Here is a 285,983-nt window from a genome sequence, read left to right as displayed (position 1 = left end):
ATCACACATACATATGGAAGCAATAGTGCAAAGGGGAGGGAATCAGTGTCTTTTCAGTGATGCTGAGGGAAAAGACAAGAGGCAGTGGGCACACACTGAAATACAGGAGATTGCCTTTGAACATCAGTAAATGTTTCTTTACTGTCAGGGTGACTGAACCACGGCACAGACTGCCCAGAAAGATTGTGGAGCCTGGATCTTTGAAGACATTAAAAGTACACCCAGATAGAATCCTGGGCAAGAGGCTCTAGGTATCCTGGTTTAGGCAGGGGGGTTGGGCCTGGTTAGCCCCACCAACCCCTTCCACTCTCTTTCATTCTGTGCTAGTGAATTCTCTTCAAGATGCATTTCAAAGCGCTGGCATGACAAAGTTCTGTGCAGACAGAGATCCAAATGGACATGGCATCTAAGTTCCTTAAGCAGTGTTCAAGAAGAATGTAAAACTCTGGCACAAGTGTCTCTTCCCTAACTGAATCCCTTTCATGGGAAAATTCCCAGCTCTAGAAAGATCTTCTGATACGCATGCTTAAGACTGACACTGGCTGAGCAAATTTCTCCCTATGTATATCTAAGACCAGTTAGGATCTTCACCCAAAGTGCAGTCAACATAGTCACAGAATGCCTATTGTTAAGAAGTGACAGCTTCCATCAGAATGGCAGCTATTGGTCCACAAAATGGATTAATGGATGGGAATTATCTACGTGGGTTAAAAACAAAAATAAAGAGTTGGTCTTTATTTATCAATTTCATGGCAATATTGATAAGGGAAGAAAAAGATCTAAGTCCTTGACTTTCTGGACTCGAGGAAAGATTTTAAAAATTCCTTGTAAAAATGTATGATCACAATCAGACTATTGAAACCATTTTAGTTGGGAACAAAGTTCCAAAATTGTCTAGATAGTGGCAAAGAAGCCAAGAAAATAGGAAAGAAACAAAAAGAGAGCAAAAGAGTCAGCTTCAGTGTACAAGCTCGTTCTAGAAGTAGTCTGCTGGGAAAAGGAACCCCCAGCTAAATTTCCAATGTATTCCTGCGCTTGATTCAGTAACTGGTCAATGTAAAAACCAATCCTTTTGTACAACTTCTTCCAGCAACAAAAACTCCAACAGGTTGACACTACCATCATGCCTGTTCCAGACATATTTAAAAGAGAAATGATGATTTTCTTGAAAACCTACTTACATAAAAGTTGCAAGATGGTGGAGGGATTCCCACATCCTCCTTCCTCCATCTGGCTTGAAAGTATATTTGATAAAATATGCAACAAAGCACATGATTTATAAGGGAGAGTCAAATGGATGATTTGGGAATCGATCTCTTGTTGATAGTAAACTTCATATCCACTCGGTGTGACCTTTTTAAAACAAAATGTGGAGCTGAGGCATGAATCTGCCACAACAATTGTAAAGCAAACATACACACTCCCCTTCATATGCCCCCCCCTCCACACACACCTAGGCACACACAGAGATCAGCATAGCAGATCATGAACACCTTGGAAAAGACTGAAATGCTAAATGCCTCTCTTGATGGGCAAAAGAGCTGGTGCAGTAATTCAAATGCCTGGTACAAAAATTCTGTTTAATATTTAGCTCCTATTTAAAACACAGCTTTTCATTTCATTCTATTTACAGAATATTTTCATTTCATTTGTTTCTTTAAAATTACTTAGTTCTCACCTGTTGTATGTCTAGGAATATTTTCTTCCAAAAATAGAAAAAAATAGATGATATCTTTTCAGCAGAAAACATTGGTTGATACAATTTTAAACCATCATGATATGGAAGAATTCTTCTGTCCCTCTCGAAGGTGGAAGAAGCATTTGGATCACAGATCATCTACAATGAAATACTTGACATGTTTAAGATGCTTTCAATCAATTTTGATCGTCAATTGCTTATTTGTTGTAAACAGTAATTTTTCAGTGAAGGGAAAGCGTGTGTGGTATATCTACATGATATGTTCAAAGGCAGTTCCTACTAATGGCCAGGCTGAATTCCAGTAAATAATGTCCCGAATGATATTTTGCCGCCTTCTTTGGCACTTCATGAAATCTTACCCCGATGAAGTGCTGAAACAAAGAGATTTTCTCTTAGAGAGTGTCTCATGTTGTAACCTATCCCATGGATTTTATGCTGTAATTCTTATCTCTTTTAAAATTTACTATCTTCTGTACAGTTTTCATGAAACTTTCTGTTACAGTAGTGAATAGCACAGATAAATGTCATTTTGTACAACTTTGAATTTACCCCAAGAGCTGAGAGAAAACTTGATCCTATACTTCAATCCGAGTTTCTTCTATAGTCCAACTTTGTTTCTCTACCATCAAGCTTCTCCTTTGTTGCTGCTCCAAGCCCCGTCCAAGGTGACCTTGAATACTTTCAGGGATGGGACACCCACAACTTCTCTGGGCAACCTGTTCCAGTGTTCCAGCACTCCCACAGTAAAAAAGGCCTTCCTTTCATCTAATATGTGTAGGAAATCATAAATCTAGGCATAGAAGCTTGGAGTGCAAATTTGAAATTCTTTGGATTTGAAGCACATTTTATATGAATACTGACTTACAGATGACTAAAAGATGTTGATGGGCGAGCTGACAAGTTTTGAAAAAGTGCACGGAAATTAAAATTGAAACCACTAAAATTAAAAACTCCTTGCCATTTTCTTTTTCCTCTCCTATTCAAAATTGCATATGTCAGATATCAGGGCTTCATGCAAACCTCTCAGATGCTCTCAGAGAAAAAGCTTTTCTTTCAGACTAAGTTGCGGTTGACGTAGAACACTAGCAGGAGTGAAAGATTTTCTGGGCATTGGGGCAGCACGTTCTCCTTGGATTTGTGTGCAGAATGCATTTTATCCAAACTGGAAAATAGATCCCAGCTCTGTTCTATTCATCATTCTTACTTCATCAGGCCAGAAGATTCTGTGAAAAGTAGCCTGCGGACCTTGAAGACAGCGCATGTGAACCAGATGAGAGGTGATAGAGAAGTTGAGGGAGAGAAGAAAGAGCATATGGCTGAAACCAGAAAGTATTTCTCCACGTGATCATGGAAGATTGCAGGAGCCACTTGGTACTATCAAACCAGCCCGACTTGGCACTGGTGCCACTATGGGTCTGGGAGCCATGTTGCATATCGTGCATTTTAAGGAGCCAGCTGGCCACACCCAGCCATATGCCCCCAAACACAAACCAAGCCCTTTTCTCTGGCAAACAAAACTCAGCTGCCCTGCTTCTGGATGGCAGATTGCAGGAGCCACTTGGTACTATCAAACCAGCCCAACTTGGCACTGGTGCCACCTTGGCTCTGGGAACCATCCTGCCTATTGTAGCTTTTCAGGAGCCAGCCGGTCACTCCCAGCCATAGGCCCCCAAACAGAAACCTCGGCCCGTTTCCCTGGCAAACAAAAGTAAGCTGCCCCGCTTCTGGATGGCAGATTGCAGGAGCTACTTAGTACTATCAAATCAGCCCGACTTGGCACAGGTGCCACCTTGGATCTGGGAACCATCCTGCGTATCGTACATATTCAGGAACCAGCCGAACACTCCCAGCCACAGGCCCCCAAACACAAACAACGGCCCATTTCCCTGGCAAACAAAACTCAGCTGCCCCGCTTCTGGATGGCAGATTGCAGGAGCCACTTGGGACTATCAAACCAGCCCGACTTGGTAATGGTACCACCTTGGATCTGGGAACCATCCGGCGTATCGTGGATTTTCAGGGGCCAGCCGGTCATTCCCAGCCATATGCTCCCAAACACAAACCTCGGCCCTTTTCTCTGGCAAACAAAACTCAACTGCCCCTCTTCTGGATGGCAAATTGCAGGACGCACTTGGTACTACAAAAAGAGCCCGACTTGGCAGTGGTGCCACCTTGGCTCTGGGAACCATCCTGCGTATCGAGCATTTTAAGGAGCCAGCCGGCAATTCCCAGCCGTATGCCCCAAAAAGAAACCACGGACCTTTTCTCTGGCAAAAAACACTCAGCTGTCCCGCTTCTGGATGGCAGATTGCAGGAGTCACTTTGAACCATACAACCAGCCTTACTTGGCACTGGTGCCACCTTGGATCTGGGAACCATCCTGCCTATCGTTGATTTTCAGGGGCCAGCCTACCACTCTCGGCCATAGGCCCCCAAACACAAACCACAGCCCTTTTCTCTAGCAAACAAAATTTAGCTGCCCCGCTTCTGGATGGCAAATTGCAGGAGCCACTGGGTACTACAAAAACAGCCCGACTTGGCACTGGTGCCACCTTGCGTCTGGTTACCATGCGGCGTATCGTGCATTTTAAGGAGCCAGGTGGCCACTCCCAGCCATATGCCCCCAAACACAACCCACGGCCCTTTTCTCTGGCAAACAAAACTCAGCTGCCCCGCTTCTGGATGGCAGATTGCAGGAGGCACTTGGTACTATCAAAACAGCCCGACTTGGCACTGGTGCCACCTTTGGTCTGGGAACCATCCTGCGTATTGTGGATTGTCAGGAGACAGCCGACCACTCTCGGCCACAGACCCCAATCAAAAACAAAGGTCCGTTTCCCTGGCAAAAAAAACTCAGCTGCCCCGCTTCTGGATGGGAGATTGCAGGAGGCACTTGACACTGTCAAACGAGCCCCACTTTGTACTGGTGCCACCTTGGGTCTGGGAACCATGCTGCGTATCGTGGATTTTCAGGAGCCAGCCGGCCACTGCCAGCCACAGGCCCCCAAACAAAAACCACAGCCTTTTTCTCTGGCAAACAAAACTCAGCTTCCCCGCTTCTGGATGGCAGCTTGCAGGAGCCACTTGGTACTATCAAACCAGCCCGACTTGGCACTGGTGCCACCTTGGGTCTGGGAACCATCCTGCCTATCGTGGATTTTAAGGAGCCAGCCAGGTACTCCCAGCCACAGGCCCCCAACAAAAACCACGGCCCTTTTTTCTCGCAAACAAAACTTAGCTGCCTCACTTCTGGATGGCAGATTGCAGGAGCCACTTGGTGTAATCAAACCAGCCCGACTTGGCACTGGTGCCACCTTGGGTCTGGGAACCATCCTGCGTATCGTGGATTCTAAGGAGCCAGCCGGCCACTCCCAGCCACAGGCCCCCAAACAAAATCAACGGCGCTGTTCCCTGGAAAACAAAACACGCCTGCCAACTTTTTGATGGAGTTTGCAGGAACCACTTGGTATTATCAAACCAGCCCAACTTGGCACTGGTGCCACCTTGGGTCTGGATACCATGCTGCGTATCGTGGATTCTAAGGAGCCAGCCGGCCACTCCCAGCCACAGGCCCCCAAACACAAACAACGGCGCTATTCCCTGGAAAACAAAACTCGCCTGCCAACTTTTTGATGGCAGATTGCAGGAGCCACTTGGTACTATCAAACCAGCCCGACTTGGCACTGGTGCCACCATGGGTCTGGTCACCATCCTGCCTATCGTAACTTTTCAGGAGCCAGACGGCCACTCCCACCCACAGGCCCCCAAACACAAACAACGGCGCTTTTCCCTGGAAAACAAAAGTAAGCTGCCCCGCTTCTGGATGGCAGATTGCAGGAGCCACTTGGTACTATCAAACCAGCCCGACTAGGCACTGGTGCCACCTCTGGTCTGGGAACCATCCCGCGTATCGTGGATTCTAAGGAGCCAGTCGGCAACTCCCAGCCACAGGCCCCCCAACACAAACAACGGCCCGTTTCCCTGGCAAACAAAAGTAAGCTGCCCCGCTTCTGGATGGCAGATTGCAGGACGCACTTGGTACTATCAAACCAGCCCGACTTGGCACTGGTGCCACCTCTGGTCTGGGAACCATGCTGCGTATCGTGGATTCTAAGGAGCCAGCCGGCCACTCCCACCCACAGGCCCCCAAACACAAACAACGGCGCTTTTCCCTGGAAAACGAAACTCGCCTGCCAACTTTTTGATGGCAGATTGCAGGAGCCACTTGGTACTATCAAACCAGCCCAACTTGGCACTGGTGCCACCTTGGGTCTGGGAACCATCCTGCGTATCGTGGATTCTAAGGAGCCAGCCGGTCACTCCCACCCACAGGCCCCAAAACAAAATCAACGGCGCTTTTCCCTGGAAAACAAAACTCGCCTGCCAACATTTTGATGGCAGATTGCAGGAGCCACTTGGTACTATCAAATCAGCCCAACTTGGCAGTGGTGCCACCATGGGTCTGGTCACCATCCTGCCTATCGTAGCTTTTCAGGAGCCAGCCGGTCACTCCCAGCTATAGGCCCCCAGACAAAAACCTCGGCCCCTTTCCCTGGCATACAAATGTAAGCTACCCCGATTCTGGATGGCAGATTGCAGGAGCCACTTGGTACTATCAAACCAGCCCGACTTGGCACTGGTGCCACCTCTGGTCTGGGAACCATCCTGCGTATCGTGGATTCAAAGGAGCCAGCCGGTCACTCCCAGCTACAGGCCCCCAAACACAAACAACGGCGCTTTTCCCTGGAAAACAAAACTCGCCTGCCAACATTTTGATGGCAGATTGCAGGAGCCACTTGCTACTATCAAATCAGCCCAACTTGGCACTGGTGCCACCATGGGTCTGGTCACCATCCTGCCTATCGTAGCTTTTCAGGAGCCAGCCGGTCACTCCCAGCCATAGGACCCAGACAAAAACCTCGGCCATTTTCCCTGGCAAACAAAAGTAAGCTACCCCGCTTCTGCATGGCAGATTGCAGGAGCCACTTTGCAGCATCAAACTAGCCCGACTTGGCACTGGTGCCACGTCAGGTCTGGGAACCATCCTGCGTATCGTGGATTCCAATTAGCAAGCCGGCCACTCCCAGCCACAGGCCCCCAAACACAAACAACGGCGCTTTTCCCTGGAAATCAAAACTCGCCTGCCAAATTTTTGATGGCAGATTGCAGGAGCCACTTGGTACTATCAATCCAGCCCAACTTGGCACTGGTGCCACCATGGGTCTGGTCACCATCCTGCCTATCGTAGTTTTTCAGGAGCCAGCCGGTCACTCGCAGCCATAGGCCCCCAGACACAAAGCTCGGCCCGTTTCCCTGGCAAACAAAAGTAAGCTGCCCCGCTTCTGGATGGCAGATTGCAGTAACGACTTGGTACTATCAAACCAGACAACTTGGCACTGGTGCCACCTTGGGTCTGGGAACCATCCTGCGTATCGTGGATTCTAAGGAGCCAGCCGGCCACTCCCAGCCACAGGCCCCCAAACACAAACAACGGCGCTTTTCCCTGGAAAACAAAACTCTCCTGCCAACTTTTTGATGGCAGATTGCAGGAGCCACTTGGTTTTATCAAATCAGCCCAACTTGGCACTGGTGCCACCATGGGTCTGGTCACCATCCTGCCTATCGTAGCTTTTCAGGAGCCAGCCGGTCACTCCCAGCCATACGCCCCCAGACAAAAATCTCGGCCCGTTTCCCTGGCAAACAAAAGTAAGCTACCCCGCTTCTGGATGGCAGATTGCAGGAGCCACTTTGCACCATCAAACTAGCCCGTCTCGGCACTGGTCCCACCTCTGGTCTGGGAACCATCCTGCTTATCGTGGATTCTAATTAGCCAGCCGGCCACTCCCTACCACAGGCCCTCAAACACAAACAACGGCGCTTTTCCCTGGAAAACAAAACTCGCCTACCAACTATTTGATGGCAGATTACAGGAGCCACTTGGTACTATCAAACCAGCCCAACTTGGCACTGGTGCCACCATGGGTCTGGTAACCATCCTCCCTATCGTAACTTTTCAGGAGCCAGCCGGTCACTCCCAGCCATAGGTCCCCTGTCACAAACCTCGGCCCGTTTCCCTGGCAAACAAAAGTAAGCTGCCCCGCTTCTGGATGGCAGATTGCAGGAGCCACTTGGTACTATCAAACCAGCCCGACTTGGCACTGGTGCCACCTCTGGTCTGGGAACCATGCTGCGTATCGTGGATTTTAAGGAGCCAGTCGGCCACTCCCAGCCATACGCCTCCAAACACAAACAACGGTCCGTTTCCCTGGCAAACAAAAGTAAGCTGCCCCGCTTCTGGATGTCAGATTGCAGGAACCACTTGTTGCCAGGTTGGGGTGGTTTGATAGTACCAAGTGGCTCCTGCAATCTGCCATCAAAAAGTTTGCAAGCGAGTTTTGTTTTCCAGGGAAAAGCGCCGTTTTTTTTGTTTGGGGGCCTGTGGCTGGGAGTGGCCAGCTGTCTCCTTAGAATCCACGATACGCAGGATGGGTCCCAGACCAGAGGTGGCACCAGTGCCAAGTCGGGCTGGTTTGATGGTGCAAAGTGACTCCTGCAATCTGCCACCCAGAAGCGGGGCAGCTTACTTTTGTTTGCCAGGGAAACGGGCAGAGCTTTGTGTCTGGGGGCCTATGGCTGGGAGTGACCGGCTGGCTCCTGAAAAGCTACGATAGGCAGGATGGTGACCAGACCCATGGTGGCACCAGTGCCAAGTTGGGCTGGTTTGATAGTACCAAGTGGCTCCTGCAATCTGCCATCAAAAAGTTGGCAGGTGAGTTTTGTTTTCCAGGGAAAAGCGCCGTTGTTTGTGTTTGGGGGCCTGTGGCTGGGAGTGGCCAGCTGGCTCCTTAGAATCCACGATACGCAGGATGGTTCCCAGACCAGAGGTGGGACCAGTGCCAAGTCGGGCTGGTTTGATGGTACAAAGTGGCTCCTGCAATCTGCCATCCAGAAGCGGGGTAGCTTACTTTTGTTTGCCAGGGAAACGGGCCGAGGTTTGTGACTGGGGGCCTATGGCTGGGAGTGACCGGCTGGCGCCTGAAAAGCTACGATAGGCAGGATGGTGACCAGACCCATGGTGGCACCAGTGTCAAGTTGGGCTGGTTTGATAGTACCAAGTGGCTCCTGCAATCTGCCATCAAAAAGTTGGCAGGCCAGTTTTGTTTTCCAGGGAAAAGCGCCGTTGTTTGTGTTTGGAGGCCTGTGGCTGGGAGTGGCCGGCTGCCTCCTTTGAACCCAGGATACGCAGGATGGTTCCCAGAGCCAAGGTGGCGTCAGTGCCAAGTTGGGCTGGTTTGATAGTACCAAGTGGCTCCTGCAATCTGCCATCCAGAAGCGGGACAGCTTACTTTTGTTTCCCAGGGAAACGGGCCGAGGTATTTGTCTGGGGGCCTATGGCTGGGAGTGACTGGCTGGCTACTGAAAAGCTACGATAGGCAGGATGGTTACCAGACTCATGGTGGCACCAGTGCCAAGTCGGGCTGGTTTGATAATACTAAATAGCTCCTGCAATCTGCCATCCAGACGGGGGGCAGCGGATTTTTGTTTGCTGGAGAAAAGTTCCGTGGTTTTTTTTTGGGGGTATATGGCTGGACGTGGCCGGCTGGCTCCTTAAAAAGCTCGATACGCAGGATTGTTCCCTGACCCAAGGTGGCATCAGTGCCAAGTCGGGCTGTTTTCGTAGTACCAAGTGCGTCCTGCAATTTGCCATCCAGAAGAGGGGCAGTTGAGTTTTGTTTGCCAGAGAAAAGGGCCGTGGTATATGTTTGGGGGCATATGGTTGAGAGTGGCCGGCTGGCCCCTGAAAATCCACGATAGGCAGGATGGTTCCCAGAACCAAGGTGGCACCAGTGCCATGTTGGCCTGGTTTGATAGTACCATGTGGCTCCTGCAATCTGCCATCCAGAAGCGGGGCTGCTTACTTTTGTTTGCCAGGGAAACGGGCCGAGATATTTGTCTGGGGGCCTATGGCTGGGAGTGACCGGCTGGCTCCTGAAAAGCTACGATAGGCAGGATGGTGACCAGACCCATGGTGGCACCAGTGCCAAGTTGGGCTGGTTTGATAGTACCAAGTGGCTCCTGCAATCTGCCATCAAAAAGTTGTCAGGCGAGTTTTGTTTTCCAGGGAAAAGCGCCGTTGTTCTTGTTTAGAGGCCTGTGGCTGGGAGTGGCCGGCTGCCTCCTTTGAACCCAGGATACGCAGGATGGTTCCCAGAGCCAAGGTGGCTCCAGTGCCAAGTTTTGCTGGTTTGATAGTACCAAGTGGCTCCTGCAATCTGCCATCCAGAAGCGTGACAGCTTACTTTTGTTTCCCAGGGAAACGGGCCGAGGTATTTTTCTGGGGGCCTATGGCTGGGAGTGACCGGCTGGCTACTGAAAAGCTACGATAGGCAGGATGGTTACCAGACTCATGGTGGCACCAGTGCCAAGTCGGGCTGGTTTGATAATACTAAATAGCTCCTGAAATCTGCCATTCAGACGCGGGGCAGCGGATTTTTGTTTGCTGGAGAAAAGTTCCGTGGTTTTTTTTTGGGGTTATATGGCTGGACGTGGCCGGCTGGCTCCTTAAAAAGATCGATACGCAGGATTGTTCCCTGACCCAAGGTGGCATCACTGCCAAGTCGGGCTGTTTTCGTAGTACCAAGTGCGTCCTGCAATTTGCCATCCAGAATAGGGGCAGTTGAGTTTTGTTTGCCAGAGCAAAGGGCCGTGGTATGTGTTTGGGGGCATATGGCTGAGAGTGGCCGGCTGGCCCCTGAAAATCCACGATAGGCAGGATGGTTCCCAGAGCCAAGGTGGCACCAGTGCCATGTTGGCCTGGTTTGATAGTACCATGTGGCTCCTGCAATCTGCCATCCAGAAGCGGGGCAGCTTACTTTTGTTTGCCAGGGAAACGGGCCGAGATATTTGTCTGGGGGCCTATGGCTGGGAGTGAGCGGCTGGCTCCTGAAAAGCTACGATAGGCAGGATGGTGACCAGACCCAAAGTGGAACCAGTACCAAGTTGGGCTGGTTTGATAGTACCAAGTGGCTCCTGCAATCTGCCATCAAAAAGTTGGCAGGCGAGTTTTGTTTTCCAGGGAAAAGCGCCGTTGTTTTTGTTTAGAGGCCTGTGGCTGGGAGTGGCCGCCTGTCCTCGTAGAATCTACGTTACGCAGCATGGTTCCCAGAGCCAAGGTGGCACCAGGGCCAAGTCGGGCAGGTTTGATAGTACCAAATGCATCCTGCAATCTGCCATCCAAAAGCGGGGCAATTTACTTTTGTTTGCCAGGGAAACGGGCCGAGGTTTGTGGCTGGGGGCCTATGGCAGGGAGTGACCGTCTGGCTCCTGAAATGCTACGATAGGCAGGATGTTTACCAGACCCATGGTGGCACCAGTGCCAAGTTGGGCTGATTTGATAGTACCAAGTGGCTCCTGCAATCTGCCATCCAGAATCGGGGCAGCTTACTTTTGTTTTCCAGGGAAACGGGCCGAGGTTTGTGTCTGGGGGTCTATGGCTGGGAGTGACCGGCTGGCGCCTGAAAAGCTACGATAGGCAGGATGGTGACCAGACCCATGGTGGCACCAGTGCCAAGTTGGGCTGGTTTGATAGCACCAAGTGGCTCCTGCAATCTGCCATCAAAATGTTGGCAGGCGATTTTTGTTTTCCAGGGAAAACCGCCATTGTTTGTGTTTGGGCGCCTGTGGCTCAGAGTGGCCGGGTGGCTGCTTAGAATCCACGATACGCCGGATGGTTCCCAGACCCAAGGTGGCACCAGTGCCAAGTCGGGCTGGTTTGACACTACCAAGTGGCTCCTGCAATCTGCCATCCAGAAGCGGGGCAGCTTAATTTTGTTTGCCAGGGAAACGGTCCGAGGTTTGTGTCTGGGGGCCTATGGCTGGGAGTGACCGGCTGGCTCCTGAAATGCTACAATAGGCAGGATGGTTCCCAGACCCATAGTGGCACCAGTGCCAAGTTGGGATGATTTGATAGTACCAAGTGGCTCCTGCAATCTGCCATCAAAAAGCTGGCAGGCGAGTTTTGTTTTCCAGGGTAAAGCGCCGTTGTTTGTGTTTGGGGGCCTGTGGCTGGGAGTGGCCGGCTGGCTCCTTAGAATCCACGATATGCAGGATTGTTCCCAGACCCAAGGTGGCACCAGTGCCAAGTCAGGCTGGTTTGATGGTGCAAAGTGGCTCCTGCAATCTGCCATCCAGACGCGGGGCAGCGGATTTTTGTTTCCATGAGAAATGGTCCGTGGTTTGTTTTTGGTGGTATATGGCTGGGCGTGGCCGGCTGGCTCCTTAAAAAGCTCGATATACAGGATGGTTCCCTGACACAAGGTGGCACCAGTGCCACGTCGGGCGGTTTTCGTAGTACAAAGTGCGTCCTAAAATTTGCCATCCAGAAGAGGGGCAGTTGAGTTTTGTTTGCCAGAGAAAAGGTCCGTGGTTTGTTTTTGGGGGCATATGGCTGATAGTGGCCGGCTGGCCCCTAAAAATCCACGATAGGCGGGATGGTTCCCAGACCAGAGGTGGGACCAGTGCCAAGTCGGGCTGGTTTGATAGTACTAAATAGCTCCTGCAATCTGCCATGCAGAAGCGGGGCAGCTTACTTTTGTTTGCCAGGGAAACGGGCCGAGGTTTGTGTCTGGGGGCCTATGGCTGGGAGTGACCGGCTGGCTCCTGAAAAGCTACGATAGGCAGGATGGTGACCAGACCCATGGTGGCACCAGTGCAAAGTTGGGCTGGTTTGATAGTACCAAGTGGCTCCGGCAATCTGCCATCAAAAAGTTGGCAGGCGAGTTTTGTTTTCCAGGGAAAAGCGCCGTTGTTTGTGTTTGGGGGCCTGTGGCTGGGAGTGGCCAGCTGGCTCCTTAGAACCCACGATACGCAGGATGGTTCCCAGACCAGAGGTGGCACCAGTGCCAAGTTGGGCTGGTTTGATGGTGCAAAGTGGCTCCTGCAATCTGCCATCCAGAAGCGGGGTAGCTTACTTTTGTTTGCCAGGGAAACGGGCCGAAATATTTGTCTAGGGGCCTCTGGCTGGGGGTGGCTGGCTGGCACCTGATAAGCTACGATAGGCAGGATGGTGACCAGACCCATGGTGGCACCAGTGCCAAGTTGGGCTGATTTGATAAAACCAAGTTGCTCCTGCAATCTGCCATCAAATGTTTGGAAGGCGAGTTTTGTTTTCCAGGGAAAAGCACCGTTGTGTGTGTTTTGGGGCCTGTGGCTGGGAGTGGCCAGCTGGCTCCTTAGTATCCACGATACGCAGGATGGTTCCCAGACCCAAGGTGGCACCAGTGCCAAGTCAGGCTGGTTTGTTAGTACCAAGTGGTTCCTGCAATCTGCCATCCAGAAGCGGGGCAGCTTGCTTTTGTTTGCCAGAGAAAAAGGCTGTTGTTTGTGTTTCGGGGCCTGTGGCTGGCAGTGGCCGGCTGGCTCCTGAAAATCCATGATACGCAGCATGGTTCCCAGACCCAAGGTGGCACCAGTGCCAAGTAGGGCTTGTTTCATAGTACCCAGTGGCTCCTGCAATCTGCCATCCAGAAGAGGGGCAGTTGAGTTTTTTTTTCCAGAGAAAAGGGCCGTGGTTTGTGTTTGGGGCCTATGGCTGAGAGTGACCGGCTGGCCCCTGAAAATCCACGATAGGAAGGATGGTTCCCAGATCCAAGGTGGCAACAGTGCCATGTTGTGCTGGTGTGATAGTCCCAAGTGGCTCCTGCAATCTGCCATCCAGAAGCGGGGCAGCTGAATTTTGTTTGCCAGAGAAAAAGGCTGTGGTTTGTGTTTGGGGGCCTGTGGCTGGGAGTGGCCGGCTGGCTCCTTTGAACCCACGATTCGCAGCATGGTTCCCAGACCCAAGGTGGCACCAGTGCCAAGTTGGGCTGGTTTGATACTACCTAGTGCGTCCTGCAATCTGCCATCCAGAAGCGGGGCAGCTTAATTTTGTTTGCCAGGGAAACGGGCCGTGGGTTTTGTATGGGGGCCTATTGCTGAGAGTGGCCGGCTGGCTCCTGAAAATCCACGCTAGGCAGCATGGTTCCCAGATGCAAGGTGGCACCAGTGCCAAGTCGGGCTGGTTTGATGGTGCAAAGTGGCTCCTGCAATCTGCCATCCAGAAGCGGGGCAGCTGATTTTTGTTTGCCAGAGAAAAATTCCGTGGATTGTTTTTGGGGGCATATTGCTGGGAGTGGCCGGCTGGCTCCTTAAAATGCTCGATACGCATGATGGTTCCCAGGTCCAAGGTGTCACCACTACCAAGTCGGCCTGCGGTTTTAGTATCAAGTTCATCCTGCAATTTGCCATCCAGAAGAGGGGCAGTTGACTTTTGTTTGCCAGAGAAACGGGCCGAGGTTTCTGTTTGGGGACATATGGCTGAGAGTGGCCGGCTGGCCCCTGAATATCCACGATACACAGCATGGTTCCCAGATCCAAGGTGGCACCAGTGCCAAGTTGGGCTGGTTTGATAGTACCAAGTGTCTCCTGCAATCTGCCATGCAGAAGCGGGGCAGCTTACTTTTGTTTGCCAGAGAAATAGGCCTAGGTTTTTGTCTGGGGGCCTGTGGCTAGGAGTGGCCGGCTGGCTCCTAAGAATCCACGATACGCAGGATGTTTCCCAGACCCAAGGTGGCACCAGTGCCAAGTCGGGCTGGTTTGATAGTACCAAGTGGCTCCTGCAAACTCCATCAAAATGTTGGCAGACGTGTTTTGTTTTCCAGGGAACAGCGCCGTTGATTTTGTTTGGGGGCCTGTGGCTGGGAGTGGCCGGCTGGCTCCTTAGAATCCACGATACGCAGGATGGTTCCCAGACCCAAGGTGGCACCAGTGCCAAGTCGGGCTGGTTTGATTACACCAAGTGGCTCCTGCAATCTGCCATCCAGAAGTGAGGCAGCTAAGTTTTGTTTGCGAGAAAAAAGGGCCGTGGTTTTTGTTGGGGGCCTGTGGCTGGGAGTAGCCGGCTGGCTCCTTAAAATCCACGATAGGCTGGATGGTTCCCAGACCCAAGGTGGCACCAGTGCCAAGTCGGGCTGGTTTGATAGTACCAAGTGGCTCCTGCAATCTGCCATCCAGAAGCGGTGCAGTTGAGTTTTGTTTGCCAGAGAAAAGGGCCGTGGGTTGTGTTTGGGGGCATATGGCTGGGAGTGGCCGGCTGTCTCATTAAAAAGATCGATACGCAGGATGGTTCCCAGACCCAAGGTGGTACCAGTGCCAAGTCGGGCTGTTTTTATAGTACCAAGTGCGTCCTGCAATTTGCCATCCAGAAGAGGGGCAGTGGAGTTTTGTTTGCCAGAGAATAGCGCCGTTGTTTGTGTTTGGGTCTTGTGGCTGGGAGTGGCCGACTGGCGCCTTAGAATCTGTGTTACGCAGCATGGTTCCCAGACCAGAGGTGGCACCAGTGCCAAGTTGGGCTGGTTTGATAGTACCAAGTGGCTCCTGCAATCTGCCATCCAGAAGCGGGGCAGCTTACTTTTGTTTGCCAGGTAAACGGGCCGAGGTTTGTGACTGGGGACCTATGGCTGGGAGTGACCGGCTGGCTCCTGGAAAGCTACAATAGGCAGGATGGTGACCAGACCCATGGTGGCACCAGTGCCAAGTTGGGCTGGTTTGATAGTACCAAGTGGCTCCTGCAATCTGCCATGAAAAAGTTGGCAGGCGAGTTTTGTTTTCCAGGGAAAAGCGCCGTTGTTTGTATTTGGGGGCCTGTGGCTGGGAGTGGCCAGCTGGCTCCTTTGAACCCACGATACGCAGGATGGTTCCCAGACCCAAGGTGGCACCAGTGCCAAGTCGGGCTGGTTTGATACTACCAAGTGCGTCCTGCAATCTGCCATCCAGAAGCGGGGCAGCTTAATTTTGTTTGCCAGGGAAACGGGCCGTGGGTTTTGTTTGGGGGCCTATGGCTGAGAGTGGCCGGCTGGCTCCTGAAAATCCACGCTAGGCAGCATGGTTCCCAGATGCAAGGTGGCACCAGTGCCAAGTCGGGCTGGTTTGATGGTGCAAAGTGGCTCCTGCAATCTGCCATCCAGAAGCGGGACAGCTGATTTTTGTTTGCCAGAGAAAAATTCCGTGGATTGTTTTTGGGGGCATATTGCTGGGAGTGGCCGGCTGGCTCCTTAAAATGCTCGATACGCATGATGGTTCCCAGGTCCAAGGTGTCACCACTACCAAGTCGGCCTGCGGTTTTAGTATCAAGTTCATCCTGCAATTTGCCATCCAGAAGAGGGGCAGTTGAGTTTTGTTTGCCAGAGAAACGGGCCGAGGTTTCTGTTTGGGGACATATGGCTGAGAGTGGCCGGCTGGCCCCTGAATATCCACGATACACAGCATGGTTCCCAGATCCAAGGTGGCACCAGTGCCATGTTGGGCTGGTTTGATAGTACCAAGTGTCTCCTGCAATCTGCCATCCAGAAGCGGGGCAGCTTACTTTTGTTTGCCAGAGAAATAGGCCTAGGTTTTTGTTTGGGGGCCTGTGGCTAGGAGTGGCCGGCTGGCTCCTAAGAATCCACGATACGCAGGATGTTTCCCAGACCCAAGGTGGCACCAGTGCCAAGTCGGGCTGGTTTGATAGTACCAAGTGGCTCCTGCAAACTCCATCAAAAAGTTGGCAGGCGTGTTTTGTTTTCCAGGGAACAGCGCCGTTGATTTTGTTTGGGGGCCTGTGGCTGGGAGTGGCCGGCTGGCTCCTTAGAATCCACGATACGCAGGATGGTTCCCAGACCCAAGGTGGCACCAGTGCCAAGTCGGGCTGGTTTGATTACACCAAGTGGCTCCTGCAATCTGCCATCCAGAAGCGGGGCAGCTGACTTTTGTTTGCCAGGGAAATGGGCCGTTGTTTGTGTTTGGGGGCCTGTGGCTGGGAGTGTTCGGCTGGTTCCTGAATATGTACGATACGCAGGATTGTTCCCAGACCCAAGGTGGCACCAGTGCCAAGTCGGGCTGGTTTGATGGTGCAAAGTGGCTCCTGCAATCTGCCATCCAGACGCGGGGCAGCGGATTTTTGTTTCCATGAGAAATGGTCCGTGGTTTGTTTTTGGGGGTATATGGCTGGGCGTGGCCGGCTGGCTCCTTAAAAAGCTCGATATGCAGGATGGTTCCCTGACACAAGGTGGCACCAGTGCCACGTCGGGCGGTTTTCGTAGTACAAAGTGCGTCCTAAAATTTGCCATCCAGAAGAGGGGCAGTTGAGTTTTGTTTGCCAGAGAAAAGGTCCGTGGTTTGTTTTTGGGGGCATATGGCTGAGAGTGGCTGGCTGGCCTCTGAAAATCCACGATACACAGGATGGTTCCCAGATCCAAGGTGGCACCTGTGCCAAGTCGGGCTGATTTGATAGTACTAAGTAGCTCCTGCAATCTGCCATCCAGAAGCGGGGCAGCTTACTTTTGTTTGCCAGGGAAACGGGCCGAGGTTTGTGTTTGGGGGCCTATGGCTGAGAGTGACCGGCTGGCTCCTGAAAAGCTACAATAGGCAGGATGGTGACCAGACCCATGGTGGCACCAGTGCCAAGTTGGGCTGGTTTGATAGTACCAAGTGGTTCCTGCAATCTGCCATCCAGAAGCAGGGCAGCTGAGTTTTGTTTGCCAGAGAAAAAGGCCTTGGTTTGTGTTTGGGGGCATATGGCTGGGTGTGGCCAGCTGGCTCCTTAAAATGCACGATATGCAACATGGCTCCCAGACCCAAGGTGGCACCAGTGCCAAGTTGGGCTGGTTTGATAGTACCAAGTGGCTCCTGCAATCTTCCATGATCACGTGGAGAAATACTTTCTGGTTTCAGCCTCATGCTCTTTCTTCTCTCCCTCAACTTCTCTATCACCTCTCATCTGGTTCACATGCGCTGTCTTCAAGGTCCACAGGCTACTTTTCACAGAATCTTCTGGCCTGATGAAGTAAGAATGATGAATAGAACAGAGCTGGGATCTATTTTCCAGTTTGGATAAAATGCATTCTGCACACAAATCCAAGGAGAACGGGCTGCCCCGATGCCCAGAAAATCTTTCACTCCTGCTAGTGTTCTACGTCAACCGCAACTTAGTCTGAAAGAAAAGCTTTTTCTCTGAGAGCATCTGAGAGGTTTGCATGAAGCACTGATATCTGACATATGCAATTTTGAATAGGAGAGGAAAAAGAAAATGGCAAGGAGTTTTTAATTTTAGTGGTTTCAATTTTAATTTCCGTGCACTTTTTCAAAACTTGTCAGCTCAAATGCCCATCAACATCTTTTAGTCATCTGTAAGTCAGTATTCATATAAAATGTGCTTCAAATCCAAAGAATTTCAAATTTGCACTCCAAGCTTCTATGCCTAGATTTATGATTTCCTACACATATTAGATGAAAGGAAGGCCTTTTTTACTGTGGGAGTGCTGGAACACTGGAACAGGTTGCCCAGAGAAGTTGTGGGTGTCCCATCCCTGAAAGTATTCAAGGTCACCTTGGACGGGGCTTGGAGCAGCAACAAAGGAGAAGCTTGATGGTAGAGAAACAAAGTTGGACTATAGAAGAAACTCGGATTGAAGTATAGGATCAAGTTTTCTCTCAGCTCTTGGGGTAAATTCAAAGTTGTACAAAATGACATTTATCTGTGCTATTCACTACTGTAACAGAAAGTTTCATGAAAACTGTACAGAAGATAGTAAATTTTAAAAGAGATAAGAATTACAGCATAAAATCCATGGGATAGGTTACAACATGAGACACTCTCTAAGAGAAAATCTCTGTGTTTCAGCACTTCATCGGGGTAAGATTTCATGAAGTGCCAAAGAAGGCGGCAAAATATCATTCGGGACATTATTTACTGGAATTCAGCCTGGCCATTAGTAGGAACTGCCTTTGAACATATCATGTAGATATACCACACACACTTTCCCTTCACTGAAAAATTACTGTTTACAACAAATAAGCAATTGACGATCAAAATTGATTGAAAGCATCTTAAACATGTCAAGTATTTCATTGTAGATGATCTGTGATCCAAATGCTTCTTCCACCTTCGAGAGGGACAGAAGAATTCTTCCATATCATGATGGTTTAAAATTGTATCAACCAATGTTTTCTGCTGAAAAGATATCATCTATTTTTTTCTATTTTTGGAAGAAAATATTCCTAGACATACAACAGGTGAGAACTAAGTAATTTTAAAGAAACAAATGAAATGAAAATATTCTGTAAATAGAATGAAATGAAAAGCTGTGTTTTAAATAGGAGCTAAATATTAAACAGAATTTTTGTACCAGGCATTTGAATTACTGCACCAGCTCTTTTGCCCATCAAGAGAGGCATTTAGCATTTCAGTCTTTTCCAAGGTGTTCATGATCTGCTATGCTGATCTCTGTGTGTGCCTAGGTGTGTGTGGAGGGGGGGGCATATGAAGGGGAGTGTGTATGTTTGCTTTACAATTGTTGTGGCAGATTCATGCCTCAGCTCCACATTTTGTTTTAAAAAGGTCACACCGAGTGGATATGAAGTTTACTATCAACAAGAGATCGATTCCCAAATCATCCATTTGACTCTCCCTTATAAATCATGTGCTTTGTTGCATATTTTATCAAATATACTTTCAAGCCAGATGGAGGAAGGAGGATGTGGGAATCCCTCCACCATCTTGCAACTTTTATGTAAGTAGGTTTTCAAGAAAATCATCATTTCTCTTTTAAATATGTCTGGAACAGGCATGATGGTAGTGTCAACCTGTTGGAGTTTTTGTTGCTGGAAGAAGTTGTACAAAAGGATTGGTTTTTACATTGACCAGTTACTGAATCAAGCGCAGGAATACATTGGAAATTTAGCTGGGGGTTCCTTTTCCCAGCAGACTACTTCTAGAACGAGCTTGTACACTGAAGCTGACTCTTTTGCTCTCTTTTTGTTTCTTTCCTATTTTCTTGGCTTCTTTGCCACTATCTAGACAATTTTGGAACTTTGTTCCCAACTAAAATGGTTTCAATAGTCTGATTGTGATCATACATTTTTACAAGGAATTTTTAAAATCTTTCCTCGAGTCCAGAAAGTCAAGGACTTAGATCTTTTTCTTCCCTTATCAATATTGCCATGAAATTGATAAATAAAGACCAACTCTTTATTTTTGTTTTTAACCCACGTAGATAATTCCCATCCATTAATCCATTTTGTGGACCAATAGCTGCCATTCTGATGGAAGCTGTCACTTCTTAACAATAGGCATTCTGTGACTATGTTGACTGCACTTTGGGTGAAGATCCTAACTGGTCTTAGATATACATAGGGAGAAATTTGCTCAGCCAGTGTCAGTCTTAAGCATGCGTATCAGAAGATCTTTCTAGAGCTGGGAATTTTCCCATGAAAGGGATTCAGTTAGGGAAGAGACACTTGTGCCAGAGTTTTACATTCTTCTTGAACACTGCTTAAGGAACTTAGATGCCATGTCCATTTGGATCTCTGTCTGCACAGAACTTTGTCATGCCAGCGCTTTGAAATGCATCTTGAAGAGAATTCACTAGCACAGAATGAAAGAGAGTGGAAGGGGTTGGTGGGGCTAACCAGGCCCAACCCCCCTGCCTAAACCAGGATACCTAGAGCCTCTTGCCCAGGATTCTATCTGGGTGTACTTTTAATGTCTTCAAAGATCCAGGCTCCACAATCTTTCTGGGCAGTCTGTGCCGTGGTTCAGTCACCCTGACAGTAAAGAAACATTTACTGATGTTCAAAGGCAATCTCCTGTATTTCAGTGTGTGCCCACTGCCTCTTGTCTTTTCCCTCAGCATCACTGAAAAGACACTGATTCCCTCCCCTTTGCACTATTGCTTCCATATGTATGTGTGATGCCATGTAGAGGTATGTCAAAAACCTCCCTGAAGCCCAGGCAGATAATATTCCCTTCATCTACCAGTCAAGTTGATTCATCAGAGGAGTTTAAAGTGATGTTCAGCATGAAATTCCCCTGAAAAATCATGCTAACTACATTATTTGGTCATCTGTCATGTGCCTGGCAAGGATTTCCAGGAAGAGCTGCTTCATCAACTTCCTGGGGATAAAAAAGAGGCTGGCTGGTTTGTACTATGGCGAGTCCTCTTAATTGCCTTTTTTGAAGATGGGTGTCATTTGCTAACATCCACTCTTTAGCTCCTCTTCTCATCTACACCTCGGCAAAAAGCTTTTCCACTATGTCTGGCTAGGAAAAACTGTGCCAGCACAGAAAACATCTCCCATCGTGTTCTAGAAGTTGCACGGATGTCTGCCAAGTGTTTGGCAGGAAGAAAAGAAAAGTTGTCCAAAACAGCTTCCAATCGAATGTTCCTGTGATTGGAAAAGTCAGGAGAGTGCAAAGGTACTGTTTTCTATCAGTTGGCAAGGTGCGCACACAATCCCAGTGTTGTACAGCTTGCTTCTTCACCTTCCCGAAGCTGCCGCTCTCGCCGGCTGCCGGAGCCCAAGAAGCGGCTTCTTCGCGCAAAGACGATTGTGCCGTTCACAGTGCTCTCCTTAGCGCGGCTTCTGCCGAAAGACGCCCGGCAGCGGCTCTTACCTCCGGAGAGCATCCTACCTTCGTCTTTAGCTCCTCTTCTCATCTACACCTCGGCAAAACGCTTTTCCACTATGTCTGGCTAGGAAAAACTGTGCCAGCACAGAAAACATCTCCCATCGTGTTCTAGAAGTTGCACGGATGTCTGCCAAGTGTTTGGCAGGAAGAAAAGAAAAGTTGTCCAAAACAGCTTCCAATCGAATGTTCATGTGATTGGAAAAGTCAGGAGAGTGCAAAGGTACTGTTTTCTATCAGTTGGCAAGGTGCGCACACAATCCCAGTGTTGTACAGCTTGCTTCTTCACCTTCCCGAAGCTGCCGCTCTCGCCGGCTGCCGGAGCCCAAGAAGCGGCTTCTTCGCGCAAAGACGATTGTGCCGCTCACAGGGCTCTCCTTAGCGCGGCTTCTGCCGAAAGACGCCCGGCAGCGGCTCTTACCTCCGGAGAGCATCCTACCTTCGTCTTTAGCTCCTCTTCTCATCTACACCTCGGCAAAACGCTTTTCCACTATGTCTGGCTAGGAAAAACTGTGCCAGCACAGAAAACATCTCCCATCGTGTTCTAGAAGTTGCACAGATGTCTGCCAAGTGTTTGGCAGGAAGAAAAGAAAAGTTGTCCAAAACAGCTTCCAATCGAATGTTCCTGTGATTGGAAAAGTCAGGAGAGTGCAAAGGTACTGTTTTCTATCAGTTGGCAAGGTGCGCACACAATCCCAGTGTTGTACAGCTTGCTTCTTCACCTTCCCGAAGCTGCCGCTCTCGCCGGCTGCCGGAACCGAAGAAGCGGCTTCTTCGCGCAAAGACGATTGTGCCGCTCGCAGGGCTCTCCTTAGCGCGGCTTCTGCCGAAAGACGCCCGGCAGCGGCTCTTACCTCCGGAGAGCATCCTACCTTCGTCTTTCGCGTCTTTTGTAGTCTACATCTTAGCAAAACGCTTTTCCACTATGTCTGGCTAGGAAAAACTGTGCCAGCACAGAAAACATCTCCCATCGTGTTCTAGAAGTTGCACGGATGTCTGCCAAGTGTTTGGCAGGAAGAAAAGTTGTCCAAAACAGCTTCCAATCGAATGTTCCTGTGATTGGAAAAGTCAGGAGAGTGCAAAGGTACTGTTTTCTATCAGTTGGCAAGGTGCGCACACAATCCCAGTGTTGTACAGCTTGCTTCTTCACCTTCCCGAAGCTGCCGCTCTCGCCGGCTGCCGGAGCCCAAGAAGCGGCTTCTTCGCGCAAAGACGATTGTGCCGCTCACAGGGCTCTCCTTAGCGCGGCTTCTGCCGAAAGACGCCCGGCAGCGGCTCTTACCTCCGGAGAGCATCCTACCTTCGTCTTTCGCGTCTTTTGTAGTCTACATCTTAGCAAAACGCTTTTCCACTATGTCTGGCTAGGAAAAACTGTGCCAGCACAGAAAACATCTCCCATCGTGTTCTAGAAGTTGCACGGATGTCTGCCAAGTGTTTGGCAGGAAGAAAAGAAAAGTTGTCCAAAACAGCTTCCAATCGAATGTTCCTGTGATTGGAAAAGTCAGGAGAGTGCAAAGGTACTGTTTTCTATCAGTTGGCAAGGTGCGCACACAATCCCAGTGTTGTACAGCTTGCTTCTTCACCTTCCCGAAGCTGCCGCTCTCGCCGGCTGCCGGAGCCCAAGAAGCGGCTTCTTCGCGCAAAGACGATTGTGCCGCTCACAGTGCTCTCCTTAGCGCGGCTTCTGCCGAAAGACGCCCGGCAGCGGCTCTTACCTCCGGAGAGCATCCTACCTTCGTCTTTCGCGTCTTTTGTAGTCTACATCTTAGCAAAACGCTTTTCCACTATGTCTGGCTAGGAAAAACTGTGCCAGCACAGAAAACATCTCCCATCGTGTTCTAGAAGTTGCACGGATGTCTGCCAAGTGTTTGGCAGGAAGAAAAGAAAAGTTGTCCAAAACAGCTTCCAATCGAATGTTCCTGTGATTGGAAAAGTCAGGAGAGTGCAAAGGTACTGTTTTCTATCAGTTGGCAAGGTGCGCACACAATCCCAGTGTTGTACAGCTTGCTTCTTCACCTTCCCGAAGCTGCCGCTCTCGCCGGCTGCCGGAGCCCAAGAAGCGGCTTCTTCGCGCAAAGACGATTGTGCCGCTCACAGTGCTCTCCTTAGCGCGGCTTCTGCCGAAAGACGCCCGGCAGCGGCTCTTACCTCCTGAGAGTGGCAGCTTCGGGAAGGTGAAGAAGCAAGCTGTACAACACTGGGATTGTGTGCGCACCTTGCCAACTGATAGAAAACAGTACCTTTGCACTCTCCTGACTTTTCCAATCACAGGAACATTCGATTGGAAGCTGTTTTGGACAACTTTTCTTTTCTTCCTGCCAAACACTTGGCAGACATCCGTGCAACTTCTAGAACACGATGGGAGATGTTTTCTGTGCTGGCACAGTTTTTCCTAGCCAGACATAGTGGAAAAGCGTTTTGCTAAGATGTAGACTACAAAAGACGCGAAAGACGAAGGTAGGATGCTCTCCGGAGGTAAGAGCCGCTGCCGGGCGTCTTTCGGCAGAAGCCGCGCTAAGGAGAGCACTGTGAGCGGCACAATCGTCTTTGCGCGAAGAAGCCGCTTCTTGGGCTCCGGCAGCCGGCGAGAGCGGCAGCTTCGGGAAGGTGAAGAAGCAAGCTGTACAACACTGGGATTGTGTGCGCACCTTGCCAACTGATAGAAAACAGTACCTTTGCACTCTCCTGACTTTTCCAATCACAGGAACATTCGATTGGAAGCTGTTTTGGACAACTTTTCTTTTCTTCCTGCCAAACACTTGGCAGACATCCGTGCAACTTCTAGAACACGATGGGAGATGTTTTCTGTGCTGGCACAGTTTTTCCTAGCCAGACATAGTGGAAAAGCGTTTTGCTAAGATGTAGACTACAAAAGACGCGAAAGACGAAGGTAGGATGCTCTCCGGAGGTAAGAGCCGCTGCCGGGCGTCTTTCGACAGAAGCCGCGCTAAAGAGAGCCCTGTGAGCGGCACAATCGTCTTTGCGCGAAGAAGCCGCTTCTTGGGCTCCGGCAGCCGGCGAGAGCGGCAGCTTCGGGAAGGTGAAGAAGCAAGCTGTACAACACTGGGATTGTGTGCGCACCTTGCCAACTGATAGAAAACAGTACCTTTGCACTCTCCTGACTTTTCCAATCACAGGAACATTCGATTGGAAGCTGTTTTGGACAACTTTTCTTTTCTTCCTGCCAAACACTTGGCAGACATCCGTGCAACTTCTAGAACACGATGGGAGATGTTTTCTGTGCTGGCACAGTTTTTCCTAGCCAGACATAGTGGAAAAGCGTTTTGCTAAGATGTAGACTACAAAAGACGCGAAAGACGAAGGTAGGATGCTCTCCGGAGGTAAGAGCCGCTGCCGGGCGTCTTTCGGCAGAAGCCGCGCTAAGGAGAGCACTGTGAACGGCACAATCGTCTTTGCGCGAAGAAGCCGATTCTTCGGTTCCGGGAGCCGGCGAGAGCGGCAGCTTCGGGAAGGTGAAGAAGCAAGCTGTACAACACTGGGATTGTGTGCGCACCTTGCCAACTGATAGAAAACAGTACCTTTGCACTCTCCTGACTTTTCCAATCACAGGAACATTCGATTGGAAGCTGTTTTGGACAACTTTTCTTTTCTTCCTGCCAAACACTTGGCAGACATCCGTGCAACTTCTAGAACACGATGGGAGATGTTTTCTGTGCTGGCACAGTTTTTCCTAGCCAGACATAGTGGAAAAGCGTTTTGCTAAGATGTAGACTACAAAAGACGCGAAAGACGAAGGTAGGATGCTCTCCGGAGGTAAGAGCCGCTGCCGGGCGTCTTTCGGCAGAAGCCGCGCTAAGGAGAGCCCTGTGAGCGGCACAATCGTCTTTGCGCGAAGAAGCCGCTTCTTGGGCTCCGGCAGCCGGCGAGAGCGGCAGCTTCGGGAAGGTGAAGAAGCAAGCTGTACAACACTGGGATTGTGTGCGCACCTTGCCAACTGATAGAAAACAGTACCTTTGCACTCTCCTGACTTTTCCAATCACAGGAACATTCGATTGGAAGCTGTTTTGGACAACTTTTCTTTTCTTCCTGCCAAACACTTGGCAGACATCCGTGCAACTTCTAGAACACGATGGGAGATGTTTTCTGTGCTGGCACAGTTTTTCCTAGCCAGACATAGTGGAAAAGCGTTTTGCTAAGATGTAGACTACAAAAGACGCGAAAGACGAAGGTAGGATGGTCTCCGGAGGTAAGAGCCGCTGCCGGGCGTCTTTCGGCAGAAGCCGCGCTAAGGAGAGCACTGTGAACGGCACAATCGTCTTTGCGCGAAGAAGCCGCTTCTTGGGCTCCGGCAGCCGGCGAGAGCGGCAGCTTCGGGAAGGTGAAGAAGCAAGCTGTACAACACTGGGATTGTGTGCGCACCTTGCCAACTGATAGAAAACAGTACCTTTGCACTCTCCTGACTTTTCCAATCACAGGAACATTCGATTGGAAGCTGTTTTGGACAACTTTTCTTTTCTTCCTGCCAAACACTTGGCAGACATCCGTGCAACTTCTAGAACACGATGGGAGATGTTTTCTGTGCTGGCACAGTTTTTCCTAGCCAGACATAGTGGAAAAGCGTTTTGCTAAGATGTAGACTACAAAAGACGCGAAAGACGAAGGTAGGATGCTCTCCGGAGGTAAGAGCCGCTGCCGGGCGTCTTTCGGCAGAAGCCGCGCTAAGGAGAGCCCTGTGAGCGGCACAATCGTCTTTGCGCGAAGAAGCCGCTTCTTGGGCTCCGGCAGCCGGCGAGAGCGGCAGCTTCGGGAAGGTGAAGAAGCAAGCTGTACAACACTGGGATTGTGTGCGCACCTTGCCAACTGATAGAAAACAGTACCTTTGCACTCTCCTGACTTTTCCAATCACAGGAACATTCGATTGGAAGCTGTTTTGGACAACTTTTCTTTTCTTCCTGCCAAACACTTGGCAGACATCCGTGCAACTTCTAGAACACGATGGGAGATGTTTTCTGTGCTGGCACAGTTTTTCCTAGCCAGACATAGTGGAAAAGCGTTTTGCCGAGGTGTAGATGAGAAGAGGAGCTAAAGACGAAGGTAGGATGCTCTCCGGAGGTAAGAGCCGCTGCCGGGCGTCTTTCGGCAGAAGCCGCGCTAAGGAGAGCCCTGTGAGCGGCACAATCGTCTTTGCGCGAAGAAGCCGCTTCTTGGGCTCCGGCAGCCGGCGAGAGCGGCAGCTTCGGGAAGGTGAAGAAGCAAGCTGTACAACACTGGGATTGTGTGCGCACCTTGCCAACTGATAGAAAACAGTACCTTTGCACTCTCCTGACTTTTCCAATCACATGAACATTCGATTGGAAGCTGTTTTGGACAACTTTTCTTTTCTTCCTGCCAAACACTTGGCAGACATCCGTGCAACTTCTAGAACACGATGGGAGATGTTTTCTGTGCTGGCACAGTTTTTCCTAGCCAGACATAGTGGAAAAGCTTTTTGCCGAGGTGTAGATGAGAAGAGGAGCTAAAGAGTGGATGTTAGCAAATGACACCCATCTTCAAAAAAAGGCAATTAAGAGGACTCGCCATAGTACAAACCAGCCAGCCTCTTTTTTATCCCCAGGAAGTTGATGAAGCAGCTCTTCCTGGAAATCCTTGCCAGGCACATGACAGATGACCAAATAATGTAGTTAGCATGATTTTTCAGGGGAATTTCATGCTGAACATCACTTTAAACTCCTCTGATGAATCAACTTGACTGGTAGATGAAGGGAATATTATCTGCCTGGGCTTCAGGGAGGTTTTTGACATACCTCTACATGGCATCACACATACATATGGAAGCAATAGTGCAAAGGGGAGGGAATCAGTGTCTTTTCAGTGATGCTGAGGGAAAAGACAAGAGGCAGTGGGCACACACTGAAATACAGGAGATTGCCTTTGAACATCAGTAAATGTTTCTTTACTGTCAGGGTGACTGAACCACGGCACAGACTGCCCAGAAAGATTGTGGAGCCTGGATCTTTGAAGACATTAAAAGTACACCCAGATAGAATCCTGGGCAAGAGGCTCTAGGTATCCTGGTTTAGGCAGGGGGGTTGGGCCTGGTTAGCCCCACCAACCCCTTCCACTCTCTTTCATTCTGTGCTAGTGAATTCTCTTCAAGATGCATTTCAAAGCGCTGGCATGACAAAGTTCTGTGCAGACAGAGATCCAAATGGACATGGCATCTAAGTTCCTTAAGCAGTGTTCAAGAAGAATGTAAAACTCTGGCACAAGTGTCTCTTCCCTAACTGAATCCCTTTCATGGGAAAATTCCCAGCTCTAGAAAGATCTTCTGATACGCATGCTTAAGACTGACACTGGCTGAGCAAATTTCTCCCTATGTATATCTAAGACCAGTTAGGATCTTCACCCAAAGTGCAGTCAACATAGTCACAGAATGCCTATTGTTAAGAAGTGACAGCTTCCATCAGAATGGCAGCTATTGGTCCACAAAATGGATTAATGGATGGGAATTATCTACGTGGGTTAAAAACAAAAATAAAGAGTTGGTCTTTATTTATCAATTTCATGGCAATATTGATAAGGGAAGAAAAAGATCTAAGTCCTTGACTTTCTGGACTCGAGGAAAGATTTTAAAAATTCCTTGTAAAAATGTATGATCACAATCAGACTATTGAAACCATTTTAGTTGGGAACAAAGTTCCAAAATTGTCTAGATAGTGGCAAAGAAGCCAAGAAAATAGGAAAGAAACAAAAAGAGAGCAAAAGAGTCAGCTTCAGTGTACAAGCTCGTTCTAGAAGTAGTCTGCTGGGAAAAGGAACCCCCAGCTAAATTTCCAATGTATTCCTGCGCTTGATTCAGTAACTGGTCAATGTAAAAACCAATCCTTTTGTACAACTTCTTCCAGCAACAAAAACTCCAACAGGTTGACACTACCATCATGCCTGTTCCAGACATATTTAAAAGAGAAATGATGATTTTCTTGAAAACCTACTTACATAAAAGTTGCAAGATGGTGGAGGGATTCCCACATCCTCCTTCCTCCATCTGGCTTGAAAGTATATTTGATAAAATATGCAACAAAGCACATGATTTATAAGGGAGAGTCAAATGGATGATTTGGGAATCGATCTCTTGTTGATAGTAAACTTCATATCCACTCGGTGTGACCTTTTTAAAACAAAATGTGGAGCTGAGGCATGAATCTGCCACAACAATTGTAAAGCAAACATACACACTCCCCTTCATATGCCCCCCCCTCCACACACACCTAGGCACACACAGAGATCAGCATAGCAGATCATGAACACCTTGGAAAAGACTGAAATGCTAAATGCCTCTCTTGATGGGCAAAAGAGCTGGTGCAGTAATTCAAATGCCTGGTACAAAAATTCTGTTTAATATTTAGCTCCTATTTAAAACACAGCTTTTCATTTCATTCTATTTACAGAATATTTTCATTTCATTTGTTTCTTTAAAATTACTTAGTTCTCACCTGTTGTATGTCTAGGAATATTTTCTTCCAAAAATAGAAAAAAATAGATGATATCTTTTCAGCAGAAAACATTGGTTGATACAATTTTAAACCATCATGATATGGAAGAATTCTTCTGTCCCTCTCGAAGGTGGAAGAAGCATTTGGATCACAGATCATCTACAATGAAATACTTGACATGTTTAAGATGCTTTCAATCAATTTTGATCGTCAATTGCTTATTTGTTGTAAACAGTAATTTTTCAGTGAAGGGAAAGTGTGTGTGGTATATCTACATGATATGTTCAAAGGCAGTTCCTACTAATGGCCAGGCTGAATTCCAGTAAATAATGTCCCGAATGATATTTTGCCGCCTTCTTTGGCACTTCATGAAATCTTACCCCGATGAAGTGCTGAAACAAAGAGATTTTCTCTTAGAGAGTGTCTCATGTTGTAACCTATCCCATGGATTTTATGCTGTAATTCTTATCTCTTTTAAAATTTACTATCTTCTGTACAGTTTTCATGAAACTTTCTGTTACAGTAGTGAATAGCACAGATAAATGTCATTTTGTACAACTTTGAATTTACCCCAAGAGCTGAGAGAAAACTTGATCCTATACTTCAATCCGAGTTTCTTCTATAGTCCAACTTTGTTTCTCTACCATCAAGCTTCTCCTTTGTTGCTGCTCCAAGCCCCGTCCAAGGTGACCTTGAATACTTTCAGGGATGGGACACCCACAACTTCTCTGGGCAACCTGTTCCAGTGTTCCAGCACTCCCACAGTAAAAAAGGCCTTCCTTTCATCTAATATGTGTAGGAAATCATAAATCTAGGCATAGAAGCTTGGAGTGCAAATTTGAAATTCTTTGGATTTGAAGCACATTTTATATGAATACTGACTTACAGATGACTAAAAGATGTTGATGGGCATTTGAGCTGACAAGTTTTGAAAAAGTGCACGGAAATTAAAATTGAAACCACTAAAATTAAAAACTCCTTGCCATTTTCTTTTTCCTCTCCTATTCAAAATTGCATATGTCAGATATCAGTGCTTCATGCAATCCTCTCAGATGCTCTCAGAGAAAAAGCTTTTCTTTCAGACTAAGTTGCGGTTGACGTAGAACACTAGCAGGAGTGAAAGATTTTCTGGGCATCGGGGCAGCCCGTTCTCCTTGGATTTGTGTGCAGAATGCATTTTATCCAAACTGGAAAATAGATCCCAGCTCTGTTCTATTCATCATTCTTACTTCATCAGGCCAGAAGATTCTGTGAAAAGTAGCCTGTGGACCTTGAAGACAGCGCATGTGAACCAGATGAGAGGTGATAGAGAAGTTGAGGGAGAGAAGAAAGAGCATGAGGCTGAAACCAGAAAGTATTTCTCCACGTGATCATGGAAGATTGCAGGAGCCACTTGGTACTATCAAACCAGCCCAACTTGGCACTGGTGCCACCTTGGGTCTGGGAGCCATGTTGCATATCGTGCATTTTAAGGAGCCAGCTGGCCACACCCAGCCATATGCCCCCAAACACAAACCAAGGCCCTTTTCTCTGGCAAACAAAACTCAGCTGACCTGCTTCTGGATGGCAGATTGCAGGAACCACTTGGTACTATCAAACCAGCCCAACTTGGCACTGGTGCCACCATGGGTCTGGTCACCATCCTGCCTATTGTAGCTTTTCAGGAGCCAGCCGGTCACTCTCAGCCATAGGCCCCCAAACACAAACCTCGGCCCGTTTCCCTGGCAAACACAAGTAAGCTGCCCCGCTTCTGGATGGCAGATTGCAGGAGCTACTTAGTACTATCAAATCAGCCCGACTTGGCACAGGTGCCACCTTGGATCTGGGAACCATCCTGCCTATCGTGGATTTTCAGGGGCCAGCCAGCCACTCTCAGCCATATGCCCCCAAAAACAAACCACGGACCTTTTCTCTGGCAAACAAAACTCAACTGCCCCTCTTCTGGATGGCAAATTTTAGGACGCACTTTGTACTACGAAAACCGCCCGACGTGGCACTGGTGCCACCTTGTGTCAGGGAACCATCCTGCATATCGAGCTTTTTAAGGAGCCAGCCGGCCACGCCCAGCCATATACCCCCAAAAACAAACCACGGACCATTTCTCATGGAAACAAAAATCCGCTGCCCCGCGTCTGGATGGCAGATTGCAGGAGCCACTTTGCACCATCAAACCAGCCCGACTTGGCACTGGTGCCACCTTGGGTCTGGGAACAATCCTGCGTATCGTACATATTCAGGAACCAGCCGAACACTCCCAGCCACAGGCCCCCAAACACAAACAACGGCCCATTTCCCTGGCAAACAAAAGTCAGCTGCCCCGCTTCTGGATGGCAGATTGCAGGAGCCACTTGGTGTAATCAAACCAGCCCGACTTGGCACTGGTGCCACCTTGGGTCTGGGAACCATCCTGCGTATCGTGGATTCTAAGGAGCCAGCCGGCCACTCCCAGCCACAGGCCCCCAAACAAAATCAACGGCGCTGTTCCCTGGAAAACAAAACACGCCTGCCAACTTTTTGATGGAGTTTGCAGGAGCCACTTGGTACTATCAAACCAGCCCGACTTGGCACTGGTGCCACCTTGGGTCTGGGAAACATCCTGCGTATCGTGGATTCTTAGGAGCCAGCCGGCCACTCCTAGCCACAGGCCCCCAAACAAAACCTAGGCCTATTTCTCTGGCAAACAATAGTAAGCTGCCCCGCTTCTGGATGGCAGATTGCAGGAGACACTTGGTACTATCAAACCAGCCCAACTTGGCACTGGTGCCACCTTGGATCTGGGAACCATGCTGTGTATCGTGGATATTCAGGGGCCAGCCGGCCACTCTCAGCCATATGTCCCCAAACAGAAACCTCGGCCCGTTTCTCTGGCAAACAAAAGTCAACTGCCCCTCTTCTGGATGGCAAATTGCAGGATGAACTTGATACTAAAACCGCAGGCCGACTTGGTAGTGGTGACACCTTGGACCTGGGAACCATCATGCGTATCGAGCATTTTAAGGAGCCAGCCGGCCACTCCCAGCAATATGCCCCCAAAAACAATCCACGGAATTTTTCTCTGGCAAACAAAAATCAGCTGTCCCGCTTCTGGATGGCAGATTGCAGGAGCCACTTTGCACCATCAAACCAGCCCGACTTGGCACTGGTGCCACCTTGCATCTGGGAACCATGCTGCCTAGCGTGGATTTTCAGGAGCCAGCCGGCCACTCTCAGCCATAGGCCCCCAAACAAAACCCACGGCCCGTTTCCCTGGCAAACAAAATTAAGCTGCCCCGCTTCTGGATGGCAGATTGCAGGACGCACTTGGTAGTATCAAACCAGCCCGACTTGGCACTGGTGCCACCTTGGGTCTGGGAACCATCCTGCGTATCGTGGGTTCAAAGGAGCCAGCTGGCCACTCCCAGCCATAGGCCCCCAAATACAAACAACGGCGCTTTTCCCTGGAAAACAAAACTCGCCTGCCAACTTTTTGATGGCAGATTGCAGGAGCCACTTGGTACTATCAAACCAGCCCAACTTGGCACTGGTGCCACCATGGGTCTGGTCACCATCCTGCCTATTGTAGCTTTCCAGGAGCCAGCCGGTCACTCCCAGCCATAGGTCCCCAGTCACAAACCTCGGCCCGTTTACCTGGCAAACAAAAGTAAGCTGCCCCGCTTCTGGATGGCAGATTGCAGGAGCCACTTGGTACTATCAAACCAGCCCAACTTGGCACTGGTGCCACCTCTGGTCTGGGAACCATGCTGCGTAACACAGATTCTAAGGCGCCAGTCGGCCACTCCCAGCCACAAGCCCCCAAACACAAACAACGGCGCTATTCTCTGGCAAACAAAACTCCACTGCCCCTCTTCTGGATGGCAAATTGCAGGACGCACTTGGTACTATAAAAACAGCCCTACTTGGCACTGGTGCCACCTTGGGTCTGGGAACCATCCTGCGTATCGATCTTTTTAATGAGACAGCCGGCCACTCCCAGCCATATGCCCCCAAACACAACCCACGGCCCTTTTCTCTGGCAAACAAAACTCAACTGCACCGCTTCTGGATGGCAGATTGCAGGAGCCACTTGGTACTATCAAACCAGCCCGACTTGGCACTGGTGCCACCTTGGGTCTGGGAACCATCCAGCCTATCGTGGATTTTAAGGAGCCAGCCGGCTACTCCCAGCCATAGGCCCCCAACAAAAACCACGGCCCTTTTTTCTGGCAAACAAAACTTAGCTGCCTCACTTCTGGATGGCAGATTGCAGGAGCCACTTGGTGTAATCAAACCAGCCCGACTTGGCACTGGTGCCACCTTGGGTCTGGGAACCATCCTGCGTATCGTGGATTCTAAGGAGCCAGCCGGCCACTCCCAGCCACAGGCCCCAAACAAAATCAACGGCGCTGTTCCCTGGAAAACAAAACACGTCTGCCAACATTTTGATGGAGTTTGCAGGAGCCACTTGGTACTATCAAACCAGCCCGACTTGGCACTGGTGCCACCTTGGGTCTGGGAAACATCCTGCGTATCGTGGATTCTTAGGAGCCAGCCGGCCACTCCTAGCCACAGGCCCCCAGACAAAAACCTAGGCCTATTTCTCTGGCAAACAAAAGTAAGCTGCCCCGCTTCTGGATGGCAGATTGCAGGAGACACTTGGTACTATCAAACCAGCCCAACTTGGCACTGGTGCCACCTTGGATCTGGGAACCATGCTGTGTATCGTGGATATTCAGGGGCCAGCCGGCCACTCTCAGCCATATGTCCCCAAACAGAAACCTCGGCCCGTTTCTCTGGCAAACAAAAGTCAACTGCCCCTCTTCTGGATGGCAAATTGCAGGATGAACTTGATACTAAAACCGCAGGCCGACTTGGTAGTGGTGACACCTTGGACCTGGGAACCATCATGCGTATCGAGCATTTTAAGGAGCCAGCCGGCCACTCCCAGCAATATGCCCCCAAAAACAATCCACGGAATTTTTCTCTGGCAAACAAAAATCAGCTGCCCCGCTTCTGGATGGCAGATTGCAGGAGCCACTTTGCACCATCAAACCAGCCCGACTTGGCACTGGTGCCACCTTGCATCTGGGAACCATGCTGCCTAGCGTGGATTTTCAGGAGCCAGCCGGCCACTCTCAGCTATAGGCCCCCATACAAAACCCACGGCCCGTTTCCCTGGCAAACAAAATTAAGCTGCCCCGCTTCTGGATGGCAGATTGCAGGACGCACTTGGTAGTATCAAACCAGCCCAACTTGGCACTGGTGCCACCTTGGATCTGGGAACCATCCTTCCTATCGTGGATTTTCAGGGGCCAGCCGGTCACTCTCAGCCATAGGCCCCAAACACAATCCACGGCCCTTTTCTCTGGAAAACAAAACTCAACTGCCCCTCTTCCTGATGGGAGATTGCAGGAGCCACTGGGTACTATGAAACCAGCCCTACTTGGCACTGGTGCCACCTTGGGTCTGGGAACCATCCTGCGTATCGTGGGTTCTAAGGAGCCAGCTGGCCACTCCCAGCCACAGGCCCCCAAACACAAACAACGGCGCTTTTCCCTGGAAAACAAAACTCGCCTGCCAACTTTTTGATGGCAGATTGCCGGAGCCACTTGGTACTATCAAACCAGCCCAACTTGGCACTGGTGCCACCATGGGTCTGGTCACCATCCTGCCTATCGTAGCTTTTCAGGAGCCAGCCGGTCACTCCCAGCCATAGGCCCCCAGACACAAACCTCGGCCCGTTTCCCTGGCAAACAAAAGTAAGCTGCCCCGCTTCTGCATGGCAGATTGCAGGAGCTATTTAATACCATCAAACCAGCCCGACTTGGCACTGGTGACACCTCTGGTCTGGGAACCATCCCGCCTATCGCGGATTTTTAGGGGCCAGCCGGCCACTATCAGCCATATGCCCCCAAAAACAAACCACGGCCCTTTCCTCTGGCAAACAAAACTCAACTGCCCCTCTTCTGGATGGCAAATTTTAGGACGCACTTTGTACTACGAAAACCGCCCGACGTGGCACTGGTGCCACCTTGTGTCAGGGAACCATCCTGTATATCGAGCTTTTTAAGGAGCCAGCCGGCCACGCCCAGCCATATACCACCAAAAAAAAACCACGGACCATTTCTCATGGAAACAAAAATCCGCTGCCCCGCGTCTGGATGGCAGATTGCAGGAGCCACTTTGCACCATCAAACCAGCCTGACTTGGCACTGGTGCCACCTTGGGTCTGGGAACAATCCTGCATATCGTGGATTCTAAGGAGCCAGCCGGCCACTCCCAGCCACAGGCCCCCAAACACAAACAACGGCGCTTTACCCTGGAAAACAAAACTCGCCTGCCAGCTTTTTGATGGCAGATTGCAGGAGCCACTTGGTACTATCAAATCATCCCAACTTGGCACTGGTGCCACTATGGGTCTGGGAACCATCCTGCCTATTGTAGCATTTCAGGAGCCAGCCGGTCACTCCCAGCCATAGGCCCCCAGACACAAACCTCGGACCGTTTCCCTGGCAAACAAAATTAAGCTGCCCCGCTTCTGGATGGCAGATTGCAGGAGCCACTTGGTAGTGTCAAACCAGCCCGACTTGGCACTGGTGCCACCTTGGGTCTGGGAACCATCCGGCGTATCGTGGATTCTAAGCAGCAACCCGGCCACTCTGAGCCACAGGCCCCCAAACACAAACAATGGCGCTTTTCCCTGGAAAACAAAAATCGCCTGCCAACATTTTGATGGCAGATTGCAGGAGCCACTTGTTGCTATCAAACCAGCCCAACTTGGCACTGGTGCCACCATGGGTCTGGTCACCATCCTGCCTATCGTAGCTTTTCAGGCGCCAGCCGGTCACTCCCAGCCATAGACCCCCAGACACAAACCTCGGCCCGTTTCCCTGGAAAACAAAAGTAAGCTGCCCCGATTCTGGATGGCAGATTGCAGGAGCCACTTGGTACTATCAAATCAGCCCAACTTGGCACTGGTGCCACCATGGGTCTGGTAAACATCCTGCCTATCGTAGCATTTCAGGAGCCAGACGGTCACTCCCTGCCATAGGCCCCCAGCCACAAACCTCGGCCCGTTTCCCTGGCAAACAAAAGTAAATTGCCCCGCTTTTGGATGGCAGATTGCAGGATGCATTTGGTACTATCAAACCTGCCCGACTTGGCCCTGGTGCCACCTTGGCTCTGGGAACCATGCTGCGTAACGTAGATTCTACGAGGACAGGCGGCCACTCCCTGCCACAGGCCTCTAAACAAAAACAACAGCGCTTTTCCCTGGAAAACAAAACTCGCCTGCCAAATTTTTGATGGCAGATTGCAGGAGCCACTTGGTACTATCAAACCAGCCCAACTTGGTACTGGTTCCACTTTGGGTCTGGTCACCATCCTGCCTATCGTAGCTTTTCAGGAGCCAGCCGCTCACTCCCAGCCATAGGCCCCCAGACAAATATCTCGGCCCGTTTCCCTGGCAAACAAAAGTAAGCTGCCCCGCTTCTGGATGGCAGATTGCAGGAGCCACATGGTACTATCAAACCAGGCCAACATGGCACTGGTGCCACCTTGGTTCTGGGAACCATCCTGCCTATCGTGGATTTTCAGGGGCCAGCCGGCCACTCTCAACCATATGCCCCCAAACATATACCACGGCCCTTTTCTCTGGCAAACAAAACTCAACTGCCCCTCTTCTGGATGGCAAATTGCAGGACGCACTTGGTACTACGAAAACAGCCCGACTTGGCACTGATGCCACCTTGGGTCAGGGAACAATCCTGCGTATCGAGCTTTTTAAGGAGCCAGCCGGCCACGTCCAGCCATATACCCCCAAAAAAAAACCACGGAACTTTTCTCCAGCAAACAAAAATCCGCTGCCCCCCGTCTGGATGGCAGATTGCAGGAGCTATTTAGTATTATCAAACCAGCCCGACTTGGCACTGGTGCCACCATGAGTCTGGTAACCATCCTGCCTATCGTAGCTTTTCAGTAGCCAGCCGGTCACTCCCAGCCATAGGCCCCCAGACAAATACCTCGGCCCGTTTCCCTGGGAAACAAAAGTAAGCTGTCCCGCTTCTGGATGGCAGATTGCAGGAGCCACTTGGTACTATCAAACCAGCCCAACTTGGCAGTGACGCCACCTTGGCTCTGGGAACCATCCTGCGTATCCTGGGTTCAAAGGAGGCAGCCGGCCACTCCCAGCCACAGGCCTCCAAACACAAACAACGGCGCTTTTCCCTGGAAAACAAAACTGGTCTGCCAACTTTTTGATGGCAGATTGCAGGAGCCACTTGGTACTATCAAACCAGCCCAACTTGGCGCTGGTGCCACCATGGGTCTGGTCACCATCCTGCCTATCGTAGCTTTTCAGGCGCCAGCCGGTCACTCCCAGCCATAGGCCCCCAGTCACAAACCTCGGCCCGTTTCCCTGGCAAACAAAAGTAAGCTACCCCGCTTCTGGATGGCAGATTGCAGGAGCCACTTTGTACCATCAAACCAGCCCGACTTGGCACTGGTGCCACCTCTGGTCTGGGAACCATCCTGCGTATCGTGGATTCTAAGGAGCCAGCTGGCCACTCCCAGCCACAGGCCCCCAAACACAAACAACGGCGCTTTTCCCTGGAAAACAAAACTCGTCTGCCAACTTTTTGATGGCAGATTGCAGGAGCCACTTGGTACTATCAAACCAGCCCAACTTGGCACTGGTGCCACCATGGGTCTGGTCACCATCCTGCCTATCGTAGCTTTTCAGGAGCCAGCCGGTCACTCCCAGCCATAGGCCCCCAGACACAAAGCTCTGCCCGTTTCCCTGGCAAACAAAAGTAAGCTGCCCCGCTTCTGGATGGCAGATTGCAGGAGTCACTTTGCACCATCAAACCAGCCCGACTTGGCACTGGTGCCACCTCTGGTCTGGGACCCATCCTGCGTATCGTGGATTCTAAGGAGACATCTGGCCACTCCCAGCCACAGGCCCCCAAACAAAAACAACGGCGCTTTTCCCTGGAAAACAAAACTCGCTTGCAAACTTTTTGATGGCAGATTGCAGGAGCCACTTGGTACTATCAAACCACCCCAACCTGGCAACAAGTGGTTCCTGCAATCTGACATCCAGAAGCGGGGCAGCTTACTTTTGTTTGCCAGGGAAACGGACCGTTGTTTGTGTTTGGAGGCGTATGGCTGGGAGTGGCCGACTGGCTCCTTAAAATCCACGATACGCAGCATGGTTCCCAGACCAGAGGTGGCACCAGTGCCAAGTCGGGCTGGTTTGATAGTACAAAGTGGCTCCTGCAATCTGCCATCCAGAAGCGGGGCAGCTTACTTTTGTTTGTCAGGGAAACGGGCCGAGATTTGTGACTGGGGACCCATGGCTGGGAGTGACCGGCTGGCTCCTGAAAAGTTACGATAGGCAGGATGGTGACCAGACCCATGGTGGCACCAGTGCCAAGTTGGGCTGGTTTGATAGTACCAAGTGGCTCCTGTAATCTGCCATCAAATAGTTGGTAGGCGAGTTTTGTTTTCCAGGGAAAAGCGCCGTTGTTTGTGTTAAGGGGCCTGTGGTAGGGAGTGGCCGGCTGGCTAATTAGAATCCACGATACGCAGGATGGTTCCCAGACCAGAGGTGGGACCAGTGCCAAGACGGGCTAGTTTGATGGTGCAAAGTGGCTCCTGCAATCTGCCATCCAGAAGCGGGGTAGCTTACTTTTGTTTGCCAGGGAAACGGGCCGAGCTTTTTGTCTGGGGGCGTATGGCTGGGAGTGACCGGCTGGCTCCTGAAAAGCTACGATAGGCAGGATGGTGACCAGACCCATGGTGGCACCAGTGCCAAGTTGGGCTGATTTGATAAAACCAAGTGGCTCCTGCAATCTGCCATCAAAAAGTTGGCAGGAGAGTTTTGTTTTCCAGGGAAAAGCGCCGTTGTTTGTGTTTGGGGGCCTGTGGCTGGGAGTGGCCGGCTGGCTCCTTAGAATCCACGATACGCAGCATGGTTCCCAGACCCAAGGTGGCACCAGTGCCAAGTTGTCTGGTTTGATAGTACCAAGTCGTTCCTGCAATCTGCCATCCAGAAGCGGGGCAGCTTACTTTTGTTTGCCAGGGAAACGGGCCGAGCTTTGTGTCTGGGGGCCTATGGCTGCGAGTGACCGGCTGGCTCCTGAAAAACTACGATAGGCAGGATGGTGACCAGACCCATGGTGGCACCAGTGCCAAGTTGGGCTGGATTGATAGTACCAAGTGGCTCCTGCAATCTGCCATCAAAAATTTGGCAGGCGAGTTTTGATTTCCAGGGAAAAGCGCCGTTGTTTGTGTTTGGGGGCCTGTGGCTGGGAGTGGCCGGCTTGCTAATTGGAATCCACGATACGCAGGATGGTTCCCAGACCTGACGTGGCACCAGTGCCAAGTCGGGCTAGTTTGATGCTGCAAAGTGGCTCCTGCAATCTGCCATGCAGAAGCGGGGTAGCTTACTTTTGTTTGCCAGGGAAAATGGCCGAGGTTTTTGTCTGGGGCCTATGGCTGGGAGTGACCGGCTGGCTCCTGAAAAGCTACGATAGGCAGGATGGTGACCAGACCCATGGTGGCACCAGTGCCAAGTTGGGCTGATTTGATAGTAGCAAGTGGCTCCTGCAATCTGCCATCAAAAAGTTGGCAGGCGAGTTTTGTTTTCCAGGGAAAAGCGCCGTTGTTTGTGTTTGGGGGCCTGTAGCTTGGAGTGACCGGCTGGTTCCTTAGAATCCACGATACGCAGGATGGTTCCCAGACCAGAGGTGGCACCAGTGCCAAGTCGGGCTGGTTTGATAGTACCAAGTGGCTCCTGCAATCTGCCATCCAGAAGCGGGGTAGCTTATTTTGTATGCCAGGGAAAGGGGCCGAGGTTTTTGTCTGGGGGCCTATAGCTGGGAGTGACCGGCTGGCTCCTGAAAAGCTACGATAGGCAGGATGGTGACCAGACCCATGGTGGCACCACTGCCAAGTTGGGCTAATTTGATAGTACCAAGTGGCTCCTGCAATCTGCCATCAAAATGTTGGCAGGCGAGTTTTGTTTTCCATGGAAAAGCGCCGTTGATTTTGTTTGGGGGCCTGTGTCTGGGAGTGACCGGCTGGCTCCTTAGAATCCACGATACGCAGCATGGTTCCCAGACCCAAGGTGGCACCAGTGCCAAGTCGGGCTGGTTTGATAGTACCAAGTGGCTCCTGCAATCTGCCATCAAAAGTTGGCAGGCGAGTTTTGTTTTCCAGGGAAAAGCGCCGTTGTTTGTGTTTGGGGGCCTGTGGGTGGGAGTGGCCGGCTGGCTCCTTAGAATCCACGATACGCAGGATGGTTCCCAGACCAGAGGTGGCACCAGTGCCAAGTCTGGCTGGTTTGATAGTACCAAGTGCGTCCTGCAATCTGCCATCCAGAAGCGGGGCAGCTTACTTTTGTTTGCCGGGGAAACTGGCCGTTGTTTGTGTTGGGGGGCCTGTGGCTGGGAGTTGCCGACTGGCTCCTTAGAATCCACGATACGCGGGATGGTTCCCAGACCAGAGGTGGCACCAGTGCCTAGTCGGGCTGGTTTGATAGTACCAAGTGGCTCCTGCAATCTGCCATCCAGAAGCGGGGCAGCTTACTTTTGTTTTCCAGGGAAAAGCGCCGTTGTTTGTGTTTGGGGGCCTGTGGCTGGGAGTGGCCGGCTGGCTCCTTAGAATCCACGATACGCAGCATGGTATCCAGACCCAAGGTGGCACCAGTGCCAAGTTGGGCTGGTTTGATAATACCAAGTGGTTCCTGCAAACTCCATCAAAAAGTTGGCAGGCGTGTTTTGTTTTCCAGGGAACAGCGCCGTTGATTTTGTTTGGGGGCCTGTGGCTGGGAGTGGCCGGCTGGCTCCTTAGAATCCACGATACGCAGGATGGTTCCCAGACCCAAGGTGGCACCAGTGCCAAGTCGGGCTGGTTTGATTACACCAAGTGGCTCCTGCAATCTGCCATCCAGAAGTGAGGCAGCTAAGTTTTGTTTGCGAGAAAAAAGGGCCGTGGTTTTTGTTGGGGGCCTGTGGCTGGGAGTAGCCGGCTGGCTCCTTAAAATCCACGATAGGCAGGATGGTTCCCAGACCCAAGGTGGCACCAGTGCCAAGTCGGGCTGGTTTGATAGTACCAAGTGGCTCCTGCAAGCTGCCATCCAGAAGCGGGGCAGCTGAGTTTTTTTTGCCAGGGAAACGGACCTTTGTTTTTGATTGGGGTCTGTGGCCGAGAGTGGTCGGCTGTCTCCTGACAATCCACAATACGCAGGATGGTTCCCAGACCAAAGGTGGCACCAGTGCCAAGTCGGGCTGGTTTGATAGTACCAAGTGCCTCCTGCAATCTGCCATCCAGAAGCGGGGCAGCTGAGTTTTGTTTGCCAGAGAAAAGGGCCGTGGGTTGTGTTTGGGGGCATATGGCTGGGAGTTTCCACCTGGCTCCTTAAAATGCACGATACGCCGCATGGTAACCAGACGCAAGGTGGCACCAGTGCCAAGTCGGGCTGTTTTTGTAGTACCCAGTGGCTCCTGCAATTTGCCATCCAGAAGCGGGGCAGCTAAATTTTGTTTGCTAGAGAAAAGGGCTGTGGTTTGTGTTTGGGGGCCTATGGCCGAGAGTGGTAGGCTGGCCCCTGAAAATCAACGATAGGCAGGATGGTTCCCAGATCCAAGGTGGCACCAGTGCCAAGTAAGGCTGGTTGTATGGTTCAAAGTGACTCCTGCAATCTGCCATCCAGAAGCGGGACAGCTGAGTTTTTTTTGCCAGAGAAAAGGTCCGTGGTTTCTTTTTGGGGCATACGGCTGGGAATTGCCGGCTGGCTCCTTAAAATGCTCGATACGCAGGATGGTTCCCAGAGCCAAGGTGGCACCACTGCCAAGTCGGGCTCTTTTTGTAGTACCAAGTGCGTCCTGCAATTTGCCATCCAGAAGAGGGGCAGTTGAGTTTTGTTTGCCAGAGAAAAGGGCCGAGGTTTGTGTTTGGGAGCATATGGCTGGGAATGACCGGCTGGCCCCTGAAAATCCACGATACGCCGGATGGTTCCCAGATCCAAGGTGGTACCATTACCAAGTCGGGCTGGTTTGATAGTCCCAAGTGGCTCCTGCAATCTGCCATCCAGAAGCGGGGCAGCTGAGTTTTGTTTGCCAGGGAAATGGGCCGTTGTTTGTGTTTGGGGGCCTGTGGCTGGGAGTGTTCGGCTGGTTCCTGAATATGTACGATACGCAGGATTGTTCCCAGATCCAAGGTGGCAGCAGTGCCATGTTGTGCTGGTGTGATAGTCCCAAGTGGCTCCTGCAATCTGCCATCCAGAAGTGGGGCAGCTGAGTTTTGTTTGCCAGAGGAAAGGTCCGTGGTTTGTGTTTGGGGGCATATGGCTGAGAGTGGCCGGCTGGCCCCTGAAAATCCACGATACACAGGATGGTTCCCAGATCCAAGGTGGCACCTGTGCCAAGTCGGGCTGATTTGATAGTACTAAGTAGCTCCTGCAATCTGCCATCCAGAAGCGGGGCAGCTTACTTTTGTTTGCCAGGGAAACGGGCCGAGGTTTCTGTTTGGGGGCCTATGGCTGGGAGTGACCGGCTGGCTCCTGAAAAGCTACAATAGGCAGGATGGTTCCCAGAGCCAAGGTGGCACCAGTGCCAAGTTGGGCTGGTTTGATAGTACCAAGTGGCTCCTGCAATCTGCCATCCAGAAGCAGGGCAGCTGAGTTTTGTTTGCCAGAGAAAAGGGCTTGGTTTGTGTTTGGGGGCATATGGCTGGGTGTGGCCAGCTGGCTCCTTAAAATGCACGATATGCAACATGGCTCCCAGACCCATAGTGGCACCAGTGCCAAGTCGGGCTGGTTTGATAGTACCAAGTGGCTCCTGCAATCTTCCATGATCACGTGGAGAAATACTTTCTGGTTTCAGCCATATGCTCTTTCTTCTCTCCCTCAACTTCTCTATCACCTCTCATCTGGTTCACATGCGCTGTCTTCAAGGTCCGCAGGCTACTTTTCACAGAATCTTCTGGCCTGATGAAGTAAGAATGATGAATAGAACAGAGCTGGGATCTATTTTCCAGTTTGGATAAAATGCATTCTGCACACAAATCCAAGGAGAACGTGCTGCCCCAATGCCCAGAAAATCTTTCACTCCTGCTAGTGTTCTACGTCAACCGCAACTTAGTCTGAAAGAAAAGCTTTTTCTCTGAGAGCATCTGAGAGGTTTGCATGAAGCCCTGATATCTGACATATGCAATTTTGAATAGGAGAGGAAAAAGAAAATGGCAAGGAGTTTTTAATTTTAGTGGTTTCAATTTTAATTTCCGTGCACTTTTTCAAAACTTGTCAGCTCAAATGCCCATCAACATCTTTTAGTCATCTGTAAGTCAGTATTCATATAAAATGTGCTTCAAATCCAAAGAATTTCAAATTTGCACTCCAAGCTTCTATGCCTAGATTTATGATTTCCTACACATATTAGATGAAAGGAAGGCCTTTTTTACTGTGGGAGTGCTGGAACACTGGAACAGGTTGCCCAGAGAAGTTGTGGGTGTCCCATCCCTGAAAGTATTCAAGGTCACCTTGGACGGGGCTTGGAGCAGCAACAAAGGAGAAGCTTGATGGTAGAGAAACAAAGTTGGACTATAGAAGAAACTCGGATTGAAGTATAGGATCAAGTTTTCTCTCAGCTCTTGGGGTAAATTCAAAGTTGTACAAAATGACATTTATCTGTGCTATTCACTACTGTAACAGAAAGTTTCATGAAAACTGTACAGAAGATAGTAAATTTTAAAAGAGATAAGAATTACAGCATAAAATCCATGGGATAGGTTACAACATGAGACACTCTCTAAGAGAAAATCTCTGTGTTTCAGCACTTCATCGGGGTAAGATTTCATGAAGTGCCAAAGAAGGCGGCAAAATATCATTCGAGACATTATTTACTGGAATTCAGCCTGGCCATTAGTAGGAACTGCCTTTGAACATATCATGTAGATATACCACACACGCTTTCCCTTCACTGAAAAATTACTGTTTACAACAAATAAGCAATTGACGATCAAAATTGATTGAAAGCATCTTAAACATGTCAAGTATTTCATTGTAGATGATCTGTGATCCAAATGCTTCTTCCACCTTCGAGAGGGACAGAAGAATTCTTCCATATCATGATGGTTTAAAATTGTATCAACCAATGTTTTCTGCTGAAAAGATATCATCTATTTTTTTCTATTTTTGGAAGAAAATATTCCTAGACATACAACAGGTGAGAACTAAGTAATTTTAAAGAAACAAATGAAATGAAAATATTCTGTAAATAGAATGAAATGAAAAGCTGTGTTTTAAATAGGAGCTAAATATTAAACAGAATTTTTGTACCAGGCATTTGAATTACTGCACCAGCTCTTTTGCCCATCAAGAGAGGCATTTAGCATTTCAGTCTTTTCCAAGGTGTTCATGATCTGCTATGCTGATCTCTGTGTGTGCCTAGGTGTGTGTGGAGGGGGGGGCATATGAAGGGGAGTGTGTATGTTTGCTTTACAATTGTTGTGGCAGATTCATGCCTCAGCTCCACATTTTGTTTTAAAAAGGTCACACCGAGTGGATATGAAGTTTACTATCAACAAGAGATCGATTCCCAAATCATCCATTTGACTCTCCCTTATAAATCATGTGCTTTGTTGCATATTTTATCAAATATACTTTCAAGCCAGATGGAGGAAGGAGGATGTGGGAATCCCTCCACCATCTTGCAACTTTTATGTAAGTAGGTTTTCAAGAAAATCATCATTTCTCTTTTAAATATGTCTGGAACAGGCATGATGGTAGTGTCAACCTGTTGGAGTTTTTGTTGCTGGAAGAAGTTGTACAAAAGGATTGGTTTTTACATTGACCAGTTACTGAATCAAGCGCAGGAATACATTGGAAATTTAGCTGGGGGTTCCTTTTCCCAGCAGACTACTTCTAGAACGAGCTTGTACACTGAAGCTGACTCTTTTGCTCTCTTTTTGTTTCTTTCCTATTTTCTTGGCTTCTTTGCCACTATCTAGACAATTTTGGAACTTTGTTCCCAACTAAAATGGTTTCAATAGTCTGATTGTGATCATACATTTTTACAAGGAATTTTTAAAATCTTTCCTCGAGTCCAGAAAGTCAAGGACTTAGATCTTTTTCTTCCCTTATCAATATTGCCATGAAATTGATAAATAAAGACCAACTCTTTATTTTTGTTTTTAACCCACGTAGATAATTCCCATCCATTAATCCATTTTGTGGACCAATAGCTGCCATTCTGATGGAAGCTGTCACTTCTTAACAATAGGCATTCTGTGACTATGTTGACTGCACTTTGGGTGAAGATCCTAACTGGTCTTAGATATACATAGGGAGAAATTTGCTCAGCCAGTGTCAGTCTTAAGCATGCGTATCAGAAGATCTTTCTAGAGCTGGGAATTTTCCCATGAAAGGGATTCAGTTAGGGAAGAGACACTTGTGCCAGAGTTTTACATTCTTCTTGAACACTGCTTAAGGAACTTAGATGCCATGTCCATTTGGATCTCTGTCTGCACAGAACTTTGTCATGCCAGCGCTTTGAAATGCATCTTGAAGAGAATTCACTAGCACAGAATGAAAGAGAGTGGAAGGGGTTGGTGGGGCTAACCAGGCCCAACCCCCCTGCCTAAACCAGGATACCTAGAGCCTCTTGCCCAGGATTCTATCTGGGTGTACTTTTAATGTCTTCAAAGATCCAGGCTCCACAATCTTTCTGGGCAGTCTGTGCCGTGGTTCAGTCACCCTGACAGTAAAGAAACATTTACTGATGTTCAAAGGCAATCTCCTGTATTTCAGTGTGTGCCCACTGCCTCTTGTCTTTTCCCTCAGCATCACTGAAAAGACACTGATTCCCTCCCCTTTGCACTATTGCTTCCATATGTATGTGTGATGCCATGTAGAGGTATGTCAAAAACCTCCCTGAAGCCCAGGCAGATAATATTCCCTTCATCTACCAGTCAAGTTGATTCATCAGAGGAGTTTAAAGTGATGTTCAGCATGAAATTCCCCTGAAAAATCATGCTAACTACATTATTTGGTCATCTGTCATGTGCCTGGCAAGGATTTCCAGGAAGAGCTGCTTCATCAACTTCCTGGGGATAAAAAAGAGGCTGGCTGGTTTGTACTATGGCGAGTCCTCTTAATTGCCTTTTTTGAAGATGGGTGTCATTTGCTAACATCCACTCTTTAGCCTCTCTTGTCGTCTACATCTTAGCAAAACGCTTTTCCACTATGTCTGGCTAGGAAAAACTGTGCCAGCACAGAAAACATCTCCCATCGTGTTCTAGAAGTTGCACGGATGTCTGCCAAGTGTTTGGCAGGAAGAAAAGAAAAGTTGTCCAAAACAGCTTCCAATCGAATGTTCATGTGATTGGAAAAGTCAGGAGAGTGCAAAGGTACTGTTTTCTATCAGTTGGCAAGGTGCGCACACAATCCCAGTGTTGTACAGCTTGCTTCTTCACCTTCCCGAAGCTGCCGCTCTCGCCGGCTGCCGGAGCCCAAGAAGCGGCTTCTTCGCGCAAAGACGATTGTGCCGCTCACAGTGCTCTCCTTAGCGCGGCTTCTGCCGAAAGACGCCCGGCAGCGGCTCTTACCTCCGGAGAGCATCCTACCTTCGTCTTTAGCTCCTCTTCTCATCTACACCTCGGCAAAAAGCTTTTCCACTATGTCTGGCTAGGAAAAACTGTGCCAGCACAGAAAACATCTCCCATCGTGTTCTAGAAGTTGCACGGATGTCTGCCAAGTGTTTGGCAGGAAGAAAAGAAAAGTTGTCCAAAACAGCTTCCAATCGAATGTTCCTGTGATTGGAAAAGTCAGGAGAGTGCAAAGGTACTGTTTTCTATCAGTTGGCAAGGTGCGCACACAATCCCAGTGTTGTACAGCTTGCTTCTTCACCTTCCCGAAGCTGCCGCTCTCGCCGTCTGCCGGAGCCCAAGAAGCGGCTTCTTCGCGCAAAGACGATTGTGCCGCTCACAGTGCTCTCCTTAGCGCGGCTTCTGCCGAAAGACGCCCGGCAGCGGCTCTTACCTCCGGAGAGCATCCTACCTTCGTCTTTAGCTCCTCTTCTCATCTACACCTCGGCAAAACGCTTTTCCACTATGTCTGGCTAGGAAAAACTGTGCCAGCACAGAAAACATCTCCCATCGTGTTCTAGAAGTTGCACGGATGTCTGCCAAGTGTTTGGCAGGAAGAAAAGAAAAGTTGTCCAAAACAGCTTCCAATCGAATGTTCCTGTGATTGGAAAAGTCAGGAGAGTGCAAAGGTACTGTTTTCTATCAGTTGGCAAGGTGCGCACACAATCCCAGTGTTGTACAGCTTGCTTCTTCACCTTCCCGAAGCTGCCGCTCTCGCCGGCTGCCGGAGCCCAAGAAGCGGCTTCTTCGCGCAAAGACGATTGTGCCGCTCACAGGGCTCTCCTTAGCGCGGCTTCTGCCGAAAGACGCCCGGCAGCGGCTCTTACCTCCGGAGAGCATCCTACCTTCGTCTTTAGCTCCTCTTCTCATCTACACCTCGGCAAAAAGCTTTTCCACTATGTCTGGCTAGGAAAAACTGTGCCAGCACAGAAAACATCTCCCATCGTGTTCTAGAAGTTGCACGGATGTCTGCCAAGTGTTTGGCAGGAAGAAAAGAAAAGTTGTCCAAAACAGCTTCCAATCGAATGTTCCTGTGATTGGAAAAGTCAGGAGAGTGCAAAGGTACTGTTTTCTATCAGTTGGCAAGGTGCGCACACAATCCCAGTGTTGTACAGCTTGCTTCTTCACCTTCCCGAAGCTGCCGCTCTCGCCGGCTGCCGGAGCCCAAGAAGCGGCTTCTTCGCGCAAAGACGATTGTGCCGCTCACAGGGCTCTCCTTAGCGCGGCTTCTGCCGAAAGACGCCCGGCAGCGGCTCTTACCTCCGGAGAGCATCCTACCTTCGTCTTTAGCTCCTCTTCTCATCTACACCTCGGCAAAAAGCTTTTCCACTATGTCTGGCTAGGAAAAACTGTGCCAGCACAGAAAACATCTCCCATCGTGTTCTAGAAGTTGCACGGATGTCTGCCAAGTGTTTGGCAGGAAGAAAAGAAAAGTTGTCCAAAACAGCTTCCAATCGAATGTTCCTGTGATTGGAAAAGTCAGGAGAGTGCAAAGGTACTGTTTTCTATCAGTTGGCAAGGTGCGCACACAATCCCAGTGTTGTACAGCTTGCTTCTTCACCTTCCCGAAGCTGCCGCTCTCGCCGGCTGCCGGAGCCCAAGAAGCGGCTTCTTCGCGCAAAGACGATTGTGCCGCTCACAGGGCTCTCCTTAGCGCGGCTTCTGCCGAAAGACGCCCGGCAGCGGCTCTTACCTCCGGAGAGCATCCTACCTTCGTCTTTCGCGTCTTATGTAGTCTACATCTTAGCAAAACGCTTTTCCACTATGTCTGGCTAGGAAAAACCGTGCCAGCACAGAAAACATCTCCCATCGTGTTCTAGAAGTTGCACGGATGTCTGCCAAGTGTTTGGCAGGAAGAAAAGAAAAGTTGTCCAAAACAGCTTCCAATCGAATGTTCATGTGATTGGAAAAGTCAGGAGTGCAAAGGTACTGTTTTCTATCAGTTGGCAAGGTGCGCACACAATCCCAGTGTTGTACAGCTTGCTTCTTCACCTTCCCGAAGCTGCCACTCTCAGGAGGTAAGAGCCGCTGCCGGGCGTCTTTCGGCAGAAGCCGCGCTAAGGAGAGCACTGTGAGCGGCACAATCGTCTTTGCGCGAAGAAGCCGCTTCTTGGGCTCCGGCAGCCGGCGAGAGCGGCAGCTTCGGGAAGGTGAAGAAGCAAGCTGTACAACACTGGGATTGTGTGCGCACCTTGCCAACTGATAAAAAACAGTACCTTTGCACTCTCCTGACTTTTCCAATCACAGGAACATTCGATTGGAAGCTGTTTTGGACAACTTTTCTTTTCTTCCTGCCAAACACTTGGCAGACATCCGTGCAACTTCTAGAACACGATGGGAGATGTTTTCTGTGCTGGCACAGTTTTTCCTAGCCAGACATAGTGGAAAAGCGTTTTGCTAAGATGTAGACTACAAAAGACGCGAAAGACGAAGGTAGGATGCTCTCCGGAGGTAAGAGCCGCTGCCGGGCGTCTTTCGGCAGAAGCCGCGCTAAGGAGAGCCCTGTGAGTGGCACAATCGTCTTTGCGCGAAGAAGCCGCTTCTTGGGCTCCGGCAGCCGGCGAGAGCGGCAGCTTCGGGAAGGTGAAGAAGCAAGCTGTACAACACTGGGATTGTGTGCGCACCTTGCCAACTGATAGAAAACAGTACCTTTGCACTCTCCTGACTTTTCCAATCACAGGAACATTCGATTGGAAGCTGTTTTGGACAACTTTTCTTTTCTTCCTGCCAAACACTTGGCAGACATCCGTGCAACTTCTAGAACACGATGGGAGATGTTTTCTGTGCTGGCACAGTTTTTCCTAGCCAGACATAGTGGAAAAGCTTTTTGCCGAGGTGTAGATGAGAAGAGGAGCTAAAGACGAAGGTAGGATGCTCTCCGGAGGTAAGAGCCGCTGCCGGGCGTCTTTCGGCAGAAGCCGCGCTAAGGAGAGCCCTGTGAGCGGCACAATCGTCTTTGCGCGAAGAAGCCGCTTCTTGGGCTCCGGCAGCCGGCGAGAGCGGCAGCTTCGGGAAGGTGAAGAAGCAAGCTGTACAACACTGGGATTGTGTGCGCACCTTGCCAACTGATAGAAAACAGTACCTTTGCACTCTCCTGACTTTTCCAATCACAGGAACATTCGATTGGAAGCTGTTTTGGACAACTTTTCTTCCTGCCAAACACTTGGCAGACATCCGTGCAACTTCTAGAACACGATGGGAGATGTTTTCTGTGCTGGCACAGTTTTTCCTAGCCAGACATAGTGGAAAAGCGTTTTGCTAAGATGTAGACTACAAAAGACGCGAAAGACGAAGGTAGGATGCTCTCCGGAGGTAAGAGCCGCTGCCGGGCGTCTTTCGGCAGAAGCCGCGCTAAGGAGAGCACTGTGAGCGGCACAATCGTCTTTGCGCGAAGAAGCCGCTTCTTGGGCTCCGGCAGCCGGCGAGAGCGGCAGCTTCGGGAAGGTGAAGAAGCAAGCTGTACAACACTGGGATTGTGTGCGCACCTTGCCAACTGATAGAAAACAGTACCTTTGCACTCTCCTGACTTTTCCAATCACAGGAACATTCGATTGGAAGCTGTTTTGGACAACTTTTCTTTTCTTCCTGCCAAACACTTGGCAGACATCCGTGCAACTTCTAGAACACGATGGGAGATGTTTTCTGTGCTGGCACAGTTTTTCCTAGCCGGACATAGTGGAAAAGCGTTTTGCTAAGATGTAGACTACAAAAGAGGCGAAAGACGAAGGTAGGATGCTCTCCGGAGGTAAGAGCCGCTGCCGGGCGTCTTTCGGCAGAAGCCGCGCTAAGGAGAGCCCTGTGAGCGGCACAATCGTCTTTGCGCGAAGAAGCCGCTTCTTGGGCTCCGGCAGCCGGCGAGAGCGGCAGCTTCGGGAAGGTGAAGAAGCAAGCTGTACAACACTGGGATTGTGTGCGCACCTTGCCAACTGATAGAAAACAGTACCTTTGCACTCTCCTGACTTTTCCAATCACAGGAACATTCGATTGGAAGCTGTTTTGGACAACTTTTCTTTTCTTCCTGCCAAACACTTGGCAGACATCCGTGCAACTTCTAGAACACGATGGGAGATGTTTTCTGTGCTGGCACAGTTTTTCCTAGCCAGACATAGTGGAAAAGCTTTTTGCCGAGGTGTAGATGAGAAGAGGAGCTAAAGACGAAGGTAGGATGCTCTCCGGAGGTAAGAGCCGCTGCCGGGCGTCTTTCGGCAGAAGCCTCGCTAAGGAGAGCCCTGTGAGCGGCACAATCGTCTTTGCGCGAAGAAGCCGCTTCTTGGGCTCCGGCAGCCGGCGAGAGCGGCAGCTTCGGGAAGGTGAAGAAGCAAGCTGTACAACACTGGGATTGTGTGCGCACCTTGCCAACTGATAAAAAACAGTACCTTTGCACTCTCCTGACTTTTCCAATCACAGGAACATTCGATTGGAAGCTGTTTTGGACAACTTTTCTTTTCTTCCTGCCAAACACTTGGCAGACATCCGTGCAACTTCTAGAACACGATGGGAGATGTTTTCTGTGCTGGCACAGTTTTTCCTAGCCAGACATAGTGGAAAAGCGTTTTGCTAAGATGTAGACTACAAAAGACGCGAAAGACGAAGGTAGGATGCTCTCCGGAGGTAAGAGCCGCTGCCGGGCGTCTTTCGGCAGAAGCCGCGCTAAGGAGAGCCCTGTGAGCGGCACAATCGTCTTTGCGCGAAGAAGCCGCTTCTTGGGCTCCGGCAGCCGGCGAGAGCGGCAGCTTCGGGAAGGTGAAGAAGCAAGCTGTACAACACTGGGATTGTGTGCGCACCTTGCCAACTGATAGAAAACAGTACCTTTGCACTCTCCTGACTTTTCCAATCACAGGAACATTCGATTGGAAGCTGTTTTGGACAACTTTTCTTTTCTTCCTGCCAAACACTTGGCAGACATCCGTGCAACTTCTAGAACACGATGGGAGATGTTTTCTGTGCTGGCACAGTTTTTCCTAGCCAGACATAGTGGAAAAGCTTTTTGTCGAGGTGTAGATGAGAAGAGGAGCTAAAGACGAAGGTAGGATGCTCTCCGGAGGTAAGAGCCGCTGCCGGGCGTCTTTCGGCAGAAGCCGCGCTAAGGAGAGCCCTGTGAGCGGCACAATCGTCTTTGCGCGAAGAAGCCGCTTCTTGGGCTCCGGCAGCCGGCGAGAGCGGCAGCTTCGGGGAGGTGAAGAAGCAAGCTGTACAACACTGGGATTGTGTGCGCACCTTGCCAACTGATAGAAAACAGTACCTTTGCACTCTCCTGACTTTTCCAATCACAGGAACATTCGATTGGAAGCTGTTTTGGACAACTTTTCTTTTCTTCCTGCCAAACACTTGGCAGACATCCGTGCAACTTCTAGAACACGATGGGAGATGTTTTCTGTGCTGGCACAGTTTTTCCTAGCCAGACATAGTGGAAAAGCTTTTTGCCGAGGTGTAGATGAGAAGAGGAGCTAAAGACGAAGGTAGGATGCTCTCCGGAGGTAAGAGCCGCTGCCGGGCGTCTTTCGGCAGAAGCCGCGCTAAGGAGAGCACTGTGAGCGGCACAATCGTCTTTGCGCGAAGAAGCCGCTTCTTGGGCTCCGGCAGCCGGCGAGAGCGGCAGCTTCGGGAAGGTGAAGAAGCAAGCTGTACAACACTGGGATTGTGTGCGCACCTTGCCAACTGATAGAAAACAGTACCTTTGCACTCTCCTGACTTTTCCAATCACAGGAACATTCGATTGGAAGCTGTTTTGGACAACTTTTCTTTTCTTCCTGCCAAACACTTGGCAGACATCCGTGCAACTTCTAGAACACGATGGGAGATGTTTTCTGTGCTGGCACAGTTTTTCCTAGCCAGACATAGTGGAAAAGCGTTTTGCTAAGATGTAGACGACAAGAGAGGCTAAAGAGTGGATGTTAGCAAATGACACCCATCTTCAAAAAAGGCAATTAAGAGGACTCGCCATAGTACAAACCAGCCAGCCTCTTTTTTATCCCCAGGAAGTTGATGAAGCAGCTCTTCCTGGAAATCCTTGCCAGGCACATGACAGATGACCAAATAATGTAGTTAGCATGATTTTTCAGGGGAATTTCATGCTGAACATCACTTTAAACTCCTCTGATGAATCAACTTGACTGGTAGATGAAGGGAATATTATCTGCCTGGGCTTCAGGGAGGTTTTTGACATACCTCTACATGGCATCACACATACATATGGAAGCAATAGTGCAAAGGGGAGGGAATCAGTGTCTTTTCAGTGATGCTGAGGGAAAAGACAAGAGGCAGTGGGCACACACTGAAATACAGGAGATTGCCTTTGAACATCAGTAAATGTTTCTTTACTGTCAGGGTGACTGAACCACGGCACAGACTGCCCAGAAAGATTGTGGAGCCTGGATCTTTGAAGACATTAAAAGTACACCCAGATAGAATCCTGGGCAAGAGGCTCTAGGTATCCTGGTTTAGGCAGGGGGGTTGGGCCTGGTTAGCCCCACCAACCCCTTCCACTCTCTTTCATTCTGTGCTAGTGAATTCTCTTCAAGATGCATTTCAAAGCGCTGGCATGACAAAGTTCTGTGCAGACAGAGATCCAAATGGACATGGCATCTAAGTTCCTTAAGCAGTGTTCAAGAAGAATGTAAAACTCTGGCACAAGTGTCTCTTCCCTAACTGAATCCCTTTCATGGGAAAATTCCCAGCTCTAGAAAGATCTTCTGATACGCATGCTTAAGACTGACACTGGCTGAGCAAATTTCTCCCTATGTATATCTAAGACCAGTTAGGATCTTCACCCAAAGTGCAGTCAACATAGTCACAGAATGCCTATTGTTAAGAAGTGACAGCTTCCATCAGAATGGCAGCTATTGGTCCACAAAATGGATTAATGGATGGGAATTATCTACGTGGGTTAAAAACAAAAATAAAGAGTTGGTCTTTATTTATCAATTTCATGGCAATATTGATAAGGGAAGAAAAAGATCTAAGTCCTTGACTTTCTGGACTCGAGGAAAGATTTTAAAAATTCCTTGTAAAAATGTATGATCACAATCAGACTATTGAAACCATTTTAGTTGGGAACAAAGTTCCAAAATTGTCTAGATAGTGGCAAAGAAGCCAAGAAAATAGGAAAGAAACAAAAAGAGAGCAAAAGAGTCAGCTTCAGTGTACAAGCTCGTTCTAGAAGTAGTCTGCTGGGAAAAGGAACCCCCAGCTAAATTTCCAATGTATTCCTGCGCTTGATTCAGTAACTGGTCAATGTAAAAACCAATCCTTTTGTACAACTTCTTCCAGCAACAAAAACTCCAACAGGTTGACACTACCATCATGCCTGTTCCAGACATATTTAAAAGAGAAATGATGATTTTCTTGAAAACCTACTTACATAAAAGTTGCAAGATGGTGGAGGGATTCCCACATCCTCCTTCCTCCATCTGGCTTGAAAGTATATTTGATAAAATATGCAACAAAGCACATGATTTATAAGGGAGAGTCAAATGGATGATTTGGGAATCGATCTCTTGTTGATAGTAAACTTCATATCCACTCGGTGTGACCTTTTAAAACAAAATGTGGAGCTGAGGCATGAATCTGCCACAACAATTGTAAAGCAAACATACACACTCCCCTTCATATGCCCCCCCCTCCACACACACCTAGGCACACACAGAGATCAGCATAGCAGATCATGAACACCTTGGAAAAGACTGAAATGCTAAATGCCTCTCTTGATGGGCAAAAGAGCTGGTGCAGTAATTCAAATGCCTGGTACAAAAATTCTGTTTAATATTTAGCTCCTATTTAAAACACAGCTTTTCATTTCATTCTATTTACAGAATATTTTCATTTCATTTGTTTCTTTAAAATTACTTAGTTCTCACCTGTTGTATGTCTAGGAATATTTTCTTCCAAAAATAGAAAAAAATAGATGATATCTTTTCAGCAGAAAACATTGGTTGATACAATTTTAAACCATCATGATATGGAAGAATTCTTCTGTCCCTCTCGAAGGTGGAAGAAGCATTTGGATCACAGATCATCTACAATGAAATACTTGACATGTTTAAGATGCTTTCAATCAATTTTGATCGTCAATTGCTTATTTGTTGTAAACAGTAATTTTTCAGTGAAGGGAAAGCGTGTGTGGTATATCTACATGATATGTTCAAAGGCAGTTCCTACTAATGGCCAGGCTGAATTCCAGTAAATAATGTCCCGAATGATATTTTGCCGCCTTCTTTGGCACTTCATGAAATCTTACCCCGATGAAGTGCTGAAACACAGAGATTTTCTCTTAGAGAGTGTCTCATGTTGTAACCTATCCCATGGATTTTATGCTGTAATTCTTATCTCTTTTAAAATTTACTATCTTCTGTACAGTTTTCATGAAACTTTCTGTTACAGTAGTGAATAGCACAGATAAATGTCATTTTGTACAACTTTGAATTTACCCCAAGAGCTGAGAGAAAACTTGATCCTATACTTCAATCCGAGTTTCTTCTATAGTCCAACTTTGTTTCTCTACCATCAAGCTTCTCCTTTGTTGCTGCTCCAAGCCCCGTCCAAGGTGACCTTGAATACTTTCAGGGATGGGACACCCACAACTTCTCTGGGCAACCTGTTCCAGTGTTCCAGCACTCCCACAGTAAAAAAGGCCTTCCTTTCATCTAATATGTGTAGGAAATCATAAATCTAGGCATAGAAGCTTGGAGTGCAAATTTGAAATTCTTTGGATTTGAAGCACATTTTATATGAATACTGACTTACAGATGACTAAAAGATGTTGATGGGCATTTGAGCTGACAAGTTTTGAAAAAGTGCACGGAAATTAAAATTGAAACCACTAAAATTAAAAACTCCTTGCCATTTTCTTTTTCCTCTCCTATTCAAAATTGCATATGTCAGATATCAGTGCTTCATGCAAACCTCTCAGATGCTCTCAGAGAAAAAGCTTTTCTTTCAGACTAAGTTGCGGTTGACGTAGAACACTAGCAGGAGTGAAAGATTTTCTGGGCATTGAGGCAGCCCGTTCTCCTTGGATTTGTGTGCAGAATGCATTTTATCCAAACTGGAAAATAGATCCCAGCTCTGTTCTATTCATCATTCTTACTTCATCAGGCCAGAAGATTCTGTGAAAAGTAGCCTGTGGACCTTGAAGACAGCGCATGTGAACCAGATGAGAGGTGATAGAGAAGTTGAGGGAGAGAAGAAAGAGCATATGGCTGAAACCAGAAAGTATTTCTCCACGTGATCATGGAAGATTGCAGGAGCCACTTGGTACTATCAAACCAGCCCGACTTGGCACTGGTGCCACTATGGGTCTGGGAGCCATGTTGCATATCGTGCATTTTAAGGAGCCAGCTGGCCACACCCAGCCATATGCCCCCAAACACAAACCAAGCCCTTTTCTCTGGCAAACAAAACTCAGCTGCCCTGCTTCTGGATGGCAGATTGCAGGAGCCACTTGGTACTATCAAACCAGCCCAACTTGGCACTGGTGCCACCTTGGCTCTGGGAACCATCCTGCCTATTGTAGCTTTTCAGGAGCCAGCCGGTCACTCCCAGCCATAGGCCCCCAAACAGAAACCTCGGCCCGTTTCCCTGGCAAACAAAAGTAAGCTGCCCCGCTTCTGGATGGCAGATTGCAGGAGCTACTTAGTGCTATCAAATCAGCCCGACTTGGCACAGGTGCCACCTTGGATCTGGGAACCATCCTGTGTATCGTGGATTTTCAGGGGCCAGCCGGCCACTCTCAGCCATATGCCCCCAAACACAAACCACGGACCTTTTCTCTGGCAAACAAAAATCAGCTGCCCCACTTCTGGATGGCAGATTGCAGGAGCCACTTGGGACTATCACACCAGCACAACATGGCACTGCTGCCACCTTGGATCTGGGAACAATCCTGCGTATCGTACATATTCAGGAACCAGCCGAACACTCCCAGCCACAGGCCCCCAAACACAAACAACGGCCCATTTCCCTGGCAAACAAAACTCAGCTGCCCCGCTTCTGGATGGCAGTTTGCAGGAGCCACTTGGGACTATCAAACCAGCCCGACTTGGTAATGGTACCACCTTGGATCTGGGAACCATCCGGCGTATCGTGGATTTTCAGGGGCCAGCCGGTCATTCCCAGCCATATGCTCCCAAACACAAACCTCGGCCCTTTTCTCTGGCAAACAAAACTCAACTGCCCCTCTTCTGGATGGCAAATTGCAGGACGCACTTGGTACTACAAAAAGAGCCCGACTTGGCAGTGGTGCCACCTTGGCTCTGGGAACCATCCTGCGTATCGAGCATTTTAAGGAGCCAGCCGGCAATTCCCAGCCGTATGCCCCAAAAAGAAACCACGGACCTTTTCTCTGGCAAAAAAAACTCAGCTGTCCCGCTTCTGGATGGCAGATTGCAGGAGTCACTTTGAACCATACAACCAGCCTTACTTGGCACTGGTGCCACCTTGGATCTGGGAACCATCCTGCCTATCGTTGATTTTCAGGGGCCAGCCTACCACTCTCGGCCATAGGCCCCCAAACACAAACCACAGCCCTTTTCTCTAGCAAACAAAATTTAGCTGCCCCGCTTCTGGATGGCAAATTGCAGGAGCCACTGGGTACTACAAAAACAGCCCGACTTGGCACTGGTGCCACCTTGCGTCTGGTTACCATGCGGCGTATCGTGCATTTTAAGGAGCCAGGTGGCCACTCCCAGCCATATGCCCCCAAACACAACCCATGGCCCTTTTCTCTGGCAAACAAAACTCAGCTGCCCCGCTTCTGGATGGCAGATTGCAGGAGGCACTTGGTACTATCAAACCAGCCCGACTTGGCACTGGTGCCACCTTCGGTCTGGGAACCATCCTGCGTATTGTGGATTGTCAGGAGACAGCCGACCACTCTCGGCCACAGACCCCAATCAAAAACAAAGGTCCGTTTCCCTGGCAAAAAAAACTCAGCTGCCCCGCTTCTGGATGGGAGATTGCAGGAGGCACTTGACACTGTCAAACGAGCCCCACTTTGTACTGGTGCCACCTTGGGTCTGGGAACCATGCTGCGTATCGTGGATTTTCAGGAGCCAGCCGGCCACTGCCAGCCACAGGCCCCCAAACAAAAACCACAGCCTTTTTCTCTGGCAAACAAAACTCAGCTGCCCCGCTTCTGGATGGCAGATTGCAGGAGCCACTTGGTACTATCAAACCAGCCCGACTTGGCACTGGTGCCACCTTGGGTCTGGGAACCATCCTGCCTATCGTGGATGTTAAGGAGCCAGCCAGCTACTCCCAGCCACAGGCCCCCAACAAAAACCACGGCCCTTTTTTCTCGCAAACAAAACTTAGCTGCCTCACTTCTGGATGGCAGATTGCAGGAGCCACTTGGTGTAATCAAACCAGCCCGACTTGGCACTGGTGCCACCTTGGGTCTGGGAACCATCCTGCGTATCGTGGATTCTAAGGAGCCAGCCGGCTACTCCCAGCCACAGGCCCCCAACAAAAACCACGGCCCTTTTTTCTCGCAAACAAAACTTAGCTGCCTCACTTCTGGATGGCAGATTGCAGGAGCCACTTGGTGTAATCAAACCAGCCCGACTTGGCACTGGTGCCACCTTGGGTCTGGGAACCATCCTGCGTATCGTGGATTCTAAGGAGCCAGCCGGCCACTCCCAGCCACAGGCCCCCAAACAAAATCAACGGCGCTGTTCCCTGGAAAACAAAACACGCCTGCCAACTTTTTGATGGAGTTTGCAGGAACCACTTGGTATTATCAAACTAGCCCAACTTGGCACTGGTGCCACCTTGGGTCTGAATACCATGCTGCGTATCGTGGATTCTAAGGAGCCAGCCGGCCACTCCCAGCCACAGGCCCCCAAACACAAACAACGGCGCTTTTCCCTGGAAAACAAAACTCGCCTGCCAACATTTTCATGGCAGATTGCAGGAGCCACTTGGTACTATCAAACCAGCCCGACTTGGCACTGGTGCCACCATGGGTCTGGTCACCATCCTGCCTATCGTAACTTTTCAGGAGCCAGCCGGTCACTCCCAGCCATAGGCCCAGAGACACAAACCTCGGCCCGTATCCCTGGCAAAAAAAAGTAAGCTGCCCCGCTTCTGGATGGCAGATTGCAGGAGCCACTTGGTACTATCAAACCAGCCCGACTTGGCACTGGTGCCACCTCTGGTCTGGGAACCATCCTGCGTATCGTGGATTCTAAGGAGCCAACCGGCCACTCCCAGCCACAGGCCCCCAAACACAAACAACGGCGCTTTTCCCTAGATAACAAACTCGCCTGCCAACATTTTGATGGCAGATTGCAGGAGCCACTTGGTACTATCAAACCAGCCCAACTTGGCACTGGTGCCACCATGGGTCTGGTCACCATCCTGCCTATCGTAGCTTTTCAGGAGCCAGCCGGTCACTCCCAGCCATAGGCCCCCAGACACAAACCTCGGCCCTTTTCCCTGGCAAACAAAAGTAAGCTGTCCCGCTTCTGGATGGCAGATTGCAGGACGCACTTGGTAGTATCAAACCAGCCCGACTTGGCACTGGTGCCACCTCTGGTCTGGGAACCATCCTGCGTATCGTGGATTCTAATTAGCCAGCCGGCCACTCCCAGCCACAGGCCCCCAAACACAAACAACGGCGCTTTTCCCTGGAAAACAAAACTCGCCTGCCAACATTTTGATGGCAGATTGCAGGAGCCACTTGGTACTATCAAATCAGCCCAACTTGGCACTGGTGCCACCATGGGTCTGGTCACCATCCTGCCTATCGTAGCTTTTCAGGAGCCAGCAGGTCACCCCCAGCCATAGGCCCCGAGAAAAAAACCTCGGCCCGTTTCCCTGGCAAAAATAAGTAAGCTACCCCGCTTCTGGATGGCAGTTTGCAGGACGCACTTGGTAGTATCAAACCAGCCCAACTTGGCACTGGTGCCACCTTGGGTCTGGGAACCATCCTGCGTATCGTGGATTCTGAGGAGCCCGCCGGCCACTCCCTGCCACAGGCACCCAAACACAAACAACGGCGCTTTTCCCTGGAAAACAAAACTCGCCTGCCAACTTTTTGATGGCAGATTGCAGGAGCCACTTGGTACTATCAAACCAGCCCAACTTGGCACTGGTGCCACCATGGATATGGTCACCATCCTGACTATCGTAGCTTTTCAGGACCTAGCAGGTCACTCCCAGCCATAGGCGCCCAGACAAAAACCTCGGCCCGTTTCCCTGGCAAACAAAAGTAAGCTGCCCCGCTTCTGGATGGCAGATTGCAGGAACCACTTGGTACTATAAAACCAGCCCGACTTGGCACTGGTGCCACGTCAGGTCTGGGAACCATCCTGCGTATCGTGGATTCTAAGGAGCCAGCCGGCCACTCCCACCCACAGGCCCCCAAACAAAAACAACGGCGCTTTTCCCTGGAAAACAAAACTCGCCTGCCAACTTTTTGAGGGCAGATTGCAGGAGCCACTTGGTACTATCAAACCAGCCCAACTTGGCACTGGTGCCACCATGGGTCTGCTCCCCATCCTGCCTATCGTAGCTTTTCAGGAGCCAGCCAGTCACTCCCAGCCATAGGCCCCCAGACACAAACCTCGGCCCGTTTCCCTGGCAAACAAAAGTAAGCTACCCCGCTTCTGGATGGCAGATTGCAGGAGCCACTTTGCACCATCAAACCAGCCCGACTTGGCACTGGTGCCACCTCTGGTCTGGGAACCATCCTGCGTATCGTGGATTCTAAGGAGACAGCCGGCCACTCCCACCCACAGGCCCCCAAACACAAACAACGGCGCTTTTCCCTGGAAAACAAAACTCGCCTGCCAACTTTTTGATGGCAGATTGCAGGAGCCACTTGGTACTATCAAACCAGCCCAACTTGGCACTGGTGCCACCATGGGTCTGGTCACCATCCTGCCTATCGTAGCTTTTCAGGAGCCAGCCAAACACTCCCAGCCATAGGCCCCCAGACAAAAACCTCGGCCCGTTTCCCTGGCAAACAAAAGTAAGTTATCCCGCTTCTGGATGGCAGATTGCAGGAACCACTTGGTACTATCAAACCAGCCCAACTTGGCACTGGTGCCACCTTGGGTCTGGGAACCATCCTGCGTATCGTGGATTCTAAGCAGCCAGCCGGCCACTCCCTGCCACAGGCACCCAAACACAAACAACGGCGCTTTTCCCTGGAAAACAAAACTCGCCTGCCAGCTTTTTGATGGCGGATTGCAGGAGCCACTTGGTACTATCAAACCAGCCCAACTTGGCACTGGTGCCACCATGGGTCTGGTCACCATCCTGCCTATCGTAGCTTTTCAGGACCTAGCAGGTCACTCCCAGCCATAGGCGCCCAGACACAAAGCTCGGCCCGTTTCCCTGGCAAACAAAAGTAAGCTGCCCCGCTTCTGGATGGCAGATTGCCGGAGCCACTTGGTACTATCAAACCAGCCCGACTTGGCACTGGTGCCACCTCTGGTCTGGGAACCATCCTGCGTATCGTGGATTCTAAGCAGCCAGCCGGCCACTCCCAGCCACAGGCCCCCAAACACAAACAACGGCGCTTTTCCCTGGAAAACAAAACTCGCCTGCCAACATTTTGATGGCAGATTGCAGGAGCCACTTGCTACTATCAAATCAGCCCAACTTGGCACTGGTGCCACCATGGGTCTGGTCACCATCCTGCCTATCGTAGCTTTTCAGGCGCCAGCCGGTCACTCCCAGCCATAGGCCCCCAGAGAAAAACCTCGGCCCGTTTCCCTGGGAAACAAAAGTAAGCTGCCCCGCTTCTGGATGGCAGATTGCAGGAGCCACTTTGCACCATCAAACCAGCCCAACTTGGCACTGGTGCCACCTCTGGTCTGGGAACCATGCCGCGTATCGTGGATTCTAAGGAGCCAGCCGGCCACTCCCAGCCATAGGCCCCCAAACAGAAACAACGGCGCTTTTCCCTGGAAAACAAAACTCGCCTGCCAACTTTTTGATGGCAGATTGCAGGAGCCACTTGGTACTATCAAATCAGCCCAACTTGGCACTGGTGCCACCATGGGTCTGGTCACCATCCTGCCTATCGTAGCTTTTCAGGACCTAGCCGGTCACTCCAAGCCATAGGCGCCCAGACACAAAGCTCGGCCCGTTTCCCTGGCAAACAAATGTAAGCTGTCCCGCTTCTGGATGGCAGATTGCAGGATCCACTAGGTATTATCAAACCAGCCCGACTTGGCACTGGTGCCACCTCTGGTCTGGGAACCATCCTGCGTATCGTGGATTCTAAGGAGCCAGCCGGCCACTCCAAGCCACAGGCCCCCAAACACAAACAACAGCGCTTTTCCCTGGAAAACAAAACTCGCCTGCAAAATTTTGATGGCAGATTGCAGGAGCCACTTGGTACTATCAAACCAGCCCAACATGGCACTGCTGCCACCATGGGTCTGGTCACCATCCTGCCTATCTTAGCTTTTCAGGAGCCAGCCGGTCACTCCCAGCCATAGGCCCCCAGACACAAAGCTCGACCCGTTTCCCTGGCAAACAAAAGTAAGCTGCCCCGCTTCTGGATGGCAGATTGCAGGAGCCACTTGGTACTATCAAACAAGTCCAACTTGGCACTGGTGCCACCTTGGCTCTGGGAACCATCCTGCGTATCGTGGATTCTAAGGAGCCAGCCGGTCACTCCCAGCCACAGGCCCCCAAACACAAACAACGGCGCTTTTCCCTGGAATACAAAACCCGCCTGCCAACATTTTGATGGCAGATTGCAGGAGCCACTTGGTACTATCAAATCAGCCCAACTCGGAACTGGTGGCACCATGGGTCTGGTCACCATCCTGCCTATCATAGCTTTTCAGGAGCCAGCCGGTCCCTCTCTGCCATAGGGCCCCAGAGAAATCCTCGGCCCGTTTCCCTGGCAAAAAAAAGTAACCTACCCCGCTTCTGGATGGCAGATTGCAGGAGCCACTTTACACCATCAAACTAGCCCGACTTGGCACTGGTGCCACCTCAGGTCTGGGAACCATCCTGCGTATCGTGGATTCTAAGGAGCCAGCCGTCCACTCCAGCCACAGGCCCCCAAACACAAACAACGGCGCTTTTCCCTGGAAAACAAAACTCGCCTGCCAAATTTTGATGGCAGATTGCAGGAGCCACTTGGTACTATCAAATCAGCCCAACTTGGCACTGGTGCCACCATGGGTCTGGTCACCATCCTGCCTATCGTAGCTTTTCAGGACCTAGCCGGTCACTCCCAGCCATAGGCCCCCAGACACAAAGCTCGGCCCGTTTCCCTGGCAAACAAAAGCAAGCTGCCCCGCTTCTGGATGGCATATTGCAGGAGCCACTTTGCACCATCAAACTAGCCCGACTCGGCCCTGGTGCCACCTCAGGTCTGGGAACCATGCTGCGTATCGTGGATTCTAATTAGCCATCCGGCCACTCCCACCCACAGGCCCCCAAACAAAAACAACGGCGCTTTTCCCTGGAAAACAAAACTCGCCTGCCAAATTTTGATGGCAGATTGCAGGAGCCACTTGGTACTATCAAACCAGCCCAACTTGACACTGGTGCCACCATGGGTCTGGTCACCATCCTGCCTATCGTAGCTTTTCAGGAGCCAGCCGGTCACTCCCAGCCATAGGCCCCCAGACACAAACCTCGGCCCGTTACCCTGGCAAACAAAAGTAAGCTACCCCGCTTCTGGATGGCAGATTGCAGGACGCACTTGGTACTATCAAACCAGCCCAACTTGGCACTGGTGCCACCTTGGGTCTGGGAACCATCCTGCGTATCGTGGATTCTAATTAGCCATCCGTCCACTCCCAGCCACAGGCCCCCAAACAAAAACAACGGCGCTTTTCCCTGGAAAACAAAACTCGCCTGCCAACTTTTTGATGGCAGATTGCAGGAGCCACTTGGTACTATCAAACCAGCCCAACTTGACACTGGTGCCACCATGGGTCTGGTCACCATCCTGCCTATCGTAGCATTTCAGGAGCCAGCCGGTGACTCCCAGCCATAGGCCCCCAGACAAAAACCTTGGCCCGTTTCCCTGGCAAACAAAAGTAAGTTATCCCGCTACTGGATGGCAGATTGCAGGAGCCACTTTTCACCATCAAACCAGCCCGACTTGGCACTGGTGCCACCTCTGGTCTGGGAACCATGCTGCGTATCGTGGATTCTAAGGAGCCAGCCGGCCACTCCCAGCCACAGGCCCCCAAACAAAAACAACGGCGCTTTTCCCTGGAAAACAAAACTCGCCTGCCAACTTTTTGATGGCAGATTGCAGGAGCCACTTGGTACTATCAAACCAGCCCAAATTGACACTGGTGCCACCATGGGTCTGGTCACCATCCTGCCTATCGTAGCTTTTCAGGAGCCAGCCGGTCACTCCCAGCCATAGGCCCCCAGACACAAAGCTCGGCCCGTTTCCCTGACAAACAAAAGTAAGCTGTCCCGCTTCTGGATGGCAGATTCCAGGAGCCACTTGGTACTATCAAATCAGCCCAACTTGGCACTGGTGCCACCTCTGGTCTGGGAACCATCCTGCGTATCGTGGATTCTAATTAGCCATCCGTCCACTCCCAGCCACAGGCCCCCAAACGCAAACAACGGCGCTTTACCCTGGAAAACAAAACTCGTCTGCCAACTTTTTGATGGCAGATTGCCGGAGCCACTTGGTACTATCAAACCAGCCCAACTTGGCACTGTTGCCACCTTGGGTCTGGGAACCATGCTGCGTATCGTGGATTATAAGGAGCCAGCCGGCCACTCCCTGCCACAGGCCCCCAAACAGAAACAACGGCGCTTTTCCCTGGAAAACATAATTCCCCGGCCAACTATTTGATGGCAGATTGCAGGAGCCACTTGGTACTATCACATCAGCCCAACTTGGCACTGGTGCCACCTCAGGTCTGGGAACCATCCTGCCTATCGTAGCTTTTCAGGAGCCAGCCGGTCACTCCCAGCCATAGGCGCCCAGACACAAAGCTCGGCCCGTTTCCCTGGCAAACCAAAGTAAGCTGCCCCGCTTCTTGATGGCAGATTGCAGGAACCACTTTTCACCATCAAAGTAGCTCGACTTGGAACTGGTGCCACCTCTGGTCTGGGAACCATCCTGCGTATCGTGGATTCTAAGGAGCCAGCAGGTCACTCCCAGCCACAGGCCCCCAAACACAAACCACAGCGCTTTTCCCTGGAAAACTAAACCCGCCTGCCGACATTTTGATGGCAGATTGCAGGAGCCACTTGCTACTATCAAATCAGCCCAACTTGGCACTGGTGCCACCATGGGTCTGGTAAACATCCTGCCTATCGTAGCTTTTCAGGAGCCAGCCGGTCACTCCCTGCCATAGGCCCCCAGACACAAACCTCGGCCCGTTTCCCTGGCAAACAAAAGTAAGCTGCCCCGCTTCTGGATGGCAGATTGTAGGACGCCCTTGGTACTATCAAACCAGCCCGACTTGGCACTGGTGCCACCTCTGGTCTGGGAACCATGGTGAGTATCGTGGATTCTAAGGAGGCAGCCGGCCACTCCCAGCCATAGGCAGCCAAACACAAACAACGGCGCTTTTCCCTGGAAAACAAAACTCGCCTGCCAACGTTTTGATGGCAGATTGCAGGAGCCACTTGGTACTATCAAACCAGCTCAACTTGGCACTGGTGCCATCATGGGTCTGGTCACCATCCTGCCTATCGTAGCTTTTCAGGAGCCAGACGGTCACTCCCAGCCATAGGTCCCCAGACAAAAACCTCCGCCCGTTACCCTGGCAAACAAAAGTAAGCTGCCCCGTTTCTGGATGGCATATTGCAGGAGCCACTTTGCACCATCAAACTAGCCCGACTTGGCACTGGTGCCACCTCAGGTCTGGGAACCATCCTGCGTATCGTGGATTCTAAGGAGCCAGCCGGCCACTCCCAGCCACAGGCCCCCAAACACAAACAACGGCGCTTTTCCCTGGAAAACAAAACTCGCCTGCCAACATTTTGACGGCAGATTGCAGGAGCCACTTGGTACTATCAAATCAGCCCAACTTGGGACTGGTGCCACCATGGGTCTGGTCACCATCCTGCCTATCGTAGCTTTTCAGGAGCCAGCCGGTCACTCCCAGCCATAGGCCCCCAGACAAAAACCTCGGCCCGTTTCCCTGGCAAACAAAAGTAAGCTGCCCTGCTTCTGGATGGCAGATTGCAGGAACCACTTGGTACTATCAAACCAGCAAAATTTGGCACTGGTGCCACCTTGGGTCTGGATACCATGCTGCGTATCGTGGATTCTAAGGAGCCAGCCGGCCACTCCCAGCCACAGGTCCCCAAACACAAACAACGGCGCTTTTCCCTGGAAAACAAAACTCTCCTGCCAACTTTTTGATGGGAAATTGCAGGAGCCACTTGGTTTTATCAAATCAGACCAACTTGGCACTGGTGCCACCATGGGTCTGGTCACCATCCTGCCTATCGTAGCTTTTCAGGAGCCAGCCGGTCACTCCCAGCCATAGGCCCCCAGACACAAAGCTCGGCCCGTTTCCCTGACAAACAAATGTAAGTTATCCCGCTTCTGGATGGCGGATTGCAGGAACCACTTGGTACTAACAAACCAGCCCGACTTGGCACTGGTGCCACCTCTGGTCTGGGAACCATCCTGCGTATCGTGGATTCTAATTAGCCATACGTCCACTCCCAGCCACAGGCCCCCAAACAAAAACAACGGCGCTTTTCCCTGGAAAACAAAACTCGTCTGCCAACTTTTTGATGGCAGATTGCCAGAGCCACTTGGTATTATCAAACCAGCCCAACTTGGCACTGGTGCCACCTTGGGTCTGGGAACCATGCTGCGTATCGTGGATTATAAGGAGCCAGCCGGCCACTCCCTGCCACAGGCCCAAAACACAAACCACAGCGCTTTTCCCTGGAAAACAAAATTCGCCGGCCAACTTTTTGATGGCAGATTGCAGGAGCCACTTGGTACTATCAAATCAGCCCAACTTGGCACTGGTGCCACCATGGGTCTGGTCACCATCCTGCCTATCGTAGTTTTCAGGAGCCAGCCGGTCACTCGCAGCCATAGGCCCCCAGACACAATACTCGGCCCGTTTCCCTGGCAAACAAAAGTAAGCTACCCCGCTTCTGGATGGCAGATTGCAGGAACCACTTGGTACTATCAAACCAGCCCAACTTGGCACTGGTGCCACCTTGGGTCTGGGAACCATCCTGCGTATCGTGGATTCTAAGCAGCCAGCCGGCCACTCCCTGCCACAGGCACCCAAACACAAACAACGGCGCTTTTCCCTGGAAAACAAAACTCGCCTGCCAGCTTTTTGATGGCGGATTGCAGGAGCCACTTGGTACTATCAAACCAGCCCAACTTGGCACTGGTGCCACCATGGGTCTGGTCACCATCCTGCCTATCGTAGCTTTTCAGGACCTAGCAGGTCACTCCCAGCCATAGGCGCCCAGACACAAAGCTCGGCCCGTTTCCCTGGCAAACAAAAGTAAGCTGCCCCGCTTCTGGATGGCAGATTGCCGGAGCCACTTGGTACTATCAAAGCAGCCCGACTTGGCACTGGTGCCACCTCTGGTCTGGGAACCATGCTGCGTATCGTGGATTCTAAGGAGCCAGCCGGCCACTCCCAGCCACAGGCCCCCAAACACAAACAACGGCGCTTTTCCCTGGAAAACAAAACTCGCCTGCCAACATTTTGATGGCAGATTGCAGGAGCCTCTTGCTACTATCAAATCAGCCCAACTTGGCACTGGTGCCACCATGGGTCTGGTCACCATCCTGCCTATCGTAGCTTTTCAGGCGCCAGCCGGTCACTCCCAGCCATAGGCCCCCAGAGAAAAACCTCGGCCCGTTTCCCTGGGAAACAAAAGTAAGCTGCCCCGCTTCTGGATGGCAGATTGCAGGAGCCACTTTGCACCATCAAACCAGCCCAACTTGGCACTGGTGCCACCTCTGGTCTGGGAACCATGCCGCGTATCGTGGATTCTAAGCAGCCAGGCGGCCACTCCAAGCCACAGGCCCCCAAACACAAACAACAGCGCTTTTCCCTGGAAAACAAAACTCGCCTGCAAAATTTTGATGGCAGATTGCAGGAGCCACTTGGTACTATCAAACCAGCCCAACATGGCACTGCTGCCACCATGGGTCTGGTCACCATCCTGCCTATCTTAGCTTTTCAGGAGCCAGCCGGTCACTCCCAGCCATAGGCCCCCAGACACAAAGCTCGACCCGTTTCCCTGGCAAACAAAAGTAAGCTGCCCCGCTTCTGGATGGCAGATTGCAGGAGCCACTTGGTACTATCAAACCAGTCCAACTTGGCACTGGTGCCACCTTGGCTCTGGGAACCATCCTGCGTATCGTGGATTCTAAGGAGCCAGCCGGTCACTCCCAGCCACAGGCCCCCAAACACAAACAACGGCGCTTTTCCCTGGAATACAAAACCCGCCTGCCAACATTTTGATGGCAGATTGCAGGAGCCACTTGGTACTATCAAATCAGCCCAACTCGGCACTGGTGGCACCATGGGTCTGGTCACCATCCTGCCTATCATAGCTTTTCAGGAGCCAGCCGGTCCCTCTCTGCCATAGGGCCCCAGAGAAATCCTCGGCCCGTTTCCCTGGCAAAAAAAAGTAACCTACCCCGCTTCTGGATGGCAGATTGCAGGAGCCACTTTACACCATCAAACTAGCCCGACTTGGCACTGGTGCCACCTCAGGTCTGGGAACCATCCTGCGTATCGTGGATTCTAAGGAGCCAGCCGGCCACTCCAGCCACAGGCCCCCAAACACAAACAACGGCGCTTTTCCCTGGAAAACAAAACTCGCCTGCCAAATTTTGATGGCAGATTGCAGGAGCCACTTGGTACTATCAAATCAGCCCAACTTGGCACTGGTGCCACCATGGGTCTGGTCACCATCCTGCCTATCGTAGCTTTTCAGGACCTAGCCGGTCACTCCCAGCCATAGGCCCCCAGACACAAATCTCGGCCCGTTTCCCTGGCAAACAAAAGCAAGCTGCCCCGCTTCTGAATGGCATATTGCAGGAGCCACTTTGCACCATCAAACTAGCCCGACTCGGCCCTGGTGCCACCTCAGGTCTGGGAACCATGCTGCGTATCGTGGATTCTAATTAGCCATCCGGCCACTCCCACCCACAGGCCCCCAAACAAAAACAACGGCGCTTTTCCCTGGAAAACAAAACTCGCCTGCCAACTTTTTGATGGCAGATTGCAGGAGCCACTTGGTACTATCAAACCAGCCCAACTTGACACTGGTGCCACCATGGGTCTGGTCACCATCCTGCCTATCGTAGCTTTTCAGGAGCCAGCCGGTCACTCCCAGCCATAGGCCCCCAGACACAAACCTCGGCCCGTTACCCTGGCAAACAAAAGTAAGCTACCCCGCTTCTGGATGGCAGATTGCAGGACGCACTTGGTACTATCAAACCAGCCCAACTTGGCACTGGTGCCACCTTGGGTCTGGGAACCATCCTGCGTATCGTGGATTCTAATTAGCCATCCGTCCACTCCCAGCCACAGGCCCCCAAACAAAATCAACGGCGCTTTTCCCTGGAAAACAAAACTCGCCTGCCAACTTTTTGATGGCAGATTGCAGGAGCCACTTGGTACTATCAAACCAGCCCAACTTGACACTGGTGCCACCATGGGTCTGGTCACCATCCTGCCTATCGTAGCATTTCAGGAGCCAGCCGGTGACTCCCAGCCATAGGCCCCCAGACAAAAACCTTGGCCCGTTTCCCTGGCAAACAAAAGAAAGTTATCCCGCTACTGGATGGCAGATTGCAGGAGCCACTTTTCACCATCAAACCAGCCCAACTTGGCACTGGTGCCACCTCTGGTCTGGGAACCATGCTGCGTATCGTGGATTCTAAGGAGCCAGCCGGCCACTCCCAGCCACAGGCCCCCAAACAAAAACAACGGCGCTTTTCCCTGGAAAACAAAACTCGCCTGCCAACTTTTTGATGGCAGATTGCAGGAGCCACTTGGTACTATCAAACCAGCCCAAATTGACACTGGTGCCACCATGGGTCTGGTCACCATCCTGCCTATCGTAGCTTTTCAGGAGCCAGCCGGTCACTCCCAGCCATAGGCCCCCAGACACAAAGCTCGGCCCGTTTCCCTGACAAACAAAAGTAAGCTGTCCCGCTTCTGGATGGCAGATTCCAGGAGCCACTTGGTACTATCAAATCAGCCCAACTTGGCACTGGTGCCACCTCTGGTCTGGGAACCATCCTGCGTATCGTGGATTCTAATTAGCCATCCGTCCACTCCCAGCCACAGGCCCCCAAACGAAAAAACAACGGCGCTTTACCCTGGAAAACAAAACTCGTCTGCCAACTTTTTGATGGCAGATTGCCGGAGCCACTTGGTACTATCAAACCAGCCCAACTTGGCACTGTTGCCACCTTGGGTCTGGGAACCATGCTGCGTATCGTGGATTATAAGGAGCCAGCCGGCCACTCCCTGCCACAGGCCCCCAAACAGAAACAACGGCGCTTTTCCCTGGAAAACATAATTCCCCGGCCAACTATTTGATGGCAGATTGCAGGAGCCACTTGGTACTATCACATCAGCCCAACTTGGCACTGGTGCCACCTCAGGTCTGGGAACCATCCTGCCTATCGTAGCTTTTCAGGAGCCAGCCGGTCACTCCCAGCCATAGGCGCCCAGACACAAAGCTCGGCCCGTTTCCCTGGCAAACCAAAGTAAGCTGCCCCGCTTCTTGATGGCAGATTGCAGGAACCACTTTTCACCATCAAAGTAGCTCGACTTGGAACTGGTGCCACCTCTGGTCTGGGAACCATGCTGCGTATCGTGGATTCTAAGGAGCCAGCCGGCCACTCCCAGCCACAGGCCCCCAAACACAAACAACGGCGCTTTTCCCTGGAAAACAAAACTCGCCTGCCAACTTTTTGATGGCAGATTGCAGGAGCCACTTGCTACTATCAAATCAGCCCAACTTGGCACTGGTGCCACCATGGGTCTGGTCACCATCCTGCCTATCGTAGCTTTTCAGGAGCCAGCCGGTCACTCCCAGCCATTGGCCCCCAGACAAAAACCTCGGCCCGTTTCCCTGGCAAACAAAAGTAAGCTGCCCCGCTTCTGCATGGCAGATTGCAGGAACCACTTGGTATTATAAAAACAGCCCGACTTGGCACTGGTGCCACCTCTGGTCTGGGAACCATGCTGCGTATCGGGGATTCTAAGGAGCCAGCCGGCCACTCCCACCCAAAGGCCCCCAAACACAAACCACAGCGCTTTTCCCTGGAAAACTAAACCCGCCTGCCGACATTTTGATGGCAGATTGCAGGAGCCACTTGCTACTATCAAATCAGCCCAACTTGGCACTGGTGCCACCATGGGTCTGGTAAACATCCTGCCTATCGTAGCTTTTCAGGAGCCAGCCGGTCACTCCCTGCCATAGGCCCCCAGACACAAACCTCGGCCCGTTTCCCTGGCAAACAAAAGTAAGCTGCCCCGCTTCTGGATGGCAGATTGTAGGACGCACTTGGTACTATCAAACCAGCCCGACTTGGCACTGGTGCCACCTCTGGTCTGGGAACCATGGTGAGTATCGTGGATTCTAAGGAGGCAGCCGGCCACTCCCAGCCATAGGCAGCCAAACACAAACAACGGCGCTTTTCCCTGGAAAACAAAACTCGCCTGCCAACTTTTTGATGGCAGATTGCAGGAGCCACTTGGTACTATCAAACCAGCTCAACTTGGCACTGGTGCCATCATGGGTCTGGTCACCATCCTGCCTATCGTAGCTTTTCAGGAGCCAGACGGTCACTCCCAGCCATAGGTCCCCAGACAAAAACCTCCGCCCGTTACCCTGGCAAACAAAAGTAAGCTGCCCCGTTTCTGGATGGCATATTGCAGGAGCCACTTTGCACCATCAAACTAGCCCGACTTGGCACTGGTGCCACCTCAGGTCTGGGAACCATCCTGCGTATCGTGGATTCTAAGGAGCCAGCCGGCCACTCCCAGCCACAGGCCCCCAAACACAAACAACGGCGCTTTTCCCTGGAAAACAAAACTCGCCTGCCAACATTTTGACGGCAGATTGCAGGAGCCACTTGGTACTATCAAATCAGCCCAACTTGGGACTGGTGCCACCATGGGTCTGGTCACCATCCTGCCTATCGTAGCTTTTCAGGAGCCAGCCGGTCACTCCCAGCCATAGGCCCCCAGACAAAAACCTCGGCCCGTTTCCCTGGCAAACAAAAGTAAGCTGCCCTGCTTCTGGATGGCAGATTGCAGGAACCACTTGGTACTATCAAACCAGCAAAATTTGGCACTGGTGCCACCTTGGGTCTGGATACCATGCTGCGTATCGTGGATTCTAAGGAGCCAGCCGGCCACTCCCAGCCACAGGTCCCCAAACACAAACAACGGCGCTTTTCCCTGGAAAACAAAACTGGCCTGCCAACTTTTTGATGGGAAATTGCAGGAGCCACTTGGTTTTATCAAATCAGACCAACTTGGCACTGGTGCCACCATGGGTCTGGTCACCATCCTGCCTATCGTAGCTTTTCAGGAGCCAGCCGGTCACTCCCAGCCATAGGCCCCCAGACACAAAGCTCGGCCCGTTTCCCTGACAAACAAAAGTAAGTTATCCCGCTTCTGGATGGCAGATTGCAGGAACCACTTGGTACTATCAAACCAGCCCGACTTGGCACTGGTGCCACCTCTGGTCTGGGAACCATCCTGCGTATCGTGGATTCTAATTAGCCATCCGTCCACTCCCAGCCACAGGCCCCCAAACAAAAACAACGGCGCTTTTCCCTGGAAAACAAAACTCGTCTGCCAACTTTTTGATGGCAGATTGCCAGAGCCACTTGGTATTATCAAACCAGCCCAACTTGGCACTGGTGCCACCTTGGGTCTGGGAACCATGCTGCGTATCGTGGATTATAAGGAGCCAGCCGGCCACTCCCTGCCACAGGCCCCCAAACACAAACCACAGCGCTTTTCCCTGGAAAACAAAATTCGCCGGCCAACTTTTTGATGGCAGATTGTAGGAGCCACTTGGTACTATCAAATCAGCCAAACTTGGCACTGGTGCCACCATGGGTCTGGTCACCATCCTGCCTATCGTAGCTTTTCAGGAGCCAGCCGGTCACTCCCAGCCATAGGCGCCCAGACACAAAGCCCTGCCCTTTTCCCTGGCAAACCAAAGTAAGCTGCCCCGCTTCTGGATGGCAGATTGCAGGAACCACTTTTCACCATCAAATAGCCCGACTTGGAACTGGTGCCATCTCTGGTCTGGGAACCATGCTGCGTATCGTGGATTCTAAGGAGCCAGCCGGCCACTCCCAGCCACAGGCCCCCAAACACAAACAACGGCGCTTTTCCCTGGAAAACAAAACTCGTCTGCCAACTTTTTGATGGCAGATTGCAGGAGCCACTTGGTACTATCAAACCAGCCCAACTTGGCACTGGTGCCACCATGGGTCTGGTCACCATCCTGCCTATCTTAGCTTTTCAGGACCTAGCCGGTCACTCCCAGCCATAGGCCCCCAGACACAAAGCTCGACCCGTTTCCCTGGCAAACAAAAGTAAGCTGCCCCGCTTCTGGATGGCAGATTGTAGGAAGCACTTGGTACTATCAAACCAGCCCAACTTGGCACTGGTGCCACCTCTGGTCTGGGAACCATCCTGCGTATCGTGGATTCTAAGGAGCCAGCCGGCCACTCCCAGCCATAGGCACCCAAACACAAACAACGGCGCTTTTCCCTGGAAAACAAAACTCGCCTGCCAACATTTTGATGGCAGATTGCAGGAGCCACTTGGTGCTATCAAACCAGCCCAACTTGGCCCTTGTGCCACCATGGGTCTGCTCACCATCCTGCCTATCGTAGCTTTTCAGGAGCCAACCTCTCACTCCCAGCCATAGGCCCCCCGACAAAAAGCTCGGCCCGTTTCCCTGGCAAACAAAAGTAAGCTGCCCCGCTTCTGGATGGCAGATTGCAGGAGCCACTTTGCACCATCATACTAGCCCGACTTGGCACTGGTGCCACCTTGGGTCTGGGAACCATCCTGCGTATCGTGGATTCTAAGGAGCCAGCCGGCCACTGCCACCCACAGGCCCCCAAACACAAACAACGGCGCTTTTCCCTGGAAAACAAAACTCGCCTGCCAAATTTTGACGGCAGATTGTAGGAGCCACTTGGTACTATCAAATCAGCCCAACTTGGGACTGGTGCCACCATGGGTCTGGTCACCATCCTGCCTATCGTAGCTTTTCAGGAGCCAGCCGGTCACTCCCAGCCATAGGCCCCCAGACAAAAACCTCGGCCCGTTTCCCTGGCAAACAAAAGTAAGCTGCCCTGCTTCTGGATGGCAGATTGCAGGAACCACTTGGTACTATCAAACCAGCCCAACTTGGCACTGGTGCCACCTTGGGTCTGGATACCATGCTGCATATCGTGGATTCTAAGGAGCCAGACGGCCACTCCCAGCCACAGGCCCCCAAACACAAACAACGGCGCTTTTCCCTGGAAAACAAAACTCTCCTGCCAACTTTTTGATGGCAGATTGCAGGAGCCACTTGGTTTTATGAAATCAGCCCAACTTGGCACTGGTGCCACCATGGGTCTGGTCACCATCCTGCCTATCGTAGCTTTTCAGGAGCCAGCCGGTCACTCCCAGCCATAGGCCCCCAGACAAAAAGCTCGGCCCGTTTCCCTGGCAAACAAAAGTAAGCTACCCCGCTTCTGGATGGCAGATTGCAGGAGCCACTTTGCACCATCAAACTAGCCCGTCTTGGCACTGGTGCCACCTCTGGTCTGGGAACCATCCTGCGTATCGTGGATTCTAATTAGCCAGCCGGCAACTCCCTACCACAGGCCCCCAAACAAAAACAACGGCGCATTTCCCTGGAAAACAAAACTCGCCTACCAACTATTTGATGGCAGATTACAGGAGCCACTTGGTACTATCAAACCAGCCCAACTTGGCACTGGTGCCACCTCTGGTCTGGGACCCATCCTGCGTATCGTGGATTCTAAGGAGCCAGTCGGCCACTCCCAGCCACAGGCCCCCAAACACAAACAAAGGCCCGTTTCCGTGGCAAACAAAAGTAAGCTGCCCCGCTTCTGGATGGCAGATTGCAGGAACCACTTGGTAGTATCAAACCAGCACAACTTGGCACTGGTGGCACCTCTGGTCTGGGAACCATGCTGCGTATCGTGATTTCTAAGGAGCCAGCCGGGCACTCCCAACCACAGGCCCCCAAACACAAACAATGGCGCTTTTCCCTGGAAAACAAAACTCGCCTGCCAACTTTTTGATGGCAGATTGCAGGAGCCACTTGGTACTATCAAACCAGCCCAACTTGGCACTGGTGCCACCATGGGTCTGGTCACCATCCTGCCTATCGTAGCTTTTCAGGAGCAAGCCGGTCGCTCCCTGCCATAGGCCCCGAGACACAAACCTCGGCCCGTTTCCCTGGCAAACAAAAGTAAGCACCCCCGCTTCTGGATGGCAGATTGCAGGAGCCCCTTGGTACTATCAAACCAGCCCGACTTGGCACTGGTGCCACCTCTGGTCTGGGAACCATCCTGCGTATCGTGGATTTTAAGGAGCCAGTCGGCCACTCCCAGCCATACGCCTCCAAACACAAACAACGGTCCGTTTCCCTGGCAAAGAAAAGTAAGCTGCCCCGCTTCTGGATGGCAGATTGCAGGAACCACTTGTTGCCAAGTTGGGGTGGTTTGATAGTACCAAGTGGCTCCTGCAATCTGCCATCAAAAAGTTGGCAAGCGAGTTTTGTACTCCAGGGAAAATCGCCGTTGTTTGTGTTTGGGGGCCTGTGGCTGGGAGTGGCCAGCTGTCTCCTTAGAATCCACGATACGCAGGATGGGTCCCAGACCAGAGGTGGCACCAGTGCCAAGTCGGGCTGGTTTGATGGTGCAAAGTGACTCCTGCAATCTGCCATCCAGAAGCGGGGTAGCTTACTTTTGTTTGCCAGGGAAACGGGCAGAGCTTTGTGTCTGGGGGCCTATGGCTGGGAGTGACCAGCTGGCTCCTGAAAAGCTACGATAGGCACGATGGTGACCAGACCCATGCTGGCACCAGTGCCAAGTTGGGCTGGTTTGATAGTACCAAGTGGCTCCTGCAATCTGCCATCAAAAAGTTGGCAGGTGAGTTTTGTTTTCCAGGGAAAAGCGCCGTTGTTTTTGTTTGGGGGCCTGTGGCTGGGAGTGGCCAGCTGGCTCCTTAGAATCCACGATACGCAGGATGGTTCCCAGACCAGAGGTGGCACCAGTGCCAAGTCGGGCTGGTTTGATGGTGCAAAGTGGCTCCTGCAATCTGCCATCCAGAAGCGGGGTAGCTTACTTTTGTTTGCCAGGGAAACGGGCCGAGGTTTGTGACTGGGGGCCAATGGCTGGGAGCACCGGCTGGCGCCTGAAAAGCTACGATAGGCAGGATGGTGACCAGACCCATGGTGGCACCAGTGCCAAGTTGGGCTGGTTTGATAGTACCAAGTGGCTCCTGCAATCTGCCATCAAAATGTTGGCAGGCCAGTTTTGTTTTCCAGGGAAAAGCGCCGTTGTTTGTGTTTGGATGCCTGTGGCTGGGAGTGGCCGGCTGCCTCCTTTGAACCCAGGATACGCAGGATGGTTCCCAGAGCCAAGGTGGCGCCAGTGCCAAGTTGGGCTGGTTTGATAGTACCAAGTGGCTCCTGCAATCTGCCATCCAGAAGCGGGACAGCTTAATTTTGTTTCCCAGGGAAACGGGCCGAGGTATTTGTCTGGGGGCCTATGGCTGGGAGTGACTGGCTGGCTACTGAAAAGCTACGATAGGCAGGATGGCTACCAGACTCATGGTGGCACCAGTGCCAAGTCGGGCTGGTTTGATAATACTAAATAGCTCCTGCAATCTGCCATCCAGACGCGGGGCAGCGGATTTTTGTTTGCTGGAGAAAAGTTCCGTGGTTTTTTTTTGGGGGTATATGGCTGGACGTGGCCGGCTGGCTCCTTAAAAAGCTCGATACGCAGGATTGTTCCCTGACCCAAGGTGGCATCAGTGCCAAGTCGGGCTGTTTTCGTAGTACCAAGTGCGTCCTGCAATTTGCCATCCAGAAGAGGGGCAGTTGAGTTTTGTTTGCCAGAGAAAAGGGCCGTGGTGTATTTTTGGGGGCATATGGTTGAGAGTGGCCGGCTGGCCCCTGAAAATCCACGATAGGCAGGATGGTTCCCAGAACCAAGGTGGCACCAGTGCCATGTTGGCCTGGTTTGATAGTACCATGTGGCTCCTGCAATCTCCCATCCTGAAGCGGGGCTGCTTACTTTTGTTTGCCAGGGAAACGGGCCGAGATATTTGTCTGGGGGCCTATGGCTGGGAGTGAGCGGCTGGCTCCTGAAAAGCTACGATAGGCAGGATGGTGACCAGACCCATGGTGGCACCAGTGCCAAGTTGGGCTGGTTTGATAGTACCAAGTGGCTCCTGCAATCTGCCATCAAAAAGTTGTCAGGCGAGTTTTGTTTTCCAGGGAAAAGCGCCGTTGTTCTTGTTTAGAGGCCTGTGGCTGGGAGTGGCCGGCTGCCTCCTTTGAACCCAGGATACGCAGGATGGTTCCCAGAGCCAAAGTGGCACCAGTGCCAAGTTGGGCTGGTTTGATAATACCAAGTGGCTCCTGCAATCTGCCATCCAGAAGCGGGACAGCTTATATTTGTTTCCCAGGGAAACGGGCCGAGGTATTTGTCTGGGGGCCTATGGCTGGGAGTGACCGGCTGGCTACTGAAAAGCTACGATAGGCAGGATGGTTACCAGACTCATGGTGGCACCAGTGCCAAGTCGGGCTGGTTTGATAATACTAAATAGCTCCTGAAATCTGCCATTCAGACGCGCGGCAGCGGATTTTTGTTTGCTGGAGAAAAGTTCCGTGGTTTTTTTTGGGGGGTATATGGCTGGACGTGGCCGGCTGGCTCCTTAAAAAGAACGATACGCAGGATTGTTCCCTGACCCAAGGTGGCATCACTGCCAAGTCGGGCTGTTTTCGTAGTACCAAGTGCGTCCTGCAATTTGCCATCCAGAAGAGGGGCAGTTGAGTTTTGTTTGCCAGAGCAAAGGGCCGTGGTATGTGTTTGGGGGCATATGGCTGAGAGTGGCCGGCTGGCCCCTGAAAATCCACGATAGGCAGGATGGTTCCCAGAGCCAAGGTGGCACCAGTGCCATGTTGGCCTGGTTTGATAGTACCATGTGGCTCCTGCAATCTGCCATCCAGAAGCGGGGCTGCTTACTTTTGTTTGCCAGGGAAACGGGCCGAGGTTTGTGTCTGGGGGCCTATGGCTGGGAGTGAGCGGCTGGCTCCTGAAAAGCTACGATAGGCAGGATGGTGACCAGACCCAAAGTGGAACCAGTACCAAGTTGGGCTGGTTTGATAGTACCAAGTGGCTCCTGCAATCTGCCATCAAAAAGTTGGCAGGCGAGTTTTGTTTTCCAGGGAAAAGCGCCGTTGTTTTTGTTTAGAGGCCTGTGGCTGGGAGTGGCCGCCTGTCCTCGTAGAATCTACGTTACGCAGCATGGTTCCCAGAGCCAAGGTGGCACGAGGGCCAAGTCGGGCAGGTTTGATAGTACCAAATGCATCCTGCAATCTGCCATCCAAAAGCGGGGCAGATTACTTTTGTTTGCCAGGGAAACGGGCCGAGGTTTGTGTCTGGGGGCCTATGGCAGGGAGTGACCGTCTGGCTCCTGAAAAGCTACAATAGGCAGGATGTTTACCAGACCCATGGTGGCACCAGTGCCAAGTTGGGCTGGTTTGATGGTGCAAAGTGGCTCCTGCAATCTGCCATCCAGAATCGGGGCAGCTTACTTTTGTTTTCCAGGGAAACGGGCCGAGGTTTGTGTCTGGGGGTCTATGGCTGGGAGTGACCGGCTGGCTCCTGAAAAGCTACGATAGGCAGGATGGTGACCAGACCCATGGTGGCACCAGTGCCAAGTTGGGCTGGTTTGATAGCACCAAGTGGCTCCTGCAATCTGCCATCAAAATGTTGGCAGGCGAGTTTTGTTTTCCAGGGAACAGCGCCGTTGTTTGTGTTTGGGCGCCTGTGGCTCACAGTGGCCGGGTGGCTGCTTAGAATCCACGATACGCAGGATGGTTCCCAGACCCAAGGTGGCACCAGTGCCAAGTCGGGCTGGTTTGACACTACCAAGTGGCTCCTGCAATCTGCCATCCAGAATCGGGGCAGCTTAATTTTGTTTGCCAGGGAAACGGTCCAAGGTTTTTGTCTGGGGGCCTATGGCTGAGAGTGACCGGCTGGCTCCTGAAATGCTACAATAGGCAGGATGGTTCCCAGACCCATAGTGGCACTAGTGCCAAGTTGGGATGATTTGATAGTACCAAGTGGCTCCTGCAATCTGCCATCAAAAAGCTGGCAGGCGAGTTTTGTTTTCCAGGGAAAAGCGCCGTTGTTTGTGTTTGGGGGCCTGTGGCTGGGAGTGGCCGGCTGGCTCCTTAGAATCCACGATATGCAGGATTGTTCCCAGACCCAAGGTGGCACCAGTGCCAAGTCGGGCTGGTTTGATGGTGCAAAGTGGCTCCTGCAATCTGCCATCCAGACGCGGGGCAGCGGATTTTTGTTTCCATGAGAAATGATCCGTGGTTTGTTTTTGGGGGTATATGGCTGGGCGTGGCCGGCTGGCTCCTTAAAAAGCTCGATATGCAGGATGCTTCCCTGACACAAGGTGGCACCAGTGCCACGTCGGGCGGTTTTCGTAGTACAAAGTGCGTCCTAAAATTTGCCATCCAGAAGAGGGGCAGTTGAGTTTTTTTTGCCAGAGAAAAGGGCCGTGGTTTGTTTTTGGGGGCATATGGCTGATAGTGGCCAGCTGGCCCCTGAAAATCCACGATAGGCAGGATGGTTCCCAGACCAGAGGTGTCACCAGTGCCAAGTCGGGCTGGTTTGATAGTACTAAATAGCTCCTGCAATCTGCCATGCAGAAGCGGGGCAGCTTACTTTTGTTTGCCAGGGAAAAGGGCCGAGGTTTGTGTTTGGGGGCCTATGGCTGCGAGTGACCGGCTGGCTCCTGAAAAGCTACGATAGGCAGGATGGTGACCAGACCCATGGTGGCACCAGTGCCAAGTTGGGCTGGTTTGATAGTACAGAGTGGCTCCTGCAATCTGCCATCAAAAAGTTGGCAGGCGAGTTTTGTTTTCCAGGGAAAAGCGCCGTTGTTTGTGTTTGGGGGCCTGTGGCTGGGAGTGGCCAGCTGGCTCCTTAGAACCCACGATACGCAGGATGGTTCCCAGACCAGAGGTGGCACCAGTGCCAAGTTGGGCTGGTTTGATGGTGCAAAGTGGCTCCTGCAATCTGCCATCCAGAAGCGGGGAAGCTTACTTTTGTTTGCCAGGGAAACGGGCCGAAATATTTGTATAGGGGCCTCTGGCTGGGGGTGGCTGGCTGGCACCTGAAAAGCTACGATAGGCAGGATGGTGACCAGACCCATGGTGGCACCAGTGCCAAGTTGCGCTGGTTTGATAGTACCAAGTGGCTCCTGCAATCTGCCATCAAATGTTTGGAAGGCGAGTTTTGTTTTCCAGGGAAAAGCACCGTTGTGTGTGTTTTGGGGCCTGTGGCTGGGAGTGGCCAGCTGGCTCCTTAGAATCCACGATACGCAGGATGGTTCCCAGAGCCAAGGTGGCACCAGTGCCAAGTCGGGCTGGTTTGTTAGTACCAAGTGGTTCCTGCAATCTGCCATCCAGAAGCGGGGCAGCTTACTTTTGTTTGCCAGAGAAAAAGTCTGTTGTTTGTGTTTCGGGGCCTGTGGCTGGGAGTGGCCGGCTGGCTCCTGAAAATCCATGATACGCAGCATGGTTCCCAGACCCAAGGTGGCACCAGTGCCAAGTAGGGCTGGTTTCATAGTACCCAGTGGCTCCTGCAATCTGCCATCCAGAAGAGGGGCAGTTGAGTTTTGTTTTCCAGAGAAAAGGGCCGTGGTTTGTGTTTGGGGCCTATGGCTGAGAGTGACCAGCTGGCCCCTGAAAATCCACGATAGGAAGGATGGTTCCCAGATCCAAGGTGGCAGCAGTGCCATGTTGTGCTGGTGTGATAGTCCCAAGTGGCTCCTGCAATCTGCCATCCAGAAGCGGGGCAGCTGAATTTTGTTTGCCAGAGGAAAAGGCTGTGGTTTGTGTTTGGGGGCCTGTGGCTGGGAGTGGCCGGCTGGCTCTTGAACATCCATGATACGCAGCATGGTTCCCAGACCCAAGGTGGCACCAGTGCCAAGTGGGGCTGGTTTCACTGTGTCAAGTGCCTCCTGCAATCTCCCATCCAGAAGCGGGGCAGCTGAGTTTTGTTTGCCTGTGAAACGGGCCGTTGTTTTTGATTGGGGTCTGTGGCCGAGAGTGTTCGGCTGGCTCCTGACAACCCACAATACGCAGGATGGTTCCCAGACCCAAGGTGGCACCAGTGCCAAGTCGGGCTGGTTTGATAGTACCAAGTGGCTCCTGCAATCTGCCATCCAGAAGCGGTGCAGTTGAGTTTTGTTTGCCAGAGAAAAGGGCCGTGGGTTGTGTTTGGGGACATATGGCTGGGAGTGGCCGGCTGTCTCATTAAAAAGAGCGATACGCAGGATGGTTCCCAGACCCAAGGTGGCACCAGTGCCAAGTCGGGCTGTTTTTATAGTACCAAGTGCGTCCTGCAATTTGCCATCCAGGAGAGGGGCAGTGGAGTTTTGTTTGCCAGAGAATAGCGCAGATGTTTGTGTTTGGGGGCTTGTGGCTGGGAGTGGCCGACTGGCGCCTTAGAATCTGTGTTACGCAGCATGGTTCCCAGACCAGAGGTGGCACCAGTGCCAAGTTGGGCTGGTTTGATAGTACCAAGTGGCTCCTGCAATCTGCCATCCAGAAGCGGGGCAGCTTACTTTTGTTTGCCAGGGAAACGGGCCGAGGTTTGTGACTTGGGACCTATGGCTGGGAGTGACCGGCTGGCTCCTGGAAAGCTACAATAGGCAGGATGGTGACCAGACCCATGGTGGCACCAGTGCCAAGTTGGGCTGGTTTGATAGTACCAAGTGGCTCCTGCAATCTGCCATCAAAAAGTTGGCAGGCGAGTTTTGTTTTCCAGGGAAAAGCGCCGTTGTTTGTATTTGGGGGCCTGTGGCTGGGAGTGGCCGGCTGGCTCCTTTGAACCCACGATACGCAGGATTGTTCCCAGACCCAAGGTGGCACCAGTGCCAAGTTGGGCTGGTTTGATACTACCAAGTGCGTCCTGCAATCTGCCATCCAGAAGCGGGGCAGCTTAATTTTGTTTGCCAGGGAAACGGGCCGTGGGTTTTGTATGGGGGCCTATGGCTGAGAGTGGCCGGCTGGCTCCTGAAAATCCACGCTAGGCAGCATGGTTCCCAGATGCAAGGTGGCACCAGTGCCAAGTCGGGCTGGTTTGATGGTGCAAAGTGGCTCCTGCAATCTGCCATCCAGAAGCGGGGCAGCTGATTTTTGTTTGCCAGAGAAAAATTCCGTGGATTGTTTTTGGGGGCATATTGCTTGGAGTGGCCGGCTGGCTCCTTAAAATGCTCGATACGCATGATGGTTCCCAGGCCCAAGGTGTCACCACTACCAAGTCGGCCTGCGGTTTTAGTATCAAGTTCATCCTGCAATTTGCCATCCAGAAGAGGGGCAGTTGAGTTTTCTTTGCCAGAGAAACGGGCCGAGGTTTCTGTTTGGGGACATATGGCTGAGAGTGGCCGGGTGGCCCCTGAATATCCACGATACACAGCATGGTTCCCAGATCAGAGGTGGCACCAGTGCCAAGTCGGGCTGGTTTGATTACACCAAGTGGCTCCTACAATCTGCCATCCAGAAGTGAGGCAGCTAAGTTTTGTTTGCCAGAAAAAAGGGCCGTGGTTTTTGTTGGGGGCCTGTGGCTGGGAGTAGCCGGCTGGCTCCTTAAAATCCACGATAGGCTGGATGGTTCCCAGACCAGAGGTGGCACCAGTGCCAAGTCGGGCTGGTTTGATAGCACCAAGTGGCTCCTGCAATCTGCCATCCAGAAGCGGGGCAGCTTACTTTTGTTTGCCAGAGAAATAGGCCTAGGTTTTTGTTTGGGGGCCTGTGGCTAGGAGTGGCCGGCTGGCTCCTAAGAATCCACGATACGCAGGATGTTTCCCAGACCCAAGGTGGCACCAGTGCCAAGTCGGGCTGGTTTGATAGTATCAAGTGGCTCCTGCAAACTCCATCAAAAAGTTGGCAGGCGTGTTTTGTTTTCCAGGGAACAGCGCCGTTGATTTTGTTTGGGGGCCTGTGGCTGGGAGTGGCCGGCTGGCTCCTTAGAATCCACGATACGCAGGATGGTTCCCAGACCCAAGGTGGCACCAGTGCCAAGTCGGGCTGGTTTGATTACACCAAGTGGCTCCTGCAATCTGCCATCCAGAAGTGAGGCAGCTAAGTTTTGTTTGCCAGAAAAAAGGGCCGTGGTTTTTGTTGGGGGCCTGTGGCTGGGAGTGGCCGGCTGGCTCCTTAGAATCCACCATACGCAGGATGGTTCCCAGACCCAAGGTGGCACCAGTGCCAAGTCGGGCTGGTTTGATAGTCCCAAGTGGCTCCTGCAATCTGCCATCCAGACGCGGGGCAGCGGATTTTTGTTTCCATGAGAAATGGTCCGTGGTTTGTTTTTGGGGGTATATGGCTGGGCCTGGCCGGCTGGCTCCTTAAAAAGCTCGATATGCAGGATGGTTCCCTGACACAAGGTGGCACCAGTGCCACGTCGGGCGGTTTTCGTAGTACAAAGTGCGTCCTAAAATTTGCCATCCAGAAGAGGGGCAGTTGAGTTTTGTTTGCCGGAGAAAAGGTCCGTGGTTTGTTTTTGGGGGCATATGGCTGAGAGTGGCTGGCTGGCCCCTGAAAATCCACGATACACAGGATGGTTCCCAGATCCAAGGTGGCACCTGTGCCAAGTCGGGCTGATTTGATAGTACTAAGTAGCTCCTGCAATCTGCCATCCAGAAGCGGGGCAGCTTACTTTTGTTTGCCAGGGAAACGGGCCGAGGTTTGTGTTTGGGGGCCTATGGCTGAGAGTGACCGGCTGGCTCCTGAAAAGCTACGATAGGCAGGATGGTGACCAGACCCATGGTGGCACCAGTGCCAAGTTGGGCTGGTTTGATAGTACCAAGTGGTTCCTGCAATCTGCCATCCAGAAGCAGGGCAGCTGAGTTTTGTTTGCCAGAGAAAAGGGCCTTGGTTTGTGTTTGGGGGCATATGGCTGGGTGTGGCCAGCTGGCTCCTTAAAATGCACGATATGCAACATGGCTCCCAGACCCAAGGTGGCACCAGTGCCAAGTTGGGCTGGTTTGATAGTACCAAGTGGCTCCTGCAATCTTCCATGATCACGTGGAGAAATACTTTCTGGTTTCAGCCTCATGCTCTTTCTTCTCTCCCTCAACTTCTCTATCACCTCTCATCTGGTTCACATGCGCTGTCTTCAAGGTCCACAGGCTACTTTTCACAGAATCTTCTGGCCTGATGAAGTAAGAATGATGAATAGAACAGAGCTGGGATCTATTTTCCAGTTTGGATAAAATGCATTCTGCACACAAATCCAAGGAGAACGGGCTGCCCCGATGCCCAGAAAATCTTTCACTCCTGCTAGTGTTCTACGTCAACCGCAACTTAGTCTGAAAGAAAAGCTTTTTCTCTGAGAGCATCTGAGAGGTTTGCATGAAGCACTGATATCTGACATATGCAATTTTGAATAGGAGAGGAAAAAGAAAATGGCAAGGAGTTTTTAATTTTAGTGGTTTCAATTTTAATTTCCGTGCACTTTTTCAAAACTTGTCAGCTCAAATGCCCATCAACATCTTTTAGTCATCTGTAAGTCAGTATTCATATAAAATGTGCTTCAAATCCAAAGAATTTCAAATTTGCACTCCAAGCTTCTATGCCTAGATTTATGATTTCCTACACATATTAGATGAAAGGAAGGCCTTTTTTACTGTGGGAGTGCTGGAACACTGGAACAGGTTGCCCAGAGAAGTTGTGGGTGTCCCATCCCTGAAAGTATTCAAGGTCACCTTGGACGGGGCTTGGAGCAGCAACAAAGGAGAAGCTTGATGGTAGAGAAACAAAGTTGGACTATAGAAGAAACTCGGATTGAAGTATAGGATCAAGTTTTCTCTCAGCTCTTGGGGTAAATTCAAAGTTGTACAAAATGACATTTATCTGTGCTATTCACTACTGTAACAGAAAGTTTCATGAAAACTGTACAGAAGATAGTAAATTTTAAAAGAGATAAGAATTACAGCATAAAATCCATGGGATAGGTTACAACATGAGACACTCTCTAAGAGAAAATCTCTTTGTTTCAGCACTTCATCGGGGTAAGATTTCATGAAGTGCCAAAGAAGGCGGCAAAATATCATTCGGGACATTATTTACTGGAATTCAGCCTGGCCATTAGTAGGAACTGCCTTTGAACATATCATGTAGATATACCACACACACTTTCCCTTCACTGAAAAATTACTGTTTACAACAAATAAGCAATTGACGATCAAAATTGATTGAAAGCATCTTAAACATGTCAAGTATTTCATTGTAGATGATCTGTGATCCAAATGCTTCTTCCACCTTCGAGAGGGACAGAAGAATTCTTCCATATCATGATGGTTTAAAATTGTATCAACCAATGTTTTCTGCTGAAAAGATATCATCTATTTTTTTCTATTTTTGGAAGAAAATATTCCTAGACATACAACAGGTGAGAACTAAGTAATTTTAAAGAAACAAATGAAATGAAAATATTCTGTAAATAGAATGAAATGAAAAGCTGTGTTTTAAATAGGAGCTAAATATTAAACAGAATTTTTGTACCAGGCATTTGAATTACTGCACCAGCTCTTTTGCCCATCAAGAGAGGCATTTAGCATTTCAGTCTTTTCCAAGGTGTTCATGATCTGCTATGCTGATCTCTGTGTGTGCCTAGGTGTGTGTGGAGGGGGGGGCATATGAAGGGGAGTGTGTATGTTTGCTTTACAATTGTTGTGGCAGATTCATGCCTCAGCTCCACATTTTGTTTTAAAAAGGTCACACCGAGTGGATATGAAGTTTACTATCAACAAGAGATCGATTCCCAAATCATCCATTTGACTCTCCCTTATAAATCATGTGCTTTGTTGCATATTTTATCAAATATACTTTCAAGCCAGATGGAGGAAGGAGGATGTGGGAATCCCTCCACCATCTTGCAACTTTTATGTAAGTAGGTTTTCAAGAAAATCATCATTTCTCTTTTAAATATGTCTGGAACAGGCATGATGGTAGTGTCAACCTGTTGGAGTTTTTGTTGCTGGAAGAAGTTGTACAAAAGGATTGGTTTTTACATTGACCAGTTACTGAATCAAGCGCAGGAATACATTGGAAATTTAGCTGGGGGTTCCTTTTCCCAGCAGACTACTTCTAGAACGAGCTTGTACACTGAAGCTGACTCTTTTGCTCTCTTTTTGTTTCTTTCCTATTTTCTTGGCTTCTTTGCCACTATCTAGACAATTTTGGAACTTTGTTCCCAACTAAAATGGTTTCAATAGTCTGATTGTGATCATACATTTTTACAAGGAATTTTTAAAATCTTTCCTCGAGTCCAGAAAGTCAAGGACTTAGATCTTTTTCTTCCCTTATCAATATTGCCATGAAATTGATAAATAAAGACCAACTCTTTATTTTTGTTTTTAACCCACGTAGATAATTCCCATCCATTAATCCATTTTGTGGACCAATAGCTGCCATTCTGATGGAAGCTGTCACTTCTTAACAATAGGCATTCTGTGACTATGTTGACTGCACTTTGGGTGAAGATCCTAACTGGTCTTAGATATACATAGGGAGAAATTTGCTCAGCCAGTGTCAGTCTTAAGCATGCGTATCAGAAGATCTTTCTAGAGCTGGGAATTTTCCCATGAAAGGGATTCAGTTAGGGAAGAGACACTTGTGCCAGAGTTTTACATTCTTCTTGAACACTGCTTAAGGAACTTAGATGCCATGTCCATTTGGATCTCTGTCTGCACAGAACTTTGTCATGCCAGCGCTTTGAAATGCATCTTGAAGAGAATTCACTAGCACAGAATGAAAGAGAGTGGAAGGGGTTGGTGGGGCTAACCAGGCCCAACCCCCCTGCCTAAACGAGGATACCTAGAGCCTCTTGCCCAGGATTCTATCTGGGTGTACTTTTAATGTCTTCAAAGATCCAGGCTCCACAATCTTTCTGGGCAGTCTGTGCCGTGGTTCAGTCACCCTGACAGTAAAGAAACATTTACTGATGTTCAAAGGCAATCTCCTGTATTTCAGTGTGTGCCCACTGCCTCTTGTCTTTTCCCTCAGCATCACTGAAAAGACACTGATTCCCTCCCCTTTGCACTATTGCTTCCATATGTATGTGTGATGCCATGTAGAGGTATGTCAAAAACCTCCCTGAAGCCCAGGCAGATAATATTCCCTTCATCTACCAGTCAAGTTGATTCATCAGAGGAGTTTAAAGTGATGTTCAGCATGAAATTCCCCTGAAAAATCATGCTAACTACATTATTTGGTCATCTGTCATGTGCCTGGCAAGGATTTCCAGGAAGAGCTGCTTCATCAACTTCCTGGGGATAAAAAAGAGGCTGGCTGGTTTGTACTATGGCGAGTCCTCTTAATTGCCTTTTTTGAAGATGGGTGTCATTTGCTAACATCCACTCTTTAGCTCCTCTTCTCATCTACACCTCGGCAAAAAGCTTTTCCACTATGTCTGGCTAGGAAAAACTGTGCCAGCACAGAAAACATCTCCCATCGTGTTCTAGAAGTTGCACGGATGTCTGCCAAGTGTTTGGCAGGAAGAAAAGAAAAGTTGTCCAAAACAGCTTCCAATCGAATGTTCCTGTGATTGAAAAAGTCAGGAGAGTGCAAAGGTACTGTTTTCTATCAGTTGGCAAGGTGCGCACACAATCCCAGTGTTGTACAGCTTGCTTCTTCACCTTCCCGAAGCTGCCGCTCTCGCCGGCTGCCGGAGCCCAAGAAGCGGCTTCTTCGCGCAAAGACGATTGTGCCGCTCACAGTGCTCTCCTTAGCGCGGCTTCTGCCGAAAGACGCCCGGCAGCGGCTCTTACCTCCGGAGAGCATCCTACCTTCGTCTTTCGCGTCTTTTGTAGTCTACATCTTAGCAAAACGCTTTTCCACTATGTCTGGCTAGGAAAAACTGTGCCAGCACAGAAAACATCTCCCATCGTGTTCTAGAAGTTGCACGGATGTCTGCCAAGTGTTTGGCAGGAAGAAAAGAAAAGTTGTCCAAAACAGCTTCCAATCGAATGTTCCTGTGATTGAAAAAGTCAGGAGAGTGCAAAGGTACTGTTTTCTATCAGTTGGCAAGGTGCGCACACAATCCCAGTGTTGTACAGCTTGCTTCTTCACCTTCCCGAAGCTGCCGCTCTCGCCGGCTGCCGGAGCCCAAGAAGCGGCTTCTTCGCGCAAAGACGATTGTGCCGCTCACAGGGCTCTCCTTAGCGCGGCTTCTGCCGAAAGACGCCCGGCAGCGGCTCTTACCTCCGGAGAGCATCCTACCTTCGTCTTTCGCGTCTTATGTAGTCTACACCTCGGCAAAAAGCTTTTCCACTATGTCTGGCTAGGAAAAACTGTGCCAGCACAGAAAACATCTCCCATCGTGTTCTAGAAGTTGCACGGATGTCTGCCAAGTGTTTGGCAGGAAGAAAAGAAAAGTTGTCCAAAACAGCTTCCAATCGAATGTTCCTGTGATTGGAAAAGTCAGGAGAGTGCAAAGGTACTGTTTTCTATCAGTTGGCAAGGTGCGCACACAATCCCAGTGTTGTACAGCTTGCTTCTTCACCTTCCCGAAGCTGCCGCTCTCGCCGGCTGCCGGAGCCCAAGAAGCGGCTTCTTCGCGCAAAGACGATTGTGCCGCTCACAGTGCTCTCCTTAGCGCGGCTTCTGCCGAAAGACGCCCGGCAGCGGCTCTTACCTCCGGAGAGCATCCTACCTTCGTCTTTCGCGTCTTTTGTAGTCTACACCTCGGCAAAAAGCTTTTCCACTATGTCTGGCTAGGAAAAACTGTGCCAGCACAGAAAACATCTCCCATCGTGTTCTAGAAGTTGCACGGATGTCTGCCAAGTGTTTGGCAGGAAGAAAAGAAAAGTTGTCCAAAACAGCTTCCAATCGAATGTTCCTGTGATTGGAAAAGTCAGGAGAGTGCAAAGGTACTGTTTTCTATCAGTTGGCAAGGTGCGCACACAATCCCAGTGTTGTACAGCTTGCTTCTTCACCTTCCCGAAGCTGCCGCTCTCGCCGGCTGCCGGAGCCCAAGAAGCGGCTTCTTCGCGCAAAGACGATTGTGCCGCTCACAGGGCTCTCCTTAGCGCGGCTTCTGCCGAAAGACGCCCGGCAGCGGCTCTTACCTCCGGAGAGCATCCTACCTTCGTCTTTCGCGTCTTATGTAGTCTACATCTTAGCAAAACGCTTTTCCACTATGTCTGGCTAGGAAAAACTGTGCCAGCACAGAAAACATCTCCCATCGTGTTCTAGAAGTTGCACGGATGTCTGCCAAGTGTTTGGCAGGAAGAAAAGAAAAGTTGTCCAAAACAGCTTCCAATCGAATGTTCCTGTGATTGGAAAAGTCAGGAGAGTGCAAAGGTACTGTTTTCTATCAGTTGGCAAGGTGCGCACACAATCCCAGTGTTGTACAGCTTGCTTCTTCACCTTCCCGAAGCTGCCGCTCTCGCCGGCTGCCGGAGCCCAAGAAGCGGCTTCTTCGCGCAAAGACGATTGTGCCGCTCACAGTGCTCTCCTTAGCGCGGCTTCTGCCGAAAGACGCCCGGCAGCGGCTCTTACCTCCGGAGAGCATCCTACCTTCGTCTTTAGCTCCTCTTCTCATCTACACCTCGGCAAAACGCTTTTCCACTATGTCTGGCTAGGAAAAACTGTGCCAGCACAGAAAACATCTCCCATCGTGTTCTAGAAGTTGCACGGATGTCTGCCAAGTGTTTGGCAGGAAGAAAAGAAAAGTTGTCCAAAACAGCTTCCAATCGAATGTTCATGTGATTGGAAAAGTCAGGAGAGTGCAAAGGTACTGTTTTCTATCAGTTGGCAAGGTGCGCACACAATCCCAGTGTTGTACAGCTTGCTTCTTCACCTTCCCGAAGCTGCCGCTCTCGCCGGCTGCCGGAGCCCAAGAAGCGGCTTCTTCGCGCAAAGACGATTGTGCCGCTCACAGTGCTCTCCTTAGCGCGGCTTCTGCCGAAAGACGCCCGGCAGCGGCTCTTACCTCCTGAGAGTGGCAGCTTCGGGAAGGTGAAGAAGCAAGCTGTACAACACTGGGATTGTGTGCGCACCTTGCCAACTGATAGAAAACAGTACCTTTGCACTCTCCTGACTTTTTCAATCACAGGAACATTCGATTGGAAGCTGTTTTGGACAACTTTTCTTTTCTTCCTGCCAAACACTTGGCAGACATCCGTGCAACTTCTAGAACACGATGGGAGATGTTTTCTGTGCTGGCACAGTTTTTCCTAACCAGACATAGTGGAAAAGCGTTTTGCCGAGTTGTAGATGAGAAGAGGAGCTAAAGACGAAGGTAGGATGCTCTCCGGAGGTAAGAGCCGCTGCCGGGCGTCTTTCGGCAGAAGCCGCGCTAAGGAGAGCACTGTGAGCGGCACAATCGTCTTTGCGCGAAGAAGCCGCTTCTTGGGCTCCGGCAGCCGGCGAGAGCGGCAGCTTCGGGAAGGTGAAGAAGCAAGCTGTACAACACTGGGATTGTGTGCGCACCTTGCCAACTGATAGAAAACAGTACCTTTGCACTCTCCTGACTTTTCCAATCACAGGAACATTCGATTGGAAGCTGTTTTGGACAACTTTTCTTTTCTTCCTGCCAAACACTTGGCAGACATCCGTGCAACTTCTAGAACACGATGGGAGATGTTTTCTGTGCTGGCACAGTTTTTCCTAGCCAGACATAGTGGAAAAGCGTTTTGCTAAGTTGTAGACTACAAAAGACGCGAAAGACGAAGGTAGGATGCTCTCCGGAGGTAAGAGCCGCTGCCGGGCGTCTTTCGGCAGAAGCCGCGCTAAGGAGAGCACTGTGAGCGGCACAATCGTCTTTGCGCGAAGAAGCCGCTTCTTGGGCTCCGGCAGCCGGCGAGAGCGGCAGCTTCGGGAAGGTGAAGAAGCAAGCTGTACAACACTGGGATTGTGTGCGCACCTTGCCAACTGATAGAAAACAGTACCTTTGCACTCTCCTGACTTTTCCAATCACAGGAACATTCGATTGGAAGCTGTTTTGGACAACTTTTCTTTTCTTCCTGCCAAACACTTGGCAGACATCCGTGCAACTTCTAGAACACGATGGGAGATGTTTTCTGTGCTGGCACAGTTTTTCCTAGCCAGACATAGTGGAAAAGCGTTTTGCCGAGGTGTAGATGAGAAGAGGAGCTAAAGACGAAGGTAGGATGCTCTCCGGAGGTAAGAGCCGCTGCCGGGCGTCTTTCGGCAGAAGCCGCGCTAAGGAGAGCACTGTGAGCGGCACAATCGTCTTTGCGCGAAGAAGCCGCTTCTTGGGCTCCGGCAGCCGGCGAGAGCGGCAGCTTCGGGAAGGTGAAGAAGCAAGCTGTACAACACTGGGATTGTGTGCGCACCTTGCCAACTGATAGAAAACAGTACCTTTGCACTCTCCTGACTTTTCCAATCACAGGAACATTCGATTGGAAGCTGTTTTGGACAACTTTTCTTTTCTTCCTGCCAAACACTTGGCAGACATCCGTGCAACTTCTAGAACACGATGGGAGATGTTTTCTGTGCTGGCACAGTTTTTCCTAGCCAGACATAGTGGAAAAGCGTTTTGCCGAGGTGTAGATGAGAAGAGGAGCTAAAGACGAAGGTAGGATGCTCTCCGGAGGTAAGAGCCGCTGCCGGGCGTCTTTCGGCAGAAGCCGCGCTAAGGAGAGCACTGTGAGCGGCACAATCGTCTTTGCGCGAAGAAGCCGCTTCTTGGGCTCCGGCAGCCGGCGAGAGCGGCAGCTTCGGGAAGGTGAAGAAGCAAGCTGTACAACACTGGGATTGTGTGCGCACCTTGCCAACTGATAGAAAACAGTACCTTTGCACTCTCCTGACTTTTTCAATCACAGGAACATTCGATTGGAAGCTGTTTTGGACAACTTTTCTTTTCTTCCTGCCAAACACTTGGCAGACATCCGTGCAACTTCTAGAACACGATGGGAGATGTTTTCTGTGCTGGCACAGTTTTTCCTAGCCAGACATAGTGGAAAAGCGTTTTGCTAAGATGTAGACTACAAAAGACGCGAAAGACGAAGGTAGGATGCTCTCCGGAGGTAAGAGCCGCTGCCGGGCGTCTTTCGGCAGAAGCCGCGCTAAGGAGAGCACTGTGAGCGGCACAACCGTCTTTGCGCGAAGAAGCCGCTTCTTGGGCTCCGGCAGCCGGCGAGAGCGGCAGCTTCGGGAAGGTGAAGAAGCAAGCTGTACAACACTGGGATTGTGTGCGCACCTTGCCAACTGATAGAAAACAGTACCTTTGCACTCTCCTGACTTTTCCAATCACATGAACATTCGATTGGAAGCTGTTTTGGACAACTTTTCTTTTCTTCCTGCCAAACACTTGGCAGACATCCGTGCAACTTCTAGAACACGATGGGAGATGTTTTCTGTGCTGGCACAGTTTTTCCTAGCCAGACATAGTGGAAAAGCGTTTTGCCGAGGTGTAGATGAGAAGAGGAGCTAAAGACGAAGGTAGGATGCTCTCCGGAGGTAAGAGCCGCTGCCGGGCGTCTTTCGGCAGAAGCCGCGCTAAGGAGAGCACTGTGAGCGGCACAATCGTCTTTGCGCGAAGAAGCCGCTTCTTGGGCTCCGGCAGCCGGCGAGAGCGGCAGCTTCGGGAAGGTGAAGAAGCAAGCTGTACAACACTGGGATTGTGTGCGCACCTTGCCAACTGATAGAAAACAGTACCTTTGCACTCTCCTGACTTTTCCAATCACAGGAACATTCGATTGGAAGCTGTTTTGGACAACTTTTCTTTTCTTCCTGCCAAACACTTGGCAGACATCCGTGCAACTTCTAGAACACGATGGGAGATGTTTTCTGTGCTGGCACAGTTTTTCCTAGCCAGACATAGTGGAAAAGCGTTTTGCTAAGATGTAGACTACAAAAGACGCGAAAGACGAAGGTAGGATGCTCTCCGGAGGTAAGAGCCGCTGCCGGGCGTCTTTCGGCAGAAGCCGCGCTAAGGAGAGCACTGTGAGCGGCACAATCGTCTTTGCGCGAAGAAGCCGCTTCTTGGGCTCCGGCAGCCGGCGAGAGCGGCAGCTTCGGGAAGGTGAAGAAGCAAGCTGTACAACACTGGGATTGTGTGCGCACCTTGCCAACTGATAGAAAACAGTACCTTTGCACTCTCCTGACTTTTCCAATCACATGAACATTCGATTGGAAGCTGTTTTGGACAACTTTTCTTTTCTTCCTGCCAAACACTTGGCAGACATCCGTGCAACTTCTAGAACACGATGGGAGATGTTTTCTGTGCTGGCACAGTTTTTCCTAGCCAGACATAGTGGAAAAGCGTTTTGCCGAGGTGTAGATGAGAAGAGGAGCTAAAGACGAAGGTAGGATGCTCTCCGGAGGTAAGAGCCGCTGCCGGGCGTCTTTCGGCAGAAGCCGCGCTAAGGAGAGCACTGTGAGCGGCACAATCGTCTTTGCGCGAAGAAGCCGCTTCTTGGGCTCCGGCAGCCGGCGAGAGCGGCAGCTTCGGGAAGGTGAAGAAGCAAGCTGTACAACACTGGGATTGTGTGCGCACCTTGCCAACTGATAGAAAACAGTACCTTTGCACTCTCCTGACTTTTCCAATCACAGGAACATTCGATTGGAAGCTGTTTTGGACAACTTTTCTTTTCTTCCTGCCAAACACTTGGCAGACATCCGTGCAACTTCTAGAACACGATGGGAGATGTTTTCTGTGCTGGCACAGTTTTTCCTAGCCAGACATAGTGGAAAAGCTTTTTGCCGAGGTGTAGATGAGAAGAGGAGCTAAAGAGTGGTTGTTAGCAAATGACACCCATCTTCAAAAAAGGCAATTAAGAGGACTCGCCATAGTACAAACCAGCCAGCCTCTTTTTTATCCCCAGGAAGTTGATGAAGCAGCTCTTCCTGGAAATCCTTGCCAGGCACATGACAGATGACCAAATAATGTAGTTAGCATGATTTTTCAGGGGAATTTCATGCTGAACATCACTTTAAACTCCTCTGATGAATCAACTTGACTGGTAGATGAAGGGAATATTATCTGCCTGGGCTTCAGGGAGGTTTTTGACATACCTCTACATGGCATCACACATACATATGGAAGCAATAGTGCAAAGGGGAGGGAATCAGTGTCTTTTCAGTGATGCTGAGGGAAAAGACAAGAGGCAGTGGGCACACACTGAAATACAGGAGATTGCCTTTGAACATCAGTAAATGTTTCTTTACTGTCAGGGTGACTGAACCACGGCACAGACTGCCCAGAAAGATTGTGGAGCCTGGATCTTTGAAGACATTAAAAGTACACCCAGATAGAATCCTGGGCAAGAGGCTCTAGGTATCCTGGTTTAGGCAGGGGGGTTGGGCCTGGTTAGCCCCACCAACCCCTTCCACTCTCTTTCATTCTGTGCTAGTGAATTCTCTTCAAGATGCATTTCAAAGCGCTGGCATGACAAAGTTCTGTGCAGACAGAGATCCAAATGGACATGGCATCTAAGTTCCTTAAGCAGTGTTCAAGAAGAATGTAAAACTCTGGCACAAGTGTCTCTTCCCTAACTGAATCCCTTTCATGGGAAAATTCCCAGCTCTAGAAAGATCTTCTGATACGCATGCTTAAGACTGACACTGGCTGAGCAAATTTCTCCCTATGTATATCTAAGACCAGTTAGGATCTTCACCCAAAGTGCAGTCAACATAGTCACAGAATGCCTATTGTTAAGAAGTGACAGCTTCCATCAGAATGGCAGCTATTGGTCCACAAAATGGATTAATGGATGGGAATTATCTACGTGGGTTAAAAACAAAAATAAAGAGTTGGTCTTTATTTATCAATTTCATGGCAATATTGATAAGGGAAGAAAAAGATCTAAGTCCTTGACTTTCTGGACTCGAGGAAAGATTTTAAAAATTCCTTGTAAAAATGTATGATCACAATCAGACTATTGAAACCATTTTAGTTGGGAACAAAGTTCCAAAATTGTCTAGATAGTGGCAAAGAAGCCAAGAAAATAGGAAAGAAACAAAAAGAGAGCAAAAGAGTCAGCTTCAGTGTACAAGCTCGTTCTAGAAGTAGTCTGCTGGGAAAAGGAACCCCCAGCTAAATTTCCAATGTATTCCTGCGCTTGATTCAGTAACTGGTCAATGTAAAAACCAATCCTTTTGTACAACTTCTTCCAGCAACAAAAACTCCAACAGGTTGACACTACCATCATGCCTGTTCCAGACATATTTAAAAGAGAAATGATGATTTTCTTGAAAACCTACTTACATAAAAGTTGCAAGATGGTGGAGGGATTCCCACATCCTCCTTCCTCCATCTGGCTTGAAAGTATATTTGATAAAATATGCAACAAAGCACATGATTTATAAGGGAGAGTCAAATGGATGATTTGGGAATCGATCTCTTGTTGATAGTAAACTTCATATCCACTCGGTGTGACCTTTTTAAAACAAAATGTGGAGCTGAGGCATGAATCTGCCACAACAATTGTAAAGCAAACATACACACTCCCCTTCATATGCCCCCCCCTCCACACACACCTAGGCACACACAGAGATCAGCATAGCAGATCATGAACACCTTGGAAAAGACTGAAATGCTAAATGCCTCTCTTGATGGGCAAAAGAGCTGGTGCAGTAATTCAAATGCCTGGTACAAAAATTCTGTTTAATATTTAGCTCCTATTTAAAACACAGCTTTTCATTTCATTCTATTTACAGAATATTTTCATTTCATTTGTTTCTTTAAAATTACTTAGTTCTCACCTGTTGTATGTCTAGGAATATTTTCTTCCAAAAATAGAAAAAAATAGATGATATCTTTTCAGCAGAAAACATTGGTTGATACAATTTTAAACCATCATGATATGGAAGAATTCTTCTGTCCCTCTCGAAGGTGGAAGAAGCATTTGGATCACAGATCATCTACAATGAAATACTTGACATGTTTAAGATGCTTTCAATCAATTTTGATCGTCAATTGCTTATTTGTTGTAAACAGTAATTTTTCAGTGAAGGGAAAGTGTGTGTGGTATATCTACATGATATGTTCAAAGGCAGTTCCTACTAATGGCCAGGCTGAATTCCAGTAAATAATGTCCCGAATGATATTTTGCCGCCTTCTTTGGCACTTCATGAAATCTTACCCCGATGAAGTGCTGAAACAAAGAGATTTTCTCTTAGAGAGTGTCTCATGTTGTAACCTATCCCATGGATTTCATGCTGTAATTCTTATCTCTTTTAAAATTTACTATCTTCTGTACAGTTTTCATGAAACTTTCTGTTACAGTAGTGAATAGCACAGATAAATGTCATTTTGTACAACTTTGAATTTACCCCAAGAGCTGAGAGAAAACTTGATCCTATACTTCAATCCGAGTTTCTTTTATAGTCCAACTTTGTTTCTCTACCATCAAGCTTCTCCTTTGTTGCTGCTCCAAGCCCCGTCCAAGGTGACCTTGAATACTTTCAGGGATGGGACACCCACAACTTCTCTGGGCAACCTGTTCCAGTGTTCCAGCACTCCCACAGTAAAAAAGGCCTTCCTTTCATCTAATATGTGTAGGAAATCATAAATCTAGGCATAGAAGCTTGGAGTGCAAATTTGAAATTCTTTGGATTTGAAGCACATTTTATATGAATACTGACTTACAGATGACTAAAAGATGTTGATGGGCATTTGAGCTGACAAGTTTTGAAAAAGTGCACGGAAATTAAAATTGAAACCACTAAAATTAAAAACTCCTTGCCATTTTCTTTTTCCTCTCCTATTCAAAATTGCATATGTCAGATATCAGTGCTTCATGCAAACCTCTCAGATGCTCTCAGAGAAAAAGCTTTTCTTTCAGACTAAGTTGCGGTTGACGTAGAACACTAGCAGGAGTGAAAGATTTTCTGGGCATCGGGGCAGCCCGTTCTCCTTGGATTTGTGTGCAGAATGCATTTTATCCAAACTGGAAAATAGATCCCAGCTCTGTTCTATTCATCATTCTTACTTCATCAGGCCAGAAGATTCTGTGAAAAGTAGCCTGTGGACCTTGAAGACAGCGCATGTGAACCAGATGAGAGGTGATAGAGAAGTTGAGGGAGAGAAGAAAGAGCATGAGGCTGAAACCAGAAAGTATTTCTCCACGTGATCATGGAAGATTGCAGGAGCCACTTGGTACTATCAAACCAGCCCAACTTGGCACTGGTGCCACCTTGGGTCTGGGAGCCATGTTGCATATCGTGCATTTTAAGGAGCCAGCTGGCCACACCCAGCCATATGCCCCCAAACACAAACCAAGGCCCTTTTCTCTGGCAAACAAAACTCAGCTGCCCTGCTTCTGGATGGCAGATTGCAGGAACCACTTGGTACTATCAAACCAGCCCAACTTGGCACTGGTGCCACCATGGGTCTGGTCACCATCCTGCCTATCGTAGCTTTTCAGGAGCCAGCCGGTCACTCTCAGCCATAGGCCCCCAAACACAAACCTCGGCCCGTTTCCCTGGCAAACAAAAGTAAGCTGCCCCGCTTCTGGATGGCAGATTGCAGGAGCTACTTAGTACTATCAAATCAGCCCGACTTGGCACAGGTGCCACCTTGGATCTGGGAACCATCCTGTGTATCGTGGATTTTCAGGGGCCAGCCAGCCACTCTCAGCCATATGCCCCCAAAAACAAACCACGGACCTTTTCTCCGGCAAACAAAACTCAACTGCCCCTCTTCTGGATGGCAAATTTTAGGACGCACTTTGTACTACGAAAACCGCCCGACGTGGCACTGGTGCCACCTTGTGTCAGGGAACCATCCTGCATATCGAGCTTTTTAAGGAGCCAGCCGGCCAGGCCCAGCCATATACCCCCAAAAACAAACCACGGACCATTTCTCATGGAAACAAAAATCCGCTGCCCCGCGTCTGGATGGCAGATTGCAGGAGCCACTTGGGACTATCAAACCAGCCCGACTTGGCACTGGTGCCACCTTGGGTCTGGGAACCATCCTGCGTATGGTGGATTCTAAGGAGCCAGCCGGCCACTCCCAGCCACAGGCCCCCAACAAAAACCACGGCCCTTTTTTCTGGCAAACAAAACTTAGCTGCCTCACTTCTGGATGGCAGATTGCAGGAGCCACTTGGTGTAATCAAACCAGCCCGACTTGGCACTGGTGCCACCTTGGGTCTGGGAACCATCCTGCGTATCGTGGATTCTAAGGAGCCAGCCGGCCACTCCCAGCCACAGGCCCCCAAACAAAATCAACGGCGCTGTTCCCTGGAAAACAAAACACGCCTGCCAACTTTTTGATGGAGTTTGCAGGAGCCACTTGGTACTATCAAACCAGCCCGACTTGGCACTGGTGCCACCTTGGGTCTGGGAAACATCCTGCGTATCGTGGATTCTTAGGAGCCAGCCGGCCACTCCTAGCCACAGGCCCCCAAACAAAAACCTAGGCCTATTTCTCTGGCAAACAAAAGTAAGCTGCCCCGCTTCTGGATGGCAGATTGCAGGAGCCACTTGGTGCTATCAAACCAGCCCGACTTGGCACTGGTGCCACCTCTGGTCTGGGAACCATCCAGCCTATCGTGGATTTTAAGGAGCCAGTCGGCTACTCCCAGCCACAGGCCCCCAACAAAAACCACGGCCCTTTTTTCTGGCAAACAAAACTTAGCTGCCTCACTTCTGGATGGCAGATTGTAGGAGCCACTTGGTGTAATCAAACCAGCCCAACTTGGCACTGGTGCCACCTCTGATCTGGGAACCATCCTGCGTATCGTGGATTCTAAGGAGCCAGCCGGCCACTCCCAGCCACAGGTCCCCAAACAAAATCAACGGCGCTGTTCCCTGGAAAACAAAACACGTCTGCCAACATTTTGATGGAGTTTGCAGGAGCCACTTGGTACTATCAAACCAGCCCGACTTGGCACTGGTGCCACCTCAGGTCTGGGAAACATCCTGCGTATCGTGGATTCTTAGGAGCCAGCCGGCCACTCCTAGCCATAGGCCCCCAGACAAAAACCTAGGCCTATTTCTCTGGCAAACAAAAGTAAGCTGCCCCGCTTCTGGATGGCAGATTGCAGGAGACACTTGGGACTATCAAACCAGCCCGACTTGGCACTGGTGCCACCTCTGATCTGGGAACCATGCTGTGTATCGTGGATATTCAGGGGCCAGCCGGCCACTCTCAGCCATATGTCCCCAAACAGAAACCTCGGCCCGTTTCTCTGGCAAACAAAACTCAACTGCCCCTCTTCTGGATGGCAAATTGCAGGATGAACTTGATACTAAAACCGCAGGCCCACTTGGTAGTGGTGACACCTTGGGCCTGGGAACCATCATGCGTATCGAGCATTTTAAGGAGCCAGCCGGCCACTCCAAGCAATATGCCCCCAAAAACAATCCACGGAATTTTTCTCTGGCAAACAAAAATCAGCTGCCCCGCTTCTGGATGGCAGATTGCAGGAGCCACTTTGCACCATCAAACCAGCCCGACTTGGCACTGGTGCCACCTTGCATCTGGGAACCATGCTGCCTAGCGTGGATTTTCAGGAGCCAGCCGGCCACTCTCAGCCATAGGCCCCCATACAAAACCCACGGCCCGTTTCCCTGGCAAACAAAATTAAGCTGCCCCGCTTCTGGATGGCAGATTGCAGGACGCACTTGGTAGTATCAAACCAGCCCGACTTGGCACTGGTGCCACCTCTGGTCTGGGAACCATCCTGCGTATCGTGGGTTCAAGGGAGCCAGCCGGCCACTCCCAGCCACAGGCCCCCAAATACAAACAACGGCGCTTTTCCCTGGAAAACAAAACTCGCCTGCCAACTTTTTGATGGCAGATTGCAGGAGCCACTTGGTACTATCAAACCAGCCCAACTTGGCACTGGTGCCACCATGGGTCTGGTCACCATCCTGCCTATTGTAGCTTTCCAGGAGCCAGCCGGTCACTCCCAGCCATAGGTCCCAAGTCACAAACCTCGGCCCGTTTCCCTGGCAAACAAAAGTAAGCTGCCCCGCTTCTGGATGGCAGATTGCAGGAGCCACTTGGTACTATCAAACCAGCCCAACTTGGCACTGGTGCCACCTCTGGTCTGGGAACCATGCTGCGTAACACAGATTCTAAGGCGCCAGTCGGCCACTCCCAGCCACAAGCCCCCAAACACAAACATCTGCGCTATTCTCTGGCAAACAAAACTCCACTGCCCCTCTCCTGGATGGCAAATTGCAGGACGCACTTGGTACTATAAAAACAGCCCGACTTGGCACTGGTGCCACCTTGGGTCTGGGAACCATCCTGCGTATCGATCTTTTTAATGAGACAGCCGGCCACTCCCAGCCATATGCCCCCAAACACAACCCACGGCCCTTTTCTCTGGCAAACAAAACTCAACTGCACCGCTTCTGGATGGCAGATTGCAGGAGCCACTTGGTACTATCAAACCAGCCCGACTTGGCACTGGTGCCACCTTGGGTCTGGGAACCATCCTGCGTATTGTGGGTTGTCAGGAGCCAGCCGAACACTCTCGGCCACAGACCCCAATCAAAAACAACGGCCCGTTTCACAGGCAAACAAAACTCAGCTGCCCCGCTTCTGGATGGGAGATTGCAGGAGGCACTTGACACTGTGAAACCAGCCCCACTTGGCACTGGTGCCACCTTGGGTCTGGGAACCATGCTGCGTATCATGGATGTTCAAGAGCCAGCCGGCCACTCCCAGCCACAGGCCCCCAAACACAAACCACAGCCTTTTTCTCTGGCAAACAAAATTCAGCTGCCCCGCTTCTGGATGGCAGATTGCAGGAGCCACTTGGGACTATCACACCAGCACAACATGGCACTGCTGCCAACTTGGATCTGGGAACCATCCTTCCTATCGTGGATTTTCAGGGGCCAGCTGGTCACTCTCAGCCATAGGCCCCAAACACAAACCACGGCCCTTTTCTCTGGAAAACAAAACTCAACTGCCCCTCTTCTGGATGGCAGATTGCAGGAGCCACTGGGTACTATGAAACCAGCCCTACTTGGCACTGGTGCCACCTTGGGTCTGGGAACCATGCTGCGTATCATGGATTTTCAGGAGCCAGCCGTCCACTGCCAGCCACAGGCCCCGAAACACAAACAACAGCCTTTTTCTCTGGCAAACAAAATTCAGCTGCCCCGCTTCTGGATGGCAGATTGCAGGAACCACTTGGTACTAACAAACCAGCCCGACTTGGCACTGGTGCCACCTTGGCTCTGGGAACCATCCTGCGTATCGTGGATTCTAAGGAGCCAGCTGGCCACTCCCAGCCACAGGCCCCAAAACACACACAACGGTGCTTTTCCCTGGAAAACAAAACTCGCCTGCCAAACATTTGATGGCAGATTGCAGGAGCCACTTGGTACTATCAAACCAGCGCAACTTGGCACTGGTGCCACCATGGGTCTGGTCACCATCCTGCCTATCGTAGCTTTTCAGGTGCCAGCCAGCCACCCCCAGCCAGAGGCCCCTAGACAAATATTTCGGCCCGTTTCCCTGGCAAACAAAAGTAAGCTTCCCCGCTTCTGGATGGCAGATTGCAGGAGCCACTTTGCACCATCAAACCAGCCCAACTTGGCACTGGTTCCACCTCTGGTCTGGGAACCATCCTGCGTATCGTGGGTTCTAAGGAGCCAGCTGGCCACTCCCAGCCACAGGCCCCCAAACACAAACAACGGCGCTTTTCCCTGGAAAACAAAACTCGCCTGCCAACTTTTTGATGGCAGATTGCCGGAGCCACTTGGTACTATCAAACCAGCCCAACTTGGCACTGGTGCCACCATGGGTCTGGTCACCATCCTGCCTATCGCAGCTTTTCAGGAGCCAGCCGGTCACTCGCAGCCATAGGCCCCCAAACACAAACCTCGGCCCTTTTCCCTGGCAAACAAATGTAAGCTGCCCCGCTTCTGCATGGCAGATTGCAGGAGCTATTTAGTACTATCAAACCAGCCCGACTTGGCACTGGTGACACCTCTGGTCTGGGAACCATCCTGCCTATCGTGGATTTTCAGGGGCCAGCCGGCCACTCTCAGCCATATGCCCCCAAAAACAAACCACGGCCCTTTTCTCTGGCAAACAAAACTCAACTGCCCCTCTTCTGGATGGCAAATTTTAGGACGCACTTTGTACTACGAAAACCGCCCGACGTGGCACTGGTGCCACCTTGTGTCAGGGAAGCATCCTGCATATCGAGCTTTTTAAGGAGCCAGCCGGCCACGCCCAGCCATATACCACCAAGAACAAACCACGGATCATTTCTCATGGAAACAAAAATCCGCTGCCCCGCGTCTGGATGGCAGATTGCAGGAGCCACTTTGCACCATCAAACCAGCCCGACTTGGCACTGGTGCCACCTTGGGTCTGGGAACAATCCTGCATATCGTGGATTCTAAGGAGCCAGCCGGCCACTCCCAGCCACAGGCCCCCAAACACAAACAACGGCGCTTTTCCCTGGAAAACAAAACCCGCCTGCCAGCTTTTTGATGGCAGATTGCAGGAGCCACTTGGTACTATCAAATCATCCCAACTTGGCACTGGTGCCACTATGGGTCTGGGAACCATCCTGCCTATTGTAGCATTTCAGGAGCCAGCCGGTCACTCTCAGCCATAGGCCCCCAGACAAAAACCTCGGACCGTTTCCCTGGCAAACAAAATTAAGCTGCCCCGATTCTGGATGGCAGATTGCAGGAGCCACTTGGTAGTGTCAAACCAGCCCGACTTGGCACTGGTGCCACCTTGGGTCTGGGAACCATCCTGCATATCGTGGATTCTAAGCAGCCACCCGGCCACTGTGAGCCACAGGCGCCCAAACACAAACAACGGCGCTGTTCCCTGGAAAACAAAACTCGCCTGCCAACATTTTGATGGCAGATTGCAGGAGCCACTTGGTGCTATCAAACCAGCCCAACTTGGCACTGGTGCCACCATGGGTCTGGTCACCATCCTGCCTATCGTAGCTTTTCAGGAGCCAGCCGGTCACTCCCAGCCATAGACCCCCAGACACAAACCTCGGCCCGTTTCCCTGGAAAACAAAAGTAAGCTGCCCCGATTCTGGATGGCAGATTGCAGGAGCCACTTGGTACTATCAAATCAGCCCAACTTGGCACTGGTGCCACCATGGGTCTGGTAAACATCCTGCCTATCGTAGCTTTTCAGGAGCCAGACGGTCACTCCCTGCCATAGGCCCCCAGACACAAACCTCGGCCCGTTTCCCTGGCAAACAAAAGTAAACTGCCCCGCTTTTGGATGGCAGATTGCAGGATGCATTTGGTACTATCAAACCTGCCCGACTTGGCCCTCGTGCCACCTTGGCTCTGGGAACCATGCTGCGTAACGTAGATTCTACGAGGACAGGCGGCCACTCCCAGCCACAGGCCCCCAAACACAAACAACGGCGCTTTTCCCTGGAAAACAAAACTCGCCTGCCAACTTTTTGATGGCAGATTGCAGGAGCCACTTGGTACTATCAAACCAGCCAAACTTGGTACTGGTTCCACTTTGGGTCTGGTCACCATCCTGCCTATCGTAGCTTTTCAGGAGCCAGCCAGTCACTCGCAGCCATAGGCCCCCAGACACAAACCTCGGCCCGTTTCCCTGGCAAACAAAAGTAAGCTGCCCCGCTTCTGGATGGCAGATTGCAGGAGCCACATGGTACTATCAAACCAGGCCAACATGGCACTTGTGCCACCTCTGGTCTGGGAACCATCCTGCCTATCGTGGATTTTCAGGGGCCAGCCGGCCACTCTCAGCCATATGCCCCCAAACACATACCACGGCCCTTTGCTCTGGCAAACAAAACTCAACTGCCCCTCTTCTGGATGGCAAATTGCAGGACGCACTTGGTACTACGAAAACAGCCCGACTTGGCACTGATGCCACCTTGGGTCAGGGAACAATCCTGCGTATCGAGCTTTTTAAGGAGCCAGCCGGCCACGTCCACCCATATACCACCAAAAAAAAACCACGGAACTTTTCTCCAGCAAACAAAAATCCGCTGCCGCGCGTCTGAATGGCAGATTTCAGGAGCTATTTAGTATTATCAAACCAGCCCGACTTGGCACTGGTGCCACCATGAGTCTGGTAACCATCCTGCCTATCGTAGCTTTTCAGTAGCCAGCCGGTCACTCCCAGCCATAGGCCCCCAGAAAAATACCTCGGCCCGTTTCCCTGGGAAACAAAAGTAAGCTGTCCCGCTTCTGGATGGCAGATTGCAGGAGCCACTTTGCACCATCAAACCAGCCCGACTTGGCACTGGTGCCACCTCTGGTCTGGGAACCATCCTGCGTATCGTGGATTCTAAGGAGCCAGCTGGCCACTCCCAGCCACAGGCCCCCAAACAAAAACAACGGCGCTTTTCCCTGGAAAACAAAACTCACCTGCCAACTTTTTGATGGCAGATTGCAGGAGCCACTTGGTACTATCAAACCAGCCCAACTTGGCACTGGTGCCACCATGGGTCTGGTCACCATCCTGCCTATCGTAGCTTTTCAGGAGCCAGCTGGTCACTCCCAGCCATAGGCCCCCAGACACAAAGCTCGGCCCGTTTCCCTGGCAAACAAAAGTAAGCTACCCCGCTTCTGGATGGCAGATTGCAGGAGTCACTTTGCACCATCAAACCAGCCCGACTTGGCACTGGTGCCACCTCTGGTCTGGGACTCATCTTGCGTATCGTGGATTCTAAGGAGACAGCTGGCCACTCCCAGCCGCAGGCCCCCAAACACAAACAACGGTGATTTTCCCTGGAGTACAAAACTCGCTTGCCAACTTTTTGATGGCAGATTGCAGGAGCCACTTGGTACTATCAAACCACCCCAACTTGGCAACAAGTGGTTCCTGCAATCTGCCATCCAGAAGCGGGGCAGCTTACTTTTCTTTGCCAGGGAAACGGACCCTTGTTTGTGTTTGGAGGCGTATGGCTGGGAGTGGCCGACTGGCTCCTTAAAATCCACGATACGCAGGATGGTTCCCAGACCAGAGGTGGCACCAGTGCCAAGTCGGGCTGGTTTGATAGTACCAAGGGGCTCCTGCAATCTGCCATCCAGAAGCGGGGGTGCTTACTTTTGTTTGTTAGGGAAACGGGCCGAGCTTTGTGTCTCGGGGCCTATGGCAGGGAGCGACCGGCTTGCTCCTGAAAAGCTACTATAGGCAGGATGGTGACCAGACCCATGGTGGCACCAGTGCCAAGTTGGGCTGGTTTGATAGTACCAAGTGGCTCCTGCAATCTGCCATCAAAAAGTTGGCAGGCGAGTTTTGTTTTCCAGGGAAAAGCGCCATTGTTTGTGTTTGGGGGCCTGTGGTTGGGAGTGCCCGGCTGGCTCCTTAGAAACCACGATACGCAGCATGGTTACCAGACAAGAGGTGCCACCAGTGCCAAGTTGTGCTGGTTTGATACTACCAAGTGGTTCCTGCAATCTGCCATCCAGAAGCGGGGCAGCTTACTTTTGTTTGCCACGGAAACGGGCCGTTGTTTGTGTTTGGGGGCCTGTGGCTGGGAGTGGCCGACTGGCTCCTTAGAATCCACGATACGCAGGATGGGTCCCAGACCAGAGGTGGCACCAGTGCCAAGTCGGGCTGGTTTGATAGTACCAAGTGGCTCCTACAATCTGCCATCCAGAAGCAGGGCAGCTTACTTTTGTTTGCCAGGGAAACGGGCCGAGGTTTGTGACTGGGGACCTATGGCTGGGAGTGACCGGCTGGCTCCTGAAAAGGTACGATAGGCAGGATGGTTCCCAGACCAGAGGTGGCACCAGTGCCAAGACGGGCTAGTTTGATGGTGCAAAATGGCTCCTGCAATCTGCCATCCAGAAGCGGGGTAGCTTACTTTTGTTTGCCAGGGAAACGGGCCGAGCTTTTTGTCTGGGGGCCTATGGCTGGGAGTGACCGGCTGGCTCCTGAAAAGCTACGATAGGCAGGATGGTGACCAGACCCATGGTGGCACCAGTGCCAAGTTGGGCTGATTTGATAAAACCAAGTGGCTCCTGCAATCTGCCATCAAAAAGTTGGCAGGAGAGTTTTGTTTTCCAGGGAAAAGCGCCGTTGTTTGTGTTTGGGGGCCTGTGGCTAGGAGTGGCCGGCTGGCTCCTTAGAATCCCCGATACGCAGCATGGTATCCAGACCCAAGGTGGCACCAGTGCCAAGTATTGCTGGTTTGATAGTACCAAGTGGTTCCTGCAATCTGCCATCCAGAAGCGGGGTAGCTTACTTTTGTTTGCCAGGGAAACGGGCCGAGGATTTTGTCTGGGGGCCTATGGCTGGGAGTGACCGGCTGGCTCCTGAAAAGCTACGATAGGCAGGATGGTGACCAGACCCATGGTGGCACCAGTCCCAAGTTGGGCTGATTTGATAGTACCAAGTGGCTCCTACAATCTTCCGTCAAAATTTGGCAGGCGAGTTTTGTTTTCCAGGGAAAAGCGCCGTTGTTTGTGTTTGGGGGCCTGTGGCTGGCAGTGGCCGGCTGGCTCCTTAGAATCCACGATACGCAGGATGGTTCCCAGACCCAAGGTGGCACCAGTGCCAAGTCGGGCTAGTATGATGGTGCAAAGTGGCTCCTGCAATCTGCCATCCAGAAGCGGGGCAGCTTACTTTTGTTTGCCAGGGAAACGGGCCGAGCTTTTTGTCGGGGGGCCTATGGCTGGGAGTGAGCGGTTGGCTCCTGAAAAGCTACGATAGGCAGGATGGTGACCAGACCCATGGTGGCACCAGTGCCAAGTTGGGCTGGTTTGATAGCACCAAGTGGCTCCTGCAATCTGCCATCAAAATGTTGGCAGGCGAGTTTTGTTTTCCAGGGAAAAGCGCCGTTGTTTGTGTATGGGTGCCTATGGCTGGGAGTGGCCGGCTGGCTCCTTAGAATCCACGATACGCAGGATGGTTCCCAGACCAGAGGTGGCACCAGTGCCAAGTTGGGCTGGTTTGATAGTACCAAGTGCTTCCTACAATCTGCCATCCAGAAGCGGGGCAGCTTACTTTTGTTTGCCAGGGAAACGGGTCGAGCTTTGTGTCTGGGGGCCTATGGCTGGGAGTGACCGGCTAGGTCCTGAAAAGCTAAGATAGCCAGGATGGTGACCAGACCCATGGTGGCACCAGTGCCAAGTTGGGCTGGTTTGATAGTACCAAGTGGCTCCTGCAATCTGCCATCAAAAAGTTGGCAGGCGAGTTTTGTTTTCCAGGGAAAAGCGCCGTTGTTTGTGTTTGGGGGCCTGTGGCTGGGAGTGGCCGGCTGGCTCCTTAGAATCCACGATACGCAGCATGGTTCCCAGACCAGAGATGGCACCAGTTCCAAGTCGGGCTATTTGATGGTGAAAAGTGGTTCCTGCAATCTGCCATCCAGAAGCGGGGCAGCTTACTTTGGTTTGCCAGGGAAAAGGGCAGGGCTTTGTGTCTGGGCGCCTATGGCTGGGAGTGACCGGCTGGCTCCTGAAAAGCTACGATAGGCAGGATGGTGACCAGACCCATGGTGGCACCAGTGCCAAGTTTGGCTGATTTGATAGTACCAAGTGGCTCCTGCAATCTGCCATCAAAGAGTTGGCCGGCGAATTTTGTTTTCCAGGGAAAAGCGCTGTGGTTTGTGTTTGGGGGCCTGTGGCAGGGAGTGGCCGGCTGGCTCCTTATAATCCACGATACGCAGCATGGTTCCCAGACCCAAGGTGGCACCAGTGCCAAGTTGGGCTGGTTTGATAGTACCAAGTGGCTCTGGCAATCTGCCATCAAAAAGTTGGCAGACGAGTTTTGTTTTCCAGGGAAAAGCGCCGTTGTTTTTGTTTGGGGGCCTGTGGCTGGGAGTGGACGGATGGCTAATTAGAATCCACGATACGCAGGATGGTTCCCAGACCAGAGGTGGCACCAGTGCCAAGTCGGGCTGGTTTGATAGTACCAAGTGGTTCCTGCAATCTGCCATCCAGAAGCGGGATAACTTACTTTTGTTTGTCAGGGAAACGGGCCGAGCTTTGTGTCTGGGGGCCTATGGCTGGGAGTGACCGGCTGGCTCCTGAAAAGCTACGATAGGCAGGATGGTGACCAGACCCATGGTGGCACCAGTGCCAAGTTGGTCTGATTTGATAAAACCAAGTGGCTCCTGCAATCTCCCATCAAAAAGTTGGCAGGAGAGTTTTGTTTTCCAGGGAAAAGCGCCGTTGTTTGTGTTTGGGGACCTGTGGCTGGGAGTGGCCGGCTGGCTCCTTAGAATCCACGATACGCAGCATGGTATCCAGACCCAAGGTGGCACCAGTGCCAAGTTTTGCTGGTTTGATAGTACCAAGTGGTTCCTGCAATCTGCCATCCAGAAGCGGGGTAGCTTACTTTTGTTTGCCAGGGAAACGGGCCGAGGTTTTTGTCTGGGGGCCTATGGCTGGGAGTGACCGGCTGGCTCCTGAAAAGCTACGATAGGCAGGATGGTGACCAGACCCATGGTGGCACCAGTCCCAAGTTGGGCTGATTTGATAGTACCAAGTGGCTCCTGCAATCTGCCGTCAAAATTTGGCAGGCGAGTTTTGTTTTCCAGGGAAAAGCGCCGTTGTTTGTGTTTGGGGGCCTGTGGCTGGGAGTGGCCGGCTGGCTCCTTAGAATCCACGATACGCAGGATGGTTCCCAGACCTGAGGTGGCACCAGTGCCAAGTCGGGCTAGTTTGATGGTGCAAAGTGGCTCCTGCAATATGCCATCCAGAAACGGGGCAGCTTACTTTTGTTTGCCAGGGAAACGGGCCGAGGTTTTTGTCTGGGGACCTATGGCTGGGAGTGACCGTCTGGCTCCTGAAAAGCTACGATAGGCAGGATGGTGACCAGACCCATGATGGCACCAGTGCCAAGTTGAGCTGGTTTGATAGTACCAAGTGGCTCCTGCAATCTGCCATCAAAAAGTTGGCAGGCGAGTTTTGTTTTCCAGGGAAAAGCGCCGTTGTTTGTGTTTGGGTGCCTATGGCTGGGAGTGGCCGTCTGGCTCCTTAGAATCCACGATACTCACCATGGTTCCCAGACCAGAGGTGGCACCAGTGCCAAGTCGGGCTGGTTTGATAGTACCAAGTGCGTCCTACAATCTGCCATCCAGAAGCGGGGCAGCTTACTTTTGTTTGCCAGGGAAACGGGCCGAGGTTTGTGTCTGGGGGCCTATGGCAGGGAGTGACCGGCTGGCTCCTGAAAAGCTACGATAGGCAGGATGTTTACCAGACCCATGGTGGCACCAGTGCCAAGTTGGGCTGATTTGATAGTAGCAAGTGGCTCCTGCAATCTGCCATCAAAATGTCGGCAGGCGGGTTTAGTTTTCCAGGGAAAAGCGCTGTGGTTTGTGTTTGGGGGCCTGTGGCTGGGAGTGACCTGCTGGCTCCTTAGAATCCACGATACGCAGGATGGTTCCCAGACCCAAGGTGGCACCAGTGCCAAGTTGGAGTGGTTTGATAGTACCAAGTGGCTCCTGCAATCTGCCATCCAGAAGCGGGGCAGCTTACTTTTGTTTGTCAGGGAAACGGGCCGAGCTTTGTGTCTGCGGGCCTATGGCTGGGAGTGACCTGCTAGGTCCTGAAAAGCTAAGATAGGCAGGATGGTGACCAGACCCATGGTGGCACCAGTGCCAAGTTGAGCTGGTTTGATAGTACCAAGTGGCTCCTGCAATCTGCCATCAAAAAGTTGGCAGGCGAGTTTTGTTTTCCAGGGAAAAGCGCCGTTGTTTGTGTTTGGGGGCCTTTGGGTGGGAGTGGCCGGCTGGCTCCTTAGAATCCCCGATACGCAGCATGGTTCCCAGACCAGAGGTGGCACCAGTGCCAAGTCGGGCTGGTTTTATAATACCAAGTGGTTCCTGCAATCTGCCATGCAGAAGCGGGGCAGCTTACTTTTGTTTGCCAGGGAAACGGGCCGAGGTTTTTGTCTGGGGGCCAATGGCTGGGAGTGACCGGCTGGCTCCTGAAAAGCTACGATAGGCAGGATGGTGACCAGACCCATGGTGGCACCAGTGCCAAGTTGGGCTGATTTGATAGTAGCAAGTGGCTCCTGCAATCTGCCATCAAAAAGTTGGCAGGCGAGTTTTGTTTTCCAGGGAAAAGCGCCGTTGTTTGTGTTTGGGGGCCTGTGGCTGGGAGTGGCCGGCTGGCTCCTTAGAATCCACGATACGCAGCATGGTTCCCAGACCAGAGGTGGCACCAGTTCCAAGTCGGGCTACTTTGATGGTGAAAAGTGGTTCCTGCAATCTGCCATCAAGAAGCGGGGCAGCTTACTTTGGTTTGCCAGGGAAACGGGCCGAGCTTTGTGTCTGGGCGCCTATGGCTGGGAGTGACCGGCTGGCTCCTGAAAAGCTACGATAGGCAGGATGGTTCCCAGACCTGAGGTGGCACCAGTGCCAAGTTGGGCTGATTTGATAGTACCAAGTGGCTCCTGCAATCTGCCATCAAATAGTTGGCCGGGGAATTATGTTTTCCAGGGAAAAGCGCCGTTGTTTCTGTTTGGGGGCCTGTGGCAGGGAGTGGCCGGCTGGCTCCTTATAATCCACGATACGCAGCATGGTTCCCAGACCCAAGGTGGCAAGAGTGCCAAGTTGGGCTGGTTTGATAGTACCAAGTGGCTCCGGCAATCTGCCATGAAAAAGTTGGCAGACGAGTTTTGTTTTCCAGGGTAAAGCGCCGTTGTTTGCGTTTGGGGGCCTGTGGCTGGGAGTGGACGGATGGCTAATTAGAATCCACGATACGCAGGATGGTTCCCAGACCAGAGGTGGCACCAGTGCCAAGTTGGGCTGATTTGATAGTACCAAGTGGCTCCTGGAATCTGCCATCCAGAAGCGGGACAGCTTACTTTTTTTTGTCAGGGAAACGGGCCGAGCTTTGTGTCTGGGGGCCTATGGCTGGGAGTGACCGGCTGGCTCCTGAAAAGCTAAGATAGGCAGGATGGTGACCAGACCCATGGTGGCACCAGTGTCAAGTTGGGCTGGTTTGATAGTACCAAGTGGCTCCTGCAATCTGCCATCAAAAAGTTGGCAGGCGAGTTTTGTTTTCCAGGGAAAAGCGCCGTTGTTTGTTTTTGGGGGTATGTGGCTGGGAGTGGCCGGCTGGCTCCTTAGAATCCCCGATACGCAGCATGGTTCCCAGACCAGAGGTGGCACCAGTGCCAAGTTGGGCTGGTTTGATGGTGAAAAGTGGCTCCTGCAATCTGCCATCCAGTAGCGGGATAACTTACTTTTGTTTGCCAGGGAAACGGGCCAAGGTTTTTGTCTGGGGGCCTATGGCTGGGAGTGACCGGCTGGCTCCTGAAATGCTACGATAGGCAGGATGGTGACCAGACCCATGGTGGCACCAGTGTCAAGTTGGGCTGGTTTGATACTACCAAGTGGCTCCGGCAATCTGCCATCAAAATGTTGGCAGGCGAGTTTTGTTTTCCAGGGAAAAGCGCCGTTGTTTTTGTTTGGGGGCCTGTGGCTGGGAGTGGACGGATGGCTAATTAGACTCCACGATACGCAGCATGGTTCCCAGACCCAAGGTGGCACCAGTGCCAAGTTGGGCTGGTTTGATAGTACCAAGTGCGTCCTGCAATCTGCCATCCAGAAGCGGGGTAGCTTACTTTTGTTTGCCAGGGAAACGGGCCGAGCTTTGTGTCTGGGGCCTATGGCTGGGAGTGACCGGCTGGCTCCTGAAAAGCTACGATAGGCAGGATGGTGACCAGACCCATGGTGGCACCAGTGTCAAGTTGGGCTGGTTTGATAGTACCAAGTGGCTCCTGCAATCTGCCATCAAAATGTTGGCAGGCGAGTTTTGTTTTCCAGGGAAAAGCGCCGTTGTTTTTGTTTGGGGGCCTGTGGGTGGGAGTGGCCTAATGGCTAATTAGAATCCACGATACGCAGCATGGTTCCTAGACCTGAGGTGGCACCAGGGCCGAGTCGGGCTAGTTTGATGGTGCAAAGTGGCTCCTGCAATATGCCATCCAGAAGCGGGGCAGCTTGCTTTTGTTTGCCAGGGAAACGGGCCGAGCTTTGTGTCTGGGGGCCTATGGCTGGGAGTGACCGGCTAGGTCCTGAAAAGCTACGATAGGCAGGATGGTGACCAGACCCATGGTGGCACCAGTGCCAAGTTGGGCTGATTTGATAGTACCAAGTGGCTCCTGCAATCTGCCATCAAAATTTGGCAGGCGAGTTTTGTTTTCCAGGGAAAAGCGCCGTTGTTTGTGTTTGGGGGCCTGTGGCTGGAGTGGCCGGCTGGCTCCTTAGAATCCACGATACGCAGGATGGTTCCCAGACCTGAGGTGGCACCAGTGCCAAGTCGGGCTAGTTTGATGGTGTAAAGTGGCTCCTGCAATCTGCCATCCAGAAGCGGGGTAGGTTACTTTTTTTTGCCAGGGAAACTGGCCGAGGATTTCTCTGGGGCCCTATGGCAGAGAGGGACCGGCTGGCTCCTGAAAAGCTATGATAGGCAGGATGGTGACCAGACCCATGGTGGCACCAGTGCCGAGTTGGGCTGATTTGATAGTACCAAGTGGCTCCTGCAATCTGCCATCAAAATGTTGGCAGGCGGGTTTTGTATTCCAGGGAAAAGCGCCGTTGTTTGTGTTTGGGGGCCTGTGGCTGGGAGTGACCGGCTGGCTCCTTAGAATCCACGATACGCAGGATGGTTCCCAGACCCAAGGTGGCACCAGTGCCAAGTTGGACTGGTTTGATAGTACCAAGTGGCTCCTGCAATCTTCCATCCAGAAGCGGGGCAGCTTACTTTTGTTTGCCAGGGAAACGGGTCGAGCTTTGTGTCTGGGGGCCTATGGCTGGGAGTGACCGGCTAGGACCTGAAAAGCTAAGATAGGCAGGATGGTGACCAGACCCATGGTGGCAGCAGTGCCATGTTGGGCTGGTTTGATAGTACCAAGTGGCTCCTGCAATCTGCCATCAAAATTTGGCAGGCGAGTTTTGTTTTCCAGGGAAAAGCGACGTTGTTTGTGCTTGGGGGCCTGTGGCTTGGAGTGGCCGGCTGGCTCCTTAGAATCCACGATACGCAGGATGGTTCCCAGACCAGAGGTGGCACAAGTGCCAAGTCTGGCTAGTTTGATGGTGCAAAGTGGCTCCTGCAATCTGCCATCCAGAAGCGGGGCAGCTTACTTTTCTTTGCCAGGGAAACGGGCCGAGGTTTTTGTCTGGGGGCCTATGGCTTGGAGTGACCGGCTGGCTCCTGAAAAGCTACGATAGGCAGGATGGTGAGCAGACCCATGGTGGCACCAGTGCCAAGTTGGGCTGGTTTGATAGTACCAAGTGGCTCCTGCAATCTGCCATCAAAATGTTGGCAGGCGAGTTTTGTTTTCCAGGGAAAAGCGCCGTTGTTTGTGTTTGGGGGCCTGTGGCTGGGAGTGGCCGCCTGGCTGCTTAGAATCCACGATACGCAGGATGGTTCCCAGACCAGAGGTGGCACCAGTGCCAAGTCGGGCTGGTTTGATAATACCTAGTGGATCCTGCAATCTGCCATCCAGAAGCGGGACAGCTTACATTTGTTTGCCAGGGAAACGGGCCGAGCTTTGTGTCTGAGCGCCTATGGCTTGGAGTGACCGGCTAGGTCCTGAAAAGCTACGATAGGCAGGATGGTGACCAGACCCATGGTGGCACCAGTGCCAAGTTGGGCTGATTTGATAGTACCAAGTGGCTCCTGCAATCTGCCATCAAAAAGTTGGCAGGCGAGTTTTGTTTTCCAGGGAAAAGCGCCGTTGTTTCTGTTTGGGGGCCTATGGCTGGGAGTGGCCGGCTGGCTCCTTAGAATCCACGATACGCGGCATGGTTCCCAGACCAGAGGTGGCACCAGTGCCAAGTTGGGCTGGTTTGATGGTGCAAAGTGGCTCCTGCAATCTGCCATCCAGAAGCGGGGCAGCTTACTTTTGTTTCCCAGGGAAACGTGCCGAGGTTTTTCTCTGGGGGCCTATGGCTGGGAGTGACCGGCTGGCGCCTGAACAGCTACGACAGGCAGGATGGTGACCAGACCCATGGTGGCACCAGTGCCAAGTTGGGCTGATTTGATAGTAGCAAGTGGCTCCTGCAATCTGCCATCAAACTGTTGGCAGGCGAGTTTTGTTTTCCAGGGAAAAGCGCCGTTGTTTGTGTTTGGGGGCCTGTGGCTGGGAGTGGCCGGCTGGCTCCTTAGAATCCACGATACGCAGCATGGTTCCCAGACCAGAGGTGGCACCAGTGCCAAGTCGGGCTGGTTTGATAGTACCAAGTGGCTCCGGCAATCTGCCATCCAGAAGCGGGGCAGCTTACTTTTGTTTGCCAGGGAAACGGGCCGAGCATTGTGTCTGGGCGCCTATGGCTGGGAGTGACCTGCTAGTTCCTGAAAAGCTACGATAGGCAGGATGGTGACCAGACCCATGGTGGCACCAGTGCCAAGTTGGGCTGGTTTGATAGTACCAAGTGGCTCCTGCAATCCGCCATCAAAAAGTGGGCAGGCGAGTTTTGTTTTCCAGGGAAAAGCGCCGTTGTTTGTGTTTGGGTGCCTGTGGCAGGGAGTGGCCGGCTGGCTGCTTAGAATCCACGATACGCAGGATGGTTCCCAGACCAGAGGTGGCACCAGTGCCAAGTTGGGCTGGTTTGATAGTACCAAGTGGTTCCTGCAATCTGCCATCCAGAAGCGGGGTAGCTTACTTTTGTTTGCCAGGGAAACGGGCCGAGTATTGTGTCTGGGGGCCTATGGCTGCGAGTGACCGGCTGGCTCCTGAAAACTACGATAGGCAGGATGGTGACCAGACCCATGGTGGCACCAGTGCCAAGTTGGGCTGATTTGATAGTACCAAGTGGCTCCTGCAATCTGCCATCAAAGATTTGGCAGGCGAGTTTTGTTTTCCAGGGAAAAGCGACGTTGTTTGTGTCTGGGGGCCTGTGGCTGGAGTGGCCGGCTGGCTCCTTACAATGAACGATACGCAGGATGGTTCCCAGACCTGAGGTGGCACCAGTGCCAAGTCGGGCTAGTTTGATGGTGCAAAGTGGCTCCTGCAATCTGCCATCCAGAAGCGGGGTAGCTTACTTTTGTTTGCCAGGGAAACGGGCCGAGCTTTGTGTCTGGGCGCCTATGGCTTGGAGTGACCGGCTAGGTCCTGAAAAGCTACGATAGGCAGGATGGTGACCAGACCCATGGTGGCACCAGTGCCAAGTTGGGCTGGTTTGATAGTACCAAGTGGCTCCTGCAATCTGCCATCAAAAAGTTGGCAGGCGAGTTTTGTTTTCCAGGGAAAAGCGCCGTTGTTTGTGTTTGGGTGCCTATGGCTGGGAGTGGCCGTCTGGCTCCTTAGAATCCACGATACTCACCATGGTTCCCAGACCAGAGGTGGCACCAGTGCCAAGTCGGGCTGGTTTGATAGTACCAAGTGCGTCCTACAATCTGCCATCCAGAAGCGGGGCAGCTTACTTTTGTTTGCCAGGGAAACGGGCCGAGGTTTGTGTCTGGGGGCCTATGGCAGGGAGTGACCGGCTGGCTCCTGAAAAGCTACGATAGGCAGGATGTTTACCAGACCCATGGTGGCACCAGTGCCAAGTTGGGCTGATTTGATAGTAGCAAGTGGCTCCTGCAATCTGCCATCAAAATGTCGGCAGGCGGGTTTAGTTTTCCAGGGAAAAGCGCTGTGGTTTGTGTTTGGGGGCCTGTGGCTGGGAGTGACCTGCTGGCTCCTTAGAATCCACGATACGCAGGATGGTTCCCAGACCCAAGGTGGCACCAGTGCCAAGTTGGACTGGTTTGATAGTACCAAGTGGCTCCTGCAATCTGCCATCCAGAAGCGGGGCAGCTTACTTTTGTTTGTCAGGGAAACGGGCCGAGCTTTGTGTCTGCGGGCCTATGGCTGGGAGTGACCTGCTAGGTCCTGAAAAGCTAAGATAGGCAGGATGGTGACCAGACCCATGGTGGCACCAGTGCCAAGTTGAGCTGGTTTGATAGTACCAAGTGGCTCCTGCAATCTGCCATCAAAAAGTTGGCAGGCGAGTTTTGTTTTCCAGGGAAAAGCGCCGTTGTTTGTGTTTGGGGGCCTTTGGGTGGGAGTGGCCGGCTGGCTCCTTAGAATCCCCGATACGCAGCATGGTTCCCAGACCAGAGGTGGCACCAGTGCCAAGTCGGGCTGGTTTTATAATACCAAGTGGTTCCTGCAATCTGCCATGCAGAAGCGGGGCAGCTTACTTTTGTTTGCCAGGGAAACGGGCCGAGGTTTTTGTCTGGGGGCCAATGGCTGGGAGTGACCGGCTGGCTCCTGAAAAGCTACGATAGGCAGGATGGTGACCAGACCCATGGTGGCACCAGTGCCAAGTTGGGCTGATTTGATAGTAGCAAGTGGCTCCTGCAATCTGCCATCAAAAAGTTGGCAGGCGAGTTTTGTTTTCCAGGGAAAAGCGCCGTTGTTTGTGTTTGGGGGCCTGTGGCTGGGAGTGGCCGGCTGGCTCCTTAGAATCCACGATACGCAGCATGGTTCCCAGACCAGAGGTGGCACCAGTTCCAAGTCGGGCTACTTTGATGGTGAAAAGTGGTTCCTGCAATCTGCCATCAAGAAGCGGGGCAGCTTACTTTGGTTTGCCAGGGAAACGGGCCGAGCTTTGTGTCTGGGCGCCTATGGCTGGGAGTGACCGGCTGGCTCCTGAAAAGCTACGATAGGCAGGATGGTTCCCAGACCTGAGGTGGCACCAGTGCCAAGTTGGGCTGATTTGATAGTACCAAGTGGCTCCTGCAATCTGCCATCAAATAGTTGGCCGGGGAATTATGTTTTCCAGGGAAAAGCGCCGTTGTTTCTGTTTGGGGGCCTGTGGCAGGGAGTGGCCGGCTGGCTCCTTATAATCCACGATACGCAGCATGGTTCCCAGACCCAAGGTGGCAAGAGTGCCAAGTTGGGCTGGTTTGATAGTACCAAGTGGCTCCGGCAATCTGCCATGAAAAAGTTGGCAGACGAGTTTTGTTTTCCAGGGTAAAGCGCCGTTGTTTGCGTTTGGGGGCCTGTGGCTGGGAGTGGACGGATGGCTAATTAGAATCCACGATACGCAGGATGGTTCCCAGACCAGAGGTGGCACCAGTGCCAAGTTGGGCTGATTTGATAGTACCAAGTGGCTCCTGGAATCTGCCATCCAGAAGCGGGACAGCTTACTTTTTTTTGTCAGGGAAACGGGCCGAGCTTTGTGTCTGGGGGCCTATGGCTGGGAGTGACCGGCTGGCTCCTGAAAAGCTAAGATAGGCAGGATGGTGACCAGACCCATGGTGGCACCAGTGTCAAGTTGGGCTGGTTTGATAGTACCAAGTGGCTCCTGCAATCTGCCATCAAAAAGTTGGCAGGCGAGTTTTGTTTTCCAGGGAAAAGCGCCGTTGTTTGTTTTTGGGGGTATGTGGCTGGGAGTGGCCGGCTGGCTCCTTAGAATCCACGATACGCAGCATGGTTCCCAGACCAGAGGTGGCACCAGTGCCAAGTTGGGCTGGTTTGATGGTGAAAAGTGGCTCCTGCAATCTGCCATCCAGTAGCGGGATAACTTACTTTTGTTTGCCAGGGAAACGGGCCAAGGTTTTTGTCTGGGGGCCTATGGCTGGGAGTGACCGGCTGGCTCCTGAAATGCTACGATAGGCAGGATGGTGACCAGACCCATGGTGGCACCAGTGTCAAGTTGGGCTGGTTTGATACTACCAAGTGGCTCCGGCAATCTGCCATCAAAATGTTGGCAGGCGAGTTTTGTTTTCCAGGGAAAAGCGCCGTTGTTTTTGTTTGGGGGCCTGTGGCTGGGAGTGGACGGATGGCTAATTAGACTCCACGATACGCAGCATGGTTCCCAGACCCAAGGTGGCACCAGTGCCAAGTTGGGCTGGTTTGATAGTACCAAGTGCGTCCTGCAATCTGCCATCCAGAAGCGGGGTAGCTTACTTTTGTTTGCCAGGGAAACGGGCCGAGGTTTGTGTCTGGGGGCCTATGGCTGGGAGTGACCGGCTGGCTCCTGAAAAGCTACGATAGGCAGGATGGTGACCAGACCCATGGTGGCACCAGTGTCAAGTTGGGCTGGTTTGATAGTACCAAGTGGCTCCTGCAATCTGCCATCAAAATGTTGGCAGGCGAGTTTTGTTTTCCAGGGAAAAGCGCCGTTGTTTTTGTTTGGGGGCCTGTGGGTGGGAGTGGCCTAATGGCTAATTAGAATCCACGATACGCAGCATGGTTCCTAGACCTGAGGTGGCACCAGGGCCGAGTCGGGCTAGTTTGATGGTGCAAAGTGGCTCCTGCAATATGCCATCCAGAAGCGGGGCAGCTTGCTTTTGTTTGCCAGGGAAACGGGCCGAGCTTTGTGTCTGGGGGCCTATGGCTGGGAGTGACCGGCTAGGTCCTGAAAAGCTACGATAGGCAGGATGGTGACCAGACCCATGGTGGCACCAGCGCCAAGTTGGGCTGGTTTGATAGTACCAAGTGGCTCCTGCAATCTGCCATCAAAATTTGGCAGGCGAGTTTTGTTTTCCAGGGAAAAGCGCCGTTGTTTGTGTTTGGGGGCCTGTGGCTGGAGTGGCCGGCTGGCTCCTTAGAATCCACGATACGCAGGATGGTTCCCAGACCTGAGGTGGCACCAGTGCCAAGTCGGGCTAGTTTGATGGTGTAAAGTGGCTCCTGCAATCTGCCATCCAGAAGCGGGGTAGGTTACTTTTTTTTGCCAGGGAAACTGGCCGAGGATTTCTCTGGGGCCCTATGGCAGAGAGGGACCGGCTGGCTCCTGAAAAGCTATGATAGGCAGGATGGTGACCAGACCCATGGTGGCACCAGTGCCGAGTTGGGCTGATTTGATAGTACCAAGTGGCTCCTGCAATCTGCCATCAAAATGTTGGCAGGCGGGTTTTGTATTCCAGGGAAAAGCGCCGTTGTTTGTGTTTGGGGGCCTGTGGCTGGGAGTGACCGGCTGGCTCCTTAGAATCCACGATACGCAGGATGGTTCCCAGACCCAAGGTGGCACCAGTGCCAAGTTGGACTGGTTTGATAGTACCAAGTGGCTCCTGCAATCTTCCATCCAGAAGCGGGGCAGCTTACTTTTGTTTGCCAGGGAAACGGGTCGAGCTTTGTGTCTGGGGGCCTATGGCTGGGAGTGACCGGCTAGGACCTGAAAAGCTAAGATAGGCAGGATGGTGACCAGACCCATGGTGGCAGCAGTGCCATGTTGGGCTGGTTTGATAGTACCAAGTGGCTCCTGCAATCTGCCATCAAAATTTGGCAGGCGAGTTTTGTTTTCCAGGGAAAAGCGCCGTTGTTTGTGCTTGGGGGCCTGTGGCTTGGAGTGGCCGGCTGGCTCCTTAGAATCCACGATACGCAGGATGGTTCCCAGACCAGAGGTGGCACAAGTGCCAAGTCTGGCTAGTTTGATGGTGCAAAGTGGCTCCTGCAATCTGCCATCCAGAAGCGGGACAGCTTACATTTGTTTGCCAGGGAAACGGGCCGAGCTTTGTGTCTGGGCGCCTATGGCTTGGAGTGACCGGCTAGGTCCTGAAAAGCTACGATAGGCAGGATGGTGACCAGACCCATGGTGGCACCAGTGCCAAGTTGGGCTGATTTGATAGTACCAAGTGGCTCCTGCAATCTGCCATCAAAAAGTTGGCAGGCGAGTTTTGTTTTCCAGGGAAAAGCGCCGTTGTTTCTGTTTGGGGGCCTATGGCTGGGAGTGGCCGGCTGGCTCCTTAGAATCCACGATACGCGGCATGGTTCCCAGACCAGAGGTGGCACCAGTGCCAAGTTGGGCTGGTTTGATGGTGCAAAGTGGCTCCTGCAATCTGCCATCCAGAAGCGGGGCAGCTTACTTTTGTTTCCCAGGGAAACGTGCCGAGGTTTTTCTCTGGGGGCCTATGGCTGGGAGTGACCGGCTGGCGCCTGAAAAGCTACGACAGGCAGGATGGTGACCAGACCCATGGTGGCACCAGTGCCAAGTTGGGCTGATTTGATAGTAGCAAGTGGCTCCTGCAATCTGCCATCAAACTGTTGGCAGGCGAGTTTTGTTTTCCAGGGAAAAGCGCCGTTGTTTGTGTTTGGGGGCCTGTGGCTGGGAGTGGCCGGCTGGCTCCTTAGAATCCACGATACGCAGCATGGTTCCCAGACCAGAGGTGGCACCAGTGCCAAGTCTGGCTGGTTTGATAGTACCAAGTGGCTCCGGCAATCTGCCATCCAGAAGCGGGGCAGCTTACTTTTGTTTGCCAGGGAAACGGGCCGAGCTTTGTGTCTGGGCGCCTATGGCTGGGAGTGACCTGCTAGTTCCTGAAAAGCTACGATAGGCAGGATGGTGACCAGACCCATGGTGGCACCAGTGCCAAGTTAGGCTGGTTTGATAGTACCAAGTGGCTCCTGCAATCCGCCATCAAAAAGTGGGCAGGCGAGTTTTGTTTTCCAGGGAAAAGCGCCGTTGTTTGTGTTTGGGTGCCTGTGGCAGGGAGTGGCCGGCTGGCTGCTTAGAATCCACGATACGCAGGATGGTTCCCAGACCCAAGGTGGCACCAGTGCCAAGTTGGGCTGGTTTGATAGTACCAAGTGGTTCCTGCAATCTGCCATCCAGAAGCGGGGTAGCTTACTTTTGTTTGCCAGGGAAACGGGCCGAGTATTGTGTCTGGGGGCCTATGGCTGCGAGTGACCGGCTGGCTCCTGAAAACTACGATAGGCAGGATGGTGACCAGACCCATGGTGGCACCAGTGCCAAGTTGGGCTGATTTGATAGTACCAAGTGGCTCCTGCAATCTGCCATCAAAGATTTGGCAGGCGAGTTTTGATTTCCAGGGAAAAGCGACGTTGTTTGTGTCTGGGGGCCTGTGGCTGGAGTGGCCGGCTGGCTCCTTACAATGAACGATACGCAGGATGGTTCCCAGACCTGAGGTGGCACCAGTGCCAAGTCGGGCTAGTTTGATGGTGCAAAGTGGCTCCTGCAATCTGCCATCCAGAAGCGGGGTAGCTTACTTTTGTTTGCCAGGGAAACGGGCCGAGCTTTGTGTCTGGGCGCCTATGGCTTGGAGTGACCGGCTAGGTCCTGAAAAGCTACGATAGGCAGGATGGTGACCAGACCCATGGTGGCACCAGTGCCAAGTTGGGCTGGTTTGATAGTACCAAGTGGCTCCTGCAATCTGCCATCAAAAAGTTGGCAGGCGAGTTTTGTTTTCCAGGGAAAAGCGCCGTTGTTTGTGTTTGGGGGCCTGTGGCTGGGAGTGGCCGGCTGGCTCCTTAGAATCCACGATACGCGGCATGGTTCCCAGACCAGAGGTGGCACCAGTGCCAACTTGGGCTGGTTTGATAGTACCAAGTGCGTCCTGCAATCTGCCATCCAGAAGCGGGGCAGCTTACTTTTGTTTGCCAGGGAAACGGGCCGAGGTTTGTGTCTCAGGGCCTATGGCTGGGAGTGACCGGCTGGCTCCTGAAAAGCTACGATAGGCAGGATGGTGACCAGACCCATGGTGGCACCAGTTCCAAGTTGGGCTGGTTTGATAGTACCAAGTGGCTCCTGCAATCTGCCATCAAAAAGTTGGCAGGCGAGTTTGTTATCCAGGGAAAGCGCCGTTGTTTGTGTTTGGGGGCCTGTGGCTGGGAGTGGCCAGGTGGCTCCTTAGAATCCACGATACGCAGGATGGTTCCCAGACCCAAGGTGGCACCAGTGCCAAGTCGGGCTGGTTTGATGGTGAAAAGTGGCTCCTGCAATCTGCCATCCAGAAGCGGGATAACTTACTTTTGTTTGCCAGGGAAACGGGCCGAGGTTTTTGTCTGGGGGCCTATGGCTGGGAGTGTTTGGCTGGCTCCTGAAAAGCTACGATAGGCAGGATGGTGACCAGACCCATGGTGGCACCAGTGCCAAGTTGGGCTGGTTTGATAGTACCAAGTGGCTCCTGCAATCTGCCATCAAAAAGTTGGCAGGCGAGTTTTGTTTTCCAGGGAAAAGCGCCGTTGTTTGTGTTTGGGGGCCTGTGGCTGGGAGTGGCCGGCTGTCTCCTTAGAATCCACGATACGCAGGATGGTTCCCAGACCAGAGGTGGCACCAGTGCCAAGTCGGGCTGGTTTGATGGTGCAAAGTGGTTCCTGCAATCTGCCATCCAGAAGCGGGGTAGCTTACTTTTGTTTGCCAGGGAAACGGGTCGAGGTTTGTGACTGGGGGCCTATGGCTGGGAGTGACCGGCTGGCTCCTGAAAAGCTACGATAGGCAGGATGGTTACCAGACTCATGGTGGCACCAGTGCCAAGTCGGGCTGGTTTGATGATACTAAATAGCTCCTGCAATCTGCCATCCAGACGCGGGGCAGCGGATTTTTGTTTGCTGGAGAAAAGTTCCGTGGTTTTTTTTTGGGGGTATATGGCTGGACGTGGCCGGCTGGCTCCTTAAAAAGCTCGATACGCAGGATTGTTCCCTGACCCAAGGTGGCATCAGTGCCAAGTCGGGCTGTTTTCGTAGTACCAAGTGCGTCCTGCAATTTGCCATCCAGAAGAGGGGCAGTTGAGTTCTGTTTGCCAGAGAAAAGGGCCGTGGTATATGTTTGGGGGCATATGGTTGAGAGTGGCCGGCTGGCCCCTGAAAATCCACGATAGGCAGGATGGTTCACAGAACCAAGGTGGCACAAGTGCCATGTTGGCCTGGTTTGATAGTACCATGTGGCTCCTGCAATCTGCCATCCAGAAGCGGGGCTGCTTACTTTTGTTTGCCAGGGAAACGGGCCGAGGTATTTGTCACGGGGCCTATGGCTGGGAGTGACCGGCTGGCTCCTGAAAAGCTACGATAGGCAGGATGGTGACCAGACCCATGGTGGCTCCAGTGCCAAGTTGGGCTTGTTTGATAGTACCAAGTGGCTCCTGCAATCTGCCATCAAAAAGTTGTCAGGCGAGTTTTGTTTTCCAGGGAAAAGCGCCGTTGTTTTTGTTTAGAGGCCTGTGGCTGGGAGTGGCCGGCTGCCTCCTTTGAACCCAGGATACGTAGGATGGTTCCCAGAGCCAAGGTGGCACCAGTGCAAAATTGGGCTGGTTTGATAGTACCAAGTGTCTCCTGCAATCTGCCATCAAAAAGTTGTCAGGCGAGTTTTGTTTTCCAGGGAAAAGCGCCGTTACTTTTGTTTAGAGGCCTGCGGCAGGGAGTGGCCGCCTGTCCTCGTAGAATCTACGTTACGCAGCATGGTTCCCAGAGCCAAGGTGGCACCAGGGCCAAGTCGGGCTGGTTTGATAGTACCAAGTGCATCCTGCAATCAGCCATCCAAAAGCGGGGCAGCTTACTTTTGTTTGCCAGGGAAACGGGCCGAGGTTTGTGTCTGGGGGCCTATGGCTGGGAGTGACCGGCTGGCTCCTGAAAAGCTACGATAGGCAGGATGGTGACCAGACCCATGGTGGCTCCAGTGCCAAGTTGGGCTGGTTTGATAGTACCAAGTGGCTCCTGCAATCTGCCATCAAAATGTTGGCAGGCGAGTTTTGTTTTCCAGGGAAAAGCGCCGTTGTTTGTGTTTGGGGGCCTGTGGCTCAGAGTGGCCGGGTGGCTGCTTAGAATCCACGATACGCAGGATGGTTCCCAGACCCAAGGTGGCACCAGTGCCAAGTCGGGCTGGTTTGACACTACCAAGTGCGTCCTGCACTCTGCCATCCAGAATCGGGGCAGCTTAATTTTGTTTGCCAGGGAAACGGTCCGAGGTTTGTGTCTGGGGGCCTATGGCTGGGAGTGACCGGCTGGCTCCTGAAAAGCTACGATAGGCAGGATGTTTCCCAGATCCAAGATGTCACCAGTGCCAAGTCGGGGTGGTTTGATGGTGCAAAGTGGCTCCTGCAATCTGCCATCCTGACGCGGGGCAGCGGATTTTTGTTTCCAAGAGAAATGGTCTGTGGTTTGTTTTTGGGGCTATATGGCTGGGCGTGCCTGCTGGCTCCTTAAAAAGCTACGATAGGCAGGATGGTTCCCTGACCCAAGGTGGCACCAGTGCCAAGTCGGGCGGTTTTCGTAGTACAAAGTGCGTCCTAAAATTTGCCATCCAGAAGAGGGTCAGTTGAGTTTTGTTTACCAGAGAAAAGGGCCGTGGTTTGTTTTTGGGGGCATATGGCTGATAGTGGCCGTCTGGCCCCTGAAAATCCACGATAGGCAGGATGGTTCCCAGACCAGAGGTGGCACCAGTGCCAAGTCGGGCTGGTTTGATAGTACTAAATAGCACCTGCAATCTGCCATGCAGAAGCGGGGCAGCTTACTTTTGTTTGCCAGGGAAACGGGCCGAGCTTTGTGTCTGGGGGCCTATGGCTGGGAGTGACAGCCTGGCTCCTGAAAAGCTACGATAGGCAGGATGGTGACCAGACCCATGGTGGCACCAGTGCCAAGTTGGGCTGGTTTGATAGTACCAAGTGGCTCCTGCAATCTGCCATCAAAAAGTTGTCAGGCGAGTTTTGTTTTCCAGGGAAAAGCGCCGTTGTTTGTGTTTGGGGTTCTGTGGGTGGGAGTGGCCGGCTGGCTCCTTAGAACACACGATACGCAGGATGGTTCCCAGACCCAAGGTGGCACCAGTGCCACGTCGGGCTGGTTTGATGGTGAAAAGTGGCTCCTGCAATCTGCCATCCTGAAGCGGGGTAGCTTACATTTGTGTACCAGGGAAACGGGCCGAGGTTTATGACTGGGGGCCTAGGGCTAGGAGTGACCGGCTGGCTCCTGAAAAGCAACAATAGGCAGGATGGTTCCCAGACCCAAGGTGGCACCAGTGCCAAGTTGGGCTGGTTTGATGGTACCAACTGGCTCCTGCAATCTGCCATCTAAAAGATGTCAGGCGAGTTTTGTTTTCCAGGGAAAAGCACCGTTGATTTTGTTTGGAGGCCGGTGGCTGGCAGTGGCTGCCTGTCGTCTTAGAATCCGGGTTACGCAGCATGGTTCCCAGAGCCAAGGTGGCACCAGTGTCAAGTTGGGCTGGTTTGATAGTACCAAGTGGCTCCTGCAATCTGCCATCCAGAAGCGGGGCAGCTTACTTTTGTTTGCCAGGGAAACGGGCCGAGGTATTTGTCTGGGGACCTATGGCTGGGAGTGACCGGCTGGCTCCTGAAAAGCTATGATAGGCAGGATGGTGACCAGACCCATGGTGGCACCAGTGCCAAGTTGGGCTGGTTTGATAGTACCAAGTGGCTCCTGCAATCTGCCATCAAAATGTTGGCAGGCCAGTTTTGTTTTCCAGGGAAAAGCGCCATTGTTTGTGTTTGGGGGACTGTGGCTGGGAGTGGCCGGCTGGCACCTTAGAACACACGATACGCAGGATGGTTCCCAGACCCAAGGTGGCACCAGTGCCAAGTCGGGCTGGTTTGATAACACCAAGTGGCTCCTGCAATCTGCCATCCAGAAGCAGGGCAGCTTACTTTTGTTTTCCAGGGAAACGGACCGAGGTTTTTTTCTGGGGGCCTATGGCTGGGAGTGAAGGGCTGGCTCCTGAAAAGCTACGATAGGCAGGATGGTGACCAGACCCATGGTGGCACCAGTGCCAAGTTGGGCTGGTTTGATAGTACCAAGTGGCTCCTGCACTCTGCCATCAAAATGTTGGCAGGCGAGTTTTGTTTTCCAGGGAAAAGCGCCGTTGTTTGTGTTTGGAGACCTGTGGCTGGGAGTGGCCGGCTGGCTCCTTAGAATCCACGATACGCAGCATGGTTCCCAGACCAGAGGTGGCACCAGTGCCAAGTTGGGCTGGTTTGATGGTGCAAAGTGGCTCCTGCAATCTGCCATCCAGAAGTGCGGTAGCTTACTTTTGTGTGCCAGGGAAACAGGCCGAGGTTTGTGTCTGGGGGCCTATGGCTGGGAGTGACCGGCTGGCTCCTGAAAAGCTACGATAGGCAGGATGGTGACCAGACCCATGGTGGCACCAGTGCCAAGTTGGGCTGGTTTGATAGTACCAAGTGGCTCCTGCAATCTGCCATCAAAAAGTTGGCAGGCGAGTTTTGTTTTCCAGGGAAAAGCGCCGTTGTGTGTGTTTTGGGGCCTGTGGCTGGGAGTGGCCAGCTGGCTCCTTAGAATCCACGATACGCAGGATGGTTCCCAGACCAGAGGTGGCACCAGTGCCAAGTCGGGCTGGTTTGTTAGTACCAAGTGGTTCCTGCAATCTTCCATCCAGAAGCGGGGCAGCTGAATTTTGTTTGCCAGAGAAAAAGGCTGTTGTTTGTGTTTCGGGGCCTGTGGCTGGCAGTGGACGGCTGGCTCCTGAAAATCCATGATACGCAGCATGGTTCCCAGACCCAAGGTGGCACCAGTGCCAAGTAGGGCTGGTTTCATAGTACCCAGTGTCTCCTGCAATCTGCCATCCAGGAGAGGGGCAGTTGAGTTTTGTTTTCCAGAGGAAAGGGCCGTGGTTTGTGTTTGGGGCCTATGGCTGAGAGTGACCGGCTGACCCCTGAAAATCCACTATACGCCGGATGGTTCCCAGATCCAAGGTGGCACCAGTGCCATGTTGTGCTGGTGTGATAGTCCCAAGTGGCTCCTGCAATCTGCCATCCAGAAGTGGGGCAGCTGAATTTTGTTTGCCAGAGAAAAATGCTGTGGTTTTTGTTTGGGGGCCTATGGCTGGGAGTGGCCGGCTGGCTCCTGAAAATCCATGATACGCAGCATGGTTCCCAGACCCAAGGTGGCACCAGTGCCAAGTGGGGCTGGTTTCACAGTGTCATGTGCCTCCTTCAATCTCCCATCCAGAAGCGGGGCAGCTGAGTTTTGTTTGCCTGTGAAACGGGCCGTTGTTTTTGATTGGGGTCTGTGGCCGAGAGTGTTCAGCTGGCTCCTGACAATCCACAATACGCAGGATGGTTCCCAGACCCAAGGTGGCACCAGTGCCAAGTCGTGCTGGTTTGATAGTACCAAGTGGCTCCTGCAATCTGCCATCCAGAAGCGGTGCAGCTGAGTTTTGATTGCCAGAGGACAGGGCCGTGGGTTGTGTTCGGGGGCATATGGCTGGGAGTGGCCGGCTGTCTCATTAAAAAGATCGATACGCACGATGGTTCCCAGACCCAAGGTGGCACCAGTGCCAAGTCGGGCTGTTTTTATAGTACCAAGTGCGTCCTGCAATTTGCCATCCAGAAGAGGGGCAGTTGAGTTTTGTTTGCCAGAGAAAAGCGCCGTTGTTTGTGTTTGGGGGCTTGTGGCTGGGAGTGGCCGACTGGCGCCTTAGAATCTGCGATACGCAGCATGGTTCCCAGACCCAAGGTGGCACCAGTTCCAAGTTGGGCTGGTTTGATAGTACCAAGTGGCTCCTGCAATCTGCCATCCAGAAGCGGGGTAGCTTAATTTTGTTTGCCAGGGAAACGGGCCGAGGTTTGTGACTGGGGGCCTATGGCTGGGAGTGACCGGCTGGCTCCTGAAAAGCTACGATAGGCAGGATGGTGACCAGACCCATGGTGGCACCAGTGCCAAGTTGGGCTGGTTTGATAGTACCAAGTGGCTCCTGCAATCTGCCATCAAACTGTTGGCAGGCGAGTTTTGTTTTCCAGGGAAAAGCGCCGTTGTTTGTGTCTGGGGGCCTGTGGCTGGAGTGACCGGCTGGCTAATTAGAATCCACGATACGCAGGATGGTTCCCAGACCAGAGGTGGCACCAGTGCCAAGTCGGGCTGGTTTGATACTACCAAGCGCGTCCTGCAATCTGCCATGCAGAAGCGGGGCAGCTTACTTTTGTTTGCCAGGGAAACGGGCCGAGGTTTGTGTCTGGGGGCCTATGGCTGGGAGTGACCGCCTGGCTCCTGAAAAGCTACGATAGGCAGGATGGTGACCAGACCCATGGTGGCAACAGTGCCAAGTTGGGCTGGTTTGATAGTACCAAGTGGCTCCTGCAATCTGCCATCAAAAAGTTGTCAGGCGAGTTTTGTTTTCCAGGGAAAAGCGCCGTTGTTTGTGTTTGGGGGTCTGTGGGTGGGAGTGGCCGGCTGGCTCCTTAGAACACACGATACGCAGGATGGTTCCCACACCCAAGGTGGCACCAGTGCCACGTCGGGCTGGTTTGATGGTGAAAAGTGGCTCCTGCAATCTGCCATCCTGAAGCGGGGTAGCTTACATTTGTGTACCAGGGAAACGGGCCGAGGTTTATGACTGGGGGCCTAGGGCTAGGAGTGACCGGCTGGCTCCTGAAAAGCAACAATAGGCAGGATGGTTCCCAGACCCAAGGTGGCACCAGTGCCAAGTTGGGCTGGTTTGATGGTACCAACTGGCTCCTGCAATCTGCCATCTAAAAGATGTCAGGCGAGTTTTGTTTTCCAGGGAAAAGCGCCGTTGATTTTGTTTGGAGGCCGGTGGCTGGCAGTGGCTGCCTGTCGTCTTAGAATCCGGGTTACGCAGCATGGTTCCCAGAGCCAAGGTGGCACCAGTGTCAAGTTGGGCTGGTTTGATAGTACCAAGTGGCTCCTGCAATCTGCCATCCAGAAGCGGGGCAGCTTACTTTTGTTTGCCAGGGAAACGGGCCGAGGTATTTGTCTGGGGACCTATGGCTGGGAGTGACCGGCTGGCTCCTGAAAAGCTACGATAGGCAGGATGGTGACCAGACCCATGGTGGCACCAGTGCCAAGTTGGGCTGGTTTGATAGTACCAAGTGGCTCCTGCAATCTGCCATCAAAAAGTTGGCAGGCCAGTTTTGTTTTCCAGGGAAAAGCGCCATTGTTTGTGTTTGGGGGACTGTGGCTGGGAGTGGCCGGCTGGCTCCTTAGAACACACGATACGCAGGATGGTTCCCAGACCCAAGGTGGCACCAGTGCCAAGTCGGGCTGGTTTGATAACACCAAGTGGCTCCTGCAATCTGCCATCCAGAAGCAGGGCAGCTTACTTTTGTTTTCCAGGGAAACGGACCGAGGTTTTTTTCTGGGGGCCTATGGCTGGGAGTGAAGGGCTGGCTCCTGAAAAGCTACGATAGGCAGGATGGTGACCAGACCCATGGTGGCACCAGTGCCAAGTTGGGCTGGTTTGATAGTACCAAGTGGCTCCTGCACTCTGCCATCAAAATGTTGGCAGGCGAGTTTTGTTTTCCAGGGAAAAGCGCCGTTGTTTGTGTTTGGAGGCCTGTGGCTGGGAGTGGCCGGCTGGCTCCTTAGAATCCACGATACGCGGCATGGTTCCCAGACCAGAGGTGGCACCAGTGCCAAGTCGGGCTGGTTTGATGGTGCAAAGTGGCTCCTGCAATCTGCCATCCAGAAATGCGGTAGCTTACTTTTGTGTGCCAGGGAAACAGGCCGAGGTTTGTGTCTGGGGGCCTATGGCTGGGAGTGACCGGCTGGCTCCTGAAAAGCTACGATAGGCAGGATGGTGACCAGACCCATGGTGGCACCAGTGCCAAGTTGGGCTGGTTTGATAGTACCAAGTGGCTCCTGCAATCTGCCATCAAAAAGTTGGCAGGCGAGTTTTGTTTTCCAGGGAAAAGCGCCGTTGTGTGTGTTTTGGGGGCTGTGGCTGGGAGTGGCCAGCTGGCTCCTTAGAATCCACGATACGCAGGATGGTTCCCAGACCCAAGGTGGCACCAGTGCCAAGTCGGGCTGGTTTGTTAGTACCAAGTGGTTCCTGCAATCTGCCATCCAGAAGCGGGGCAGCTGAATTTTGTTTGCCAGAGAAAAAGGCGGTTGTTTGTGTTTCGGGGCCTGTGGCTGGCAGTGGACGGCTGGCTCCTGAAAATCCATGATACGCAGCATGGTTCCCAGACCCAAGGTGGCACCAGTGCCAAGTAGGGCTGGTTTCATAGTACCCAGTGTCTCCTGCAATCTGCCATCCAGAAGAGGGGCAGTTGAGTTTTGTTTTCCAGAGAAAAGGGCCGTGGTTTGTGTTTGGGGCCTATGGCTGAGAGTGACCGGCTGACCCCTGAAAATCCACTATACGCCGGATGGTTCCCAGATCCAAGGTGGCACCAGTGCCATGTTGTGCTGGTGTGATAGTCCCAAGTGGCTCATGCAATCTGCCATCCAGAAGTGGGGCAGCTGAATTTTGTTTGCCAGAGAAAAAGGCTGTGGTTTTTGTTTGGGGGCCTATGGCTGGGAGTGGCCGGCTGGCTCCTGAAAATCCATGATACGCAGCATGGTTCCCAGACCCAAGGTGGCACCAGTGCCAAGTGGGGCTGGTTTCACAGTGTCAAGTGCCTCCTGCAATCTCCCATCCAGAAGCGGGGCAGCTGAGTTTTGTTTGCCTGTGAAACGGGCCGTTGTTTTTGATTGGGGTCTGTGGCCGAGAGTGTTCAGCTGGCTCCTGACAATCCACAATACGCAGGATGGTTCCCAGACCCAAGGTGGCACCAGTGCCAAGTCGTGCTGGTTTGATAGTACCAAGTGGCTCCTGCAATCTGCCATCCAGAAGCGGTGCAGCTGAGTTTTGATTGCCAGAGGACAGGGCCGTGGGTTGTGTTCGGGGGCATATGGCTGGGAGTGGCCAGCTGGCTCATTAAAAAGATCGATACGCACGATGGTTCCCAGACCCAAGGTGGCACCAGTGCCAAGTCGGGCTGTTTTTATAGTACCAAGTGCGTCCTGCAATTTGCCATCCAGAAGAGGGGCAGTTGAGTTTTGTTTGCCATAGAAAAGCGCCGTTGTTTGTGTTTGGGGGCTTGTGGCTGGGAGTGGCCGACTGGCGCCTTAGAATCTGCGATACGCAGCATGGTTCCCAGACCCAAGGTGGCACCAGTGCCAAGTTGGGCTGGTTTGATAGTACCAAGTGGCTCCTGCAATCTGCCATCAAAAAGTTGGCAGGCGAGTTTTGTTTTCCAGGGAAAAGCGCCGTTGTTTGTGTCTGGGTGCCTGTGGCTGGAGTGACCGGCTGGCTCCTTAGAATCCACGATACGCAGGATGGTTCCCAGACCAGAGGTGGCACCAGTGCCAAGTTGGGCTGGTTTTATAGTACCAAGTGGTTCCTGCAATCTGCCATCCAGAAGCGGGGCAGCTTACTTTTGTGTGCCAGGGAAACGGGCCGAGCTTTGTGTCTGGGCGCCTATGGCTGGGAGTGACCGGCGAGGTCCTGAAAAGCTACGATAGGCAGGATGGTGACCACATCCATTGTGGCACCAGTGACAAGTTGGGCTGCTTTGATAGTAGCAAGTGGCTCCTGCAATCCGCCATCAAAAAGTTGGCAGGCCAGTTTTGTTTTCCAGGGAAAAGCGCCATTGTTTGTGTTTGGGGGACTGTGGCTGGGAGTGGCCGGCTGGCTCCTTAGAACACACGATACGCAGGATGGTTCCCAGACCCAAGGTGGCACCAGTGCCAAGTCGGGCTGGTTTGATAACACCAAGTGGCTCCTGCAATCTGCCATCCAGAAGCAGGGCAGCTTACTTTTGTTTTCCAGGGAAACGGACCGAGGTTTTTTTCTGGGGGCCTATGGCTGGGAGTGAAGGGCTGGCTCCTGAAAAGCTACGATAGGCAGGATGGTGACCAGACCCATGGTGGCACCAGTGCCAAGTTGGGCTGGTTTGATAGTACCAAGTGGCTCCTGCACTCTGCCATCAAAATGTTGGCAGGCGAGTTTTGTTTTCCAGGGAAAAGCTCCGTTGTTTGTGTTTGGAGGCCTGTGGCTGGGAGTGGCCGGCTGGCTCCTTAGAATCCACGATACGCGGCATGGTTCCCAGACCAGAGGTGGCACCAGTGCCAAGTCGGGCTGGTTTGATGGTGCAAAGTGGCTCCTGCAATCTGCCATCCAGAAATGCGGTAGCTTACTTTTGTGTGCCAGGGAAACAGGCCGAGGTTTGTGTCTGGGGGCCTATGGCTGGGAGTGACCGGCTGGCTCCTGAAAAGCTACGATAGGCAGGATGGTGACCAGACCCATGGTGGCACCAGTGCCAAGTTGGGCTGGTTTGATAGTACCAAGTGGCTCCTGCAATCTGCCATCAAAAAGTTGGCAGGCGAGTTTTGTTTTCCAGGGAAAAGCGCCGTTGTGTGTGTTTTGGGGGCTGTGGCTGGGAGTGGCCAGCTGGCTCCTTAGAATCCACGATACGCAGGATGGTTCCCAGACCCAAGGTGGCACCAGTGCCAAGTCGGGCTGGTTTGTTAGTACCAAGTGGTTCCTGCAATCTGCCATCCAGAAGCGGGGCAGCTGAATTTTGTTTGCCAGAGAAAAAGGCGGTTGTTTGTGTTTCGGGGCCTGTGGCTGGCAGTGGACGGCTGGCTCCTGAAAATCCATGATACGCAGCATGGTTCCCAGACCCAAGGTGGCACCAGTGCCAAGTAGGGCTGGTTTCATAGTACCCAGTGTCTCCTGCAATCTGCCATCCAGAAGAGGGGCAGTTGAGTTTTGTTTTCCAGAGAAAAGGGCCGTGGTTTGTGTTTGGGGCCTATGGCTGAGAGTGACCGGCTGACCCCTGAAAATCCACTATACGCCGGATGGTTCCCAGATCCAAGGTGGCACCAGTGCCATGTTGTGCTGGTGTGATAGTCCCAAGTGGCTCCTGCAATCTGCCATCCAGAAGTGGGGCAGCTGAATTTTGTTTGCCAGAGAAAAAGGCTGTGGTTTTTGTTTGGGGGCCTATGGCTGGGAGTGGCCGGCTGGCTCCTGAAAATCCATGATACGCAGCATGGTTCCCAGACCCAAGGTGGCACCAGTGCCAAGTGGGGCTGGTTTCACAGTGTCAAGTGCCTCCTGCAATCTCCCATCCAGAAGCGGGGCAGCTGAGTTTTGTTTGCCTGTGAAACGGGCCGTTGTTTTTGATTGGGGTCTGTGGCCGAGAGTGTTCAGCTGGCTCCTGACAATCCACAATACGCAGGATGGTTCCCAGACCCAAGGTGGCACCAGTGCCAAGTCGTGCTGGTTTGATAGTACCAAGTGGCTCCTGCAATCTGCCATCCAGAAGCGGTGCAGCTGAGTTTTGATTGCCAGAGGACAGGGCCGTGGGTTGTGTTCGGGGGCATATGGCTGGGAGTGGCCAGCTGGCTCATTAAAAAGATCGATACGCACGATGGTTCCCAGACCCAAGGTGGCACCAGTGCCAAGTCGGGCTGTTTTTATAGTACCAAGTGCGTCCTGCAATTTGCCATCCAGAAGAGGGGCAGTTGAGTTTTGTTTGCCATAGAAAAGCGCCGTTGTTTGTGTTTGGGGGCTTGTGGCTGGGAGTGGCCGACTGGCGCCTTAGAATCTGCGATACGCAGCATGGTTCCCAGACCCAAGGTGGCACCAGTGCCAAGTTGGGCTGGTTTGATAGTACCAAGTGGCTCCTGCAATCTGCCATCAAAAAGTTGGCAGGCGAGTTTTGTTTTCCAGGGAAAAGCGCCGTTGTTTGTGTCTGGGTGCCTGTGGCTGGAGTGACCGGCTGGCTCCTTAGAATCCACGATACGCAGGATGGTTCCCAGACCAGAGGTGGCACCAGTGCCAAGTTGGGCTGGTTTTATAGTACCAAGTGGTTCCTGCAATCTGCCATCCAGAAGCGGGGCAGCTTACTTTTGTGTGCCAGGGAAACGGGCCGAGCTTTGTGTCTGGGCGCCTATGGCTGGGAGTGACCGGCGAGGTCCTGAAAAGCTACGATAGGCAGGATGGTGACCACATCCATTGTGGCACCAGTGACAAGTTGGGCTGCTTTGATAGTAGCAAGTGGCTCCTGCAATCCGCCATCAAAAAGTTGGCAGGCGAGTTTTGTTTTCCAGGGAAAAGCGCCGTTGTTTGTGTTTGGGCGCCTGTGGCTGGGAGTGGCCGGCTGGCTCCTTAGAATCCACGATACGCAGGATGGTTCCCAGACCAGAGGTGGCACCAGAAACAAGTCGGGCTGGTTTGATAGTACCAAGGGCGTCCTGCAATCTGCCATCCAGAAGCGGGGCAGCTTACTTTTGTTTGCCAGGGAAACGGGCCGAGGTTTGTGTCTGGGGGCCTATGGCTGGGAGTGACCGGCTGGCTCCTGAAAAGCTACGATAGGCAGGATGGTGAGCAGACCCATGGTGGCACCAGTGCCAAGTTGGGCTGGTTTGATAGTACCAAGTGGCTCCTGCAATCTGCCCTCAAAAAGTTGGCAGGCGAGTTTTGTTTTCCAGGGAAAAGCGCCGTTGTTTGTGTTTGGGGGCCTGTGGGTGGGAGTGGCCGGCTGGCTCCTTAGAATCCCCGATACGCAGGATGGTTCCCAGACCTGACGTGGCACCAGTGCCAAGTCGGGCTGGTTTTATAGTACCAAGGGGTTCCTGCAATCTGCCATCCAGAAGCGGGGCAGCTTACTTTTGTTTGCCAGGGTAACGGGCCGAGGTTTTTGTCTGGGCGCCTATGGCTGGGAGTGACCTGCTAGGTCCTGAAAAGCTACGATAGGCAGGATGGTGACCATATCCATGGTGGCACCAGTGCCAAGTTGGGCTGGTTTGATAGTACCAAGTGGCTCCTGCAATCCGCCATCAAAAAGTTGGCAGGCGAGTTTTGTTTTCCAGGGAAAAGCGCCGTTGTTTGTGTTTGGGTGCCTGTGGCAGGGAGTGGCCGGCGGGCTCCTCAGAATCCACGATACGCAGGATGGTTCCCAGACCCAAGGTGGCACCAGTGCCAAGTTGGGCTGGTTTGATACTACCAAGTGCGTCCTGCAATCTGCCATCCAGAAGCGGGGTAGCTTACTTTTTTTTGCCAGGGAAACGGGCCGAGGTTTTTTTCTCGGGGCCTATGGCTGGGGGTGACCTGCTGGCTCCTGAAAAGCTACGATAGGCAGGATGGTTCCCAGACCCATGGTGGCACCAGTGCCAAGTTGGGCTTATTTGATAGTACCAAGTGGCTCCTGCAATCTGCCATCAAAATGTTGGCAGGCGAGTTTTGTTTTCCAGGGAAAAGCGCCGTTGTTTGTGTTTGGGGGCCTGTGGCTGGGAGTGGCCGGCTGGCTAATTAGAATCCACGATACGCAGGATGGTTCCCAGACCAGAGGTGGCACCAGTGCCAAGTCGGGCTGGTTTGATACTACCAAGTGCGTCCTGCAATCTGCCATCCAGAAGCGGGGCAGCTTACTTTTGTTTGCCAGGGAAACGGGCCGAGGTTTGTGTCTGGGGGCCTATGGCTGGGAGTGACCGGCTGGCTCCTGAAAAGCTACGATAGGCAGGATGGTGACCAGACCCATGGTGGCACCAGTGCCAAGTTGGGCTGGTTTGATAGTACCAAGTGGCTCCTGCAATCTGCCATCAAAAAGTTGGCAGGCGAGTTTGTTATCTAGGGAAAAGCGCCGTTGTTTGTGTTTGGGGGCCTGTGGCTGGGAGTGGCCGGCTGGCTCCTTAGAATCCACGATACGCAGGATGGTTCCCAGACCCATGGTGGCACCAGTGCCAAGTTGGGCTGGTTCGATAGTACCAAGTGGCTCCTGCAATCTGCCATGAAAAAGTTGGCAGGCGAGTTTTGTTTTCCAGGGAAAAGCGCCATTGTTTGTGTTTGGGGGCCTGTGGCTGGGAGTGGCCGGCTGGCTCCTTAGAATCCACGATACGCAGGATGGTTCCCAGACCTGAGGTGGCACCAGTGCCAAGTCGGGCTAGTTTGATGCTGCAAAGTGGCTCCTGCAATCTGCCATCCAGAAGCGGGGTAGCTTACTTTTGTTTGCCAGGGAAACGGGCCGAGCTTTGTGTCTGGGGGCCTATGGCTGGGAGTGACCGGCTGGCTCCTGAAAAGCTACGATAGGCAGGATGGTGACCAGACCCATGGTGGCACCAGTGCCAAGTTGGGCTGGTTTGATAGTACCTAGTGGCTCCTGCAATCTGCCATCAAAATGTTGGCAGGCGAGTTTTGTTTTCCAGGGAAAAGCGCCGTTGTTTGTGTCTGGGGGCCTGTGGCTGGAGTGGCCGTCTGGTTCCTTAGACTCCACGATACGCAGCATGGTTCCCAGACCTGACGTGGCACCAGTGCCAAGTCGGGCTAGTTTGATGGTGCAAAGTGGCTCCTGCAATCTGCCATCCAGAAGCGGGGCAGCTTACTTTTGTTTGCCAGGGAAACGGGCCGAGGTTTTTCTCTGGGGGCCTATGGCAGGGAGGGACCGGCTGGCTCCTGAAAAGCTACGATAGGAAGGATGGTGACCAGACCCATGGTGGCACCAGTGCCAAGTTGGGCTGATTTGATAGTAGCAAGTGGTCCTGCAATCTGCCCTCAAAATGTTGGCAGACGAGTTTTGTTTTCCAGGGAAAAGCGCCGTTGATTGTGTTTGGGGGCCTGTGGCTGGGAGTGACCGGCTGGCTCCTTTGAATCCACGATACGCAGGATGGTTCCCAGACCCAAGGTGGAACCACTGCCAAGTTGGGCTGGTTTGATAGTACCAAGTGATTCCTGCAATCTGCCGTCCAGATGCGGGGCAGCTTACTTTTGTTTGCCAGGGAAACGGGCCGAGCTTTGTGTCTGGGGGCCTATGGCTGGGAGTGACCGGCTGGCTCCTGAAAAGCTACGATAGGCAGGATGGTGAGCAGACCCATGGTGGCACCAGTGCCAAGTTGGGCTGGTTTGATAGTACCAAGTGGCTCCTGCAATCTGCCATCAAAAAGTTGGCAGGCGAGTTTTGTTTTCCAGGGAAAAGCGCCGTTGTTTGTGTTTGGGGGCCTGTGGCTGGGAGTGGCCGGCTTGCTAATTGGAATCCACGATACGCAGCATGGTTCCCAGACCTGAGGTGGCACCAGTGACAAGTCGGGCCAGTTTGATGGTGCAAAGTGGCTCCTGCAATCTGCCATCCAGAAGCGGGGCAGCTTACTTTTGTTTTCCAGGGAAAAGGGCCGAGGTTTTTCTCTGGGGGCCTATGGCTGGGAGTGACCGGCTGGCGCCTGAACAGCTACGATAGGCAGGATGGTTCCCAGACCCATGGTGGCACCAGTGCCATGTTGGGCTGATTTGATAGTACCAAGTGCCTCCTGCAATCTGCCATCAAAATGTTGGCAGGCGAGTTTTGTTTTCCAGGGAAAAGCGCTGTTGTTGCATTTGGGGGCCTGTGGCTGGGAGTGGCCGGCTGGCTCCTTAGAATGCACGATACGCAGGATGGTTCCCAGACCCAAGGTGGCACCAGTGCCAAGTTGGGCTGGTTTGATAGTACCAAGTCGTTCCTGCAATCTGCCATCCAGAAGCGGGGCAGCTTACTTTTGTTTGCCAGGGAAACGGGCCGAGATATTTGTCTGGGGGCCTATGGCTGGGAGTGTTTGGCTGGCTCCTGAAAAGCTACGATAGGCAGGATGGTGACCAGACCCATGGTGGCACCAGTGCCAAGTTGGGCTGGTTTGATAGTACCAAGTGGCTCCTGCAATCTGCCATCAAATATTTGGCAGGCGAGTTTTGATTTCCAGGGAAAAGCGCCGTTGTATGTGTTTGGGGGCCTGTGGCTGGGAGTGGCCGGATTGCTAATTGGAATCCACGATACGCAGGATGGTTCCCAGACCCAAGGTGGCACCAGTGCCAAGTCGGGCTAGTTTGATGCTGCAAAGTGGCTCCTGCAATCTGCCATGCAGAAGCGGGGTAGCTTACTTTTGTTTGCCAGGGAAAATGGCCGAGGTTTTTGTCTGGGGGCCTATGGCTGGGAGTGACCGGCTGGCTCCTGAAAAGCTACGATAGGCAGGATGGTGACCAGACCCATGGTGGCACCAGTGCCAAGTTGGGCTGATTTGATAGTAGCAAGTGGCTCCTGCAATCTGCCATCAAAAAGTTGGCAGGCGAGTTTTGTTTTCCAGGGAAAAGCGCCGTTTTTTGTGTTTGGGGGCCTGTGGCTGGGAGTGACCGGCTGGCTCCTTAGAATCCACGATACGCAGGATGGTTCCCAGACCAGAGGTGGCACCAGTGCCAAGTCGGGCTGGTTTGATAGTACCAAGTGGCTCCTGCAATCTGCCATCCAGAATCGGGGTAGCTTACTTTTGTATGCCAGGGAAACGGGCCGAGGGTTTTGTCTGGGGGCCTATAGCTGGGAGTGACCGGCTGGCTCCTGAAAAGCTACGATAGGCAGGATGGTGACCAGACCCATGGTGGCACCAGTGCCAAGTTGGGCTGATTTGATAGTACCAAGTGGCTCCTGCAATCTGCCATCAAAATGTTGGCAGGCGAGTTTTGTTTTCCAGGGAAAAGCGCCGTTGATTTTGTTTGGGGGCCTGTGGCTGGGAGTGGCCGGCTGGCTCCTTAGAATCCACGATACGCAGGATGGTTCCCAGACCTGACGTGGCACCAGTGCCAAGTTGGGCTGGTTTCATAGTACCAAGTGCGTCCTGCAATCTGCCATCCAGAAGCGGGGTAGCTTACTTTTTCTTGCCAGGGAAACGGGCCGAGGTTTTTGTCTCGGGGCCTATGGCTGAGGGTGACCGGCTGGCTCCTGAAAAGCTACCATAGGCAGGATGGTGACCAGACCCATGGTGACACCAGTGCCAAGTTGGGCTGGTTTGATAGTACCAAGTGGCTCCTGCAATCTGCCATCAAAAAGTTGGCAGGCGAGTTTTGTTTTCCAGGGAAAAGCGCCGTTGTTTGTGTTTGGGGGCCTGTGGCTGTGAGTGGCCGGCTGGCTGCTTAGAATCCACGATACGCAGGATGGTTCCCAGACCAGAGGTGGCACCAGTGCCAAGTCGGGCTGGTCTGATAGTACCAAGTGCGTCCTGCAATCTGCCATCCAGAAGCGGGGCAGCTTACTTTTGTTTTCCAGGGAAACGGGCCGAGGTTTGTGTTTGGGGGCCTGTGGGTGGGAGTGGCCGGATGGCTCCTTAGAATCCACGATACGCAGGATGGTTCCCAGACCAGAGGTGGCACCAGTGCCAAGTCGGGCTGGTTTGATAGTACCAAGTGGCTCCTGCAATCTGCCATCCAGAAGCGGGGCAGCTTACTTTTGTTTGCCAGGGAAACGGGCCGAGGTTTGTGTCTCAGGGCCTATGGCTGGGAGTGACCGGCTGGCTCCTGAAAAGTTACGATAGGCAGGATGGTGACCAGACCCATGGTGGCACCAGTGCCAAGTCGGGCTGGTTTGATAGTACCAAGTGGCTCCTGCAATCTGCCATGAAAAAGTTGGCAGGCGAGTTTTGTTTTCCAGGGAAAAGCGCCGTTGTTTGTGTTTGGGGGCCTGTGGCTGGGAGTGGCCGGCTGGCTCCTTAGAATCCACGATACGCAGCATGGTATCCAGACCCAAGGTGGCACCAGTGCCAAGTTGGGCTGGTTTGATAATACCAAGTGGTTCCTGCAAACTCCATCAAAAAGTTGGCAGGCGTGTTTTGTTTTCCAGGGAACAGCGCCGTTGATTTTGTTTGGGGGCCTGTGGCTGTGAGTGGCCGGCTGGCTCCTTAGAATCCACGATACGCAGGATGGTTCCCAGACCCAAGGTGGCACCAGTGCCAAGTCGGGCTGGTTTGATTACACCAAGTGGCTCCTGCAATCTGCCATGCAGAAGTGAGGCAGCTAAGTTTTGTTTGCGAGAAAAAAGGGCCGAGGTTTTTGTTGGGGGCCTGTGGCTGGGAGTAGCCGGCTGGCTCCTTAAAATCCACGATAGGCAGGATGGTTCCCAGACCCAAGGTGGCACCAGTGCCAGTCGGGCTGGTTTGATAGTACCAAGTGGCTCCTGCAATCTGCCATCCAGAATCGGGGCAGCTGAGTTTTGTTTGCCAGAGAAAAAGGCTGTGGTTTTTGTTTGGGGGCCTGTGGCTGGCAGTGGCCGGCTGGCTCCTGAAAATCCACGATACGCAGCATGGTTCCCAGACCCAAGGTGGCACCAGTACAAAGTGGGGCTCGTTTGACAGTGTCAAGTGCCTCCTGCAATCTCCCATCCAGAAGCGGGGCAGCTGAGTTTTTTTTGCCAGGGAAACGGACCTTTGTTTTTGATTGGGGTCTGTGGCCGAGAGTGGTCGGCTGTCTCCTGACAATCCACAATACGCAGGATGGTTCCCAGACCAAAGGTGGCACCAGTGCCAAGTCGGGCTGGTTTGATAGTACCAAGTGCCTCCTGCAATCTGCCATCCAGAAGCGGGGCAGCTGAGTTTTGTTTGCCAGAGAAAAGGGCCGTGGGTTGTGTTTGGGGGCATATGGCTGGGAGTGGCCACCTGGCTCCTTAAAATGCACGATACGCCGCATGGTAACCAGACGCAAGGTGGCACCAGTGCCAAGTCGGGCTGTTTTTGTAGTACCCAGTGGCTCCTGCAATTTGCCATCCAGAAGCGGGGCAGCTAAATTTTGTTTGCTAGAGAAAAGGGCTGTGGTTTGTGTTTGGGGGCCTATGGCCGAGAGTGGTAGGCTGGCCCCTGAAAATCAACGATAGGCAGGATGGTTCCCAGATCCAAGGTGGCACCAGTGCCAAGTAAGGCTGGTTGTATGGTTCAAAGTGACTCCTGCAATCTGCCATCCAGAAGCGGGACAGCTGAGTTTTTTTTGCCAGAGAAAAGGTCCGTGGTTTCTTTTTGGGGCATACGGCTGGGAATTGCCGGCTGGCTCCTTAAAATGCTCGATACGCAGGATGTTTCCCAGAGCCAAGGTGGCACCACTGCCAAGTCGGGCTCTTTTTGTAGTACCAAGTGCCTCCTGCAATTTGCCATCCAGAAGAGGGGCAGTTGAGTTTTGTTTGCCAGAGGAAAGGGCCGAGGTTTGTGTTTGGGAGCATATGGCTGGGAATGACCGGCTGGCCCCTGAAAATCCACGATACGCCGGATGGTTCCCAGATCCAAGGTGGTACCATTACCAAGTCGGGCTGGTTTGATAGTCCCAAGTGGCTCCTGCAAACTGCCATCCAGAAGCGGGGCAGCTGAGTTTTGTTTGCCAGGGAAATGGGCCGTTGTTTGTGTTTGGGGGCCTGTGGCTGGGAGTGTTCGGCTGGTTCCTGAATATGTACGATACGCAGGATTGTTCCCAGATCCAAGGTGGCAGCAGTGCCATGTTGTGCTGGTGTGATAGTCCCAAGTGGCTCCTGCAATCTGCCATCCAGAAGTGGGGCAGCTGATTTTTGTTTGCCAGAGAAAAGGTCCGTGGTTTGTGTTTGGGGGCATATGGCTGAGAGTGGCCGGCTGGCCCCTGAAAATCCACGATACACAGGATGGTTCCCAGATCCAAGGTGGCACCTGTGCCAAGTCGGGCTGATTTGATAGTACTAAGTAGCTCCTGCAATCTGCCATCCAGAAGCGGGGCAGCTTACTTTTGTTTGCCAGGGAAACGGGCCGAGGTTTCTGTTTGGGGGCCTATGGCTGGGAGTGACCGGCTGGCTCCTGAAAAGCTACAATAGGCAGGATGGTTCCCAGAGCCAAGGTGGCACCAGTGCCAAGTTGGGCTGGTTTGATAGTACCAAGTGGCTCCTGCAATCTGCCATCCAGAAGCAGGGCAGCTGAGTTTTGTTTGCCAGAGAAAAGGGCTTGGTTTGTGTTTGGGGGCATATGGCTGGGTGTGGCCAGCTGGCTCCTTAAAATGCACGATATGCAACATGGCTCCCAGACCCATAGTGGCACCAGTGCCAAGTCGGGCTGGTTTGATAGTACCAAGTGGCTCCTGCAATCTTCCATGATCACGTGGAGAAATACTTTCTGGTTTCAGCCATATGCTCTTTCTTCTCTCCCTCAACTTCTCTATCACCTCTCATCTGGTTCACATGCGCTGTCTTCAAGGTCCACAGGCTACTTTTCACAGAATCTTCTGGCCTCATGAAGTAAGAATGATGAATAGAACAGAGCTGGGATCTATTTTCCAGTTTGGATAAAATGCATTCTGCACACAAATCCAAGGAGAACGGGCTGCCTCAATGCCCAGAAAATTTTTCACTCCTGCTAGTGTTCTACGTCAACCGCAACTTAGTCTGAAAGAAAAGCTTTTTCTCTGAGAGCATCTGAGAGGTTTGCATGAAGCACTGATATCTGACATATGCAATTTTGAATAGGAGAGGAAAAAGAAAATGGCAAGGAGTTTTTAATTTTAGTGGTTTCAATTTTAATTTCCGTGCACTTTTTCAAAACTTGTCAGCTCAAATGCCCATCAACATCTTTTAGTCATCTGTAAGTCAGTATTCATATAAAATGTGCTTCAAATCCAAAGAATTTCAAATTTGCACTCCAAGCTTCTATGCCTAGATTTATGATTTCCTACACATATTAGATGAAAGGAAGGCCTTTTTTACTGTGGGAGTGCTGGAACACTGGAACAGGTTGCCCAGAGAAGTTGTGGGTGTCCCATCCCTGAAAGTATTCAAGGTCACCTTGGACGGGGCTTGGAGCAGCAACAAAGGAGAAGCTTGATGGTAGAGAAACAAAGTTGGACTATAGAAGAAACTCGGATTGAAGTATAGGATCAAGTTTTCTCTCAGCTCTTGGGGTAAATTCAAAGTTGTACAAAATGACATTTATCTGTGCTATTCACTACTGTAACAGAAAGTTTCATGAAAACTGTACAGAAGATAGTAAATTTTAAAAGAGATAAGAATTACAGCATAAAATCCATGGGATAGGTTACAACATGAGACACTCTCTAAGAGAAAATCTCTGTGTTTCAGCACTTCATCGGGGTAAGATTTCATGAAGTGCCAAAGAAGGCGGCAAAATATCATTCGGGACATTATTTACTGGAATTCAGCCTGGCCATTAGTAGGAACTGCCTTTGAACATATCATGTAGATATACCACACACGCTTTCCCTTCACTGAAAAATTACTGTTTACAACAAATAAGCAATTGACGATCAAAATTGATTGAAAGCATCTTAAACATGTCAAGTATTTCATTGTAGATGATCTGTGATCCAAATGCTTCTTCCACCTTCGAGAGGGACAGAAGAATTCTTCCATATCATGATGGTTTAAAATTGTATCAACCAATGTTTTCTGCTGAAAAGATATCATCTATTTTTTTCTATTTTTGGAAGAAAATATTCCTAGACATACAACAGGTGAGAACTAAGTAATTTTAAAGAAACAAATGAAATGAAAATATTCTGTAAATAGAATGAAATGAAAAGCTGTGTTTTAAATAGGAGCTAAATATTAAACAGAATTTTTGTACCAGGCATTTGAATTACTGCACCAGCTCTTTTGCCCATCAAGAGAGGCATTTAGCATTTCAGTCTTTTCCAAGGTGTTCATGATCTGCTATGCTGATCTCTGTGTGTGCCTAGGTGTGTGTGGAGGGGGGGGCATATGAAGGGGAGTGTGTATGTTTGCTTTACAATTGTTGTGGCAGATTCATGCCTCAGCTCCACATTTTGTTTTAAAAAGGTCACACCGAGTGGATATGAAGTTTACTATCAACAAGAGATCGATTCCCAAATCATCCATTTCACTCTCCCTTATAAATCATGTGCTTTGTTGCATATTTTATCAAATATACTTTCAAGCCAGATGGAGGAAGGAGGATGTGGGAATCCCTCCACCATCTTGCAACTTTTATGTAAGTAGGTTTTCAAGAAAATCATCATTTCTCTTTTAAATATGTCTGGAACAGGCATGATGGTAGTGTCAACCTGTTGGAGTTTTTGTTGCTGGAAGAAGTTGTACAAAAGGATTGGTTTTTACATTGACCAGTTACTGAATCAAGCGCAGGAATACATTGGAAATTTAGCTGGGGGTTCCTTTTCCCAGCAGACTACTTCTAGAACGAGCTTGTACACTGAAGCTGACTCTTTTGCTCTCTTTTTGTTTCTTTCCTATTTTCTTGGCTTCTTTGCCACTATCTAGACAATTTTGGAACTTTGTTCCCAACTAAAATGGTTTCAATAGTCTGATTGTGATCATACATTTTTACAAGGAATTTTTAAAATCTTTCCTCGAGTCCAGAAAGTCAAGGACTTAGATCTTTTTCTTCCCTTATCAATATTGCCATGAAATTGATAAATAAAGACCAACTCTTTATTTTTGTTTTTAACCCACGTAGATAATTCCCATCCATTAATCCATTTTGTGGACCAATAGCTGCCATTCTGATGGAAGCTGTCACTTCTTAACAATAGGCATTCTGTGACTATGTTGACTGCACTTTGGGTGAAGATCCTAACTGGTCTTAGATATACATAGGGAGAAATTTGCTCAGCCAGTGTCAGTCTTAAGCATGCGTATCAGAAGATCTTTCTAGAGCTGGGAATTTTCCCATGAAAGGGATTCAGTTAGGGAAGAGACACTTGTGCCAGAGTTTTACATTCTTCTTGAACACTGCTTAAGGAACTTAGATGCCATGTCCATTTGGATCTCTGTCTGCACAGAACTTTGTCATGCCAGCGCTTTGAAATGCATCTTGAAGAGAATTCACTAGCACAGAATGAAAGAGAGTGGAAGGGGTTGGTGGGGCTAACCAGGCCCAACCCCCCTGCCTAAACCAGGATACCTAGAGCCTCTTGCCCAGGATTCTATCTGGGTGTACTTTTAATGTCTTCAAAGATCCAGGCTCCACAATCTTTCTGGGCAGTCTGTGCCGTGGTTCAGTCACCCTGACAGTAAAGAAACATTTACTGATGTTCAAAGGCAATCTCCTGTATTTCAGTGTGTGCCCACTGCCTCTTGTCTTTTCCCTCAGCATCACTGAAAAGACACTGATTCCCTCCCCTTTGCACTATTGCTTCCATATGTATGTGTGATGCCATGTAGAGGTATGTCAAAAACCTCCCTGAAGCCCAGGCAGATAATATTCCCTTCATCTACCAGTCAAGTTGATTCATCAGAGGAGTTTAAAGTGATGTTCAGCATGAAATTCCCCTGAAAAATCATGCTAACTACATTATTTGGTCATCTGTCATGTGCCTGGCAAGGATTTCCAGGAAGAGCTGCTTCATCAACTTCCTGGGGATAAAAAAGAGGCTGGCTGGTTTGTACTATGGCGAGTCCTCTTAATTGCCTTTTTTGAAGATGGGTGTCATTTGCTAACATCCACTCTTTAGCCTCTCTTGTCGTCTACATCTTAGCAAAACGCTTTTCCACTATGTCTGGCTAGGAAAAACTGTGCCAGCACAGAAAACATCTCCCATCGTGTTCTAGAAGTTGCACGGATGTCTGCCAAGTGTTTGGCAGGAAGAAAAGAAAAGTTGTCCAAAACAGTTTCCAATCGAATGTTCATGTGATTGGAAAAGTCAGGAGAGTGCAAAGGTACTGTTTTCTATCAGTTGGCAAGGTGCGCACACAATCCCAGTGTTGTACAGCTTGCTTCTTCACCTTCCCGAAGCTGCCGCTCTCGCCGGCTGCCGGAGCCCAAGAAGCGGCTTCTTCGCGCAAAGACGATTGTGCCGCTCACAGTGCTCTCCTTAGCGCGGCTTCTGCCGAAAGACGCCCGGCAGCGGCTCTTACCTCCGGAGAGCATCCTACCTTCGTCTTTAGCTCCTCTTCTCATCTACACCTCGGCAAAAAGCTTTTCCACTATGTCTGGCTAGGAAAAACTGTGCCAGCACAGAAAACATCTCCCATCGTGTTCTAGAAGTTGCACGGATGTCTGCCAAGTGTTTGGCAGGAAGAAAAGAAAAGTTGTCCAAAACAGCTTCCAATCGAATGTTCCTGTGATTGGAAAAGTCAGGAGAGTGCAAAGGTACTGTTTTCTATCAGTTGGCAAGGTGCGCACACAATCCCAGTGTTGTACAGCTTGCTTCTTCACCTTCCCGAAGCTGCCGCTCTCGCCGTCTGCCGGAGCCCAAGAAGCGGCTTCTTCGCGCAAAGACGATTGTGCCGCTCACAGTGCTCTCCTTAGCGCGGCTTCTGCCGAAAGACGCCCGGCAGCGGCTCTTACCTCCGGAGAGCATCCTACCTTCGTCTTTAGCTCCTCTTCTCATCTACACCTCGGCAAAACGCTTTTCCACTATGTCTGGCTAGGAAAAACTGTGCCAGCACAGAAAACATCTCCCATCGTGTTCTAGAAGTTGCACGGATGTCTGCCAAGTGTTTGGCAGGAAGAAAAGAAAAGTTGTCCAAAACAGCTTCCAATCGAATGTTCCTGTGATTGGAAAAGTCAGGAGAGTGCAAAGGTACTGTTTTCTATCAGTTGGCAAGGTGCGCACACAATCCCAGTGTTGTACAGCTTGCTTCTTCACCTTCCCGAAGCTGCCGCTCTCGCCGGCTGCCGGAGCCCAAGAAGCGGCTTCTTCGCGCAAAGACGATTGTGCCGCTCACAGGGCTCTCCTTAGCGCGGCTTCTGCCGAAAGACGCCCGGCAGCGGCTCTTACCTCCGGAGAGCATCCTACCTTCGTCTTTAGCTCCTCTTCTCATCTACACCTCGGCAAAAAGCTTTTCCACTATGTCTGGCTAGGAAAAACTGTGCCAGCACAGAAAACATCTCCCATCGTGTTCTAGAAGTTGCACGGATGTCTGCCAAGTGTTTGGCAGGAAGAAAAGAAAAGTTGTCCAAAACAGCTTCCAATCGAATGTTCCTGTGATTGGAAAAGTCAGGAGAGTGCAAAGGTACTGTTTTCTATCAGTTGGCAAGGTGCGCACACAATCCCAGTGTTGTACAGCTTGCTTCTTCACCTTCCCGAAGCTGCCGCTCTCGCCGGCTGCCGGAGCCCAAGAAGCGGCTTCTTCGCGCAAAGACGATTGTGCCGCTCACCGGGCTCTCCTTAGCGCGGCTTCTGCCGAAAGACGCCCGGCAGCGGCTCTTACCTCCGGAGAGCATCCTACCTTCGTCTTTCGCGTCTTATGTAGTCTACATCTTAGCAAAACGCTTTTCCACTATGTCTGGCTAGGAAAAACCGTGCCAGCACAGAAAACATCTCCCATCGTGTTCTAGAAGTTGCACGGATGTCTGCCAAGTGTTTGGCAGGAAGAAAAGAAAAGTTGTCCAAAACAGCTTCCAATCGAATGTTCATGTGATTGGAAAAGTCAGGAGTGCAAAGGTACTGTTTTCTATCAGTTGGCAAGGTGCGCACACAATCCCAGTGTTGTACAGCTTGCTTCTTCACCTTCCCGAAGCTGCCACTCTCAAGAGGTAAGAGCCGCTGCCGGGCGTCTTTCGGCAGAAGCCGCGCTAAGGAGAGCACTGTGAGCGGCACAATCGTCTTTGCGCGAAGAAGCCGCTTCTTGGGCTCCGGCAGCCGGCGAGAGCGGCAGCTTCGGGAAGGTGAAGAAGCAAGCTGTACAACACTGGGATTGTGTGCGCACCTTGCCAACTGATAGAAAACAGTACCTTTGCACTCCTGACTTTTCCAATCACATGAACATTCGATTGGAAGCAGTTTTGGACAACTTTCCTTTTCTTCCTGCCAAACACTTGGCAGACATCCGTTCAACTTCTAGAACACCATGGGAGATGTTTTCTGTGCTGGCACGGTTTTTCCTAGCCAGACATAGTGGAAAAGCGTTTTGCTAAGGTGTAGACTACATAAGACGCGAAAGACGAAGGTAGGATGCTCTCCGGAGGTAAGAGCCGCTGCCGGGCGTCTTTCGGCAGAAGCCGCGCTAAGGAGAGCCCTGTGAGCGGCACAATCGTCTTTGCGCGAAGAAGCCGCTTCTTGGGCTCCGGCAGCCGGCGAGAGCGGCAGCTTCGGGAAGGTGAAGAAGCAAGCTGTACAACACTGGGATTGTGTGCGCACCTTGCCAACTGATAGAAAACAGTACCTTTGCACTCTCCTGACTTTTCCAATCACAGGAACATTCGATTGGAAGCTGTTTTGGACAACTTTTCTTTTCTTCCTGCCAAACACTTGGCAGACATCCGTGCAACTTCTAGAACACGATGGGAGATGTTTTCTGTGCTGGCACAGTTTTTCCTAGCCAGACATAGTGGAAAAGCGTTTTGCCGAGGTGTAGATGAGAAGAGGAGCTAAAGACGAAGGTAGGATGCTCTCCGGAGGTAAGAGCCGCTGCCGGGCGTCTTTCGGCAGAAGCCGCGCTAAGGAGAGCCCTGTGAGCGGCACAATCGTCTTTGCGCGAAGAAGCCGCTTCTTGGGCTCCGGCAGACGGCGAGAGCGGCAGCTTCGGGAAGGTGAAGAAGCAAGCTGTACAACACTGGGATTGTGTGCGCACCTTGCCAACTGATAGAAAACAGTACCTTTGCACTCTCCTGACTTTTCCAATCACAGGAACATTCGATTGGAAGCTGTTTTGGACAACTTTTCTTTTCTTCCTGCCAAACACTTGGCAGACATCCGTGCAACTTCTAGAACACGATGGGAGATGTTTTCTGTGCTGGCACAGTTTTTCCTAGCCAGACATAGTGGAAAAGCGTTTTGCCGAGGTGTAGATGAGAAGAGGAGCTAAAGACGAAGGTAGGATGCTCTCCGGAGGTAAGAGCCGCTGCCAGGCGTCTTTCGGCAGAAGCCGCGCTAAGGAGAGCCCTGTGAGCGGCACAATCGTCTTTGCGCGAAGAAGCCGCTTCTTGGGCTCCGGCAGCCGGCGAGAGCGGCAGCTTCGGGAAGGTGAAGAAGCAAGCTGTACAACACTGGGATTGTGTGCGCACCTTGCCAACTGATAGAAAACAGTACCTTTGCACTCTCCTGACTTTTCCAATCACAGGAACATTCGATTGGAAGCTGTTTTGGACAACTTTTCTTTTCTTCCTGCCAAACACTTGGCAGACATCCGTGCAACTTCTAGAACACGATGGGAGATGTTTTCTGTGCTGGCACAGTTTTTCCTAGCCAGACATAGTGGAAAAGCGTTTTGCCGAGGTGTAGATGAGAAGAGGAGCTAAAGACGAAGGTAGGATGCTCTCCGGAGGTAAGAGCCGCTGCCGGGCGTCTTTCGGCAGAAGCCGCGCTAAGGAGAGCCCTGTGAGCGGCACAATCGTCTTTGCGCGAAGAAGCCGCTTCTTGGGCTCCGGCAGCCGGCGAGAGCGGCAGCTTCGGGAAGGTGAAGAAGCAAGCTGTACAACACTGGGATTGTGTGCGCACCTTGCCAACTGATAGAAAACAGTACCTTTGCACTCTCCTGACTTTTCCAATCACATGAACATTCGATTGGAAGCTGTTTTGGACAACTTTTCTTTTCTTCCTGCCAAACACTTGGCAGACATCCGTGCAACTTCTAGAACACGATGGGAGATGTTTTCTGTGCTGGCACAGTTTTTCCTAGCCAGACATAGTGGAAAAGCTTTTTGCCGAGGTGTAGATGAGAAGAGGAGCTAAAGACGAAGGTAGGATGCTCTCCGGAGGTAAGAGCCGCTGCCGGGCGTCTTTCGGCAGAAGCCGCGCTAAGGAGAGCACTGTGAGCGGCACAATCGTCTTTGCGCGAAGAAGCCGCTTCTTGGGCTCCGGCAGCCGGCGAGAGCGGCAGCTTCGGGAAGGTGAAGAAGCAAGCTGTACAACACTGGGATTGTGTGCGCACCTTGCCAACTGATAGAAAACAGTACCTTTGCACTCTCCTGACTTTTCCAATCACAAGAACATTCGATTGGAAGCTGTTTTGGACAACTTTTCTTTTCTTCCTGCCAAACACTTGGCAGACATCCGTGCAACTTCTAGAACACGATGGGAGATGTTTTCTGTGCTGGCACAGTTTTTCCTAGCCAGACATAGTGGAAAAGCGTTTTGCTAAGATGTAGACGACAAGAGAGGCTAAAGAGTGGATGTTAGCAAATGACACCCATCTTCAAAAAAGGCAATTAAGAGGACTCGCCATAGTACAAACCAGCCAGCCTCTTTTTTATCCCCAGGAAGTTGATGAAGCAGCTCTTCCTGGAAATCCTTGCCAGGCACATGACAGATGACCAAATAATGTAGTTAGCATGATTTTTCAGGGGAATTTCATGCTGAACATCACTTTAAACTCCTCTGATGAATCAACTTGACTGGTAGATGAAGGGAATATTATCTGCCTGGGCTTCAGGGAGGTTTTTGACATACCTCTACATGGCATCACACATACATATGGAAGCAATAGTGCAAAGGGGAGGGAATCAGTGTCTTTTCAGTGATGCTGAGGGAAAAGACAAGAGGCAGTGGGCACACACTGAAATACAGGAGATTGCCTTTGAACATCAGTAAATGTTTCTTTACTGTCAGGGTGACTGAACCACGGCACAGACTGCCCAGAAAGATTGTGGAGCCTGGATCTTTGAAGACATTAAAAGTACACCCAGATAGAATCCTGGGCAAGAGGCTCTAGGTATCCTGGTTTAGGCAGGGGGGTTGGGCCTGGTTAGCCCCACCAACCCCTTCCACTCTCTTTCATTCTGTGCTAGTGAATTCTCTTCAAGATGCATTTCAAAGCGCTGGCATGACAAAGTTCTGTGCAGACAGAGATCCAAATGGACATGGCATCTAAGTTCCTTAAGCAGTGTTCAAGAAGAATGTAAAACTCTGGCACAAGTGTCTCTTCCCTAACTGAATCCCTTTCATGGGAAAATTCCCAGCTCTAGAAAGATCTTCTGATACGCATGCTTAAGACTGACACTGGCTGAGCAAATTTCTCCCTATGTATATCTAAGACCAGTTAGGATCTTCACCCAAAGTGCAGTCAACATAGTCACAGAATGCCTATTGTTAAGAAGTGACAGCTTCCATCAGAATGGCAGCTATTGGTCCACAAAATGGATTAATGGATGGGAATTATCTACGTGGGTTAAAAACAAAAATAAAGAGTTGGTCTTTATTTATCAATTTCATGGCAATATTGATAAGGGAAGAAAAAGATCTAAGTCCTTGACTTTCTGGACTCGAGGAAAGATTTTAAAAATTCCTTGTAAAAATGTATGATCACAATCAGACTATTGAAACCATTTTAGTTGGGAACAAAGTTCCAAAATTGTCTAGATAGTGGCAAAGAAGCCAAGAAAATAGGAAAGAAACAAAAAGAGAGCAAAAGAGTCAGCTTCAGTGTACAAGCTCGTTCTAGAAGTAGTCTGCTGGGAAAAGGAACCCCCAGCTAAATTTCCAATGTATTCCTGCGCTTGATTCAGTAACTGATCAATGTAAAAACCAATCCTTTTGTACAACTTCTTCCAGCAACAAAAACTCCAACAGGTTGACACTACCATCATGCCTGTTCCAGACATATTTAAAAGAGAAATGATGATTTTCTTGAAAACCTACTTACATAAAAGTTGCAAGATGGTGGAGGGATTCCCACATCCTCCTTCCTCCATCTGGCTTGAAAGTATATTTGATAAAATATGCAACAAAGCACATGATTTATAAGGGAGAGTCAAATGGATGATTTGGGAATCGATCTCTTGTTGATAGTAAACTTCATATCCACTCGGTGTGACCTTTTTAAAACAAAATGTGGAGCTGAGGCATGAATCTGCCACAACAATTGTAAAGCAAACATACACACTCCCCTTCATATGCCCCCCCCTCCACACACACCTAGGCACACACAGAGATCAGCATAGCAGATCATGAACACCTTGGAAAAGACTGAAATGCTAAATGCCTCTCTTGATGGGCAAAAGAGCTGGTGCAGTAATTCAAATGCCTGGTACAAAAATTCTGTTTAATATTTAGCTCCTATTTAAAACACAGCTTTTCATTTCATTCTATTTACAGAATATTTTCATTTCATTTGTTTCTTTAAAATTACTTAGTTCTCACCTGTTGTATGTCTAGGAATATTTTCTTCCAAAAATAGAAAAAAATAGATGATATCTTTTCAGCAGAAAACATTGGTTGATACAATTTTAAACCATCATGATATGGAAGAATTCTTCTGTCCCTCTCGAAGGTGGAAGAAGCATTTGGATCACAGATCATCTACAATGAAATACTTGACATGTTTAAGATGCTTTCAATCAATTTTGATCGTCAATTGCTTATTTGTTGTAAAAAGTAATTTTTCAGTGAAGGGAAAGCGTGTGTGGTATATCTACATGATATGTTCAAAGGCAGTTCCTACTAATGGCCAGGCTGAATTCCAGTAAATAATGTCCCGAATGATATTTTGCCGCCTTCTTTGGCACTTCATGAAATCTTACCCCGATGAAGTGCTGAAACACAGAGATTTTCTCTTAGAGAGTGTCTCATGTTGTAACCTATCCCATGGATTTTATGCTGTAATTCTTATCTCTTTTAAAATTTACTATCTTCTGTACAGTTTTCATGAAACTTTCTGTTACAGTAGTGAATAGCACAGATAAATGTCATTTTGTACAACTTTGAATTTACCCCAAGAGCTGAGAGAAAACTTGATCCTATACTTCAATCCGAGTTTCTTCTATAGTCCAACTTTGTTTCTCTACCATCAAGCTTCTCCTTTGTTGCTGCTCCAAGCCCCGTCCAAGGTGACCTTGAATACTTTCAGGGATGGGACACCCACAACTTCTCTGGGCAACCTGTTCCAGTGTTCCAGCACTCCCACAGTAAAAAAGGCCTTCCTTTCATCTAATATGTGTAGGAAATCATAAATCTAGGCATAGAAGCTTGGAGTGCAAATTTGAAATTCTTTGGATTTGAAGCACATTTTATATGAATACTGACTTACAGATGACTAAAAGATGTTGATGGGCATTTGAGCTGACAAGTTTTGAAAAAGTGCACGGAAATTAAAATTGAAACCACTAAAATTAAAAACTCCTTGCCATTTTCTTTTTCCTCTCCTATTCAAAATTGCATATGTCAGATATCAGGGCTTCATGCAAACCTCTCAGATGCTCTCAGAGAAAAAGCTTTTCTTTCAGACTAAGTTGCGGTTGACGTAGAACACTAGCAGGAGTGAAAGATTTTCTGGGCATTGGGGCAGCACGTTCTCCTTGGATTTGTGTGCAGAATGCATTTTATCCAAACTGGAAAATAGATCCCAGCTCTGTTCTATTCATCATTCTTACTTCATCAGGCCAGAAGATTCTGTGAAAAGTAGCCTGCGGACCTTGAAGACAGCGCATGTGAACCAGATGAGAGGTGATAGAGAAGTTGAGGGAGAGAAGAAAGAGCATATGGCTGAAACCAGAAAGTATTTCTCCACGTGATCATGGAAGATTGCAGGAGCCACTTGGTACTATCAAACCAGCCCGACTTGGCACTGGTGCCACTATGGGTCTGGGAGCCATGTTGCATATCGTGCATTTTAAGGAGCCAGCTGGCCACACCCAGCCATATGCCCCCAAACACAAACCAAGCCCTTTTCTCTGGCAAACAAAACTCAGCTGCCCTGCTTCTGGATGGCAGATTGCAGGAGCCACTTGGTACTATCAAACCAGCCCAACTTGGCACTGGTGCCACCTTGGCTCTGGGAACCATCCTGCCTATTGTAGCTTTTCAGGAGCCAGCCGGTCACTCCCAGCCATAGGCCCCCAAACAGAAACCTCGGCCCGTTTCCCTGGCAAACAAAAGTAAGCTGCCCCGCTTCTGGATGGCAGATTGCAGGAGCTACTTAGTACTATCAAATCAGCCCGACTTGGCACAGGTGCCACCTTGGATCTGGGAACCATCCTGCGTATCGTACATATTCAGGAACCAGCCGAACACTCCCAGCCACAGGCCCCCAAACACAAACAACGGCCCATTTCCCTGGCAAACAAAACTCAGCTGCCCCGCTTCTGGATGGCAGATTGCAGGAGCCACTTGGGACTATCAAACCAGCCCGACTTGGTAATGGTACCACCTTGGATCTGGGAACCATCCGGCGTATCGTGGATTTTCAGGGGCCAGCCGGTCATTCCCAGCCATATGCTCCCAAACACAAACCTCGGCCCTTTTCTCTGGCAAACAAAACTCAACTGCCCCTCTTCTGGATGGCAAATTGCAGGACGCACTTGGTACTACAAAAAGAGCCCGACTTGGCAGTGGTGCCACCTTGGCTCTGGGAACCATCCTGCGTATCGAGCATTTTAAGGAGCCAGCCGGCAATTTCCAGCCGTATGCCCCAAAAAGAAACCACGGACCTTTTCTCTGGCAAAAAAAACTCAGCTGTCCCGCTTCTGGATGGCAGATTGCAGGAGTCACTTTGAACCATACAACCAGCCTTACTTGGCACTGGTGCCACCTTGGATCTCGGAACCATCCTGCCTATCGTTGATTTTCAGGGGCCAGCCTACCACTCTCGGCCATAGGCCCCCAAACACAAACCACAGCCCTTTTCTCTAGCAAACAAAATTTAGCTGCCCCGCTTCTGGATGGCAAATTGCAGGAGCCACTGGGTACTACAAAAACAGCCCGACTTGGCACTGGTGCCACCTTGCGTCTGGTTACCATGCGGCGTATCGTGCATTTTAAGGAGCCAGGTGGCCACTCCCAGCCATATGCCCCCAAACACAACCCACGGCCCTTTTCTCTGGCAAACAAAACTCAGCTGCCCCGCTTCTGGATGGCAGATTGCAGGAGGCACTTGGTACTATCAAACCAGCCCGACTTGGCACTGGTGCCACCTTTGGTCTGGGAACCATCCTGCGTATTGTGGATTGTCAGGAGACAGCCGACCACTCTCGGCCACAGACCCCAATCAAAAACAAAGGTCCGTTTCCCTGGCAAAAAAAACTCAGCTGCCCCGCTTCTGGATGGGAGATTGCAGGAGGCACTTGACACTGTCAAACGAGCCCCACTTTGTACTGGTGCCACCTTGGGTCTGGGAACCATGCTGCGTATCGTGGATTTTCAGGAGCCAGCCGGCCACTGCCAGCCACAGGCCCCCAAACAAAAACCACAGCCTTTTTCTCTGGCAAACAAAACTCAGCTTCCCCGCTTCTGGATGGCAGCTTGCAGGAGCCACTTGGTACTATCAAACCAGCCCGACTTGGCACTGGTGCCACCTTGGGTCTGGGAACCATCCTGCCTATCGTGGATTTTAAGGAGCCAGCCAGGTACTCCCAGCCACAGGCCCCCAACAAAAACCACGGCCCTTTTTTCTCGCAAACAAAACTTAGCTGCCTCACTTCTGGATGGCAGATTGCAGGAGCCACTTGGTGTAATCAAACCAGCCCGACTTGGCACTGGTGCCACCTTGGGTCTGGGAACCATCCTGCGTATCGTGGATTCTAAGGAGCCAGCCGGCCACTCCCAGCCACAGGCCCCCAAACAAAATCAACGGCGCTGTTCCCTGGAAAACAAAACACGCCTGCCAACTTTTTGATGGAGTTTGCAGGAACCACTTGGTATTATCAAACCAGCCCAACTTGGCACTGGTGCCACCTTGGGTCTGGATACCATGCTGCGTATCGTGGATTCTTAGGAGCCAGCCGGCCACTCCCAGCCACAGGCCCCCAAACACAAACAACGGCGCTATTCCCTGGAAAACAAAACTCGCCTGCCAACTTTTTGATGGCAGATTGCAGGAGCCACTTGGTACTATCAAACCAGCCCGACTTGGCACTGGTGCCACCATGGGTCTGGTCACCATCCTGCCTATCGTAACTTTTCAGGAGCCAGCCGGCCACTCCCACCCACAGGCCCCCAAACACAAACAACGGCGCTTTTCCCTGGAAAACAAAAGTAAGCTGCCCCGCTTCTGGATGGCAGATTGCAGGAGCCACTTGGTACTATCAAACCAGCCCGACTAGGCCCTGGTGCCACCTCTGGTCTGGGAACCATCCCGCGTATCGTGGATTCTAAGGAGCCAGTCGGCAACTCCCAGCCACAGGCCCCCCAACACAAACAACGGCCCGTTTCCCTGGCAAACAAAAGTAAGCTGCCCCGCTTCTGGATGGCAGATTGCAGGACGCACTTGGTACTATCAAACCAGCCCGACTTGGCACTGGTGCCACCTCTGGTCTGGGAACCATCCTGCGTATCGTGGATTCTAAGGAGCCAGCCGGCCACTCCCACCCACAGGCCCCCAAACACAAACAACGGCGCTTTTCCCTGGAAAACGAAACTCGCCTGCCAACTTTTTGATGGCAGATTGCAGGAGCCACTTGGTACTATCAAACCAGCCCAACTTGGCACTGGTGCCACCTTGGGTCTGGGAACCATCCTGCGTATCGTGGATTCTAAGGAGCCAGCCGGTCACTCCCACCCACAGGCCCCAAAACAAAATCAACGGCGCTTTTCCCTGGAAAACAAAACTCGCCTGCCAACATTTTGATGGCAGATTGCAGGAGCCACTTGGTACTATCAAATCAGCCCAACTTGGCAGTGGTGCCACCATGGGTCTGGTCACCATCCTGCCTATCGTAGCTTTTCAGGAGCCAGCCGGTCACTCCCAGCTATAGGCCCCCAGACAAAAACCTCGGCCCCTTTCCCTGGCATACAAAAGTAAGCTACCCCGATTCTGGATGGCAGATTGCAGGAGCCACTTGGTACTATCAAACCAGCCCGACTTGGCACTGGTGCCACCTCTGGTCTGGGAACCATCCTGCGTATCGTGGATTCAAAGGAGCCAGCCGGTCACTCCCAGCTACAGGCCCCCAAACACAAACAACGGCGCTTTTCCCTGGAAAACAAAACTCGCCTGCCAACATTTTGATGGCAGATTGCAGGAGCCACTTGCTACTATCAAATCAGCCCAACTTGGCACTGGTGCCACCATGGGTCTGGTCACCATCCTGCCTATCGTAGCTTTTCAGGAGCCAGCCGGTCACTCCCAGCCATAGGCCCCAGACAAAAACCTCGGCCATTTTCCCTGGCAAACAAAAGTAAGCTACCCCGCTTCTGCATGGCAGATTGCAGGAGCCACTTTGCAGCATCAAACTAGCCCGACTTGGCAGTGGTGCCACGTCAGGTCTGGGAACCATCCTGCGTATCGTGGATTCCAATTAGCAAGCCGGCCACTCCCAGCCACAGGCCCCAAACACAAACAACGGCGCTTTTCCCTGGAAATCAAAACTCGCCTGCCAAATTTTTGATGGCAGATTGCAGGAGCCACTTGGTACTATCAATCCAGCCCAACTTGGCACTGGTGCCACCATGGGTCTGGTCACCATCCTGCCTATCGTAGTTTTTCAGGAGCCAGCCGGTCACTCGCAGCCATAGGCCCCCAGACACAAAGCTCGGCCCGTTTCCCTGGCAAACAAAAGTAAGCTGCCCCGCTTCTGGATGGCAGATTGCAGGAACGACTTGGTACTATCAAACCAGACAACTTGGCACTGGTGCCACCTTGGGTCTGGGAACCATCCTGCGTATCGTGGATTCTAAGGAGCCAGCCGGCCACTCCCAGCCACAGGCCCCCAAACACAAACAACGGCGCTTTTCCCTGGAAAACAAAACTCTCCTGCCAACTTTTTGATGGCAGATTGCAGGAGCCACTTGGTTTTATCAAATCAGCCCAACTTGGCACTGGTGCCACCATGGGTCTGGTCACCATCCTGCCTATCGTAGCTTTTCAGGAGCCAGCCGGTCACTCCCAGCCATACGCCCCCAGACAAAAATCTCGGCCCGTTTCCCTGGCAAACAAAAGTAAGCTACCCCGCTTCTGGATGGCAGATTGCAGGAGCCACTTTGCACCATCAAACTAGCCCGTCTCGGCACTGGTCCCACCTCTGGTCTGGGAACCATCCTGCGTATCGTGGATTCTAATTAGCCAGCCGGCCACTCCCTACCACAGGCCCTCAAACACAAACAACGGCGCTTTTCCCTGGAAAACAAAACTCGCCTACCAACTATTTGATGGCAGATTACAGGAGCCACTTGGTACTATCAAACCAGCCCAACTTGGCACTGGTGCCACCATGGGTCTGGTAACCATCCTCCCTATCGTAACTTTTCAGGAGCCAGCCGGTCACTCCCAGCCATAGGTCCCCTGTCACAAACCTCGGCCCGTTTCCCTGGCAAACAAAAGTAAGCTGCCCCGCTTCTGGATGGCAGATTGCAGGAGCCACTTGGTACTATCAAACCAGCCCAACTTGGCACTGGTGCCACCTCTGGTCTGGGAACCATGCTGCGTATCGTGGATTTTAAGGAGCCAGTCGGCCACTCCCAGCCATACGCCTCCAAACACAAACAACGGTCCGTTTCCCTGGCAAACAAAAGTAAGCTGCCCCGCTTCTGGATGTCAGATTGCAGGAACCACTTGTTGCCAGGTTGGGGTGGTTTGATAGTACCAAGTGGCTCCTGCAATCTGCCATCAAAAAGTTTGCAAGCGAGTTTTGTTTTCCAGGGAAAAGCGCCGTTTTTTTTGTTTGGGGGCCTGTGGCTGGGAGTGGCCAGCTGTCTCCTTAGAATCCACGATACGCAGGATGGGTCCCAGACCAGAGGTGGCACCAGTGCCAAGTCGGGCTGGTTTGATGGTGCAAAGTGACTCCTGCAATCTGCCACCCAGAAGCGGGGCAGCTTACTTTTGTTTGCCAGGGAAACGGGCAGAGCTTTGTGTCTGGGGGCCTATGGCTGGGAGTGACCGGCTGGCTCCTGAAAAGCTACGATAGGCAGGATGGTGACCAGACCCATGGTGGCACCAGTGCCAAGTTGGGCTGGTTTGATAGTACCAAGTGGCTCCTGCAATCTGCCATCAAAAAGTTGGCAGGTGAGTTTTGTTTTCCAGGGAAAAGCGCCGTTGTTTGTGTTTGGGGGCCTGTGGCTGGGAGTGGCCAGCTGGCTCCTTAGAATCCACGATACGCAGGATGGTTCCCAGACCAGAGGTGGGACCAGTGCCAAGTCGGGCTGGTTTGATGGTACAAAGTGGCTCCTGCAATCTGCCATCCAGAAGCGGGGTAGCTTACTTTTGTTTGCCAGGGAAACGGGCCGAGGTTTGTGACTGGGGGCCTATGGCTGGGAGTGACCGGCTGGCGCCTGAAAAGCTACGATAGGCAGGATGGTGACCAGACCCATGGTGGCACCAACGCCAAGTTGGGCTGGTTTGATAGTACCAAGTGGCTCCTGCAATCTGCCATCAAAAAGTTGGCAGGCCAGTTTTGTTTTCCAGGGAAAAGCGCCGTTGTTTGTGTTTGGAGGCCTGTGGCTGGGAGTGGCCGGCTGCCTCCTTTGAACCCAGGATACGCAGGATGGTTCCCAGAGCCAAGGTGGCGTCAGTGCCAAGTTGGGCTGGTTTGATAGTACCAAGTGGCTCCTGCAATCTGCCATCCAGAAGCGGGACAGCTTACTTTTGTTTCCCAGGGAAACGGGCCGAGGTATTTGTCTGGGGGCCTATGGCTGGGAGTGACTGGCTGGCTACTGAAAAGCTACGATAGGCAGGATGGTTACCAGACTCATGGTGGCACCAGTGCCAAGTCGGGCTGGTTTGATAATACTAAATAGCTCCTGCAATCTGCCATCCAGACGGGGGGCAGCGGATTTTTGTTTGCTGGAGAAAAGTTCCGTGGTTTTTTTTTGGGGGTATATGGCTGGACGTGGCCGGCTGGCTCCTTAAAAAGCTCGATACGCAGGATTGTTCCCTGACCCAAGGTGGCATCAGTGCCAAGTCGGGCTGTTTTCGTAGTACCAAGTGCGTCCTGCAATTTGCCATCCAGAAGAGGGGCAGTTGAGTTTTGTTTGCCAGAGAAAAGGGCCGTGGTATATGTTTGGGGGCATATGGTTGAGAGTGGCCGGCTGGCCCCTGAAAATCCACGATAGGCAGGATGGTTCCCAGAACCAAGGTGGCACCAGTGCCATGTTGGCCTGGTTTGATAGTACCATGTGGCTCCTGCAATCTGCCATCCAGAAGCGGGGCTGCTTACTTTTGTTTGCCAGGGAAACGGGCCGAGATATTTGTCTGGGGGCCTATGGCTGGGAGTGAGCGGCTGGCTCCTGAAAAGCTACGATAGGCAGGATGGTGACCAGACCCATGGTGGCACCAGTGCCAAGTTGGGCTGGTTTGATAGTACCAAGTGGCTCCTGCAATCTGCCATCAAAATGTTTTCAGGCGAGTTTTGTTTTCCAGGGAAAAGCGCCGTTGTTCTTGTTTAGAGGCCTGTGGCTGGGAGTGGCCGGCTGCCTCCTTTGAACCCAGGATACGCAGGATGGTTCCCAGAGCCAAGGTGGCACCAGTGCAAGTTTTGCTGGTTTGATAGTACCAAGTGGCTCCTGCAATCTGCCATCCAGAAGCGGGACAGCTTACTTTTGTTTCCCAGGGAAACGGGCCGAGGTATTTTTCTGGGGGCCTATGGCTGGGAGTGACCGGCTGGCTCCTGAAAAGCTACGATAGGCAGGATGGTGACCAGACCCAAAGTGGAACCAGTACCAAGTTGGGCTGGTTTGATAGTACCAAGTGGCTCCTGCAATCTGCCATCAAAAAGTTGGCAGGCGAGTTTTGTTTTCCAGGGAAAAGCGCCGTTGTTTTTGTTTAGAGGCCTGTGGCTGGGAGTGGCCGCCTGTCCTCGTAGAATCTACGTTACGCAGCATGGTTCCCAGAGCCAAGGTGGCACCAGGGCCAAGTCGGGCAGGTTTGATAGTACCAAATGCATCCTGCAATCTGCCATCCAAAAGCGGGGCAATTTACTTTTGTTTGCCAGGGAAACGGGCCGAGGTTTGTGGCTGGGGGCCTATGGCAGGGAGTGACCGTCTGGCTCCTGAAATGCTACGATAGGCAGGATGTTTACCAGACCCATGGTGGCACCAGTGCCAAGTTGGGCTGATTAGATAGTACCAAGTGGCTCCTGCAATCTGCCATCCAGAATCGGGGCAGCTTACTTTTGTTTTCCAGGGAAACGGGCCGAGGTTTGTGTCTGGGGGTCTATGGCTGGGAGTGACCGGCTGGCGCCTGAAAAGCTACGATAGGCAGGATGGTGACCAGACCCATGGTGGCACCAGTGCCAAGTTGGGCTGGTTTGATAGCACCAAGTGGCTCCTGCAATCTGCCATCAAAATGTTGGCAGGCGATTTTTGTTTTCCAGGGAAAAGCGCCATTGTTTGTGTTTGGGCGCCTGTGGCTCAGAGTGGCCGGGTGGCTGCTTAGAATCCACGATACGCCGGATGGTTCCCAGACCCAAGGTGGCACCAGTGCCAAGTCGGGCTGGTTTGACACTACCAAGTGGCTCCTGCAATCTGCCATCCAGAAGCGGGGCAGCTTAATTTTGTTTGCCAGGGAAACGGTCCGAGGTTTGTGTCTGGGGGCCTATGGCTGGGAGTGACCGGCTGGCTCCTGAAATGCTACAATAGGCAGGATGGTTCCCAGACCCATAGTGGCACCAGTGCCAAGTTGGGATGATTTGATAGTACCAAGTGGCTCCTGCAATCTGCCATCAAAAAGCTGGCAGGCGAGTTTTGTTTTCCAGGGTAAAGCGCCGTTGTTTGTGTTTGGGGGCCTGTGGCTGGGAGTGGCCGGCTGGCTCCTTAGAATCCACGATATGCAGGATTGTTCCCAGACCCAAGGTGGCACCAGTGCCAAGTCAGGCTGGTTTGATGGTGCAAAGTGGCTCCTGCAATCTGCCATCCAGACGCGGGGCAGCGGATTTTTGTTTCCATGAGAAATGATCCGTGGTTTGTTTTTGGTGGTATATGGCTGGGCGTGGCCGGCTGGCTCCTTAAAAAGCTCGATATACAGGATGGTTCCCTGACACAAGGTGGCACCAGTGCCACGTCGGGCGGTTTTCGTAGTACAAAGTGCGTCCTAAAATTTGCCATCCAGAAGAGGGGCAGTTGAGTTTTGTTTGCCAGAGAAAAGGTCCGTGGTTTGTTTTTGGGGGCATATGGCTGATAGTGGCCGGCTGGCCCCTAAAAATCCACGATAGGCGGGATGGTTCCCAGACCAGAGGTGGGACCCGTGCCAAGTCGGGCTGGTTTGATAGTACTAAATAGCTCCTGCAATCTGCCATGCAGAAGCGGGGCAGCTTACTTTTGTTTGCCAGGGAAACGGGCCGAGGTTTGTGTCTGGGGGCCTATGGCTGGGAGTGACCGGCTGGCTCCTGAAAAGCTACGATAGGCAGGATGGTGACCAGACCCATGGTGGCACCAGTGCAAAGTTGGGCTGGTTTGATAGTACCAAGTGGCTCCGGCAATCTGCCATCAAAAAGTTGGCAGGCGAGTTTTGTTTTCCAGGGAAAAGCGCCGTTGTTTGTGTTTGGGGGCCTGTGGCTGGGAGTGCCCAGCTGGCTCCTTAGAACCCACGATACGCAGGATGGTTCCCAGACCAGAGGTGGCACCAGTGCCAAGTTGGGCTGGTTTGATGGTGCAAAGTGGCTCCTGCAATCTGCCATCCAGAAGCGGGGTAGCTTACTTTTGTTTGCCAGGGAAACGGGCCGAAATATTTGTCTAGGGGCCTCTGGCTGGGGGTGGCTGGCTGGCACCTGATAAGCTACGATAGGCAGGATGGTGACCAGACCCATGGTGGCACCAGTGCCAAGTTGGGCTGATTTGATAAAACCAAGTTGCTCCTGCAATCTGCCATCAAATGTTTGGAAGGCGAGTTTTGTTTTCCAGGGAAAAGCACCGTTGTGTGTGTTTTGGGGCCTGTGGCTGGGAGTGGCCAGCTGGCTCCTTAGTATCCACGATACGCAGGATGGTTCCCAGACCCAAGGTGGCACCAGTGCCAAGTCAGGCTGGTTTGTTAGTACCAAGTGGTTCCTGCAATCTGCCATCCAGAAGCGGGGCAGCTTGCTTTTGTTTGCCAGAGAAAAAGGCTGTTGTTTGTGTTTCGGGGCCTGTGGCTGGCAGTGGCCGGCTGGCTCCTGAAAATCCATGATACGCAGCATGGTTCCCAGACCCAAGGTGGCACCAGTGCCAAGTAGGGCTTGTTTCATAGTACCCAGTGGCTCCTGCAATCTGCCATCCAGAAGAGGGGCAGTTGAGTTTTTTTTTCCAGAGAAAAGGGCCGTGGTTTGTGTTTGGGGCCTATGGCTGAGAGTGACCGGCTGGCCCCTGAAAATCCACGATAGGAAGGATGGTTCCCAGATCCAAGGTGGCAACAGTGCCATGTTGTGCTGGTGTGATAGTCCCAAGTGGCTCCTGCAATCTGCCATCCAGAAGCGGGGCAGCTGAATTTTGTTTGCCAGAGAAAAAGGCTGTGGTTTGTGTTTGGGGGCCTGTGGCTGGGAGTGGCCGGCTGGCTCCTTTGAACCCACGATTCGCAGCATTGTTCCCAGACCCAAGGTGGCACCAGTGCCAAGTTGGGCTGGTTTGATACTACCTAGTGCGTCCTGCAATCTGCCATCCAGAAGCGGGGCAGCTTAATTTTGTTTGCCAGGGAAACGGGCCGTGGGTTTTGTATGGGGGCCTATTGCTGAGAGTGGCCGGCTGGCTCCTGAAAATCCACGCTAGGCAGCATGGTTCCCAGATGCAAGGTGGCACCAGTGCCAAGTCGGGCTGGTTTGATGGTGCAAAGTGGCTCCTGCAATCTGCCATCCAGAAGCGGGGCAGCTGATTTTTGTTTGCCAGAGAAAAATTCCGTGGATTGTTTTTGGGGGCATATTGCTGGGAGTGGCCGGCTGGCTCCTTAAAATGCTCGATACGCATGATGGTTCCCAGGTCCAAGGTGTCACCACTACCAAGTCGGCCTGCGGTTTTAGTATCAAGTTCATCCTGCAATTTGCCATCCAGAAGAGGGGCAGTTGACTTTTGTTTGCCAGAGAAACGGGCCGAGGTTTCTGTTTGGGGACATATGGCTGAGAGTGGCCGGCTGGCCCCTGAATATCCACGATACACAGCATGGTTCCCAGATCCAAGGTGGCACCAGTGCCAAGTTGGGCTGGTTTGATAGTACCAAGTGTCTCCTGCAATCTGCCATCCAGAAGCGGGGCAGCTTACTTTTGTTTGCCAGAGAAATAGGCCTAGGTTTTTGTCTGGGGGCCTGTGGCTAGGAGTGGCCGGCTGGCTCCTAAGAATCCACGATACGCAGGATGTTTCCCAGACCCAAGGTGGCACCAGTGCCAAGTCGGGCTGGTTTGATAGTACCAAGTGGCTCCTGCAAACTCCATCAAAATGTTGGCAGACGTGTTTTGTTTTCCAGGGAACAGCGCCGTTGATTTTGTTTGGGGACCTGTGGCTGGGAGTGGCCGGCTGGCTCCTTAGAATCCACGATACGCAGGATGGTTCCCAGACCCAAGGTGGCACCAGTGCCAAGTCGGGCTGGTTTGATTACACCAAGTGGCTCCTGCAATCTGCCATCCAGAAGTGAGGCAGCTAAGTTTTGTTTGCCAGAAAAAAGGGCCGTGGTTTTTGTTGGTGGCCTGTGGCTGGGAGTAGCCGGCTGGCTCCTTAAAATCCACGATAGGCTGGATGGTTCCCAGACCCAAGGTGGCACCAGTGCCAAGTCGGGCTGGTTTGATAGTACCAAGTGGCTCCTGCAATCTGCCATCCAGAAGCGGTGCAGTTGAGTTTTGTTTGCCAGAGAAAAGGGCCGTGGGTTGTGTTTGGGGGCATATGGCTGGGAGTGGCCGGCTGTCTCATTAAAAAGATCGATACGCAGGATGGTTCCCAGACCCAAGGTGGTACCAGTGCCAAGTCGGGCTGTTTTTATAGTACCAAGTGCGTCCTGCAATTTGCCATCCAGAAGAGGGGCAGTGGAGTTTTGTTTGCCAGAGAATAGCGCCGTTGTTTGTGTTTGGGTCTTGTGGCTGGGAGTGGCCGACTGGCGCCTTAGAATCTGTGTTACGCAGCATGGTTCCCAGACCAGAGGTGGCACCAGTGCCAAGTTGGGCTGGTTTGATAGTACCAAGTGGCTCCTGCAATCTGCCATCCAGAAGCGGGGCAGCTTACTTTTGTTTGCCAGGTAAACGGGCCGAGGTTTGTGACTGGGGACCTATGGCTGGGAGTGACCGGCTGGCTCCTGGAAAGCTACAATAGGCAGGATGGTGACCAGACCCATGGTGGCACCAGTGCCAAGTTGGGCTGGTTTGATAGTACCAAGTGGCTCCTGCAATCTGCCATGAAAAAGTTGGCAGGCGAGTTTTGTTTTCCAGGGAAAAGCGCCGTTGTTTGTATTTGGGGGCCTGTGGCTGGGAGTGGCCAGCTGGCTCCTTTGAACCCACGATACGCAGGATGGTTCCCAGACCCAAGGTGGCACCAGTGCCAAGTCGGGCTGGTTTGATACTACCAAGTGCGTCCTGCAATCTGCCATCCAGAAGCGGGGCAGCTTAATTTTGTTTGCCAGGGAAACGGGCCGTGGGTTTTGTTTGGGGGCCTATGGCTGAGAGTGGCCGGCTGGCTCCTGAAAATCCACGCTAGGCAGCATGGTTCCCAGATGCAAGGTGGCACCAGTGCCAAGTCGGGCTGGTTTGATGGTGCAAAGTGGCTCCTGCAATCTGCCATCCAGAAGCGGGACAGCTGATTTTTGTTTGCCAGAGAAAAATTCCGTGGATTGTTTTTGGGGGCATATTGCTGGGAGTGGCCGGCTGGCTCCTTAAAATGCTCGATACGCATGATGGTTCCCAGGTCCAAGGTGTCACCACTACCAAGTCGGCCTGCGGTTTTAGTATCAAGTTCATCCTGCAATTTGCCATCCAGAAGAGGGGCAGTTGAGTTTTGTTTGCCAGAGAAACGGGCCGAGGTTTCTGTTTGGGGACATATGGCTGAGAGTGGCCGGCTGGCCCCTGAATATCCACGATACACAGCATGGTTCCCAGATCCAAGGTGGCACCAGTGCCAAGTTGGGCTGGTTTGATAGTACCAAGTGTCTCCTGCAATCTGCCATCCAGAAGCGGGGCAGCTTACTTTTGTTTGCCAGAGAAATAGGCCTAGGTTTTTGTTTGGGGGCCTGTGGCTAGGAGTGGCCGGCTGGCTCCTAAGAATCCACGATACGCAGGATGTTTCCCAGACCCAAGGTGGCACCAGTGCCAAGTCGGGCTGGTTTGATAGTACCAAGTGGCTCCTGCAAACTCCATCAAAAAGTTGGCAGGCGTGTTTTGTTTTCCAGGGAACAGCGCCGTTGATTTTGTTTGGGGGCCTGTGGCTGGGAGTGGCCGGCTGGCTCCTTAGAATCCACGATACGCAGGATGGTTCCCAGACCCAAGGTGGCACCAGTGCCAAGTCGGGCTGGTTTGATTACACCAAGTGGCTCCTGCAATCTGCCATCCAGAAGCGGGGCAGCTGACTTTTGTTTGCCAGGGAAATGGGCCGTTGTTTGTGTTTGGGGGCCTGTGGCTGGGAGTGTTCGGCTGGTTCCTGAATATGTACGATACGCAGGATTGTTCCCAGACCCAAGGTGGCACCAGTGCCAAGTCGGGCTGGTTTGATGGTGCAAAGTGGCTCCTGCAATCTGCCATCCAGACGCGGGGCAGCGGATTTTTGTTTCCATGAGAAATGGTCCGTGGTTTGTTTTTGGGGGTATATGGCTGGGCGTGGCCAGCTGGCTCCTTAAAAAGCTCGATATGCAGGATGGTTCCCTGACACAAGGTGGCACCAGTGCCACGTCGGGCGGTTTTCGTAGTACAAAGTGCGTCCTAAAATTTGCCATCCAGAAGAGGGGCAGTTGAGTTTTGTTTGCCAGAGAAAAGGTCCGTGGTTTGTTTTTGGGGGCATATGGCTGAGAGTGGCTGGCTGGCCCCTGAAAATCCACGATACACAGGATGGTTCCCAGATCCAAGGTGGCACCTGTGCCAAGTCGGGCTGATTTGATAGTACTAAGTAGCTCCTGCAATCTGCCATCCAGAAGCGGGGCAGCTTACTTTTGTTTGCCAGGGAAACGGGCCGAGGTTTGTGTTTGGGGGCCTATGGCTGAGAGTGACCGGCTGGCTCCTGAAAAGCTACAATAGGCAGGATGGTGACCAGACCCATGGTGGCACCAGTGCCAAGTTGGGCTGGTTTGATAGTACCAAGTGGTTCCTGCAATCTGCCATCCAGAAGCAGGGCAGCTGAGTTTTGTTTGCCAGAGAAAAAGGCCTTGGTTTGTGTTTGGGGGCATATGGCTGGGTGTGGCCAGCTGGCTCCTTAAAATGCACGATATGCAACATGGCTCCCAGACCCAAGGTGGCACCAGTGCCAAGTTGGGCTGGTTTGATAGTACCAAGTGGCTCCTGCAATCTTCCATGATCACGTGGAGAAATACTTTCTGGTTTCAGCCTCATGCTCTTTCTTCTCTCCCTCAACTTCTCTATCACCTCTCATCTGGTTCACATGCGCTGTCTTCAAGGTCCACAGGCTACTTTTCACAGAATCTTCTGGCCTGATGAAGTAAGAATGATGAATAGAACAGAGCTGGGATCTATTTTCCAGTTTGGATAAAATGCATTCTGCACACAAATCCAAGGAGAACGGGCTGCCCCGATGCCCAGAAAATCTTTCACTCCTGCTAGTGTTCTACGTCAACCGCAACTTAGTCTGAAAGAAAAGCTTTTTCTCTGAGAGCATCTGAGAGGTTTGCATGAAGCACTGATATCTGACATATGCAATTTTGAATAGGAGAGGAAAAAGAAAATGGCAAGGAGTTTTTAATTTTAGTGGTTTCAATTTTAATTTCCGTGCACTTTTTCAAAACTTGTCAGCTCAAATGCCCATCAACATCTTTTAGTCATCTGTAAGTCAGTATTCATATAAAATGTGCTTCAAATCCAAAGAATTTCAAATTTGCACTCCAAGCTTCTATGCCTAGATTTATGATTTCCTACACATATTAGATGAAAGGAAGGCCTTTTTTACTGTGGGAGTGCTGGAACACTGGAACAGGTTGCCCAGAGAAGTTGTGGGTGTCCCATCCCTGAAAGTATTCAAGGTCACCTTGGACGGGGCTTGGAGCAGCAACAAAGGAGAAGCTTGATGGTAGAGAAACAAAGTTGGACTATAGAAGAAACTCGGATTGAAGTATAGGATCAAGTTTTCTCTCAGCTCTTGGGGTAAATTCAAAGTTGTACAAAATGACATTTATCTGTGCTATTCACTACTGTAACAGAAAGTTTCATGAAAACTGTACAGAAGATAGTAAATTTTAAAAGAGATAAGAATTACAGCATAAAATCCATGGGATAGGTTACAACATGAGACACTCTCTAAGAGAAAATCTCTGTGTTTCAGCACTTCATCGGGGTAAGATTTCATGAAGTGCCAAAGAAGGCGGCAAAATATCATTCGGGACATTATTTACTGGAATTCAGCCTGGCCATTAGTAGGAACTGCCTTTGAACATATCATGTAGATATACCACACACACTTTCCCTTCACTGAAAAATTACTGTTTACAACAAATAAGCAATTGACGATCAAAATTGATTGAAAGCATCTTAAACATGTCAAGTATTTCATTGTAGATGATCTGTGATCCAAATGCTTCTTCCACCTTCGAGAGGGACAGAAGAATTCTTCCATATCATGATGGTTTAAAATTGTATCAACCAATGTTTTCTGCTGAAAAGATATCATCTATTTTTTTCTATTTTTGGAAGAAAATATTCCTAGACATACAACAGGTGAGAACTAAGTAATTTTAAAGAAACAAATGAAATGAAAATATTCTGTAAATAGAATGAAATGAAAAGCTGTGTTTTAAATAGGAGCTAAATATTAAACAGAATTTTTGTACCAGGCATTTGAATTACTGCACCAGCTCTTTTGCCCATCAAGAGAGGCATTTAGCATTTCAGTCTTTTCCAAGGTGTTCATGATCTGCTATGCTGATCTCTGTGTGTGCCTAGGTGTGTGTGGAGGGGGGGGCATATGAAGGGGAGTGTGTATGTTTGCTTTACAATTGTTGTGGCAGATTCATGCCTCAGCTCCACATTTTGTTTTAAAAAGGTCACACCGAGTGGATATGAAGTTTACTATCAACAAGAGATCGATTCCCAAATCATCCATTTGACTCTCCCTTATAAATCATGTGCTTTGTTGCATATTTTATCAAATATACTTTCAAGCCAGATGGAGGAAGGAGGATGTGGGAATCCCTCCACCATCTTGCAACTTTTATGTAAGTAGGTTTTCAAGAAAATCATCATTTCTCTTTTAAATATGTCTGGAACAGGCATGTAGTGTCAACCTGTTGGAGTTTTTGTTGCTGGAAGAAGTTGTACAAAAGGATTGGTTTTTACATTGACCAGTTACTGAATCAAGCGCAGGAATACATTGGAAATTTAGCTGGGGGTTCCTTTTCCCAGCAGACTACTTCTAGAACGAGCTTGTACACTGAAGCTGACTCTTTTGCTCTCTTTTTGTTTCTTTCCTATTTTCTTGGCTTCTTTGCCACTATCTAGACAATTTTGGAACTTTGTTCCCAACTAAAATGGTTTCAATAGTCTGATTGTGATCATACATTTTTACAAGGAATTTTTAAAATCTTTCCTCGAGTCCAGAAAGTCAAGGACTTAGATCTTTTTCTTCCCTTATCAATATTGCCATGAAATTGATAAATAAAGACCAACTCTTTATTTTTGTTTTTAACCCACGTAGATAATTCCCATCCATTAATCCATTTTGTGGACCAATAGCTGCCATTCTGATGGAAGCTGTCACTTCTTAACAATAGGCATTCTGTGACTATGTTGACTGCACTTTGGGTGAAGATCCTAACTGGTCTTAGATATACATAGGGAGAAATTTGCTCAGCCAGTGTCAGTCTTAAGCATGCGTATCAGAAGATCTTTCTAGAGCTGGGAATTTTCCCATGAAAGGGATTCAGTTAGGGAAGAGACACTTGTGCCAGAGTTTTACATTCTTCTTGAACACTGCTTAAGGAACTTAGATGCCATGTCCATTTGGATCTCTGTCTGCACAGAACTTTGTCATGCCAGCGCTTTGAAATGCATCTTGAAGAGAATTCACTAGCACAGAATGAAAGAGAGTGGAAGGGGTTGGTGGGGCTAACCAGGCCCAACCCCCCTGCCTAAACCAGGATACCTAGAGCCTCTTGCCCAGGATTCTATCTGGGTGTACTTTTAATGTCTTCAAAGATCCAGGCTCCACAATCTTTCTGGGCAGTCTGTGCCGTGGTTCAGTCACCCTGACAGTAAAGAAACATTTACTGATGTTCAAAGGCAATCTCCTGTATTTCAGTGTGTGCCCACTGCCTCTTGTCTTTTCCCTCAGCATCACTGAAAAGACACTGATTCCCTCCCCTTTGCACTATTGCTTCCATATGTATGTGTGATGCCATGTAGAGGTATGTCAAAAACCTCCCTGAAGCCCAGGCAGATAATATTCCCTTCATCTACCAGTCAAGTTGATTCATCAGAGGAGTTTAAAGTGATGTTCAGCATGAAATTCCCCTGAAAAATCATGCTAACTACATTATTTGGTCATCTGTCATGTGCCTGGCAAGGATTTCCAGGAAGAGCTGCTTCATCAACTTCCTGGGGATAAAAAAGAGGCTGGCTGGTTTGTACTATGGCGAGTCCTCTTAATTGCCTTTTTGAAGATGGGTGTCATTTGCTAACATCCACTCTTTAGCTCCTCTTCTCATCTACACCTCGGCAAAAAGCTTTTCCACTATGTCTGGCTAGGAAAAACTGTGCCAGCACAGAAAACATCTCCCATCGTGTTCTAGAAGTTGCACGGATGTCTGCCAAGTGTTTGGCAGGAAGAAAAGAAAAGTTGTCCAAAACAGTTTCCAATCGAATGTTCATGTGATTGGAAAAGTCAGGAGAGTGCAAAGGTACTGTTTTCTATCAGTTGGCAAGGTGCGCACACAATCCCAGTGTTGTACAGCTTGCTTCTTCACCTTCCCGAAGCTGCCGCTCTCGCCGGCTGCCGGAGCCCAAGAAGCGGCTTCTTCGCGCAAAGACGATTGTGCCGTTCACAGTGCTCTCCTTAGCGCGGCTTCTGCCGAAAGACGCCCGGCAGCGGCTCTTACCTCCGGAGAGCATCCTACCTTCGTCTTTAGCTCCTCTTCTCATCTACACCTCGGCAAAACGCTTTTCCACTATGTCTGGCTAGGAAAAACTGTGCCAGCACAGAAAACATCTCCCATCGTGTTCTAGAAGTTGCACGGATGTCTGCCAAGTGTTTGGCAGGAAGAAAAGAAAAGTTGTCCAAAACAGCTTCCAATCGAATGTTCATGTGATTGGAAAAGTCAGGAGAGTGCAAAGGTACTGTTTTCTATCAGTTGGCAAGGTGCGCACACAATCCCAGTGTTGTACAGCTTGCTTCTTCACCTTCCCGAAGCTGCCGCTCTCGCCGGCTGCCGGAGCCCAAGAAGCGGCTTCTTCGCGCAAAGACGATTGTGCCGCTCACAGGGCTCTCCTTAGCGCGGCTTCTGCCGAAAGACGCCCGGCAGCAGCTCTTACCTCCGGAGAGCATCCTACCTTTGTCTTTAGCTCCTCTTCTCATCTACACCTCGGCAAAACGCTTTTCCACTATGTCTGGCTAGGAAAAACTGTGCCAGCACAGAAAACATCTCCCATCGTGTTCTAGAAGTTGCACGGATGTCTGCCAAGTGTTTGGCAGGAAGAAAAGAAAAGTTGTCCAAAACAGCTTCCAATCGAATGTTCCTGTGATTGGAAAAGTCAGGAGAGTGCAAAGGTACTGTTTTCTATCAGTTGGCAAGGTGCGCACACAATCCCAGTGTTGTACAGCTTGCTTCTTCACCTTCCCGAAGCTGCCGCTCTCGCCGGCTGCCGGAACCGAAGAAGCGGCTTCTTCGCGCAAAGACGATTGTGCCACTCACAGGGCTCTCCTTAGCGCGGCTTCTGCCGAAAGACGCCCGGCAGCGGCTCTTACCTCCGGAGAGCATCCTACCTTCGTCTTTCGCGTCTTTTGTAGTCTACATCTTAGCAAAACGCTTTTCCACTATGTCTGGCTAGGAAAAACTGTGCCAGCACAGAAAACATCTCCCATCGTGTTCTAGAAGTTGCACGGATGTCTGCCAAGTGTTTGGCAGGAAGAAAAGTTGTCCAAAACAGCTTCCAATCGAATGTTCCTGTGATTGGAAAAGTCAGGAGAGTGCAAAGGTACTGTTTTCTATCAGTTGGCAAGGTGCGCACACAATCCCAGTGTTGTACAGCTTGCTTCTTCACCTTCCCGAAGCTGCCGCTCTCGCCGGCTGCCGGAGCCCAAGAAGCGGCTTCTTCGCGCAAAGACGATTGTGCCGCTCACAGGGCTCTCCTTAGCGCGGCTTCTGCCGAAAGACGCCCGGCAGCGGCTCTTACCTCCGGAGAGCATCCTACCTTCGTCTTTCGCGTCTTTTGTAGTCTACATCTTAGCAAAACGCTTTTCCACTATGTCTGGCTAGGAAAAACTGTGCCAGCACAGAAAACATCTCCCATCGTGTTCTAGAAGTTGCACGGATGTCTGCCAAGTGTTTGGCAGGAAGAAAAGAAAAGTTGTCCAAAACAGCTTCCAATCGAATGTTCCTGTGATTGGAAAAGTCAGGAGAGTGCAAAGGTACTGTTTTCTATCAGTTGGCAAGGTGCGCACACAATCCCAGTGTTGTACAGCTTGCTTCTTCACCTTCCCGAAGCTGCCGCTCTCGCCGGCTGCCGGAGCCCAAGAAGCGGCTTCTTCGCGCAAAGACGATTGTGCCGCTCACAGTGCTCTCCTTAGCGCGGCTTCTGCCGAAAGACGCCCGGCAGCGGCTCTTACCTCCGGAGAGCATCCTACCTTCGTCTTTCGCATCTTTTGTAGTCTACATCTTAGCAAAACGCTTTTCCACTATGTCTGGCTAGGAAAAACTGTGCCAGCACAGAAAACATCTCCCATCGTGTTCTAGAAGTTGCACGGATGTCTGCCAAGTGTTTGGCAGGAAGAAAAGAAAAGCTGTCCAAAACAGCTTCCAATCGAATGTTCCTGTGATTGGAAAAGTCAGGAGAGTGCAAAGGTACTGTTTTCTATCAGTTGGCAAGGTGCGCACACAATCCCAGTGTTGTACAGCTTGCTTCTTCACCTTCCCGAAGCTGCCGCTCTCGCCGGCTCCCGGAACCGAAGAATCGGCTTCTTCGCGCAAAGACGATTGTGCCGCTCACAGGGCTCTCCTTAGCGCGGCTTCTGCCGAAAGACGCCCGGCAGCGGCTCTTACCTCCGGAGAGCATCCTACCTTCGTCTTTCGCGTCTTTTGTAGTCTACATCTTAGCAAAACGCTTTTCCACTATGTCTGGCTAGGAAAAACTGTGCCAGCACAGAAAACATCTCCCATCGTGTTCTAGAAGTTGCACGGATGTCTGCCAAGTGTTTGGCAGGAAGAAAAGAAAAGTTGTCCAAAACAGCTTCCAATCGAATGTTCCTGTGATTGGAAAAGTCAGGAGAGTGCAAAGGTACTGTTTTCTATCAGTTGGCAAGGTGCGCACACAATCCCAGTGTTGTACAGCTTGCTTCTTCACCTTCCCGAAGCTGCCGCTCTCGCCGGCTGCCGGAGCCCAAGAAGCGGCTTCTTCGCGCAAAGACGATTGTGCCGCTCACAGTGCTCTCCTTAGCGCGGCTTCTGCCGAAAGACGCCCGGCAGCGGCTCTTACCTCCTGAGAGTGGCAGCTTCGGGAAGGTGAAGAAGCAAGCTGTACAACACTGGGATTGTGTGCGCACCTTGCCAACTGATAGAAAACAGTACCTTTGCACTCTCCTGACTTTTCCAATCACAGGAACATTCGATTGGAAGCTGTTTTGGACAACTTTTCTTTTCTTCCTGCCAAACACTTGGCAGACATCCGTGCAACTTCTAGAACACGATGGGAGATGTTTTCTGTGCTGGCACAGTTTTTCCTAGCCAGACATAGTGGAAAAGCGTTTTGCTAAGATGTAGACTACAAAAGACGCGAAAGACGAAGGTAGGATGCTCTCCGGAGGTAAGAGCCGCTGCCGGGCGTCTTTCGGCAGAAGCCGCGCTAAGGAGAGCACTGTGAGCGGCACAATCGTCTTTGCGCGAAGAAGCCGCTTCTTGGGCTCCGGCAGCCGGCGAGAGCGGCAGCTTCGGGAAGGTGAAGAAGCAAGCTGTACAACACTGGGATTGTGTGCGCACCTTGCCAACTGATAGAAAACAGTACCTTTGCACTCTCCTGACTTTTCCAATCACAGGAACATTCGATTGGAAGCTGTTTTGGACAACTTTTCTTTTCTTCCTGCCAAACACTTGGCAGACATCCGTGCAACTTCTAGAACACGATGGGAGATGTTTTCTGTGCTGGCACAGTTTTTCCTAGCCAGACATAGTGGAAAAGCGTTTTGCTAAGATGTAGACTACAAAAGACGCGAAAGACGAAGGTAGGATGCTCTCCGGAGGTAAGAGCCGCTGCCGGGCGTCTTTCGACAGAAGCCGCGCTAAAGAGAGCCCTGTGAGCGGCACAATCGTCTTTGCGCGAAGAAGCCGCTTCTTGGGCTCCGGCAGCCGGCGAGAGCGGCAGCTTCGGGAAGGTGAAGAAGCAAGCTGTACAACACTGGGATTGTGTGCGCACCTTGCCAACTGATAGAAAACAGTACCTTTGCACTCTCCTGACTTTTCCAATCACAGGAACATTCGATTGGAAGCTGTTTTGGACAACTTTTCTTTTCTTCCTGCCAAACACTTGGCAGACATCCGTGCAACTTCTAGAACACGATGGGAGATGTTTTCTGTGCTGGCACAGTTTTTCCTAGCCAGACATAGTGGAAAAGCGTTTTGCTAAGATGTAGACTACAAAAGACGCGAAAGACGAAGGTAGGATGCTCTCCGGAGGTAAGAGCCGCTGCCGGGCGTCTTTCGGCAGAAGCCGCGCTAAGGAGAGCACTGTGAACGGCACAATCGTCTTTGCGCGAAGAAGCCGATTCTTCGGTTCCGGGAGCCGGCGAGAGCGGCAGCTTCGGGAAGGTGAAGAAGCAAGCTGTACAACACTGGGATTGTGTGCGCACCTTGCCAACTGATAGAAAACAGTACCTTTGCACTCTCCTGACTTTTCCAATCACAGGAACATTCGATTGGAAGCTGTTTTGGACAACTTTTCTTTTCTTCCTGCCAAACACTTGGCAGACATCCGTGCAACTTCTAGAACACGATGGGAGATGTTTTCTGTGCTGGCACAGTTTTTCCTAGCCAGACATAGTGGAAAAGCGTTTTGCTAAGATGTAGACTACAAAAGACGCGAAAGACGAAGGTAGGATGCTCTCCGGAGGTAAGAGCCGCTGCCGGGCGTCTTTCGGCAGAAGCCGCGCTAAGGAGAGCACTGTGAGCGGCACAATCGTCTTTGCGCGAAGAAGCCGCTTCTTGGGCTCCGGCAGCCGGCGAGAGCGGCAGCTTCGGGAAGGTGAAGAAGCAAGCTGTACAACACTGGGATTGTGTGCGCACCTTGCCAACTGATAGAAAACAGTACCTTTGCACTCTCCTGACTTTTCCAATCACAGGAACATTCGATTGGAAGCTGTTTTGGACAACTTTTCTTTTCTTCCTGCCAAACACTTGGCAGACATCCGTGCAACTTCTAGAACACGATGGGAGATGTTTTCTGTGCTGGCACAGTTTTTCCTAGCCAGACATAGTGGAAAAGCGTTTTGCTAAGATGTAGACTACAAAAGACGCGAAAGACGAAGGTAGGATGCTCTCCGGAGGTAAGAGCCGCTGCCGGGCGTCTTTCGGCAGAAGCCGCGCTAAGGAGAGCCCTGTGAGCGGCACAATCGTCTTTGCGCGAAGAAGCCGCTTCTTGGGCTCCGGCAGCCGGCGAGAGCGGCAGCTTCGGGAAGGTGAAGAAGCAAGCTGTACAACACTGGGATTGTGTGCGCACCTTGCCAACTGATAGAAAACAGTACCTTTGCACTCTCCTGACTTTTCCAATCACAGGAACATTCGATTGGAAGCTGTTTTGGACAACTTTTCTTTTCTTCCTGCCAAACACTTGGCAGACATCCGTGCAACTTCTAGAACACGATGGGAGATGTTTTCTGTGCTGGCACAGTTTTTCCTAGCCAGACATAGTGGAAAAGCGTTTTGCTAAGATGTAGACTACAAAAGACGCGAAAGACGAAGGTAGGATGGTCTCCGGAGGTAAGAGCCGCTGCCGGGCGTCTTTCGGCAGAAGCCGCGCTAAGGAGAGCACTGTGAACGGCACAATCGTCTTTGCGCGAAGAAGCCGCTTCTTGGGCTCCGGCAGCCGGCGAGAGCGGCAGCTTCGGGAAGGTGAAGAAGCAAGCTGTACAACACTGGGATTGTGTGCGCACCTTGCCAACTGATAGAAAACAGTACCTTTGCACTCTCCTGACTTTTCCAATCACAGGAACATTCGATTGGAAGCTGTTTTGGACAACTTTTCTTTTCTTCCTGCCAAACACTTGGCAGACATCCGTGCAACTTCTAGAACACGATGGGAGATGTTTTCTGTGCTGGCACAGTTTTTCCTAGCCAGACATAGTGGAAAAGCGTTTTGCTAAGATGTAGACTACAAAAGACGCGAAAGACGAAGGTAGGATGCTCTCCGGAGGTAAGAGCCGCTGCCGGGCGTCTTTCGGCAGAAGCCGCGCTAAGGAGAGCCCTGTGAGCGGCACAATCGTCTTTGCGCGAAGAAGCCGCTTCTTGGGCTCCGGCAGCCGGCGAGAGCGGCAGCTTCGGGAAGGTGAAGAAGCAAGCTGTACAACACTGGGATTGTGTGCGCACCTTGCCAACTGATAGAAAACAGTACCTTTGCACTCTCCTGACTTTTCCAATCACAGGAACATTCGATTGGAAGCTGTTTTGGACAACTTTTCTTTTCTTCCTGCCAAACACTTGGCAGACATCCGTGCAACTTCTAGAACACGATGGGAGATGTTTTCTGTGCTGGCACAGTTTTTCCTAGCCAGACATAGTGGAAAAGCGTTTTGCCGAGGTGTAGATGAGAAGAGGAGCTAAAGACGAAGGTAGGATGCTCTCCGGAGGTAAGAGCCGCTGCCGGGCGTCTTTCGGCAGAAGCCGCGCTAAGGAGAGCCCTGTGAGCGGCACAATCGTCTTTGCGCGAAGAAGCCGCTTCTTGGGCTCCGGCAGCCGGCGAGAGCGGCAGCTTCGGGAAGGTGAAGAAGCAAGCTGTACAACACTGGGATTGTGTGCGCACCTTGCCAACTGATAGAAAACAGTACCTTTGCACTCTCCTGACTTTTCCAATCACATGAACATTCGATTGGAAGCTGTTTTGGACAACTTTTCTTTTCTTCCTGCCAAACACTTGGCAGACATCCGTGCAACTTCTAGAACACGATGGGAGATGTTTTCTGTGCTGGCACAGTTTTTCCTAGCCAGACATAGTGGAAAAGCTTTTTGCCGAGGTGTAGATGAGAAGAGGAGCTAAAGAGTGGATGTTAGCAAATGACACCCATCTTCAAAAAAAGGCAATTAAGAGGACTCGCCATAGTACAAACCAGCCAGCCTCTTTTTTATCCCCAGGAAGTTGATGAAGCAGCTCTTCCTGGAAATCCTTGCCAGGCACATGACAGATGACCAAATAATGTAGTTAGCATGATTTTTCAGGGGAATTTCATGCTGAACATCACTTTAAACTCCTCTGATGAATCAACTTGACTGGTAGATGAAGGGAATATTATCTGCCTGGGCTTCAGGGAGGTTTTTGACATACCTCTACATGGCATCACACATACATATGGAAGCAATAGTGCAAAGGGGAGGGAATCAGTGTCTTTTCAGTGATGCTGAGGGAAAAGACAAGAGGCAGTGGGCACACACTGAAATACAGGAGATTGCCTTTGAACATCAGTAAATGTTTCTTTACTGTCAGGGTGACTGAACCACGGCACAGACTGCCCAGAAAGATTGTGGAGCCTGGATCTTTGAAGACATTAAAAGTACACCCAGATAGAATCCTGGGCAAGAGGCTCTAGGTATCCTGGTTTAGGCAGGGGGGTTGGGCCTGGTTAGCCCCACCAACCCCTTCCACTCTCTTTCATTCTGTGCTAGTGAATTCTCTTCAAGATGCATTTCAAAGCGCTGGCATGACAAAGTTCTGTGCAGACAGAGATCCAAATGGACATGGCATCTAAGTTCCTTAAGCAGTGTTCAAGAAGAATGTAAAACTCTGGCACAAGTGTCTCTTCCCTAACTGAATCCCTTTCATGGGAAAATTCCCAGCTCTAGAAAGATCTTCTGATACGCATGCTTAAGACTGACACTGGCTGAGCAAATTTCTCCCTATGTATATCTAAGACCAGTTAGGATCTTCACCCAAAGTGCAGTCAACATAGTCACAGAATGCCTATTGTTAAGAAGTGACAGCTTCCATCAGAATGGCAGCTATTGGTCCACAAAATGGATTAATGGATGGGAATTATCTACGTGGGTTAAAAACAAAAATAAAGAGTTGGTCTTTATTTATCAATTTCATGGCAATATTGATAAGGGAAGAAAAAGATCTAAGTCCTTGACTTTCTGGACTCGAGGAAAGATTTTAAAAATTCCTTGTAAAAATGTATGATCACAATCAGACTATTGAAACCATTTTAGTTGGGAACAAAGTTCCAAAATTGTCTAGATAGTGGCAAAGAAGCCAAGAAAATAGGAAAGAAACAAAAAGAGAGCAAAAGAGTCAGCTTCAGTGTACAAGCTCGTTCTAGAAGTAGTCTGCTGGGAAAAGGAACCCCCAGCTAAATTTCCAATGTATTCCTGCGCTTGATTCAGTAACTGGTCAATGTAAAAACCAATCCTTTTGTACAACTTCTTCCAGCAACAAAAACTCCAACAGGTTGACACTACCATCATGCCTGTTCCAGACATATTTAAAAGAGAAATGATGATTTTCTTGAAAACCTACTTACATAAAAGTTGCAAGATGGTGGAGGGATTCCCACATCCTCCTTCCTCCATCTGGCTTGAAAGTATATTTGATAAAATATGCAACAAAGCACATGATTTATAAGGGAGAGTCAAATGGATGATTTGGGAATCGATCTCTTGTTGATAGTAAACTTCATATCCACTCGGTGTGACCTTTTTAAAACAAAATGTGGAGCTGAGGCATGAATCTGCCACAACAATTGTAAAGCAAACATACACACTCCCCTTCATATGCCCCCCCCTCCACACACACCTAGGCACACACAGAGATCAGCATAGCAGATCATGAACACCTTGGAAAAGACTGAAATGCTAAATGCCTCTCTTGATGGGCAAAAGAGCTGGTGCAGTAATTCAAATGCCTGGTACAAAAATTCTGTTTAATATTTAGCTCCTATTTAAAACACAGCTTTTCATTTCATTCTATTTACAGAATATTTTCATTTCATTTGTTTCTTTAAAATTACTTAGTTCTCACCTGTTGTATGTCTAGGAATATTTTCTTCCAAAAATAGAAAAAAATAGATGATATCTTTTCAGCAGAAAACATTGGTTGATACAATTTTAAACCATCATGATATGGAAGAATTCTTCTGTCCCTCTCGAAGGTGGAAGAAGCATTTGGATCACAGATCATCTACAATGAAATACTTGACATGTTTAAGATGCTTTCAATCAATTTTGATCGTCAATTGCTTATTTGTTGTAAACAGTAATTTTTCAGTGAAGGGAAAGTGTGTGTGGTATATCTACATGATATGTTCAAAGGCAGTTCCTACTAATGGCCAGGCTGAATTCCAGTAAATAATGTCCCGAATGATATTTTGCCGCCTTCTTTGGCACTTCATGAAATCTTACCCCGATGAAGTGCTGAAACAAAGAGATTTTCTCTTAGAGAGTGTCTCATGTTGTAACCTATCCCATGGATTTTATGCTGTAATTCTTATCTCTTTTAAAATTTACTATCTTCTGTACAGTTTTCATGAAACTTTCTGTTACAGTAGTGAATAGCACAGATAAATGTCATTTTGTACAACTTTGAATTTACCCCAAGAGCTGAGAGAAAACTTGATCCTATACTTCAATCCGAGTTTCTTCTATAGTCCAACTTTGTTTCTCTACCATCAAGCTTCTCCTTTGTTGCTGCTCCAAGCCCCGTCCAAGGTGACCTTGAATACTTTCAGGGATGGGACACCCACAACTTCTCTGGGCAACCTGTTCCAGTGTTCCAGCACTCCCACAGTAAAAAAGGCCTTCCTTTCATCTAATATGTGTAGGAAATCATAAATCTAGGCATAGAAGCTTGGAGTGCAAATTTGAAATTCTTTGGATTTGAAGCACATTTTATATGAATACTGACTTACAGATGACTAAAAGATGTTGATGGGCATTTGAGCTGACAAGTTTTGAAAAAGTGCACGGAAATTAAAATTGAAACCACTAAAATTAAAAACTCCTTGCCATTTTCTTTTTCCTCTCCTATTCAAAATTGCATATGTCAGATATCAGTGCTTCATGCAATCCTCTCAGATGCTCTCAGAGAAAAAGCTTTTCTTTCAGACTAAGTTGCGGTTGACGTAGAACACTAGCAGGAGTGAAAGATTTTCTGGGCATCGGGGCAGCCCGTTCTCCTTGGATTTGTGTGCAGAATGCATTTTATCCAAACTGGAAAATAGATCCCAGCTCTGTTCTATTCATCATTCTTACTTCATCAGGCCAGAAGATTCTGTGAAAAGTAGCCTGTGGACCTTGAAGACAGCGCATGTGAACCAGATGAGAGGTGATAGAGAAGTTGAGGGAGAGAAGAAAGAGCATGAGGCTGAAACCAGAAAGTATTTCTCCACGTGATCATGGAAGATTGCAGGAGCCACTTGGTACTATCAAACCAGCCCAACTTGGCACTGGTGCCACCTTGGGTCTGGGAGCCATGTTGCATATCGTGCATTTTAAGGAGCCAGCTGGCCACACCCAGCCATATGCCCCCAAACACAAACCAAGGCCCTTTTCTCTGGCAAACAAAACTCAGCTGACCTGCTTCTGGATGGCAGATTGCAGGAACCACTTGGTACTATCAAACCAGCCCAACTTGGCACTGGTGCCACCATGGGTCTGGTCACCATCCTGCCTATTGTAGCTTTTCAGGAGCCAGCCGGTCACTCTCAGCCATAGGCCCCCAAACACAAACCTCGGCCCGTTTCCCTGGCAAACACAAGTAAGCTGCCCCGCTTCTGGATGGCAGATTGCAGGAGCTACTTAGTACTATCAAATCAGCCCGACTTGGCACAGGTGCCACCTTGGATCTGGGAACCATCCTGTGTATCGTGGATTTTCAGGGGCCAGCCAGCCACTCTCAGCCATATGCCCCCAAAAACAAACCACGGACCTTTTCTCTGGCAAACAAAACTCAACTGCCCCTCTTCTGGATGGCAAATTTTAGGACGCACTTTGTACTACGAAAACCGCCCGACGTGGCACTGGTGCCACCTTGTGTCAGGGAACCATCCTGCATATCGAGCTTTTTAAGGAGCCAGCCGGCCACGCCCAGCCATATACCCCCAAAAACAAACCACGGACCATTTCTCATGGAAACAAAAATCCGCTGCCCCGCGTCTGGATGGCAGATTGCAGGAGACACTTTGCACCATCAAACCAGCCCGACTTGGCACTGGTGCCACCTTGGGTCTGGGAACAATCCTGCGCATCGTACATATTCAGGAACCAGCCGAACACTCCCAGCCACAGGCCCCCAAACACAAACAACGGCCCATTTCCCTGGCAAACAAAAGTCAGCTGCCCCGCTTCTGGATGGCAGATTGCAGGAGCCACTTGGTGTAATCAAACCAGCCCGACTTGGCACTGGTGCCACCTTGGGTCTGGGAACCATCCTGCGTATCGTGGATTCTAAGGAGCCAGCCGGCCACTCCCAGCCACAGGCCCCCAAACAAAATCAACGGCGCTGTTCCCTGGAAAACAAAACACGCCTGCCAACTTTTTGATTGAGTTTGCAGGAGCCACTTGGTACTATCAAACCAGCCCGACTTGGCACTGGTGCCACCTTGGGTCTGGGAAACATCCTGCGTATCGTGGATTCTTAGGAGCCAGCCGGCCACTCCTAGCCACAGGCCCCCAAACAAAAACCTAGGCCTATTTCTCTGGCAAACAAAAGTAAGCTGCCCCGCTTCTGGATGGCAGATTGCAGGAGACACTTGGTACTATCAAACCAGCCCAACTTGGCACTGGTGCCACCTTGGATCTGGGAACCATGCTGTGTATCGTGGATATTCAGGGGCCAGCCGGCCACTCTCAGCCATATGTCCCCAAACAGAAACCTCGGCCCGTTTCTCTGGCAAACAAAAGTCAACTGCCCCTCTTCTGGATGGCAAATTGCAGGATGAACTTGATACTAAAACCGCAGGCCGACTTGGTAGTGGTGACACCTTGGACCTGGGAACCATCATGCGTATCGAGCATTTTAAGGAGCCAGCCGGCCACTCCCATCAATATGCCCCCAAAAACAATCCACGGAATTTTTCTCTGGCAAACAAAAATCAGCTGTCCCGCTTCTGGATGGCAGATTGCAGGAGCCACTTTGCACCATCAAACCAGCCCGACTTGGCACTGGTGCCACCTTGCATCTGGGAACCATGCTGCCTAGCGTGGATTTTCAGGAGCCAGCCGGCCACTCTCAGCCATAGGCCCCCAAAAAAAACCCACGGCCCGTTTCCCTGGCAAACAAAATTAAGCTGCCCCGCTTCTGGATGGCAGATTGCAGGACGCACTTGGTAGTATCAAACCAGCCCGACTTGGCACTGGTGCCACCTTGGGTCTGGGAACCATCCTGCGTATCGTGGGTTCAAAGGAGCCAGCTGGCCACTCCCAGCCACAGGCCCCCAAATACAAACAACGGCGCTTTTCCCTGGAAAACAAAACTCGCCTGCCAACTTTTTGATGGCAGATTGCAGGAGCCACTTGGTACTATCAAACCAGCCCAACTTGGCACTGGTGCCACCATGGGTCTGGTCACCATCCTGCCTATTGTAGCTTTCCAGGAGCCAGCCGGTCACTCCCAGCCATAGGTCCCCAGTCACAAACCTCGGCCCGTTTACCTGGCAAACAAAAGTAAGCTGCCCCGCTTCTGGATGGCAGATTGCAGGAGCCACTTGGTACTATCAAACCAGCCCAACTTGGCACTGGTGCCACCTCTGGTCTGGGAACCATGCTGCGTAACACAGATTCTAAGGCGCCAGTCGGCCACTCCCAGCCACAAGCCCCCAAACACAAACAACGGCGCTATTCTCTGGCAAACAAAACTCCACTGCCCCTCTTCTGGATGGCAAATTGCAGGACGCACTTGGTACTATAAAAACAGCCCTACTTGGCACTGGTGCCACCTTGGGTCTGGGAACCATCCTGCGTATCGATCTTTTTAATGAGACAGCCGGCCACTCCCAGCCATATGCCCCCAAACACAACCCACGGCCCTTTTCTCTGGCAAACAAAACTCAACTGCACCGCTTCTGGATGGCAGATTGCAGGAGCCACTTGGTACTATCAAACCAGCCCGACTTGGCACTGGTGCCACCTTGGGTCTGGGAACCATCCAGCCTATCGTGGATTTTAAGGAGCCAGCCGGCTACTCCCAGCCATAGGCCCCCAACAAAAACCACGGCCCTTTTTTCTGGCAAACAAAACTTAGCTGCCTCACTTCTGGATGGCAGATTGCAGGAGCCACTTGGTGTAATCAAACCAGCCCGACTTGGCACTGGTGCCACCTTAGGTCTGGGAACCATCCTGCGTATCGTGGATTCTAAGGAGCCAGCCGGCCACTCCCAGCCACAGGTCCCCAAACAAAATCAACGGCGCTGTTCCCTGGAAAACAAAACACGTCTGCCAACATTTTGATGGAGTTTGCAGGAGCCACTTGGTACTATCAAACCAGCCCGACTTGGCACTGGTGCCACCTTGGGTCTGGGAAACATCCTGCGTATCGTGGATTCTTAGGAGCCAGCCGGCCACTCCTAGCCACAGGCCCCCAGACAAAAACCTAGGCCTATTTCTCTGGCAAACAAAAGTAAGCTGCCCCGCTTCTGGATGGCAGATTGCAGGAGACACTTGGTACTATCAAACCAGCCCAACTTGGCACTGGTGCCACCTTGGATCTGGGAACCATGCTGTGTATCGTGGATATTCAGGGGCCAGCCGGCCACTCTCAGCCATATGTCCCCAAACAGAAACCTCGGCCCGTTTCTCTGGCAAACAAAAGTCAACTGCCCCTCTTCTGGATGGCAAATTGCAGGATGAACTTGATACTAAAACCGCAGGCCGACTTGGTAGTGGTGACACCTTGGACCTGGGAACCATCATGCGTATCGAGCATTTTAAGGAGCCAGCCGGCCACTCCCAGCAATATGCCCCCAAAAACAATCCACGGAATTTTTCTCTGGCAAACAAAAATCAGCTGCCCCGCTTCTGGATGGCAGATTGCAGGAGCCACTTTGCACCATCAAACCAGCCCGACTTGGCACTGGTGCCACCTTGCATCTGGGAACCATGCTGCCTAGCGTGGATTTTCAGGAGCCAGCCGGCCACTCTCAGCTATAGGCCCCCATACAAAACCCACGGCCCGTTTCCCTGGCAAACAAAATTAAGCTGCCCCGCTTCTGGATGGCAGATTGCAGGACGCACTTGGTAGTATCAAACCAGCCCAACTTGGCACTGGTGCCACCTTGGATCTGGGAACCATCCTTCCTATCGTGGATTTTCAGGGGCCAGCCGGTCACTCTCAGCCATAGGCCCCAAACACAAACCACGGCCCTTTTCTCTGGAAAACAAAACTCAACTGCCCCTCTTCCTGATGGGAGATTGCAGGAGCCACTGGGTACTATGAAACCAGCCCTACTTGGCACTGGTGCCACCTTGGGTCTGGGAACCATCCTGCGTATCGTGGGTTCTAAGGAGCCAGCTGGCCACTCCCAGCCACAGGCCCCCAAACACAAACAACGGCGCTTTTCCCTGGAAAACAAAACTCGCCTGCCAACTTTTTGATGGCAGATTGCCGGAGCCACTTGGTACTATCAAACCAGCCCAACTTGGCACTGGTGCCACCATGGGTCTGGTCACCATCCTGCCTATCGTAGCTTTTCAGGAGCCAGCCGGTCACTCCCAGCCATAGGCCCCCAGACACAAACCTCGGCCCGTTTCCCTGGCAAACAAAAGTAAGCTGCCCCGCTTCTGCATGGCAGATTGCAGGAGCTATTTAATACTATCAAACCAGCCCGACTTGGCACTGGTGACACCTCTGGTCTGGGAACCATCCCGCCTATCGCGGATTTTTAGGGGCCAGCCGGCCACTATCAGCCATATGCCCCCAAAAACAAACCACGGCCCTTTTCTCTGGCAAACAAAACTCAACTGCCCCTCTTCTGGATGGCAAATTTTAGGACGCACTTTGTACTACGAAAACCGCCCGACGTGGCACTGGTGCCACCTTGTGTCAGGGAACCATCCTGTATATCGAGCTTGTTAAGGAGCCAGCCGGCCACGCCCAGCCATATACCACCAAAAAAAAACCACGGACAATTTCTCATGGAAACAAAAATCCGCTGCCCCGCGTCTGGATGGCAGATTGCAGGAGCCACTTTGCACCATCAAACCAGCCTGACTTGGCACTGGTGCCACCTTGGGTCTGGGAACAATCCTGCATATCGTGGATTCTAAGGAGCCAGCCGGCCACTCCCAGCCACAGGCCCCCAAACACAAACAACGGCGCTTTACCCTGGAAAACAAAACTCGCCTGCCAGCTTTTTGATGGCAGATTGCAGGAGCCACTTGGTACTATCAAATCATCCCAACTTGGCACTGGTGCCACTATGGGTCTGGGAACCATCCTGCCTATTGTAGCATTTCAGGAGCCAGCCGGTCACTCCCAGCCATAGGCCCCCAGACACAAACCTCGGACCGTTTCCCTGGCAAACAAAACTAAGCTGCCCCGCTTCTGGATGGCAGATTGCAGGAGCCACTTGGTAGTGTCAAACCAGCCCGACTTGGCACTGGTGCCACCTTGGGTCTGGGAACCATCCGGCGTATCGTGGATTCTAAGCAGCCACCCGGCCACTCTGAGCCACAGGCGCCCAAACACAAACAATGGCGCTTTTCCCTGGAAAACAAAAATCGCCTGCCAACATTTTGATGGCAGATTGCAGGAGCCACTTGGTGCTATCAAACCAGCCCAACTTGGCACTGGTGCCACCATGGGTCTGGTCACCATCCTGCCTATCGTAGCTTTTCAGGCGCCAGCCGGTCACTCCCAGCCATAGACCCCCAGACACAAACCTCGGCCCGTTTCCCTGGAAAACAAAAGTAAGCTGCCCCGATTCTGGATGGCAGATTGCAGGAGCCACTTGGTACTATCAAATCAGCCCAACTTGGCACTGGTGCCACCATGGGTCTGGTAAACATCCTGCCTATCGTAGCATTTCAGGAGCCAGACGGTCACTCCCTGCCATAGGCCCCCAGCCACAAACCTCGGCCCGTTTCCCTGGCAAACAAAAGTAAATTGCCCCGCTTTTGGATGGCAGATTGCAGGATGCATTTGGTACTATCAAACCTGCCCGACTTGGCCCTGGTGCCACCTTGGCTCTGGGAACCATGCTGCGTAACGTAGATTCTACGAGGACAGGCGGCCACTCCCTGCCACAGGCCTCTAAACAAAAACAACAGCGCTTTTCCCTGGAAAACAAAACTCGCCTGCCAAATTTTTGATGGCAGATTGCAGGAGCCACTTGGTACTATCAAACCAGCCCAACTTGGTACTGGTTCCACTTTGGGTCTGGTCACCATCCTGCCTATCGTAGCTTTTCAGGAGCCAGCCGCTCACTCCCAGCCATAGGCCCCCAGACAAATATCTCGGCCCGTTTCCCTGGCAAACAAAAGTAAGCTGCCCCGCTTCTGGATGGCAGATTGCAGGAGCCACATGGTACTATCAAACCAGGCCAACATGGCACTGGTGCCACCTTGGTTCTGGGAACCATCCTGCCTATCGTGGATTTTCAGGGGCCAGCCGGCCACTCTCAACCATATGCCCCCAAACATATACCACGGCCCTTTTCTCTGGCAAACAAAACTCAACTGCCCCTCTTCTGGATGGCAAATTGCAGGACGCACTTGGTACTACGAAAACAGCCCGACTTGGCACTGATGCCACCTTGGGTCAGGGAACAATCCTGCGTATCGAGCTTTTTAAGGAGCCAGCCGGCCACGTCCAGCCATATACCCCCAAAAAAAAACCACGGAACTTTTCTCCAGCAAACAAAAATCCGCTGCCCCCCGTCCGGATGGCAGATTGCAGGAGCTATTTAGTATTATCAAACCAGCCCGACTTGGCACTGGTGCCACCATGAGTCTGGTAACCATCCTGCCTATCGTAGCTTTTCAGTAGCCAGCCAGTCACTCCCAGCCATAGGCCCCCAGACAAATACCTCGGCCCGTTTCCCTGGGAAACAAAAGTAAGCTGTCCCGCTTCTGGATGGCAGATTGCAGGAGCCACTTGGTACTATCAAACCAGCCCAACTTGGCACTGACGCCACCTTGGCTCTGGGAACCATCCTGCGTATCCTGGGTTCAAAGGAGGCAGCCGGCCACTCCCAGCCACAGGCCTCCAAACACAAACAACGGCGCTTTTCCCTGGAAAACAAAACTGGTCTGCCTACTTTTTGATGGCAGATTGCAGGAGCCACTTGGTACTATCAAACCAGCCCAACTTGGCGCTGGTGCCACCATGGGTCTGGTCACCATCCTGCCTATCGTAGCTTTTCAGGCGCCAGCCGGTCACTCCCAGCCATAGGCCCCCAGTCACAAACCTCGGCCCGTTTCCCTGGCAAACAAAAGTAAGCTACCCCGCTTCTGGATGGCAGATTGCAGGAGCCACTTTGTACCATCAAACCAGCCCGACTTGGCACTGGTGCCACCTCTGGTCTGGGAACCATCCTGCGTATCGTGGATTCTAAGGAGCCAGCTGGCCACTCCCAGCCACAGGCCCCCAAACACAAACAACGGCGCTTTTCCCTGGAAAACAAAACTCACCTGCCAACTTTTTGATGGCAGATTGCAGGAGCCACTTGGTACTATCAAACCAGCCCAACTTGGCACTGGTGCCACCATGGGTCTGGTCACCATCCTGCCTATCGTAGCTTTTCAGGAGCCAGCCGGTCACTCCCAGCCATAGGCCCCCAGACACAAAGCTCTGCCCGTTTCCCTGGCAAACAAAAGTAAGCTGCCCCGCTTCTGGATGGCAGATTGCAGGAGTCACTTTGCACCATCAAACCAGCCCGACTTGGCACTGGTGCCACCTCTGGTCTGGGACCCATCCTGCGTATCGTGGATTCTAAGGAGACAGCTGGCCACTCCCAGCCACAGGCCCCCAAACAAAAACAACGGCGCTTTTCCCTGGAAAACAAAACTCGCTTGCAAACTTTTTGATGGCAGATTGCAGGAGCCACTTGGTACTATCAAACCACCCCAACCTGGCAACAAGTATTTCCTGCAATCTGACATCCAGAAGCGGGGCAGCTTACTTTTGTTTGCCAGGGAAACGGACCGTTGTTTGTGTTTGGAGGCGTATGGCTGGGAGTGGCCGACTGGCTCCTTAAAATCCACGATACGCAGCATGGTTCCCAGACCAGAGGTGGCACCAGTGCCAAGACGGGCTAGTTTGATGGTGCAAAGTGGCTCCTGCAATCTGCCATCCAGAAGCGGGGTAGCTTACTTTTGTTTGCCAGGGAAACGGGCCGAGCTTTTTGTCTGGGGGCGTATGGCTGGGAGTGACCGGCTGGCTCCTGAAAAGCTACGATAGGCAGGATGGTGACCAGACCCATGGTGGCACCAGTGCCAAGTTGGGCTGATTTGATAAAACCAAGTGGCTCCTGCAATCTGCCATCAAAAAGTTGGCAGGAGAGTTTTGTTTTCCAGGGAAAAGCGCCGTTGTTTGTGTTTGGGGGCCTGTGGCTGGGAGTGGCCGGCTGGCTCCTTAGAATCCACGATACGCAGCATGGTTCCCAGACCCAAGGTGGCACCAGTGCCAAGTTGTCTGGTTTGATAGTACCAAGTCGTTCCTGCAATCTGCCATCCAGAAGCGGGGCAGCTTACTTTTGTTTGCCAGGGAAACGGGCCGAGCTTTGTGTCTGGGGGCCTATGGCTGCGAGTGACCGGCTGGCTCCTGAAAAACTACGATAGGCAGGATGGTGACCAGACCCATGGTGGCACCAGTGCCAAGTTGGGCTGGATTGATAGTACCAAGTGGCTCCTGCAATCTGCCATCAAAAATTTGGCAGGCGAGTTTTGATTTCCAGGGAAAAGCGCCGTTGTTTGTGTTTGGGGGCCTGTGGCTGGGAGTGGCCGGCTTGCTAATTGGAATCCACGATACGCAGGATGGTTCCCAGACCTGACGTGGCACCAGTGCCAAGTCGGGCTAGTTTGATGCTGCAAAGTGGCTCCTGCAATCTGCCATGCAGAAGCGGGGTAGCTTACTTTTGTTTGCCAGGGAAAATGGCCGAGGTTTTTGTCTGGGGCCTATGGCTGGGAGTGACCGGCTGGCTCCTGAAAAGCTACGATAGGCAGGATGGTGACCAGACCCATGGTGGCACCAGTGCCAAGTTGGGCTGATTTGGTAGTAGCAAGTGGCTCCTGCAATCTGCCATCAAAAAGTTGGCAGGCGAGTTTTGTTTTCCAGGGAAAAGCGCCGTTGTTTGTGTTTGGGGGCCTGTAGCTTGGAGTGACCGGCTGGTTCCTTAGAATCCATGATACGCAGGATGGTTCCCAGACCAGAGGTGGCACCAGTGCCAAGTCGGGCTGGTTTGATAGTACCAAGTGGCTCCTGCAATCTGCCATCCAGAAGCGGGGTAGCTTATTTTGTATGCCAGGGAAAGGGGCCGAGGTTTTTGTCTGGGGGCCTATAGCTGGGAGTGACCGGCTGGCTCCTGAAAAGCTACGATAGGCAGGATGGTGACCAGACCCATGGTGGCACCACTGCCAAGTTGGGCTAATTTGATAGTACCAAGTGGCTCCTGCAATCTGCCATCAAAATGTTGGCAGGCGAGTTTTGTTTTCCAGGGAAAAGCGCCGTTGATTTTGTTTGGGGGCCTGTGGCTGGGAGTGACCGGCTGGCTCCTTAGAATCCACGATACGCAGGATGGTTCCCAGACCCAAGGTGGCACCAGTGCCAAGTCGGGCTGGTTTGATAGTACCAAGTGGCTCCTGCAATCTGCCATCAAAAGTTGGCAGGCGAGTTTTGTTTTCCAGGGAAAAGCGCCGTTGTTTGTGTTTGGGGGCCTGTGGCTGGGAGTGGCCGGCTGGCTCCTTAGAATCCACGATACGCAGGATGGTTCCCAGACCAGAGGTGGCACCAGTGCCAAGTCTGGCTGGTTTGATAGTACCAAGTGCGTCCTGCAATCTGCCATCCAGAAGCGGGGCAGCTTACTTTTGTTTGCCGGGGAAACTGGCCGTTGTTTGTGTTGGGGGGCCTGTGGCTGGGAGTTGCCGACTGGCTCCTTAGAATCCACGATACGCGGGATGGTTCCCAGACCAGAGGTGGCACCAGTGCCTAGTCGGGCTGGTTTGATAGTACCAAGTGGCTCCTGCAATCTGCCATCCAGAAGCGGGGCAGCTTACTTTTGTTTTCCAGGGAAAAGCGCCGTTGTTTGTGTTTGGGGGCCTGTGGCTGGGAGTGGCCGGCTGGCTCCTTAGAATCCACGATACGCAGCATGGTATCCAGACCCAAGGTGGCACCAGTGCCAAGTTGGGCTGGTTTGATAATACCAAGTGGTTCCTGCAAACTCCATCAAAAAGTTGGCAGGCGTGTTTTGTTTTCCAGGGAACAGCGCCGTTGATTTTGTTTGGGGGCCTGTGGCTGGGAGTGGCCGGCTGGCTCCTTAGAATCCACGATACGCAGGATGGTTCCCAGACCCAAGGTGGCACCAGTGCCAAGTCGGGCTGGTTTGATTACACCAAGTGGCTCCTGCAATCTGCCATCCAGAAGTGAGGCAGCTAAGTTTTGTTTGCGAGAAAAAAGGGCCGTGGTTTTTGTTGGGGGCCTGTGGCTGGGAGTAGCCGGCTGGCTCCTTAAAATCCACGATAGGCAGGATGGTTCCCAGACCCAAGGTGGCACCAGTGCCAAGTCGGGCTGGTTTGATAGTACCAAGTGGCTCCTGCAAGCTGCCATCCAGAAGCGGGGCAGCTGAGTTTTTTTTGCCAGGGAAACGGACCTTTGTTTTTGATTGGGGTCTGTGGCCGAGAGTGGTCGGCTGTCTCCTGACAATCCACAATACGCAGGATGGTTCCCAGACCAAAGGTGGCACCAGTGCCAAGTCGGGCTGGTTTGATAGTACCAAGTGCCTCCTGCAATCTGCCATCCAGAAGCGGGGCAGCTGAGTTTTGTTTGCCAGAGAAAAGGGCCGTGGGTTGTGTTTGGGGGCATATGGCTGGGAGTTTCCACCTGGCTCCTTAAAATGCACGATACGCCGCATGGTAACCAGACGCAAGGTGGCACCAGTGCCAAGTCGGGCTGTTTTTGTAGTACCCAGTGGCTCCTGCAATTTGCCATCCAGAAGCGGGGCAGCTAAATTTTGTTTGCTAGAGAAAAGGGCTGTGGTTTGTGTTTGGGGGCCTATGGCCGAGAGTGGTAGGCTGGCCCCTGAAAATCAACGATAGTCAGGATGGTTCCCAGATCCAAGGTGGCACCAGTGCCAAGTAAGGCTGGTTGTATGGTTCAAAGTGACTCCTGCAATCTGCCATCCAGAAGCGGGACAGCTGAGTTTTTTTTGCCAGAGAAAAGGTCCGTGGTTTCTTTTTGGGGCATACGGCTGGGAATTGCCGGCTGGCTCCTTAAAATGCTCGATACGCAGGATGGTTCCCAGAGCCAAGGTGGCACCACTGCCAAGTCGGGCTCTTTTTGTAGTACCAAGTGCGTCCTGCAATTTGCCATCCAGAAGAGGGGCAGTTGAGTTTTGTTTGCCAGAGAAAAGGGCCGAGGTTTGTGTTTGGGAGCATATGGCTGGGAATGACCGGCTGGCCCCTGAAAATCCACGATACGCCGGATGGTTCCCAGATCCAAGGTGGTACCATTACCAAGTCGGGCTGGTTTGATAGTCCCAAGTGGCTCCTGCAAACTGCCATCCAGAAGCGGGGCAGCTGAGTTTTGTTTGCCAGGGAAATGGGCCGTTGTTTGTGTTTGGGGGCCTGTGGCTGGGAGTGTTCGGCTGGTTCCTGAATATGTACGATACGCAGGATTGTTCCCAGATCCAAGGTGGCAGCAGTGCCATGTTGTGCTGGTGTGATAGTCCCAAGTGGCTCCTGCAATCTGCCATCCAGAAGTGGGGCAGCTGAGTTTTGTTTGCCAGAGAAAAGGTCCGTGGTTTGTGTTTGGGGGCATATGGCTGAGAGTGGCCGGCTGGCCCCTGAAAATCCACGATACACAGGATGGTTCCCAGATCCAAGGTGGCACCTGTGCCAAGTCGGGCTGATTTGATAGTACTAAGTAGCTCCTGCAATCTGCCATCCAGAAGCGGGGCAGCTTACTTTTGTTTGCCAGGGAAACGGGCCGAGGTTTCTGTTTGGGGGCCTATGGCTGGGAGTGACCGGCTGGCTCCTGAAAAGCTACAATAGGCAGGATGGTTCCCAGAGCCAAGGTGGCACCAGTGCCAAGTTGGGCTGGTTTGATAGTACCAAGTGGCTCCTGCAATCTGCCATCCAGAAGCAGGGCAGCTGAGTTTTGTTTGCCAGAGAAAAGGGCTTGGTTTGTGTTTGGGGGCATATGGCTGGGTGTGGCCAGCTGGCTCCTTAAAATGCACGATATGCAACATGGCTCCCAGACCCATAGTGGCACCAGTGCCAAGTCGGGCTGGTTTGATAGTACCAAGTGGCTCCTGCAATCTTCCATGATCACGTGGAGAAATACTTTCTGGTTTCAGCCATATGCTCTTTCTTCTCTCCCTCAACTTCTCTATCACCTCTCATCTGGTTCACATGCGCTGTCTTCAAGGTCCACAGGCTACTTTTCACAGAATCTTCTGGCCTGATGAAGTAAGAATGATGAATAGAACAGAGCTGGGATCTATTTTCCAGTTTGGATAAAATGCATTCTGCACACAAATCCAAGGAGAACGTGCTGCCCCAATGCCCAGAAAATCTTTCACTCCTGCTAGTGTTCTACGTCAACCGCAACTTAGTCTGAAAGAAAAGCTTTTTCTCTGAGAGCATCTGAGAGGTTTGCATGAAGCCCTGATATCTGACATATGCAATTTTGAATAGGAGAGGAAAAAGAAAATGGCAAGGAGTTTTTAATTTTAGTGGTTTCAATTTTAATTTCCGTGCACTTTTTCAAAACTTGTCAGCTCAAATGCCCATCAACATCTTTTAGTCATCTGTAAGTCAGTATTCATATAAAATGTGCTTCAAATCCAAAGAATTTCAAATTTGCACTCCAAGCTTCTATGCCTAGATTTATGATTTCCTACACATATTAGATGAAAGGAAGGCCTTTTTTACTGTGGGAGTGCTGGAACACTGGAACAGGTTGCCCAGAGAAGTTGTGGGTGTCCCATCCCTGAAAGTATTCAAGGTCACCTTGGACGGGGCTTGGAGCAGCAACAAAGGAGAAGCTTGATGGTAGAGAAACAAAGTTGGACTATAGAAGAAACTCGGATTGAAGTATAGGATCAAGTTTTCTCTCAGCTCTTGGGGTAAATTCAAAGTTGTACAAAATGACATTTATCTGTGCTATTCACTACTGTAACAGAAAGTTTCATGAAAACTGTACAGAAGATAGTAAATTTTAAAAGAGATAAGAATTACAGCATAAAATCCATGGGATAGGTTACAACATGAGACACTCTCTAAGAGAAAATCTCTGTGTTTCAGCACTTCATCGGGGTAAGATTTCATGAAGTGCCAAAGAAGGCGGCAAAATATCATTCGAGACATTATTTACTGGAATTCAGCCTGGCCATTAGTAGGAACTGCCTTTGAACATATCATGTAGATATACCACACACGCTTTCCCTTCACTGAAAAATTACTGTTTACAACAAATAAGCAATTGACGATCAAAATTGATTGAAAGCATCTTAAACATGTCAAGTATTTCATTGTAGATGATCTGTGATCCAAATGCTTCTTCCACCTTCGAGAGGGACAGAAGAATTCTTCCATATCATGATGGTTTAAAATTGTATCAACCAATGTTTTCTGCTGAAAAGATATCATCTATTTTTTTCTATTTTTGGAAGAAAATATTCCTAGACATACAACAGGTGAGAACTAAGTAATTTTAAAGAAACAAATGAAATGAAAATATTCTGTAAATAGAATGAAATGAAAAGCTGTGTTTTAAATAGGAGCTAAATATTAAACAGAATTTTTGTACCAGGCATTTGAATTACTGCACCAGCTCTTTTGCCCATCAAGAGAGGCATTTAGCATTTCAGTCTTTTCCAAGGTGTTCATGATCTGCTATGCTGATCTCTGTGTGTGCCTAGGTGTGTGTGGAGGGGGGGGCATATGAAGGGGAGTGTGTATGTTTGCTTTACAATTGTTGTGGCAGATTCATGCCTCAGCTCCACATTTTGTTTTAAAAAGGTCACACCGAGTGGATATGAAGTTTACTATCAACAAGAGATCGATTCCCAAATCATCCATTTGACTCTCCCTTATAAATCATGTGCTTTGTTGCATATTTTATCAAATATACTTTCAAGCCAGATGGAGGAAGGAGGATGTGGGAATCCCTCCACCATCTTGCAACTTTTATGTAAGTAGGTTTTCAAGAAAATCATCATTTCTCTTTTAAATATGTCTGGAACAGGCATGATGGTAGTGTCAACCTGTTGGAGTTTTTGTTGCTGGAAGAAGTTGTACAAAAGGATTGGTTTTTACATTGACCAGTTACTGAATCAAGCGCAGGAATACATTGGAAATTTAGCTGGGGGTTCCTTTTCCCAGCAGACTACTTCTAGAACGAGCTTGTACACTGAAGCTGACTCTTTTGCTCTCTTTTTGTTTCTTTCCTATTTTCTTGGCTTCTTTGCCACTATCTAGACAATTTTGGAACTTTGTTCCCAACTAAAATGGTTTCAATAGTCTGATTGTGATCATACATTTTTACAAGGAATTTTTAAAATCTTTCCTCGAGTCCAGAAAGTCAAGGACTTAGATCTTTTTCTTCCCTTATCAATATTGCCATGAAATTGATAAATAAAGACCAACTCTTTATTTTTGTTTTTAACCCACGTAGATAATTCCCATCCATTAATCCATTTTGTGGACCAATAGCTGCCATTCTGATGGAAGCTGTCACTTCTTAACAATAGGCATTCTGTGACTATGTTGACTGCACTTTGGGTGAAGATCCTAACTGGTCTTAGATATACATAGGGAGAAATTTGCTCAGCCAGTGTCAGTCTTAAGCATGCGTATCAGAAGATCTTTCTAGAGCTGGGAATTTTCCCATGAAAGGGATTCAGTTAGGGAAGAGACACTTGTGCCAGAGTTTTACATTCTTCTTGAACACTGCTTAAGGAACTTAGATGCCATGTCCATTTGGATCTCTGTCTGCACAGAACTTTGTCATGCCAGCGCTTTGAAATGCATCTTGAAGAGAATTCACTAGCACAGAATGAAAGAGAGTGGAAGGGGTTGGTGGGGCTAACCAGGCCCAACCCCCCTGCCTAAACCAGGATACCTAGAGCCTCTTGCCCAGGATTCTATCTGGGTGTACTTTTAATGTCTTCAAAGATCCAGGCTCCACAATCTTTCTGGGCAGTCTGTGCCGTGGTTCAGTCACCCTGACAGTAAAGAAACATTTACTGATGTTCAAAGGCAATCTCCTGTATTTCAGTGTGTGCCCACTGCCTCTTGTCTTTTCCCTCAGCATCACTGAAAAGACACTGATTCCCTCCCCTTTGCACTATTGCTTCCATATGTATGTGTGATGCCATGTAGAGGTATGTCAAAAACCTCCCTGAAGCCCAGGCAGATAATATTCCCTTCATCTACCAGTCAAGTTGATTCATCAGAGGAGTTTAAAGTGATGTTCAGCATGAAATTCCCCTGAAAAATATTGCTAACTACATTATTTGGTCATCTGTCATGTGCCTGGCAAGGATTTCCAGGAAGAGCTGCTTCATCAACTTCCTGGGGATAAAAAAGAGGCTGGCTGGTTTGTACTATGGCGAGTCCTCTTAATTGCCTTTTTTGAAGATGGGTGTCATTTGCTAACATCCACTCTTTAGCCTCTCTTGTCGTCTACATCTTAGCAAAACGCTTTTCCACTATGTCTGGCTAGGAAAAACTGTGCCAGCACAGAAAACATCTCCCATCGTGTTCTAGAAGTTGCACGGATGTCTGCCAAGTGTTTGGCAGGAAGAAAAGAAAAGTTGTCCAAAACAGCTTCCAATCGAATGTTCATGTGATTGGAAAAGTCAGGAGAGTGCAAAGGTACTGTTTTCTATCAGTTGGCAAGGTGCGCACACAATCCCAGTGTTGTACAGCTTGCTTCTTCACCTTCCCGAAGCTGCCGCTCTCGCCGGCTGCCGGAGCCCAAGAAGCGGCTTCTTCGCGCAAAGACGATTGTGCCGCTCACAGTGCTCTCCTTAGCGCGGCTTCTGCCGAAAGACGCCCGGCAGCGGCTCTTACCTCCGGAGAGCATCCTACCTTCGTCTTTAGCTCCTCTTCTCATCTACACCTCGGCAAAAAGCTTTTCCACTATGTCTGGCTAGGAAAAACTGTGCCAGCACAGAAAACATCTCCCATCGTGTTCTAGAAGTTGCACGGATGTCTGCCAAGTGTTTGGCAGGAAGAAAAGAAAAGTTGTCCAAAACAGCTTCCAATCGAATGTTCCTGTGATTGGAAAAGTCAGGAGAGTGCAAAGGTACTGTTTTCTATCAGTTGGCAAGGTGCGCACACAATCCCAGTGTTGTACAGCTTGCTTCTTCACCTTCCCGAAGCTGCCGCTCTCGCCGTCTGCCGGAGCCCAAGAAGCGGCTTCTTCGCGCAAAGACGATTGTGCCGCTCACAGTGCTCTCCTTAGCGCGGCTTCTGCCGAAAGACGCCCGGCAGCGGCTCTTACCTCCGGAGAGCATCCTACCTTCGTCTTTAGCTCCTCTTCTCATCTACACCTCGGCAAAACGCTTTTCCACTATGTCTGGCTAGGAAAAACTGTGCCAGCACAGAAAACATCTCCCATCGTGTTCTAGAAGTTGCACGGATGTCTGCCAAGTGTTTGGCAGGAAGAAAAGAAAAGTTGTCCAAAACAGCTTCCAATCGAATGTTCCTGTGATTGGAAAAGTCAGGAGAGTGCAAAGGTACTGTTTTCTATCAGTTGGCAAGGTGCGCACACAATCCCAGTGTTGTACAGCTTGCTTCTTCACCTTCCCGAAGCTGCCGCTCTCGCCGGCTGCCGGAGCCCAAGAAGCGGCTTCTTCGCGCAAAGACGATTGTGCCGCTCACAGGGCTCTCCTTAGCGCGGCTTCTGCCGAAAGACGCCCGGCAGCGGCTCTTACCTCCGGAGAGCATCCTACCTTCGTCTTTAGCTCCTCTTCTCATCTACACCTCGGCAAAAAGCTTTTCCACTATGTCTGGCTAGGAAAAACTGTGCCAGCACAGAAAACATCTCCCATCGTGTTCTAGAAGTTGCACGGATGTCTGCCAAGTGTTTGGCAGGAAGAAAAGAAAAGTTGTCCAAAACAGCTTCCAATCGAATGTTCCTGTGATTGGAAAAGTCAGGAGAGTGCAAAGGTACTGTTTTCTATCAGTTGGCAAGGTGCGCACACAATCCCAGTGTTGTACAGCTTGCTTCTTCACCTTCCCGAAGCTGCCGCTCTCGCCGGCTGCCGGAGCCCAAGAAGCGGCTTCTTCGCGCAAAGACGATTGTGCCGCTCACAGGGCTCTCCTTAGCGCGGCTTCTGCCGAAAGACGCCCGGCAGCGGCTCTTACCTCCGGAGAGCATCCTACCTTCGTCTTTAGCTCCTCTTCTCATCTACACCTCGGCAAAAAGCTTTTCCACTATGTCTGGCTAGGAAAAACTGTGCCAGCACAGAAAACATCTCCCATCGTGTTCTAGAAGTTGCACGGATGTCTGCCAAGTGTTTGGCAGGAAGAAAAGAAAAGTTGTCCAAAACAGCTTCCAATCGAATGTTCCTGTGATTGGAAAAGTCAGGAGAGTGCAAAGGTACTGTTTTCTATCAGTTGGCAAGGTGCGCACACAATCCCAGTGTTGTACAGCTTGCTTCTTCACCTTCCCGAAGCTGCCGCTCTCGCCGGCTGCCGGAGCCCAAGAAGCGGCTTCTTCGCGCAAAGACGATTGTGCCGCTCACAGGGCTCTCCTTAGCGCGGCTTCTGCCGAAAGACGCCCGGCAGCGGCTCTTACCTCCGGAGAGCATCCTACCTTCGTCTTTCGCGTCTTATGTAGTCTACATCTTAGCAAAACGCTTTTCCAATATGTCTGGCTAGGAAAAACCGTGCCAGCACAGAAAACATCTCCCATCGTGTTCTAGAAGTTGCACGGATGTCTGCCAAGTGTTTGGCAGGAAGAAAAGAAAAGTTGTCCAAAACAGCTTCCAATCGAATGTTCATGTGATTGGAAAAGTCAGGAGTGCAAAGGTACTGTTTTCTATCAGTTGGCAAGGTGCGCACACAATCCCAGTGTTGTACAGCTTGCTTCTTCACCTTCCCGAAGCTGCCACTCTCAGGAGGTAAGAGCCGCTGCCGGGCGTCTTTCGGCAGAAGCCGCGCTAAGAAGAGCACTGTGAGCGGCACAATCGTCTTTGCGCGAAGAAGCCGCTTCTTGGGCTCCGGCAGCCGGCGAGAGCGGCAGCTTCGGGAAGGTGAAGAAGCAAGCTGTACAACACTGGGATTGTGTGCGCACCTTGCCAACTGATAGAAAACAGTACCTTTGCACTCTCCTGACTTTTCCAATCACAGGAACATTCGATTGGAAGCTGTTTTGGACAACTTTTCTTTTCTTCCTGCCAAACACTTGGCAGACATCCGTGCAACTTCTAGAACACGATGGGAGATGTTTTCTGTGCTGGCACAGTTTTTCCTAGCCAGACATAGTGGAAAAGCGTTTTGCTAAGATGTAGACTACAAAAGACGCGAAAGACGAAGGTAGGATGCTCTCCGGAGGTAAGAGCCGCTGCCGGGCGTCTTTCGGCAGAAGCCGCGCTAAGGAGAGCCCTGTGAGTGGCACAATCGTCTTTGCGCGAAGAAGCCGCTTCTTGGGCTCCGGCAGCCGGCGAGAGCGGCAGCTTCGGGAAGGTGAAGAAGCAAGCTGTACAACACTGGGATTGTGTGCGCACCTTGCCAACTGATAGAAAACAGTACCTTTGCACTCTCCTGACTTTTCCAATCACAGGAACATTCGATTGGAAGCTGTTTTGGACAACTTTTCTTTTCTTCCTGCCAAACACTTGGCAGACATCCGTGCAACTTCTAGAACACGATGGGAGATGTTTTCTGTGCTGGCACAGTTTTTCCTAGCCAGACATAGTGGAAAAGCTTTTTGCCGAGGTGTAGATGAGAAGAGGAGCTAAAGACGAAGGTAGGATGCTCTCCGGAGGTAAGAGCCGCTGCCGGGCGTCTTTCGGCAGAAGCCGCGCTAAGGAGAGCCCTGTGAGCGGCACAATCGTCTTTGCGCGAAGAAGCCGCTTCTTGGGCTCCGGCAGCCGGCGAGAGCGGCAGCTTCGGGAAGGTGAAGAAGCAAGCTGTACAACACTGGGATTGTGTGCGCACCTTGCCAACTGATAGAAAACAGTACCTTTGCACTCTCCTGACTTTTCCAATCACAGGAACATTCGATTGGAAGCTGTTTTGGACAACTTTTCTTCCTGCCAAACACTTGGCAGACATCCGTGCAACTTCTAGAACACGATGGGAGATGTTTTCTGTGCTGGCACAGTTTTTCCTAGCCAGACATAGTGGAAAAGCGTTTTGCTAAGATGTAGACTACAAAAGACGCGAAAGACGAAGGTAGGATGCTCTCCGGAGGTAAGAGCCGCTGCCGGGCGTCTTTCGGCAGAAGCCGCGCTAAGGAGAGCCCTGTGAGCGGCACAATCGTCTTTGCGCGAAGAAGCCGCTTCTTGGGCTCCGGCAGCCGGCGAGAGCGGCAGCTTCGGGAAGGTGAAGAAGCAAGCTGTACAACACTGGGATTGTGTGCGCACCTTGCCAACTGATAGAAAACAGTACCTTTGCACTCTCCTGACTTTTCCAATCACAGGAACATTCGATTGGAAGCTGTTTTGGACAACTTTTCTTTTCTTCCTGCCAAACACTTGGCAGACATCCGTGCAACTTCTAGAACACGATGGGAGATGTTTTCTGTGCTGGCACAGTTTTTCCTAGCCGGACATAGTGGAAAAGCGTTTTGCTAAGATGTAGACTACAAAAGACGCGAAAGACGAAGGTAGGATGCTCTCCGGAGGTAAGAGCCGCTGCCGGGCGTCTTTCGGCAGAAGCCGCGCTAAGGAGAGCCCTGTGAGCGGCACAATCGTCTTTGCGCGAAGAAGCCGCTTCTTGGGCTCCGGCAGCCGGCGAGAGCGGCAGCTTCGGGAAGGTGAAGAAGCAAGCTGTACAACACTGGGATTGTGTGCGCACCTTGCCAACTGATAGAAAACAGTACCTTTGCACTCTCCTGACTTTTCCAATCACAGGAACATTCGATTGGAAGCTGTTTTGGACAACTTTTCTTTTCTTCCTGCCAAACACTTGGCAGACATCCGTGCAACTTCTAGAACACGATGGGAGATGTTTTCTGTGCTGGCACAGTTTTTCCTAGCCAGACATAGTGGAAAAGCTTTTTGCCGAGGTGTAGATGAGAAGAGGAGCTAAAGACGAAGGTAGGATGCTCTCCGGAGGTAAGAGCCGCTGCCGGGCGTCTTTCGGCAGAAGCCTCGCTAAGGAGAGCCCTGTGAGCGGCACAATCGTCTTTGCGCGAAGAAGCCGCTTCTTGGGCTCCGGCAGCCGGCGAGAGCGGCAGCTTCGGGAAGGTGAAGAAGCAAGCTGTACAACACTGGGATTGTGTGCGCACCTTGCCAACTGATAAAAAACAGTACCTTTGCACTCTCCTGACTTTTCCAATCACAGGAACATTCGATTGGAAGCTGTTTTGGACAACTTTTCTTTTCTTCCTGCCAAACACTTGGCAGACATCCGTGCAACTTCTAGAACACGATGGGAGATGTTTTCTGTGCTGGCACAGTTTTTCCTAGCCAGACATAGTGGAAAAGCGTTTTGCTAAGATGTAGACTACAAAAGACGCGCAAGACGAAGGTAGGATGCTCTCCGGAGGTAAGAGCCGCTGCCGGGCGTCTTTCGGCAGAAGCCGCGCTAAGGAGAGCCCTGTGAGCGGCACAATCGTCTTTGCGCGAAGAAGCCGCTTCTTGGGCTCCGGCAGCCGGCGAGAGCGGCAGCTTCGGGAAGGTGAAGAAGCAAGCTGTACAACACTGGGATTGTGTGCGCACCTTGCCAACTGATAGAAAACAGTACCTTTGCACTCTCCTGACTTTTCCAATCACAGGAACATTCGATTGGAAGCTGTTTGGGACAACTTTTCTTTTCTTCCTGCCAAACACTTGGCAGACATCCGTGCAACTTCTAGAACACGATGGGAGATGTTTTCTGTGCTGGCACAGTTTTTCCTAGCCAGACATAGTGGAAAAGCTTTTTGTCGAGGTGTCGATGAGAAGAGGAGCTAAAGACGAAGGTAGGATGCTCTCCGGAGGTAAGAGCCGCTGCCGGGCGTCTTTCGGCAGAAGCCGCGCTAAGGAGAGCCCTGTGAGCGGCACAATCGTCTTTGCGCGAAGAAGCCGCTTCTTGGGCTCCGGCAGCCGGCGAGAGCGGCAGCTTCGGGGAGGTGAAGAAGCAAGCTGTACAACACTGGGATTGTGTGCGCACCTTGCCAACTGATAGAAAACAGTACCTTTGCACTCTCCTGACTTTTCCAATCACAGGAACATTCGATTGGAAGCTGTTTTGGACAACTTTTCTTTTCTTCCTGCCAAACACTTGGCAGACATCCGTGCAACTTCTAGAACACGATGGGAGATGTTTTCTGTGCTGGCACAGTTTTTCCTAGCCAGACATAGTGGAAAAGCTTTTTGCCGAGGTGTAGATGAGAAGAGGAGCTAAAGACGAAGGTAGGATGCTCTCCGGAGGTAAGAGCCGCTGCCGGGCGTCTTTCGGCAGAAGCCGCGCTAAGGAGAGCACTGTGAGCGGCACAATCGTCTTTGCGCGAAGAAGCCGCTTCTTGGGCTCCGGCAGCCGGCGAGAGCGGCAGCTTCGGGAAGGTGAAGAAGCAAGCTGTACAACACTGGGATTGTGTGCGCACCTTGCCAACTGATAGAAAACAGTACCTTTGCACTCTCCTGACTTTTCCAATCACAGGAACATTCGATTGGAAGCTGTTTTGGACAACTTTTCTTTTCTTCCTGCCAAACACTTGGCAGACATCCGTGCAACTTCTAGAACACGATGGGAGATGTTTTCTGTGCTGGCACAGTTTTTCCTAGCCAGACATAGTGGAAAAGCGTTTTGCTAAGATGTAGACGACAAGAGAGGCTAAAGAGTGGATGTTAGCAAATGACACCCATCTTCAAAAAAGGCAATTAAGAGGACTCGCCATAGTACAAACCAGCCAGCCTCTTTTTTATCCCCAGGAAGTTGATGAAGCAGCTCTTCCTGGAAATCCTTGCCAGGCACATGACAGATGACCAAATAATGTAGTTAGCATGATTTTTCAGGGGAATTTCATGCTGAACATCACTTTAAACTCCTCTGATGAATCAACTTGACTGGTAGATGAAGGGAATATTATCTGCCTGGGCTTCAGGGAGGTTTTTGACATACCTCTACATGGCATCACACATACATATGGAAGCAATAGTGCAAAGGGGAGGGAATCAGTGTCTTTTCAGTGATGCTGAGGGAAAAGACAAGAGGCAGTGGGCACACACTGAAATACAGGAGATTGCCTTTGAACATCAGTAAATGTTTCTTTACTGTCAGGGTGACTGAACCACGGCACAGACTGCCCAGAAAGATTGTGGAGCCTGGATCTTTGAAGACATTAAAAGTACACCCAGATAGAATCCTGGGCAAGAGGCTCTAGGTATCCTGGTTTAGGCAGGGGGGTTGGGCCTGGTTAGCCCCACCAACCCCTTCCACTCTCTTTCATTCTGTGCTAGTGAATTCTCTTCAAGATGCATTTCAAAGCGCTGGCATGACAAAGTTCTGTGCAGACAGAGATCCAAATGGACATGGCATCTAAGTTCCTTAAGCAGTGTTCAAGAAGAATGTAAAACTCTGGCACAAGTGTCTCTTCCCTAACTGAATCCCTTTCATGGGAAAATTCCCAGCTCTAGAAAGATCTTCTGATACGCATGCTTAAGACTGACACTGGCTGAGCAAATTTCTCCCTATGTATATCTAAGACCAGTTAGGATCTTCACCCAAAGTGCAGTCAACATAGTCACAGAATGCCTATTGTTAAGAAGTGACAGCTTCCATCAGAATGGCAGCTATTGGTCCACAAAATGGATTAATGGATGGGAATTATCTACGTGGGTTAAAAACAAAAATAAAGAGTTGGTCTTTATTTATCAATTTCATGGCAATATTGATAAGGGAAGAAAAAGATCTAAGTCCTTGACTTTCTGGACTCGAGGAAAGATTTTAAAAATTCCTTGTAAAAATGTATGATCACAATCAGACTATTGAAACCATTTTAGTTGGGAACAAAGTTCCAAAATTGTCTAGATAGTGGCAAAGAAGCCAAGAAAATAGGAAAGAAACAAAAAGAGAGCAAAAGAGTCAGCTTCAGTGTACAAGCTCGTTCTAGAAGTAGTCTGCTGGGAAAAGGAACCCCCAGCTAAATTTCCAATGTATTCCTGCGCTTGATTCAGTAACTGGTCAATGTAAAAACCAATCCTTTTGTACAACTTCTTCCAGCAACAAAAACTCCAACAGGTTGACACTACCATCATGCCTGTTCCAGACATATTTAAAAGAGAAATGATGATTTTCTTGAAAACCTACTTACATAAAAGTTGCAAGATGGTGGAGGGATTCCCACATCCTCCTTCCTCCATCTGGCTTGAAAGTATATTTGATAAAATATGCAACAAAGCACATGATTTATAAGGGAGAGTCAAATGGATGATTTGGGAATCGATCTCTTGTTGATAGTAAACTTCATATCCACTCGGTGTGACCTTTTTAAAACAAAATGTGGAGCTGAGGCATGAATCTGCCACAACAATTGTAAAGCAAACATACACACTCCCCTTCATATGCCCCCCCCTCCACACACACCTAGGCACACACAGAGATCAGCATAGCAGATCATGAACACCTTGGAAAAGACTGAAATGCTAAATGCCTCTCTTGATGGGCAAAAGAGCTGGTGCAGTAATTCAAATGCCTGGTACAAAAATTCTGTTTAATATTTAGCTCCTATTTAAAACACAGCTTTTCATTTCATTCTATTTACAGAATATTTTCATTTCATTTGTTTCTTTAAAATTACTTAGTTCTCACCTGTTGTATGTCTAGGAATATTTTCTTCCAAAAATAGAAAAAAATAGATGATATCTTTTCAGCAGAAAACATTGGTTGATACAATTTTAAACCATCATGATATGGAAGAATTCTTCTGTCCCTCTCGAAGGTGGAAGAAGCATTTGGATCACAGATCATCTACAATGAAATACTTGACATGTTTAAGATGCTTTCAATCAATTTTGATCGTCAATTGCTTATTTGTTGTAAAAAGTAATTTTTCAGTGAAGGGAAAGCGTGTGTGGTATATCTACATGATATGTTCAAAGGCAGTTCCTACTAATGGCCAGGCTGAATTCCAGTAAATAATGTCCCGAATGATATTTTGCCGCCTTCTTTGGCACTTCATGAAATCTTACCCCGATGAAGTGCTGAAACACAGAGATTTTCTCTTAGAGAGTGTCTCATGTTGTAACCTATCCCATGGATTTTATGCTGTAATTCTTATCTCTTTTAAAATTTACTATCTTCTGTACAGTTTTCATGAAACTTTCTGTTACAGTAGTGAATAGCACAGATAAATGTCATTTTGTACAACTTTGAATTTACCCCAAGAGCTGAGAGAAAACTTGATCCTATACTTCAATCCGAGTTTCTTCTATAGTCCAACTTTGTTTCTCTACCATCAAGCTTCTCCTTTGTTGCTGCTCCAAGCCCCGTCCAAGGTGACCTTGAATACTTTCAGGGATGGGACACCCACAACTTCTCTGGGCAACCTGTTCCAGTGTTCCAGCACTCCCACAGTAAAAAAGGCCTTCCTTTCATCTAATATGTGTAGGAAATCATAAATCTAGGCATAGAAGCTTGGAGTGCAAATTTGAAATTCTTTGGATTTGAAGCACATTTTATATGAATACTGACTTACAGATGACTAAAAGATGTTGATGGGCATTTGAGCTGACAAGTTTTGAAAAAGTGCACGGAAATTAAAATTGAAACCACTAAAATTAAAAACTCCTTGCCATTTTCTTTTTCCTCTCCTATTCAAAATTGCATATGTCAGATATCAGTGCTTCATGCAAACCTCTCAGATGCTCTCAGAGAAAAAGCTTTTCTTTCAGACTAAGTTGCGGTTGACGTAGAACACTAGCAGGAGTGAAAGATTTTCTGGGCATTGAGGCAGCCCGTTCTCCTTGGATTTGTGTGCAGAATGCATTTTATCCAAACTGGAAAATAGATCCCAGCTCTGTTCTATTCATCATTCTTACTTCATCAGGCCAGAAGATTCTGTGAAAAGTAGCCTGTGGACCTTGAAGACAGCGCATGTGAACCAGATGAGAGGTGATAGAGAAGTTGAGGGAGAGAAGAAAGAGCATATGGCTGAAACCAGAAAGTATTTCTCCACGTGATCATGGAAGATTGCAGGAGCCACTTGGTACTATCAAACCAGCCCGACTTGGCACTGGTGCCACTATGGGTCTGGGAGCCATGTTGCATATCGTGCATTTTAAGGAGCCAGCTGGCCACACCCAGCCATATGCCCCCAAACACAAACCAAGCCCTTTTCTCTGGCAAACAAAACTCAGCTGCCCTGCTTCTGGATGGCAGATTGCAGGAGCCACTTGGTACTATCAAACCAGCCCAACTTGGCACTGGTGCCACCTTGGCTCTGGGAACCATCCTGCCTATTGTAGCTTTTCAGGAGCCAGCCGGTCACTCCCAGCCATAGGCCCCCAAACAGAAACCTCGGCCCGTTTCCCTGGCAAACAAAAGTAAGCTGCCCCGCTTCTGGATGGCAGATTGCAGGAGCTACTTAGTACTATCAAATCAGCCCGACTTGGCACAGGTGCCACCTTGGATCTGGGAACCATCCTGTGTATCGTGGATTTTCAGGGGCCAGCCGGCCACTCTCAGCCATATGCCCCCAAACACAAACCACGGACCTTTTCTCTGGCAAACAAAAATCAGCTGCCCCACTTCTGGATGGCAGATTGCAGGAGCCACTTGGGACTATCACAGCAGCACAACATGGCACTGCTGCCACCTTGGATCTGGGAACAATCCTGCGTATCGTACATATTCAGGAACCAGCCGAACACTCCCAGCCACAGGCCCCCAAACACAAACAACGGCCCATTTCCCTGGCAAACAAAACTCAGCTGCCCCGCTTCTGGATGGCAGTTTGCAGGAGCCACTTGGGACTATCAAACCAGCCCGACTTGGTAATGGTACCACCTTGGATCTGGGAACCATCCGGCGTATCGTGGATTTTCAGGGGCCAGCCGGTCATTCCCAGCCATATGCTCCCAAACACAAACCTCGGCCCTTTTCTCTGGCAAACAAAACTCAACTGCCCCTCTTCTGGATGGCAAATTGCAGGACGCACTTGGTACTACAAAAAGAGCCCGACTTGGCAGTGGTGCCACCTTGGCTCTGGGAACCATCCTGCGTATCGAGCATTTTAAGGAGCCAGCCGGCAATTCCCAGCCGTATGCCCCAAAAAGAAACCACGGACCTTTTCTCTGGCAAAAAAAACTCAGCTGTCCCGCTTCTGGATGGCAGATTGCAGGAGTCACTTTGAACCATACAACCAGCCTTACTTGGCACTGGTGCCACCTTGGATCTGGGAACCATCCTGCCTATCGTTGATTTTCAGGGGCCAGCCTACCACTCTCGGCCATAGGCCCCCAAACACAAACCACAGCCCTTTTCTCTAGCAAACAAAATTTAGCTGCCCCGCTTCTGGATGGCGAATTGCAGGAGCCACTGGGTACTACAAAAACAGCCCGACTTGGCACTGGTGCCACCTTGCGTCTGGTTACCATGCGGCGTATCGTGCATTTTAAGGAGCCAGGTGGCCACTCCCAGCCATATGCCCCCAAACACAACCCATGGCCCTTTTCTCTGGCAAACAAAACTCAGCTGCCCCGCTTCTGGATGGCAGATTGCAGGAGGCACTTGGTACTATCAAACCAGCCCGACTTGGCACTGGTGCCACCTTTGGTCTGGGAACCATCCTGCGTATTGTGGATTGTCAGGAGACAGCCGACCACTCTCGGCCACAGACCCCAATCAAAAACAAAGGTCCGTTTCCCTGGCAAAAAAAACTCAGCTGCCCCGCTTCTGGATGGGAGATTGCAGGAGGCACTTGACACTGTCAAACGAGCCCCACTTTGTACTGGTGCCACCTTGGGTCTGGGAACCATGCTGCGTATCGTGGATTTTCAGGAGCCAGCCGGCCACTGCCAGCCACAGGCCCCCAAACAAAAACCACAGCCTTTTTCTCTGGCAAACAAAACTCAGCTGCCCCGCTTCTGGATGGCAGATTGCAGGAGCCACTTGGTACTATCAAACCAGCCCGAATTGGCACTGGTGCCACCTTGGGTCTGGGAACCATCCTGCCTATCGTGGATGTTAAGGAGCCAGCCAGCTACTCCCAGCCACAGGCCCCCAACAAAAACCACGGCCCTTTTTTCTCGCAAACAAAACTTAGCTGCCTCACTTCTGGATGGCAGATTGCAGGAGCCACTTGGTGTAATCAAACCAGCCCGACTTGGCACTGGTGCCACCTTGGGTCTGGGAACCATCCTGCGTATCGTGGATTCTAAGGAGCCAGCCGGCTACTCCCAGCCACAGGCCCCCAACAAAAACCACGGCCCTTTTTTCTCGCAAACAAAACTTAGCTGCCTCACTTCTGGATGGCAGATTGCAGGAGCCACTTGGTGTAATCAAACCAGCCCGACTTGGCACTGGTGCCACCTTGGGTCTGGGAACCATCCTGCGTATCGTGGATTCTAAGGAGCCAGCCGGCCACTCCCAGCCACAGGCCCCCAAACAAAATCAACGGCGCTGTTCCCTGGAAAACAAAACACGCCTGCCAACTTTTTGATGGAGTTTGCAGGAACCACTTGGTATTATCAAACTAGCCCAACTTGGCACTGGTGCCACCTTGGGTCTGAATACCATGCTGCGTATCGTGGATTCTAAGGAGCCAGCCGGCCACTCCCAGCCACAGGCCCCCAAACACAAACAACGGCGCTTTTCCCTGGAAAACAAAACTCGCCTGCCAACATTTTCATGGCAGATTGCAGGAGCCACTTGGTACTATCAAACCAGCCCGACTTGGCACTGGTGCCACCATGGGTCTGGTCACCATCCTGCCTATCGTAACTTTTCAGGAGCCAGCCGGTCACTCCCAGCCATAGGCCCAGAGACACAAACCTCGGCCCGTATCCCTGGCAAAAAAAAGTAAGCTGCCCCGCTTCTGGATGGCAGATTGCAGGAGCCACTTGGTACTATCAAACCAGCCCGACTTGGCACTGGTGCCACCTCTGGTCTGGGAACCATCCTGCGTATCGTGGATTCTAAGGAGCCAACCGGCCACTCCCAGCCACAGGCCCCCAAACACAAACAACGGCGCTTTTCCCTAGATAACAAACTCGCCTGCCAACATTTTGATGGCAGATTGCAGGAGCCACTTGGTACTATCAAACCAGCCCAACTTGGCACTGGTGCCACCATGGGTCTGGTCACCATCCTGCCTATCGTAGCTTTTCAGGAGCCAGCCGGTCACTCCCAGCCATAGGCCCCCAGACACAAACCTCGGCCCTTTTCCCTGGCAAACAAAAGTAAGCTGTCCCGCTTCTGGATGGCAGATTGCAGGAGCCACTTGGTACTATCAAACCAGCCCGACTTGGCACTGGTGCCACCTCTGGTCTGGGAACCATCCTGCGTATCGTGGATTCTAATTAGCCAGCCGGCCACTCCCAGCCACAGGCCCCCAAACACAAACAACGGCGCTTTTCCCTGGAAAACAAAACTCGCCTGCCAACATTTTGATGGCAGATTGCAGGAGCCACTTGGTACTATCAAATCAGCCCAACTTGGCACTGGTGCCACCATGGGTCTGGTCACCATCCTGCCTATCGTAGCTTTTCAGGAGCCAGCAGGTCACCCCCAGCCATAGGCCCCGAGAAAAAAACCTCTGCCCGTTTCCCTGGCAAAAAAAGTAAGCTACCCCGCTTCTGGATGGCAGTTTGCAGGACGCACTTGGTAGTATCAAACCAGCCCAACTTGGCACTGGTGCCACCTTGGGTCTGGGAACCATCCTGCGTATCGTGGATTCTGAGGAGCCCGCCGGCCACTCCCTGCCACAGGCACCCAAACACAAACAACGGCGCTTTTCCCTGGAAAACAAAACTCGCCTGCCAACTTTTTGATGGCAGATTGCAGGAGCCACTTGGTACTATCAAACCAGCCCAACTTGGCACTGGTGCCACCATGGATATGGTCACCATCCTGCCTATCGTAGCTTTTCAGGACCTAGCAGGTCACTCCCAGCCATAGGCGCCCAGACAAAAACCTCGGCCCGTTTCCCTGGCAAACAAAAGTAAGCTGCCCCGCTTCTGGATGGCAGATTGCAGGAACCACTTGGTACTATAAAACCAGCCCGACTTGGCACTGGTGCCACGTCAGGTCTGGGAACCATCCTGCGTATCGTGGATTCTAAGGAGCCAGCCGGCCACTCCCACCCACAGGCCCCCAAACACAAACAACGGCGCTTTTCCCTGGAAAACAAAACTCGCCTGCCAACTTTTTGAGGGCAGATTGCAGGAGCCACTTGGTACTATCAAACCAGCCCAACTTGGCACTGGTGCCACCATGGGTCTGCTCCCCATCCTGCCTATCGTAGCTTTTCAGGAGCCAGCCAGTCACTCCCAGCCATAGGCCCCCAGACACAAACCTCGGCCCGTTTCCCTGGCAAACAAAAGTAAGCTGCCCCGCTTCTGGATGGCAGATTGCAGGACGCACTTGGTACTATCAAACCAGCCCGACTTGTCACTGGTGCCACCTCTGGTCTGGGAACCATGCCGCGTATCGTGGATTCTAAGGAGCCAGCCGGCCACTCCCAGCCACAGGCCCCCAAACACAAACAACGGCGCTTTTCCCTGGAAAACAAAACTCGCCTGCCAACTATTTGATGGCGGATTGCAGGAGCCACTTGGTACTATCAAAGCAGCCCAACTTGTCACTGGTGCCACAATGGATGTGGTCACCATCCTGCCTATCGTAGCTTTTCAGGACCTCGCCGGTCACTCCCAGCCATAGGCGCCCAGACACAAAGCTCGGCCCGTTTCCCTGGCACACAAAAGTAAGCTGCCCCGCTTCTGGATGGCAGATTGCAGGAACCACTTGGTACTATAAAACCAGCCCAACTTGGCACTGGTGCCACCTCTGGTCTGGGAACCATGCTGCGTATCGTGGATTCTAAGGAGCCAGCCGGTCACTCCAGCCACAGGCCCCCAGACACAAACAACGGCGCTTTTCCCTGGAAAACAAAACTCGCCTGCCAACATTTTGATGGCAGATTGCAGGAGCCACTTGGTACTATCAAACCAGCCCAACTTGACACTGGTGCCACCATGGGTCTGGTCACCATCCTGCCTATCGTAGCTTTCCAGGAGCCAGCCGGTCACTCCCAGCCATAGGCCCCCAGTCACAAACCTCGGCCTGTTTCCCTGGCAAACAAAACTAAGCTACCCCGCTTCTGGATGGCAGATTGCAGGAGCCACTTGGTACTATCAAACCAGCCCAACTTGGAACTGGTGCCACCTTGGGTCTGGGAACCATGCTGCGTATCGCAGATTCTAAGGCGCCAGTCGGCCACTCCCAGCCACAAGCCCCCAAACACAAACAACGGCGCTTTTCTCTGGCAAACCAAACTCAACTGCCCCTCTTCTGGATGGCAAACTGCAGGACGCACTTGGTACTATAAAAACAGCCCGACTTGGCACTGGTGCCACCTTGGGTCTGGGAACCATCGTGCGTATCGATCTTTTTAATGAGACAGCCGGCCACTCCCAGCCATATGCCCCCGAACACAACCCACGGCCCTTTCCTCTGGCAAACAAAACTCAGCTGCACCGCTTCTGGATGGCAGATTGCAGGAGCCACTTGGTACTATCAAACCAGCACGACTTGGCACTGGTGCCACCTTGGGTCTGGGAACCATCCTGCGTATTGTGGATTGTCAGGAGCCAGCTGAACACTCTCGGCCACAGACCCCAATCAAAAACAACGGCCCGTTTCACAGGCAAACAAAACTCAGCTGCCCCGCTTCTGGATGGGAGATTGCAGGAGGCACTTGACACTGTGAAACCAGCCCCACTTGGCACTGGTGCCACCTTGGGTCTGGGAACCATGCTGCGTATCATGGATTTTCAGGAGCCAGCCGGCCACTCCCAGCCATAGGCCCCCAAACAAAAACCACAGCCTTTTTCTCTGGCAAACAAAATTCAGCTGCCCCACTTCTGGATGGCAGATTGCAGGAGCCACTTGGGACTATCACACCAGCACAACATGGCACTGGTGCCACCTTGGATCTGGGAACCATCCGGCGTATAGTGGATTTTCAGGGGTCAGCCGGTCACTCTCAGCCATAGGCCCCAAACACAAACCACGGCCCTTTTCTCTGGAAAACAAAACTCAACTGCCCCTCTTCTGGATGGCAGATTGCAGGAGCCACTGGGTACTATGAAACCAGCCCTACTTGGCACTGGTGCCACCTTGGGTCTGGGAACCATGCTGCGTATCATGGATTTTCAGGAGCCAGCCGTCCACTGCCAGCCACAGGCCCCGAAACACAAACACCAGCCTTTTTCTCTGGCAAACAAAATTCAGCTGCCCCGCTTCTGGATGGCAGATTGCAGGAACCACTTGGTACTAACAAACCAGCCCGACTTGGCACTGGTGCCACCTTGGGTCTGGGAACCATCCTGCGTATCGTGGATTCTAAGGAGCCAGTTGGCCACTCCCAGCCACAGGCCCCAAAACACACACAACGGCGCTTTTCCCTGGAAAACAAAACTCGCCTGCCAACTTTTTGATGGCAGATTGCAGGAGCCACTTGGTACTATCAAACCAGCCCAACTTGGCACTGGTGCCACCATGGGTCTGGTCACCATCCTGCCTATCGTAGCTTTTCAGGAGCCAGCCGGTCACTCCCAGCCATAGGCCGCCAGACACAAACCTCGGCCTGTTTCCCTGGCACACAAAAGTTAGCTACCGCACTTCTGGATGGCAGATTGCAGGAGCCACTTTGCACCATCAAACCAGCCCGACTTGGCACTGGTGCCACCTCTGGTCTGGGAACCATGCTGCGTATCGTGGATTCTAAGGAGCCAGCCGGCCACTCCCAGCCACAGGCCCCCAAACACAAACAACGGCGCTTTTCCCTGGAAAACAAAACTGGCCTGCCAACATTTTGATGGCAGAGTGCAGGAGCCACTTGGTACTATCAAACCAGCCCAACTTGGCACTGGTGCCACCATGGGTCTGGTCACCATCCTGCCTATCGTAGCTTTTCAGGAACCAGCCGGTCACTCCCAGCCATAGGCCCCCAGAAAAAAACCTCGGTCCGTTTCCCTGGAAAACAAAAGTAAGCTGCCCTGCTTCTGGATGGCAGATTGCAGGAGCCACTTGGTACTATCAAACCAGCCCGACTTGGCACTGGTGCCACCTTGGGTCTGGGAACCATCCTGCGTATCGTGTGTTCTAAGGAGCCAGCCGGCCACTCCCAGCCACAGTCCCCCAAACACAAACAACGGCGCTTTTCCCTGGAAAACAAAACTGGCCTGCCAACTTTTTGATGGCAGATTGCAGGAGCCACTTGGTACTATCAAACCTGCCCAACTTGGCACTGGTGCCACCATGGGTCTGGTCACCATCCTGCCTATCGTAGCTTTTCAGGAGCCAGCCGGCCACTCCCAGCCATAGGTCCCCAGACAAATACCTCGGCCCGTTTCCCTGGCAAACAAAAGTCAGCTGCTCCGCTTCTGGATGGCAGATTGCAGGAGCCACTTGGTACTATCAAACCAGCCCAACTTGACACTGGTGCCACCTTGGCTCTGGGAACCATGCTGCGTAACCCGGATTCTAAGACGACAGGCAGCCACTGCCAGCCACCGCCCTCCAAACAAAATCAACGGCGCTTTTCCCTGGAAAACAAAACTCGCCTGACAACTTTTAGATGGCGGATTGCAGGAGCCAGTTGGTACCATCAAACCAGCCCAACTTGGCACTGGTGCCACCTTGGGTCTGGGAACCATCCTGCCTATCGTGGATTTTAAGGAGCCAGCCGGCTACTCCCAGCCACAGGCCCCCAACAAAATCCACGGCCCTTTTTTCTCGCAAACAAAACTTAGCTGCCTCACTTCTGGATGGCAGATTGCAGGAGCCACTTGGTGTAATCAAACCAGCCCGACTTGGCACTGGTGCCACCTTGGGTCTGGGAACCATCCTGCGTATCGTGGATTCTAAGGAGCCAGCCGGCTACTCCCAGCCACAGGCCCCCAACAAAAACCACGGCCCTTTTTTCTCGCAAACAAAACTTAGCTGCCTCACTTCTGGATGGCAGATTGCAGGAGCCACTTGGTGTAATCAAACCAGCCCGACTTGGCCCTGGTGCCACCTTGGGTCTGGGAACCATCCTGCGTATCGTGGATTCTAAGGAGCCAGCCGGCCACTCCCAGCCACAGGCCCCCAAACAAAATCAACGGCGCTGTTCCCTGGAAAACAAAACACGCCTGCCAACTTTTTGATGGAGTTTGCAGGAACCACTTGGTAGTATCAAACCAGCCCAACTTGGCACTGGTGCCACCTTGGGTCTGGATACCCTGCTGCGTATCGTGGATTCTAAGGAGCCAGCCGGCCACTCCCAGCCACAGGCCCCCAAACACAAACAACGGCACTTTTCCCTGGAAAACAAAACTCGCCTGCCAACTTTTTCATGGCAGATTGCAGGAGCCACTTGGTACTATCAAACCAGCCCGACTTGGCACTGGTGCCACCATGGGTCTGGTCACCATCCTGCCTATCGTAACTTTTCAGGAGCCAGCCGGTCACTCCCAGCCATAGGCCCTGAAACACAAACCTCGGCCCGTTTCCCTGGCAAACAAAAGTAAGCTGCCCCGCTTCTGGATGGCAGATTGCAGGAACCACTTGGTACTATCAAACCAGCCCAACTTGGCACTGGTGCCACCTCTGGTCTGGGAACCATCCCGCGTATCGTGGATTCTAAGGAGCCAGTCGGCAACTCCCAGCCACAGGCCCCCAAACACAAACAACGGCCCGTTTCCCTGGCAAACAAAAGTAAGCTGCCCCGCTTCTGGATGGCAGATTGCAGAAGCCACTTGGTACTATCAAACTAGCCCAACTTGGCACTGGTGCCACCTCGGGTCTGGGAACCATCCTGCGTATCATGTGTTCTAAGGAGCCAGTCGGCAACTCCCAGCCACAGGCCCCCAAACACAAACCTCGGCCCGTTTCCCTGGCAAACAAAATTAAGCTGCCCCGCTTCTGGATGGCAGATTGCAGGACGCACTTGGTACTATCAGACCAGCCCGACTTGGCACTGGTGCCACCTCTGGTCTGGGAACCATCCTGCGTATCGTGGATTCTAAGGAGCCAACCGGCCACTCCCAGCCACAGGCCCCCAAACACAAACAACGGCGCTTTTCCCTAGATAACAAACTCGCCTGCCAAATTTCTGATGGCAGATTGCAGGAGCCACTTGGTACTATCAAACCAGCCCAACTTGGCACTGGTGCCACCATGGGTCTGGTCACCATCCTGCCTATCGTAGCTTTTCAGGAGCCAGGCGGTCACCCCCAGCCATAGGCCCCGAGAAAAAAACCTCGGCCCGTTTCCCTGGCAAAAAAAAGTAAGCTACCCCGCTTCTGGATGGCAGTTTGCAGGACGCACTTGGTAGTATCAAACCTACCCAACTTGGCACTGGTGCCACCTTGGGTCTGGGAACCATCCTGCGTATCGTGGATTCTGAGGAGCCCGCCGGCCACTCCCTACCACAGGCACCCAAACACAAACAACGGCGCTTTTCCCTGGAAAACAAAACTCGCCTGCCAACTTTTTGATGGCGGATTGCAGGAGCCACTTGGTACTATCAAACCAGCCCAACTTGGCACTGGTGCCACCATGGATATGGTCACCATCCTGCCTATCGTAGCTTTTCAGGACCTAGCAGGTCACTCCCAGCCATAGGCGCCCAGAAAAAAACCTCGGCCCGTTTCCCTGGCAAACAAAAGTAAGCTGCCCCGCTTCATGATGGCAGATTGCAGGAACCACTTGGTACTATAAAACCAGCCCGACTTGGCACTGGTGCCACGTCAGGTCTGGGAACCATCCTGCGTATCGTGGATTCTAAGGAGCCAGCCGGCCACTCCCACCCACAGGCCCCCAAACACAAACAACGGCGCTTTTCCCTGGAAAACAAAACTCGCCTGCCAACTTTTTGAGGGCAGATTGCAGGAGCCACTTGGTACTATCAAACCAGCCCAACTTGGCACTGGTGCCACCATGGGTCTGCTCCCCATCCTGCCTATCGTAGCTTTTCAGGAGCCAGCCGGTCACTCCCAGCCATAGGCCCCCAGACACAAACCTCGGCCCGTTTCCCTGGCAAACAAAAGTAAGCTGCCCCGCTTCTGGATGGCAGATTGCAGGACGCACTTGGTAATATCAAACCAGCCCGACTTGGAACTGGTGCCACCTTGGGTCTGGGAACCATGCTGCGTATCGCAGATTCTAAGGCGCCAGTCGGCCACTCCCAGCCACAAGACCCCAAACACAAACAACGGCGCTTTTCTCTGGCAAACAAAACTCAACTGCCTCTCTTCTGGATGGCAAATTGCAGGACGCACTTGGTACTATAAAAACAGCCCGACTTGGCACTGGTGCCACCTTGGGTCTGGGAACCATCGTGCGTATCGATCTTTTTAATGAGACAGCCGGCCACTCCCAGCCATATGCCCCCGAACACAACCCACGGCCCTTTCCTCTAGCAAACAAAACTCAGCTGCACCGCTTCTGGATGGCAGATTGCAGGAGCCACTTGGTACTATCAAACCAGCACGACTTGGCACTGGTGCCACCTTGGGTCTGGGAACCATCCTGCGTATTGTGGATTGTCAGGAGCCAGCTGAACACTCTCGGCCACAGACCCCAATCAAAAACAACGGCCCGTTTCACAGGCAAACAAAACTCAGCTGCCCCGCTTCTGGATGGGAGATTGCAGGAGGCACTTGACACTGTGAAACCAGCCCCACTTGGCACTGGTGCCACCTTGGGTCTGGGAACCATGCTGCGTATCATGGATTTTCAGGAGCCAGCCGGCCACTCCCAGCCATAGGCCCCCAAACAAAAACCACAGCCTTTTTCTCTGGCAAACAAAATTCAGCTGCCCCACTTCTGGATGGCAGATTGCAGGAGCCACTTGGGACTATCACACCAGCACAACATGGCACTGGTGCCACCTTGGATCTGGGAACCATCCGGCGTATAGTGGATTTTCAGGGGTCAGCCGGTCACTCTCAGCCATAGGCCCCAAACACAAACCACGGCCCTTTTCTCTGGAAAACAAAACTCAACTGCCCCTCTTCTGGATGGCAGATTGCAGGAGCCACTGGGTACTATGAAACCAGCCCTACTTGGCACTGGTGCCACCTTGGGTCTGGGAACCATGCTGCGTATCATGGATTTTCAGGAGCCAGCCGTCCACTGCCAGCCACAGGCCCCGAAACACAAACAACAGCCTTTTTCTCTGGCAAACAAAATTCAGCTGCCCCGCTTCTGGATGGCAGATTGCAGGAACCACTTGGTACTAACAAACCAGCCCGACTTGGCACTGGTGCCACCTTGGGTCTGGGAACCATCCTGCGTATCGTGGATTCTAAGGAGCCAGCTGGCCACTCCCAGCCACAGGCCCCAAAACACACACAACGGCGCTTTTCCCTGGAAAACAAAACTCGCCTGCCAACTTTTTGATGGCAGATTGCAGGAGCCACTTGGTACTATCAAACCAGCCCAACTTGGCACTGGTGCCACCTCTGGTCTGGGAACCATGCTGCGTATCGTGGATTCTAAGGAGCCAGCCGGCCACTCCCAGCCACAGGCCCCCAAACACAAACAACGGCGCTTTTCCCTGGAAAACAAAACTCGCCTGCACACATTTTGATGGCAGATTGCAGGAGCCACTTGCTACTATCAAATCAGCCCAACTTGGCACTGGTGCCACCATGGGTCTGGTCACCATCCTGCCTATCGTAGCTGTTCAGGCGCCAGCCGGTCACTCCCAGCCATAGGCCCCCAGAGAAAAACCTCGGCCCGTTTCCCTGGGAAACAAAAGTAAGCTGCCCCGCTTCTGGATGGCAGATTGCAGGAGCCACTTTGCACCATCAAACCAGCCCAACTTGGCACTGGTGCCACCTCTGGTCTGGGAACCATGCCGCGTATCGTGGATTCTAAGGAGCCAGCCGGCCACTCCCAGCCACAGGCCCCCAAACAGAAACAACGGCGCTTTTCCCTGGAAAACAAAACTCGCCTGCCAACTTTTTGATGGCAGATTGCAGGAGCCACTTGGTACTATCAAATCAGCCCAACTTGGCACTGGTGCCACCATGGGTCTGGTCACCATCCTGCCTATCGTAGCTTTTCAGGACCTAGCCGGTCACTCCAAGCCATAGGCACCCAGACACAAAGCTCGGCCCGTTTCCCTGGCAAACAAATGTAAGCTGTCCCGCTTCTGGATGGCAGATTGCAGGATCCACTAGGTATTATCAAAGCAGCCCGACTTGGCACTGGTGCCACCTCTGGTCTGGGAACCATCCTGCGTATCGTGGATTCTAAGCAGCCAGCCGGCCACTCCCTGCCACAGGCACCCAAACACAAACAACGGCGCTTTTCCCTGGAAAACAAAACTCGCCTGCCAACATTTTGATGGCAGATTGCAGGAGCCACTTGGTACTATCAAACCAGCCCAACTTGGCACTGGTGCCACCATGGGTCTGCTCACCATCCTGCCTATCGTAGCTTTTCAGGAGCCAGCCGGTCACTCCAAGCCATAGGCCCCCAGACAAAAACCTCGGCACGTTTCCCTGGCAAAGAAAAGTAAGCTGCCCCGCTTCTGGATGGCAGATTGCAGGCGCCACTTTGCACCATCAAACTAGCCAGACTTGGCACTTGTGCCACCTCTGGTCTGGGAACCATGCTGCGTATCGTGGATTCTAAGGAGCCAGCCGGCCACTCCCAGCCACAGGCGCCCAAACACAAACAACGGCGCTTTTCCCTGGAAAACAAAACTCGCCTGCCAAATTTTGATGGCAGATTGCAGGAGCCACTTGGTACTATCAAACCAGCCCAACTTGGCACTGCTGCCACCATGGGTCTGGTCACCATCCTGCCTATCTTAGCTTTTCAGGTCCTAGCCGGTCACTCCCAGCCATAGGCCCCCAGACACAAAGCTCGACCCGTTTCCCTGGCAAACAAAAGTAAGCTGTCCCGCTTCTGGATGGCAGATTGCAGGAGCCACTTGGTACTATCAAACCAGCCCAACTTGGCACTGGTGCCACCTCTGGTCTGGGAACCATGCTGCGTATCGTGGATTCTAAGGAGCCAGCCGGCCACTCCCAGCCACAGGCCCCCAAACACAAACAACGGCGCTTTTCCCTGGAAAACAAAACTCGCCTGCACACATTTTGATGGCAGATTGCAGGAGCCACTTGCTACTATCAAATCAGCCCAACTTGGCACTGGTGCCACCATGGGTCTGGTCACCATCCTGCCTATCGTAGCTGTTCAGGCGCCAGCCGGTCACTCCCAGCCATAGGCCCCCAGAGAAAAACCTCGGCCCGTTTCCCTGGGAAACAAAAGTAAGCTGCCCCGCTTCTGGATGGCAGATTGCAGGAGCCACTTTGCACCATCAAACCAGCCCAACTTGGCACTGGTGCCACCTCTGGTCTGGGAACCATGCCGCGTATCGTGGATTCTAAGGAGCCAGCCGGCCACTCCCAGCCACAGGCCCCCAAACAGAAACAACGGCGCTTTTCCCTGGAAAACAAAACTCGCCTGCCAACTTTTTGATGGCAGATTGCAGGAGCCACTTGGTACTATCAAATCAGCCCAACTTGGCACTGGTGCCACCATGGGTCTGGTCACCATCCTGCCTATCGTAGCTTTTCAGGACCTAGCCGGTCACTCCAAGCCATAGGCGCCCAGACACAAAGCTCGGCCCGTTTCCCTGGCAAACAAATGTAAGCTGTCCCGCTTCTGGATGGCAGATTGCAGGATCCACTAGGTATTATCAAAGCAGCCCGACTTGGCACTGGTGCCACCTCTGGTCTGGGAACCATCCTGCGTATCGTGGATTCTAAGCAGCCAGCCGGCCACTCCCAGCCACAGGCCCCCAAACACAAACAACGGCGCTTTTCCCTGGAAAACAAAACTCGCCTGCCAACATTTTGATGGCAGATTGCAGGAGCCACTTGGTACTATCAAACCAGCCCAACTTGGCACTGGTGCCACCATGGGTCTGCTCACCATCCTGCCTATCGTAGCTTTTCAGGAGCCAGCCGGTCACTCCAAGCCATAGGCCCCCAGACAAAAACCTCGGCACGTTTCCCTGGCAAAGAAAAGTAAGCTGCCCCGCTTCTGGATGGCAGATTGCAGGCGCCACTTTGCACCATCAAACTAGCCAGACTTGGCACTTGTGCCACCTCTGGTCTGGGAACCATGCTGCGTATCGTGGATTCTAAGGAGCCAGCCGGCCACTCCCAGCCACAGGCCCCCAAACACAAACAACGGCGCTTTTCCCTGGAAAACAAAACTCGCCTGCCAAATTTTGATGGCAGATTGCAGGAGCCACTTGGTACTATCAAACCAGCCCAACTTGGCACTGCTGCCACCATGGGTCTGGTCACCATCCTGCCTATCTTAGCTTTTCAGGTCCTAGCCGGTCACTCCCAGCCATAGGCCCCCAGACACAAAGCTCGACCCGTTTCCCTGGCAAACAAAAGTAAGCTGTCCCGCTTCTGGATGGCAGATTGCAGGAGCCACTTGGTACTATCAAACCAGCCCAACTTGGCACTGGTGCCACCTTGGGTCTGGGAACCATCCTGCGTATCGTGGATTCTAAGGAGCCAGCCGGTCACTCCCAGCCACAGGCCCCCAAACACAAACAACGGCGCTTTTCCCTGGAATACAAAACCCGCCTGCCAACATTTTGATGGCAGATTGCAGGAGCCACTTGGTACTATCAAATCAGCCCAACTTGGCACTGGTGCCACCTCAGGTCTGGGAACCATCCTGCCTATCGTAGCTTTTCAGGAGCCAGCCGGTCACTCCCAGTCACAGGCGCCCAGACACAAAGCTCGGCCCGTTTCCCTGGCAAACCAAAGTAAGCTGCCCCGCTTCTTGATGGCAGATTGCAGGAACAACTTTTCACCATCAAAGTAGCTCGACTTGGAACTGGTGCCACCTCTGGTCTGGGAACCATGCTGCGTATCGTGGATTCTAAGGAGCCACCCGGCCACTCCCAGCCACAGGCCCCCAAACACAAACAACGGCGCTTTTCCCTGGAAAACAAAACTCGCCTGCCAACTTTTTGATGGCAGATTGCAGGAGCCACTTGCTACTATCAAATCAGCCCAACTTGGCACTGGTGCCACCATGGGTCTGGTCACCATCCTGCCTATCGTAGCTTTTCAGGAGCCAGCCGGTCACTCCCAGCCATAGGCGCCCAGACAAAAACCTCGGCCCGTTTCCCTGGCAAACAAAAGTAAGCTGCCCCGCTTCTGCATGGCAGATTGCAGGAACCACTTGGTATTATAAAACCAGCCCGACTTGGCACTGGTGCCACCTCTGGTCTGGGAACCATGCTGCGTGTCGGGGATTCTAAGGAGCCAGCCGGCCACTCCCACCCAAAGGCCCCCAAACACAAACAACGGCGCTTTTCCCTGGAAAACAAAACTCGCCTGCCAACTTTTTGATGGCAGATTGCAGGAGCCACTTGGTACTATCAAACCAGCTCAACTTGGCACTGGTGCCACCATGGGTCTGGTCACCATCCTGCCTATCTTAGCTTTTCAGGACCTAGCCGGTCACTCCCAGCCATAGGCCCGCAGACACAAAGCTCGGCCCGTTTCCCTGGCAAACAAAAGTAAGCTGCCCTGCTTCTGGATGGCAGATTGCAGGAACCACTTGGTACTATCAAACCAGCCCAATTTTGCACTGGTGCCACCTTGGCTCTGGGAACCATCCTACGTATCCTGGGTTCAAAGGAGGCAGCCGGCCACTCCCAGCCACAGGCCTCTAAACAAAAACAACGGCGCTTTTCCCTGGAAAACAAAACTCGCCTGACAACTTTTTGATGGCAGATTGCAGGAGGCACTTGGTACTATCAAACCTGCCCAACTTGGCACTGGTGCCACCATGGGTCTGGTCACCATCCTGCCTATCGTAGCTTTTCAGGAGCCAGCCGGTCACTCCCAGCCATAGACCCCCAGACACAAACCTCGGCCCGTTTCCCTGGAAAACAAAAGTAAGCTGCCCCGATTCTGGATGGCAGATTGCAGGAGCCACTTGGTACTATCAAATCAGCCCAACTTGGCACTGGTGCCACCATGGGTCTGGTAAACATCCTGCCTATCGTAGCTTTTCGGGAGCCAGACGGTCACTCCCTGCCATAGGCCCCCAGACACAAACCTCGGCCCGTTTCCCTGGCAAACAAAAGTAAACTGCCCCGCTTTTGGATGGCAGATTGCAGGATGCATTTGGTACTATCAAACCTGCCCGACTTGGCCCTCGTGCCACCTTGGCTCTGGGAACCATGCTGCGTAACGTAGATTCTACGAGGACAGGCGGCCACTCCCAGCCACAGGCCCCCAAATACAAACAACGGCGCTTTTCCCTGGAAAACAAAACTCGCCTGCCAACTTTTTGATGGCAGATTGCAGGAGCCACTTGGTACTATCAAAACTGCCCAACTTGGCACTGGTGCCACCATGGGTCTGGTCACCATCCTGCCTATCGTAGCTTTTCAGGAGCCAGCCGGTCACTCCCTGCCATAGGCCCCGAGACACAAAGCTCGGCCCGTTTCCCTGGCAAACAAAAGTAAGCACCCCCGCTTCTGGATGGCAGATTGCAGGAGACACTTGGTACTATCAAACCAGCCCGACTAGGCACTGGTGCCACCTTGGGTCTGGGAACCATCCTGCGTATCGTGGATTTTAAGGAGCCAGTCGGCCACTCCCAGCCATACGCCTCCAAACACAAACAACGGTCCGTTTCCCCGGCAAAGAAAAGTAAGCTGCCCCGCTTCTGGATGGCAGATTGCAGGAACCACTTGTTGCCAAGTTGGGGTGGTTTGATAGTACCAAGTGGCTCCTGCAATCTGCCATAAAAAGTTGGCAAGCGAGTTTTGTTCTCCAGGGAAAATCGCCGTTGTTTGTGTTTGGGGGCCTGTGGCTGGGAGTGGCCAGCTGTCTCCTTAGAATCCACGATACGCAGGATGGGTCCCAGACCAGAGGTGGCACCAGTGCCAAGTCGGGCTGGTTTGATGGTGCAAAGTGACTCCTGCAATCTGCCATCCAGAAGCGGGGTAGCTTACTTTTGTTTGCCAGGGAAACGGGCAGAGCTTTGTGTCTGGGGGCCTATGGCTGGGAGTGACCGGCTGGCTCCTGAAAAGCTACGATAGGCAGGATGGTGACCAGACCCATGGTGGCACCAGTGCCAAGTTGGGCTGGTTTGATAGTACCAAGTGGCTCCTGCAATCTGCCATCAAAAAGTTGGCAGGTGAGTTTTGTTTTCCAGGGAAAAGCGCCGTTGTTTTTGTTTGGGGGCCTGTGGCTGGGAGTGGCCAGCTGGCTCCTTAGAATCCACGATACGCAGGATGGTTCCCAGACCAGAGGTGGCACCAGTGCCAAGTCGGGCTGGTTTGATGGTGCAAAGTGGCTCCTGCAATCTGCCATCCAGAAGCGGGGTAGCTTACTTTTGTTTGCCAGGGAAACGGGCCGAGGTTTGTGACTGGGGGCCAATGGCTGGGAGCACCGGCTGGCGCCTGAAAAGCTACGATAGGCCGGATGGTGACCAGACCCATGGTGGCACCAGTGCCAAGTTGGGCTGGTTTGATAGTACCAAGTGGCTCCTGCAATCTGCCATCAAAAAGTTGGCAGGCCAGTTTTGTTTTCCAGGGAAAAGCGCCGTTGTTTGTGTTTGGAGGCCTGTGGCTGGGAGTGGCCGGCTGCCTCCTTTGAACCCAGGATACGCAGGATGGTTCCCAGAGCCAAGGTGGCGCCAGTGCCAAGTTGGGCTGGTTTGATAGTACCAAGTGGCTCCTGCAATCTGCCATCCAGAAGCGGGACAGCTTACTTTTGTTTCCCAGGGAAACGGGCCGAGGTATTTGTCTGGGGGCCTATGGCTGGGAGTGACTGGCTGGCTACTGAAAAGCTACGATAGGCAGGATGGTTACCAGACTCATGGTGGCACCAGTGCCAAGTCGGGCTGGTTTGATAATACTAAATAGCTCCTGCAATCTGCCATCCAGACGCGGGGCAGCGGATTTTTGTTTGCTGGAGAAAAGTTCCGTGGTTTTTTTTTGGGGGTATATGGCTGGACGTGGCCGGCTGGCTCCTTAAAAAGCTCGATACGCAGGATTGTTCCCTGACCCAAGGTGGCATCAGTCGGGCTGTTTTCGTAGTACCAAGTGCGTCCTGCAATTTGCCATCCAGAAGAGGGGCAGTTGAGTTTTGTTTGCCAGAGAAAAGGGCCGTGGTATATGTTTGGGGGCATATGGTTGAGAGTGGCCGGCTGGCCCCTGAAAATCCACGATAGGCAGGATGGTTCCCAGAACCAAGGTGGCACCAGTGCCATGTTGGCCTGGTTTGATAGTACCATGTGGCTCCTGCAATCTGCCATCCAGAAGCGGGGCTGCTTACTTTTGTTTGCCAGGGAAACGGGCCGAGATATTTGTCTGGGGGCCTATGGCTGGGAGTGAGCGGCTGGCTCCTGAAAAGCTACGATAGGCAGGATGGTGACCAGACCCATGGTGGCACCAGTGCCAAGTTGGGCTGGTTTGATAGTACCAAGTGGCTCCTGCAATCTGCCATCAAAAAGTTGGCAGGCGAGTTTTGTTTTCCAGGGAAAAGCGCCGTTGTTCTTGTTTAGAGGCCTGTGGCTGGGAGTGGCCGGCTGCCTCCTTTGAACCCAGGATACGCAGGATGGTTCCCAGAGCCAAAGTGGCACCAGTGCCAAGTTGGGCTGGTTTGATAATACCAAGTGGCTCCTGCAATCTGCCATCCAGAAGCGGGACAGCTTACTTTTGTTTCCCAGGGAAACGGGCTGAGGTATTTGTCTGGGGGCCTATGGCTGGGAGTGACCGGCTGGCTACTGAAAAGCTACGATAGGCAGGATGGTTACCAGACTCATGGTGGCACCAGTGCCAAGTCGGGCTGGTTTGATAATACTAAATAGCTCCTGAAATCTGCCATTCAGACGCGGGGCAGCGGATTTTTGTTTGCTGGAGAAAAGTTCCGTGGTTTTTTTTTGGGGGTATATGGCTGGACGTGGCCGGCTGGCTCCTTAAAAAGATCGATACGCAGGATTGTTCCCTGACCCAAGGTGGCATCAGTGCCAAGTCGGGCTGTTTTCGTAGTACCAAGTGCGTCCTGCAATTTGCCATCCAGAAGAGGGGCAGTTGAGTTTTGTTTGCCAGAGCAAAGGGCCGTGGTATGTGTTTGGGGGCATATGGCTGAGAGTGGCCGGCTGGCCCCTGAAAATCCACGATAGGCAGGATGGTTCCCAGAGCCAAGGTGGCACCAGTGCCATGTTGGCCTGGTTTGATAGTACCATGTGGCTCCTGCAATCTGCCATCCAGAAGCGGGGCAGCTTACTTTTGTTTGCCAGGGAAACGGGCCGAGATATTTGTCTGGGGGCCTATGGCTGGGAGTGACCGGCTGGCTCCTGAAAAGCTACGATAGGCAGGATGGTGACCAGACCCAAAGTGGAACCAGTACCAAGTTGGGCTGGTTTGATAGTACCAAGTGGCTCCTGCAATCTGCCATCAAAAAGTTGGCAGGCGAGTTTTGTTTTCCAGGGAAAAGCGCCGTTGTTGTTGTTTAGAGGCCTGTGGATGGGAGTGGCCGCCTGTCCTCGTAGAATCTACGTTACGCAGCATGGTTCCCAGAGCCAAGGTGGCACGAGGGCCAAGTCGGGCAGGTTTGATAGTACCAAATGCATCCTGCAATCTGCCATCCAAAAGCGGGGCAGTTTACTTTTGTTTTCCAGGGAAACGGGCCGAGGTTTGTGTCTGGGGGTCTATGGCAGGGAGTGACCGTCTGGCTCCTGAAAAGCTACGATAGGCAGGAGGTTTACCAGACCCATGGTGGCACCAGTGCCAAGTCGGGCTGATTTGATAGTACCAAGTGGCTCCTGCAATCTGCCATCCAGAATCGGAGCAGCTTACTTTCGTTTTCCAGGGAAACGGGCCGAGGTTTGTGTCTGGGGGTCTATGGCTGGGAGTGACCGGCTGGCTCCTGAAAAGCTACGATAGGCAGGATGGTGACCAGACCCATGGTGGCACCAGTGCCAAGTTGGGCTGGTTTGATTGTACCAAGTGGCTCCTGCAATCTGCCATCAAAAAGTTGTCAGGCGAGTTTTGTTTTCCAGGGAAAAGCGCCGTTGTTTTTGTTTGGAGGCCTGTGGCTGGGAGTGGCCGGCTGCCTCCTTTGAACCCAGGATACGTAGGATGGTTCCCAGAGACAAGGTGGCACCAGTGCAAAATTGGGCTGGTTTGATAGTACCAAGTGGTTCCTGCAATCTGCCATCCAGAAGCAGGGCAGCTTACTTTTGTTTGCCAGGGAAACGGGCCGAGCTTTGTGTCTGCGGGCCTATGGCTGGGAGTGACCGGCTAGGTCCTGAAAAGCTAAGATAGGCAGGATGGTGACCAGACCCATGGTGGCACCAGTGCCAAGTTGAGCTGGTTTGATAGTACCAAGTGGCTCCTGCAATCTGCCATCAAAAAGTTGGCAGGCGAGTTTTGTTTTCCAGGGAAAAGCGCCGTTGTTTGTGTTTGGGGGCCTTTGGGTGGGAGTGGCCGGCTGGCTCCTTAGAATCCCCGATACGCAGCATGGTTCCCAGACCAGAGGTGGCACCAGTGCCAAGTCGGGCTGGTTTTATAATACCAAGTGGTTCCTGCAATCTGCCATGCAGAAGCGGGGCAGCTTACTTTTGTTTGCCAGGGAAACGGGCCGAGGTTTTTGTCTGGGGGCCTATGGCTGGGAGTGACCGGCTGGCTCCTGAAAAGCTACGATAGGCAGGATGGTGACCAGACCCATGGTGGCACCAGTGCCAAGTTGGGCTGATTTGATAGTAGCAAGTGGCTCCTGCAATCTGCCATCAAAAAGTTGGCAGGCGAGTTTTGTTTTCCAGGGAAAAGCGCCGTTGTTTGTGTTTGGGGGCCTGTGGCTGGGAGTGGCCGGCTGGCTCCTTAGCATCCACGATACGCAGCATGGTTCCCAGACCAGAGGTGGCACCAGTTCCAAGTCGGGCTACTTTGATGGTGAAAAGTGGTTCCTGCAATCTGCCATCAAGAAGCGGGGCAGCTTACTTTGGTTTGCCAGGGAAACGGGCCGAGCTTTGTGTCTGGGCGCCTATGGCTGGGAGTGACCGGCGAGGTCCTGAAAAGCTACGATAGGCAGGATGGTTCCCAGACCTGACGTGCAACCAGTGCCAAGTTGGGCTGATTTGATAGTACCAAGTGGCTCCCGCAATCTGCCATCAAATAGTTGGCCGGCGAATTATGTTTTCCAGGGAAAAGCGCCGTTGTTTCTGTTTGGGGGCCTGTGGCAGGGAGTGGCCGGCTGGCTCCTTATAATCCACGATACGCAGCATGGTTCCCAGACCCAAGGTGGCAACAGTGCCAAGTTGGGCTGGTTTGATAGTACCAAGTGGCTCCGGCAATCTGCCATCAAAAAGTTTTCAGACGAGTTTTGTTTTCCAGGGTAAAGCGCCGTTGTTTGCGTTTGGGGGCCTGTGGCTGGGAGTGGACGGATGGCTAATTAGAATACACGATATGCAGGATGGTTCCCAGACCAGAGGTGGCACCAGTGCCAAATTGGGCTGATTTGATAGTACCAAGTGGCTCCTGGAATCTGCCATCCAGAAGCGGGACAGCTTACTTTTGTTTGTCAGGGAAACGGGCCGAGCTTTGTGTCTGGGGGCCTATGGCTGGGAGTGACCGGCTGGCTCCTGAAAAGCTACGATAGGCAGGATGGTGACCAGACCCATGGTGGCACCAGTGTCAAGTTGGGCTGGTTTGATAGTACCAAGTGGCTCCTGCAATCTGCCATCAAAAAGTTGGCAGGCGAGTTTTGTTTTCCAGGGAAAAGCGCCGTTGTTTTTGTTTGGGGGCCTGTGGCTGGGAGTGGCCGGCTGGCTCCTTAGAATCCACGATACGCAGGATGGTTCCCAGACCAGAGGTGGCACCAGTGCCAAGTTGGGCTGGTTTTACAGTACCAAGTGCGTCCTGCAATCTGCCATCCAGAAGCGGGGCAGCTTACTTTTGTTTGCCAGGGAAACGGGCCGAGGTTTTTGTCTGGGGGCCTATGGCTGGGAGTGACCGGCTGGCTCCTGAAAAGCTACGATAGGCAGGATGGTGACCAGACCCATGGTGGCACCAGTGCCAAGTTGGGCTGGTTTGATAGTACCAAGTGGCTCCTGCAATCTGCCATCAAAAAGTTGGCAGGCGAGTTTGTTATCCAGGGAAATGCGCCGTTGTTTTTGTTTGGGGGCCTGTGGCTGGGAGTGGCCGGCTGGCTCCTTAGAATCCACGATACGCAGCATGGTTCCCAGACCAGAGGTGGCACCAGTGCCAAGTCGGGCTGGTTTGATGGTGAAAAGTGGCTCCTGCAATCTGCCATCCAGAAGCGGGATAACTTACTTTTGTTTGCCAGGGAAACGGGCCGAGGTTTTTCTCTGGGGGCCTATGGCTTGGAGTGACCGGCTGGCTCCTGAAATGCTACGATAGGCAGGATGGTGACCAGACCCATGGTGGCACCAGTGTAAGGTTGGGCTGGTTTGATAGTACCAAGTGGCTCCGGCAATCTGCCATCAAAATATTGGCAGGCGAGTTTTGATTTCCAGGGAAAAGCGCCGTTGTTTCTGTTTGGGGGCCTGTGGCTGGGAGTGGACGGATGGCTAATTAGAATCCACGATACGCAGGATGGTTCCCAGACCCAAGGTGGCACCAGTGCCAAGTTGGGCTGGTTTGATAGTACCAAGTGCGTCCTGCAATCTGCCATCCAGGAGCGGGGTAGCTTACTTTTGTTTGCCAGGGAAACGGGCCGAGGTTTGTGTCTGGGGGCCTATGGCTGGGAGTGACCGGCTGGCTCCTGAAAAGCTACGATAGGCAGGATGGTGACCAGACCCATGGTGGCACCAGTGTCAAGTTGGGCTGGTTTGATAGTACCAAGTGGCTCCTGCAATCTGCCATCAAAATTTGGCAGGCGAGTTTTGTTTTCCAGGGAAAAGCGCCGTTGTTTTTGTTTGGGGGCCTGTTGGTAGGAGTGGCCGGATGGCTAATTAGAATCCACGATACGCAGCATGGTTCCCAGACCTGAGGTGGCACCAGTGCCGAGTCGGGCTAGTTTGATGGTGCAATGTGGCTCCTGCAATATGCCATCCAGAAGCGGGGCAGCTTGCTTTTGTTTGCCAGGGAAACGGGCCGAGGTTTGTGTCTGGGGGCCTATGGCTGGGAGTGACCGGCTGGCTCCTGAAAAGCTACGATAGGCAGGATGGTGACCAGACCCATGGTGGCACCAGTGCCAAGTTGGGCTGATTTGATAGTACCAAGTGGCTCCTGCAATCTGCCATCAAAAAGTCGGCAGGCGAGTTTTGTTTTCCAGGGAAAAGCGCCGTTGATTGTGTCTGGGGGCCTGTGGCTGGAGTGGCCGGCTGGCTCCTTAGAATCCACGATACGCAGGATGGTTCCCAGACCTGAGGTGGCACCAGTGCCACGTCGGGCTAATTTGATGGTGTAAAGTGGCTCCTGCAATCTGCCATCCAGAAGCGGGGTAGGTTACTTTTTTTTGCCAGGGAAACTGGCCGAGGATTTCTCCGGGGCCCTATGGCAGAGAGGGACCGGCTGGCTCCTGAAAAGCTACGATAGGCAGGATGGTGAGCAGACCCATGGTGGCACCAGTGCCAAGTTGGGCAGTTTTGATAGTACCAAGTGGCTCCTGCAATCTGCCATCAAAATGTTGGCAGGCGGGTTTTGTATTCCAGGGAAAAGCGCCGTTGTTTGTGTTTGGGGGCCTGTGGCTGGGAGTGACCGGCTGGCTCCTTAGAATCCACGATACGCAGGATGGTTCCCAGACCCAAGGTGGCACCAGTGCCAAGTTGGGCTGGTTTGATAGTACCAAGTGGCTCCTGCAATCTGCCATCCAGAAGCGGGGCAGCTTATATTTGTTTGCCAGGGAAACGGGTCGAGCTTTGTGTCTGGGGGCCTATGGCTGGGAGTGACCGGCTAGGACCTGAAAAGCTAAGATAGGCAGGATGGTGACCAGACCCATGGTGGCAGCAGTGCCAAGTTGGGCTGGTTTGATAGTACCAAGTGGCTCCTGCAATCTGCCATCAAAATTTGGCAGGCGAGTTTTGTTTTCCAGGGAAAAGCGCCGTTGTTTGTGTTTGGGGGCCTGTGGCTTGGAGTGGCCGGCTGGCTCCTTAGAATCCACGATACGCAGGATGGTTCCCAGACCAGAGGTGGCACAAGTGCCAAGTCTGGCTAGTTTGATGGTGCAAAGTGGCTCCTGCAATCTGCCATCCAGAAGCGGGGCAGCTTACTTTTCTTTGCCAGGGAAACGTGCCGAGGTTTTTGTCTGGGGGCCTATGGCTTGGAGTGACCGGCTGGCTCCTGAAAAGCTACGATAGGCAGGATGGTGAGCAGACCCATGGTGGCACCAGTGCCAAGTTGGGCTGGTTTGATAGTACCAAGTGGCTCCTGCAATCTGCCATCAAAATGTTGGCAGGCGAGTTTTGTTTTCCAGGGAAAAGCGCCGTTGTTTGTGTTTGGGGGCCTGTGGCTGGGAGTGGCCGCCTGGCTGCTTAGAATCCACGATACGCAGGATGGTTCCCAGACCAGAGGTGGCACCAGTGCCAAGTCGGGCTGGTTTGATAATACCTAATGGATCCTGCAATCTGCCATCCAGAAGCGGGACAGCTTACATTTGTTTGCCAGGGAAACGGGCCGAGGTTTGTGTCTGGGCGCCTATGGCTTGGAGTGACCGGCTAGGTCCTGAAAAGCTACGATAGGCAGGATGGTGACCAGACCCATGGTGGCACCAGTGCCAAGTTGGGCTGATTTGATAGTACCAAGTGGCTCCTGCAATCTGCCATCAAAAAGTTGGCAGGCGAGTTTTGTTTTCCAGGGAAAAGCGCCGTTGTTTGTGTTTGGGGGCCTGTGGCTGGGAGTGGCCGGCTGGCTCCTTAGAATCCACGATACGCGGCATGGTTCCCAGACCAGAGGTGGCACCAGTGCCAAGTTGGGCTGGTTTGATGGTGCAAAGTGGCTCCTGCAATCTGCCATCCAGAAGCGGGGCAGCTTACTTTTGTTTCCCAGGGAAACGGGCCGAGGTTTTTCTCTGGGGGCCTATGGCTGGGAGTGACCGGCTGGCGCCTGAACAGCTACGATAGGCAGGATGGTGACCAGACCCATGGTGGCACCAGTGCCAAGTTGGGCTGATTTGATAGTAGCAAGTGGCTCCTGCAATCTGCCATCAAAATGTTGGCAGGCGAGTTTTGTTTTCCAGGGAAAAGCGCCGTTGTTTGTGTTTGGGGGCCTGTGGCTGGGAGTGGCCGGCTGGCTCCTTAGAATCCACGACACGCAGCATGGTTCCCAGACCAGAGGTGGCACCAGTGCCAAGTCGGGCTGGTTTGATAGTACCAAGTGGCTCCTGCAATCTGCCATCCAGAAGCGGAGCAGCTTACTTTTGTTTGCCAGGGAAACGGGCCGAGCTTTGTGTCTGGGCGCCTATGGCTGGGAGTGACCTGCTAGGTCCTGAAAAGCTACGATAGGCAGGATGGTGACCAGACCCATGGTGGCACCAGTGCCAAGTTGGGCTGGTTTGATAGTACCAAGTGGCTCCTGCAATCCGCCATCAAAAAGTGGGAGGGCGAGTTTTGTTTTCCAGGGAAAAGCGCCGTTGTTTGTGTTTGGGTGCCTGTGGCAGGGCGTGGCCGGCTGGCTCCTTAGAATCCACGATACGCAGGATGGTTCCCAGACCCAAGGTGGCACCAGTGCCAAGTTGGGCTGGTTTGATAGTACCAAGTGGTTCCTGCAATCTGCCATCCAGAAGCGGGGTAGCTTACTTTTTTTTGCCAGGGAAACGGGCCGAGTATTGTGTCTGGGGGCCTATGGCTGCGAGTGACCGGCTGGCTCCTGAAAACTACGATAGGCAGGATGGTGACCAGACCCATGGTGGCACCAGTGCCAAGTTGGGCTGATTTGATAGTAGCAAGTGGCTCCTGCAATCTGCCATCAAAATGTTGGCAGGCGAGTTTTGTTTTCCAGGGAAAAGCGCCGTTGATTGTGTCTGGGGGCCTGTGGCTGGAGTGGCCGGCTGGCTCCTTACAATGAACGATACGCAGGATGGTTCCCAGACCTGAGGTGGCACCAGTGCCAAGTCGGGCTAGTTTGATGGTGCAAAGTGGCTCCTGCAATCTGCCATCCAGAAGCGGGGTAGCTTACTTTTGTTTGCCAGGGAAACGGGCCGAGCTTTGTGTCTGGGCGCCTATGGCTTGGAGTGACCGGCTAGGTCCTGAAAAGCTACGATAGGCAGGATGGTGACCAGACCCATGGTGGCACCAGTGCCAAGTTGGGCTGATTTGATAGTACCAAGTGGCTCCTGCAATCTGCCATCAAAAAGTTGGAAGGCGAGTTTTGTTTTCCAGGGAAAAGCGCCGTTGTTTGTGTTTGGGTGCCTGTGGCAGGGAGTGGCCGGCTGGCTGCTTAGAATCCACGATACGCAGGATGGTTCCCAGACCCAAGGTGGCACCAGTGCCAAGTTGGGCTGGTTTGATAGTACCAAGTGGCTCCTGCAATCTGCCATCAAAAAGTTGGCAGGCGAGTTTGTTATCCAGGGAAAATCGCCGTTGTTTGTGTTTGGGGGCCTGTGGCTGGGAGTGGCCGGCTGGCTCCTGAAAATCCACGATACGCAGGATGGTTCCCAGACCAGAGGTGGCACCAGTGCCAAGTCGGGCTGGTTTGATGGTGCAAAGTGGCTCCTGCAATCTGCCATCCAGAAGCGGGGTAGCTTACTTTTGTTTGCCAGGGAAACGGGCCGAGGTTTGTGACTGGGGGCCAATGGCTGGGAGCACCGGCTGGCGCCTGAAAAGCTACGATAGGCAGGATGGTGACCAGACCCATGGTGGCACCAGTGCCAAGTTGGGCTGGTTTGATAGTACCAAGTGGCTCCTGCAATCTGCCATCAAAAAGTTGGCAGGCCAGTTTTGTTTTCCAGGGAAAAGCGCCGTTGTTTGTGTTTGGAGGCCTGTGGCTGGGAGTGGCCGGCTGCCTCCTTTGAACCCAGGATACGCAGGATGGTTCCCAGAGCCAAGGTGGCGCCAGTGCCAAGTTGGGCTGGTTTGATAGTACCAAGTGGCTCCTGCAATCTGCCATCCAGAAGCGGGACAGCTTAATTTTGTTTCCCAGGGAAACGGGCCGAGGTATTTGTCTGGGGGCCTATGGCTGGGAGTGACTGGCTGGCTACTGAAAAGCTACGATAGGCAGGATGGTTACCAGACTCATGGTGGCACCAGTGCCAAGTCGGGCTGGTTTGATAATACTAAATAGCTCCTGCAATCTGCCATCCAGACGCGGGGCAGCGGATTTTTGTTTGCTGGAGAAAAGTTCCGTGGTATTTGTCTGGGGGCCTATGGCTGGACGTGGCCGGCTGGCTCCTTAAAAAGCTCGATACGCAGGATTGTTCCCTGACCCAAGGTGGCATCAGTGCCAAGTCGGGCTGTTTTCGTAGTACCAAGTGCGTCCTGCAATTTGCCATCAAGAAGAGGGGCAGTTGAGTTTTGTTTGCCAGAGAAAAGGGCCGTGGTATATGTTTGGGGGCATATGGTTGAGAGTGGCCGGCTGGCCCCTGAAAATCCACGATAGGCAGGATGGTTCCCAGAACCAAGGTGGCACCAGTGCCATGTTGGCCTGGTTTGATAGTACCATGTGGCTCCTGCAATCTGCCATCCAGAAGCGGGGCTGCTTACTTTTGTTTGCCAGGGAAACGGGCCGAGATATTTGTCTGGGGGCCTATGGCTGGGAGTGAGCGGCTGGCTCCTGAAAAGCTACGATAGGCAGGATGGTGACCAGACCCATGGTGGCACCAGTGCCAAGTTGGGCTGGTTTGATAGTACCAAGTGGCTCCTGCAATCTGCCATCAAAAAGTTGGCAGGCGAGTTTTGTTTTCCAGGGAAAAGCGCCGTTGTTCTTGTTTAGAGGCCTGTGGCTGGGAGTGGCCGGCTGCCTCCTTTGAACCCAGGATACGCAGGATGGTTCCCAGAGCCAAAGTGGCACCAGTGCCAAGTTGGGCTGGTTTGATAATACCAAGTGGCTCCTGCAATCTGCCATCCAGAAGCGGGACAGCTTACTTTTGTTTCCCAGGGAAACGGGCTGAGGTATTTGTCTGGGGGCCTATGGCTGGGAGTGACCGGCTGGCTACTGAAAAGCTACGATAGGCAGGATGGTTACCAGACTCATGGTGGCACCAGTGCCAAGTCGGGCTGGTTTGATAATACTAAATAGCTCCTGAAATCTGCCATTCAGACGCGGGGCAGCGGATTTTTGTTTGCTGGAGAAAAGTTCCGTGGTTTGTTTTGGGGGTATATGGCTGGACGTGGCCGGCTGGCTCCTTAAAAAGATCGATACGCAGGATTGTTCCCTGACCCAAGGTGGCATCAGTGCCAAGTCGGGCTGTTTTCGTAGTACCAAGTGCGTCCTGCAATTTGCCATCCAGAAGAGGGGCAGTTGAGTTTTGTTTGCCAGAGCAAAGGGCCGTGGTATGTGTTTGGGGGCATATGGCTGAGAGTGGCCGGCTGGCCCCTGAAAATTCCACGATAGGCAGGATGGTTCCCAGAGCCAAGGTGGCACCAGTGCCATGTTGGCCTGGTTTGATAGTACCATGTGGCTCCTGCAATCTGCCATCCAGAAGCGGGGCTGCTTACTTTTGTTTGCCAGGGAAACGGGCCGAGATATTTGTCTGGGGGCCTATGGCTGGGAGTGACCGGCTGGCTCCTGAAAAGCTACGATAGGCAGGATGGTGACCAGACCCAAAGTGGAACCAGTACCAAGTTGGGCTGGTTTGATAGTACCAAGTGGCTCCTGCAATCTGCCATCAAAAAGTTGGCAGGCGAGTTTTGTTTTCCAGGGAAAAGCGCCGTTGTTTTTGTTTAGAGGCCTGTGGCTGGGAGTGGCCGCCTGTCCTCGTAGAATCTACGTTACGCAGCATGGTTCCCAGAGCCAAGGTGGCACGAGGGCCAAGTCGGGCAGGTTTGATAGTACCAAATGCATCCTGCAATCTGCCATCCAAAAGCGGGGCAGTTTACTTTTGTTTGCCAGGGAAACGGGCCGAGGTTTGTGTCTGGGGGCCTATGGCTGGGAGTGTTTGGCTGGCTCCTGAAAAGCTACGATAGGCAGGAGGTTTACCAGACCCATGGTGGCACCAGTGCCAAGTTGGGCTGGTTTGATAGTACCAAGTGGTTCCTGCAATCTGCCATCCAGAAGCGGGGTAGCTTACTTTTTTTTGCCAGGGAAACGGGCCGAATATTGTGTCTGGGGGCCTATGGCTGCGAGTGACCGGCTGGCTCCTGAAAACTACGATAGGCAGGATGGTGACCAGACCCATGGTGGCACCAGTGCCAAGTTGGGCTGATTTGATAGTACCAAGTGGCTCCTGCAATCTGCCATCAAAAACTTGGCAGGCGAGTTTTGTTTTCCAGGGAAAAGCGCCGTTGATTGTGTCTGGGGTCCTGTGGCTGGAGTGGCCGGCTGGCTCCTTTCAATGAACGATACGCAGCATGGTTCCCAGACCTGAGGTGGCACCAGTGCCAAGTAGGGCTAGTTTGATGGTGCAAAGTGGCTCCTGCAATCTGCCATCCAGAAGCGGGGTAGCTTACTTTTGTTTGCCAGGGAAACGGGCCGAGCTTTGTGTGTGGGCGCCTATGGCTTGGAGTGACCGGCTAGGTCCTGAAAAGCTACGATAGGCAGGATGGTGACCAGACCCATGGTGGCACCAGTGCCAAGTTGGGCTGATTTGATAGTACCAAGTGGCTCCTGCAATCTGCCATCAAAAAGTTGGCAGGCGAGTTTTGTTTTCCAGGGAAAAGCGCCGTTGTTTGTGTTTGGGGGCCTGTGGCTGGGAGTGGCCGGCTGGCTCCTTAGAATCCACGATACGCGGCATGGTTCCCAGACCAGAGGTGGCACCAGTGCCAAGTTGGGCTGGTTTGATAGTACCAAGTGCGTCCTGCAATCTGCCATCCAGAAGCGGGGCAGCTTACTTTTGTTTGCCAGGGAAACGGGCCGAGGTTTTTGTCTGGGGGCCTATGGCTGGGAGGTGACCGGCTGGCTCCTGAAAAGCTACGATAGGCAGGATGGTGACCAGACCCATGGTGGCACCAGTGCCAAGTTGGGCTGGTTTGATAGTACCAAGTGGCTCCTGCAATCTGCCATCAAAAAGTTGGCAGGCGAGTTTGTTATCCAGGAAAAGCGCCGTTGTTTGTGTTTGGGGGCCTGTGGCTGGGAGTGGCCGGCTGGCTGCTTAGAATCCACGATACGCAGGATGGTTCCCAGACCAGAGGTGGCACCAGTGCCAAGTCGGGCTGGTTTGATGGTGCAAAGTGGCTCCTGCAATCTGCCATCCAGAAGCGGGGTAGCTTACTTTTGTTTGCCAGGGAAACGGGCCGAGGTTTGTGACTGGGGGCCAATGGCTGGGAGCACCGGCTGGCGCCTGAAAAGCTACGATAGGCAGGATGGTGACCAGACCCATGGTGGCACCAGTGCCAAGTTGGGCTGGTTTGATAGTACCAAGTGGCTCCTGCAATCTGCCATCAAAAAGTTGGCAGGCCAGTTTTGTTTTCCAGGGAAAAGCGCCGTTGTTTGTGTTTGGAGGCCTGTGGCTGGGAGTGGCCGGCTGCCTCCTTTGAACCCAGGATACGCAGGATGGTTCCCAGAGCCAAGGTGGCGCCAGTGCCAAGTTGGGCTGGTTTGATAGTACCAAGTGGCTCCTGCAATCTGCCATCCAGAAGCGGGACAGCTTACTTTTGTTTCCCAGGGAAACGGGCCGAGGTATTTGTCTGGGGGCCTATGGCTGGGAGTGACTGGCTGGCTACTGAAAAGCTACGATAGGCAGGATGGTTACCAGACTCATGGTGGCACCAGTGCCAAGTCGGGCTGGTTTGATAATACTAAATAGCTCCTGCAATCTGCCATCCAGACGCGGGCAGCGGATTTTTGTTTGCTGGAGAAAAGTTCCGTGGTTTTTTTTTGGGGGTATATGGCTGGACGTGGCCGGCTGGCTCCTTAAAAAGCTCGATACGCAGGATTGTTCCCTGACCCAAGGTGGCATCAGTGCCAAGTCGGGCTGTTTTCGTAGTACCAAGTGCGTCCTGCAATTTGCCATCCAGAAGAGGGGCAGTTGAGTTTTGTTTGCCAGAGAAAAGGGCCGTGGTATATGTTTGGGGGCATATGGTTGAGAGTGGCCGGCTGGCCCCTGAAAATCCAGGATAGGCAGGATGGTTCCCAGAACCAAGGTGGCACCAGTGCCATGTTGGGCTGGTTTGATAGTACCATGTGGCTCCTGCAATCTGCCATCCAGAAGCGGGGCTGCTTACTTTTGTTTGCCAGGGAAACGGGCCGAGATATTTGTCTGGGGGCCTATGGCTGGAGTGAGCGGCTGGCTCCTGAAAAGCTACGATAGGCAGGATGGTGACCAGACCCATGGTGGCACCAGTGTCAAGTTGGGCTGGTTTGATAGTACCAAGTGGCTCCTGCAATCTGCCATCAAAATTTGGCAGGCGAGTTTTGTTTTCCAGGGAAAAGCGCCGTTGTTTTTGTTTGGGGCCTGTGGGTAGGAGTGGCCGGATGGCTAATTAGAATCCACGATACGCAGCATGGTTCCCAGACCTGAGGTGGCACCAGTGCCGAGTCGGGCTAGTTTGATGGTGCAATGTGGCTCCTGCAATATGCCATCCAGAAGCGGGGCAGCTTGCTTTTGTTTGCCAGGGAAACGGGCCGAGGTTTGTGTCTGGGGGCCTATGGCTGGGAGTGACCGGCTGGCTCCTGAAAAGCTACGATAGGCAGGATGGTGACCAGACCAATGGTGGCACCAGTGCCAAGTTGGGCTGATTTGATAGTACCAAGTGGCTCCTGCAATCTGCCATCAAAAAGTCGGCAGGCGAGTTTTGTTTTCCAGGGAAAAGCGCCGTTGATTGTGTCTGGGGGCCTGTGGCTGGAGTGGCCGGCTGGCTCCTTAGAATCCACGATACGCAGGATGGTTCCCAGACCTGAGGTGGCACCAGTGCCACGTCGGGCTAATTTGATGGTGTAAAGTGGCTCCTGCAATCTGCCATCCAGAAGCGGGGTAGGTTACTTTTTTTTGCCAGGGAAACTGGCCGAGGATTTCTCCGGGGCCCTATGGCAGAGAGGGACCGGCTGGCTCCTGAAAAGCTATGATAGGCAGGATGGTGACCAGACCCATGGTGGCACCAGTGCCGAGTTGGGCTGATTTGATAGTACCAAGTGGCTCCTGCAATCTGCCATCAAAATGTTGGCAGGCGGGTTTTGTATTCCAGGGAAAAGCGCCGTTGTTTGTGTTTGGGGGCCTGTGGCTGGGAGTGACCGGCTGGCTCCTTAGAATCCACGATACGCAGGATGGTTCCCAGACCCAAGGTGGCACCAGTGCCAAGTTGGGCTGGTTTGATAGTACCAAGTGGCTCCTGCAATCTGCCATCCAGAAGCGGGGCAGCTTATATTTGTTTGCCAGGGAAACGGGTCGAGCTTTGTGTCTGGGGGCCTATGGCTGGGAGTGACCGGCTAGGACCTGAAAAGCTAAGATAGGCAGGATGGTGACCAGACCCATGGTGGCAGCAGTGCCAAGTTGGGCTGGTTTGATAGTACCAAGTGGCTCCTGCAATCTGCCATCAAAATTTGGCAAGCGAGTTTTGTTTTCCAGGGAAAAGCGCCGTTGTTTGTGTTTGGGGGCCTGTGGCTTGGAGTGGCCGGCTGGCTCCTTAGAATCCACGATACGCAGGATGGTTCCCAGACCAGAGGTGGCACAAGTGCCAAGTCTGGCTAGTTTGATGGTGCAAAGTGGCTCCTGCAATCTGCCATCCAGAAGCGGGGCAGCTTACTTTTCTTTGCCAGGGAAACGTGCCGAGGTTTTTGTCTGGGGGCCTATGGCTTGGAGTGACCGGCTGGCTCCTGAAAAGCTACGATAGGCAGGATGGTGAGCAGACCCATGGTGGCACCAGTGCCAAGTTGGGCAGTTTTGATAGTACCAAGTGGCTCCTGCAATCTGCCATCAAAATGTTGGCAGGCGGGTTTTGTATTCCAGGGAAAAGCGCCGTTGTTTGTGTTTGGGGGCCTGTGGCTGGGAGTGACCGGCTGGCTCCTTAGAATCCACGATACGCAGGATGGTTCCCAGACCCAAGGTGGCACCAGTGCCAAGTTGGGCTGGTTTGATAGTACCAAGTGGCTCCTGCAATCTGCCATCCAGAAGCGGGGCAGCTTATATTTGTTTGCCAGGGAAACGGGTCGAGCTTTGTGTCTGGGGGCCTATGGCTGGGAGTGACCGGCTAGGACCTGAAAAGCTAAGATAGGCAGGATGGTGACCAGACCCATGGTGGCAGCAGTGCCAAGTTGGGCTGGTTTGATAGTACCAAGTGGCTCCTGCAATCTGCCATCAAAATTTGGCAGGCGAGTTTTGTTTTCCAGGGAAAAGCGCCGTTGTTTGTGTTTGGGGGCCTGTGGCTTGGAGTGGCCGGCTGGCTCCTTAGAATCCACGATACGCAGGATGGTTCCCAGACCAGAGGTGGCACAAGTGCCAAGTCTGGCTAGTTTGATGGTGCAAAGTGGCCCCTGCAATCTGCCATCCAGAAGCGGGGCAGCTTACTTTTCTTTGCCAGGGAAACGTGCCGAGGTTTTTGTCTGGGGGCCTATGGCTTGGAGTGACCGGCTGGCTCCTGAAAAGCTACGATAGGCAGGATGGTGAGCAGACCCATGGTGGCACCAGTGCCAAGTTGGGCTGGTTTGATAGTACCAAGTGGCTCCTGCAATCTGCCATCAAAATGTTGGCAGGCGAGTTTTGTTTTCCAGGGAAAAGCGCCGTTGTTTGTGTTTGGGGGCCTGTGGCTGGGAGTGGCCGCCTGGCTGCTTAGAATCCACGATACGCAGGATGGTTCCCAGACCAGAGGTGGCACCAGTGCCAAGTCGGGCTGGTTTGATAATACCTAATGGATCCTGCAATCTGCCATCCAGAAGCGGGACAGCTTACATTTGTTTGCCAGGGAAACGGGCCGAGGTTTGTGTCTGGGCGCCTATGGCTTGGAGTGACCGGCTAGGTCCTGAAAAGCTACGATAGGCAGGATGGTGACCAGACCCATGGTGGCACCAGTGCCAAGTTGGGCTGATTTGATAGTACCAAGTGGCTCCTGCAATCTGCCATCAAAAAGTTGGCAGGCGAGTTTTGTTTTCCAGGGAAAAGCGCCGTTGTTTGTGTTTGGGGGCCTGTGGCTGGGAGTGGCCGGCTGGCTCCTTAGAATCCACGATACGCGGCATGGTTCCCAGACCCAAGGTGGCACCAGTGCCAAGTTGGGCTGGTTTGATGGTGCAAAGTGGCTCCTGCAATCTGCCATCCAGAAGCGGGGCAGCTTACTTTTGTTTCCCAGGGAAACGGGCCGAGGTTTTTCTCTGGGGGCCTATGGCTGGGAGTGACCGGCTGGCGCCTGAACAGCTACGATAGGCAGGATGGTGACCAGACCCATGGTGGCACCAGTGCCAAGTTGGGCTGATTTGATAGTAGCAAGTGGCTCCTGCAATCTGCCATCAAAATGTTGGCAGGCGAGTTTTGTTTTCCAGGGAAAAGCGCCGTTGTTTGTGTTTGGGGGCCTGTGGCTGGGAGTGGCCGGCTGGCTCCTTAGAATCCACGATACGCAGCATGGTTCCCAGACCAGAGGTGGCACCAGTGCCAAGTCGGGCTGGTTTGATAGTACCAAGTGGCTCCTGCAATCTGCCATCCAGAAGCGGGGCAGCTTACTTTTGTTTGCCAGGGAAACGGGCCGAGCTTTGTGTCTGGGCGCCTATGGCTGGGAGTGACCTGCTAGGTCCTGAAAAGCTACGATAGGCAGGATGGTGACCAGACCCATGGTGGCACCAGTGCCAAGTTGGGCTGGTTTGATAGTACCAAGTGGCTCCTGCAATCCGCCATCAAAAAGTGGGAGGGCGAGTTTTGTTTTCCAGGGAAAAGCGCCGTTGTTTGTGTTTGGGTGCCTGTGGCAGGGAGTGGCCGGCTGGCTGCTTAGAATCCACGATACGCAGGATGGTTCCCAGACCCAAGGTGGCACCAGTGCCAAGTTGGGCTGGTTTGATAGTACCAAGTGGTTCCTGCAATCTGCCATCCAGAAGCGGGGTAGCTTACTTTTTTTTGCCAGGGAAACGGGCCGAGTATTGTGTCTGGGGGCCTATGGCTGCGAGTGACCGGCTGGCTCCTGAAAACTACGATAGGCAGGATGGTGACCAGACCCATGGTGGCACCAGTGCCAAGTTGGGCTGATTTGATAGTAGCAAGTGGCTCCTGCAATCTGCCATCAAAATGTTGGCAGGCGAGTTTTGTTTTCCAGGGAAAAGCGCCGTTGATTGTGTCTGGGGGCCTGTGGCTGGAGTGGCCGGCTGGCTCCTTACAATGAACGATACGCAGGATGGTTCCCAGACCTGAGGTGGCACCAGTGCCAAGTCGGGCTAGTTTGATGGTGCAAAGTGGCTCCTGCAATCTGCCATCCAGAAGCGGGGTAGCTTACTTTTGTTTGCCAGGGAAACGGGCCGAGCTTTGTGTCTGGGCGCCTATGGCTTGGAGTGACCGGCTAGGTCCTGAAAAGCTACGATAGGCAGGATGGTGACCAGACCCATGGTGGCACCAGTGCCAAGTTGGGCTGATTTGATAGTACCAAGTGGCTCCTGCAATCTGCCATCAAAAAGTTGGCAGGCGAGTTTTGTTTTCCAGGGAAAAGCGCCGTTGTTTGTGTTTGGGTGCCTGTGGCAGGGAGTGGCCGGCTGGCTGCTTAGAATCCACGATACGCAGGATGGTTCCCAGACCCAAGGTGGCACCAGTGCCAAGTTGGGCTGGTTTGATAGTACCAAGTGGCTCCTGCAATCTGCCATCAAAAAGTTGGCAGGCGAGTTTGTTATCCAGGGAAAATCGCCGTTGTTTGTGTTTGGGGGCCTGTGGCTGGGAGTGGCCGGCTGGCTCCTGAAAATCCACGATACGCAGGATGGTTCCCAGACCAGAGGTGGCACCAGTGCCAAGTCGGGCTGGTTTGATGGTGCAAAGTGGCTCCTGCAATCTGCCATCCAGAAGCGGGGTAGCTTACTTTTGTTTGCCAGGGAAACGGGCCGAGGTTTGTGACTGGGGGCCAATGGCTGGGAGCACCGGCTGGCGCCTGAAAAGCTACGATAGGCAGGATGGTGACCAGACCCATGGTGGCACCAGTGCCAAGTTGGGCTGGTTTGATAGTACCAAGTGGCTCCTGCAATCTGCCATCAAAAAGTTGGCAGGCCAGTTTTGTTTTCCAGGGAAAAGCGCCGTTGTTTGTGTTTGGAGGCCTGTGGCTGGGAGTGGCCGGCTGCCTCCTTTGAACCCAGGATACGCAGGATGGTTCCCAGAGCCAAGGTGGCGCCAGTGCCAAGTTGGGCTGGTTTGATAGTACCAAGTGGCTCCTGCAATCTGCCATCCAGAAGCGGGACAGCTTAATTTTGTTTCCCAGGGAAACGGGCCGAGGTATTTGTCTGGGGGCCTATGGCTGGGAGTGACTGGCTGGCTACTGAAAAGCTACGATAGGCAGGATGGTTACCAGACTCATGGTGGCACCAGTGCCAAGTCGGGCTGGTTTGATAATACTAAATAGCTCCTGCAATCTGCCATCCAGACGCGGGGCAGCGGATTTTTGTTTGCTGGAGAAAAGTTCCGTGGTTTTTTTTTGGGGGTATATGGCTGGACGTGGCCGGCTGGCTCCTTAAAAAGCTCGATACGCAGGATTGTTCCCTGACCCAAGGTGGCATCAGTGCCAAGTCGGGCTGTTTTCGTAGTACCAAGTGCGTCCTGCAATTTGCCATCAAGAAGAGGGGCAGTTGAGTTTTGTTTGCCAGAGAAAAGGGCCGTGGTATATGTTTGGGGGCATATGGTTGAGAGTGGCCGGCTGGCCCCTGAAAATCCACGATAGGCAGGATGGTTCCCAGAACCAAGGTGGCACCAGTGCCATGTTGGCCTGGTTTGATAGTACCATGTGGCTCCTGCAATCTGCCATCCAGAAGCGGGGCTGCTTACTTTTGTTTGCCAGGGAAACGGGCCGAGATATTTGTCTGGGGGCCTATGGCTGGGAGTGAGCGGCTGGCTCCTGAAAAGCTACGATAGGCAGGATGGTGACCAGACCCATGGTGGCACCAGTGCCAAGTTGGGCTGGTTTGATAGTACCAAGTGGCTCCTGCAATCTGCCATCAAAAAGTTGGCAGGCGAGTTTTGTTTTCCAGGGAAAAGCGCCGTTGTTCTTGTTTAGAGGCCTGTGGCTGGGAGTGGCCGGCTGCCTCCTTTGAACCCAGGATACGCAGGATGGTTCCCAGAGCCAAAGTGGCACCAGTGCCAAGTTGGGCTGGTTTGATAATACCAAGTGGCTCCTGCAATCTGCCATCCAGAAGCGGGACAGCTTACTTTTGTTTCCCAGGGAAACGGGCTGAGGTATTTGTCTGGGGGCCTATGGCTGGGAGTGACCGGCTGGCTACTGAAAAGCTACGATAGGCAGGATGGTTACCAGACTCATGGTGGCACCAGTGCCAAGTCGGGCTGGTTTGATAATACTAAATAGCTCCTGAAATCTGCCATTCAGACGCGGGGCAGCGGATTTTTGTTTGCTGGAGAAAAGTTCCGTGGTTTGTTTTGGGGGTATATGGCTGGACGTGGCCGGCTGGCTCCTTAAAAAGATCGATACGCAGGATTGTTCCCTGACCCAAGGTGGCATCAGTGCCAAGTCGGGCTGTTTTCGTAGTACCAAGTGCGTCCTGCAATTTGCCATCCAGAAGAGGGGCAGTTGAGTTTTGTTTGCCAGAGCAAAGGGCCGTGGTATGTGTTTGGGGGCATATGGCTGAGAGTGGCCGGCTGGCCCCTGAAAATCCACGATAGGCAGGATGGTTCCCAGAGCCAAGGTGGCACCAGTGCCATGTTGGCCTGGTTTGATAGTACCATGTGGCTCCTGCAATCTGCCATCCAGAAGCGGGGCTGCTTACTTTTGTTTGCCAGGGAAACGGGCCGAGATATTTGTCTGGGGGCCTATGGCTGGGAGTGACCGGCTGGCTCCTGAAAAGCTACGATAGGCAGGATGGTGACCAGACCCAAAGTGGAACCAGTACCAAGTTGGGCTGGTTTGATAGTACCAAGTGGCTCCTGCAATCTGCCATCAAAAAGTTGGCAGGCGAGTTTTGTTTTCCAGGGAAAAGCGCCGTTGTTTTTGTTTAGAGGCCTGTGGCTGGGAGTGGCCGCCTGTCCTCGTAGAATCTACGTTACGCAGCATGGTTCCCAGAGCCAAGGTGGCACGAGGGCCAAGTCGGGCAGGTTTGATAGTACCAAATGCATCCTGCAATCTGCCATCCAAAAGCGGGGCAGTTTACTTTTGTTTGCCAGGGAAACGGGCCGAGGTTTGTGTCTGGGGGCCTATGGCTGGGAGTGTTTGGCTGGCTCCTGAAAAGCTACGATAGGCAGGAGGTTTACCAGACCCATGGTGGCACCAGTGCCAAGTTGGGCTGGTTTGATAGTACCAAGTGGTTCCTGCAATCTGCCATCCAGAAGCGGGGTAGCTTACTTTTTTTTGCCAGGGAAACGGGCCGAATATTGTGTCTGGGGGCCTATGGCTGCGAGTGACCGGCTGGCTCCTGAAAACTACGATAGGCAGGATGGTGACCAGACCCATGGTGGCACCAGTGCCAAGTTGGGCTGATTTGATAGTACCAAGTGGCTCCTGCAATCTGCCATCAAAAACTTGGCAGGCGAGTTTTGTTTTCCAGGGAAAAGCGCCGTTGATTGTGTCTGGGGTCCTGTGGCTGGAGTGGCCGGCTGGCTCCTTACAATGAACGATACGCAGGATGGTTCCCAGACCTGAGGTGGCACCAGTGCCAAGTCGGGCTAGTTTGATGGTGCAAAGTGGCTCCTGCAATCTGCCATCCAGAAGCGGGGTAGCTTACTTTTGTTTGCCAGGGAAACGGGCCGAGCTTTGTGTCTGGGCGCCTATGGCTTGGAGTGACCGGCTAGGTCCTGAAAAGCTACGATAGGCAGGATGGTGACCAGACCCATGGTGGCACCAGTGCCAAGTTGGGCTGATTTGATAGTACCAAGTGGCTCCTGCAATCTGCCATCAAAAAGTTGGCAGGCGAGTTTTGTTTTCCAGGGAAAAGCGCCGTTGTTTGTGTTTGGGGGCCTGTGGCTGGGAGTGGCCGGCTGGCTCCTTAGAATCCACGATACGCGGCATGGTTCCCAGACCAGAGGTGGCACCAGTGCCAAGTTGGGCTGGTTTGATAGTACCAAGTGCGTCCTGCAATCTGCCATCCAGAAGCGGGGCAGCTTACTTTTGTTTGCCAGGGAAACGGGCCGAGGTTTTTGTCTGGGGGCCTATGGCTGGGAGTGACCGGCTGGCTCCTGAAAAGCTACGATAGGCAGGATGGTGACCAGACCCATGGTGGCACCAGTGCCAAGTTGGGCTGGTTTGATAGTACCAAGTGGCTCCTGCAATCTGCCATCAAAAAGTTGGCAGGCGAGTTTGTTATCCAGGGAAAATCGCCGTTGTTTGTGTTTGGGGGCCTGTGGCTGGGAGTGGCCGGCTGGCTGCTTAGAATCCACGATACGCAGGATGGTTCCCAGACCAGAGGTGGCACCAGTGCCAAGTCGGGCTGGTTTGATGGTGCAAAGTGGCTCCTGCAATCTGCCATCCAGAAGCGGGGTAGCTTACTTTTGTTTGCCAGGGAAACGGGCCGAGGTTTGTGACTGGGGGCCAATGGCTGGGAGCACCGGCTGGCGCCTGAAAAGCTACGATAGGCAGGATGGTGACCAGACCCATGGTGGCACCAGTGCCAAGTTGGGCTGGTTTGATAGTACCAAGTGGCTCCTGCAATCTGCCATCAAAAAGTTGGCAGGCCAGTTTTGTTTTCCAGGGAAAAGCGCCGTTGTTTGTGTTTGGAGGCCTGTGGCTGGGAGTGGCCGGCTGCCTCCTTTGAACCCAGGATACGCAGGATGGTTCCCAGAGCCAAGGTGGCGCCAGTGCCAAGTTGGGCTGGTTTGATAGTACCAAGTGGCTCCTGCAATCTGCCATCCAGAAGCGGGACAGCTTACTTTTGTTTCCCAGGGAAACGGGCCGAGGTATTTGTCTGGGGGCCTATGGCTGGGAGTGACTGGCTGGCTACTGAAAAGCTACGATAGGCAGGATGGTTACCAGACTCATGGTGGCACCAGTGCCAAGTCGGGCTGGTTTGATAATACTAAATAGCTCCTGCAATCTGCCATCCAGACGCGGGGCAGCGGATTTTTGTTTGCTGGAGAAAAGTTCCGTGGTTTTTTTTTGGGGGTATATGGCTGGACGTGGCCGGCTGGCTCCTTAAAAAGCTCGATACGCAGGATTGTTCCCTGACCCAAGGTGGCATCAGTGCCAAGTCGGGCTGTTTTCGTAGTACCAAGTGCGTCCTGCAATTTGCCATCCAGAAGAGGGGCAGTTGAGTTTTGTTTGCCAGAGAAAAGGGCCGTGGTATATGTTTGGGGGCATATGGTTGAGAGTGGCCGGCTGGCCCCTGAAAATCCACGATAGGCAGGATGGTTCCCAGAACCAAGGTGGCACCAGTGCCATGTTGGCCTGGTTTGATAGTACCATGTGGCTCCTGCAATCTGCCATCCAGAAGCGGGGCTGCTTACTTTTGTTTGCCAGGGAAACGGGCCGAGATATTTGTCTGGGGGCCTATGGCTGGGAGTGAGCGGCTGGCTCCTGAAAAGCTACGATAGGCAGGATGGTGACCAGACCCATGGTGGCACCAGTGCCAAGTTGGGCTGGTTTGATAGTACCAAGTGGCTCCTGCAATCTGCCATCAAAAAGTTGGCAGGCGAGTTTTGTTTTCCAGGGAAAAGCGCCGTTGTTCTTGTTTAGAGGCCTGTGGCTGGGAGTGGCCGGCTGCCTCCTTTGAACCCAGGATACGCAGGATGGTTCCCAGAGCCAAAGTGGCACCAGTGCCAAGTTGGGCTGGTTTGATAATACCAAGTGGCTCCTGCAATCTGCCATCCAGAAGCGGGACAGCTTACTTTTGTTTCCCAGGGAAACGGGCTGAGGTATTTGTCTGGGGGCCTATGGCTGGGAGTGACCGGCTGGCTACTGAAAAGCTACGATAGGCAGGATGGTTACCAGACTCATGGTGGCACCAGTGCCAAGTCGGGCTGGTTTGATAATACTAAATAGCTCCTGAAATCTGCCATTCAGACGCGGGGCAGCGGATTTTTGTTTGCTGGAGAAAAGTTCCGTGGTTTGTTTTGGGGGTATATGGCTGGACGTGGCCGGCTGGCTCCTTAAAAAGATCGATACGCAGGATTGTTCCCTGACCCAAGGTGGCATCAGTGCCAAGTCGGGCTGTTTTCGTAGTACCAAGTGCGTCCTGCAATTTGCCATCCAGAAGAGGGGCAGTTGAGTTTTGTTTGCCAGAGCAAAGGGCCGTGGTATGTGTTTGGGGGCATATGGCTGAGAGTGGCCGGCTGGCCCCTGAAAATCCACGATAGGCAGGATGGTTCCCAGAGCCAAGGTGGCACCAGTGCCATGTTGGCCTGGTTTGATAGTACCATGTGGCTCCTGCAATCTGCCATCCAGAAGCGGGGCTGCTTACTTTTGTTTGCCAGGGAAACGGGCCGAGATATTTGTCTGGGGGCCTATGGCTGGGAGTGACCGGCTGGCTCCTGAAAAGCTACGATAGGCAGGATGGTGACCAGACCCAAAGTGGAACCAGTACCAAGTTGGGCTGGTTTGATAGTACCAAGTGGCTCCTGCAATCTGCCATCAAAAAGTTGGCAGGCGAGTTTTGTTTTCCAGGGAAAAGCGCCGTTGTTTTTGTTTAGAGGCCTGTGGCTGGGAGTGGCCGCCTGTCCTCGTAGAATCTACGTTACGCAGCATGGTTCCCAGAGCCAAGGTGGCACGAGGGCCAAGTCGGGCAGGTTTGATAGTACCAAATGCATCCTGCAATCTGCCATCCAAAAGCGGGGCAGTTTACTTTTGTTTGCCAGGGAAACGGGCCGAGGTTTGTGTCTGGGGGCCTATGGCTGGGAGTGTTTGGCTGGCTCCTGAAAAGCTACGATAGGCAGGAGGTTTACCAGACCCATGGTGGCACCAGTGCCAAGTTGGGCTGGTTTGATAGTACCAAGTGGTTCCTGCAATCTGCCATCCAGAAGCGGGGTAGCTTACTTTTTTTTGCCAGGGAAACGGGCCGAGTATTGTGTCTGGGGGCCTATGGCTGCGAGTGACCGGCTGGCTCCTGAAAACTACGATAGGCAGGATGGTGACCAGACCCATGGTGGCACCAGTGCCAAGTTGGGCTGATTTGATAGTACCAAGTGGCTCCTGCAATCTGCCATCAAAAACTTGGCAGGCGAGTTTTGTTTTCCAGGGAAAAGCGCCGTTGATTGTGTCTGGGGTCCTGTGGCTGGAGTGGCCGGCTGGCTCCTTACAATGAACGATACGCAGCATGGTTCCCAGACCTGAGGTGGCACCAGTGCCAAGTAGGGCTAGTTTGATGGTGCAAAGTGGCTCCTGCAATCTGCCATCCAGAAGCGGGGTAGCTTACTTTTGTTTGCCAGGGAAACGGGCCGAGCTTTGTGTCTCGGCGCCTATGGCTTGGAGTGACCGGCTAGGTCCTGAAAAGCTACGATAGGCAGGATGGTGACCAGACCCATGGTGGCACCAGTGCCAAGTTGGGCTGATTTGATAGTACCAAGTGGCTCCTGCAATCTGCCATCAAAAAGTTGGCAGGCGAGTTTTGTTTTCCAGGGAAAAGCGCCGTTGTTTGTGTTTGGGGGCCTGTGGCTGGGAGTGGCCGGCTGGCTCCTTAGAATCCACGATACGCGGCATGGTTCCCAGACCAGAGGTGGCACCAGTGCCAAGTTGGGCTGGTTTGATAGTACCAAGTGCGTCCTGCAATCTGCCATCCAGAAGCGGGGCAGCTTACTTTTGTTTGCCAGGGAAACGGGCCGAGGTTTTTGTCTGGGGGCCTATGGCTGGGAGTGACCGGCTGGCTCCTGAAAAGCTACGATAGGCAGGATGGTGACCAGACCCATGGTGGCACCAGTGCCAAGTTGGGCTGGTTTGATAGTACCAAGTGGCTCCTGCAATCTGCCATCAAAAAGTTGGCAGGCGAGTTTGTTATCCAGGGAAAAGCGCCGTTGTTTGTGTTTGGGGGCCTGTGGCTGGGAGTGGCCGGCTGGCTCCTTAGAATCCACGATACGCAGGATGGTTCCCAGACCAGAGGTGGCACCAGTGCCAAGTCGGGCTGGTTTGATGGTGCAAAGTGGCTCCTGCAATCTGCCATCCAGAAGCGGGGTAGCTTACTTTTGTTTGCCAGGGAAACGGGCCGAGCTTTGTGACTGGGGGCCAATGGCTGGGAGCACCGGCTGGCGCCTGAAAAGCTACGATAGGCAGGATGGTGACCAGACCCATGGTGGCACCAGTGCCAAGTTGGGCTGGTTTGATAGTACCAAGTGGCTCCTGCAATCTGCCATCAAAAAGTTGGCAGGCGAGTTTTGTTTTCCAGGGAAAAGCGCCGTTGTTTGTGTTTGGAGGCCTGTGGCTGGGAGTGGCCGGCTGCCTCCTTTGAACCCAGGATACGCAGGATGGTTCCCAGAGCCAAGGTGGCGCCAGTGCCAAGTTGGGCTGGTTTGATAGTACCAAGTGGCTCCTGCAATCTGCCATCCAGAAGCGGGACAGCTTACTTTTGTTTCCCAGGGAAACGGGCCGAGGTATTTGTCTGGGGGCCTATGGCTGAGAGTGACTGGCTGGCTGCTGAAAAGCTACGATAGGCAGGATGGTGACCAGACCCATGGTGGCACCAGTGCCAAGTTGGGCTGATTTGATAGTACCAAGTGGCTCCTGCAATCTGCCATCAAAAAGTTGGCAGGCGAGTTTTGTTTTCCAGGGAAAAGCGCCGTTGTTTGTGTTTGGGGGCCTGTGGCTGGGAGTGGCCGGCTGGCTCCTTAGAATCCACGATACGCGGCATGGTTCCCAGACCAGAGGTGGCACCAGTGCCAAGTTGGGCTGGTTTGATGGTGCAAAGTGGCTCCTGCAATCTGCCATCCAGAAGCGGGGCAGCTTACTTTTGTTTCCCAGGGAAATGGGCCGAGGTTTTTCTCTGGGGGCCTATGGCTGGGAGTGACCGGCTGGCGCCTGAACAGCTACGATAGGCAGGATGGTGACCAGACCCATGGTGGCACCAGTGCCAAGTTGGGCTGATTTGATAGTAGCAAGTGGCTCCTGCAATCTGCCATCAAAATGTTGGCAGGCGAGTTTTGTTTTCCAGGGAAAAGCGCCGTTGTTTGTGTTTGGGGGCCTGTGGCTGGGAGTGGCCGGCTGGCTCCTTAGAATCCACGATACGCAGCATGGTTCCCAGACCAGAGGTGGCACCAGTGCCAAGTCGGGCTGGTTTGATAGTACCAAGTGGCTCCGGCAATCTGCCATCCAGAAGCGGGGCAGCTTACTTTTGTTTGCCAGGGAAACGGGCCGAGCTTTGTGTCTGGGGGCCTATGGCTGGGAGTGACCTGCTAGGTCCTGAAAAGCTACGATAGGCAGGATGGTGACCAGACCCATGGTGGCACCAGTGCCAAGTTGGGCTGATTTGATAGTACCAAGTGGCTCCTGCAATCCGCCATCAAAAAGTGGGAGGGCGAGTTTTGTTTTCCAGGGAAAAGCGCCGTTGTTTGTGTTTGGGTGCCTGTGGCAGGGAGTGGCCGGCTGGCTGCTTAGAATCCACGATACGCAGGATGGTTCCCAGACCCAAGGTGGCACCAGTGCCAAGTTGGGCTGGTTTGATAGTACCAAGTGGTTCCTGCAATCTGCCATCCAGAAGCGGGGTAGCTTACTTTTGTTTGCCAGGGAAACGGGCCGAGTATTGTGTCTGGGGGCCTATGGCTGCGAGTGACCGGCTGGCTCCTGAAAACTACGATAGGCAGGATGGTGACCAGACCCATGGTGGCACCAGTGTCAAGTTGGGCTGATTTGATAGTACCAAGTGGCTCCTGCAATCTGCCATCAAAAAGTTGGCAGGCGAGTTTTGTTTTCCAGGGAAAAGCGCCCTTGATTGTGTCTGGGGGCCTGTGGCTGGAGTGGCCGGCTGGCTCCTTACAATGAACGATACGCAGGATGGTTCCCAGACCTGAGGTGGCACCAGTGCCAAGTCGGGCTAGTTTGATGGTGCAAAGTGGCTCCTGCAATCTGCCATCCAGAAGCGGGGTAGCTTACTTTTGTTTGCCAGGGAAACGGGCCGAGCTTTGTGTCTGGGCGCCTATGGCTTGGAGTGACCGGCTAGGTCCTGAAAAGCTACGATAGGCAGGATGGTGACCAGACCCATGGTGGCACCAGTGCCAAGTTGGGCTGATTTGATAGTACCAAGTGGCTCCTGCAATCTGCCATCAAAAAGTTGGCAGGCGAGTTTTGTTTTCCAGGGAAAAGCGCCGTTGTTTGTGTTTGGGGGCCTGTGGCTGGGAGTGGCCGGCTGGCTCCTTAGAATCCACGATACGCGGCATGGGTCCCAGACCAGAGGTGGCACCAGTGCCAAGTTGGGCTGGTTTGATAGTACCAAGTGCGTCCTGCAATCTGCCATCCAGAAGCGGGGCAGCTTACTTTTGTTTGCCAGGGAAACGGGCCGAGGTTTGTGACTGGGGGCCTATGGCTGGGAGTGACCGGCTGGCTCCTGGAAAGCTACGATAGGCAGGATGGTGACCAGACCCATGGTGGCACCAGTGCCAAGTTGGGCTGGTTTGATAGTACCAAGTGGCTCCTGCAATCTGCCATCAAAAAGTTGGCAGGCGAGTTTGTTATCCAGGGAAAAGCGCCGTTGTTTGTGTTTGGGGGCCTGTGGCTGGGAGTGGCCGGCTGGCTCCTTAGAATCCACGATACGCAGGATGGTTCCCAGACCAGAGGTGGCACCAGTGCCAAGTCGGGCTGGTTTGATGTTGAAAAGTGGCTCCTGCAATCTGCCATCCAGAAGCGGGATAACTTACTTTTGTTTGCCAGGGAAACGGGCCGAGGTTTTTGTCTGGGGGCCTATGGCTGGGAGTGTTTGGCTGGCTCCTGAAAAGCTACGATAGGCAGGATGGTGACCAGACCCATGGTGGCACCAGTGCCAAGTTGGGCTGGTTTGATAGTACCAAGTGGCTCCTGCAATCTGCCATCAAAAAGTTGGCAGGCGAGTTTTGTGTTCCAGGGAAAAGCGCCGTTGTTTGTGTTTGGGGGCCTGTGGCTGGGAGTGGCCGGCTGTCTCCTTAGAATCCACGATACGCAGGATGGTTCCCAGACCAGAGGTGGCACCAGTGCCAAGTCGGGCTGGTTTGATGGTGCAAAGTGGCTCCTGCAATCTGCCATCCAGAAGCGGGACAGCTTACTTTTGTTTCCCAGGGAATCGGGCCGAGGTATTTGTCTGGGGGCCTATGGCTGGGAGTGACTGGCTGGCTACTGAAAAGCTACGATAGGCAGGATGGTTACCAGACTCATGGTGGCACCAGTGCCAAGTCGGGCTGGTTTGATAATACTAAATAGCTCCTGCAATCTGCCATCCAGACGCGGGGCAGCGGATTTTTGTTTGCTGGAGAAAAGTTCCGTGGTTTTTTTTTGGGGGTATATGGCTGGACGTGGCCGGCTGGCTCCTTAAAAAGCTCGATACGCAGGATTGTTCCCTGACCCAAGGTGGCATCAGTGCCAAGTCGGGCTGTTTTCGTAGTACCAAGTGCGTCCTGCAATTTGCCATCCAGAAGAGGGGCAGTTGAGTTTTGTTTGCCAGAGAAAAGGGCCGTGGTATGTGTTTGGGGGCATATGGTTGAGAGTGGCCGGCTGGCCCCTGAAAATCCACGATAGGCAGGATGGTTCCCAGAACCAAGGTGGCACCAGTGCCATGTTGGCCTGGTTTGATAGTACCATGTGGCTCCTGCAATCTGCCATCCAGAAGCGGGGCTGCTTACTTTTGTTTGCCAGGGAAACGGGCCGAGGTATTTGTCAGGGGGCCTATGGCTGGGAGTGACCGGCTGGCTCCTGAAAAGCTACGATAGGCAGGATGGTGACCAGACCCATGGTGGCACCAGTGCCAAGTTGGGCTGGTTTGATAGTACCAAGTGGCTCCTGCAATCTGCCATCAAAAAGTTGTCAGGCGAGTTTTGTTTTCCAGGGAAAAGCGCCGTTGTTTTTGTTTAGAGGCCTGTGGCTGGGAGTGGCCGGCTGCCTCCTTTGAACCCAGGATACGTAGGATGGTTCCCAGAGCCAAGGTGGCACCAGTGCAAAATTGGGCTGGTTTGATAGTACCAAGTGGCTCCTGCAATCTGCCATCCAGAAGCGGGGCAGCTTACTTTTGTTTCCCAGGGAAACGGGCCGAGGTATTTGTCTGGGGGCCTATGGCTGGGAGTGACCGGCTGGCTACTGAAAAGCTACGATAGGCAGGATGGTTCCCAGACCCAAGGTGGCACCAGTGCCAAGTCGGGCTGGTTTGTTAGTACCAAGTGGTTCCTGCAATCTGCCATCCAGAAGCGGGGCAGCTGAATTTTGTTTGCCAGAGAAAAAGGCTGTTGTTTGTGTTTCGGGGCCTGGGGCTGGCAGTGGACGGCTGGCTCCTGAAATCCATGATACGCAGCATGGTTCCCAGACCTGACGTGGCACCAGTGCCAAGTAGGGCTGGTTTCATAGTACCCAGTGGCTCCTGCAATCTGCCATCCAGAAGAGGGGCAGTTGAGTTTTGTTTTCCAGAGAAAAGGGCCGTGGTTTGTCTTTGGGGCCTATGGCTGAGAGTGACCGGCTGACCCCTGAAAATCCACTATACGCCGGATGGTTCCCAGATCCAAGGTGGCACCAGTGCCATGTTGTGCTGGTGTGATAGTCCCAAGTGGCTCCTGCAATCTGCCATCCAGAAGTGGGGCAGCTGAATTTTGTTTGCCAGAGAAAAAGGCTGTGGTTTTTGTTTGGGGGCCTATGGCTGGGAGTGGCCGGCTGGCTCCTGAAAATCCATGATACGCAGCATGGTTCCCAGACCCAAGGTGGCACCAGTGCCAAGTGGGGCTGGTTTCACAGTGTCAAGTGCCTCCTGCAATCTCCCATCCAGAAGCGGGGCAGCTGAGTTTTGTTTGCCAGAGGAAAGGGCCGTGGGTTGTGTTCGGGGGCATATGGCTGGGAGTGGCCGGCTGTCTCATTAAAAAGATCGATACGCACGATGGTTCCCAGACCCAAGGTGGCACCAGTGCCAAGTCGGGCTGTTTTTATAGTACCAAGTGCGTCCTGCAATTTGCCATCCAGAAGAGGGGCAGTTGAGTTTTGTTTGCCAGAGAAAAGCGCCGTTGTTTGTGTTTGGGGGCTTGTGGCTGGGAGTGGCCGACTGGCGCCTTAGAATCTGCGATACGCAGCATGGTTCCCAGACCCAAGGTGGCACCAGTTCCAAGTTGGGCTGGTTTGATAGTAGCAAGTGGCTCCTGCAATCTGCCATCCAGAAGCGGGGTAGCTTACTTTTGTTTGCCAGGGAAACGGGCCGAGGTTTGTGACTGGGGGCCTATGGCTGGGAGTGACCGGCTGGCTCCTGGAAAGCTACGATAGGCAGGATGGTGACCAGACCCATGGTGGCACCAGTGCCAAGTTGGGCTGGTTTGATAGTACCAAGAGGCTCCTGCAATCTGCCATCAAAAAGTTGGCAGGCGAGTTTTGTTTTCCAGGGAAAAGCGCCGTTGTTTGTGTCTGGGGGCCTGTGGCTGGAGTGACCGGCTGGCTCCTTAGAATCCACGATACGCAGGATGGTTCCCAGACCAGAGGTGGCACCAGCGCCAAGTCGGGCTGGTTTTATAGTACCAAGTGCGTCCTGCAATCTGCCATCCAGAAGCGGGGCAGCTTACTTTTGTGTGCCAGGGAAACGGGCCGAGCTTTGTGTCTGGGCGCCTATGGCTGGGAGTGACCGGCTGGCTCCTGAAAAGCTACGATAGGCAGGATGGTGACCAGACCCATGGTGGCACCAGTGCCAAGTTGGGCTGGTTTGATAGTACCAAGTGGCTCCTGCATTCTGCCCTCAAAAAGTTGGCAGGCGAGTTTTGTTTTCCAGGGAAAAGCGCCGTTGTTTGTGTTTGGGTGCCTGTGGCAGGGAGTGGCCGGCGGGCTCCTCAGAATCCACGATACGCAGGATGGTTCCCAGACCCAAGGTGGCACCAGTGCCAAGTTGGGCTGGTTTGATACTACCAAGTGCGTCCTGCAAACTGCCATCCAGAAGCGGGGTAGCTTACTTTTTTTTGCCAGGGAAACGGGCCGAGGTTTTTTTATCGGGGCCTATGGCTGGGGGTGACCTGCTGGCTTCTGAAAAGCTACGATAGGCAGGATGGTGACCAGACCCATGGTGGCACCAGTGCCAAGTTGGGCTTATTTGATAGTACCAAGTGGCTCCTGCAATCTGCCATCAAAATGTTGGCAGGCGAGTTTTGTTTTCCAGGGAAAAGCGCCGTTGTTTGTGTTTGGGGGCCTGTGGCTGGGAGTGGCCGGCTGGCTAATTAGAATCCACGATACGCAGGATGGTTCCCAGACCAGAGGTGGCACCAGTGCCAAGTCGGGCTGGTTTGATACTACCAAGTGCGTCCTGCAATCTGCCATCCAGAAGCGGGACAGCTTACTTTTGTTTGCCAGGGAAACGGGCCGAGGTTTGTGTCTGGGGGCCTATGGCTGGGAGTGACCGGCTGGCTCCTGAAAAGCTACGATAGGCAGGATGGTGACCAGACCCATGGTGGCACCAGTGCCAAGTTGGGCTGGTTTGATAGTACCAAGTGGCTCCTGCAATCTGCCATCAAAATGTTGGCAGGCGAGTTTGTTATCTAGGGAAAAGCGCAGTTGTTTGTGTTTGGGGGCCTGTGGCTGGGAGTGGCCGGTTGGCTCCTTAGAATCCACGATACGCAGGATGGTTCCCAGACCAGAGGTGGCACCAGTGCCAAGTCCGGCTGGTCTGATAGTACCAAGTGCGTCCTGCAATCTGCCATCCAGAAGCGGGGCAGCCTAATTTTGTTTGCCAGGGAAACGGGCCGAGGTTTGTGTTTGGGGGCCTGTGGCTGGGAGTTGCCGACTGGCTCCTTAGAACCCATGATACGCAGGATGGTTCCCAGACCAGAGGTGGCACCAGTGCCAAGTTGGGCTAGTTTGATAGTACCAAGTGGCTTCTGCAATCTGCCATCCAGAAGCGGGGCAGCTTACTTTTGTTTGCCAGGGAAACGGGCCGTTGTTTGTGTTTGGGGGCCTGTGGCTGGGAGTTGCCGACTGGCTCCTTAGAATCCACGATACGCGGGATGGTTCACAGACCAGAGGTGGCACCAGTGCCTAGTCGGGCTGGTTTGATAGTACCAAGTGGCTCCTGCAATCTGCCATCCAGAAGCGGGGCAGCTTACTTTTGTTTTCCAGGGAAAAGCGCCGTTGTTTGTGTTTGGGGGCCTGTGGGTGGGAGTGGCCGGATGGCTCCTTAGAATCCACGATACGCAGGATGGTTCCCAGACCAGAGGTGGCACCAGTGCCAAGTCGGCCTGGTTTGATAGTACCAAGTGGCTCCTGCAATCTGCCATCCAGAAGCGGGGCAGCTTACTTTTGTTTGCCAGGGAAACGGGCCGAGGTTTGTGACTGGGGGCCTATGGCTGGGAGTGACCGGCTGGCTCCTGAAAAGTTACAATAGGCAGGATGGTGACCAGACCCATGGTGGCACCAGTGCCAAGTCGGGCTGGTTTGATAGTACCAAGTGGCTCCTGCAATCTGCCATGAAAAAGTTGGCAGGCGAGTTTTGTTTTCCAGGGAAAAGCGCCGTTGTTTGTGTTTGGGGGCCTGTGGCTGGGAGTGGCCGGCTGGCTCCTTAGAATCCACGATACGCAGCATGGTATCCAGACCCAAGGTGGCACCAGTGCCAAGTTGGGCTGGTTTGATAATACCAAGTGGTTCCTGCAAACTCCATCAAAAAGTTGGCAGGCATGTTTTGTTTTCCAGGGAACAGCGCCGTTGATTTTGTTTGGGGGCCTGTGGCTGGGAGTGGCCGGCTGGCTCCTTAGAATCCACGATACGCAGGATGGTTCCCAGACCCAAGGTGGCACCAGTGCCAAGTCGGGCTGGTTTGATTACACCAAGTGGCTCCTGCAATCTGCCATCCAGAAGTGAGGCAGCTAAGTTTTGTTTGCGAGAAAAAAGGGCCGTGGTTTTTGTTGGGGGCCTGTGGCTGGGAGTAGCTGGCTGGCTCCTTAAAATCCACGATAGGCAGGATGGTTCCCAGACCCAAGGTGGCACCAGTGCCAAGTCGGGCTGGTTTGATAGTACCAAGTGGCTCCTGCAATCTGCCATCCAGAAGCGGGGCAGCTGAGTTTTGTTTGCCAGAGAAAAAGGCTGTGGTTTTTGTTTGGGGGCCTGTGGCTGGCAGTGGCCGGCTGGCTCCTGAAAATCCACGATACGCAGCATGGTTCCCAGACCCAAGGTGGCACCAGTACAAAGTGGGGCTCGTTTGACAGTGTCAAGTGCCTCCTGCAATCTCCCATCCAGAAGCGGGGCAGCTGAGTTTTTTTTGCCAGGGAAACGGACCTTTGTTTTTGATTGGGGTCTGTGGCCGAGAGTGGTCGGCTGTCTCCTGACAATCCACAATACGCAGGATGGTTCCCAGACCAAAGGTGGCACCAGGGCCAAGTCGGGCTGGTTTGATAGTACCAAGTGCCTCCTGCAATCTGCCATCCAGAAGCGGGGCAGCTGAGTTTTGTTTGCCAGAGAAAAGGGCCATGGGTTGTGTTTGGGGGCATATGGCTGGGAGTGGCCACCTGGCTCCTTAAAATGCACGATACGCCGCATGGTAACCAGACGCAAGGTGGCACCAGTGCCAAGTCGGGCTGTTTTTGTAGTACCCAGTGGCTCCTGCAATTTGCCATCCAGAAGCGGGGCAGCTAAATTTTGTTTGCTAGAGAAAAGGGCTGTGGTTTGTGTTTGGGGGCCTATGGCCGAGAGTGGTAGGCTGGCCCCTGAAAATCAACGATAGGCAGGATGGTTCCCAGATCCAAGGTGGCACCAGTGCCAAGTAAGGCTGGTTGTATGGTTCAAAGTGACTCCTGCAATCTGCCATCCAGAAGCGGGACAGCTGAGTTTTTTTTGCCAGAGAAAAGGTCCGTGGTTTCTTTTTGGGGCATACGGCTGGGAATTGCCGGCTGGCTCCTTAAAATGCTCGATACGCAGGATGGTTCCCAGAGCCAAGGTGGCACCACTGCCAAGTCGGGCTCTTTTTGTAGTACCAAGTGCGTCCTGCAATTTGCCATCCAGAAGCGGGGCAGCTGAGTTTTGTTTGCCAGAGAAAAGGGCCGAGGTTTGTGTTTGGGAGCATATGGCTGGGAATGACCGGCTGGCCCCTGAAAATCCACGATACGCCGGATGGTTCCCAGATCCAAGGTGGTACCATTACCAAGTCGGGCTGGTTTGATAGTCCCAAGTGGCTCCTGCAAACTGCCATCCAGAAGCGGGGCAGCTGAGTTTTGTTTGCCAGGGAAATGGGCCGTTGTTTGTGTTTGGGGGCCTGTGGCTGGGAGTGTTCGGCTGGTTCCTGAATATGTACGATACGCAGGATTGTTCCCAGATCCAAGGTGGCAGCAGTGCCATGTTGTGCTGCTGTGATAGTCCCAAGTGGCTCCTGCAATCTGCCATCCAGAAGTGGGGCAGCTGATTTTTGTTTGCCAGAGAAAAGGTCCGTGGTTTGTGTTTGGGGGCATATGGCTGAGAGTGGCCGGCTGGCCCCTGAAAATCCACGATACACAGGATGGTTCCCAGATCCAAGGTGGCACCTGTGCCAAGTCGGGCTGATTTGATAGTACTAAGTAGCTCCTGCAATCTGTCATCCAGAAGCGGGGCAGCTTACTTTTGTTTGCCAGGGAAACGGGCCGAGGTTTCTGTTTGGGGGCCTATGGCTGGGAGTGACCGGCTGGCTCCTGAAAAGCTACAATAGGCAGGATGGTTCCCAGAGCCAAGGTGGCACCAGTGCCAAGTTGGGCTGGTTTGATAGTACCAAGTGTCTCCTGCAATCTGCCATCCAGAAGCAGGGCAGCTGAGTTTTGTTTGCCAGAGAAAAGGGCTTGGTTTGTGTTTGGGGGCATATGGCTGGGTGTGGCCAGCTGGCTCCTTAAAATGCACGATATGCAACATGGCTCCCAGACCCATAGTGGCACCAGTGCCAAGTCGGGCTGGTTTGATAGTACCAAGTGGCTCCTGCAATCTTCCATGATCACGTGGAGAAATACTTTCTGGTTTCAGCCATATGCTCTTTCTTCTCTCCCTCAACTTCTCTATCACCTCTCATCTGGTTCACATGCGCTGTCTTCAAGGTCCACAGGCTACTTTTCACAGAATCTTCTGGCCTGATGAAGTAAGAATGATGAATAGAACAGAGCTGGGATCTATTTTCCAGTTTGGATAAAATGCATTCTGCACACAAATCCAAGGAGAACGGGCTGCCTCAATGCCCAGAAAATCTTTCACTCCTGCTAGTGTTCTACGTCAACCGCAACTTAGTCTGAAAGAAAAGCTTTTTCTCTGAGAGCATCTGAGAGGTTTGCATGAAGCCCTGATATCTGACATATGCAATTTTGAATAGGAGAGGAAAAAGAAAATGGCAAGGAGTTTTTAATTTTAGTGGTTTCAATTTTAATTTCCGTGCACTTTTTCAAAACTTGTCAGCTCAAATGCCCATCAACATCTTTTAGTCATCTGTAAGTCAGTATTCATATAAAATGTGCTTCAAATCCAAAGAATTTCAAATTTGCACTCCAAGCTTCTATGCCTAGATTTATGATTTCCTACACATATTAGATGAAAGGAAGGCCTTTTTTACTGTGGGAGTGCTGGAACACTGGAACAGGTTGCCCAGAGAAGTTGTGGGTGTCCCATCCCTGAAAGTATTCAAGGTCACCTTGGACGGGGCTTGGAGCAGCAACAAAGGAGAAGCTTGATGGTAGAGAAACAAAGTTGGACTATAGAAGAAACTCGGATTGAAGTATAGGATCAAGTTTTCTCTCAGCTCTTGGGGTAAATTCAAAGTTGTACAAAATGACATTTATCTGTGCTATTCACTACTGTAACAGAAAGTTTCATGAAAACTGTACAGAAGATAGTAAATTTTAAAAGAGATAAGAATTACAGCATAAAATCCATGGGATAGGTTACAACATGAGACACTCTCTAAGAGAAAATCTCTGTGTTTCAGCACTTCATCGGGGTAAGATTTCATGAAGTGCCAAAGAAGGCGGCAAAATATCATTCGGGACATTATTTACTGGAATTCAGCCTGGCCATTAGTAGGAACTGCCTTTGAACATATCATGTAGATATACCACACACGCTTTCCCTTCACTGAAAAATTACTGTTTACAACAAATAAGCAATTGACGATCAAAATTGATTGAAAGCATCTTAAACATGTCAAGTATTTCATTGTAGATGATCTGTGATCCAAATGCTTCTTCCACCTTCGAGAGGGACAGAAGAATTCTTCCATATCATGATGGTTTAAAATTGTATCAACCAATGTTTTCTGCTGAAAAGATATCATCTATTTTTTTCTATTTTTGGAAGAAAATATTCCTAGACATACAACAGGTGAGAACTAAGTAATTTTAAAGAAACAAATGAAATGAAAATATTCTGTAAATAGAATGAAATGAAAAGCTGTGTTTTAAATAGGAGCTAAATATTAAACAGAATTTTTGTACCAGGCATTTGAATTACTGCACCAGCTCTTTTGCCCATCAAGAGAGGCATTTAGCATTTCAGTCTTTTCCAAGGTGTTCATGATCTGCTATGCTGATCTCTGTGTGTGCCTAGGTGTGTGTGGAGGGGGGGGCATATGAAGGGGAGTGTGTATGTTTGCTTTACAATTGTTGTGGCAGATTCATGCCTCAGCTCCACATTTTGTTTTAAAAAGGTCACACCGAGTGGATATGAAGTTTACTATCAACAAGAGATCGATTCCCAAATCATCCATTTGACTCTCCCTTATAAATCATGTGCTTTGTTGCATATTTTATCAAATATACTTTCAAGCCAGATGGAGGAAGGAGGATGTGGGAATCCCTCCACCATCTTGCAACTTTTATGTAAGTAGGTTTTCAAGAAAATCATCATTTCTCTTTTAAATATGTCTGGAACAGGCATGATGGTAGTGTCAACCTGTTGGAGTTTTTGTTGCTGGAAGAAGTTGTACAAAAGGATTGGTTTTTACATTGACCAGTTACTGAATCAAGCGCAGGAATACATTGGAAATTTAGCTGGGGGTTCCTTTTCCCAGCAGACTACTTCTAGAACGAGCTTGTACACTGAAGCTGACTCTTTTGCTCTCTTTTTGTTTCTTTCCTATTTTCTTGGCTTCTTTGCCACTATCTAGACAATTTTGGAACTTTGTTCCCAACTAAAATGGTTTCAATAGTCTGATTGTGATCATACATTTTTACAAGGAATTTTTAAAATCTTTCCTCGAGTCCAGAAAGTCAAGGACTTAGATCTTTTTCTTCCCTTATCAATATTGCCATGAAATTGATAAATAAAGACCAACTCTTTATTTTTGTTTTTAACCCACGTAGATAATTCCCATCCATTAATCCATTTTGTGGACCAATAGCTGCCATTCTGATGGAAGCTGTCACTTCTTAACAATAGGCATTCTGTGACTATGTTGACTGCACTTTGGGTGAAGATCCTAACTGGTCTTAGATATACATAGGGAGAAATTTGCTCAGCCAGTGTCAGTCTTAAGCATGCGTATCAGAAGATCTTTCTAGAGCTGGGAATTTTCCCATGAAAGGGATTCAGTTAGGGAAGAGACACTTGTGCCAGAGTTTTACATTCTTCTTGAACACTGCTTAAGGAACTTAGATGCCATGTCCATTTGGATCTCTGTCTGCACAGAACTTTGTCATGCCAGTGCTTTGAAATGCATCTTGAAGAGAATTCACTAGCACAGAATGAAAGAGAGTGGAAGGGGTTGGTGGGGCTAACCAGGCCCAACCCCCCTGCCTAAACCAGGATACCTAGAGCCTCTTGCCCAGGATTCTATCTGGGTGTACTTTTAATGTCTTCAAAGATCCAGGCTCCACAATCTTTCTGGGCAGTCTGTGCCGTGGTTCAGTCACCCTGACAGTAAAGAAACATTTACTGATGTTCAAAGGCAATCTCCTGTATTTCAGTGTGTGCCCACTGCCTCTTGTCTTTTCCCTCAGCATCACTGAAAAGACACTGATTCCCTCCCCTTTGCACTATTGCTTCCATATGTATGTGTGATGCCATGTAGAGGTATGTCAAAAACCTCCCTGAAGCCCAGGCAGATAATATTCCCTTCATCTACCAGTCAAGTTGATTCATCAGAGGAGTTTAAAGTGATGTTCAGCATGAAATTCCCCTGAAAAATCATGCTAACTACATTATTTGGTCATCTGTCATGTGCCTGGCAAGGATTTCCAGGAAGAGCTGCTTCATCAACTTCCTGGGGATAAAAAAGAGGCTGGCTGGTTTGTACTATGGCGAGTCCTCTTAATTGCCTTTTTTGAAGATGGGTGTCATTTGCTAACATCCACTCTTTAGCCTCTCTTGTCGTCTACATCTTAGCAAAACGCTTTTCCACTATGTCTGGCTAGGAAAAACTGTGCCAGCACAGAAAACATCTCCCATCGTGTTCTAGAAGTTGCACGGATGTCTGCCAAGTGTTTGGCAGGAAGAAAAGAAAAGTTGTCCAAAACAGCTTCCAATCGAATGTTCATGTGATTGGAAAAGTCAGGAGAGTGCAAAGGTACTGTTTTCTATCAGTTGGCAAGGTGCGCACACAATCCCAGTGTTGTACAGCTTGCTTCTTCACCTTCCCGAAGCTGCCGCTCTCGCCGGCTGCCGGAGCCCAAGAAGCGGCTTCTTCGCGCAAAGACGATTGTGCCGCTCACAGTGCTCTCCTTAGCGCGGCTTCTGTCGAAAGACGCCCGGCAGCGGCTCTTACCTCCGGAGAGCATCCTACCTTCGTCTTTAGCTCCTCTTCTCATCTACACCTCGGCAAAAAGCTTTTCCACTATGTCTGGCTAGGAAAAACTGTGCCAGCACAGAAAACATCTCCCATCGTGTTCTAGAAGTTGCACGGATGTCTGCCAAGTGTTTGGCAGGAAGAAAAGAAAAGTTGTCCAAAACAGCTTCCAATCGAATGTTCCTGTGATTGGAAAAGTCAGGAGAGTGCAAAGGTACTGTTTTCTATCAGTTGGCAAGGTGCGCACACAATCCCAGTGTTGTACAGCTTGCTTCTTCACCTTCCCGAAGCTGCCGCTCTCGCCGGCTGCCGGAGCCCAAGAAGCGGCTTCTTCGCGCAAAGACGATTGTGCCGCTCACAGTGCTCTCCTTAGCGCGGCTTCTGCCGAAAGACGCCCGGCAGCGGCTCTTACCTCCGGAGAGCATCCTACCTTCGTCTTTAGCTCCTCTTCTCATCTACACCTCGGCAAAACGCTTTTCCACTATGTCTGGCTAGGAAAAACTGTGCCAGCACAGAAAACATCTCCCATCGTGTTCTAGAAGTTGCACGGATGTCTGCCAAGTGTTTGGCAGGAAGAAAAGAAAAGTTGTCCAAAACAGCTTCCAATCGAATGTTCCTGTGATTGGAAAAGTCAGGAGAGTGCAAAGGTACTGTTTTCTATCAGTTGGCAAGGTGCGCACACAATCCCAGTGTTGTACAGCTTGCTTCTTCACCTTCCCGAAGCTGCCGCTCTCGCCGGCTGCCGGAGCCCAAGAAGCGGCTTCTTCGCGCAAAGACGATTGTGCCGCTCACAGTGCTCTCCTTAGCGCGGCTTCTGCCGAAAGACGCCCGGCAGCGGCTCTTACCTCCGGAGAGCATCCTACCTTCGTCTTTCGCGTCTTTTGTAGTCTACAAATTTGCAAAACACTTTTCCATTATGTCTGGCTAGGAAAAACTGTGCCAGCACAGAAAACATCTCCCATCGTGTTCTAGAAGTTGCACGGATATCTGCCAAGTGTTTGGCAGGAAGAAAAGAAAAGTTGTCCAAAACAGCTTCCAATCGAATGTTCCTGTGATTGGAAAAGTCAGGAGAGTGCAAAGGTACTGTTTTCTATCAGTTGGCAAGGTGCGCACACAATCCCAGTGTTGTACAGCTTGCTTCTTCACCTTCCCGAAGCTGCCGCTCTCGCCGGCTGCCGGAGCCCAAGAAGCGGCTTCTTCGCGCAAAGACGATTGTGCCGCTCACAGGGCTCTCCTTAGCGCGGCTTCTGCCGAAAGACGCCCGGCAGCGGCTCTTACCTCCGGAGAGCATCCTACCTTCGTCTTTAGCTCCTCTTCTCATCTACACCTCGGCAAAAAGCTTTTCCACTATGTCTGGCTAGGAAAAACTGTGCCAGCACAGAAAACATCTCCCATCGTGTTCTAGAAGTTGCACGGATGTCTGCCAAGTGTTTGGCAGGAAGAAAAGAAAAGTTGTCCAAAACAGCTTCCAATCGAATGTTCCTGTGATTGGAAAAGTCAGGAGAGTGCAAAGGTACTGTTTTCTATCAGTTGGCAAGGTGCGCACACAATCCCAGTGTTGTACAGCTTGCTTCTTCACCTTCCCGAAGCTGCCGCTCTCGCCGGCTGCCGGAGCCCAAGAAGCGGCTTCTTCGCGCAAAGACGATTGTGCCGCTCACAGGGCTCTCCTTAGCGCGGCTTCTGCCGAAAGACGCCCGGCAGCGGCTCTTACCTCCGGAGAGCATCCTACCTTCGTCTTTCGCGTCTTTTGTAGTCTACATCTTAGCAAAACGCTTTTCCACTATGTCTGGCTAGGAAAAACTGTGCCAGCACAGAAAACATCTCCCATCGTGTTCTAGAAGTTGCACGGATGTCTGCCAAGTGTTTGGCAGGAAGAAAAGTTGTCCAAAACAGCTTCCAATCGAATGTTCCTGTGATTGGAAAAGTCAGGAGAGTGCAAAGGTACTGTTTTCTATCAGTTGGCAAGGTGCGCACACAATCGCAGTGTTGTACAGCTTGCTTCTTCACCTTCCCGAAGCTGCCGCTCTCGCCGGCTGCCGGAGCCCAAGAAGCGGCTTCTTCGCGCAAAGACGATTGTGCCGCTCACAGTGCTCTCCTTAGCGCGGCTTCTGCCGAAAGACGCCCGGCAGCGGCTCTTACCTCCGGAGAGCATCCTACCTTCGTCTTTCGCGTCTTTTGTAGTCTACATCTTAGCAAAACGCTTTTCCACTATGTCTGGCTAGGAAAAACTGTGCCAGCACAGAAAACATCTCCCATCGTGTTCTAGAAGTTGCACGGATGTCTGCCAAGTGTTTGGCAGGAAGAAAAGAAAAGTTGTCCAAAACGCTTCAAATCGAATGTTCCTGTGATTGGAAAATTCAGGAGAGTGCAAAGGTACTGTTTTCTATCAGTTGGCAAGGTGCGCACACAATCGCAGTGTTGTACAGCTTGCTTCTTCACCTTCCCGAAGCTGCCGCTCTCGCCGGCTGCCGGAGCCCAAGAAGCGGCTTCTTCGCGCAAAGACGATTGTGCCGCTCACAGTGCTCTCCTTAGCGCGGCTTCTGCCGAAAGACGCCCGGCAGCGGCTCTTACCTCCGGAGAGCATCCTACCTTCGTCTTTCGCGTCTTTTGTAGTCTACAAATTTGCAAAACACTTTTCCATTATGTCTGGCTAGGAAAAACTGTGCCAGCACAGAAAACATCTCCCATCGTGTTCTAGAAGTTGCACGGATATCTGCCAAGTGTTTGGCAGGAAGAAAAGAAAAGTTGTCCAAAACAGCTTCCAATCGAATGTTCCTGTGATTGGAAAAGTCAGGAGAGTGCAAAGGTACTGTTTTCTATCAGTTGGCAAGGTGCGCACACAATCCCAGTGTTGTACAGCTTGCTTCTTCACCTTCCCGAAGCTGCCGCTCTCGCCGGCTGCCGGAGCCCAAGAAGCGGCTTCTTCGCGCAAAGACGATTGTGCCGCTCACAGGGCTCTCCTTAGCGCGGCTTCTGCCGAAAGACGCCCGGCAGCGGCTCTTACCTCCGGAGAGCATCCTACCTTCGTCTTTAGCTCCTCTTCTCATCTACACCTCGGCAAAAAGCTTTTCCACTATGTCTGGCTAGGAAAAACTGTGCCAGCACAGAAAACATCTCCCATCGTGTTCTAGAAGTTGCACGGATGTCTGCCAAGTGTTTGGCAGGAAGAAAAGAAAAGTTGTCCAAAACAGCTTCCAATCGAATGTTCCTGTGATTGGAAAAGTCAGGAGAGTGCAAAGGTACTGTTTTCTATCAGTTGGCAAGGTGCGCACACAATCCCAGTGTTGTACAGCTTGCTTCTTCACCTTCCCGAAGCTGCCGCTCTCGCCGGCTGCCGGAGCCCAAGAAGCGGCTTCTTCGCGCAAAGACGATTGTGCCGCTCACAGGGCTCTCCTTAGCGCGGCTTCTGCCGAAAGACGCCCGGCAGCGGCTCTTACCTCCGGAGAGCATCCTACCTTCGTCTTTCGCGTCTTTTGTAGTCTACATCTTAGCAAAACGCTTTTCCACTATGTCTGGCTAGGAAAAACTGTGCCAGCACAGAAAACATCTCCCATCGTGTTCTAGAAGTTGCACGGATGTCTGCCAAGTGTTTGGCAGGAAGAAAAGTTGTCCAAAACAGCTTCCAATCGAATGTTCCTGTGATTGGAAAAGTCAGGAGAGTGCAAAGGTACTGTTTTCTATCAGTTGGCAAGGTGCGCACACAATCGCAGTGTTGTACAGCTTGCTTCTTCACCTTCCCGAAGCTGCCGCTCTCGCCGGCTGCCGGAGCCCAAGAAGCGGCTTCTTCGCGCAAAGACGATTGTGCCGCTCACAGTGCTCTCCTTAGCGCGGCTTCTGCCGAAAGACGCCCGGCAGCGGCTCTTACCTCCGGAGAGCATCCTACCTTCGTCTTTCGCGTCTTTTGTAGTCTACATCTTAGCAAAACGCTTTTCCACTATGTCTGGCTAGGAAAAACTGTGCCAGCACAGAAAACATCTCCCATCGTGTTCTAGAAGTTGCACGGATGTCTGCCAAGTGTTTGGCAGGAAGAAAAGAAAAGTTGTCCAAAACGCTTCAAATCGAATGTTCCTGTGATTGGAAAATTCAGGAGAGTGCAAAGGTACTGTCTTCTATCAGTTGGCAAGGTGCGCACACAATCGCAGTGTTGTACAGCTTGCTTCTTCACCTTCCCGAAGCTGCCGCTCTCGCCGGCTGCCGGAGCCCAAGAAGCGGCTTCTTCGCGCAAAGACGATTGTGCCGCTCACAGTGCTCTCCTTAGCGCGGCTTCTGCCGAAAGACGCCCGGCAGCGGCTCTTACCTCCTGAGAGTGGCAGCTTCGGGAAGGTGAAGAAGCAAGCTGTACAACACTGGGATTGTGTGCGCACCTTGCCAACTGATAGAAAACAGTACCTTTGCACTCCTGACTTTTCCAATCACATGAACATTCGATTGGAAGCTGTTTTGGACAACTTTTCTTTTCTTCCTGCCAAACACTTGGCAGACATCCGTGCAACTTCTAGAACACGATGGGAGATGTTTTCTGTGCTGGCACGGTTTTTCCTAGCCAGACATAGTGGAAAAGCGTTTTGCTAAGATGTAGACTACATAAGACGCGAAAGACGAAGGTAGGATGCTCTCCGGAGGTAAGAGCCGCTGCCGGGCGTCTTTCGGCAGAAGCCGCGCTAAGGAGAGCCCTGTGAGCGGCACAATCGTCTTTGCGCGAAGAAGCCGCTTCTTGGGCTCCGGCAGCCGGCGAGAGCGGCAGCTTCGGGAAGGTGAAGAAGCAAGCTGTACAACACTGGGATTGTGTGCGCACCTTGCCAACTGATAGAAAACAGTACCTTTGCACTCTCCTGACTTTTCCAATCACAGGAACATTCGATTGGAAGCTGTTTTGGACAACTTTTCTTTTCTTCCTGCCAAACACTTGGCAGACATCCGTGCAACTTCTAGAACACGATGGGAGATGTTTTCTGTGCTGGCACAGTTTTTCCTAGCCAGACATAGTGGAAAAGCTTTTTGCCGAGGTGTAGATGAGAAGAGGAGCTAAAGACGAAGGTAGGATGCTCTCCGGAGGTAAGAGCCGCTGCCGGGCGTCTTTCGGCAGAAGCCGCGCTAAGGAGAGCCCTGTGAGCGGCACAATCGTCTTTGCGCGAAGAAGCCGCTTCTTGAGCTCCGGCAGCCGGCGAGAGCGGCAGCTTCGGGAAGGTGAAGAAGCAAGCTGTACAACACTGGGATTGTGTGCGCACCTTGCCAACTGATAGAAAACAGTACCTTTGCACTCTCCTGACTTTTCCAATCACAGGAACATTCGATTGGAAGCTGTTTTGGACAACTTTTCTTTTCTTCCTGCCAAACACTTGGCAGACATCCGTGCAACTTCTAGAACACGATGGGAGATGTTTTCTGTGCTGGCACAGTTTTTCCTAGCCAGACATAGTGGAAAAGCGTTTTGCCGAGGTGTAGATGAGAAGAGGAGCTAAAGACGAAGGTAGGATGCTCTCCGGAGGTAAGAGCCGCTGCCGGGCGTCTTTCGGCAGAAGCCGCGCTAAGGAGAGCACTGTGAGCGGCACAATCGTCTTTGCGCGAAGAAGCCGCTTCTTGGGCTCCGGCAGCCGGCGAGAGCGGCAGCTTCGGGAAGGTGAAGAAGCAAGCTGTACAACACTGGGATTGTGTGCGCACCTTGCCAACTGATAGAAAACAGTACCTTTGCACTCTCCTGACTTTTCCAATCACATGAACATTCGATTGGAAGCTGTTTTGGACAACTTTTCTTTTCTTCCTGCCAAACACTTGGCAGACATCCGTGCAACTTCTAGAACACGATGGGAGATGTTTTCTGTGCTGGCACAGTTTTTCCTAGCCAGACATAGTGGAAAAGCGTTTTGCTAAGATGTAGACGACAAGAGAGGCTAAAGAGTGGATGTTAGCAAATGACACCCATCTTCAAAAAAGGCAATTAAGAGGACTCGCCATAGTACAAACCAGCCAGCCTCTTTTTTATCCCCAGGAAGTTGATGAAGCAGCTCTTCCTGGAAATCCTTGCCAGGCACATGACAGATGACCAAATAATGTAGTTAGCATGATTTTTCAGGGGAATTTCATGCTGAACATCACTTTAAACTCCTCTGATGAATCAACTTGACTGGTAGATGAAGGGAATATTATCTGCCTGGGCTTCAGGGAGGTTTTTGACATACCTCTACATGGCATCACACATACATATGGAAGCAATAGTGCAAAGGGGAGGGAATCAGTGTCTTTTCAGTGATGCTGAGGGAAAAGACAAGAGGCAGTGGGCACACACTGAAATACAGGAGATTGCCTTTGAACATCAGTAAATGTTTCTTTACTGTCAGGGTGACTGAACCACGGCACAGACTGCCCAGAAAGATTGTGGAGCCTGGATCTTTGAAGACATTAAAAGTACACCCAGATAGAATCCTGGGCAAGAGGCTCTAGGTATCCTGGTTTAGGCAGGGGGGTTGGGCCTGGTTAGCCCCACCAACCCCTTCCACTCTCTTTCATTCTGTGCTAGTGAATTCTCTTCAAGATGCATTTCAAAGCACTGGCATGACAAAGTTCTGTGCAGACAGAGATCCAAATGGACATGGCATCTAAGTTCCTTAAGCAGTGTTCAAGAAGAATGTAAAACTCTGGCACAAGTGTCTCTTCCCTAACTGAATCCCTTTCATGGGAAAATTCCCAGCTCTAGAAAGATCTTCTGATACGCATGCTTAAGACTGACACTGGCTGAGCAAATTTCTCCCTATGTATATCTAAGACCAGTTAGGATCTTCACCCAAAGTGCAGTCAACATAGTCACAGAATGCCTATTGTTAAGAAGTGACAGCTTCCATCAGAATGGCAGCTATTGGTCCACAAAATGGATTAATGGATGGGAATTATCTACGTGGGTTAAAAACAAAAATAAAGAGTTGGTCTTTATTTATCAATTTCATGGCAATATTGATAAGGGAAGAAAAAGATCTAAGTCCTTGACTTTCTGGACTCGAGGAAAGATTTTAAAAATTCCTTGTAAAAATGTATGATCACAATCAGACTATTGAAACCATTTTAGTTGGGAACAAAGTTCCAAAATTGTCTAGATAGTGGCAAAGAAGCCAAGAAAATAGGAAAGAAACAAAAAGAGAGCAAAAGAGTCAGCTTCAGTGTACAAGCTCGTTCTAGAAGTAGTCTGCTGGGAAAAGGAACCCCCAGCTAAATTTCCAATGTATTCCTGCGCTTGATTCAGTAACTGGTCAATGTAAAAACCAATCCTTTTGTACAACTTCTTCCAGCAACAAAAACTCCAACAGGTTGACACTACCATCATGCCTGTTCCAGACATATTTAAAAGAGAAATGATGATTTTCTTGAAAACCTACTTACATAAAAGTTGCAAGATGGTGGAGGGATTCCCACATCCTCCTTCCTCCATCTGGCTTGAAAGTATATTTGATAAAATATGCAACAAAGCACATGATTTATAAGGGAGAGTCAAATGGATGATTTGGGAATCGATCTCTTGTTGATAGTAAACTTCATATCCACTCGGTGTGACCTTTTTAAAACAAAATGTGGAGCTGAGGCATGAATCTGCCACAACAATTGTAAAGCAAACATACACACTCCCCTTCATATGCCCCCCCCTCCACACACACCTAGGCACACACAGAGATCAGCATAGCAGATCATGAACACCTTGGAAAAGACTGAAATGCTAAATGCCTCTCTTGATGGGCAAAAGAGCTGGTGCAGTAATTCAAATGCCTGGTACAAAAATTCTGTTTAATATTTAGCTCCTATTTAAAACACAGCTTTTCATTTCATTCTATTTACAGAATATTTTCATTTCATTTGTTTCTTTAAAATTACTTAGTTCTCACCTGTTGTATGTCTAGGAATATTTTCTTCCAAAAATAGAAAAAAATAGATGATATCTTTTCAGCAGAAAACATTGGTTGATACAATTTTAAACCATCATGATATGGAAGAATTCTTCTGTCCCTCTCGAAGGTGGAAGAAGCATTTGGATCACAGATCATCTACAATGAAATACTTGACATGTTTAAGATGCTTTCAATCAATTTTGATCGTCAATTGCTTATTTGTTGTAAACAGTAATTTTTCAGTGAAGGGAAAGCGTGTGTGGTATATCTACATGATATGTTCAAAGGCAGTTCCTACTAATGGCCAGGCTGAATTCCAGTAAATAATGTCCCGAATGATATTTTGCCGCCTTCTTTGGCACTTCATGAAATCTTACCCCGATGAAGTGCTGAAACACAGAGATTTTCTCTTAGAGAGTGTCTCATGTTGTAACCTATCCCATGGATTTTATGCTGTAATTCTTATCTCTTTTAAAATTTACTATCTTCTGTACAGTTTTCATGAAACTTTCTGTTACAGTAGTGAATAGCACAGATAAATGTCATTTTGTACAACTTTGAATTTACCCCAAGAGCTGAGAGAAAACTTGATCCTATACTTCAATCCGAGTTTCTTCTATAGTCCAACTTTGTTTCTCTACCATCAAGCTTCTCCTTTGTTGCTGCTCCAAGCCCCGTCCAAGGTGACCTTGAATACTTTCAGGGATGGGACACCCACAACTTCTCTGGGCAACCTGTTCCAGTGTTCCAGCACTCCCACAGTAAAAAAGGCCTTCCTTTCATCTAATATGTGTAGGAAATCATAAATCTAGGCATAGAAGCTTGGAGTGCAAATTTGAAATTCTTTGGATTTGAAGCACATTTTATATGAATACTGACTTACAGATGACTAAAAGATGTTGATGGGCATTTGAGCTGACAAGTTTTGAAAAAGTGCACGGAAATTAAAATTGAAACCACTAAAATTAAAAACTCCTTGCCATTTTCTTTTTCCTCTCCTATTCAAAATTGCATATGTCAGATATCAGTGCTTCATGCAAACCTCTCAGATGCTCTCAGAGAAAAAGCTTTTCTTTCAGACTAAGTTGCGGTTGACGTAGAACACTAGCAGGAGTGAAAGATTTTCTGGGCATTGGGGCAGCACGTTCTCCTTGGATTTGTGTGCAGAATGCATTTTATCCAAACTGGAAAATAGATCCCAGCTCTGTTCTATTCATCATTCTTACTTCATCAGGCCAGAAGATTCTGTGAAAAGTAGCCTGTGGACCTTGAAGACAGCGCATGTGAACCAGATGAGAGGTGATAGAGAAGTTGAGGGAGAGAAGAAAGAGCATATGGCTGAAACCAGAAAGTATTTCTCCACGTGATCATGGAAGATTGCAGGAGCCACTTGGTACTATCAAACCAGCCCGACTTGGCACTGGTGCCCCTATGGGTCTGGGAGCCATGTTGCATATCGTGCATTTTAAGGAGCCAGCTGGCCACACCCAGCCATATGCCCCCAAACACAAACCAAGCCCTTTTCTCTGGCAAACAAAACTCAGCTGCCCTGCTTCTGGATGGCAGATTGCAGGAGCCACTTGGTACTATCAAACCAGCCCAACTTGGCACTGGTGCCACCTTGGCTCTGGGAACCATCCTGCCTATTGTAGCTTTTCAGGAGCCAGCCGGTCACTCCCAGCCATAGGCCCCCAAACAGAAACCTCGGCCCGTTTCCCTGGCAAACAAAAGTAAGCTGCCCCGCTTCTGGATGGCAGATTGCAGGAGCTACTTAGTACTATCAAATCAGCCCGACTTGGCACAGGTGCCACCTTGGATCTGGGAACCATCCTGTGTATCGTGGATTTTCAGGGGCCAGCCGGCCACTCTCAGCCATATGCCCCCAAACACAAACCACGGACCTTTTCTCTGGCAAACAAAAATCAGCTGCCCCACTTCTGGATGGCAGATTGCAGGAGCCACTTGGGACTATCACACCAGCACAACATGGCACTGCTGCCACCTTGGATCTGGGAACAATCCTGCGTATCGTACATATTCAGGAACCAGCCGAACACTCCCAGCCACAGGCCCCCAAACACAAACAACGGCCCATTTCCCTGGCAAACAAAACTCAGCTGCCCCGCTTCTGGATGGCAGTTTGCAGGAGCCACTTGGGACTATCAAACCAGCCCGACTTGGTAATGGTACCACCTTGGATCTGGGAACCATCCGGCGTATCGTGGATTTTCAGGGGCCAGCCGGTCATTCCCAGCCATATGCTCCCAAACACAAACCTCGGCCCTTTTCTCTGGCAAACAAAACTCAACTGCCCCTCTTCTGGATGGCAAATTGCAGGACGCACTTGGTACTACAAAAAGAGCCCGACTTGGCAGTGGTGCCACCTTGGCTCTGGGAACCATCCTGCGTATCGAGCATTTTAAGGAGCCAGCCGGCAATTCCCAGCCGTATGCCCCAAAAAGAAACCACGGACCTTTTCTCTGGCAAAAAAAACTCAGCTGTCCCGCTTCTGGATGGCAGATTGCAGGAGTCACTTTGAACCATACAACCAGCCTTACTTGGCACTGGTGCCACCTTGGATCTGGGAACCATCCTGCCTATCGTTGATTTTCAGGGGCCAGCCTACCACTCTCGGCCATAGGCCCCCAAACACAAACCACAGCCCTTTTCTCTAGCAAACAAAATTTAGCTGCCCCGCTTCTGGATGGCAAATTGCAGGAGCCACTGGGTACTACAAAAACAGCCCGACTTGGCACTGGTGCCACCTTGCGTCTGGTTACCATGCGGCGTATCGTGCATTTTAAGGAGCCAGGTGGCCACTCCCAGCCATATGCCCCCAAACACAACCCACGGCCCTTTTCTCTGGCAAACAAAACTCAGCTGCCCCGCTTCTGGATGGCAGATTGCAGGAGGCACTTGGTACTATCAAACCAGCCTGACTTGGCACTGGTGCCACCTTTGGTCTGGGAACCATCCTGCGTATTGTGGATTGTCAGGAGACAGCCGACCACTCTCGGCCACAGACCCCAATCAAAAACAAAGGTCCGTTTCCCTGGCAAAAAAAACTCAGCTGCCCCGCTTCTGGATGGGAGATTGCAGGAGGCACTTGACACTGTCAAACGAGCCCCACTTTGTACTGGTGCCACCTTGGGTCTGGGAACCATGCTGCGTATCGTGGATTTTCAGGAGCCAGCCGGCCACTGCCAGCCACAGGCCCCCAAACAAAAACCACAGCCTTTTTCTCTGGCAAACAAAACTTAGCTGCCTCACTTCTGGATGGCAGATTGCAGGAGCCACTTGGTGTAATCAAACCAGCCCGACTTGGCACTGGTGCCACCTTGGGTCTGGGAACCATCCTGCGTATCGTGGATTCTAAGGAGCCAGCCGGCCACTCCCAGCCACAGGCCCCCAAACACAAACAACGGCGCTTTTCCCTGGAAAACAAAACTCGCCTGCCAACATTTTCATGGCAGATTGCAGGAGCCACTTGGTACTATCAAACCAGCCCGACTTGGCACTGGTGCCACCATGGGTCTGGTCACCATCCTGCCTATCGTAACTTTTCAGGAGCCAGCCGGTCACTCCCAGCCATAGGCCCTGAGACACAAACCTCGGCCCGTTTCCCTGGCAAACAAAAGTAAGCTGCCCCGCTTCTGGATGGCAGATTGCAGGAGCCACTTGGTACTATCAAACCAGCCCGACTTGGCACTGGTGCCACCTTGGGTCTGGATACCATGCTGCGTATCGTGGATTCTAAGGAGCCAGCCGGCCACTCCCACCCACAGGCCCCCAAACACAAACAACGGCGCTTTTCCCTGGAAAACAAAACTCGCCTGCCAACTTTTTGATGGCAGATTGCAGGAGCAACTTGGTACTATCAAACCAGCCAAACTTGGCACTGGTGTCACCATGGGTCTGGTCACCATCCTGCCTATGGTAGCTTTTCAGGAGCCAGCCGGTCACCCTCAGCCATAGGCCCCGAGACAAAAACCTCGGCCCGTTTCCCTGGCAAAAAAAAGTAAGCTACCCCGCTTCTGGATGGCAGATTGCAGGACGCACTTGGTACTATCAAACCAGCCCAACTTGGCACTGGTGCCACCTTGGGTCTGGGAACCATCCTGCTTATCGTGGATTCTAAGGAGCCAGCCGGTCACTCCCAGCCACAGGCCCCCAAACAAAATCAACGGCGCTTTTCCCTGGAAAACAAAACTCGCCTGCCAACATTTTGATGGCAGATTGCAGGAGCAACTTGGTACTATCAAATCAGCCCAACTTGGCACTGGTGCCACCATGGGTCTGGTCACCATCCTGCCTATCGTAGCTTTTCAGGAGCCAGCCGGTCACTCCCAGCTATAGGCCCCCAGACAAAAACCTCGGCCCCTTTCCCTGGCATACAAAAGTAAGCTACCCCGCTTCTGGATGGCAGATTGCAGGAGCCACTTGGTACTATCAAACCAGCCCGACTTGGCACTGGTGCCACCTCTGGTCTGGGAACCATCCTGCGTATCGTGGATTCTAAGGAACCAGCCGGTCACTCCCAGCCACAGGCCCCCAAACACAAACAACGGCGCTTTTCCCTGGAAAAAAAAACTCGCCTGCCAACATTTTGATGGCAGATTGCAGGAGCCACTTGCTACTATCAAATCAGCCCAACTTGGCACTGGTGCCACCATGGGTCTGGTCACCATCCTGCCTATCGTAGCTTTTCAGGAGCCAGCCGGTCACTCCCAGCCATAGGCCCCAGACAAAAACCTCGGCCATTTTCCCTGGCAAACAAAAGTATGCTACCCCGCTTCTGCATGGCAGATTGCAGGAGCCACTTTGCAGCATCAAACTAGCCCGACTTGGCACTGGTGCCACGTCAGGTCTGGGAACCATCCTGCGTATCGTGGATTCCAATTAGCAAGCCGGCCACTCGCAGCCACAGGCCCCCAAACACAAACAACGGCGCTTTTCCCTGGAAATCAAAACTCGCCTGCCAAATTTTTGATGGCAGATTGCAGGAGCCACTTGGTACTATCAAACCAGCCCAACTTGGCACTGGTGCCACCATGGGTCTGGTCACCATCCTGCCTATCGTAGCTTTTCAGGAGCCAGCCGGTCACTCGCAGCCATAGGCCCCCAGACACAAAGCTCGGCCCGTTTCCCTGGCAAACAAAAGTAAGCTGCCCCGCTTCTGGATGGCAGATTGCAGGAACCACTTGGTACTATCAAACCAGACAACTTGGCACTGGTGCCACCTTGGGTCTGGGAACCATCCTGCGTATCGTGGATTCTAAGCAGCCAGCCGGCCACTCCCAGCCACAGGCCCCCATTTACAACAACGGCGCTTTTCCCTGGAAAACAAAACTCGCCTGCCAACATTTTGATGGCAGATTGCAGGAGCCACTTGGTACTATCAAATCAGCCCAACATGGCACTGGTGCCACCATGGGTCTGGGAACCATCCTGCCTATCGTAGCTGTTCACGCGCCAGCCGGTCACTCCCAGCCATAGGCCCCCAGAGAAAAACCTCGGCCCTTTTCCCTGGAAAACAAAAGTAAGCTGCCCCGCTTCTGGATGGCAGATTGCAGGAGCCACTTTGCACCATCAAACTGGCCCGACTTGTCACTGGTGCCACCTCTGGTCTGGGAACCATGCTGCGTATCGTGGATTCTAAGGAGCCAGCCGGCCACTCCCAGCCACAGGCCCCCAAACACAAACAACGGCGCTTTTCCCTGGAAAACAAAACTCGCCTGCCAACTTTTTGATGGCAGATTGCAGGAGCCACTTGGTACTATCAAACCAGCCCAACTTGGCACTGGTGCCACCATGGGTCTGGTCACCATCCTGCCTATCGTAGCTTTTCAGGAGCCAGCCGGTCACTCCCAGCCATAGGCCCCCAGACACAAAGCTCGGCCCTTTTCCCTGGCAAACAAAAGTAAGCTGCCCCGCATCTGGACGGCAGATTGCAGGAATCACTTGGTACTATCAAACCAGCCCAACTTGGCAGTGGTTCCACCTTGGGTCTGGGAACCATCCTGCGTATCGTGGATTCTAAGGAGCCAGCCGGTCACTCCCAGCCACAGGCCCCCAAACACAAACAACGGCGCTTTTCCCTGGAAAACAAAACTCGCCTGACAACTTTTTGATGGCAGATTGCAGGAGCCACTTGCTACTATCAAATCAGCCCAACTTGGCACTGGTGCCACCATGGGTCTGGTCACCATCCTGCCTATCGTAGCTTTTCAGGAGCCAGCCGGCCACTCCCAGCCATACGCCCCCAGACAAAAAGCTCGGCCCGTTTCCCTGGCAAACAAAAGTAAGCTACCCCGCTTCTGGATGGCAGATTGCAGGAGCCACTTTGCACCATCAAACTAGCCCGTCTTGGCACTGGTCCCACCTTGGGTCTGGGAACCATCCTGCGTATCGTGGATTCTAATTAGCCAGCCGGCCACTCCCTACCACAGGCCCCCAAACACAAACAACGGCGCTTTTCCCTGGAAAACAAAACTCGCCTACCAACTATTTGATGGCAGATTACAGGAGCCACTTGGTACTATCAAACCAGCCCAACTTGGCACTGGTGCCACCATGGGTCTGGTCACCATCCGGCCTATCGTAGCTGTTCACGCGCCAGCCGGTCACTCCCAGCCATAGGCCCCCAGAGAAAAACCTCGGCCCTTTTCCCTGGAAAACAAAAGTAAGCTGCCCCGCTTCTGGATGGCAGATTGCAGGAGCCACTTTGCACCATCAAACTAGCCCGACTTGGCACTGGTGCCACGTCAGGTCTGGGAACCATCCTGCGTATCGTGGATTCCAATTAGCAAGCCGGCCACTCGCAGCCACAGGCCCCCAAACACAAACAACGGCGCTTTTCCCTGGAAATCAAAACTCGCCTGCCAAATTTTTGATGGCAGATTGCAGGAGCCACTTGGTACTATCAAACCAGCCCAACTTGGCACTGGTGCCACCATGGGTCTGGTCACCATCCTGCCTATCGTAGCTTTTCAGGAGCCAGCCGGTCACTCGCAGCCATAGGCCCCCAGACACAAAGCTCGGCCCGTTTCCCTGGCAAACAAAAGTAAGCTGCCCCGCTTCTGGATGGCAGATTGCAGGAACCACTTGTTACTATCAAACCAGACAACTTGGCACTGGTGCCACCTTGGGTCTGGGAACCATCCTGCGTATCGTGGATTCTAAGCAGCCAGCCGGCCACTCCCAGCCACAGGCCCCCATTTACAACAACGGCGCTTTTCCCTGGAAAACAAAACTCGCCTGCCAACATTTTGATGGCAGATTGCAGGAGCCACTTGGTACTATCAAATCAGCCCAACATGGCACTGGTGCCACCATGGGTCTGGGAACCATCCTGCCTATCGTAGCTGTTCACGCGCCAGCTGGTCACTCCCAGCCATAGGCCCCCAGAGAAAAACCTCGGCCCTTTTCCCTGGAAAACAAAAGTAAGCTGCCCCGCTTCTGGATGGCAGATTGCAGGAGCCACTTTGCACCATCAAACTGGCCCGACTTGTCACTGGTGCCACCTCTGGTCTGGGAACCATGCTGCGTATCGTGGATTCTAAGGAGCCAGCCGGCCACTCCCAGCCACAGGCCCCCAAACACAAACAACGGCGCTTTTCCCTGGAAAACAACACTCGCCTGCCAACATTTTGATGGCAGATTGCAGGAGCCACTTGGTACTATCAAACCAGCCCAACTTGGCACTGGTGCCACCATGGGTCTGGTCACCATCCTGCCTATCGTAGCTTTTCAGGAGCCAGCCGGTCACTCCCAGCCATAGGCCCCCAGACACAAAGCTCGGCCCTTTTCCCTGGCAAACAAAAGTAAGCTGCCCCGCATCTGGACGGCAGATTGCAGGAATCACTTGGTACTATCAAACCAGCCCAACTTGGCAGTGGTTCCACCTTGGGTCTGGGAACCATCCTGCGTATCGTGGATTCTAAGGAGCCAGCCGGTCACTCCCAGCCACAGGCCCCCAAACACAAACAACGGCGCTTTTCCCTGGAAAACAAAACTCGCCTGCCAACATTTTGATGGCAGATTGCAGTAGCCACTTGCTACTATCAAATCAGCCCAACTTGGCACTGGTGCCACCATGGGTCTGGTCACCATCCTGCCTATCGTAGCTTTTCAGGAGCCAGCCGGTCCCTCCCTGCCATAGGCCCCCAGAGAAAAACCTCGGCCCGTTTCCCTGGCAAACAAAAGTAAGCTGCCCTGCTTCTGGATGGCAGATTGCAGGAACCACTTGGTACTATCAAACCAGCAAAACTTGGCACTGGTGCCACCTTGGGTCTGGATACCATGCTGCGTATCGTGGATTCTAAGGAGCCAGCCGGCCACTCCCAGCCACAGGCCCCCAAACACAAACAACGGCGCTTTTCCCTGGAAAACAAAACTCTCCTGCCAACTTTTTGATGGCAGATTGCAGGAGCCACTTGGTTTTATCAAAACAGCCCAACTTGGCACTGGTGCCACCATGGGTCTGGTCACCATCCTGCCTATCGTAGCTTTTCAGGAGCCAGCCGGTCACTCCCAGCCATACGCCCCCAGACAAAAAGCTCGGCCCGTTTCCCTGGCAAACAAAAGTAAGCTACCCCGCTTCTGGATGGCAGATTGCAGGAGCCACTTTGCACCATCAAACTAGCCCGTCTTGGCACTGGTCCCACCTTGGGTCTGGGAACCATCCTGCGTATCGTGGATTCTAATTAGCCAGCCGGCCACTCCCTACCACAGGCCCCCAAACACAAACAACGGCGCTTTTCCCTGGAAAACAAAACTCGCCTACCAACTATTTGATGGCAGATTACAGGAGCCACTTGGTACTATCAAACCAGCCCAACTTGGCACTGGTGCCACCATGTGTCTGGTCACCATCCGGCCTATCGTAACTTTTCAGGAGCCAGCCGGTCACTCCCAGCCATAGGTCCCCAGTCACAAACCTCGGCCCGTTTCCCTGGCAAACAAAAGTAAGCTGCCCCGCTTCTGGATGTCAGATTGCAGGAACCACTTGTTGCCAAGTTGGGGTGGTTTTATAGTACCAAGTGGCTCCTGCAATCTGCCATCAAAAAGTTTGCAAGCGAGTTTTGTTTTCCAGGGAAAAGCGCCGTTGTTTGTGTTTGGGGGCCTGTGGCTGGGAGTGGCCAGCTGTCTCCTTAGAATCCACGATACGCAGGATTGGTCCCAGACCAGAGGTGGCACCAGTGCCCAGTCGGGCTGGTTTGATGGTGCAAAGTGACTCCTGCAATCTGCCATCCAGAAGCGGGGCAGCTTACTTTTGTTTGCCAGGGAAACGGGCAGAGCTTTGTGTCTGGGGGCCTATGGCTGGGAGTGACCGGCTGGCTCCTGAAAAGCTACGATAGGCAGGATGGTGACCAGACCCATGGTGGCACCAGTGCCAAGTTGGGCTGGTTTGATAGTACCAAGTGGCTCCTGCAATCTGCCATCAAAAAGTTGGCAGGTGAGTTTTGTTTTCCAGGGAAAAGCGCCGTTGTTTGTGTTTGGGGGCCTGTGGCTGGGAGTGGCCAGCTGGCTCCTTAGAATCCACGATACGCAGGATGGTTCCCAGACCAGAGGTGGCACCAGTGCCAAGTCGGGCTGGTTTGATGGTACAAAGTGGCTCCTGCAATCTGCCATCCAGAAGCGGGGTAGCTTACTTTTGTTTGCCAGGGAAACGGGCCGAGGTTTTTCTCTGGTGGCCTAAGGCTGGGAGTGACCGGCTGGCGCCTGAAAAGCTACGATAGGCAGGATGGTGACCAGACCCATGGTGGCACCAGTGCCAAGTTGGGCTGGTTTGATAGTACCAAGTGGCTCCTGCAATCTGCCATCAAAAAGTTGGCAGGCCAGTTTTGTTTTCCAGGGAAAAGCGCCGTTGTTTTTGTTTGGAGGCCTGTGGCTGGGAGTGGCCGGCTGTCTCCTTTGAACCCAGGATACGCAGGATGGTTCCCAGAGCCATGGTGGCGTCAGTGCCAAGTTGGGCTGGTTTGATAGTACCAAGTGGCTCCTGCAATCTGCCATCCAGAAGCGGGACAGCCTAATTTTGTTTCCCAGGGAAACGGGCCGAGGTATTTGTCTGGGGGCCTATGGCTGAGGGTGACTGGCTGGCTACTGAAAAGCTACGATAGGCAGGATGTTTACCAGACTCATGGTGGTACCAGAGCCAAGTCGGGCTGGTTTGATAATACTAAATAGCTCCTGCAATCTGCCATCCAGACGCGGGGCAGCGGATTTTTGTTTGCTGGACAAAAGTTCCGTGGTTTTTTTTTGGGGTTATATGGCTGGACGTGGCCGGCTGGCTCCTTAAAAAGCTCGATATGCAGGATTGTTCCCTGACCCAAGGTGGCATCAGTGCCAAGTCGGGCTGTTTTCGTAGTACCAAGTGCGTCCTGCAATTTGCCATCTAGAATAGGGGCAGTTGAGTTTTGTTTGCCAGAGCAAAGGGCCGTGGTATGTGTTTGGGGGCATATGGCTGAGAGTGGCCGGCTGGCCCCTGAAAATCCACGATAGGCAGGATGGTTCCCAGAGCCAAGGTGGCACCAGTGCCATGTTGGCCTGGTTTGATAGTACCATGTGGCTCCTGCAATCTGCCATCCAGAAGCGGGGCAGCTTACTTTTGTTTGCCAGGGAAACGGGCCGAGATATTTGTCTGGGGGCCTATGGCTGGGAGTGAGCGGCTGGCTCCTGAAAAGCTGCGATAGGCAGGATGGTGACCAGACCCAAAGTGGAACCAGTACCAAGTTGGGCTGGTTTGATAGTACCAAGTGGCTCCTGCAATCTGCCATCAAAAATTTGGCAGGCGAGTTTTGTTTTCCAGGGAAAAGCGCCGTTGTTTTTGTTTAGAGGCCTGTGGCTGGGAGTGGCCGCCTGTCCTCGTAGAATCTACGTTACGCAGCATGGTTCCCAGAGCCAAGGTGGCACGAGGGCCAAGTCGGGCAGGTTTGATAGTACCAAATGCATCCTGCAATCTGCCATCCAAAAGCGGGGCAATTTACTTTTGTTTGCCAGGGAAACGGGCCGAGGTTTGTGTCTGGGGGCCTATGGCAGGGAGTGACCGTCTGGCTCCTGAAAAGCTACGATAGGCAGGATGTTTACCAGACCCATGGTGGCACCAGTGCCAAGTTGGGCTGATTTGATAGTACCAAGTGGCTCCTGCAATCTGCCATCCAGAATCGGGGCAGCTTGCTTTTGTTTTCCAGGGAAACGGGCCGAGGTTTGTGTCTGGGGGTCTATGGCTGGGAGTGACCGGCTGGCTCCTGAAAAGCTACGATAGGCAGGATGGTGACCAGACCCATGGTGGCACCAGTGCCAAGTTGGGCTGCTTTGATAGCACCAAGTGGCTCCTGCAATCTGCCATCAAAATGTTGGCAGGCGATTTTTGTTTTCCAGGGAAAAGCGCCGTTGTTTGTGTTTGGGCGCCTGTGGCTGGGAGTGGCCGGGTGGCTGCTTAGAATCCACGATACGCCGGATGGTTCCCAGACCCAAGGTGGCACCAGTGCCAAGTCGGGCTGGTTTGACACTACCAAGTGGCTCCTGCAATCTGCCATCCAGAATCGGGGCAGCTTAATTTTGTTTGCCACGGAAACGGTCCGAGGTTTGTGTCTGGGGGCCTATGGCTGGGAGTGACCGGCTGGCTCCTGAAATGCTACAATAGGCAGGATGGTTCCCAGACCAATAGTGGCACCAGTGCCAAGTTGGGATGATTTGATAGTACCAAGTGGCTCCTGCAATCTGCCATCAAAAAGCTGGCAGGCGAGTTTTGTTTTCCAGGGAAAAGCGCCGTTGTTTGTGTTTGGGGGCCTGTGGCTGGGAGTGGCCGGCTGGCTCCTTAGAATCCACGATATGCAGGATTGTTCCCAGACCCAAGGTGGCACCAGTGCCAAGTCGGGCTGGTTTGATGGTGCAAAGTGGCTCCTGCAATCTGCCATCCAGACGCGGGGCAGCGGATTTTTGTTTCCATGAGAAATGGTCCGTGGTTTGTTTTTGGGGGTATATGGCTGGGCGTGGCCGGCTGGCTCCTTAAAAAGCTCGATATGCAGGATGGTTCCCTGACACAAGGTGGCACCAGTGCCACGTCGGGCGGTTTTCGTAGTACAAAGTGCGTCCTAAAATTTGCCATCCAGAAGAGGGGCAGTTGAGTTTTGTTTGCCAGAGAAAAGGTCCGTGGTTTGTTTTTGGGGGCATATGGCTGATAGTGGCCGGCTGGCCCCTGAAAATCCACGATAGGCAGGATGGTTCCCAGACCAGAGGTGTCACCAGTGCCAAGTCGGGCTGGTTTGATAGTACTAAATAGCTCCTGCAATCTGCCATGCAGAAGCGGGGCAGCTTACTTTTGGTTGCCAGGGAAACGGGCCGAGGTTTGTGTCTGGGGGCCTATGGCTGCGAGTGACCGGCTGGCTCCTGAAAAGCTACGATAGGCAGGATGGTGACCAGACCCATGGTGGCACCAGTGCCAAGTTGGGCTGGTTTGATAGTACCAAGTGGCTCCGGCAATCTGCCATCAAAAAGTTGGCAGGCGAGTTTTGTTTTCCAGGGAAAAGCGCCGTTGTTTTTGTTTGGGGGCCTGTGGCTGGGAGTGGCCAGCTGGCTCCTTAGAACCCACGATACGCAGGATGGTTCCCAGACCAGAGGTGGCACCAGTGCCAAGTTGGGCTGGTTTGATGGTGCAAAGTGGCTCCTGCAATCTGCCATCCAGAAGCGGGGTAGCTTACTTTTGTTTGCCAGGGAAACGGGCCGAAATATTTGTCTAGGGGCCTCTGGCTGGGGGTGGCTGGCTGGCACCTGAAAAGCTACGATAGGCAGGATGGTGACCAGACCCATGGTGGCACCAGTGCCAAGTTGGGCTGATTTGATAAAACCAAGTGGCTCCTGCAATCTGCCATCAAATGTTTGGAAGGCGAGTTTTGTTTTCCAGGGAAAAGCACCGTTGTGTGTGTTTTGGGGCCTGTGGCTGGGAGTGGCCAGCTGGCTCCTTAGAATCCACGATACGCAGGATGGTTCCCAGACCCAAGGTGGCACCAGTGCCAAGTCAGGCTGGTTTGTTAGTACCAAGTGGTTCCTGCAATCTGCCATCCAGAAGCGGGGCAGCTGAATTTTGTTTACCAGAGAAAAAGGCTGTTGTTTGTGTTTCGGGGCCTGTGGCTGGCAGTGGCCGGCTGGCTCCTTAAAATCCATGATACGCAGCATGGTTCCCAGACCCAAGGTGGCACCAGTGCCAAGTAGGGCTGGTTTCATAGTACCCAGTGGCTCCTGCAATCTCCCATCAGGAAGAGGGGCAGTTGAGTTTTGTTTTCCAGAGAAAAGGGCCGTGGTTTGTGTTTGGGGCCTATGGCTGAAAGTGACCGGCTGGCCCCTGAAAATCCACGATAGGAAGGATGGTTCCCAGATCCAAGGTGGCAGCAGTGCCATGTTGTGCTGGTGTGATAGTCCCAAGTGGCTCCTGCAATCTGCCATCCAGAAGCGGGGCAGCTGAATTTTGTTTGCCAGAGAAAAAGGCTGTGGTTTGTGTTTGGGGGCCTGTGGCTGGGAGTGGCCGGCTGGCTCCTGAAAATCCATGATACGCAGCATGGTTCCCAGACCCAAGGTGGCACCAGTGCCAAGTGGGGCTGGTTTCACAGTGTCAAGTGCCTCCTGCAATCTCCCATCCAGAAGCGGGGCAGCTGAGTTTTGTTTGCCTGTGAAACGGGCCGTTGTTTTTGATTGGGGTCTGTGTCCTAGAGTGTTCGGCTGGCTCCTGACAACCCACAATACGCAGGATGGTTCCCAGACCCAAGGTGGCACCAGTGCCAAGTCGGGCTGGTTTGATAGTACCAAGTGGCTCCTGCAATCTGCCATCCAGAAGCGGTGCAGTTGAGTTTTGTTTGCCAGAGAAAAGGGCCGTGGGTTGTGTTTGGGGGCATATGGCTGGGAGTGGCCGGCTGTCTCATTAAAAAGATCGATACGCAGGATGGTTCCCAGAACCAAGGTGGCACCAGTGCCAAGTAGGGCTGTTTTTATAGTACCAAGTGCGTCCTGCAATTTGCCATCCAGAAGAGGGGCAGTTGAGTTTTGTTTGCCAGAGAATAGCGCCGTTGTTTGTGTTTGGGGGCTTGTGGCTGGGAGTGGCCGACTGGCGCCTTAGAATCTGTGTTACGCAGCATGGTATCCAGACCCAAGGTGGCACCAGTGCCAAGTTGGGCTGGTTTGATAGTACCAAGTGGCTCCTGCAATCTGCCATCCAGAAGCGGGGCAGCTTACTTTTGTTTGCCAGGTAAACGGGCCGAGGTTTGTGACTTGGGACCTATGGCTGGGAGTGACCGGCTGGCTCCTGGAAAGCTACAATAGGCAGGATGGTGACCAGACCCATGGTGGCACCAGTGCCAAGTTGGGCTGGTTTGATAGTACCAAGTGGCTCCTGCAATCTGCCATCAAAAAGTTGGCAGGCGAGTTTTGTTTTCCAGGGAAAAGCGCCGTTGTTTGTATTTGGGGGCCTATGGCTGGGAGTGGCCGGCTGGCTCCTTTGAACCCACGATACGCAGGATGGTTCCCAGACCAGAGGTGGCACCAGTGCCAAGTTGGGCTGGTTTGATACTACCAAGTGGCTCCTGCAATCTGCCATCCAGAAGCGGGGCAGCTTAATTTTGTTTGCCAGGGAAACGGGCCGTGGGTTTTGTATGGGGGCCTATAGCTTAGAGTGGCCGGCTGGCTCCTGAAAATCCACGCTAGGCAGCATGGTTCCCAGATGCAAGGTGGCACCAGTGCCAAGTCGGGCTGGTTTGATGGTGCAAAGTGGCTCCTGCAATCTGCCATCCAGAAGCGGGGCAGCTGATTTTTGTTTGCCAGAGAAAAATTCCGTGGATTGTTTTTGGGGGCATATTGCTGGGAGTGGCCGGCTGGCTCCTTAAAATGCTCGATACGCATGATGGTTCCCAGGTCCAAGGTGTCACCACTACCAAGTCGGCCTGCGGTTTTAGTATCAAGTTCATCCTGCAATTTGCCATCCAGAAGAGGGGCAGTTGAGTTTTGTTTGCCAGAGAAACGGGCCGAGGTTTCTGTTTGGGGACATATGGCTGAGAGTGGCCGGGTGGCCCCTGAATATCCACGATACACAGCATGGTTCCCAGATCCAAGGTGGCACCAGTGCCAAGTTGGGCTGGTTTGATAGTCCCAAGTGTCTCCTGCAATCTGCCATCCAGAAGCGGGGCAGCTTACTTTTGTTTGCCAGAGAAATAGGCCTAGGTTTTTGTTTGGGGGCCTGTGGCTAGGAGTGGCCGGCTGGCTCCTAAGAATCCACGATACGCAGGATGTTTCCCAGACCCAAGGTGGCACCAGTGCCAAGTCGGGCTGGTTTGATAGTACCAAGTGGCTCCTGCAAACTCCATCAAAATGTTGGCAGACGTGTTTTGTTTTCCAGGGAACAGCGCCGTTGATTTTGTTTGGGGACCTGTGGCTGGGAGTGGCCGGCTGGCTCCTTAGAATCCACGATACGCAGGATGGTTCCCAGACCCAAGGTGGCACCAGTGCCAAGTCGGGCTGGTTTGATTACACCAAGTGGCTCCTGCAATCTGCCATCCAGAAGTGAGGCAGCTAAGTTTTGTTTGCGAGAAAAAAGGGCCGTGGTTTTTGTTGGGGGCCTGTGGCTGGGAGTAGCCGGCTGGCTCCTTAAAATCCACGATAGGCTGGATGGTTCCCAGACCCAAGGTGGCACCAGTGCCAAGTCGGGCTGGTTTGATAGTACCAAGTGGCTCCTGCAATCTGCCATCCAGAAGCGGTGTAGTTGAGTTTTGTTTGCCAGAGAAAAGGGCCGTGGGTTGTGTTTGGGGGCATATGGCTGGGAGTGGCCGGCTGTCTCATTAAAAAGATCGATACGCAGGATGGTTCCCAGAACCAAGGTGGCACCAGTGCCAAGTCGGGCTGTTTTTATAGTACCAAGTGCGTCCTGCAATTTGCCATCCAGAAGAGGGGCAGTGGAGTTTTGTTTGCCAGAGAATAGCGCCGTTGTTTGTGTTTGGGGGCTTGTGGCTGGGAGTGGCCGACTGGCGCCTTAGAATCTGTGTTACGCAGCATGGTTCCCAGACCAGAGGTGGCACCAGTGCCAAGTTGGGCTGGTTTGATAGTACCAAGTGGCTCCTGCAATCTGCCATCCAGAAGCGGGGCAGCTTACTTTTGTTTGCCAGGTAAACGGGCCGAGGTTTGTGACTGGGGACCTATGGCTGGGAGTGACCGGCTGGCTCCTGGAAAGCTACAATAGGCAGGATGGTGACCAGACCCATGGTGGCACCAGTGCCAAGTTGGGCTGGTTTGATAGTACCAAGTGGCTCCTGCAATCTGCCATCAAAAAGTTGGCAGGCGAGTTTTGTTTTCCAGGGAAAAGCGCCGTTGTTTGTATTTGGGGGCCTGTGGCTGGGAGTGGCCAGCTGGCTCCTTTGAACCCACGATACGCAGGATGGTTCCCAGACCCAAGGTGGCACCAGTGCCAAGTCGGGCTGGTTTGATACTACCAAGTGCGTCCTGCAATCTGCCATCCAGAAGCGGGGCAGCTTAATTTTGTTTGCCAGGGAAACGGGCCGTGGGTTTTGTATGGGGGCCTATAGCTGAGAGTGGCCGGCTGGCTCCTGAAAATCCACGCTAGGCAGCATGGTTCCCAGATGCAAGGTGGCACCAGTGCCAAGTCGGGCTGGTTTGATGGTGCAAAGTGGCTCCTGCAATCTGCCATCCAGAAGCGGGGCAGCTGATTTTTGTTTGCCAGAGAAAAATTCCGTGGATTGTTTTTGGGGGCATATTGCTGGGAGTGGCCGGCTGGCTCCTTTAAATGCTCGATACGCATGATGGTTCCCAGGTCCAAGGTGTCACCACTACCAAGTCGGCCTGCGGTTTTAGTATCAAGTTCATCCTGCAA

Source organism: Melospiza melodia, chromosome 5 (assembly GCF_035770615.1).
Source record: "Melospiza melodia melodia isolate bMelMel2 chromosome 5, bMelMel2.pri, whole genome shotgun sequence".
NCBI lineage: Eukaryota > Metazoa > Chordata > Aves > Passeriformes > Passerellidae > Melospiza > Melospiza melodia.
This window is presented reverse-complemented; position numbering follows the sequence as displayed.